The sequence below is a fragment of the Sinohyriopsis cumingii genome, chromosome 2, assembly GCF_028554795.1.
Source record: "Sinohyriopsis cumingii isolate HCF-2022 chromosome 2, ASM2855479v2, whole genome shotgun sequence".
Taxonomy (NCBI): Eukaryota; Metazoa; Mollusca; class Bivalvia; order Unionida; family Unionidae; genus Sinohyriopsis; species Sinohyriopsis cumingii.
The window spans coordinates 79,264,635-79,552,992 of record NC_142962.1 but is presented as its reverse complement, the minus strand read 5'-3'; the positions used below and the strand labels follow the sequence as shown (position 1 = coordinate 79,552,992).

The window sequence follows — 288,358 nt, the reverse complement described above, 5'->3', positions numbered from 1 at the left end:
ACTTGATATATTTCAAGTTCGGGTCGGGAGACTTTATACATTGGTACATTCTTCATATTAATTTATTGAAAGACTTGAAGTATAATTTTCGATCTTTAAATTGGCGTCTTACCTACAAAATAACATGAGTTAGATTTTGGCAAACTATTTTTAATTTTAAAAAATGCATAGGACAACGAAACAAACATATGTGATTCGGTTAGTTGTACAAGTCACTTGTGACAAAAATTCCAGTCATTTTCATTTAATTACAACTATTTCCAGAAAATGCAACATAATATAAGCTGATTGTTTTATGTGTTGTGTCTAAATTAGAGTTTAACTTAAGAAAGATAGTCATTATACGGATGAACTTCTAACCAATGCACTGGATTTAATCAGAAAAATGAAGGTAAGATACTTAATTGATGTAGTTGCACACCTAAGCAGGAACGCTCGCAGAATTATATTTGGGCGGTGGGAATGGCAAACATGTTGTGGTCAACCATTAAGCTTTACGGATGTAGGCCGGAACATGTTTAGCGGTGAAATGGGGAAGGTGTCAAGTGATAAAAGTTAGACCTGTTAGTTGTGATAAAATGATAACCGTAGTATTATCATCAATGTCATCCCTGGCATTAACCAATCGGAAATAATCATCTCCGGCATGACTCAGGAAATCATCTCTGGAATTAACCAATTGGAAATGATCATCCCTGACGTTAACCGATTGGAAATCGTCATCTATGGCATTAGCCACTAAAAAAAATCCACATTCGTTCATTGGTCTCTCCGTTTGTCCTGATAGTTCATGTAATTTCTAGAATATAGACAAAACATCTGAATGACAATGTTGAAAACGTGCAAATTCTTTTAGCCTTTGATAATGCAGAAATCAAGATTTTATACCCACAATGAGAACCAACTAAATATTTTGCATTAAATGTATGAACCCATGGATCTCAAATATATAAGTGACATGGTCATATACACATGGTAGATCTTTCAAATTAAAACACCATAGCACAGGAGCGTAGCGAGAAATTCTGGCTCTCACACCTCCACCCCTCAAACTTAATTATGGGGTTCCATTCCAATAAAGTTTGGTCCCCACACTGGGCTTGGCCTCCTATTCTCCACATTTTTGGTGTTGTTTGTGTGGTTGCTTCGTCACTTCGACAACACATTAAAAGCGAACTTCATTATATAAATCTGCACATAGATTTAGTCCATGCTATCGAAGTTTAACCTTAGTTTGGCTGCTTTAACTTTTGAATTCCACGTTTTCTTTTTTTCAGTCTTTTTTCTGTTATTCCCACTCGTACGTCAGGTTTGATTGATATCCAGAGATAATGAAAAGTCCACTTACCAAAGAACTCATAGTCTTACGTCATTCGTAAATTTCGTAGATTTCGTAGATTCTCTCATATTTTCCCCCCACGTCTTTAGCTTATAGGGATAAAACTGCATTTCCATTATCGACCGAACCCATGTCCACTTATCCATAGTCTCTTGTACAATCAGTAACCACAGTAGTTTGAGCGTTATTTAAGATTAAAGCCCAGAAAATCCTGCAAATTAAATGGTGTTTTATATAATACGTAGTTCTCTAAATTTTTTAGCGATGTTTAAGGTTGATGGGCTATCTGATGAAAATGGGGTTTTTCTATACTTCTTTCTTTCTTTCTTTCTTTCTTTCTTTCTTTCTTTCTTTCTTTCTTTCTTTCAATACGCTCTACTAACAAAATGTATTCCCGAATACAAAAAGTGGACTCTATTTTCTTTTACTAGCATGATTGTTTGTATTTGAATCGTGCCGAAGCATTAATTCATTTGTAATGACAAAGAGCTAAAACGAAAAATGCATCGAAAAACTATTTAATCTGAATGGTAAACGTACATTAATCTCCACATATGAACGCTTATGTAGTTATTTCGATTAGGCGCAAATATGTCTGGAATGGTCATTTTTTATCAGCGTAACATACACTTATACTTTGTTATAAGGTTACATATTGCAGACTCGCTCTCTCTCTCTCTCTCTCTCTCTCTCTCTCTCTCTCTCTCTCTCCTGTTTAACCCCACTTATTTATTTATTTATTTCCAATCATTCGACAGCTTGAATATAGATTCGCTGCAATGTTCCACAATAATAAATGAAAAGCGCTTAAAATAAGCTTTGTATTATTTATATCTGATATGTTTACAATGTGTTTACAAAGGTTATGAAAACAACAGTCAAAACGAATGCAAATTATTGCAAACTATATGACTTTAAGTTGTTCAGAATAAAGGAAAACATCATTGCTCCTGCATTTATTTTATGCAAGTTGAAGAAATATTTCCTGTATAAAAATATAATATATAAAATCATACACCGGTAGATTTTAATTGGAGATGAAACTATAATTCATGCTAAACCGATAATTCGGTAAATGTATCTCATATCATACAGTGACTAACTTCATGGAATTTAAAAATACAATATTTCTTTCTGAGGGTATTATTTATTCCAGTCATACTAACGTAGCTATTTACTCAAACGCATCGTTTTTGTTTTTGCTATTACGTATTAAGGTGCTTTTGTACCAGAAAGTTGTCATCAATTTGACGATGTGAACTATTGAACAAACTGATTATTTGTGTCCGTTTGTTGTTTTGTTTGTTTTCTTTCTTATGGATACTCAGGACTCCTGCACTCTAAAATCTCAACACGCTAGCGCAAGCGTTCTTAAAATATTTTAATTACAAATCCAGTTACGAAACAAATTTCTAGAACTATAAAGTTTTAAATTGAGATACTTTGAATTTCATTTTCGTTTTCTTTCAGTTTCCCGCTTAATGGGAGGCCCGAGCTCATGTGCAATGTCTCCAATGTCATCTGGTATGAATCACGTGAACATGGGTTTGGGAAGCTTGGACCAGCACAAAGCTGGGATGCAGTTTCCGTTGACGCAGCGAAGGAAGCGAAGAGTGCTGTTTTCTCAGGCGCAAGTTTACGAACTTGAAAGAAGATTTAAACAGCAGAAATATCTTTCAGCTCCAGAAAGGGAACATTTAGCAAGCATGATTAATCTTACACCTACCCAGGTAAAAATCTGGTTTCAGAATCATCGTTATAAGCATAAGAGATCGCAAAAGGACAAAGAAAAAATGGAACAGCCGAACGCCAAGGCGGCTCAGAATGATTCTCAAAACTCCCCATCAAGTCAATCATCAACAGAACTGTCTCAGAGCCAGTCAAGTCAGCAGAGTTCTCCACGGAAAGTTGCTGTTCCAGTCCTCGTGAAGGATGGTAAGCCGTGTACCAGTTCTGGAAACAATGATTCTCAAGGGACACATCACACTGGGACATCTTTGCAGCAGCGTGGTAGTTCAAGTGTTGGTGGTAATTCTGCTAGCATGAATTCAGGGGGAGTTAATTCGAGTGCTAAACTGTCTGGCTCTCATTCTGGATCCCTTCACACTGGATCCATGTCCTCTACACACGGTGTATCGGTATCCCAGAGTTCTTTATCCTCACATAACGGACTTCATCACAGCCTTAACTACCCACCCGCCCCTGTTAATAGTAGCACGTCCTATTTGCTTAATGGCAGGACATGGTGATATCTCAGTTTGCATTCTGTGTTTGACAGGACATCACCCACTGCTGACAATTACCCCCGGATTAAACGGTATTGTTGACACAAACTTAAACGGCGAACAATAAAGGGTTAACCGTAGCCTGAAGTGAGGAATATTATAGTTGCCATAAACTCAGATCGCAGTTAAAAATTCATGTGACGCAGGAGTGGTCCTGGAAGTTTTATTTGCATTTCACATCATTAAAATTTATGATGTTAGACTTTTGAGAGGATGTGCATAAAATGGACCTCCAGAATGTTGGTACGAAAGCTGCCCCGAATATTCATGGAGAATAGTCTAGATTTAAAAACACTTGATCAGCATTTATGCATACTTCAGCATTTTCATCTTTGAATAACATGTTGCATTATACTGTGATTATATATATATATATATATATATATATATATATATATATATATATATATATATATATATATATATATATATATATATATACACACATACATACATACATATCTGTGGTTCTAGATTTCCCTCCATCGCTCAGACCGATATGCTTTCTTTCACAGGTAAATGCAGGTGTATAATTTTACCTTCAAGCTGAATTTCTCTATAAGTAAATGGGCAGCTACTTCATGAGTGCTATACAAGGTTCCCCCAAAATATATTCCTATACAGACACTATACTGTTATATTTCCACGTGAAAGTATATGGCGTGCTACAGAATGCGAAGCAAAACGTTTACCCAATACGCTTACATGGACTTGCAAGAAATTTCAAATTTGCTTTTAACAAACAAACATTTAAAGCTTAAATTCCATCATGCTTGCCTCTCATTCATGATCTATAGTTATTCAAAGATCGATTTTGTTTTCTTACTGGTCTTTATTTCCCAACATTAAAAAGATCTAGCCTAAAATTGAGAAATCTTTAACGGCACATAATATCGGCGAAAGGGATTGAGACAGATAAGAAGAATAAAACGTTTTTACTGTCTGGGTTATGTAAATTATTGTTCCGTTCACCCGTGATCTGTTTGTTGTGTATCAGTATTTTAATTTAAACGTAATATTATGGATTTGATCGAACATCATTAATCATTAAGATATGAATATACATCTGAAGACAAATTTACCTTTGCAAAGGATAACCCTCTTTGGTGAAATTTTTGTTTTATTCTAATTATGCACTAAGCGTACAGCCACAGCTTTCTGTTTATTTGGAATGCTTTTGCATATAATATATATATATATATATATATATATATATATATATATATATATATATATATATATATATATATATATATATTATTACGTTCAAGATGGTCGAGAAAATTAGATCGTGCATACGTGCCACCAGCGAGAGAGAGAGAGAGAGAGAGAGAGAGAGAGAGAGAGAGAAAGAGAGAGAGAGAGAGAGAGAGAGAGAGAGAGAGAAACAGAAGTGGTTTGTATGGTCAAATATGTTCATGAACGAAGAAAGTACAATTTATTGTAATTTTTTTTTAAATGTATGCATGCCGACATGTACATAGTAGCAGAATAGTTGATGTATTTATAAATTCTCGGTGCATTGTGAACCATTTTTCATGTCTAGTTACAAACATTATATGTCAATTTAATTGAAATTAAATGTTGTGTAGAGAGCTGTAAGATATACAAATTGGTCTTTTTTTTGTTGCACTTTGCATCATTTAGAAAAAGTTATTTTTCCAAATGCGATCAGATATTTCATGATTAACGGCTCGATTTTCATTGTCGTCCCGTTTTAATCTCTCATAGGCCGTCTGACTTTCTACTACCTTCTATCTATTTTGTTTTCTGTTGCCAGTTTTGTATCCTGTTCTAGTTCTGGTGCCGTATTCTGGAGACCTTTCTGAGAAGAAAACCCCGGAATAGAGACGGAAACATAAATTTAATGACTTAACTAACCTTCGTAGCTATCAGTGTATGCAAAACTCTAACGACATATATACATTCATGTAATTAGTTTGCTTTCTTTTACTATGGGCTTGCTTTTTATGCTTAGAACTTTCTTTTCATTGTTCTGTCTCACTAATCAATTAAAAAGATAAAAAGCCAATATAAACTTAATAGTAATCACGATAAATGCAGTAATTTCACTCAAGTTCGAAAGATAAAGGATAGTACAGGGCAAAAATATATTAAGACATCTTCGCAGAGTAAACCAAATCGCACTCTTTTTAAGTAGCGAATCTTGCGAGGTCCCGTCTTTGTTAATAAATCCCAAGAAGCACAAAAAAGCTAGAAGCAACGGAAAAGCTATGCCAAGTTAGATAAAAACGAGATCTTGTTGCGAAGCCGCTGTTAACACTGCCCTCGCAGAAAGTGATTCTCATGTTTTCAATTCCCTTTCTGGAAAAAAATGGACATGCGCATTTCTGCAAGAAGAATTTTATTCAGGTCATTTTGCGCCTGTAATAGCCTTCATTTCTGGTTCAAAAGGAAACTAATGAAACCAAAATTGTACAAAGATGATTGGGTAAGCATAAATGATAAGAAAGTAAAAAAGCTTCTACAAAGATGTTAGATGCACCTAATGCTGAAAAAAAATCCAATTAAAACTTTTTCTATTTTTTTTATTATTGTATTGCACATAATGTTTCAAAGATAATATCCCAATATAATATTTAATATGAAGACCAATCTGTGTTAATATCAAGTTTTTACAGCCACACATAAAATAATAATAAACCAATTCTACGATTTTCAAATACTGAAGAAAATTAATTCTGATGAAATTTACTTCTGTGCGTCACTTGTAATCTTTCTGCCGGATACCATCGCGATGATCTGAGTAAATATTTAATATAAACAGATAAAAGAAAGAAGAAAACAAAAAACAGAAACACATTAATCAAATGTAAGAATTTAAAGTTAGTGAGATATAAATTAATTTGTCACATTTACGGAAAACAAAGAAATTATTCTTGGATTAATTTCTAATCATAACAATTAAAGGATTGTAAGAGATCGTCTCCAGTTTTAATTGCTTGCATCGTGCTAATGAAAAAAATGTAATTGAATGATTCTCTAAAATCTGAGCTGACTTCTATTCGTTAATATTAGGTTTGTCTTCCTGAGAGTTCAAAGTTTTGAGTTTTGTAAACGTAAACATCGTATGACTTAGAAATAATACCATAAATTTCCTTTACAATCTGGGTGGCATTTGGTTTTGTTTTGCTGTAAAAGTAAAGCGAAACGAGAAGATAACTTGATTTTGCCGTATTATGGGTTGCAGAATATAATCAATCTGATTAAAATGTTATGCATGAAGATCTGTCAACGACCTCTTAGGGCTTATGTTCTGGTAACCTATGACATTTCCATAATCGCCACTTTATCAACCAATCATATGAAGTCTAATATATTCGCGTTTGGAGACGGATCACTGTGGATGAAGGGCATGAATGTGTACCGACTGATTCACTTTCAGATTTTTAAAAGCTGCATTCCCATTGGCCAATTCAAAGGTCGCCAGAACATGACCCTTAAGCGATCGTCGTCAGATCTTCTGGTAGAACAGCGGAGATCTGATTTGTATCAGACTGAGAATATAATTCTTCCCTCCAACATCCACGCTTCCGAATTAAAGGCTTTTAAAATGAATGTTTTGTGTGCAACGTATACAAACTGTATTTTAAACCTCCATCCTTTTCGACTGCAAGGAAAACCTATTGCTGTATGACAAGCCAACCATAACATCTACCAATACAAAGGCGTAAGGCATCACGTAATTTAAAGGCACTCTGGAAATTCATTGAACTTCGAGGATTAAAAGAATGTAATGCCGCAAAAAATCATATTCAAATGCATATTATTGGAACTACAATATTTTAAAACTACTTTTCATAATATTGTCAGCATACGCTAGTAAAAACTTATCATGGGATAGGCGTCAGCATTATGTGACATGCTAATGAGAAAGCGTTGTTATCTAGGCTCTGGCAATTGATCCATCATTGCTTCTTTGTAATGAATATATTATATATCACTGCTCAACCCGACATAACTTTTGATTCCCCTATCTATCTACTATCTACTACCTCTCTCCTGAGTTATATCCGTATAACAAGGCTTCACTGCTTGTAGAGGAAATAATTGAGAAGGTATTTGTGTGTTGAATATCACTTTTTAAGGAAGTCGTGAGTTAAATTTCAAGATATGCCTACTAGATTGATTTAAAAAGAAAACATTTTGAAAATATTGTATCATTTAGCTCGCATTTAAATGAAAAACGTCAAAGAATTAGATACACGCATTTACACGTATACAAAACATAAACCCAAGCATATGAAATAATATATACTACGACGTATGGTTATTTTGCAACTGGTACTAAAATGAAAGTACGTACAAGAAAAAGGAACTAAAGAAAACCCAAAAGGCTATTTAGTCTAGTTTGTCAGGTACGCACCCGGAGAACCCTATTGCAGGTTCACTTTAACATATCGACCTGGATTACTCCATTTATAATTCGTTTAATCTGAGATAGTCTATTGAACGCGTTTGTACGAGTGTGTGTAATATTTATTTTCGTAATGATTTGTGATCTTCATGTGGGTTTAGATACAAGCGTTTGCAACCCGTTATCTTTTGGGGTAAGCAGAGCGATGTACTGTTCGGACCAGTTTTCCTCTGGGCCGCTGATAAATTTTTAATTTTTTTTTTATCACACACCCTGGATGATATGCTACTTCCGGATCTCCTTAATCTTGGCTACCTCAAAACCAAGGTCATTTTGAAAGAACATGACGTTAGATGATGTCTTTTATTTTATTATTTTTGTACCTTTATTAATAAAAACAAGGACGATCTGATACAATCTCTCCTTATAACACTTCCGTACTGAATGTTCATCTCACGTTGTTTTTTTTTTTTAAACAAACATAAATACAACGAGTATACTTAACTTTTTAAGTGTCTGGTGTGTTTTAAATATTTTCGTTGGCTTCTATTGCCGAATTGTCGCTGTAAAGAGTCCATACCCTTACAAAATAAAAGTTTGCTCTGAATGGAATCTCCTGCGGCACTGGTCAAAATTATGCACTAATTTTTGGAGCTGGTAGGGGCCTGGGGTTTAAAAAAATAAAAACGAAAACATGCCATCCACCTAATAAAATAGTGTGACAATATTTTCTTGCTCTTCTTTTCAGAAGGAAGAACCACATCCATTGTATTAGATAAAAAAAAAATAATTATATTGAGGTAAAAGAAAAAAGAAATCGCAGGTCCACCAATTTCCTCCTCCTTTCTAAATAAGTAAGCAATGTAAATTGTCCTGTATCTTTCTATTTTGTTGCATTTTAATAAGTTATAATTTGTTAGTCATTTGCATCACAAAATAATACAATTCAGACATACGCTGGGTAACTTCAAGAAAATCCATAGTCTAACACGTCTTTTTTGTGCTGGATTTAAAGACAAATGAACCCAAGATACTTCGAAATGCAGGAGATACACCTTCCATTTACATGTTCACCTTGCAACTGTTGTAAGGTCGAATAACAACTAGATTGGCGCACCTTTGGGAAAAACAAAGATTCAACGTCCATAGATAATAAGAGAATGAAGAAATGTTCTGAATTTCTTTTGATTTGGCGTTGTTTAGCATCAGCGAGGGCAAGCAATATCGACTGATGGTAAGGAGAAACATTGAAGTCGAAGAAGAGTTTTTGTTCTCGTTTTTTGTTGATTTTAACTGCAGGGTTTGCACAATATTGACTATAACGCCAAATAAATTCGGAGTTAATTGCATTTGCCATGGATATATAGAGGCATTTTATTCTAGTTGGCCTTGGCGAGTATCAAACCTGCGACACTAAGATTACGAATTCGACGCTTTACTAGCAACCACGATTCCCACAATATATGCATTTTCAATCGAAGGGCGACGTTATTAAATTTCGTTAAGATTTTCAGGCTTTTCGGGGATGCGGTCTGTATGTCAAAGTTTTTATTAAATAAGTTTCCTTTGTTCCCGTGTGACCAAATCTTGATAACGAGTCTATATACAAATTCAATAATGTAAGGAAAAGCTGACGTAAAAGATATTTCGAGATGAATTCGAATCCTTTGAAGGGGCTTTCTCGGTTTTGTGTGACTGAAGTGCTGCTGAAGGAAAGTTACTGATGTTGGCGGTACAACCCTGCAATATCAACAATTTGTTAAATAATTCATCCAATCGTGCAAAATTTCAAACTTAACGCCAGGCACTGCAATATAATGAAAACATATAAATAATTAAATGTCCAATTATTTAGTTTACATGTATGAATTTAATTTTCCTGAAAATATCACAATTCTATACATTTATAAGAATACGAGTCTGGTCCTTCCGAAAATCGCACAGTTTAACTTGTTTACCAAAACATCGGAATTAATTCCAAAAGGGCAACAAACCCTTTGTCATGCCGTCCTTGGCGGCCATATTGATTTACAACAGACAGATTTGACTAAATTTTACATAGGGATTGACAAGATTTCAATAAAATAAATTTAATTTAAAAAATTATGTTCTAAATTAGTAGTGTGTGTGTGTGTGCGTGTGTATGCGTGTGTATGTGTGTGTCTTTATTTTGTCATTTTATGACTTTCTGAACAGACATTCTTTGTCAGTTTATATAGGACAGCTGCCATATTATACTCCATACATATAAATTTATTACAACCAAGACATTAAATCATCAGCTAGTTACCTTAATGAAAGGAGTTTTTTATTGTCTCATAATTGAGTGTACCTGAGACTTTACGCTGGTGTTGCATGTATGGCTTTAAATCGTCTCTCAAGTAAATTCTATTTTCCCTAATTTATATCGTGGGGAAAGAACTGAATGCACGTGACAGAACAATTCATGCTCTTATAGAAGATTCGATGCTTATGATATTTACAGTAGCGAATTCCTAGCCACTCCTCCAAAGTGCTGGAAAGTATTCTTAAGTCCGAACTTACTCCTAAACAAATAAGTCTACAAGAGGGTGCCGAGACGACATTTCCACAAGGTCTCCTCGAGTCCCTATCAAAGTTTGCAACATCTACAATTGCAGCTTTATTGTGGTATTAATGATGATATTAAGGTGTCCTAACTGTTTCACCTATTTATCTGACACTCTTTACTTTTCAATAGTTTATAACGGTTATTAAAACGTTATATATATATATATATATATATATATATATATATATATATATATATATATATATATATATATATATATATATATATATATATATATATATATATATATGCTCTCTAAGTCGATAAAGAAGCACACCTTGGCATCGACAGTTTTAAAGAACGAAAATTAGTGTACAAATCCGATGAAAAATGCCTATCATCAAAGTCGTCCGTCTATCTACAAACTACCCGTAGAGAGTCCTTCGCTCCACTTAATGACAAATTGATGAAGTCAACTAAATCCGACAACAGGGAACGGGCGCAGGAATGGGGAGCGGAGTTATCGAGGGATATCGTAACGTGAGAGCATAGCTAAGCCAACCAAAGCCTCTGTGTAAACGCTTTGGATTAAAACTGACAATTAGGGTCTTAACTTCCTTAAATCAATCCCCAACAACCGTCAATCAAAATGAGATATTTCTGAGCCATATTATGACTGTTATACTCAGTTACATAAGGTTCGCTCTTCCCCTCTAGTCTCTAAAGATAATAATAATAATAATAATAATTATAATAATAATAATAATAATAATAATAATAATAATAATAATAATAACAACAACAATAATAATAATGATACTAATGGTTCATAAAGTTAAGAACCTATCCATTGATCTACCGACCCAATCATTAATTAATTCAATCATCACTGTACATGTATGTATGTATGTATGTATGTATGTATGTATGTATGTATGTATGTATGTATGTATGTATGTATGTATGTATGTATGCATGTATGTATGTAAGTTAAGAACCTATCCATTGATCTACCGACCCATTCATTAATTAATTCAATCATCACTGTATGTATGTATGTATGTATGTATGTATGTATGTATGTATGTATGTATGCTGTTACTGTTTTGGATTTGGAAACATTTCTCAGCACATGACTGTCAATATATGGCGGCCATCATATCTGGTGGTGGAATAACCTTGAAAAATTACGGGAAGAAACACTGACCCACTGGAAGCTATTGGCAAGCTCTCTTACATACCCACGCTGGCTGAGCCTGAGATTCGAACCCTCGCAAGCATAGGTGAGATGTTAATGACTGTAAAGGCGAGCACCTTAGACCAGTTGGCCACCCGGGGCTCTGCATTCATGTATGTAGATATGTTTGTATGTCTACATGCATGTAAATATATATAACTAGTTATCTGCGTGTATACATGTATGTACTTATCTAAAAGATGCAGATTCTTTTCTTGAAGCGCATGTAAAGAGTCAGTTAAGTGTGTTCCATACCCATATACCACATGATGCATCATTGTACAAAAAAAACATAGAATCTGGTTCTGACATTTCCTGACGTGATAAACTGTAATAGCTGTTTTATTTATCTAAAGCTATCTTTAATTGGTAAATGATTTTATCATTGCTTTGATTATGATACAATAAAAGTAAAATTCTGTTTATTCAGGCAACATCAACGTGTCCAGTTCCTTTGACACAAATCTGATTGAAATTTTGTGGGAAATCTCTGTAAATTTTTAACACATAGCCGCTGAAAAATGCGTCATATCGTATGTGCTTGAGTAAAACGGGCACCCAAGTAAGATCATCGTTGACACAAAGCTGTCGTCCCATAATGCTTTAACAGATGTGGGGACACCTTTATATCCTATCGATGATTTTAAGCGCACCTTGTGGAAATTGAACTGCAATATGCGTTGGTAGATCTGGTTCCACCTAATCGGAATTGAATCCGCGTTATAAATGGATACACACGGTAGTTATCATAATGAGTTTATATGCAGGTTGTATAAATAAAAGACCCGATAACATCGATCAAATATTTGAATTTAATTCCTCTAAATGGATCGTGCCCGCCTTTCCCGTCGAGTAAAGATTAGATAATTCAAACAGAATGTAATAGGCTGGCGATGGTCTCCTTTCTTAATCCGTGAATATCTTAGTTCGCACCGAAAGTGAAAGGTGCCTTTTGTTCAACATCTCTGCGACATCTTCATGTCCCAAATTGCAGAACATGTGTTACCGTGCTTTATAAATAAGTTTGGTAATAAAATGCCAGTTATATGACTCTTCCGTTAAACGAACGTCAGAATGCACAAGAAAGCATATCAAATTGACCAAAAGAAAGGAATGAGTGTAAGATACAATTTCAATAGTCAAATTTGGACAAATTTTCGTTAAATCATGAAATCGAAACGTCGAAAAGCCCATCATTTGTTTATTTTCTCTAATGAGTATTCATTGATGCGTTTGTACCCCTAGCCCACAAGGTGACGTGCATACATAAAAGTTCACAGGCTCGGCCCTAGGATGTGCGGGTCCCAAGGCAGCAAGCGATGAGCGCGGGGCCCCAAGCAAAAATATTACATTGCAAGTTAGCGCGGGGCACACAGCGGTTGCCTTGTTCGCCTTGCCCTAGGAACGGGTCTGAAGGTTCACTGTGTAGGGGGAGTTTCAAGAAAGAACTTAATAATTGCTTTGTGTCTTTAAACATAGGAAAAGAAGTTAAAAGTCACATCATAAATATAAATATGCAACCCACCCACACCCTTTTTTTGGGGGGGGGGGGGAATGAGGTCTCGAAAATTCAGGAAGTCATAAAAATAAGACCATTGTCAAATGATAAGAAGCCCGCTTGAAAAGTGAATATGCTCACGTGTATGACAACCTGCACATCCATGAATTCATTCATGATTTCACAACAGATATGATGGGAAAGAGAGATATGCAAAACGTTAGGAGCTGTGTCATCAAAGTATTCTAAACAAATTAACTATGACATAATTTTTGTAAGTCTTTATAGTTTAACTACAGATCGTACACTTTCTTCGTTTCAGTTGATATAGCAGCAAACATTGTGCGATACCCACATTCAGAAGAGTCTCACCTGCCAACAGAGGTATAATGTATACGTAAAACGTTTTAAAAATATTGAAAACAAAAGCTATTATTGCTTCCCTTGCTGCTGCCAAGAAAGTGACAGCAATGTCTACTGCATCATTTGGTTATGCCAGTATACGCTTTTTGCCAAGTCCTTCGTCTAAACATGGTATTGCCTCTTGCATAGTTGTTTTTCCTTAACACTTTTTTTTTCTAAAAGGAGACGACGGTTTGTTTAATGGTTTATCAAATTAGTCAAAACCAAAAGAATTCATTATTCGATAGTTTATGGGAAAATTCTGCCTCGATGCACCAAGAATCCATGACAGTTGCTAAATTGGAAGGTTCCCAAAACCTCACTCGGGAGCGTGGGGTTGTATCATCAGCGTTGTAATAAAGCTGTTTCGTGCTCAATTACTATCGAAATCACCCATGAAATCATTAGCAAACAGCGTTATGATCTTCATTGTCAAATAATGTTGAAAATGAGGCACGATAATATTGGGCCTCGGGCTTGTCTTGTTAACTCGGTAATAGTTTGCCTTCACATCCCAACGTTGCCGATAATCAATTACTTCTGTTGTAATGATTTGGAATCACACCCTTCTGACAGAGTTTGAAAGGGCAAATTGTCATCCACTGCTAACGCTCATAGGAGAGATGCTTTCTCCCATCTATAATTGATTACAATACTCCATAATATGTCTATTCATTGATATATCAATCAATTAAAAATAATTGATATTTGATGTTGATCATGAGAAAGCGATTTTTTAAAGTTATTAATACATCAAGATATAAAGGGAACATATTAACTCACAAGTTGAAACTATTGAAACTACTGATACATGAAAGATATTTTCCTTAAGGTAGCAGACCGCTCCGGTGGCCTGGTGGTTAGAGCCGGAGCGGGAGGTCGTGGGTTCGATCCCCGGCCGAGTCATACCATAGACTTACAAAAATGTTATTAGCAGCTGCCTCGCTTGGCGTTCAGCATTAAGAGGTTAGTGTTAGGACTGGTCCGCCTCCGTGTCAGGATAATGTGACTGGGTGGGACATGATGCTACATGTCTGCGGCATGATGCCCCAGTAAAAGACATCACTATAAACTGCCACATTGCAGACATCGATATGACTGAAAAATTGTTAAAGCTACGTTAAAAATCAAAATCACATCACATCACATCCATAAGGTAGATAAACGAAACAGAGAAATATATGGCAAAAGGTCGAATTCGGAAGTTAGAAGATACTGGTTCGAAACCAACATTTGCGGCTATATACATGATTAATTTCAAACATGTTTTATTTAACAGCTTTTTCTCTTACAAAAATTGGCAAAACATTCTTTTTTATTCTTTTGGGACTACATACATGAATAGAATCTGTCACATATCGTAACAAAATAAATTTATCCTCCTTTCTTAATGGCCCTAACCATTGTTACTAAAAATCAATAAACTGATTCGGATTGAGAGTAGCAACGACGTCTCGTCATAACGAAAATTTCCAACTCAGGTCGTTCGCCATGCACTCGTTCAGTGTAGCGCGTTCAAAAATAGCAGAATTTCTGCGATACGATGAGATTCTCATTGTACTCTCTTTCTTAGTTTTGTTTAAAACAGACAATTGCGTTGGACTCAGTTTTGCGGTAGTAGAAAGGTTGTGATTTGTTAGAATAAGGTTAGAATAATGCTGCTTTCAATATAGATCGGCAGTGATCTTTAAAATAATGTATCATGTGTTTGTATGTAGATGTTACAAAACGACTTCTTCAAATTGTTCTTAATAAAAAGAAATTGAAAAGATGATCTCGTTCAATATTACCACATTTCTGAAATTAAACTTATCTGTATGAAAAAGTCCAGTCGTTTATAAGCTTTCTTCAGAGTTATTTTACAGTAAGATCTCCTGTTGTTGCATATCAAACAACAAGGAAAAAGAACGCCGCCTTTTCAGCTTGATGTCAAGGAATTTGCCATAAACACTGACATGTGGATGCTGTATCTTTTCTTATTTTAAAAAATGTACAAGATATATTTCCTAGATACATTTAATGAAAAAATAACCCCAGCCTTATAATTGTCCCCAAGTAAATATGTCACGTGAAACTATTTTCCCTTTTCTTAAGGAGCTATATGGAAAGCATCTTCGAAATCATCCAGTTAAAATATATTTATGGAAATCGAGTAAACGAAACAAGAAATATTCCTCAAAAAGCGTCATGTTTTTCAGACAAGAAGCAGAAGCGTGGAGCGACATAAATAAAAAAAAATAAAAACACGATAAAGTAACATGCACTATTTTGACATTGTTGGGCATTTTGAGAATTTGCAATATGCGCAAGACGATTTCGTAATATATGCTATCTAGTGAGAAAAGTCAGATGGACGTAATATGTTTTGACATCTTCGACTTAAAAAGAATCGTAATAGGCTTCTAACAATTATAAACAAGTACCTAAAATGGTTAACAAGTGAGTCTTTGCAAATAAAATATGCAATCTCTAACTTTCCAAAACCTTGGAATTACGCATCTACCCCGGGAACGACGGAGAGGGATTTGGGTTCATTCGGATGGAAAAGAGATTATGGCACAGTTCGGGACAAACTCCACTCTAATATTCATTAAAATAACTTTGCTTTCTGTTTCTTCCACCTATCTGCATGAAGGCAAGCCCAACGATAGACTCCGGCAAGTCTCAGCGAGGGATGTTCCCGATGATAAAATCTTCCATGACAGTTGTATTGTGACATGCTCTCTCAAAGTTGTGATATGTTTGCCCTGTTAGTTTACCTGCCGAACGTCTGTGGGCGCAGAAAGGTAGTCGTTCGGAATCTAGCTAATCCAAGTCTTTATACACATGGGAATCAATCTGCCATTCTAGTGGGCCATCGGTCCTGTCATCGGTGACCTTACATTGCCGGAGACCGAGTTCGTGCGGTTACGGCTTTCGTCTAAGGAATGAGAAGAAGACGGATGCAAAAATAAGTGATCGGAATGAGACAGGTTTGAGGGAAAGTCGGTATTAAAAAATTATCTTTAGCTCGTGGAAATGTTGTAATTTGTGAGAGAGTATGAGCCAGTAATGACAACTTGGGATGCACCAGTGGTAATGTCTTGGTATTTGGAAAGGCGTTGATCAGAGAGAGAGAGAGAGAGAGAGAGAGAGAGAGAGAGAGAGATTTTAATATAACTTAGGAACAAATGCTTATCTAAATAAATAATAGGCACATTTAGCCAAATAAATAATATATCAAATAAATAATACGCCTAATAAATTATACGCCAAATAAATATTACGTAAACGTATCGCATAACAATATTTTAATATGAAACTGATTCATATAGGATACATGGGATTATAGGATTAGCTACTGCTATATACGTGTACCAAATAACAGGGCATGGATAGCCACTTCTATATACTTGAACCTTGAACAAAATAACATTGTATGGATTAGTCATTGCTATATACTTGAACCAAGTAACAACACACACACACACACACACCCCACACATACATACATACATACATACATACATACATACATACATACATACATACATACATACATACATACACACATTTAAGTTTTTCTAAGAAATTGATGGTGTCACATTGGTGCATGCAACAACACAATTACACACATTCAATCAGTTCAGTAAGTATACAGATATTTATATACTCTCATATTTGTTTTCTATAAATGCTAATTTTGCCATATATAATGATATGTTATCTTTAAAATATATGTATATTGAACTCTCTCTCTCTCTCTCTCTCTCTCTCTCTCTCTCTCGCTTTTAACGTCTTTCCTTTCATTTTAAAGTGACAAAATCATTTTCAGGAAATATGTTCATTTTTGTTTTATGGTTGACATATTGTACCAATATTTATGTATTGCAAACGAAAACCAAGTCCCTCCCATTAAATCAACACTAAAGACATATACGTATATATATATATATATATATATATATATATATATATATATATATATATATATATATATATATATATATATATATATATATATATATATACACGCATGCTCATATATATATAAATTAATTAAAAAAGGAAACAAACAGAAACCGAGGTTACATAGCCACGAGTTTGCTCTTAATTACAAGTCAATATCAAGGAAGAATATTAAGGAAATTAATCGTGTGGAGAGATAAATATGGAAAAGTTTTCCTGTTGGGTAAAACCCATATTCGCTGGCCAAGTTTCTGATATGTTAACCCTTTCTACACCTTGGCGGATCGAACAGATATTTATGTGCCTCGGGGTCTGAGAATTTCAAGCCTCCGCATCCGTTCAAAATTAGTACTTCAAATTTGAACACTGTACCTACATGATCGAGACAAGAGGAACACACAACTTCAATGGATTTCTAGACTGGTTCTCTCCTTTAAACAACTTCACACAGGACACAATTCGTGACGTAGAGAACGAAAAGATAGCTAATACAATATATATGAATATACACGAGCAATTTGTAGACGAGTTCCACTGAAACAACGAAACAGTCATGCTAAATTCTGTGGTCATTTCAAGACAAGGAATATCCACACGTTTCGATGAATCAATATTAGTGAGTAAATTATAAATTATATTTTAATTTGCAGTTTCTAAATTTCCGGGCTCCTGCGATGATGTTACGGGATATTTAGTACCATACTAGGATGCCATATTGGGTTTCAACAAGATCCGTTATCAAATGATGCCCCTGACTTGTAGCTTTATTTATTTTCTTGCAATTTATAATGATGACTTTACGTCATAGATTAAAACGGAACAGCTATGTCAGGGGATTATCTCGTTTAAACAAGGCTAACAGCGGGAATGGAGATACAGTCGATACTCTTCTAAGAAAAGAAGGTTACATTTAGTGGGTAAGAAGACGGCGCAGATGAAACACAGTAAAAATACCTGCTTTTCTATTACTAAATTATGACAGAACTATTTGATTAACGATGCTCCCTGTGTTCCTGTAACCATCACGCTTGCTTCTTATGGAAATGAATTTGGTCTTTATGTGTCAATCATACGGTACTGTATCTGAGATATGATGCATTACTGTAAATAATAATCTTTGAAACTGAAATCAAATCAAGTAATATCTCCAGACATAAACCCAAGGGTAGCCGGGGTGGGTGGGTGGGTCGCCAGTTTTTAAAAACGTGTTTAAGGGACTTGCAGTTTTGTGTTTATAGGCGTTGAAACTAGTGAAGATGGGGCGCCAGCTTGCCTCTGTATTACCGCCAACACTCTTTTCAATTTGTAATATTTTGGAAGGGCTGATAGTTGTAATGTTTTCTTGTTCCCTGTTTGATAGCTTTGTATCGCTCCGATTTATGTAATTCTATCCGGCCTTTAACAGACGACCAAGATGGCGTCACATCTCTAACCCGATGGTGGCCAACAATAGGGGATATATGATGGGAGGCTTTGGAAAATAAATATAGTTTATAAAAATGCAATACATTTCTCATATTTTTCATCTTGATGTAAAAGAAGACACTTTAGGTATTGTTTGTTTATTATTTGCAACCGTTAGTGAACTGGCCAACTGAATTAGATTTAATTAACAAAAACAAGTAAAACAAAACGCAAAATACTTGGCATTGTTATTCTGCAATCCTGGTATTGATACGAATGGCTAAATATGTTACGTTGCTCCTGGAAGAGTTGAAGGGATTAAGTTTGCAATGTTTTAATGCAAAATCTTCAATATGTCTTGCGTGTTGTTATTTATTTATGTGTGATTAAATTATTTTCTCATTTTTCCTGTTCCCACACTTTATCACTCTGTATAATTTAAAATTGAATCTGACAATTACTATTTTTTGTAAACATCAAAATTACGGTATAATTGTTGTAATTCTAACCACATTCACAGCGAAGCTATAATAACTCATTACAAAATTACATAGGTTCAGATCATATGTACGGGCAGTTAAGTGAATTGTCAAGCAGCGTGAAATGTGTAACGCTCCATTTCTGTGCTTATGATCTACAACAAAGAAGACAAGAAAAATAATTATTTTTCTTACTAATTGAAACTTCATTATCGATGAGCCCCCCCCCCTTCATATATTCTTAAGTACAAGCTAGTGAAACAATGCCAGCGAACTTCATGTTGATCAGGGATATTTTTGTTCCTTATAATATCCTAACCAACACCAACCAGTAAGTAGAGAATAAGAAAACTAAAATGTTGGATGACACTTTGGTATAATCGATGGAAAGTATGATTTAGAACTGGTTACTTCCACATTCTTAGAATTTCAAAGATCTTGTAATTTTTATTTTCACATTTGCCAACGGTTTTCAAACTTGAGTTATAGTATATTCTTTCTATTATATTTTGTTTTATCTTGCTTTCGCTCTGGGCCCTATTCCAAGTGGAATTCTTTAAGAAGTCTCTCCTCGCTCAGGGTATCGCCCTACGCTCAGCATGAAATCTTCCTAATGCTTTTAAAATGCATACGTCCACACCTAGGAAATTTATTTACAAATCAATACATTAAGTCCACGTCCAAGAGATGGATCATTTTAGTGACAGAACAACATGTTTATCTGACGGATATGACACTGTGCGTACCGTAGGTTTCATTAATTAATCGATCGTTCATTACAGCTACCCTGATACCTTATCTATGCACGTGTGCAACATCTGTGGCATGCACGTGAAGAACCGTAGAAAAAGGAACTCACTTATATTGTCATATGCATATGACTGCTGTCTTTGCAATGTAAGAGGAAGATAGGAAAATATGTTGGTGTTATCGTTTGAGTTTGGTTTTTGCAAGGGAAATTAAAATATCCCAAAATTGTACATATGTTCTAAGGACTAAGGCAAACCAATATCATTCTTTTATATCAGTCTCCAAAGAATACCAAATGTAGCACTATAAACGGTTGCCTTTCGGTCTAATTAAAAATTTTTAATTTTGTACTGAGTGTATATGTTATTCATGCAAATGAAGAAATACATCTGTTTAAAATTACGATTAAGGTAATTTGTATCTGACAAAGGACCACCTATATGACATTTACTTAAAAATCGCCGTAAACAAAAAAACAACAAACAATGTACCATTTATTTTCTAAGAAGCTAATAAGAAGAATAAAGAAATTTGATTTGACTTTCCCGATTAAACTGAAATAAATATTACAGGAACTCGCCAGCTTTGCCAAGCACTGAATTTGAGTTTCAACATTATGAGACGAATTTTACGCATCGTGGCCACGCCGTGCTTCATTCGGAAAGGTGTAATTCACTCATTTACTCTTTCTCCCTCGTCCATAATTCAAAGGGAAATAATATACATCAATAGCTATAGATTACACGCGTTAATAAGTTTTGTTTCAGTCCTACATGTGTAGCTATGCACACTATTTAGCACAGTCAAACACCTTTATCTTCCAAGATGTGTTTGCTAACTGATGTAGCATGTTTATATGTGTATACAGCAATGCATGTGTCTCCGGGTTGAAATAAATGTTGCTGGAACTCGCCATCTTTGCCAAGCAAGCACAGTTTTTTAAACTGAATTTCACTTTCAACGTTATGCAGCGAATTTTACTTTTCGTGGCCACGTTCTGCTTCATTCACAAAGGTGACATTCACTCATTTACTCTTTCTCCCTCGTCTCTCTTATATCCAGGCAACAATATGTTTTGCAACTTTGACATCACTTCATTGATATTATTCATTTTATGGATGTTTAAAGATTATTAAGATCTTTGACAATAAAAATATTGTTTTTAAACTTGACTTCCAAATTATGCACTATCTATGGTGCCAATGAAAATGTATCTTATTCTGCTACATTTTTGTTTGTAGCGATGGATTTTATCAAAACGGTTTTGAAATACTGATCTAAGAGTACTTCATAATACCAAGGACAGAGAGTGTGTTAAGCAGTAAAATGTCATATACTCTCAACACAGAACAAAACCAGAGCTTTGGGTAAGATTGGAAGAAAATGCGTTTTAGTGATTATGCAGTGGAACTATATTTAATACGACATTCATTTTATTTCGAGTATGTAACATTATCAGAAATTTCTGACACGCAAACCTCAGGTTAGTGACTAAGCCAATATTAGTGGTTGTTAATCATTTGGGACAAAATATATCGTCCATGCAACTATGATGGGATAGTCCTCGCGAAGGCAAGCTTTTCTTTCATATGTTATACAGAATTTACACTATTTGACAACAGCCTTAAACAGTGGGAAATTGTCTCAGCACAAAATAACACGTTTAGATTTTCCTGCTTGTTGATCAGCATTGTACTTCTCACTAGGACCACAGGGTGACAACTTCTTTGCTCTCACCCTAATCACTCTTCATTATCGCTCGTTCCGGGTAAAGACTCGCGTACGGGAGATCGCACCTGCTTCGTAGTCCGCACCGCCATTGTCATTCGCTCAGCAGCGCTATTTTAGTGAATGAAGAACAACAATGACCCGAGGAGATCTCTATACTTCGCAAAGCGGTTCGATGCACGTGTTCCAGGTAATGGATAATGATCGACCACCATATACGAGGAACTTTGAGACCAGGAATAGCGATATTCATGTGTCATGACGATTTAGCACCTATGTTTGTACGATTGTCCGCTGATCTTCAGCTACAGAGAACATTATCTTGCATTCAGTCAGTCGTATGTTGAAAATAAAACCATGATATAACTTTAAAACGAAGCATGGACACTATCAATAACAAAAGACTTTCATAAATCCGTTATAAATAAACTAGACATTCTCGATAATCCACAGGCTGACGTCGATTGTCTGGACGTTGTTTTTTTTTATTCACTTGGTTAATAAAGATTGTTCAAATTATTTTTAATTCCAATATTGACGTCACATCAAGAACAAACAAGTAAACCTTTTGCGACCAAATATTGATAATAATATTAGAAATAAAGGATCTCGAATGGGTAATGATTTAATATTGAATTTATGAAACGAGTTGAAGCTCGCAAAAGCTGGACATTATTAAACGAATTTCATAAATTTAATATTAAAATCGTTATCCGTTTGAGATTCTTCGTATCACAATACGTTTTAATTGAAATAGTTTAGAAAGAAAGAAGAATGAATGTGACTCACAGGAGTATTTCTTTTTAATATCAGTTTCAAACATACTATATTTTATTGAATTGTTTTTAATTAACAATTAATGTAGAGTTTTAAAGTTCAGTAATACTAAAAACAAGCAATCGACAATTAAATGCAAAGGTCATGACGTCGCTGAAGGATATGAGTTAGTTCCCTTTATTACTTTTATTTATGGCATCATTTACAAAATGCAACTTTTCACACACATTATCACAAATTTGGCGTCCAAGAATGGTTTATATAATAATCGAGGATATGCAAGACAGTTAGAAAATGTTGACTGAATTAATGAGTGATAACAGTTTGAACGAAAAACAAACCTTCATTACCAGCATGACGTAAGTGGTCACATTGTGTTGAAAGTTAGGGTAGAGCTTGTGAGAGCGACACGTATGTTCTGTGGTATGCCACGGAACTAAACTACATAGCACTTTTCCTTCTTTTCAGACTTATGCCAAGACATTGAAATCAACATCGAAAAGTGATATTGTGTTTTGTGTTAAATTTTTGCTTTTAATTTTCAGACTTTATTGTTGTTGTTGTTGTGGGGTTTAACACCATTTTTTAGCACATGATAGGCTATACAATGCGGCCAGTATTAATAGTGGAGGAAGAACCCAGGAAAACCCGGGAAAGAACCACCGACATACGAGAAGCTACTGGCAAGCTTTCTCACATCCCCACATAGGTTGAACCCGAGACTCGAACCCACGCAGACAGAGGTGAGATGGCAGTGATCTGTAACAGTGGGCGCTTTAGACCACTCGGCCACTCGGGGCCCCTTCAGACTTTAAAAAATATATGTGGCATGCCGCGGAACTTAGCTATATAGCACTTTCTCTCTTTCAGTCTTATGCCAAGACATTGAAATCAATATAGAAAAGTGATACTGATTTTTGTGTAATTTTTTGCTTTTAATTTTCAGACTTTAAAAAATATATTTTGTAAAGATTGGTAGTGAAATAAACATTAAATTTTCTAACTGAAATAAAACACAAGCCATTTTCTACCTTAAATAAGTAAAAGAAACAAGAATTTTTATTGAAATTTGTTTCATGTGCCAAATTTTAGTAGAAAAATATCTACTGGAAAACTGTTATTTAAATAAATCAACAATTAAAACTTCAATACTTGATTTAAAGATTCCAAAATCAGTCAGAAAAACTCACAGGCTCCATTGATACGTGTACACATAAGAAAGGAACTGAGTCGCATTAAAAAGCTAAATTGTAACCGAATTATCATACAAATTCATTAGGAAATGAAAATAGATTTTACGGTGGTATCAAATCAAGATTAGAAAGAATATTCAATGTATTGGGCCATAATTAAGAGAGTATATTTCAGAAAGTTAGAATATTTGGTTTTGTAAAAGTTCAGCTAGACTTATTGATCCGATTATCGAATATACCAAGCAATGAAACAAAGTTGAGTGCAGAGAATTTTAACACAGAACAAGACTATAATCTTGTGCTGAAAAATGGCCTTAAAACTATAACAACAACACATAGATTTACATTTACCTGAATATATTAGGAACAAATAATCTCGTATAAATATATAAATAAGAACAACATAACTTCTATGCTGTGGAATCAATTTTAAATACTCCCACCCTCCCGAAATAAAAATATGTATAGAGAATGTCAAATTATAATTTGGATAAGTATGGAGCCTTGCTTGAATGATTTACGTTTTAAATGTTAAAAATCCCCCGAACTGAACCTGAATTAGACATCTCTCTAATGTGTTGAAATATGGCAGAAAGACTTTGATGCTACAAAACAAGGAGTATTGCTAAAAAAAAAAATACCGATGGCAAAGCTGATTTACAAAAGTGAAAGACATTCACAAGTTGAACATATACACCCACAATGGTGCAAACTGCTACATGGATGGAAGATACCACAGAAGGTACTATTACGCTGAAATAATGGATCTGTCCAGACTGGTGTCAGCACAGAAAACAAGACGTAATGGAAAGAATTATACCTGGAAAATACAGCTTAATATATCAAATTCCGGATAGATTAAATATACATGTTAACTCCAAAGAAACGGTGCAGACTCGTTTAACAGAGTCGGATGCTGTTGAAACAGACTGTGTAATAAATGTTATGTTTTGTACACATAACTTGAAGATTAAATCCAACCATATACTTTTATTTAAATTTGGAATACATAATGTCAGATAAATTACTTTCTTGAACAACAAAAAATGTCCAACTAGTATATTCACTTGCACGAATATTTCTGTAATATAATTTGTAACTTTGTATAATTGGATCGTACCAAAACCTTAAAACATGTTTTTTTATCTACTAAATGCTCGTTTTCATCCTGTGTTTGATCCATTTCCCTTTTCCAATATTATTAATCGCAAAGTTTATTTTTTTCCTGGTAGATATTTCCAATCAAGATCGGGTGGAATTTTAAAATAAATTGTCCCAGATTAAATTAAATGTTTTCATATCAATATCAATGCTAGTATTAGCTGAATTTAATGCATTTATCATAGATACAGGAATTTTAAATTCAGACAGAAACATTCGCATCTGGAAATTAAGATGAATTTTGTAAACTGATCTATGTCTGATGGGTCTATGTCTTTCGAGCGCAGCGAAAACAATCCCACGACCAGATGTTGCCGTTCGCACTGATCATGTTAGTTAATTATGCCAGGATTTCATGACACATTGTTATCTGTATATTTTCAGAGTGAAAGTTTAAGGTGCAGTTATCAAATAGTTTAATGACTTTTATTTTATTTAGCAAGTGATTGACTTACATAATATGGCATTCCAATATTTAAATATCTTTATACATTTTCTAGTGTGCTTAATTATTTATAATGAGTATCATCTTAAGATTCAATTCTGCATCAAACAATCTGACTGCCTTTTCAACAAATAATAAAAAGATAACAAAAATGAACCTGATATAATCCAAAATGTTACTGTTCAAGTTCTTAATCTATGTGAATAAGAAAGAAAGTGAAACCCACAATTTACATAAAACCAACAAGCAATTTATTCTCCTACAATACAAATTAAAAATTAAAGAGATATTTAAAATATTGTTAATTAAATCCCCAATAATCTTAAATTTATTCTATCACAGTCCAAAATAGAGAATGTTCCGAATGAATTACAATAGTCTTGAATGTCCTGATATAATACAATGATGCAATCCAGAATGTTTCTGAATGAGTTCACAAAAATCCAAGGTAATGTATTAATCCAAAAGTCAACGATCATTTTAATTATTCCTATCAATTCTTTAAACCAGTAATTCCTCTCAAATTATATCTTATTTCAACAACACAACTGTAAACTCTGATCACAACCACAGACCAACCTAAAACAGGAATAAGTTATTTGTTTATCAAATCACTGTTTATACACATTTTCACTTGACCGATATCATAACAGGCTGTGAAGCAATCCAACAGCCCCCCCCCCCCCATCTAATTGTAAATATGATTGACCTTGAACTCAAATGCTGTGTAAACTTTCTGCTTACGAGTGACCATATTCTGAAGTACAACTTACACTCATGGACAAAATTAAGCACACAACAAAAATTAAATATACATAGCACAAAATACAATAACGTTATCAGCTATTAAAATTGGGAAAATGATATTTACCAGAGTAGACAATACCAGCCTCTGAAAGTGCAATTAATGAATTATAAAATATACAAAACGCAAGCATAGTTATCATCTCGGTGTTTCCAGTTTACATAAAAACGACCAAGCGGAGCTAGCAGTCTTTTCAGAGGTGTTGTGCATATCTGATGTGAGGCCAAACCGTATGGCAAAAATTAGACCAATCAATCATACATCAAAATAAAGGGTTTAAAAATTTATTTTAACAATATTTAAGATTTATAAGATCTGTTTTAAATATCCAGTATAACCTGCGAGGAAAACATTGGAGATTCTTTCTCAGTAAAAATCAAACTCTATGCAAGTGACCAAATATGAATATTTTGTGCAATTCTTTGACAATTTTTCATATCATCATGTATGATGTATGATGTTCTCAACAACATGACACATTACCGTTGAGGTTATTCATGAAAATTCGCAAAGTATGTCTATTTTGCTCTTGCTGATACAATATGCATTGCGGCAGTATTGTGTGTGAAATTACCCTAATTATTCTATAATCTTAAAACACAGAAATAAAGTCAACTAGATTGAAAACTGTTGGATTACTCTCTCTCTCTCTCTCTCTCTCTCTCTCTCTCGTCGGTTGTCCATCGTGTCCGATGATGACGCTAGTTGCTGAGCCCACGGTGACTACACTTGGCGGCGGTTATGTTCCCCTAGTTCGACAGCCTTTGCAATGAGCGTGTGCCAGGTAGACCGTCTCACGGCCGATGCTTCTTGCTCGATGGGTTGAATTCCGTACCATTTTAGGTTTCACATAAGATTGTCGTTGCTTAATGGGATGCCCTGGTTTCAGCTTTCCCTGTTTGAGCTCACCATAGAAGAGCTGCCCCTGTATTCTGGTTCCCTCCATCTGAATGACGTGGACAGACCACGTCCTTGTACGACGATTACAATGTCTATTCGCGTGCGTTCTATTGAGTTTAATTAATAAAAACCCTATAACTCATCATCCTAAATATATACGTGGTTATCGATGCAGATGAAACTTATAAAGTTTACAAGATCTTCAAATTATTCTGTAAAATTTAGCCGAATAAAAGTTTTTGTATTTTCTTTAATCAAACTCGTATTTTATTCCGACTTCATAGCATGCTATTTTAATAATCTAGTTATGATGACGTAACCTTGACATGGTTGAGGTTACAAAGTGATCCAATACATTGATGTGGAGCAAATAAAACTCTTGTCAAAGACAAAGAGATGTCATTGGTTAACACCTGCTCAGTAGAATTATTTTAGGTACAGCATGCTTGCACTAACCGTAATTTGATCACTATGTCAGATTACACCTGATTCCCCAGGTAATTCACTTTCCAAATGAGGCTTGCCATACTAACTTTGAATAATCTCCAATGGGCTATTGAGTGCGCGCCATATTTACTACGATTTCTTTATGCTTCCAGAGGAGGAAGCAATGTTCTTATATGGTACACCGAGAAAAAAAGACGAGGCTGAAAACGGAAGTAGTTATTGGATTATCTAATATGGTCGAAGATCCAACAGATATCGTAGGAAGATGATAAGAGCTATTTTTCTCGTCTTTCTAGAGGAAATTCGGCTTTATTTGTCTCAACAAAAACAAAAAAAAAAAAAAAATACTTTATTTGTTTATCGATATGTACGAAATATCTTCAGTCTTTCTGACAATATGTTGAAAAAGCGCCTGACGTGAATCACACCCGATTGCTACATCGATACATATAGGAAAGTTTTAGTACCACCACCGTGAATTAGTGGTACTAATATTAGCCCTATTAATGGCCTATCAAAACTGATGATGTTTATATCACTGTAGTTATTTTTAAATGAATATATACATCTTCATCTTTTCTAAAACAATCCAATATCAGAAAAAAAGTTCGTGCGACACAATTTCCATGGTCAAGGTCCCGTGTCATACTCTGCTGGATTGTCCATTTTGGAATCTAGTAAACTATGTGGGTTTGAAAATATAATCAGTCAACATTTGATTCAGACGATTTTATAAAGTATTCACATTTTTATTTTTGTCTCGTGAGGCAGAAATGTCATAAAACTAAACATGATCATTTTTATAAGCGTAAGTTGATTACTACATGCCAAAACTGTTATTTTGAGATTGGAGGCTGACAAATGTTACTAGTTCACACTTCATTCAAAGCACACCTTCCGTGTTTCATTTGGTGACATATCTAGCCCTATTGGAACATACACGAAAAGGAACTTTTATGGTGAACATAATAATCGTTTCTGCGTTTCAATTAGCGCGATTTATGGCCACACTATTTGCAACAATTGTAACGGAGAAGTGGATTTGTCACGTGCATGTGGTCCAGAGGAAGCTGATATGACGCGAGCAATTAATGACGAACTGAGCAGTTTCATTTAGTGGCACGTATACCGCGATTCCTTCCCTTGGGCTATGCTTGATTCCTTTTGAACATTTGCTGGCTACATATGGAATCAGTTCACAATTAATACTTCCAGTTCAGTACCCACGAATGTAGTTCTAGTCTATTTTTAGAACATTTTTTCCTCTCTCATTTTGGTGGTGATAGAAGAGTTTTATTTATGCATTTTTGGTAGGGATTTAAAGGTAACTGTTTATTCTTCATAATATGAGCTCAGGGTGTTGTTGTATGTGTGTATTTCGGCGACAGTGCACAGTGAGTAATAAGGCCTTGGTGATGCTCCGGAAGTGAAATGTGTGTTCTGTTTACATGGTGATGTGTTGACAGTTCAGCATCTAAAAAAAGAGCAGGTCAACCTTTGACGAGAACTTCACCGTGAAGTCATCTTTGAAGGTAGTTTAGATTAGCATATGATTTGTATTGATTGTCACACAGTGGAAAGGTCAGTACTGAGAAACCAATGTAGATAACATATAGTAAAATTAATTGTGTCCTATGTCCTGTCAGGGAAGCATTGATTCAACTTTAAATTGCTATAATATTTTTATTATTAATGATAGACACATGAGATTTTCACACCTTGTGTATATTGACTGTAGCAATCCGAAAATATAATTAAAATTTTAAAAAATTAATTAATTTTTTTTTAAAGTTAATTTTAAAAAATTTAAAAATTAAGAAAAAAAAAATTCCCTATAAATTCAAAGAAATGGTATCTGTTGGAGATGACACTCATTATTATTAGCAGCAATGTATTCCTACACCATATTGAAGTTGCAATGGAGGATTTTTTTGAAAGCCTGTCAGCAAAAATTTCATTGAATTCTGTAATAGCACATAATAGTGTTTGTAAAATATGGACAGGAAATGTAACAGCCAATGGATTATATGGCCTATTGTCATATAAGGATCCCACAACAAACACGTGGAAGAAAAAACATGTTCACAGACTGGCACTGATGGTGAAGTTGAGAAGTCTGACTATACCAAAGGAGCTAGATGCATCCCATTTATGCCATAAAAGTCTGTGTGTGAATGTGGATCATCTGGTTCTAGAGTGTCATTCCATTAATAATAATAGACAGTATTGCAAAGGTTATGGTCATTGCATTGGCCATGGTGACTATCCTGACTGCATGTTGAAGTTGAAATTGTAATATGGAATAAATTCAGGTATCATGATATATCCTTTACACCCACCCACATCCATATCAATGTATGTCTGGCATGGAAGGAAGGAAGGAAGGATGGATGAATGGATGGATGTATGTATGTGTTGAGTAACAAGGAGAAAGGAAAGAGTGTGGTCTTTATTTTAGTAGACCATGCTGGTATGACAGTGCTTTCTTAAATACATTCCTTCCTTCCTTCCTTCTTTCCTTCCTTTTATTCATTCATTCATTCATTCATTCATTCATTCATTCAGCTAGTCTAGTAAGTCATGTCTTGTCATGTCATGTTATTTTAATTTTGATTTTTTTAATCTTTATTTATTTTGCTTTTTAATTTCTTTATTTGTGTCTTCATATTCAGAGAAAACTGTTTCGACCTCTCCATAGGTCTCATCAGGTGGTAGTAAGTAACACAACTGCACATAACATGCGTTGTGTTACCTACGGATTTCCCCACTACAGTTTTCCCTTCTGTACAATGTGTTATTCATGGTGTATTTGAGCGCTTTCATTTTGCACATGGAATTAAGATAACTTTTTCTGTCTGCAGTGTCCATTGGCTCCTGCTAAACCTTTGCATAGGAGTGATCGCCCTTGGTATCTAGCAGTCCTTTGCAGTAGTCAGACTTCCTATTGCCTTGCTGTGTCCTGTACCTCAGATGGGCCTGTATCATATTTCCTCGTCTTGTTAGAATACGTTTCCTGGTTTTGGGATGCTTTTGATACAACTGCTGGTAAGTGCAGTCTTTATCCATTGTCTCCAGTGATCTCAGAGTCCTTGTTGAAAGTTTACCTCCCAAGTGTGTCACTTTTTTATTCAGTGATGATCCCAGGCTGTTATTGAGTCTGTGTATTGTTGAATGCACTCTTGCCTCAAAGTTTGTGGAATAGTTCACATTCTTAGGTAATGAAACACTGATTGATCTGTTCACTGCCTCACATTTCTGTGTGTTTGTGTTCAGTCGCAATCTTTCTACAACATCACAGGAGAGTTTCATTTTCAGAACTTCTAGCAGGATGTTCTTATCATTTTCTGTCATGTTGAGATGAGTCATTTGATGAGGGCCCAGGTATGCTGATCGCATCCACCAGCTGTTAGTACTTCCTCCCCCACAGACCTTTGAATAATGCCGGCATTTGGAGCAGTCCCCTGAATAACAGCGCAGAGTGGCATCCAATACTTGGGGAAGTTGACATTTAATTTTTTTAACATCACCACTATTGTCCTCCATCATTTGTTTGAAGATTAAACCGCAACGTGCTTTAATGTCTTGGCTGAAAATTTTCTGTTTGAGCCTTTTTCCTTCTCTTGTTCTTATTCCTGGAAACATGTTTTCACTAAATATTGCAGAATTACACCGTTTGAACTGTAAACGACCCAAATGGATGGGATCCGACAGTCTTTCTACTTTCCACATTGGATGCAGAATGGTATAAGCATTTTGGAAGCCAGCAGCAGCCTGTGCATCTCCATCTGTTGTTGCATGTCTGATGAGAATCTCTTGCAGAACAAATTTTTGTCCCATTTCTCTTGCCATTTCATACTCTGAATGTGGTGCAACTGGTGACAGATTTGCTGTGCAGTCAACATGGCCTCCTGGACATTTCACATCAAAACCTTTTCCCTTCAGCCATGCTCCAGTCCAACACAGCTTGTTTTCTATTGTAGTTCCCACAATGTATTGCTTCTCTGTAACAGTTTCGCAGGCAATTCCAACAGCTTGTGATGAACTTTGACCAGGTTTCTTTTCATGTCCAAAGCTAATGGCATTGTATCTCGCATCAAAAGCAACATTTATTTGCTCAGGATGCTGAACACCACGCATAACATTAACTTGTCTGACTAGTTTCAGCTTCTCTGTCATGTCCATTTCATTCAGCTCCACAGTTGCTTTGCCTACAAGGTTGGAGGCCCTTTGCATAGATGTTCTGCTAGGTGGCGGAATGTCAGTGGCTGCAAGCAAGTATCTAGCCCTGGTGTTGCCCATTGGTGTATCTTGTAATCCAGCTTGAAACATCATATTTACAGCAGCAGGATTTGGCCCAGGTTTATTTGTTTTTATCTCATCATACAACTTATACTCTGGTGACTTAAAGCTGCAGTTTTTACACATCATAGTATGCTTCCAAGCAAGTCCCCATTTTATTTCATTAGCAATTTGGAACTCTGGTCTACCACATATGTTGACTTGATTGCCATGGCGATGAATGATATCATTCCACATTTCAACATTTTTTTTCATACAGATCATACGTGTCCCATCATGCTCATTCAAATTTGTCTCTTTCAGGTCCAGTTTTGCTTTGGATGATGGTTGTAGAATGTTTGCAGTCCCAGGTGTGCCATTACAGTCTGGTGCCTGAACTGACTTGAGACCCCCATTTGTCGGCTTTGTCACTGCTGTGAGAGAGAACTTGTCTGCATCCATTCTTCTTGTCACTGGAACAGATGCAGCACTGGAACTTGGTAGAGTATTATCAGTCAGATATGTGACTCCTTTGTTATGTGGAATATATCCAGGTTTAAAAAAAGTTGTCTTCCTCTTCTTGTACCCTTTCATGGTTTCAGTTACGATAACTGCATGTAAAATACAAGAATCATCCTCTCTCTCTCACTTATATAGTTAGGAGAAGGCATGCTAGCTTGGTTTCAGAGAACTTCACCAACTCTTCAATACTACTGGAAGCCTGACATCTGAAGACTCCTCCCCTTCATGGGTGAAAATGATGTCATGTACTTGGTTAGACCTAGCTTGCGTATTTAGATGCTACCAGATTTCAGGTGTTACCTTTCATTGACAAGCTTTGGTTTAATTGCTTCACACCTGATAAGGAAAACCATTGATGTTTATGACAAAGGATTGGAGAGACTTTGCCATAGAACAAAATTTGTCAACTTCAGGTTTTAAAATTTCATTAAAATTTAAGTTAAATTTAAATTTTCATATCAAAATATGTATGATTTTTTAAAATTGAATTTTCTAAGAAAGTTAAACAGTCTAGTTTAATTTCTAGTAATTTCCAGATTGGTGTTAGAACTAAAAACTAATTACAGTTTATTTGAAGTGTTTATCTTGATTAGCAAAATCACAATTAAACTTTAAGTTTTGTGCATTTTTGAAATTCGGCCATTTGGAATTGAGTTGTGTCTGTGTTACAGTGGTGTCAGCTAAAAGCCTGTATCTGTCCTATTCATGGATGAAAGTCCTTAAAACTTTGCAGCAGCATTTAAGAGACATTGATTTGATCATGGATGGAAGTTTTATCCATGGAGGTGAAATTGTCTAACCCTGTCAGGAATCAGTTCACAATTAATACTTCCAGTTCAGTACCCACGAATGTAGTTCTAGTCTATTTTTAGAACATTTTTTCCTCTCTCATTTTGGTGGTGATAGAAGAGTTTTATTTATGCATTTTTGGTAGGGATTTAAAGGTAACTGTTTATTCTTCATAATATGAGCTCAGGGTGTTGTTGTATGTGTGTATTTCGGCGACAGTGCACAGTGAGTAATAAGGCCTTGGTGATGCTCCGGAAGTGAAATGTGTGTTCTGTTTACATGGTGATGTGTTGACAGTTCAGCATCTAAAAAAAGAGCAGGTCAACCTTTGACGAGAACTTCACCGTGAAGTCATCTTTGAAGGTAGTTTAGATTAGCATATGATTTGTATTGATTGTCACACAGTGGAAAGGTCAGTACTGAGAAACCAATGTAGATAACATATAGTAAAATTAATTGTGTCCTATGTCCTGTCAGGGAAGCATTGATTCAACTTTAAATTGCTATAATATTTTTATTATTAATGATAGACACATGAGATTTTCACACCTTGTGTATATTGACTGTAGCAATCCGAAAATATAATTAAAATTTTAAAAAATTAATTAATTTTTTTTTAAAGTTAATTTTAAAAAATTTAAAAATTAAGAAAAAAAAAATTCCCTATAAATTCAAAGAAATGGTATCTGTTGGAGATGACACTCATTATTATTAGCAGCAATGTATTCCTACACCATATTGAAGTTGCAATGGAGGATTTTTTTGAAAGCCTGTCAGCAAAAATTTCATTGAATTCTGTAATAGCACATAATAGTGTTTGTAAAATATGGACAGGAAATGTAACAGCCAATGGATTATATGGCCTATTGTCATATAAGGATCCCACAACAAACACGTGGAAGAAAAAACATGTTCACAGACTGGCACTGATGGTGAAGTTGAGAAGTCTGACTATACCAAAGGAGCTAGATGCATCCCATTTATGCCATAAAAGTCTGTGTGTGAATGTGGATCATCTGGTTCTAGAGTGTCATTCCATTAATAATAATAGACAGTATTGCAAAGGTTATGGTCATTGCATTGGCCATGGTGACTATCCTGACTGCATGTTGAAGTTGAAATTGTAATATGGAATAAATTCAGGTATCATGATATATCCTTTACACCCACCCACATCCATATCAATGTATGTCTGGCATGGAAGGAAGGAAGGAAGGATGGATGAATGGATGGATGTATGTATGTGTTGAGTAACAAGGAGAAAGGAAAGAGTGTGGTCTTTATTTTAGTAGACCATGCTGGTATGACAGTGCTTTCTTAAATACATTCCTTCCTTCCTTCCTTCTTTCCTTCCTTTTATTCATTCATTCATTCATTCATTCATTCATTCATTCAGCTAGTCTAGTAAGTCATGTCTTGTCATGTCATGTTATTTTAATTTTGATTTTTTTAATCTTTATTTATTTTGCTTTTTAATTTCTTTATTTGTGTCTTCATATTCAGAGAAAACTGTTTCGACCTCTCCATAGGTCTCATCAGGTGGTAGTAAGTAACACAACTGCACATAACATGCGTTGTGTTACCTACGGATTTCCCCACTACAGTTTTCCCTTCTGTACAATGTGTTATTCATGGTGTATTTGAGCGCTTTCATTTTGCACATGGAATTAAGATAACTTTTTCTGTCTGCAGTGTCCATTGGCTCCTGCTAAACCTTTGCATAGGAGTGATCGCCCTTGGTATCTAGCAGTCCTTTGCAGTAGTCAGACTTCCTATTGCCTTGCTGTGTCCTGTACCTCAGATGGGCCTGTATCATATTTCCTCGTCTTGTTAGAATACGTTTCCTGGTTTTGGGATGCTTTTGATACAACTGCTGGTAAGTGCAGTCTTTATCCATTGTCTCCAGTGATCTCAGAGTCCTTGTTGAAAGTTTACCTCCCAAGTGTGTCACTTTTTTATTCAGTGATGATCCCAGGCTGTTATTGAGTCTGTGTATTGTTGAATGCACTCTTGCCTCAAAGTTTGTGGAATAGTTCACATTCTTAGGTAATGAAACACTGATTGATCTGTTCACTGCCTCACATTTCTGTGTGTTTGTGTTCAGTCGCAATCTTTCTACAACATCACAGGAGAGTTTCATTTTCAGAACTTCTAGCAGGATGTTCTTATCATTTTCTGTCATGTTGAGATGAGTCATTTGATGAGGGCCCAGGTATGCTGATCGCATCCACCAGCTGTTAGTACTTCCTCCCCCACAGACCTTTGAATAATGCCGGCATTTGGAGCAGTCCCCTGAATAACAGCGCAGAGTGGCATCCAATACTTGGGGAAGTTGACATTTAATTTTTTTAACATCACCACTATTGTCCTCCATCATTTGTTTGAAGATTAAACCGCAACGTGCTTTAATGTCTTGGCTGAAAATTTTCTGTTTGAGCCTTTTTCCTTCTCTTGTTCTTATTCCTGGAAACATGTTTTCACTAAATATTGCAGAATTACACCGTTTGAACTGTAAACGACCCAAATGGATGGGATCCGACAGTCTTTCTACTTTCCACATTGGATGCAGAATGGTATAAGCATTTTGGAAGCCAGCAGCAGCCTGTGCATCTCCATCTGTTGTTGCATGTCTGATGAGAATCTCTTGCAGAACAAATTTTTGTCCCATTTCTCTTGCCATTTCATACTCTGAATGTGGTGCAACTGGTGACAGATTTGCTGTGCAGTCAACATGGCCTCCTGGACATTTCACATCAAAACCTTTTCCCTTCAGCCATGCTCCAGTCCAACACAGCTTGTTTTCTATTGTAGTTCCCACAATGTATTGCTTCTCTGTAACAGTTTCGCAGGCAATTCCAACAGCTTGTGATGAACTTTGACCAGGTTTCTTTTCATGTCCAAAGCTAATGGCATTGTATCTCGCATCAAAAGCAACATTTATTTGCTCAGGATGCTGAACACCACGCATAACATTAACTTGTCTGACTAGTTTCAGCTTCTCTGTCATGTCCATTTCATTCAGCTCCACAGTTGCTTTGCCTACAAGGTTGGAGGCCCTTTGCATAGATGTTCTGCTAGGTGGCGGAATGTCAGTGGCTGCAAGCAAGTATCTAGCCCTGGTGTTGCCCATTGGTGTATCTTGTAATCCAGCTTGAAACATCATATTTACAGCAGCAGGATTTGGCCCAGGTTTATTTGTTTTTATCTCATCATACAACTTATACTCTGGTGACTTAAAGCTGCAGTTTTTACACATCATAGTATGCTTCCAAGCAAGTCCCCATTTTATTTCATTAGCAATTTGGAACTCTGGTCTACCACATATGTTGACTTGATTGCCATGGCGATGAATGATATCATTCCACATTTCAACATTTTTTTTCATACAGATCATACGTGTCCCATCATGCTCATTCAAATTTGTCTCTTTCAGGTCCAGTTTTGCTTTGGATGATGGTTGTAGAATGTTTGCAGTCCCAGGTGTGCCATTACAGTCTGGTGCCTGAACTGACTTGAGACCCCCATTTGTCGGCTTTGTCACTGCTGTGAGAGAGAACTTGTCTGCATCCATTCTTCTTGTCACTGGAACAGATGCAGCACTGGAACTTGGTAGAGTATTATCAGTCAGATATGTGACTCCTTTGTTATGTGGAATATATCCAGGTTTAAAAAAAGTTGTCTTCCTCTTCTTGTACCCTTTCATGGTTTCAGTTACGATAACTGCATGTAAAATACAAGAATCATCCTCTCTCTCTCACTTATATAGTTAGGAGAAGGCATGCTAGCTTGGTTTCAGAGAACTTCACCAACTCTTCAATACTACTGGAAGCCTGACATCTGAAGACTCCTCCCCTTCATGGGTGAAAATGATGTCATGTACTTGGTTAGACCTAGCTTGCGTATTTAGATGCTACCAGATTTCAGGTGTTACCTTTCATTGACAAGCTTTGGTTTAATTGCTTCACACCTGATAAGGAAAACCATTGATGTTTATGACAAAGGATTGGAGAGACTTTGCCATAGAACAAAATTTGTCAACTTCAGGTTTTAAAATTTCATTAAAATTTAAGTTAAATTTAAATTTTCATATCAAAATATGTATGATTTTTTAAAATTGAATTTTCTAAGAAAGTTAAACAGTCTAGTTTAATTTCTAGTAATTTCCAGATTGGTGTTAGAACTAAAAACTAATTACAGTTTATTTGAAGTGTTTATCTTGATTAGCAAAATCACAATTAAACTTTAAGTTTTGTGCATTTTTGAAATTCGGCCATTTGGAATTGAGTTGTGTCTGTGTTACAGTGGTGTCAGCTAAAAGCCTGTATCTGTCCTATTCATGGATGAAAGTCCTTAAAACTTTGCAGCAGCATTTAAGAGACATTGATTTGATCATGGATGGAAGTTTTATCCATGGAGGTGAAATTGTCTAACCCTGTCAGGAATCAGTTCACAATTAATACTTCCAGTTCAGTACCCACGAATGTAGTTCTAGTCTATTTTTAGAACATTTTTTCCTCTCTCATTTTGGTGGTGATAGAAGAGTTTTATTTATGCATTTTTGGTAGGGATTTAAAGGTAACTGTTTATTCTTCATAATATGAGCTCAGGGTGTTGTTGTATGTGTGTATTTCGGCGACAGTGCACAGTGAGTAATAAGGCCTTGGTGATGCTCCGGAAGTGAAATGTGTGTTCTGTTTACATGGTGATGTGTTGACAGTTCAGCATCTAAAAAAAGAGCAGGTCAACCTTTGACGAGAACTTCACCGTGAAGTCATCTTTGAAGGTAGTTTAGATTAGCATATGATTTGTATTGATTGTCACACAGTGGAAAGGTCAGTACTGAGAAACCAATGTAGATAACATATAGTAAAATTAATTGTGTCCTATGTCCATATTAGGAATGAACCATGAAAGACACGTTTTGCAATTACTTCTCAAATTATGTGAAAAACTGTTTTATTATGGCAGCTCTAAGAGGGTGACATCTAGGCGATGTCATCGAGAAGAAAGAAGAAAATACAAACAAAAAAGGTCTTTTTTGACGAAACGAAGCTGAGCTATTCTGAAACTTCACGTTGCACATACCCACGATGGCCGAGCCCGAGACTCGAATCCTAGCGGATAGAGGAGAAATGTCAGCAACCTGTGAAGGCGACCACTCAGGACCAATCGGACACAAGGGCCCTCACGAAAAAGTAATGTACATACATGCATGCATGCATGCATACATACATACATACATACATACATACATACATACATAATTATTGGCATTGCACTTATTAGGCTCTAAATGATACACAGAGCCAGTGTTTGCACTTACAGCGTGTTGGCCATAATACTATTCCTTGAATGCAGTATCATACACGTAAGCTATCTAGGATAATCTTAGTCACTGAGTACACTAACATACACGTGTGATAATGACGATAATATTATTCCCTGCATAAAATAATATACACGTATGATATCGACGGTAATATTATTCCCTGAGTACAGTCATATACACATATGATATCGAGGGTAATAGTATTCCTTAAGTACAATAACATACACGTATGCTATCGACGGTAAATATTACTGAGTACACATAACATACACATATGATATCGACGATAAAATTAATCCTTGAGTACAATGACATACACGTATGCAATCGACGATAATATTATTCACTATGTACATATGAGTACCTAAAACATAACTATGCTATTGACAGTATTTCCTGAGTACACACTTTGAGCATTATTCTCAGAGTACACAGATCATAACGATAATTGTTCTGAAGTTTTAGAGCAGCTTATAATTGTTAAAAAAAGAAGAAAAAGAAAAATTAAATTGCAGTGAAAATAATTGCGTCCGTCATTACGTCACACATTACAGGAAATAATCTCATCAAGAGAGTTCATAAAACCACATTACGTTCTGTGCGCAATGTGTGGCAGTGCCACCCGTAATGCCCGCTTTGTAACCGACAGAAATGACTGACCACTCCCTACACCTCTTATTTCCGGTACGAGACAAAAAATAAATGAAAGAGGCTGAACCGATCAAGTGCATCAAAATTACTTTATTAAACAATTATTAAATGCCTTTGAAACTTCCAAACGCTATCAATGGTTGCCGAATTTTCGTAAACTGTGTCCTTTCTCAACTCCCGTTGGAGTTATGCGTGCTTTGATCGTGAGTAATAAATAGTCGACTTAAATTGAATGAGACATATTAAAGGTCTATAATTTTATAAAGAAACCTTGTGAAGTGAAAATTATATTTACAGAATTGCGGTAAATATGATGGGTTCGTTACGTGGAATTAAACATCAAATAGGTTTAAAAGAGAAGGACGAAGTCACTCTCGAAATTAATGTGGACAAAAGCAAATACACCTGTTGGAAATTTTTGATTCGTATGTATGTATGTATGTATGTAGTTTGGGGTAGTAAGTTAGGAGACAGGATGGACTGTAGGTAGAAAGGCAAAATTAGGATGATATATTAATTAGGTACACGTAGATATACGAGAGAGAGAGAGAGAGAGAGAGAGAGAGAGAGAGAGAGAGAAGGGGAGGGAGGGATATATAAGACAAAAATTCAGTTTACAGCTTATTTAAGTATTTTCCTTTGTTCATTATGCCGTATAAATTTATAAAAGTAATTAGCAAATATTATTATCATTACGTGCAAATGCCGTTTTAAATAGAACTAAAAGAAACAATTGCATTTCCTGGATTACAATAACTAAACGCTTAAGTTTAAAACAATAATGCTTAAAACTCAACGATAATCACTTACTACGGCATGGCTCTCTGGCCATGTATTATTATTATCAGTGAGGACTAAGTGGTTGCCTCAGACCGAGTCATACCAAAGATTTAAAAATGGTACTCGCAGCTGCATCGCTTGGCGATCAGCATTAAGAGGTCAGTGTTAGGACTGGTCGGCCTGGTGTCAGGATAATGTGCATAGGTGGGATACGATGCTCCATGTCTGCGGCATGATACCCCAGTGCTAGACATCGATATAAGCTGCAGCTATTTTCATTTGTGTGTGGAACTCACGGTAGTCTCAAATGACTGATTTTGGTTTCATCATGTGCAATATATTCCGAAATGTTTATAGTATTTTAATATCGGATGATTTTCTCTGACCTTTAGCTATACGTATAACCTGTTCAAACACAGAGTGATTATGCTAAAGGGTAATATATATGAACAGATTTCCTTTGAAAATAAAAGTTGCCGTGAAATGTGAAATGGTTTGAGAGTAAGGGTTGGCAAAATCGTAAATATCACAGGAAATAAATTGCAGTACATGAAGAATTTTTGATAAACCATTTGCATCGCAAAACAAATCATGACACTTAAAGAAATTAACAACTCATATATATATATATATATATATATATATATATATATATATATATATATATATATATATATAGTGGCGTCACTCGGGTTGGTGTCACCCAGTGCGGTAGCTCATGATGTCACCCCCATGGTCCTCCTTCCTTAACAGACCATACAGAATCCTTAGTAATGTCATTTTGGTGTCACCCTCTCTGATGGTGTCACCCGGTGCAGTCCGCACACCCCGCATCCCCCTAGCGACGCCACTGCTGTGCCTGCTAGTCATGTATTTCACTATGATCGGTTATCCGCTTATGAAATCCGACTAGACCGAGCAGTGTGTGCTCTGTAAAAATTTGCAATTTTTCATTTTGGTGTCACCCCTCTGAGATGGTGTCACCCGGTGCGGTTCGCACCCCCCGCACCCCCCTAGCGACGCCTCTCTCTCTCTCTCTCTCTCTCTCTCTCTCTCTCTCTCTATATATATATATATATATATATATATATATATATATATATATATATATATATATATATATATATATATGAAAATTAATATTGCAGTATTTTAAAATTCAGTTTTGTCTTTGGAGCTATTACTTTCTGTGCCAAATAGACACACACTTAGCGAGTGTGAACTTTTGGTCCTGGTTTTAGAACAACCCACTGTTACACTGGAAAATACTGCGAATTTATACAATGAAGATGTTTGTGTCTGCAGCCGACGACTGGACAATCTGCTGTTCCCTCGTATTACATAAACAGGTTTCTCTTCTTTTAAAGGTCACCTGCTGTTGTATTGGGTAAAAGTGGACTTGAGAGTAAGTTACAGAGTCTTTAATTTACATGAAATAAATGTATATTTGAATATCCACGTAATCCCAGTGATGATTGTGTGGTGCCTAACTGCACTACTTTCAGATATAGCTGCTTCTTCCAACCATAATTTCTCAGATTTTAAAGGACAACAGAGAGAACAAACGTTAGTTCTTATATATGGGATACTATCCGGAGTGTTAGTGGAGAATGTTTATGTAGAATCTACATAGTTCAGTTTTAGTACGTGTTTTCAGGATGACTGCATTTTGTGATATGACATAGTGTATAGACCTCTGATGGAGACTAGTGACACACATCCTGGAACATGCATTTTCAAATGTTAATGTAACCTTTTGAAGAACATTTGAAATAAGGAAAAATGGAAAGTCTAGGAGAGTGTAAACAGACTAGGAGAAAGAGTGCATCACATGATTACAGAAAGATCGAATTTTATAAAACTGGTTCGAGGTCTCAGTTTCCCTTTTTTATATTTCTACTGCAACCAGCCTGATAACGCGTGTTCTAAAGAACAGGTGCAAAATAACAACACTTATATCAGTGGGTGGATATACTCTTATCATTCATGTAATCTCATTGTTTTAAAGCTAGTACTTTTTGATCATGTGAGTGCATTGTTCAATATATGACAGAGAAAATACTAAAAGTAGGCATTGACACCGGTGAGATTTGCAATGTGAGAAAATCCGCCGTCTTTTTCTGGGGAAAGGACTCAAAGCTGACAAGTTCCGATCAGTGCAACAAACGTTTTCGCCAATGTACAGGTTAAGTTTCAAAATATCCTGTTTATCTGGGCCGACAAGAGGAGGGGCAACCGGGCATAAATACCCAGGGCCCAGGCCCGTAAGTTTTTAATTTTATTAAAGAAAATTTTTGCTTGAACAAGAACTAGGAGAGGCTCAGGTGTTTCTTACCCCAGGGCCCGTGATCGCTCTCTACATCCCTGCTGTTTAGGTCTGGGATTCTCTCTAGTCCATTTTTCAAGCGACGCGGATGTAAATTGTCCCGTTTGTAAATGTCGTAAAAGTAATCTTCCTGAAAAGACGGTAATTAGTTGCCATAACAATACAAATTATGACACAGTGGGTAAGGGTTCCAGGTTATAAATGCTGTTGGTCCAATTGGGCATCGTTGTTATCTCAAACTGATTTAGAATGATTCTTTATTACTATTTTGTTTACTATAGGAGACACCTAGGACGATTCTTACACTAACCGTCGTACTAATTTTTAAGACTGCCTTAATAACGGGAAAACGTTTGTCACCACTGCGTGGGTCTTACGAAATTTTGTATGTCAGTGTTTCATATTTGATTTCATAAGACAGCAAGGGCTACAATGAAAAGATTGTTCAGGGTGTTCAAAGCGACTATTAACCGAGAGTCACTTTTGTGGGTCGCAGTTAAAATTCGTGTTTCATTTCTTGACTAGACTATATCAAATATAAATTGAATGAATATAATCTGGCGTTGTGTGTTGTTTGATTTGGATTTTTTAACCTAGCTTCAACAAGTTTTCGGTCATATCGCTACGATGTTAGCAGTGTGACAGTTATAGTGATGTCTAGCACTAGGGCATCATGCCGCAAACATAAAGCATCATGTCCCACCTAGTCACATTATCCTGACACCAGGCCGACCAGTCCTAACACTACTCTCTTATTGCTGAGCGCCAAGCAAGTCAACAGTTAGTACCATTTCTATACGTCTTTGGTATGACTCGGCTGGGGTTCGAACCGTCGACCTCCCGCATCCGAGGCGGACGCTCTAACCACTAGGCCACTGGAGCGGTGAATCTGATGTTAATGTGGACATACAGAGAAAATGAAATATAAAATTTCCACAAGGAAAATAACAGCGAAAACAAGCGAACAAACATACAACAAAACAATATTTTTGTATGACGCGAAATATTAAGTTTCTATTACTGAATAGCTACTAGTAACTGACCATCTAGAGGTACGATATTAACTCGGTACCTCGTTGATATGCATATTTTGTTATGGCGTACATGAATAGTACTGATGAAGAGTAACATTTCGTCTGCACCATATGCATCCTTGAATACAATAATCTGCTTAACATCTTTCTAACTGTGACTTATAAAAATATACGTTGCTTAAGAGAAGCAACAACTTGCACTTCATTTGAAGTCATTGAAAGACTTGTGTAGTATTTTACCTTACCGTGCAAACAGAAAAAAGTTGTTCTCTTTTTTTCCGGTTCTAAAACTATTTAAAGGACAGATACTGAAGACAAACAACAAAATTCCTTGGCCCAATATTTGATAGCTTTGATCAGGTTTGATTTAGCACGTGCCAAATCCTATGAAATCGACAGCGCGTGTTGGAATACACTTGACCTTTATTCTCATTACATAGTCTTCAGTTTCACAAAAATTAATCCAGGAAGAATGAAATTACTTGTGTTTCTTCATGAAAAGAGGTAGATCCTTCATCAAAACTTTTGTACAGACGTGTTAATGGAGACAGCAAACATCGATAATTTTCTTCCTTTCATTTTATCTCCCATATTTGCATGTATTCGCATATAATAAACAGAGATGTTCTTTAAGACTTCCTTATGATCTTCTTATTTAAGTTTTAGCTCAGTTTTTTTTTAAAGAATATTTATCAGACATAGCAGGCCCTCATTAAGGTAAAAAAAAGTTTGTACTGGAAAATAAAATTTGAATTGAAACTATACAAAATTATTTTTGCAACAAACTCCAAACTAATACAAACGTATTCTCGATGGCTCCGATCTTGAGCAATGAAGAAAACTGGAGAACCTCAGTGAAAGTACTGACCATGGATGGGCAACTATTACGTTTGCACTTTCCATAAACGGGGACCATAACCTATGACCATAGAGGTGAAAAGAAAATAGTTTTTGTCAGTATATTACAAAGACCTTAGATCATTTTCAAAATGAATTTTTCTATTATCTTCGGATGCTTTTTTCTCGAATCATTTTTATACATGACGGGATTGCCCAGTCTGTAAAAATATTTGGAGATAGGAATTTTACTCTGATGAACAAGTAGCCATGCGTGATTGAACGGCACTTTCTTTATGAAGAATTAAGTTTTGTGTCAAACAGATTTAAGACGGAAGTAACATTGGTCAAATGTTTATCACGTTCAAAGAGTGGTATTAATAAGCTTGCTTTCTTTCACTAGACTGGTGTTTATAGTATCCATCTACTATCATTGGATAAAGTACTAGATTTAGCCCGCATTTTTGTGTTTTGTTGAAATGACAGCTTAATAGAAAGCTAAACAAGATGTCACAGGAAGGTCATGACAATATATGCATAACTATCTATGGAACGAATTAGCAATTCACTGAAAAGTATGAAAAGAATATGTTACAAGATTTCATCACCGAGTCATATAAACGAATGGTATGGATTTCTTTTATTTAGTATATTTGCCAAGGCTGATACGGCCAGCGCGGACATGAACATACTTGTTATAGAGATAAGAAAGAAAGAAAGAAAGATAATGCAAAAGGAAGAAATATATGCTTGACTACTATCGCTGTTGTATTTAATAATGCACAGTACAACCAGTTTCATGTTCCAAATATAACGAATATGCTTAGATAAGACTCTAAAATGTACCTAAACTTTGGTAAACTCCGGGTCAGAGATGTCTGCGTATGCAGTTTTCTTCAGGACAAGTGAGAAACACTTGTATCATTGGTGGTGGGCATAAAACATGTATTTCATAGAGAATGCAAGCTTACAGTTTAATACTTTTATCTTTGAATTGGTTTTCTTTTTTCATTTCTTTCAGCATTTTCTTTTAAATCAGACAACTCTCAGAGTCTTGACGCCGTGGCTTGTCAAGTACTATGAAATTATTTAAGCGAATCGGTTATAAGGGAAGAATGTATGCGATAGTTATATTTAATCTTATAGCATTAGTTTGGAGGGGTAAATAGTTCTTCCGTCATCCCTGACGTTACAAATTGGCCATGTATTTGTGCTGAAAACATTGTTTATTTTTTATTTTTTCATGCACTTCAGGCTTGCGGAATAACGAGGTTGTACAACTTTGTATGTGAATATGAACACGTGAGGATAACACACTTCCTCCAAAAACCAAACATCAAATTGTTTTCTCTTTTTTAATCTGGATTAAGCTTTGCTCTTTTATATTTCACGCTTAAGTTGCATTTAGCTTATGTTCTGCGCTATGTTAGTTTTCCATGCATTGTTGCAGTCAGGGACATCACACAGAGTACATTCAGTGTCATACCTCGTGTAATTCGTGCCCCACTGACTGGTGCATTTTGTTTTTAAAGGGAGACTGAGTGTGTCATCGATACCCTGCACTTGCAAGTCCGTTCCGTTTTTACGTTTGTCCGATCATTGTATTAGATTCCGAATCTTAAATATTCAAACGCTGCTACCCTTAGAAACAGCCCAGCGATAATTTACAGACGGATACGCATGCTCGAGCTTGTGACGTCAATAGGGGGTTCCACTCTTAGGATAGTCGACATCGTCGACATCGTCGCATATCCCCATGAAAAGCAGGGCGATTTTGAAACTAACTGCTTTTGCCATTGATGACCTTACAAATTCCCCATCACCCTTGGCATGGTTTTTATTTTGCTTGCTAAAATTGGTGAATGAAAATTTTGAGTAGCATTGTTAGTCTACCATTCAACTGAATCACGTCAGTTGTCGAAGTCTAACACTTATGCAGTTAATTAGGTATTGGCATAAGTCATTACTGACATGCAACTGGCCAGTTCTTAGCTTCGTTGGACAGGTGGATGAAGTGGCGTTATGGTTAGTTAGGGCACTGAAAACTTAAGATAAATTCGCCTAAGATTGCCTTAAGTACGTGGTAAGACTGGTAGCATTACGTTTCATCACATAAAACCATACCTTCATGTAGAAACCAGCTTTTTATGAGTTGACGATGTTTGAACTGCATCAGAAGATTCATGTTTTCACAGGATATTGAATATGATGTAGTACTGTAGAATCCGATGCAGAAATAAAGCTTTTTGATTTATCTTTCTGATGCATTTCACCCTGAATGGGTGATCTGGACAAATGTTTGTCGATACTGTCTGGCATCGATTACGACAATTGTTTGGGCTGGTAGCTTTGTTTAGTCGGCTATCCAAGGCCCTTTTTTGATGTGAATGAAAGCATATGAACATTGCAAAAGCAGCTGCTACTGCTATTTCTATAAGTCTTTAGTATGTGAAAATGTCTCAAGGACACGTTTCATGACACATTTAAATTCAAAGATGTATGTAATGGTTACTGGAATCGGTATGACATTATCCGACTCAGCATAAATGAAAAGCATTTTACTCAAGGCTCTAATGTTTTCTGTTTCTGTTTAACGGCATATAAACACATTATTGGCTATATGATGCTGAGGAATTGAGAACAAAGTGTCCTTCTTAAGAACACAATGAGGCAGACAAATCTGTCTCTTTCAGGCGGATATTGAACTCGTGACCATTGGATTATGATTCCAACGCCCTACCAATATAATTGCAGGAACTTCCTGACACAGCTGTACCAAGTTTAGCAGTGAACTCGTATATTAAAAAATAAAAATGGCGGGGCATTCGTTTGCTCTGAAATCATTTAAAGTTAATATTATGTTTATTTAAAACACGTTTAAGATGAAATTGATATCCTTTAGAACTGTGCTTAAACTACATACTTTAGGCACACTTACTTGATATGAGCAATTTGTATCGACAGCCATATGTAGAATTTTAAATTTAATTCCTAAAACAAATTTGTAGATAAATGCGTATTAGGTTGAATTTTTCATGTAAACAAATTACGATCGCATCAGTTTATGTGAAATTCAAGAAAAAATATTATTTGTTGTTGTTAGACTCAAACATATCCACTTATTTCTTTACAAGAGTTACTTAAAAGTGCCGTATTTAGCTAGCTTAAGTAGTAGTGTATTGAAAGGCTACGTTACCTTTTTATTCTCACGGACAAAGAGTTTACCTACGTACAATATAGTATCAAATGCACATACAATTGTTCTGTCAATCTGTAAGGCACAGGTGTTCTCAGGATCCATGACTCATTTCATGAGTCCAGCTAAACAATTTACAGGTGGACAAACTGACCAGTCATTGTAATTTTGTAGCATTTTTCGCTCACAAATGGTTTATTTTCCAGAGAAAAATTGAAGACTAAGAAAAGTTGATTGACTGATTTGAGAACAGACCATCTTATAACTAATTTAATATTTTTATTTTTTTTCTGATCGTTATTGTCTGAGATATTCCGTTTTACTAAGTATTCCCATCATAAGGCGAATAAATATGTTTGAGATAATAAGCTTAAGCTTTTTTTCAGCCTAAAACGGCCACATCTATGTGTGCAAATTGTATATATTTATTTGTTACATTATTATATGAATTAAATACTACTTTAGGCCAAGTATTTCGCAAAATGTATTTCCAATTATATATATATATATATATATATATATATATATATATATATATATATATATATATATATATACAGAAGAAAGAATAGGAGATTTATTAGAAGAGAAAACAAGAACAGATGGAGGATAGAAAAGAAAAGAAAAAGGGAAATCGAAAGAGGAAAAGAAACTGTGTTAAACCTTTCTAAACGAATTCTAACTAATAGTGATTACATTCTTCTAGGTAAGGGATTATCATATTGTCCGAGAACCAAAGTGCATGATAATATTAATTTAGCAGAAGCATTTTTCAAATACACAAGATCGTTAAAATTAAAAGAATTTTTCTCACAATCATGTACATATTCAAAATATGAAAGTAATTTTCATATACAAAACTCTGTTCATTCCATTATTCAATGCGCAGTCAATACGACCACCGGAAAAGCTCACAGAAATAGTTAATTTTATCAACGACCAAAATGTTGACATATTTTTCCTGACAGAAACATGGCTAAAAACATCAGGCGATGAATCCAAGTGTGCGGATCTAACACCCATTGGTTACTCCATCAAGTCGTTGCCCCATAATGCTCGCGGAGGTGGAATTGCTGTCATCTCAGAGAACTCCATGATAAAACGTCTTAACTACACCACGACATTCAATTTCGACCACACATCGTTTGAACTAGTCCAAACCACACTCACACTGGAGCAAAGGTCAGTCCATTTTTTCTGCATATACCGCCCTCCTCCTAGTAGAAAAAACAAGCTGGATGACTCTCTCTTTTTGGAGCAGTTTCCGAATCTCCTGGACTATGGAAATTCGATAGGTGGCAACCTGATTATTCTTGGAGATTTCAACCTTCACTATGACTGTCCTGGAAACTCAAATACATCAAAACTCATAGATTCCATTAATGTTTTCAACCTCAAACAGTCAGTTAACCAACCCACCCATAAACATGGTCACATTTTAGAATGGATTCTTCATAGACCTGATGATAACATTCTACGGTCCTCCCTGGTATCCCATGGCCTTGCATCAGATCACTTCTGCATTATATGCCATCTGGACGTATCAGTCCCTAACCCTCCACCTTTATCTGCTACTAAGAGAAACCTCCGTATGATAAATATAACCAAACTAATGCACGACATCCATGCTAACCTAACAACTTGCTTACCTCCTACCATAGAACAACTCGATAACTGTCTGCGTTCATTGCTTGACAAACATGCCCAGCTACCAAGTGCAGAGTATCAATTCAAAAGTGTTCTCCATGGTGTAGCAGTGTTAGGGACCAGCTTCGCACTGCTAAAAGAGACCGCCGTAAAGCTGAGAGGCTCTGGCTTTCCACCAGACTCACTATTCATAAGCAAATCTATGAAGTCGCTAAGAAGAATGTCACAAATATAGTCCATGCAGCGAAATCATCCCACTACACTACTAAGATCATGGAAAGTTCCAGCTGCAAAGAGCTCTTCGAGATTACGAACAAGCTAATGTCAAGGAACAAATCAACACCACTTCTAACTACCTTCTCTCCAGTCGTCCTTCCGGACATGTTTGCAAATTTCTTCCATGACAAAGTACAAACCATTAGAGATAAGCTTGACACCACAATTTCAATTGACTCGTCGTCACCATACAGTTGGGATACAGAATTTGAGCGGCAACCATTAGCAGTATTTGAACCTGTCTCTATGGATTTTGTACGTACAATCGTGATGAAGAGTGCACCAAAGTCATGTGAACTTGATCCATTTCCAACATCACTGCTGTTTGAGTGCTTAGATCCAGTATTGCCTTCACTAACTGATGTTATTAATACCTCTCTCTCTCTCATCCGGGGAATTCCCATCATTTTTCAAAACTGCCATTGTAAAGCCTCTGCTGAAGAAACCAACACAAGACCATAACGATTTAAAGAACTACCGCCCAGATTCTAACCTCCCATTCATATAAAAAAATCTTAGAAAAGGTTGTTCTATCCCAGCTTGTATCTCATCTGAATTCAAACAGTCTTTTTAGCAATGTACAATCTGCATATCGCCCTTACCACAGTACTGAAACTACTCTTCCAAAAGTAGTTAATGACATTCTCTCTGCTTTGGATAGCGGAAAGATTACAGTCCTCACCCTCCTTGATTTGTCTGCAACATTTGATACAATAGACCATAATATATTACTTCACCGTCTCCAGCATGTATTTGGCATTCATGATACAGCCTTACTGTGGTTCAAGTCCTACTTGGTCAACGGGACACAATTTGTGTCTGCAAATGGAATACACTCCAGCCCAGTTAATTTATGTTGTGGTGTTCCAAATGGGTCTGATCTTGGAACTCTTCATTATATACACTCCGCCGCTCTCAAGTGTCATAGATCATCAGCCAGTGTTTCACCAATTGTACGCTGACGACACCCAAATATACAAATCTAGCCACCCAACTGAAGTTGATGCTATCATCCAAGGTGTAGAGAGGTGCATTTTTGGTGTGAAACCATGAATGACATGTAACAAGCTGCAGATGAATGATGATAAAACTGAGGCCATTCTGATCATAACACAAAGACTTTTTCAGTCACATCATTTACCTCAAACAATAAATATCAGCACCACCAACATTAAATTCACACAGTCAGTACGAAACCTAGGTGTCACTCAGGACAGCACTTTCACACTGCACCAACATGTCATGAACATATGCAAGGCTGCATATCTTGAGCTGAGACGCATCAGCTCCATTCGCAAATATCTTTCAGTTGATGCCACTAAAACACTTGTGTGTTCATTAGTACTTTCAAGACTGGACTACTGTGACTCAATTATGTCTGGTTCATCTCAATATCTACTTCAGAAGCTTCAAAAAGTTCAAAACACAGCTGCTCGGATCATGCTTAGAGTACCACGATCAAACCATACCTCCCCGCAGCTCTGTACCCTGCACTGGCTATTCGATCCAGAATCAAACACAAAATTTGTTCTCTGTGCTACGTTTCACTGACGGACTCCAGTCCAACATACCTATCTTACCTTATCCATGTGTACACACCAGCAAGATACTTACGCTCCTATTCTGACAATCGTATACTCATTATTCCCACTACGAAAACGAAGTCATATCGACAAAGTTCTTTTGCATACCAGGACCCATCAACGTAGAATGAATTGCCCACAGTGATCTCATTCAAGAGTGCTCTTAAAACTCACTTATTTCGACTGCAAGAACAAACTTAGACCTAATAATGTTTCCTACCTTAAATATTTCCAGTATGGTTATTATGTTTTCTAATTTCATGGTGTTAGTTTTGTTAATAATATCATTATATATGTTTTTATGTTATAGGTTTTGTCAAATGTTGTAAAGCGCTTAGTGCTTCTAAAGATTAGGCGCTATACAAAGTCCTTATTATTAATTTTATTATTATTATTATATGTTATATATTTTAATAGAAGCGGAAAATGACTAAGTTAGGTATGAAAAAAATACCATCTTCCATCAAACCTGGATATTCTTGCTCAAAGTTTCATTAAATTAATGGAAGCAATTAACAGAAGTTCCTACAAAAGGATTCATATGTTTTTGTTTCTGATTTTCCTGAAGATTTTCTGAGCCAAGAAGAATGTTAATTGTATTCAATCAGCAGTTTCATCAAAACCTAAGCAAAATATAACATTTTTTTTTAGTTCAGTCTCTTGGGTTTTGCTTAGGGTCATAAAGCATACGTGGTATTCAGACAGCCCTGGAAACCCGCATTTACTGAAAAATCTCAATCATTTTATCATATGCAACTATTTCCAGAAAATGCAACATAACATATGCTGATATCTTTTATGCTGTTTCCATTTTGATTACTTAGCATACATACATTAGCCTTGACGCATCTTAATAGTTGTTTCCATTTTAATTGCCTAACATCAATACAAATGGTTTGATGCATCTTCACGGATGTTGTTTCCATTTTAATTGCCTAAAATAAATACAGTTGTTTTGATGCATCTTAATCTATTATTAATGCACTCTGCTTATAAAACAAAATTTAAAAAATGAAGGAAGTATATAAAGAACATACGCAATATCGCCATGGTATAGACTCTAAAAAAAGTTGGATACCTATGGTCTATTTTTACTATTATCCCATTTATCCAAGAAATGAAACCGATGGAAGAAGGCATCGTGACAACTAAAATTTGCCACATTTGTCGGGAAAACTGTTTATTTTCATACATATAATCATCATTATCAGCAGCTAAAGCAGTTTTACATTAATTATCACGTGTGTTATTGAACATTATATCTGAGCGAGACAACAATGTTTTGAGAAACGACTAAGAAACCATTGTACAGGTGACGCATACTTCACGGGTGTAAAATCGGAATAAAATGTGATATTTTGAGACCATAAACTTCGAGATATTCCGTCAAGTAGACTATCACTGCAACAGCAAGGATTAGGGTCCCGGTCCTGTTTATCAAACACAACAGCGTTAAGTATATGTACAAATACACGGGTGTGGATTGAACTTTTCCATGATAAACACGGAAGCTAAATCCTTGTGAAAACCATTCCATATTCAATCTGAATGTCCACTTTAAATGTTTGCTTAAATGTGGAGGCATTAATTTACCTTTCAATACCGTTTGTTGACAACACCTGGCTACGGTACACTAAAGACACGTTGTAGTCAAATAAACATATTTCAAATGTCCACATTTTTGTTGTTAAGTTCCACAAAAGGGAACAAGATCTGATAAGGGCTTTTAAGAATCATGTAAAGGGAAACTTCATGTTGCCTTTATTTATTACATATATTATTCAAGTGATATATTTCATGTAATATCCACACCAGAAGGGAAACTGTTTTGTATTGATATAAAAATAAATCGCTTGGAAGTCCCGTGCTATTACCGACACTGTTCTATCTCAATACAGACTTTCGTGTTACGACACTATAGTCTTACAATAAAGTAACAGAAAGAAGCTCAACAAGTACTTTATTTCTCTAGAATACAAAGTGAAAATTTTTAAAGAACTTAAGTGATAGGAATAAAATAGTATTGTTTACTGGAAACTTATATTAACACCTAAGACACAATAACAGAAATATGATGAGGGGCAAAAGTTATTTCTATAAGATTCTAAGTTGTCAACAAGATCAAGTCTATTACTAAACGTTTAGTAAGGAACATGGCAAACATCAGGTACACCAGGATTTCCAGAGAGGAAAACTTATGTCCTGAACTCAAATCGATTTAAACATGTTTACCTGCAAATGCTAATAATCTTTATATATAATTTACAATCATGGACACCAGTTAGCTATGTACAGTGTTGTTCAATAAAAAAAGGACAGTCGGGTAGACCCAAACACCTACTCTCAATTTGGAACAAAGGTCAATCACACAATACAAATTAAATATGCACAACAGCCTGCAACATCACATGTCGGTTTGTGCAGTTCAAACTCGCGATTAAAGTACTTTCATGTCGAACATAACAAACTATTTGCTTATTACCAGACATTCCTGACAATAAAGCTAAAATCTGAACCGATGTTTTTAATTTTCGGTAGATATTCAGTTTATCTGTGTTCAAGTGACACATAACCGTTTTTTGTTATATCAATCGAAACTTAAATCCTCGTTGGCAGAAAAAAATGCAGTTGAATTAAATGCAAATATAACTCCAGGTTCAGTGTGTATTTTATGAAAGTATTTCATTAAACAACATTCTTAACTGTAGAGAATTCAGTACTGTAGTGAACACAAACCAATTGTATCTAACCATTCGGAGATCATACAACGTTCTTCCATCATTTAACCACAAACTTCATTTACATTTTTTTTTGTTATTAATTATCAAATACCAGGAAGTGAAAACATGCATTAACTTTGTCTTTAAGAAACATTTAAAGAAGGATATAGCCAATATATTTAAAAATGTCCCTCACATAAGTGGAAGAGAAAATTCATGTTAGTTGATAAAAGATTGCCTAATATTACTACTCATCCTGGTTAAAAATATTACGTTCTTTCAAAAGAAACGACAAGTAAGTTTCTTATTGGCTTATTGGTTGACATTGTTCTCGAAAGGTTATTGATGACATTAGTCCACATGTTCAAAAGGGGACAAAACAATTAAAAAAAGAACTAAAACTTAAAGACAGAGTCTAAGGTCACAAAGACAATTCTATTTAGAGAAGGCTCTTCGTAAAACTTATACGTCTGTATCTTTTGTTTCCATCAATACATGGTAAGTACGCATCACATCAAACTTTATCATGGGGGGGGGGATAAACATCTCATGGTTCTTTAATGTCGAATGTGCTCAAAGAGGTTAATATTAAAGTTGTTGTCAGTGACACTATCTCGCTTTTGCAGGTAGTTTGTCCGCCTGTCTCTTTATTTATCTGCCCATATCCACCTGTCTCTTTATCTATCTGCCCATTTCTCTCTTTATCTCTTTGTATATATCTATCTGTGTTATGTTCCTTCTCTGTTTATGACCCATCCTAGTATGAAATTACCGCTAAGGAGCCGTTATACATTCACAATCTGTTAATTTTAGAAGTGTGTTGAAGCCTCGGGTTACCGAATGGTCCAGGCGCTCACCTTATATATATCCGTCTGTCTCTCTAACTAAAAGCCTGTTTGTTTCTTTATCTCTATGTATATATCTGTATTATGTTCCTTCTCTGTTTATGACCCATCCTAGTATGACATTCCCGCTAAGGAGACGTTATACATGCAAAGTCTGTTAATTTCAGAAGTGTATTTGGACCTGGGTGGGTGAATGGTCTGAGGCGCTCACCTTAACAGGTCACTCACATCTCACCGCTATCCATGTTGGTTCGTGTCTCGCCTTGGCCAACGAGGGTATGTGAGAAAATTGCAGTGGGTAGGTAGTTCTTCCTGGTGCCTTTCTGGGTTTGTCCTCCTTCAAATATTATGGCAACCCACAAATACCCAAACAAAACCAGAAAAAACCCGTTAATTATGGTGTGACAATAAGTCATGAATTACATGATCATAGTTGCGCGAGACAAAAGTCATCGCCGTCAAAAGTGTAGCACGATACAACCTGACTAAGCTCGAGATCTGCTTTTAATAAGGAGATCTGACAGACACCGATAAGGATTTATGATCTTGTTGCTCGTGTCATTCCCAGTCAGCTTAGGTTTAGCATTGGCCTCAGACCACAGTTAGTTTCCCTCGAGGGTGACCAAAACCAGGAAGTTATGCCCAAAGATAGTGTCACGTTCTGTTTTGCGTTTCAAGGCTGATTTGTTTTGATATGTAATAATCTTTGTTGACAATAAAAGGGTCGACTTCAAAGTTTACAAAACTGTACAGATTGTTAAAACTGCCTGCTCTGCAGAGAAGATGGAGATGTGAAATGTCACTTAATTGCATGCCGGTCAAGTATTTTTGTTTGTTACTTACCTTGAGTCAACCTGTTTATCGTTTTAATACAAAAATACGAGCTTGTCAACCCATGATAAAACATTTAGGAGTTTGATGCACTATCGGGACTTTGTATATGCAGAAAATTGCAAATGTATATCAGCTGTAGTAACAATTGTACAATTTATGAATGGCTATAGATAGCATAAAAGGAAAATAATTCTGGTCTGAAGCCATTTCTTTCTAAGTAAGAGTTTATCGTCCGCATCATTATGTTCCGAATGACGTAAACATGAAAATGTTCCGGAGTTTTTTCAAAACCTGTAACTTCTGTTTGGGCATTCCATGACTGCGGACTGAATTCAAGAACTATTTACCGCTGAGACTGAAGGGTTTAACAACGTACAAGAACTACTCACATCCGAAACGGAAGAGTTGGACAACGGAAGTGCTCTAATGAGAGTGGGTAATTTTACGTTTTACAAAAACAAGTGATAACATATTTATACAAATGTTTCTACTTAGTTTAACAAATAATCTAATCATACTTTGGATTGACTTTAGCAAGTCATCACAATAATGGAAAGGGATCAGGTGCTTGGAACTATTTCGCTACTCTCTCAACAAACACGTGTTCGCGAAGCTGATGGCGTAACGATACTATTCAGAACTCTATAGGCGATGGTGCAGAGCGCCGAATGACGTTTTTGAATCTGATAAATGTGATTGTTTAAATTTTATTGGTGAATCTAAATATCAACAAAACATGATCTCGTTTAAATATCCATCAGATCTGTAATATCGGAGCTATCAATGATTACTCATATTTTTAAGGGATATATTTTTAGGAAATTTATTTTTAAGAGATATATTTTTAGGAGATAAACTGAGATTTCGTTTTAACCAGAGCTCATCCCTTAGTAGATAGGATCCTTCTAGACTAATAATTACGGTTTATGTAATCTGATGTTTACAGTTCGGAACACCACTATTCATACTCTGATGTTTACAGTTCGCTGTTGACACCAAAACATTATTGTTAGCAATTCTGCGTTTTTGTTGCACGAATTCGGAACACCACTATTCGTATTCTTTTATGCCAGAAACGAGTTTAAATTATCTACTTCGTTATAAACAAAGTAAACAATGCAACAACAATACTAATGATAGCTATGAAGCAAATGCAGACGGACAAACATATACAGCTATGATAATTATGAAGTACACGCAGACGGAAAAACACTAATACACTAATAGCTATTATGTGCTATTTCAGGGTGATACTGCAAAGAAATCGACATAGACCTTTCCAACCCCGTGTTAGATATTTGGACACTTAACCAAACATTACCAAACATAACTGTCCACAGCAGCGTAATTTGCAGACGCGGGGCCCGATTTTGGATCATTATGTCGGGGCCCTCTGGATTTACCCGCGGGGTCCCCTGTGAGCAAGGCGTTTGGAAATAAACTTTTAAACAAGTTTTATATCATATTGAACGTAAAAGTTTATTCCATCGCTTTAAAATTACTTTCTTTCAATATATATATTTTTAAACATTACTAACGCGCGGGGACTGTCCAGATATATCTAACACGGGTTGAGAAAGGTCAGAGGAACGTCAGTTTGAGAGAGAGAGAGAGAGAGAGAGAGAGAGAGAGAGAGAGAGAGAGAGAGAGAATATGCAAAAGATGCGCGTGGATATGATATGGTCACTTGTGGCTCTTTCCATCGGATCCAGTTAAGAACCATAGTTAATTAGTTGACAGTCCGTCGGATCGTCGGTGTGTCCTTGGTAAAGACACTTGACTACCATTTCCTTGACACAAGATAGCAAAATAATATCCTCAAAGTGCCTACAAAAACCAACCAACCAACGTACATCGTATGAAGATCTTTAAGTGCTAAAACCATAGTTGTTTTTTTTCTCACTGCCTCATTATTGACGCGTTCTTTATTTTAGAGCATTATATTCGCAGTCCTTTGAAACTGATATGCAAGTGAATTTGTTGAAAACAAATACAACAAGCAAACAAAGAAACGGTTTAGAAATAAAAATTTAATTATATGTATCGATGGCATATCGCATGAAATCGAATCGATGCAAAACATAAGTAAATGTATAATCAATTCCGTCTTATCTGTGAAAAATTATTTTGTTCAATTTTTCCATCATCAGCTAATTAGCTCATTCAATGCAAATACGCCTACAATATAATATTTGCGATACACAGTGACAAAAGTAACACCTTTACGACGGTATGTCCGTTAGAGTGCTAATTGTACATTTCAAAGGAATCACACCTGTACACGGCTAGTTACATGAAAGTGACGAGATAATATTTGAGCTCGAAGAATACAGTTCATTTTCGTATCTAATTTTGAACTTTCACCCCTACTCACCTGCGCAAACGAAGATTTTCGAGACTTTTCTTTGATCTTCACTCTACCCGAGTAAGTAAATAGTCCAACTAAATGATTCCCATTACCCAATAAACCATAATTGAAAGTTCTAGCACAAATTCCTTCCCGATTCTGTGTATGTCAATTTCAAGCAACAAAAAGATGTTTATTTTGTATCAGTGAAAGACTCGTTAATAAGAAAGCAATACAGAATTATGTAGCTATATAGAGAACTGTTTGATAGGAGAATTCAGCCGTAGTCGTGCTCCCTACACATCTATTTCAAAAGCCTTTGAGTATCGAGTTATATATGTAAACAATAAGATCTGCCGAAAACTCAAGCCGTACCGGTTATACCCGTATATCGAATCGGGGTGTCTGCGGGGGTTCTATTATTTTTTTAATAAGATTTAAATACAATTTCTATGAATGTAAAATATTTTTGACACAAATACCGCTTCACCTGTTTATATCATTTTAAAAAAGCAAATATCAAAATGTTTGGTTATGTTGCTTTAAATTGCTTTACATTCAGGAATTGATCGATAGCAAATTTGTTGTATTTTGAAAAAGCTATTATATCCGATACAAAATCACAGATTTATTACACCCCAAGCAAAGGGAGCTCTTGCACATCTGCACAAGTTAGCTTCATGACCTTTGATATTTTCTTTGATGAAGGTATTTCTTGAAGGGGTCGTGCAATAAAAATGTTAAAACGGAAAAGAAGATAATGTGGAAACGGAAAAGAGGCGCATTTTGGCGATTAAGCTGTGCAGCGTACATAGAACAATCTATACTAAATACACCATCCTCCACTATAAAATATGACACAATACTAAACAAACACATTGAACTAAAATAATTAGGTCAATCAATTCATCAAGAAATTATTGAATAAATCAATAAATTCTAGAACAGGAAATTGGAATTAATCTGCACTGATATTAAATTTACAAATGAGAAAATTAGAAAAAGTGTGATAAGAGCTACGTGTACACCCACTATCATCCTGTATTGTCTGCTGGAAATAATGTTATTTTATCTTTAAGATATTTCGACAGTTTGACAGTTGGCATTAAACAAATAACAACAACATGGAAATTGCGAAAATTCGAACACACACACACACACACACACACACACACACACCATTAAGAACACTACGTAGTGCAAAAATCAAATTAATAGGTTTAATATGAACACAATATAATCAATATAAGCAATTCAAATTCGGTCCTTAGAATATTTTTAGACGGATTTTCCAATAAGAAGTAAATTTAAACATGCCGCATTTTGTTCAAGGTGCTTGAAGTTTTCTTCGCTCAATTATGTGTGTAATCAAAGAACTGTCAGAGAAACAAACCATTTTCTAACTCTATTTCTATTTTGTTGCATCGTTTAGGCCCCAAAGTATCTTTAAAGTATTGAAACTCGCAGTTGCTTTCGTTGGTGATGATGCTGATAATGCCGATGATGATGATGAGGAGGATGACGACGACGACAATGTTGATGATGCTGTTGATAATGACGACTCACATTTGCATCCGTTGGTGATGATGATGTCGATGACGACGATGATGATAATACTGATGATAATAATGACCACGATGACGACGATGATAACGACGGTGATGATGCTGATGATGAAGGCGACGATGATGATGATGATGATCCCATGCTTGAAAATTTAACGATACCCGGTATGACTTTATTCCAGATCAATAGCGACTTACCAGCGTTTGTTTTACTGTTCATGACTTAGTGTGATTCATTTTTGTTTATTGAGGGATTGCGATACTAGGAAAAGGGAATAATATGAGATCATATTTGAATACTTAACAGTTTTCACCATCTACGAAGATAAAGTATTTGCATGATGTTGAGTACATATCTTGATGCGTTTATGTCGCTTGATTATACAAAAAGGATATCCCTTTTTCTGTTACCATATATAGATCAGATTTTAAATCTCCTTCCATAAGGCATTAAAACAAATTTTATAAATATTTATAATTTTACATATTGTAATATGTTCATAAATTGGAAATGTAAAAAGATAATATTTTTAAAAAGATAAACCAATTTCAGTACCAAATAATTCCTTGATGATCAGTCAGGCATATTTCTGTCATAAATAAAGAACGAGTTAGCGCAGTGTTTATCGTGTTGAAATCCTAGGCTGGAGTACCGGGTTCAATTCTCGTGTCGACTGCCGTTTTGTTTCCTTGAGCAAGGCACTTTACTCTCGTTGCCCAACATGTTGCTATTGCACACCAATCAATTGTGTTAACACATGTATAAATTTTTACAAAGAAGTGTTTGGTGATAAAATTATTATATTCAACGAATTGTATGCTTCGAAAATTAATTTAGCACTTGTTAATGCAAACAATCCAATTATAAGAAATAGACCAAACTTTTATCTCGATACATCTTTTACACTTTTGATTTTCTTCTCAGTAAAGCTTTGTTTTTAATCAGTTAAATATTTCATTTGATTTCCTTATTTCATTTTTTAGTAAGGTCATTGGAAGACTGTTTGGAAGAAAATTGGTTCAACTGCAAACCAGTCTAGCTTTGACAACAGTTTGGGTGTACTTAAAAATTAATATCCCTATATATATATATATATATATATATATATATATATATATATATATATATATATATATATATATATATATATATATATATATATATATATATATATATATATATATATATATATATATATATATATATATATATATATGTGTGTGTGTGTGTGTGTGTGTGTGTGTGTTCGTATATATATATATATATATATATAAAGAATTTTATACTTTTTGTTATAAGTATAATTTTCATATGACTAGAATAGCAAAGTAATCTTAAAGAACTTAAATGTATTATAACTGTCAACTTATTTTTTTATATATCTTTAATAAATCTGCTAATAGTGCTACATAGCACAAACTGTGCCAATGCGCGATTAGCAACCAAACATCAAAGTTTATTCGAGCTATTCGTTTGGTAATAAATTTCATTCGTCTATATTTTAGAAAAGTAACAACGATATTGTAGATATTATTGTTATTAGCAGATAAGTAAAAAATTCGGTAAGTTATACGATTATAGGGTAATTACGTCTATGTCTTGTGATATGTGTATTTTTTTTTCTTCTATTACTCTAAATATTGGCAGACAACGCATTCGAAGGACTTGGCTATCATAAAATGAAAAAAGTTAATCTGCACGCTTTTAGATGGACAGGAGAAGAATGATATATGAACAGATAGATACAAGTTGAAACTTTGCATGTGGTATGAAGATTCAAACGATTATAATGTTAATTGCAAAAATATATTTTTCCATTGAGAATGCAAGGTTATTTGTTCTCTCGATTATATCGAGTGATTCCACTTCCCTTTAAATATAAAAAAGCAATCTCTCTATAAAATCTAGCTCTGCAAAACATCATCAGTGCGATCTTCCATTGTGCTTTGAATTTCAAAAATTGATGTTTGACGCAAATACATCAGCTGAAATTGTTTAAGGCCGTGTTGATTTAATGTCTGCACAAATAAAGAATGAATTTAATGACCTCTTTGATCTTTGAAGAAGTTGGTTAATGATTATTCCATTTAGATATGAAAAATTGTCAGTATTTACTAAATTCCTGAATCCTCAATGTCTTATAATCTTGCGTTGATTTGTTCAAGCATGGACCGTTGTATTGCACGCAGATGGTATGCCGCTTTGCTAAGAGAAGTGGCATGCGCTATTAGCCGAGAGCGCGCCAATGGGAGCCGGTATGAAGTGTCTGCTGCAAAGTAGTTTAGATTCTCATTAACAGCAGAGAAAATTGAAAACTGTCTTACAGGATTTCTTCAACAATACGCCAGAATTTGATTGGCCTAGTCAATGTCTCAACCACTTCAGAATTCATCTAACATTTATTAAGACGGGAAGTAATCAGAAGTGATGGAGGCTTGAATCAAAATACAATTTCATTACGGACGCAGTTTGCCCCAGTCGATGGAATCACAACCACTGCGAATAAAAGATTAATATTGGAACAAAAATTTAGTTATTGCCCTAGGAGTTGTACTTTCTTTAGCCCTTTTAGTTTCGTGGATGATTATCGCGTTTTAAAAGTGCGATAAAATACTTGTTATCCAAAGGTCATTTTTGCTTCCGAAATGAAGCGAGAATCGATTAGTAGAAAGTGATGACGCCTTGGATGATCGTGGTTTTCTTTAGAATTAATGTAAATGCTTTGCAGAATTATTTATTATATCTGAAACAAAGCGTTCCCAAACTGTAACTAGAGAAGTCACCAAATGGCACAAGGTTTTGCAAATGTTCTTGTTGAGATTGAAGAGGGAGGTAGTGGACAATCTTTAAACATCCTACGAAGAGCATATCCACTCGTTCAGCGTTGTACTTGGCCATACGTATAACGTGCTTATTTCTGACGATGCTTGAACATAGTCTAAGAACACCGATATAAATACAAGAATTTATCCATATGAGAACATGGGTATTTCGGTTTTATGCCCTCTGCTAACATTACTGTTGATTTTTAAAGTTATATTCACATATACAGAATACTGCGACAAAAATATTATAGTAGAAACATATTATGTCAACACAGTGAAATACAAAAAAAAAACCAAAAAAAAAACCAAAACAAACAAAACAACAACAACAAACAAAAAACGTTATTCTTCTTCAGGAATTGCTGACTTTTCTGATAAAAAGGAAAAAGAGTATTTTAACTCGGTTGTGCTTTAAGTAGCTCAACAGATTGGTTTCAAGATGTTCAATTGTACAGAGGTGTTCTGCGTGAACTTGCCATTTTCACTCTTAGAGCAGTATAATAAGACAAAATCATTATATAGATAAATAAATAAATATCCATATATTTTATCTAAATTACATATGGATAAGCAAAAAAGTCTTGTTCAAAGGTAATTTTGTGGAAGGCTAGACGAAACTCGAAAAAGGGAAAATATACATGACTATACTTAATTATTACACCTGTTGTAAACGTTGTTTCAGATAGATTCATTGTTTCATAAGTTGTAATTATTGGTCATAATGGAATGAGTTGATATGAAAACTATTAATTGTCTACTTTTCCATTTTAATCAATGCTGATGAAAATCGAGCTTATAAAGCAGGCATGTGCGTGGTTCTGTACTGGTGTGCTTGTGTATTGAAGGTACATACACATTGATTGCTCTGTTGTCGAATATAAAAGAAATTGTGCATGTTGAATGAATGAGTGCACAAGTCAGACTTCATTTTCGTTAAAATCGTATATTTAGATTTTATTTCTTGCTCCATATTTATTAGTTACGTCAAGGCGAGGTTTTAGATAAGATAATCTGGCCAAAGTAAAATTGCTTTTGAACACTACAGTGGGATATTTTCACCCGGTTTGTGGTGCAAATTAGTTATCTGATTTTCCATGTAAATAACACAATTCGAGAAATTAAATCGGTAAATAAATAGAATTAAGTAAACTTTTGTACAGTAAAAATGAAAGTAAATCTTATATTTCGCCAATAAAATGGGTTGTCGTCCATATGTTGTTTCTCCTTGGCAGAAGAACTTTTCAAAGTGTTTCACCATCACCTTTTTGTTATGAGGTCAATGCTTCTCAAAACTTAATAACGTACGAGGAGGGTGTGTGAAGGAGTGAGGCTGAAACTGACGTAAAATCTGTTCTTCGAAGCAAGGTAGGGGCCTCAAATAATATATGTATGTACGTACGTATGTGTGTATGTATGTATGTATGTATGTATGTATGTATGTATGTATGTATACATGCGTGCATCTATTTAGCTATCTACATATCTATTATCAGCTCATTTGTCTGTCTTTCTGCCTTTCTGTACTTCTATATGTTTGATGAACAATATGGCGTCAATGTAGAAGCCATATTTTGTATATTTGATAATATCCATTTACTTTCGTGTGGTGTTCGTATATTAACAAATTAGTAGTGAAATGTTCTAAAACCAGTTACATTTACATTCTGCTGTACATGACTTTGTAATATACATTAATAAATAATTATAATGCAAAAGATTCATGGCAGCATTTCAGATAAAGATAAATTTCAAAACATATCAAGGGGTTATTTTTTCTTAATGATAACAGATTGGACACACAAACTCGAAGACCTTTACCTTCCCCATCCTATGGTACTTTGCTATAATGTAAACGTAAGTTAATGATTTCTTACTAATATGGTAATGCATTTGGAGAATGCGCATTTGGTTATAGCGCCCCGTTTTAAGGAATTCTTAGATTTTTGTGATTACTTGTCTGATTATTGGAATTCGGTGCAATGGAAATATTCATTAGCCCGAAATAATTAGTCATTTACTAGAAGCAAATGTCACAGAGTGAAATGTTAGTGAGTTTCCATGATGCCATAGTTCACTTTTAGTGTATTCAGGTCAAAACCGCATGAGTGTCTTTGTCTTTGCATAGTCCCTATTAAAATCTAGTGGTGTACGTTGGTGGTGTGACTGCAGCATTGGCTATACAGTAGGAAGCCGGTGAATTACACAACAGAATCAATAAGAAGGGGCTTGGCAAATACCGTTTATGTCGCCATTGTGGCAAATGTGATACAGTTGTACTGGCGAATGTGCCTTGAGACCATGAATAGACAGGCCTAAGTTGGCGTAGTTAAAATAGCTCCCTGTGTTAAGGGATAGTTGTATAGTTTCTACGGCGTGAACTAATGACGGTACGCATGAAGAGAAACCATACAGATGTGCGAATGATTATAAATTTGGCAGGTTGTGAGATATGTGGTCTTGCAATGATTAGAGTAAAATTTATGTATATAATGGACACGTTGGGCTTTCTAATTTACAACTGAAGTTGGATAGAAGTCTTTGGAAATTTGGGGTAAGCTTGTAACTTCTAGCAGGAATCACGCCGGGGTTTGACACCACTCGGTCAAGCAAACACCCCTGGCTTAAAGCAATATATTCCGCAGCTCTGCAAACGTGTTTTTATTATTATTATTTTTCTGTTGGGGGTGGGTGTGTGTTTAATACCAAGATAGACCCATTTCTGGGCGTCACATATTGATTTGCAGATACAATTTGCACAGACTTAAACCTCCAAACTCGAGAAGATTAGAAGTGTGTAACTGAATAAAAGAAACTTCGCAATTATATTTTGATTGAGCAAAATTGTCAGAAATAATTTATATTGATGCAATTTTAAATTTCTTAGCTATTTTAGCAGCTACAAGATTTTAATATATTTTACTGCTGACTTTTAATTAAATTTTCATTTGCAGATAATTTGCTTTTATAAGATACGTTGAAAGTTCGTGAGGAAACAAACGGAGATGAAGATTTACTTAAGATAGATTTATGAATGCCAAATCATCTCTCCTGAACCCCATCCCACAAATAAAAAGAAATAAATAATTAAAAACAAAAGAAAACAAATTCTTCTAGTAATCTTTTTTAAAGTTTACATTGAAATACATTTAAACTGCGTTAAAAATAGTTTTGAGTATAAGGCTTTCATGTGTACCGATCTATATCCATTAGCATCAATTCAAATAATTTTGTTATATAGTACTTTATTGATTATGTTACCAAACTCGTGAAATTAGGGTCTGGAAAAGAAAATAAAGTAATTTACGAAATAAATGAAGTCTTTTGTTCAAATATTCATACGAAACGTGTAATCGTTCTATTTTAAATGACGAATATAGATATAAATTCGGACTGCAAAAACCACCAGATAATGACATTAATTTTAACTGCTCTAATTCACCAGGACATCTGGCAAAAGAAATGATTAAATCATACACATCAAAGAAGAGATGAAACGGAACTCTCTTGAAAGTTCTACTCACTCCATGCAAATATACCTCCCGCTTCTACTCACCTAAGTTAAGAGTGTTACATCTCATTATCTATGAATCAACATTTTCTTAACACCAGCACATGTGCGACCTCTTCTGGCTAAAAGTCTTTATAACTTCATACCACTTTGTTTCAGACTGTTTCAATTTAAAAGATTTTTTTGTTCAGAAAAGAGTTATAGAAGATCTCAGTTGGCCCGACAGGTGAGGCACGCGTTTCTTTGTATCATTTAAACTCTTTGAAAAAGAGATGACAATATGTATGTATTGGACAAGACCTTCGAATGGAGTACGAAAACGTATCCAATAATGGATTACTCCCTCGAGTATGTAAAAATGAACTTAAGAGATTTTCAAGACTCTTTCTGAGCTGCGCATGGGCTTTATATTTCCTAATGGGAATACGCCCATGCATCGATATCAATGAGCGAAGTGGGTCTTTGGTTTGAAAAACTGAATCCGTTCGTGTAAACACTTAGTTCGGTAGTTCCAACAATTAGTGGCTTTGCTCCTGTAAGATTATATTCGGAACTGTTTATGTAGATAATGCCTTTATCATCAGCCAAGTGATATAATAGATCTCCATATTTTAATTTATATCCTGTGTTTTTTTTTCCCTTCAATTTATTGCAATTGTTGAGTTCAGCGAATCTGATGATATTGTTATGTACCCAATACCTTGGTCGTCTTTCGAGTGCCATTTACGACAACTTAACGACTATTTAAATTTTATTTAGCTTTCTTTTTAAAGTGTTAATTAGTGATGGGATGTGACTTTAGTCTTAAAAACTAAATATAATTTACATCCATTAGAACATTTCACAAATCGAAATTTAAAAGAATCACCTCAAACTAAATCTACAATAGATAGATAGATAGATAGATAGATAGATAGATAGATAGATAGATAGATAGATAGATAGATAGAGAAATCAGTAGGGGGTGGGTAGATTGGTGGATGGATGGATAAAGCCGATAATTATCAATATTTAAATGGGTTAAATTAAATAAAAGATAACGCTTTTCAGATGCAGACAACATCATAATAGAAAAGTTTTGGTCAAACAACATTATCTCTCAAAGACTTTTCCGTAATACCAAACTGATTCTTACATTAGAGAATCGAGAACACTGAGAGCGTATGACAGTACGCTAATTAAACTGATACTCAAGCTTTTATGTCTTTTGGTGACTGGTTTGAAAATTGCTTTCTTGGCGCATTGCATAAAATATTGCCAGAAAAATAATCAGAAATAATTGCAAGTAATAAACATAAAAAAATGTTTAAAGTTTTGTTAATCGAGACAGATATTAAGTGATTTCAGGTTTCTTCTTCTTCTTCTTCTTCTTCTTGTACTGTTGTTGATTTTACTGCTATTCTCTTATTTCATCATATATACGGTTGTATTATGTTGTGTCCAGTTTGTACCGAATTTTATTTTATTCAAATTATTGAATTTTCAAGTGATTATTTTCCCTGAAAATACAAAAGTGCTCTGACAAAATCCTTGGAAAAAGACATTCACTGGAATTTATATTGAATTCAAAACTGGAATAATATTTTCTGTGATTCAACAAGTTACTGTTGACAGATCTGTACGTCACAGGTTATTACAGACGTCATCGCCTTCAATTTCGGATCTCTTCGGGACTCGAACTGAGTTTTATTCAGGACTTTTTTATTGCTAGGACTTGTGTTTTTAAGTCTTGGATTATAATTTGGATTTAATTGGAAATACAGTAAGTTCTTTTTTTCTCATTTTTCACTTTGTTTTCTAGGGAAATAAATTATTTAATAAATTTTACAAAGCTTGTTGTCTTCACTCATTTCTGTTACTTATTTTAAGACAAGAGAAATTAAATAAATAATGTTTACAATTGTTCTTTTAATATTATATGACACTCAATTTACAAAAGTAACATATGGAGCACGTAGACATTATGTTCTAAACTTTTATCAAAAGAATTTAGTATAAATTGAGACAATTACCCTGTACTTAAATGGGAAGGTTGAGAACTTTTAAACAGTGATCCCCTCCCGACCCCACCCACGCTCCATGGTACCTGGTTTCTAGCTAGACATGGTGCAAATGTTGGAATTGGTATAACTTTGTTTCGAAATATTGTAAAGAGTGCAAAAGTTTGAACTTTGAGTTGAAGGTGAAATTTGGTGCACAGAAGAGCCATTTTAATTCACAAATAGTGCTTTTTATGCCATAGGTTCAGCAGACTGCACCATCGCCACAAAATAAGCATATCTACTATCTTTCGACTTACTGTAAAATTTTGGATATGATCTCTACGCCGTTGAGCTCGGAGCACACGTATGTATGTTAACGGTCTCAGAAAATAGTTCAAATTACTTGGTCCCTATTAGTTTGTTGTGAAGACTTGCTTAACTCAATCTAAGAAAAATTCTTCAAAAAAAGTGAGTTATGGCATTTCGCAAAACTTCAAATTGCTAAGGCTCATCGGATCACTTCTGCTGTTAAATCATTAGTTTCAGAGGTGCGTAAGTTTTGAATGATGTCAAGCTCTTTAGTTTCGGAGGTAAGTAATTCTTGCATGCAGTCCGCAATCCCATAATGTCTGAATGGAAGTGGTCGGTTTTGAAAAAGCCAACGCTTGTGATGTTTGTAGGAACATGATATTTTTCATGGTTCCTTGATCATTCGTCTTGTCAAGGGACTGATATAATTCATCACAAACAGCCGATAAAGTGCATTTGGTTCCAGCAGTGTCTTATTATACTACTCTCATGTTTTGTGACAACAAAAATTACGCTGTGTTTATCCTTACAACAACATTAGACTTGTTGAAATAGTCAGTGAAGTAATTTTAACAAGTATGGACCAGTCGGAGAAACCACTGCCGTTTCTGTCAAGCCATACAAAATATTACAGGGCGGGTTGATTTCCCGTTTGATGTTGTACACCCCCCCCCACCCCAGAAGAAAGCACCTAATTAATTCTTCTGTAAGAAAGCGATCTGTTTAGTGAAAGTACATGGAATAAATAACAGATCAATTAAACACAATGATAATAAGAAATATATTGCTAACTTCTGAATATTTTCTTTAAATCAGTAAATACACACAATGATGTGGTATTTATCAATGTGATCCCGTCTCGAAACAGGTTCAGTGGTCGTCTCTGCGATACATCCACGGGTAAGGTTGACCATGGACTTGGATTCCAATTATTATTTCTGGGTCAGTACGTACGAATATAGTCCTTATAAATTTGTAGAGTAGTTTTTCGTCTCCTATTTTGATTGTTATCTTCCCTCTAGATGGAGGTTTCTTGATACAACTTTTAAGGAACTTGTTAATTACTTGGAGTTTTAGGTTTATGGTGGATGTCTCTGCATACAGTGTAATGAGTAATCAGGCATTGATGATAATCTGGAGAGTAATTATGTAATCCAGACCACGTTGTTTTCTTTACAGTTTAGTCTCTGCAAATAATATTGTCTGACATATAATTTATTTGGATTTTGAACACACATGAATGTTCGATATAGAAATGCTAATGTAAAGAATATACAGGCAAATAGTTGTTACTGGTGGACAACATGATCGCTTGGGGCAGGGGAGATAACTCACATAATAAGTGTAACAATGACAGATTTATTCAGAGTTACTTCCCATAAACAATCAGTTTGCCCAGTCGTCGTTCACTACCGTCTGTACTTAATCAATTAATTCAGTTGTCAAAAATTCATTTTTTTTTTCTCTCATAAAGTACTGGAATCGTTGAATCGTCATGTCCGAACTCGGGTGACGAAAGAAAAAAGTTAAGGCAAATGTATTAGCACAAGTGTAGTCTGTAAAAATATCAAATAACACATGATTGAACAGGAAAAATAAATAAAGAAAAAGATGAAATATAAAGAAAAAGAAACACATTTCAAACCATCTCTCAAGAAGCAATGAAGATGTGATTCGACTTGTATCCAAGCCATTATTTTCTTGGTATATTTTATACCTTAAAGTTAATTGATAGTGAGGAAAATTTACATTGTTTCATTTCGTTAATATTATTTGGTTCAACCACAGCATCTTGTTTTGGTCTTGATCTTACTTAGTACAATAACTCTTTGAAAAATACCATTCTCTAATTTAAATTATCGTATTTTTGTGCATAATGGTATCGACATTCAACCATAAGCTGTTGAAACAATAATGTCTCTGTTTCACTCTGTCTACCACCCTTACCCCTTAAGCACATTCAAATGCAGACCACTTCAAATCAAATGTCGCGGTGTGCTTTAAAGTCATTTATTGATAAGGTGATTAAATGATCAAGCGATAATTGGTAGACGAAAGTAAACACCTTTATATTATTTTATATTATTTGTTGTCTTTTGTTGGCTTTTCCTAATGCTTATATGTTCTGTACATCCGTATTTTGTACTTGACTTTGTTCACAATCAAGATCATGATGTACCTTAACAGTATCATTTATGTTGTAGAAAACATAATACATAGCTAATATTTATCTATGATTGTGGATTAAAAATTCAGATCATGAAGTTTTTGACTTGAAAAATCCTAAACTTGTTGAGCTCTTTGTGACTAACTATATTAATTTGTGTCTTAGCTTTGTATACAATGATTTTTTTGGGGAAAATACCCATTCTTGCCTTAACATCTGAAGCAGAATCAGCTTGTTGTTGTGCTCAGTTTTTAATTTGTTTGGAGTTATTTATTCAAAATTATTATTTACTGGAACATTAAACAACAGTGAGTTCAGACAGGAACATTTCGGATTATATTATTGTCATACATGAAAAGACTGAAAAGACTTAACACATCTTTATACTCCAGGCCATCGACACATTGGCACGTTCGAGACTACAGGCACATCAACACATTCAATTTCAGAATTCAATTGGAACTTCATTCATTTTGGGCTTGTGATAAAACTTTTAGAACTATTTGGGATTAAATTCACAATTCTGTAAGTTCTTTTGAAATTTTAACTTTGTATTCTATGGAAATAAATTATTTGTTGAATTTTACAAAACTTGTTGGTTTTCTCTTTTTTATGTTCTTTAAGTTTAAGAAATAGAGTCGTAACACTATACAAGTGTGATAGTTTTGGAAATTTATTGTTAGTGTTTCTCACTAATCGTCTGCTACAAAGTATTTAGAAACCGATACTAAAACGTGCTTTGGACCTTCCTTTTAAGATACTGTAGTTCAATAAAAGTAAGCTGAGGTTAGCAAAAAAAAGTAGCTATTACAGTCAACAGATCATAACACTATGCTATCAATTTGAAGTTCTCTGTTGAAAGACTGCTGCTCAATAATGTAAATAGTTATGGGAGACAACTTTCACTAGAACAAATATTGAAAATGGTTGAAGTAATTCCTCTTTAGTCCTCGAGCGGAACATACAGTGCAACACGATTCTTGCAACGTTATAAAAATTATTTTCTATATAGTTCCAATCAGTTGAAGTGAACAATTCTGCCATGTGGACATGCGTGTGTGTGTGTGTGCGTGTGTGTGTGTGTGTGTGTGTGTGAGAGAGAGAGAGAGAGAGAGAGAGAGAGAGAAAGGGATAGAGTGTAAGAGAGGGAGAGAGAGAGAGAGTTTAATGTTAATAATACAAAACAGTTAGTCCAAGCGGAGAAAGTTATTTGATACAATTGTTTTATGTATTCTGAAAAAGAAAAAAAAAACACCTAGAATCTCATATTTTTTCAGCATTTAAGATTTTCTTTCAATCGTTTTATTTACTGGTTGCCTTTTTAAGCCATGCAATCGTAACTTTTTTTTACATGATTAGTGTACAAAGAAGAAGAAAATTACATTATTTTTATTGTTCAATAAGTGGCAATATATGTTTTACTGGATATTGTCAGAATCGAGCTTTCATGAAAATAATTGTTTTAGAATTGACTCTTTTAAACACTAATCTTCTTTGTGAAAAGGAAACTTTGAGAAAAATTAAAAGAAAGCAAAACCGATTCTGTATGTTGTGAAAATATTTCTCAGATTGGAGAAAGACAGACGGACAGGAAAACATGAACGTTTGAAAGTACTTTCGCTCTTCATTGCAAATTGTTGTTAATAAAGAATTACTCAATAATCATTATATGATGAACGATCATGATAAAAAGGTGGTGGGTGGTGGTGGTGGCTTTAACCACAAAACTGATTAAACCTTGATTGTTGTTCAGATGTTTAGTTGTCTTCGTTTATGAAAAGAAACGAGTCATATTTAGAGTTTAACTGAACTAAGACCGCCGAAATTTCAGTGCGATGATTCAGGTCAGATCATAGCTCGTGTTACAAGAACTAAAACACACACAGGAACATAGGAAGTAAGCAAGGTATATTATTATGTTTACCACTGGGATATGTTACTTGTCTTCCTATCGTAATTTCATGACGAAGTTTGCTACAGCAATCTATGTAACAAGCGGGATACAAGACATGTATACTTTTACTTCCTTAACAAATCTCAGAAAATGTATGGGAAAACATGGATGTCTATCGTAAAATTTCCCTGTCACGTGATATATACTTAAACTAAAATTAAAACGTTTAACTAAAACTTGGCAAAAAGTACGTAAACTATTGGCAAACCATGCATCTAAGCGTGTTAAAATGGAAATGGGTGTGCTCTCCCGGTTGTGACGATTTATGCTTGCGATGTGTATTATAATTTACCATTTCCTTTTAGGTACCCATAATTAACTTTTCTCGGGGAAGACTGGTTGGGTGAGCTTAAGATATTCTTAAAAAGACACTTGATTTTGTTTATTTTTTTTTGCGGACAATATATGGAGCAATATGACAGATGGATACCATTCAGAGTAGTTTTTTTTTTTATTCCATGCAATTGACGGGCAATACTTTTGTCCAAGCAAACTAAGTTCCCACCCCCGGTATTTAATAATCAGCACCCCGTGCCTGATAGGCCAAGTTATTGTGTTCTTTATATAATATTAATGACGATGAGCAGGTATTCGATAAAATACGATTTGGCACTTTCACTCCTTTTCGATGTTAGCACAGATCGATTTAAAATTTGCATGAAACAAGGCCCTATTGCTCCATTGAATTCAATTAAAACGGAAAAATGTATTAGCACGTTACCTTGTTTGCACTAATAATTTGTGTTAGCATATATTTATAAAGAAAAGGATCATACACCTCCACAATTAGCTTTTCCCCCGGGATTATTGAAACTGGCAATTTTAGAAAGAATTCAATCATATGTATAATGTATTGTAAAAATATATAAATTATTTGCATGGAAACATTCCAGTAATACTGTACACATGTTCATTAGCCCGTTTTAGGACTGTTAAGAACTTTTAAATGTCTTTCATATGATTGGTATAACACACAATTATATAAATTTGTTTATATAAAATGGACCGCTCCGGTGGTCTGGTGGGTAGAGCGTCCGCCTCGGATTCGATCCCCGGCCGAGTCATACCAAAGACTTGCAAAAATAGTACTAACAGCTGCCTCGCTTGGCGCTCAGCAATAAGAGGTTAGTGTTGGGAATGGTCGGCCTGGTGTCAAGATAATGTGAATGGGTGGGACATCATGCCATATGTCTGCGGCATGATACGCCAGTGCTAGGCATCACTATAAACTGTTACACTGCAGACATCATAGTGATATGACTGAAAAATTGTTAAGGCTACGTTTACAAATCCAAATCACATCATATAAAATGGCTGTGTTTAAACTGTTGCCCAAGAGTATGGCAAAATGTTTCGTTGAATGTTTTGAGTGTCAATACACACCTTCTATTTACTGTGTAATTATTCTCAGGATTGCCTATGCATATCCGTCATAAAACTTTACTCGACCCCAAATCTTTGTCCAAAATTATCTGAATAAATCAAAAGGCGACATTTGTTAATTTTAGGCAATATTTTCAAGTCTGGAGTTACATTTATTGATCAAAATGCTTAGTAAAATTGTATGTTGTCGGGCTCAGAGTTCCAGGATGACGGGATTGGAATGGTCCATATCTACTGAGAAACTACTATTGTTAACTGTCGGGTACATCGCCAGCATTAACAACATAGACACGATAACGGGTCGCTTTTGAATCTCATGGTCATTCGTCATTTGTCATTTTAAATTTTATTTCCTGTCCTAGGATACAGTATATAACTGGCGAGTTTAGTCTGAGAAATGACGTTGCTGGAATTGTTGGGGCATTATGCAGAAAACTCATTACCATTATAAAATCAGATTGCTATTCAACGTTCTGCAATAATCTCAAATGATTAGGTGCAGATATGATACAACGTTTACACTCGTATTTACAGCATGCACTGTATGTTGTAATTATTCTAGAATCATGGAGAATTACGATTTATGGTATACTGGTTTGCAAATATGGAACATAAAGGGCCGTAGAGAGCGATCACGGGCCCTGTGGTAAGAAACACCAGGGCCACTCCTTGTTTTTGTTTTTAAAAAAAATTTGTCTTTTATAAAATTAACAAGTGTTTCCCGGGCACCGAGGATATATCCCGATTGTCCCTACCCTCTTGTCGGCCCTGGGAATCTATTTGATAAAATTATAGAAAATGCTACATATCCCATAAGGATGTGGTTGCTTACCCACAGTAGGGACCATGATCACCTCACTCAAACTGAATAGAGGATTTAGCCATCGCCTCTCATTTAATAAGATTATACTAGAAAGATTATATACTTTGTTTAAAGACATTATTTCGAAGACATGCATTCCGTCAATACTCGCTTATATGTAGAGTCCAACTGCAAACTGCAAAGATCCAGGTCTGGGTCTGTGTAATTTGTCAGGAGTAATCAGTAAAACAAACAATATAGACCCTGATCTGCAAGCGCATTATGCTAAGCCGGATCAGGATCGATGTTGTTTGCAGTTGGAATAGACTTATTAGCGAGTACATAGGGTATATGGATGCGATGAAGGTCGAAACTGCAGCTGACAATGGATTGTTGCGTGCTGCGATATGGTGAGCTAAATGAATGTTTACTCTTAAATGGATAATCAGTCAAATCAGAAGATGACGGCTAAGAGAAATATAACTGCCAGAAATCTATTCTGACCGTGATCTGCCTAAATTTCTCAAGCAAGAATTCAAATTACTGTCCAGTGATACCCAAGGAAAGCAAGGTGACTTTTATTGACAATATGGGTCAATGGTTTCTCTTTCTGCAGTTGTGTCGCAAGGGTTTCTGGAGCCCATGGGGCAATATTCTTTAATCGCGTCCCAACTTTGCGACAGAGAACAGTTTTTCTGTCAGTTGCCAACCTCACTCCTCCCAACTCCTAAATATTGGTTCGTTGCCTCCTCCTACCGACTTCCTCGTTCGCTTTGCTTCTGTGTTTCCGAGTATTATTTAAATTATATATATCTATCTATCTATATATATATGTATATATATATATATATATATATATATATATATATATATATATATATATATATATATATATATATATATATATATATATATATATATATATATATATATATATATATATATATATATATATATATATATATATATATATATAGTTTTATGTATTTTATATTGTCTGAACTTTTATATATATTCTCATATACTTAAATTATACCAAAATAAGGTACACTAAGACAAAATCTTGTGCATTTAAAATATTTCCTGGCAATATCAAAACCAAAAACACTGCAAAATCTAGAGAAAATAAACAATTTTGAAAATTGTTAATGTTTTATTTATTTTTAATACGAGTACACTGATATTTACTTAAATCACTATTCAATTACTTGCACAGGTTCTTTAGTTACCATTATTCATCTTATTTAAAATCATTCCAGCAACGTACGCTTTTAGCATTTGTTATGTTTTCCTTTAATCTTTACTTGCATAATAAATGATGCAAGTAGAGACATGTGAGCTTATCTATAATAAACAGCCCGCATTTCATATGGCGTACTAATCACTGAGACAGAAAACAACATGTAATGAGTTGAGATTACATGTCGTAATCTTCTATGTTTTAGGTAACAGGCGCCAAAGATACGTTATGTGAATATTTCCATATCTACCTATTCTCACATGTACATTTAATACTAAGATTTTACAGTAAGTACAGTATATATTGTCTTTGAAGTCGAGTCGAAATGCAAGCAATATAGACCCTGCTCTGTTTTTGGATCTGGATCTATAGTGCGACGACATATCTAGGTTTGTGCAACTCGTAGCTGGACTGGAATTATAAGCTAGTACCTACGGTATCTAAACTAAAAAAGTTCTGCTTATCTATATGTATATACAAGTTGTACAAACTTAGATATGCGACGTCAGATATGGGTATGTGCAGGTTGCAGTTGGGCTCGACTTAAAAACAGGTATGTACGATACTTAATTCATCATCACTCTGTTCTGCCTGGGAACATTTAAATGATATAACGCAGTGGTTCTCAAAAATTGTTTTGTTGAATATGTGGACCTCTTCTTAGCTTCAAATATTTGCGCGCACCCGCACATGATAATAGTTGTACTTTAAGGCTTCACTGATTGATTGACAGAAAACTTTGATGAACTCAGCAACTTTTCTACATGAATTCACATTTTTTCATGACAACAGCAAATACATACATTTGAAAACTAGTGCTATATGTGCAAGATATACTATTTAATCAGTCAGACGAGGACACATTGAAATAACTCCATAAATAATAATAATAATAATAATAATAATAATAATAATAATAATAATAATAATAATGATAACAATAATAGTAATAGTAATAAAAATTGTTAATTGTTCTTTTAGTAAAAAAAGGCAATAGGTTCAAACTTACAGTGGCGTCACTAGGGTTGGTGTCACCCAGTGCAGTAACTCATGGTGTCACCCCCTTGGACCTCCTTCCGTAACAGACTCTACAAATTTTTTATATACAGTCATTTTGGTGTCACCCTCTTTGATGGTGTCACCTGTTGCGGTCTGCACCCCCTACCCCCCAGTGACGCCACTGCAAACGTATATTTATTATAACATATAGAACTCAGAATCGAAGGTCACATAAATGCCGACATCAATTCATTTCTACTTTCTCACAATACATGCTAGCAGAACTCTTTATGAAAAGAAACCGTTATAGCCGGCCATTAACATATTGCTCTATATTTCTTTCATGGTTTAGACACATTTATCAAATATTCAGAAATGCGTTTCAAGATGTATTCATTATTTAAGTTTGACACGAAAGGTATGTAGTCACCTTTTGTATGTATTTTACTTGTAAAAATGTTGGCGAAAATGTATTGCTTACAAGAGAAGGAGCAGGACAGACTGTAGTGGAATGGTATTCGTCTTCAGTATTTTGATGACATATGTGGAATGGTATTCGTCTTCAGTATTTTGATGACATATGTGGAATGGTATTCGTCTTCAGTATTTTGATGACATATGTGGAATGGTATTCGTCTTCAGTATTTTGATGACATATGTGGAATGGTATTCGTCTTCAGTATTTTGATGACATATCTGACACAGTTTAGGACTCTGATACAATCTAAGACGATATTCATTAAGTTCATTTGGAATCAGGTAATAATTCTGCACCCATGAACGTAGTCCAAGTCTACTTTTAGAGCATCGTTTCTCTCTCATTTTGGTGGTGATACAAGAGATATATTTATACATTTTTGCAGGGATTTAAACGTAATTCTTTATTCTTTAAAATACGAGCTTTTGGTGTGGTTGTCTCTGTGTAATTCGGATACAGTACACAGTGAATAATATGGCCTTGGTGATGATCCGAAAGTGAAATCTGTGTTCTATTGCACGTTGCTTTGTTTACAGTCCAGCCTCAATGAAATGCCAGTAAACCGATAAGGACTTCACCGTGAAGTCATCTTTAAATGTATTTTAGATTATTATACGATTTGTACTGATTGTCACACACAGTAGAAAGTTCAGTACTGATAAACAAATGTAGTAACTATATAGGAAAATTAATTGTGATCTGGGTCCACTTATGCTAATGTTGGCTTGCTAATCCATCACTTTCCACCCTTGCAATCTGCACAGTATGTTTCTTTCGTACTGATTATCAATACAGCTTAGTAATGTTTCACGTTCAAAATACATTTATTCATTTTTTAACACATGTCTGTCCGTTTCATTTACTCTAGACCGGCATATTTGTTTATCGATATCACGACACCGTTGTTTAAATAGATGCACAAAGCGATCTTCATCCCGAACATCGTGACTGAACCAAACCACATAAAAGCCTCTCGACAGTAACAATACAGTCTAAAAGCTGTGTTATTTTCTCTCATTTTAACAACATATCATAGGCTAATTATGATAATCTTGACCGAGGCAATTTCATAATTTGTAACTTGAGTGTTATACTTGAATAATTCATACTCATAAGATACTATGACTCAAGTCACCTCCTACAATGCATTTTGGCCCTATTTTAGACAAATTCAGAGCATATTTACAAAACTTAGCATGAACTTTCACAATGTATGGTGCTGCATGAAATCCCCATATTTCGCAATAATAATGTTAATTGGACGAGATTTTAGTATGAAAAATTTCAAATGTGCATGAATTGGCACCTAGCTTTTGGGAGCATTTAAAACAATGCTTAGCACATTGTTCAGGCAGTTTCGTTTGACACATAAACCAAGAATAGCGTGAGGAAAATATGGCGCCAAGATACCTGTAATAGGAGGTTACATTTAATTTAGAACTGCCAAAGAACCATTGCGCTTCACTTCTCATGTGACCACCATTTCGTAAAACCATTATCAGTTTTTCTCAGATAGACATTTAATAACCAATTATTACCTTACCTATTCAAAAGGTTGGTTATGGTAAAGCGCCGATCTGTTAGTCATATTGGGTTTCCATTCTTCAACAAAGGTACTAAAACTGCAGTTGACCAGCCCATTATTTAACGTTCTATTAGACATAGCATGAACGAAACGAATTTAGCTATAAACGGCATATTTAAAATATTCACATGGAATGCCGTCCTTTCTATTTGTAAAATTATTTATAGTTCGCAAAACCTCTTTTTCAGCCATTGGGCAATCAGTATTTCATCCTTGATATCGCTTGTATAAATCATAAAGGGGTAATTATTTGGAGGGTTACATATTTGTGAGAAATACTGAAACGAACACTCACGTGATATGGATGAATATGCTGCATTGTAGGCCTATTCTTAAGAAGATTACATGATGTTTTACCATCTTTGCTCTAAAGAAACTGGACAATTTTTGCTCTTCTTTTTGCGAGGTGAAATCCTTTTTCTATAGACATAATGAAGGTAATACCCATACAAACTATACAACATATACATAATTAAGAAAACACCCACGTCATTTTCAGTTACTTAAAACTTATCTTCCTCCGCTAGTATGGAATTAAGTATTTCTGGGGAAATTTATACGATAACAAATGTAACATCATGTAACATAAAAAATTAGATAGAAAAAGCCGAACGGTATGATTCGAGGTTGTATTAATTTCCTCATGCACATTTAATGTTTTCTTAACAGTCTCCTTCATAAAAAACGATAATACCCCTGGATACCCATTCAAGCTGAATGATCAGTGCACACTTTTGCAGTGACCCAATATTCATCCAACGATGATTTGACTTGAAGCATCTCGCCATAGTTATAACAGAAAAATATATTACAAACAGAGGAAGTTATAACATCTACATCTGTATCTACATCAGAAGACTAGATTTTATTTGATTTCTAAATCTGATATGTTCCAAAAAAGCGCTTTAAACTTTGAATGAAACAGATTTTCCTGCTAATGTTCTATCTTGGACATCGCCTTACCCTTAATGTTCTTCAACAAGGCGTTTTTTCTCCAGTCATATTCATAAATATCCCTTCCACAATGAACATATCACATTTCAAGAACGCCTTCTGTCAATATATAGCTTCTGATACGTTTTTAGTTCCTTATGAGCACGTATCACTCTCGCGGAGTAATGTTCCGTTAATCAAAGACTTTTTCCACCGAAAATTTTATTACAGCCATCCCGGAAGCAGTTCTGACGGCCCCTAACGCAGCTGTTTTGAAACTGCGGGAGTCGCAGCCACTAACACAATGCTGGAATTTTCTCAATGACTTTCTTTCATCCTCCCGTGCCTTCCAACAACTGCAATTGTAATAGCAAAGCGTCTGTAATTGGGCATTGAGGGATTAGCTAGATTAGCAACTCGTGCGTGAAAGTACGTGTCTATTACAGACCGCCTAAACAACTTCATTTCCAACTAAATATAATAAATCGGGTACGAAAGGCGTGCTGAGATATCTACATGCCTGTGTCAAAATGTTGATGGAGATCCATGTACGAAAAAGCTTATGAGATGCACGTGCTACTTGATTGTCCGCAAAGTTAAGCAAAATATCTTCGGTTAGATGCTGACGGCTGTTTAACCGCAGAGACTCTCAGATATTCCTAGCTTGTCACTACGGTCGTGGTGGTCAGCTGGAGACTCAATGTGAGACTTCACGAACACGTATATTGGTGCATTGAGGCCATGTGAGTATTTGTTTGCCATGCAAACTGTCACTGAATGTGCTTAGTTTCGAGTTTTGTGGAGCTGAATATGGGTTCGTGTTCACGTTTATAAATGTTTGAGTATTTGCAGGTAATCAAGATAATTCTGCGTCAGACCTCGTCATTAATTGACGCAATATCGTATTCACCTTTGTGACGTTCTACCATACGCCAAATTGACTAGAACACCAGCAAGTAATTTTCATCAAGGCCACTAAAAAGTCAGACTGTAGTGTACGCGTCTTGACACCACTGCGATCTCTAGTGTGCAAATTTCCCCCGAGGTGATTGGTGTAGAATAAAAATTTTGGTTTGAGATTGATGAGGTTTTAATCAAAAGAGTTACTACTACGATATTTCACATAAAATCGCCTCAGAATTCATCATATAGATTATCAATGTCTTCAACAAGTTGATGCATCAAAGCTTGAGACGTCTCCGAGTCCATAATACCACTGGTGAGCAACCGCTGACAAACTGATGCGGTCTAAAATTTATAATGCTTGAAGTGTTTCCAGCCGATCCACAAGGTCATGAGGATCACACCAATTCTGCTTCCTTACTTTTCTAGTTTTTCCATTATCATGGCAAATCGTTGAGTGCGGGTTCGGATTCATACTAGAGTTCAGATGCTCTTGAAGGTGGAGCTGCTTGTTTAATAATCGCGATTTTTTTCCCTTTCGTGTGAATTTCCTTTCGTGTGGATTCATGTTTATGTATAGGTTCGGGTGAGGCTGTTTCTCTGCTCCTTTGACTGTTTCTCTGCTTCTTTGTTTGTTGCAAATTTTATCAGTGTAGCTTCGGCTTAGGTGAAGGTACTTGTGACTTAGAATCTGGTCTTGCCTTCGATAGTAGTTGCATAAATTCTGTATGTATTTCCTTGGTTTGATAATATTTTGCAACTTCAGATGTATCGTATATTGTATTGTAAATATCTAATAGCGACCCAGGGGCTTTTTTTAACCCAGTATATATTCCATTATTCCATGCATACCTACTTGGACCACACTCTCTGTTTTGAAGTGGCTGGGTAGACAAAGACCGGCATATATCTGTTTTTGAAAAAAGATCCACTGTCTAACTTCTACATTATAATGTTGCTTATGTGTTCTCATTATTGTCTTGTAGACGGGTTGGGAAAGCTGTGGAAGACTCTTAAGTGCCTTTTTAATGTCTATGTCAAGAGTTTCTTGATGATTGCTTGGATATCACCAACTTTCTCTCAAATCCACTCGATGCCTTCTTTGATCTGACCCATTTTATCTTTTAGTTTTCAGACGTCTTCTATGATCCCAGCAATCGCCTATGGCAAGTATCGAGTAGTCTCCCCGGTTGCCCTCGTGGCTTTCTTGCTGACTAGTCTAGGCTGAAGTCTTCTACCCCACATAACTTTCCTCTTGCAGGGGCGCCTGTCTGTAACTTTCACGCGTGGGCATGTGCGCGTGATATGAGGACAAAGTCATGGGTGTATAAAGATTTAACCTAGATCAGTAAAAAGGACAGAACTGCTATTATCATACTACTTCTTGAATTTTGTCACGGTTGCTTTCCGCACCGTGCACTAACAGCAATGCAGTAGTTCAACCGCTAATGATAATCTACCCATTTTCAACACAGGTACAAAGCGTTTCACTTTACTGGTTGAGAGAATGCTCTAATTTTCACCCATCACCGTGTGAAGTCGTTGCCCTTCCTACAGTTTTTCACACAATTGTAACAATTGTAGAACCGATATAAACAAACAAAGGTATGTATGGTGAGTAGTTTGCACTGAACTCCTTTGTGCGTCTCATCGCAAGTGTGTATATGTACGTATACTTATAACTCTGTGGTCAAAATGTTCTTAAAAATACCCCTAAAGCCGCTGATTCTCCTCATGCAACATTGAGTAAAATGCTTTGGGCTATTTTACAATATGAATGCCACGACTATTACTACTTCTACTACTACTACTACCTCTGCCACGACTATTACTACTTCTACTATTACTACTACCTCTACTACTATTACCTCTACTACTACCTCTACCACTATTGCTACTACTATTACTACTACTACCTCTACTACTATTACCTCTACTACTATTACTACTACTACTACCTCTACTACTATTACCTCTACTACTATTACTACTACTACCTCTACTACTATTACTACTACTACTACCTCTACCACTATTGCTACTACTACTACCTCTACCACTATTGCTACTACTATTACTACTACTACCTCTACTACTATTACCTCTACTACTATTACTACTACTACTACCTCTACTACTATTACCTCTACTACTATTACTACTACTACCTCTACTACTATTACTACTACTACTACCTCTACCACTATTGCTACTACTACTACCTCTACCACTATTGCTACAACTACTACCTCTACCGCTATTGCTACTACCACTACTACTGCCTCTACTACTATTACCTCTACTACTACCTCTACCACTATTGCTACTACTACCTCTACTACTACTACCTCTACTACTATTACTACTACTACTACTACTACCTCTACTACTATTACCTCTACTACTATTACCTCTACTACTATTACCTCTACTACTATTACTACTACTACCTCTACCACTATTGCTACTACTATTACTACTACTACCTCTACTACTATTACCTTAGGACTGGTCGGCCGGGTGTCAGGATAATGTGACTGGGTGGGACATCATGCTACATGTCTGCGGCATGTTGCCCCAGTGCTAGATATCACTATAAACTGTCACGCTGCAGACATCGTAGCGATATGACTGGAAAATTGTTAAAGCTACGTTAAAAATCCAAATCACACACACACACACACACACACACACACACACACACACACACACACAGAGGCACACACACTACTACTACTATTACTACCTCTACTACTATTACTAATACTACTTCTACTACCATTGCTACTACTACTTCTACTACTAATACCTCTACTGCTATAACTACTACTATTATACTATTACTACTAGCTATACTACTACTACTATTCCTACTAGCTATACTACTACTACTATTCCTACTAGCTATACTACTACTACTATTCCTACTAGCTATACTACTACTACTATTCCTACTAGCTATACTACTACTATTACTACTAGCTATACTACTACTACTATTCCTACTAGCAATGCTACTACTACTATTACTACTAGCAATGCTACTACTACTATTATTACTAAAACTACTACTACTACGTCTTCTACTATTGCTACTGCTATTATTATTATTACTACTACTACTACCATTACCACTAATACAACTACTACTATTACTACAATTATTACTACTACTACTATTACTACTTTTACCTCTTCTACTATTACTACTACTATTAGTACAACTACTACTATTACTATTACTACTATCATTACTGCTACTATTACTACTACTACCGCTACTACTATTACTAATATTATTAAGACTTCTACTATTACTGCTACTACTATTACTACTACTACCTCTACTACTATTACTGCTACTACCTCTACTACAACTACTACTAATATTACTACAACTACTACCTCTATTACTACTACCTCTACTACTAATACTACTACTATTCATTATGTTAATATCTTATGTACATTATCGATTGCCTGAGTATAAAGCAGAGTTCACCGAAACTTTTTCATACAGCGAAAGTGGTTCATATAAACGTTGACTAGTTGAAATGTTGGGAAAAAAAGCAAACGATAAAACACACGAATTTTTATAAAAACTGATTGGCTGTGAAAATAAAATAAAATTGCGTTATTAATTACTTTACAAATTTTGGGTGTCGTTGCGGGTCGCTGAAAATAACTCTAAGGTCCGCGTGTTTGAAACGCAAATTATGAAGGGAAGGGTTCGCTTCGAAGAAACGGTATATTACAGTGTCGATGATGAAGCCCCTCCACTGTACTTTATTTGTTATTTTTTAATATGTATATATTTCTTTATTTTATGCTACTCTGTAAATTAGTGGATTTTTGAACAGAAATAAGTTTCATAATTCCCTGGAGTGAATTTTTTCTTTTATTTGTTCAATCAAGAGTTTTTTGTCCACTAGACAATACTAATATTAGATTGACCTGTCTGCAAGCGAAAGAAACACCTGGGTTTTCACGGGTTTTTCCTCCACCAGCTATACTGGCCATTATAAAATAGCCTACCTTGAGCTAAAAAATAGCCTTAAAGCCCAAAATAACAACAACAAAAACCTTGAATTGGGTAAGAGAGTTATGTAACTACTCATAATTTATATGCGAATATACGAATTTATTTCTCCCAATAAAATGTTACGACTCTAGGTCATAAAATAAGTAACAAAGAGAAAATACAACTAACAATTTAAGTAAAATCAACAAGTTATTAATTTTTGCTAAATTAAAAGTGTAGATTTAGATTTAAGAAACACTTACAGTATTGTGAATTAAACCCCAAAATACTCCTTAATGTCCCATCACCACAAGTCCAAAAATATGATATGTTCTGTATGAATTCCTAGTCCTGAATATCCTGATGGTACAGTGATGCAATCAGGAAAGTCTTTGAATTAATTCACTATAGCTCCAAAATAATGTGTTCGTCCAGAAGTAAAAAAAATATTTTGTAATTCCAATGAACATTTCTAATAAATGATTCCTCTAAAATTATATCTGAACGCAACTGAAAAATGATTCAACAGACCGACCTCACAACAGGTATAAAGAATTGTAAAATTCCATTAAATTTTTTCTAGAATAGTCTTAACTCAAAAAGCTATGTCAATATTTTATTTACAATTTACAATCATGGACAAAAGTTAGATATCTAAATATGGGGTTCACAAATGACCATTCGTTTAAAGTACATCTACAATAATGGACAAAAGTTAAATATACAATATAGATATACATAAAAATAAATTGTATCGATGAAGTATATCTTCAGCTGTGTAATAATTTGTTGATATTTCTCAGATTAAATATATTGCATGTTTTTTCTTGTTTCCTCATGTAAAAAAAAATGCATACAAAAGCTGATATATAATCACAAGTAGCATTATTTGAAGTAAATACTTTATTCATTGTACCAGTTTATTTTCAGACTGCCAGGAACGGGAAGGACACCGTTCCTATGCACAGTTTGTTCAAAGCGAACGAAGGCTGTTGAATAGAACAACCAGGCATTTGCAAAAATAGATTTCACATGACAGAACCTGTTGGAATAAATGAAGTTTTTGACATTCTGTTTTACCTAATCTGACAAGAAATGCATGTCCTTGAGCGATGCAGCCTTTCTTGATAACTGTTGCTGAAGCTGGTAAATGGATATAACAATTTTGATGTGTGATGGAAGGTAGTTTCCATTTATTGTTGAAGTCCAAAACATACTCGTTTTCTAACTACTTCTACAGGCACAATCAATCACGTTTTGCGTGCCACGATGGGAAATCTTGTATGTTCACATAAAAAAATATAAGTTTGCCTCTATAGCACGTGAAAACAGTGGATTTAAAAATATGCAATTACTAGTATTTCATCAATAATGTTTTAGAATTTTATAATTCAAATATTAATATAAAAAAAATTTTTTTGGGGGGGAGGGGCCTTGAATAATATAATTTGATTTCCTGTTATGTGTCCTGGACGTTTTCGTTTACATTTGCACTTTGTGAAACAGGTAACATGTATTAATTTTGGCAAACAAAATATATTTAGTGATAGCATGTGGATTCAGCATCTTATAAGGTGTTAAAAGGGATCGTGATATTGTAGATTTGCACTTTTCTTACTTTTCTGTATTTGGCCACAGGTGGTCGAGCGGTCGTAGGCACACTCATCTCACCTCTGTCCGCGTGAGTTTGAGTCTCGGCTGGACATACGTGGGTATATGAGAAAGCTTGCCAGTTACTTCCATGGCTTTTTCTTATATATCAAATGCGCATGAGCAAAGAGCAAATAATTTTAATTTAATTTATCAGAACGAAATGTAAGGGAGTACGTTTTTATATTGCTCATACCCACTCATCCACCGCTACTGATGCTGCTCGTATGTTCATTCATCCATCTTTTTATAAATATAAATACTTTGTACATTTTCAAGAAAAAAAAAGCTTTATTTACGTTCAGCATAGATCTTGACTCAGCATCAGAGACAACGAAAATCAGTTGTATTGATTTCAATTAGTCTTTGTTTTGTATGTTATTTCTAGCACTGCCTCGTTTGACAAATCACCTTTGAAAAGCTTACCTTCTTAAGCCTTTTTCCAATAGCTTCGTCAACACTGTTTTATATGATCATGTTGTTCAATAAAAAAAACACAATACCGTGGGAAAAGGGAAGCAATGTCTGCATTGCTAAAAAGTTAAACCAGTTTTGAGGAGGAAAATAGAACACTGACAGTAGATTCCTTATACTCTGGGTTTTTTTGATGGACTTGCCACGATTGCCATGAGAAAGCCATAGACAAATTCTGTGTGACTACCATGAATGATTAGACCTAGAAACTCAACTCTCAGATTTGGAGATGATCGCTGAGTTGGTTTTCCGTTATTCTAAATAGCCTTCAGTAATTCACGGGATAAACATATGAACACCAGATCCTCATCTTTGTGAAAGTAACACGCTTGTGTTTCCCTTTCTTATTTTCAAGTTTTTGCAAGCAATTTAATCTCTAAAATTTATGTTCGCAGCTTTTATTTTTCAAGGTCTTTTGTTTCCTCGTTATTACAAAGCAAAGATCGAAGTTAACATCCATATTTTTCAATATAATTATTTGAAGTAGCATAATCAAGTCCCGGTAATACAGTGGGCAATAGATACCACTAATCAGAATTGATGACGATATTACTTACTGTAAACCTGCTTTTTCACATACTGTGAACATGGCATAAATATAAACTAAGATACCCCCCTCCCCGAAAAAAAAAGAAAAAAAGGAAAATAAACTGTTTTTGATCAATTATGCATAAGTGGGACTGATAGATCCTCAGAATAAGGTCAGATGAAACTTGATAGACATCGTGACACTACTAAATTAACTTGCCGCTAATAAAGCAGTTTTACGGTATACTCGTGTTTCGATTCATTCATATTCAATACCACAGTGTATGAGATAAATTATTCCTCGACGTGTAACTTTGCGCCTTTCTCAACCCGCTATCTACAAATGGTCCGTCCAGAGTGAAGATAATAGCGTACTTTTATCACGGATTTTAACGTGTCTGGATTTTATCCCATTACTGAACAATTTGTAAACAAATAATGCGAATTCTATGATAACCGAACAACACCTGTTATCAGAAGTTAGCCTTCAGACTCAACGCGAGGACGTAGGGGGGTATTTTAAATTGGTTCGGGTCATATTTTCTTTGATGTACAGATAAATATAACTACTTCTATAAACTTCCCGATTTGATTAGACTATCCCCGTATTGAGATCAGCAACCTAGCGACAGGTGCCCGTTGCGCGTGATCTCCTAGATATAAAACGAAATGCCTGAAGGTGAGACAGTGAATCACGACACAATTAAGATTAAAACAAATTACAATATGATTTTCACAGGGGATTTTAGCACCACTAAGGTTCGTTTTCAGCATCGACAGATCCTCCATAAATGCGGAGAAACATAGCTGGAGAGCTTAGTGTTGATAGATAAATAACTGTGACAGCCGAGAGTCTCGACAGTTATCCGCTTGTCTTGTTGTGTAGTTGAACGGTTTGTAAGTCCGGACCTTGAAAAATTGACATGACCTTTATCTCTGTTTAAATGAAATAATTCTTGACGACAACGCTAACTAATTGACTGAAATGCTTTTTATTCGTACTCTTAGTTCCCTGCGTAAATATTTTGGGCAGGATGGCAACGTTGATGATCTGTTCTGTGTCAATACAAACGATTGTGTATTTCGGATTTAATGTTTTTAAATAAAATCAGATCGGGTTGTGTTAAAATCAGTAAGACGAAAACAGCAGCAGCAGCAACAACAACGACAAACAAGAATCTTAACATATGAAAAGGTGTCAACATTTTCATGTATAGATTGAATATCATTTTCTTGTCACTTGGAGTCAGCGAAACCATAAAAAGATCTTCGGAATATTCCAGTTTATATGTGCATCACAGTTGAAAGGTAATTGCCACTGAACAATAGCAGAGCTTACATGTTGTGTATACAGATGAATTCCATAATATGGATGTAATTAGTGGATAAGGAAGGAATCACTTTTTTGACAAACGTCATTCGTTGCCGACATAAAATCTCGGAATTATTTATGAATTTTGGTGACATGTGTAAACAAGACTTGTGATTTAGTTAACAACAGTCTGGATCCATGTCCCGTCTAATGGATCATAAATCTGGAGGAACACATTAAGGTGTACTCAGTGATTGTATATTTTTGTAGATAAACGTCGACGGCAGTAAAATGGCAAGACAGCAACGCTCCACTCGTTCTTCGCACGTGGTTAAAAACTTTGGAAGGTCGGGCTTTAAAATCTTTATATAGCTTTAATCGATCTTAAAATGAAATCATTTTCAAGAACCATGGCGGCTAATTATCAAAATTGTATCCCTGGTCTAAACGCTTTGTGTAACTATTTTGGTTATGACAGCAATGCAGGACATTTGTTAAATTGTAATACAGACATATAATCATTCCTGATTTTCTCATTTAATTTTTGAGTCTTATGATATCTGCGTTAGAGAAATATATTGGCTAGTGGAAGAAGAAATGCAGTATATAATGATGGAATGATATTGGCTAGTGGAAGAAGAAATGCAGTATATAATGATGGAATGATATTGGCTAGTGGAAGAAGAAATGCAGTATATAATGATGGAATGATATTGGCTAGTGGAAGAAGAAATGCAGTATATAATGATGGAATGATATTGGCTAGTGGAAGAAGAAATGCGGTATATAATGATGGAATGATATACATTTTGCAAAAGAACCAATAATAGTTAGAATCATATTCGAGGATTTCATACTGGACGGGCAATACTCCTTATGGAAAGAAAGATTTAAGAACTACATAGAACTTATATGTTGCGGCTTTAATTGAGTCCAATATGGATGATGTTTATTGTGTTAAATAATGAACGCAACGGTCTTGACTAAATGTTCTCAGTTTATCTACTTTATCTACTTTTTCTCCTTTCTGTTTTAGAAATTGAGTGTAATCCGCCAACGATCTAATGCAGGTAAAACAAAACACAAACTTCATCTGGACGTAAGTATAAATATGTGGGATGGACGGTGCCATTGATATCTACAATGTAGTACATACCATTGGCGAATATTGAATTCTGAGTATTGAACATACAGATATTGCAGACCTATGTAAAGTAAAAGTGTCAGTATATTTAGAATTAGTCTAATTAACTGATCTGAATGAGAGAAGTGACAACTCAAGCTCTGATTTAAAAAGTCGAATACATTCTGATTAGCACAAGGTAAGGTCCGATTTAAGTGACCAGTATGGATAAGATGGAATCGAGTATGCGGTATTTTAATGCCGTATCGGAAAACAAGCGGAAAGAGCTTCAGCTAAAGGGCATTGCTCTACACATTGATGGCGAACAGAAAAGAGTCATTACCAAATACTGGAAGGATAAGTTCGATCTTTTTGACGAAATGATAAAGCTCTACGTGAGAACTCCCACCTATACAAGAAGATCGAGCATGGATAAGCATTCCGTGGATAAGTGTGATAATGGTGAGATCCGAATGGGAGGAGTGAACATAGATTCTAAATTACTGAGTGGAAAACCAGTTTCGTTACAGAAAAAGGGCAGAGGAAGAGGAAGTGCACCTATGGAACCCATTATAAGCATTGTGGGTAAGGACGCCATTTGTTACCCAACTAATGAAGCAAAAAGAGGCAGGAAAGTCGAACTAACCACTAAAGAAGCTAGGCGAATGGCTCAAGTGAAAAATATATCAGCTAATTTGGACAATATTGCCATTCAGAAATCTTCTAGACCTCCTACTTCGCCCTCCGATCTGTATCATATTCAACGACTTCCGGCCCGGAGGCCATTCACGGCTCCTGGTAGGACTAAATCATCCAAAAGCGGCGAACGGACACGAAATTCATCAAAGTTCGCAAAAAGTGCCGGAGTAAAACCAGAAGCTACAGCGATTACATCCACTCCCAGACCAAAAACTTGTAGATGAAAAATGATAAATGCCCCCAACTTTATCAAAGTGGAGATGACATTTCTTCAATGGGTAAACTAAAACTGATTCTATAAAGAGGTATAATGAAAAAGATGTGGAAATTACAAATGGCTACATTGATGTATGTAATTATGCCCTGATTACAATATCTAATTTAGATACAATGTTTCATAAGTTTACATTCTGACCTTCTTTGCAAGCTTTATGCCCATTTCATTGCTTTTATGAAAGAAGGTATAATTCATTGAGCATTGTTCTGCATAATGATCTTGTTTTCGTTGTCGTACGACGAATTTGTTTAAAGAAGATGAGAATATGGATGTTTCGCAAAATTCGTGAATTTGGGTTTCGCGCTTCATATACTAACGTTAACACTATTAATGTATACTAACTTGCACTAAGTCGGATTGAGTACGACAACTACAGACAGAGTTCGGGTAATATTTACATTAAGGGATGGGGTGGGATAGGGATGAGGTGGGGACAGAATCACACACTACGCTAAGAACATCTATTTCACTTCATGATAATCGAACCTTAACATAAATTAATCAATGGTTTTATTACACGTACGACTAAACGTCATCATATTGATGACACTTGTATAAAATGATTATCATTTATGTTCTTTCACTGTATCGTTGCTATTTTAACGATTTTTCATCTTGAGACCAATAACTCCGTGTCCATTTTCACGTTAATTTTGGAAAATTCGGATATACAAGAGAACTATTTTGGTAATGAAGATATGATCGTCACATTGCATGTTGCAGCGAGCAATATTATGAAGATGAGTATAATTGTGCAATGTTTTTGAATTGTATTATTTTGTAAAATGTTTTTATTTGTTAAATATGTTTCAAAGACAATCACTTATCAATACGGACAAACATTCGATAATTTGAAATATAATTACATATCAATTCAGCCACATTTGTCAAGTAAGGCACAAATTTTTGTTTTGATTGGTCCATAATTGGAACGATAGCTAGAAAAACACAATGAGAGTAGATCGAGAAATAACTTTTTCATAAATGTGCAATGGTGTGAACAAAATCGTGCAATTTACTTTCTCTCTGGCAATTTTAAAAAATAAAATATTATTTGTGATTTGTCATGGAGTAGTTTATAGTAATCTAAAATCAAATAAAATTGTAATTAGTAATCAACATTAAGGTAACGTCTCTTTCATTCATGTTCTGTTTTATGTTTTATGCATCTAATATTCAATTATTTTTGCAACAAAGCAAGCTTGAGAAACCGTACCTTTCGGTGGAGTGATGTTTGTGTCAAACATGTTTAGTGGAAAGCATTTGTCAAGACATGCCTTATGCATATGTCTTGTCTTTATAATGTGGGTCAGAAGTTTATTACATACTTTAAAGTTATTATTATTATTATTATTATTATTATTATTATTATTATTTAAAAAAAATCGGTTCATTGATCGTCACGTGTATATATATATATATATATATATATATATATATATATATATATATATATATATATATATATATATATATATATATATATATATTAGATTGACTTGAAAAATGACTTCGTTTTAATAAGTTATATAAGTAAGTATACCTCATTTATATTGAAAACCACCATGTAAGCATATTGTCCTTGGAGTTTTAACGTTAATATATGCACTCTCTATATTAGCCTTTTTTGTAATCACTAAAAGCATGATCATCGGCACTACAATTAAAGTGATTATTATTATCATTATTATTATTATTATTATTATTATTATTATTATTATTATTATTATTATCTCTCCTTAACAGCAGCACTCAGCATCTGTATATTTTTTTGAACTGTACTTACATTTTCAAAATTCAACAGAGGTAAGATGGAGTTCCTTTAAAGTGCTATGTAATTGAGATTTGTTGTTAGAGTAATGATAAGAAAGACAAAATAACTAATAAAGATACGTACTACTTTAAATAATAATAACGAAACTATATTAATGTTTTATGTTCCTCTTTTTCATTGATCTATCTATCTATCTATCTATCTATCTATCTATCTATCTATCTATCTATCTGTCTGTCTGTCTGTGAGTACTTCAGTCCGTCCATTTGCTGATTTGTTTTACCTCTCGTAAATTTATCTGAAAAACAAGTCACGGTACAATTATAAACAACAAGGCCAGAAACTGCATGTCGATCTCATGATTGATTAATTACTGTAAAACTAGTAACTTTCACCCCCGAAGGTGAATGATTGAATGAGATTGTAGAAAATGATTTGTCTTAGTGTCACAATGATTCATTCAAAATATGAGCAAAGTCCGTCAAAGGGTTCAATAAATATAAAAAAATTAAAACTTTAACCAAAACCTTGACCCAGACTTAATCTAAACCTTATCGTAAGTTTCCTATGAGTGTGACCTTCATCCCATGGTCAGAGGGGCACGTATGTGTGTCACAGTGTGTAAGTGTGTCACATAATGCATTGTGTAAGTTTCATAATCATTCATCTCAAATATGAAGAAAGTCTATAGAGTTTAGGAAATACATTTTTTAAAAATATTTAAAAAAGTAAAGGACTTGAAACAAAACCTTAACACAAATGATCTATGACTTTGACCTGAAGCTGATGTCGCTGTCTGAAAAGTGGATGTTATTTCTCGTTTCCCACAAAGCTGGACTCGATAACGAATGATATAATTACGTTGACCCAAGAGTTGACAGAAAATTCATTTGAATTTTTATAGAATTCTCTTTCATTTCAATTCCATCTATATCAACGAACTTGCGGTATTAAATACCTAAATAGGAAACGTTTTCATTATTCTTAACTTTGATTAAGAATGTTCATATCATTTTATTCGGTATAATAACGGAAGATTGATGATGATCGTTTATCAGTAATCATGAGTTCTGTTTCAAATGTGTTGACACAAATAAATAGGAGACTCAGTTAAAATGTATGCACAATACTTGACTATATGACAATAAACTGGTGAATGCGATTTCTTCATAAGGTTATCTCGCTTTCGAATGCTAAAGAGGTGTGGGTCAGTCATGTTGGTATTGGTATGCGTAAACGTTGTTATTATGATCATATAATTTGAATATTAATATATGTCATGCATAAAACGTATTAAAATTATGTAGATAAGAGCAAACCCCCGAAATTAGTTTCATTTGTATGTGTCAAAGATAGAAATGAAAGGTTCATCCCTATTGAAAGGTAAATAGAATATAAAGTTCATGTTATTGGCAGATAACGTTTTATATAAGACATCTAACTAAGGTGGACTGATTGAGGCACTGATATCAGTCTCAAATGTCAGCGTTAGCTGCATATGAAAACATTGACACATAATGGTAGTAATAAAGTTTATCAGCCACAATTTTTATTTTACAATTGTTGTTTGTTGAAACTAAAATGAGATCATTCGTTCCGAACAAGATATTCAAACTAAAGTTGAACTTAATCCCCTCCCCCAGACAGATACAGCAATCTGAATATATTTTGTAATTTATATTCGGCATAGGCCAAAATTAAGAAAACCTAAACATTCCCATGATAATAACTTTATTCTTGTTCAAGATTCCAACATTTGTTTCATATTTTTTACTTTAAACTTAGTTTGAGTTTGGTACCCAAAGAGTTTATAGAATACTTAATTAGGAAACTTTTCTTTTCATTATTATTGGTTTTTATGTCTACCTTTCAATATTGAATAAGGTAACATGTGCATGTGTCAGTAAGGTAAAGTAAAAAACTTCGAGATTTCACTCTTGATGACGGACGCTTGATATAAAACAAAAATCTGTAGTGTCTTGTAAGATTCTATTGCAGAAAACATTTACCGAATTGATATTGTCTGTTGTCTAACCAGTCTTATGACGTCGCCTAAGACAAGGTTATTCTTTAGGAACGTTTTAGTAACGGAGCTTTTATAACATAAACAAGTGTTCTTATCTTAAGTGTTTAGGCTCTAATAAACAGTAACACAAGAAAGAGTGAGAACAACAAGCCTTTAAAAATATAATAATTTATTTCCCTGGAAAAATTCGGTAAAAATGAAAAAATATGAACTTACGGTTTTAAGAATCAAATCCAAAAATAATCCAGAAATAATCCACGAATAATATTTTAAAAGTCCTAATAATAAAATGTTCTAATGATTTCAAGTTCGAGTCCCGATGAAGAATCCAAGATGGAAGGCGGTGACCTATACTTTAACCTGTACTGCTTTGAAGACTACAGTTCCTTGTAGAAACACAATAATTAATCCTCCGGTTTTGGAAATCCAAATAAAATTTGTAACAAATGTCCTTGTTCAAGAATTTGTATGAATACAATACTATTTCCAGAGAAACGAAATAATTTCAGAATCCAAATAATCTGAAGAAAAATTAACATATAACTCAAAAACTCAAAACTTGTCACAACAGAGGAAAACAACTTGACGTCAAGTGTTTAAAAGCCAAAAAAATCTCTGAGATCTCTCTATCTAAACATCATTATTAATACTAAGTATTTCGCAATTTTGGAAATGTCTAATTGCGAAATAGAGGATCACTTGATCACGTTTGCATATAAAAAGTCACGTAGCCCCTGTATGTCCTTGATAAGAACCAATCAATTTACTCCGAGAATAAAAGTCGTTTACTTGGCCCTTAATCAAGGCCAGGAACTAAGTCAAAAATAGAAACAGTTTTTTATTATTAGGTATCTAAGGAAAAACTCAGGTCAAACCGAATTTTCTGGAAAATATCAATTTCCTAGTAAACAAAATTACATTACATTGACATGAAAAGAAAAAGAACTCCAAAACCCATAACTAATCAAATCAAATCAAACACAAATTAAATTAAATATAAATTAAATCAAATATATGTAACAGTGGACAATAATGTAGCTTATATGACTTGGACAAGTGGACAATTATGCAGTATATAATACTTGAACATATCCACATTCACGTAGTTGGTCAGGCTTGAACAAGTGGAAAGTAATGTAGCTTACATGGTTTAAATAGGTGGACATTAATTTAGACTATAGGACTTGAACATGTGAACAATAATGTAGTTTATAGGACTTGAACAGGAGGAAAATAATATAACTTATAGAACTTAAATAGGTGGACAATAACATAGCTTATATGACTTGAACAAGTGACCAACACTTTAGCCTATATGACTTGAATAAATGGACACTAATTTAGCTTATAGGACTTGAACAAATGGACATTAATGTAAGTTATAGGGCATGATCAAGTGGACAATAATTTAATTTAGCTTGTAGGACATGATCAAGTGGACAATAATGTAATTTATAAGACATGATCAAGTGGACAATAATGTAATTTATAAGACATGATCAAGTGGACAATACTTTACTTTATAAGACATGATCAAGTGGACAATAATGTAATTTATAAGACATGATCAAGTGGACAATAATGTAATTTATAAGACATGATCAAGTTGACACTAACGTAGTTTACAGGACTTGAAGAAGTGGGCAATAATTTAGCTTAGTGGACTTAAACCAGTGGACAATAATTTTGTGTATAGGACTTGAACAGGTAGAAAATAATTTAGTTATCGATCTTGAACAAGTGGCTGTTTAAGGCAAGTGACGTTTTAAATGAAATAGCAACTGACCTTAAAAAACGTTTTAAACTATTCGATAGTCATTTCATAACTTACTAACAGGATCGATAGACGCTTCATTAATATTCACGTGGTATTCATATCTCCAGTGCAGGGTGCACTTTAATTTACTTTGGAATTGTACTCTGAGTAAAGACTTAACGAAGAATATTTTAATTATGGTTGCTATTGCCTCAATGATATCATTTTGATCATTAAAACTTTGAATATTGTATCAGATTTCCACTTTGCACGATGTAACTAATCGAACATGTCAGACATTATGGTTTTTCATAATTACAACCAGTACAAATCTGTGTAAATTGAAGTTAGTGAATAGAGGTATTAGTGGATTTCGATCGAATGCCTTTTATACTGAGTACAAGCATGCATCACAAAATGATGCATTATTCTTAAATCTATAGACACTTCATTTGAGATCTATTAGTCCTTCTCAGTATCCCACCAGATAATTATATTTATCCTTTTTATCTGGGCTCTCAAATAAAAGAAATATTTTCCTAAATGTTGAAAAACGGAGAAAGAATTATTATGACAGTTGCGTGTTCTAATTATGATTTTATTAAAAAAAAGAAAATTTCCCTACTTCTTGCTGACAATTTATTACTAAATTTTGAATTTACTTGTTCTGCTTTGTTGAGTGCATATAATGTTCATTGCCAAATATATTTTAATATATGTTCTTTTTCTTCTAAATACAGTACTTTAGTGTATTAACCTTGTGTCCTGAATATTTACTTTTTGATTAAATTTGATCGAAATTCGATAGTTATTTTAATTCTTTATTTTGCAGCTATGCTTATCACTTTCTCGAACTTTATATCACGTACGAATTGTCATTGACATACGTACTATATGCCGAACATTTTCTATGATATAATTTAAACATACATGTACATATTTAATGAGATACTTTGTATACAATCACACCACTCGGGTGGCCTAGGGTGTTGGTCTTGGATGCGGAAGGTCGAGGGTTCGATCTCAGGCCGAGTCATATCAAAGCCTTATAAAAATGGTACTAACATCTGCCTCACTTGGCGCTCAGCATTAAGAGGTTAGTGTTAGGACCAGTCGGTCTGGTGTGAGGATAATGTCACTGGGTGGAACATCATGCTACATGTCTGCGGCATGATGTCCCGGTGCTAGGCATCACTATAAACTGCCACATTGCAGACATCGTAGCGACATGACTGAACAATTGTTCAAGCTACGTTATAAATCAAAGTCTCTCTCTCTCTCTCTCTCTCTCTCTCTCTCTCTCTCTCTCTCTCACACACACACACACACACACCGTATACAATCAAAATCAGGTACATTATTATTTATAATTTACAATTTATTACTCTTCCATCTGTGTGCAAGTGATATATGTCTATGTGATCTACTTAGAATTATAACATATGTCCTTGTGTTTTACACTCTAAACAAGCATATATAATCACACTGGCATGCCTGTTCATTTTTGTATAAACTTTACTCATGTTTGCGAAATACGACACTAACTGACTACTTTTTTTGCTATATGTCCTTGTTGCTTTTCAATTACAATTTTTTCCTTTGAAATTTTACGTTAATGATACTGATATATACAAGGTCAATTAGGGAGAGTAACAAAGGCGAAGTGTTCCACAAGAACGCACCCTCGAGGCTATGTAGTTGTTTTGAAAAGAGAGTTGAAACTTTATAGTTCTTTTTCTTACTTCAAAAAGGCACTGGATAGGCGATTCGTTTGACTTTTAAACAGGCATTTAGATTATCAGATATGATTAATTATAGTTTCAAGGACCCCGCTGAAGAGATATATTTGGACACATTGTAATTTCAACTTTGCAGGAAATTAGATTAATACACAAACACGTCAACACTAAATACGAGCATTTATGCATAAACACGCCGAAATCATAACCGAACTAATGGTGTTGAACATTTTTAACCGTAGTGAAGCTCGATAAATATTTTTGAATGTATTAGGTAGCCAGAAAATATTAAAATCAAGAGACATGGCCGCTATTCAAACGTATATATTCAAATGGAGGCATTTGGAAATCCTCGCTTCTATCCGATGCAAGCGGAATAACTTCTAATCTCTGTTCGAGATTCGACAGTAATCGTAGTGATACCTCCCTAACTGGTGTTTTAGGGGGACGAACATCTGGTAAAATACGAATAGATCTTCTTGATTAAAGACAGACTCGACAAAAATGTGTCGCAACGTTTTAACCATCAATGAAATTCGTTTAATTATGAAAGTAATCCTTGAACATTTGAATGCAAAAACAAATGGAGAAAAAATCCATTTTCCGACACCCTAAATTACTGCATACATTGTTATTAGTGACTGTACGTCGTCGAATCGTTCTAACGTCACTGAGGTTACTATGACGCAATAACAACAGCAGTTCAAAATAGCCATTATTTACATCCAAGGTTTTAATTTTATTTCTAGCATGCGACGGAAAAGGCAAAGGACGTTCAAATTAAAATGGAGACATGTTGGTCAAGGCCTGCCCAGACTCTGTACACATATAGACTTTGCAGATTCATTCTGACAAAAGAACAATTTGCTTGCATTAGTCAGATATGTTTTGATCTCATCCCTTGAGGAAGTAATGATGTCATTGACATTATGACGTCATAATTTGCGTGACGTCAGAAGATGCCAGGCTTGTATAAAATTAATTTAAGTTTTTTCCGACCGATGTAATTTTAGTATTCTTTATCTAAAAGATATGAATTTACATGCAGTGTTTTCATTATTAATTAAATTTAATCTTTGTCTACACTTTCAGCGCCTACTAACGTCCCTAAATGTGGAGAGTCTAGTTTTCATTTCACGTCTTTTCTTTCCCCCCAGGCACTCTCTCTGTTGTATAGCGACGAATGGCAAAGTAGGCCACCGCAACTGAAAAACGTTAGAAATACTACAGTAGCCACCATTGCATATACATGTACTAAACAAAACCAGTCGCACACAACTATTGCGTTCGAATGAAATTACATATTCTTTGGCCAATAAACATTCTCCTCATGTCATTCAAGATATCTTTTCCCTGAACTTGTGTAGCGCCACTCCATCGAAGTGCTGTTGAGATGCAATTATTAGAAATGTCATGAGGTGTTCCGAATGAGGCTGGGGGCCTGGACATCTCTCGGTCTTTTCCAACAAGTTGAGTAATAACCTCGAATGTAGTTCCATGAATGTACATAAATTCGAAGGGTTTAGTGATTTGTCTTCCTCAGTGGTACCACATATGTTTCGACAGCTATGCCGACATTGTTCCGATTGTAACTTTGTCCCCCTCCGCCTACATATGGTGACTTGTCAATAAAATTAGTTCCGAATATTGTTATTAATGGTGAAGAATTACACTGAGGTTTCTCTAACGAATTAACAGAAACGGAAAAGTATATTCCGAATGGGCAATATACATGAATTGTCAGTGTTTTCTTTACCATGCTACCCATCCAAAACCTGTCCCCTTCAACCCCCAACCCCCCAACAAGTAATACAAGCTCGGGTTTACAAATTGAGGTAATCTGCAAGTCGTTCTTATTACGTGATATTCTTATTGAGATCACAACGATTCAATGACGATTCTTCATTTGGATATTTCAGAAATTACATTAAACTTCAGTGTGCAAGTACTTTATTGAAGAAGAAAAGTTATTTCCAACGTTCAGGTCTTGATTATGAGGATAAATTCTTTTTATGTTCGTTTGTCAAAAAGTTCCCAAATCGGAAATTATCGATACGATTACTTCCGAATCTCTAGCCTTGTTTACCTGGCCTGCTTCGGCTTTTAACACTGTGAATTTTAAAGCCAAGAAACCTAAAATTTATGTCAGGAATAATGTTGCAAGAAGAACTTAGTTGTATACGGTCTTCGGGTCATTTTGGTTTCACTTGCATTATGACGACATAGTATCGATGACGTCAACACCTCTAAAAAGATGAGATCAAAACACGCCTGCTTGATGTTAACTAACCGCAAATTAACGTAGTTTTTGCTTTTTTTTTTTTACCTGACTTTAATCTGCAGATACAGTCTGAGCAAGACGAAAAGTTGTAAAGAGCAGAAGATGTTGCGAATGGTGTGTACCATTCTCGATCAACAAGACATAATTTTTGACATGAAGATTTAAGAAAGTATGTCTAGATCTGGGACTATCACACCAAGTGTATATGCTCGTCCCATTTCAAACTAAATTTTGAGTTTGAGCCAGAGAGAAACGTTTAATTATGTTTGCTTGTACAAAGTTGAACAGAAACGCTTTTGATCCGTAATGGAGATCAACGAAGCAGTGTATCAGATCCTAATTTTAAAAACGTGGTATAATGTACTTATTCTGTACAAACAAGCAAGTTTTGTCCTGAAAGTGCTATAATACTAGATTAAAATTCAAAAGGTATTAAAGTACATAAACGATTACAATTATTTCTAAAAAAGATTATTACCTAAGTACACATTCTGATTATGTCAGCAGTTGCATTTTAAACTGCTGTTATATTCTATTTATAACCTTACGACACACAAGCTAGATAATTAACATTCACATTTAGGTCACTACATGTACATTTGTCATCAGTTTCATATTCAACCATTAAACACTACAAAGGGCTTATTTATCAGATGTACCAAAAGTTCCATATACCATTTGACGTTTTTCTTGCATTAGTTTCACTGTGTAACAATTTCCAATAAATAAATAAATAAATAAATAAATAAATAACGATCTTGGGCTTGAATGTGGAAGAAACCACCGAACTTGAATGTTAAATCGCTGACTTTAAGCTATAATGTTTACTAATCGCATATAGTTGGGCTGGGTGGTGATGTTGGGAAGTTATATACCCACTCAGTCATTTATACATTTTTATGACATTGACAAACATATTTTCTTTTCCAAATACACCGACAAACTCCATGGACTTTTCACTGAGTCCAATCAGACTAAGCTTTGTGCTGTGTTCATCCTTAATGTATTTAATAAGATAAATTGGAAGGCGTGGAGTGTTTAAAATAAGCGGTTTTGGTTTACACAGCTTTATTGCGTATGTAGATTGCCGACAGAAACGTGCTATTTCTGTCTTTTCTATAGTACTGAAACGACGTTGAGACATTTATTTTAATATTGCAAATCACGCAGTGTAACTTATACTTTACAAAATTTAGTTGCTAGTATAGCCCAATATTATTACCATGCAAAACAAAATTGCAAATGATGCCGACTTGAAAGCGCACACACGTTGAAAGGACACTTATAATATATACACAATTTCTACGTACAAACTTTACTGAATGAATGAATGAATGAATGAATGAATGAATGAATGAATGAATGAAATGACCATCTGTGAAATGTGATATGTGATTGCGTATTTTAAAAACAAAACAACACCACAAAGCTTATTAAAACTGCCATAGATATAATTTTGGGTTTCTTGGATGCTGGTGTTTTGCGTGTAAGCTTGTATGTTCATTTTCGTACATTGCTGAAACCTGATGGATACTTTTTCAACAAAAAAAAATGAGGAGGCAAAAGCTTTCATTTGAAAAGAAGTTTAAAGTATGAAATATGTATATATTTATTTATGCATGTAAATATCACTAAGAAAGAATAATATTTTGATTGATTAATTTTGGGGTATTTCTGTGTTTTTGTTTATATGCGGATAAGTATCCATTTTCGCGTGATTGTAGATGGGCTGCGTTGTGATGGTTTATCTACGGGAGATAACTCTTACATTATTCATACAGAGAATTGCAAGGTTATTTCGTTTAATTACAAATTCGGTGGTTTTTAATATTGTGTCATTATCACAGATTAGAGTAATAACAAGATAGGAAAACTGAAAGGTAAAGTCTAACTTAGTTTTCCTCCGTTGTTAAAGGATACATTACGTTGTACTATCTCATTTTTCCCCCTTTCTTTTCCAAAGCTGTAAATTATAGTTTTGATAAATGACCAAGTTAAGGTGCAATTTCACAAAGTCAACATCCTTCGTAACAATTTACAAGAAATGACAACGTATCACATAAAAACTAACACTTGACGAATCTTTCACCTCTGAAACTCTCTGGTTTATAAACGGTGTTTAGAGTCTTTAGAATAAAATAGACAAGCATTACGTTTGCAAAAAAAAAGCGCGAAGGTTCCGCTACTATTATTTGTTTTTGTTAGGAAACAAAGTAATACTTTTGCTTTTTGAAAATAATAAAAAAGTGGTTATAGCAGGAGAAGCTGTTCAGATAATCTATTTGAAGCAAAAGTATTCTATGCATCAAGCAGGTGTGGGTTTTTCATCTATACAAGTCTGCTTCTTCCATCAAAGAGAGAGAGAGAGAGAGAGAGAGAGAGAGAGAGAGAGAGAGAGAGAGAGAGATTTGGATTTTTAACGTGGCTTTAACAGTTTTCCAGTCATATCTCTGCGATGTCTGCAGAGTGACAGTTTATAGTGATGTATAGCACTGGGACATCATGCCGTAGACATATATCATCATGCCCCATCCAGTCACATTATCCTGACACCAGGCCGATCAGTCCTAACAATAACCTCTAGCAGCTGCTAGCAACATTATTTTGGTAAGTCTTTGGTATGACTCAGCCAGGGTTCGAACCCGTGACTTCCTGTATCTGAAGTGGACGCTCTAACCACTAAGGCCACCGGAGCGGTCCATCAATACGAGAAGAAAGGTCGTCTTTTAATGCTTTAGTTATCATGGGTACAATCTTTAAGACTCGTGTCCTTTAAAAGGTTTGAAACAGAAAGCTTAAAAAGAGTTGCATACATGCGCTTTGAGACAATTTAGTAGTATTGCAAGTTTCCCTTCTTTACTCGTCGAAAGAAGTAAACCTTACATGCAAAAATAATTAAATTTTACACACTGAAATAATGAAATCGTACATGCCTAAATAAGTAAATCGTACAAGCCTAAATAAGTATATCGTACATGCCCAAATAAGTAAGTCTTACATGCCTCAATAAGTAAATGTTACCTGCCTAAAGAAGTAAATCATACATGCCTAAATATGTAATCTTATCAGTCCATATGCAAAGAGAGCTAAGATGTCGTCGCAGTGCGGCAATGTGGTTACATAGCACAACGAGTGGTATCTAGATGCACTGCATCACATATTTCTTTGGAATAATGAGTTCTGCTGACTCCCAACTGATCAGTGATTCATCATATTTGTTCCACTTAAAAATACACACTTTATACCTTTTCGCTCTTATGGTCTTACAAATCGTTTAAAATTTGCAAACGTCACTTTTTTCGCTGTACGAAAATGACTGTTTCTCATAGAACATACAGTTAATGTCCTCTCCCTTAATGTCATCCTGTTTGCAAAGAACTAGTTCGTCTAATACAATATGATTAATTATTATTTCCCTTGATAAAGTTAGGCATCCTTTGCAAATATTGTATATCTGAAATTTTGATTGCTTAACTAATTTTGATACTTCCTTGTTTTGCTTGGTAATAATAATTTTGGAAATTGTGAAGATGTGCTCTCTTACCCCTTAACTATATGGTAATACAAATGTTCGAAATAGTACAAGGAGTGTTCATATGTAAACAGTGAAACAACTATCGCTACTAGTGTTGCTACTGCTACTACTACTACTACTATTACTACTACTACTACTACTACTAAGATTTGTGGGTTAGACTGATTATTAGCTTGAAATAACACATGCATCCAGCTACACAAAAAGAAGAAAAAACGTGCAACTATACACCAGCCAAAACGTGTATCACCTGCTCTACGACAAAAAAAAAAAGAAAAAAAAAAAAAAGAAAAAAAACGAAACAAGCCAAATCTGAAAGAGAAATGACGAAGTTGGCTTGAGCAACAACCTGGGCATAAATTTCGCACAGAGAAAGAACGATCTGAATGGATATAAGAACCAAAAAATGGTTGCCAAAAGAACAATTTAAGAAACGTGAAGGCCCACGGATGGACAGTGTGACCGCAACGATCGACCGGAAACACTGGTAAGATCAATTCGTGTTAGTATTAATGCATCAGAAGTCTTTAATGAGGCCACATCGATTTGTCAGCGATTACTCAACAATGGCATCATGGACCGAAACACATAAGAGCGAATTAATGAATGAACCTATTGAAGACATCAGTGACATATATTACGACACCGATGTTGAATTCTAATGAACACTTGGTACTGAGATGCGTCGCGTCGTACATGAAATTTATGTTGCGGTGCAACGTGTTGCTGCAAATACAACGCAGAACGCTACCTTGATTATCACAGTGTCATCAATGAAACCAGAAATTCTAGTTTTGGATATGGTTGGATATTATCGGAAATTGAGTTCAAACTTCTAAATAATTGCCGAGACTCTGCCAAAGTTGTTCAGTAGGAAAGTTTCATTTATCTGGAAAGAAACCTTTTCACCAATAAAAGTCCATACATGTATATATATGACTCATGCTGGAAAAGATCCTGTTTACAATCTAATTCGCGCTAAACTTCATACAGAGAGAGAAAGAGAGTGTACTGTCTGATTATGATCAAAAGTTTAAAATTGCTGTTTTCATGAAAATAAACACGTATTTTTTTGTTTTGTTTTGGCAAACGTTGCCATGGTTTTTGACAGCCGTAAGTATAGAAAGATGAGTCAATGGAAATAACTCTACGGACTCGCAGAAGAAACCAAAAGGGTCTTGTGCACAATTTGAAAGGTATTTGTTTTAAAAACACTTTTAATACATTTTCAAAGAGGGTGATGGCAAGGATGAAGACGACTACCATGATAGTATCCTTCATGATGCGAGTGTGTACAAATACAACTGACAAAATAACCAACTATTATTAAAATACTTTTTTACATCACATATTCTAAAATGATGTCATCCTAAACAATTTTCCCCCAAAAAATCCCACCACCCCCGCAAGCAAACTAAAGGTAGTAAAACTGACAATGAGGCAGTAATGTCCTTTCGCAACATATTTGTAAGAATTAAATTTCTTTTGTGATAGAAAATCACGGTCCATTCTCATTCATGGAATAGAAAGATCAGTCACTCTTGACAGGCTCTGTTATTCTCATCACTCTTGTGTGCCCCAGACACTGAGGAAGTAGGGTAAAATCCCCAGCGTTTTGGGGACAACTTCCTGTTTCTACACCATCCAAAAGCCAGTTGCCCGTCATATGAAACCAGTTTTTGCTTAATTGTTTGCCCTGGAACAAAGAAAATTGATGCATTTAATACTACTACTACTACTACTAAGAATAATAATAATAATAATAATAATAATCAAAGTACAACAAACCCTGTGTTAGATACGATATAATATCTTTTTAACAATATTGATTACACACACATATTTTCATTTCAATAAAACAAGCAATTCTTCAAGAATGAATCGCTTTTTTCACTACTGTTGCTTTGTGCCTACCTTCTCTGATATTCAGATGTCCTGTTGTCCCTGTCTTTTCCGTTGTAACGCAGGTGACATAAATGTTTTCTGATGATCCACATTTTACACGTGGTGCCGAACGATGGTCAGGTCCATAAACCAAAGCGAATTCACTTTTTGCTTCACAAGGGATTTACAGTTTTGGTGGTGGAGTTGACTTCTTAAAACAGCCATGTGAAAAAGGTGCAAACTTTAAATCATTTGTAAACGTATATGAAGTTGTCGAAAGTTGTTTCACCTACAAACATCTATATTGGTCTCGTTTTATATGATTTCTAACTACAGCGATTTACGATAATTTTTTATAGGAGTAATCATCATCATCATCATCATCATCATCATCATCATCTCAACGTCTTTCCAGAAATATAAGATAAAAATCTTCTTATTATTATCATCATCGACAACAACACATTTATTTTCATTATCATCCTATCTTCGTCATCATCATCACGAAATGTTGACATAAAAATTACCAAGGCACTAAGTCTTCCACACCTAAAATGATCTTATGCGTCACGATGTAGTAAGTACGAGTTTTATTTGTACATTTCCATTGCATTTATGGCTTTAATATTATAGTAACTGAGGGCAACATATGACATTGGTTGATTCTGAATAAATTATTATTATCATTATTACCTGATATATGAAATCCCTTATAAAGATGCAGCAAAAAAATAGTATTACAATCTGCATGTGTATCATATTCAAATTTAAGGCCTTTTAAAAACTATTTTAATCCAAATAATCAGGACTCGTTTTTTTTTATATTCGACACATAACCATGCCCAATCACAAAATCCCAAATTCAAATATGATGCGGTATCTAGGTCAGTGAAATTAAACCAAGAAGAAAGCATTTACAGTACTGACTCGATTCGAGGTAAACCTCTGAAGTTGTTGCTGATTACTGAGTTACACATCGGATTGTCATGAGACCCTAGAACTCTATTCATACTCACCTGAACAAAGTTCAATAATTGAATAATGTATAACGCTCATCTAACTGCAAAACATAGGCTCAGAGCTACCGTCATGTAATAGGCCGGAAGTTCATGGTATTTTTGTTCGTTCGACTTATGATTTCCATCAAGTGGGTAAGCCTAGCATTAAAAGGGGATAACAATAGTCTCGCACACACGCATATACGAACATCTCATTCCCTTCATATTGGACAGTATACACTCCATACAACTGGTGGTCATATCGACTTTGTCATTGAAGTTCCAAATGCATCGAACTAGTTTTTAATTAGCAACTTTTCGGTCCTACAAGTGGTCATTCCAACCATAGACATAGTGAAAGTGCTATATGTCTGCGGCATGATGCCCCAGTACTAGACATCACCATTAACTGCCATGCATACTACATACATTGTAGCGGTATGACTGCAAAATTGTTAAAGCTACGTTAAATATCCAAATCACACACACACACACACACGCACACACACACACACACACACACACACACACACATTCTTCATATTTGGGAAAGATCGAATGAAATAGTAACAAAATAGGACATAAAGGAAGACAAAAAAAGATGCTGATGACAACTATGATCATAATTTATCGTAGTCGTCGTCATCATCACTATCATTATCATGATTATAATGAACAGAGGATGAGGAACTAGAGAGCAAATGAGAAGACTACAAGAAAGAGAGTAGACGGAAAGTATTTAAGTTTGGCTGCTTTGTTTGAACATAATTTTATTCAAGAGAACGTTTTCGGGTATCATATATAACATTATGGGCATGCAGTAGAAAGATGGAAGCGTGTTGAAAACTGTATCCCCTTATGCAGAGTAAATTTAACAATAAATAATTGTCTACCGATTTAAAGTAGATAAATCATATAAATATGAAATATATTTGAACATTTTAAGTACATGTAATTGATTAAAAATGTCATTTAAAGTTGAATAGAAGATGGAATGCATTTGCATAGTTGTGACATGTGTGTCAACTTTAAATCGTTTTGATAATGTTAGAAAGGCTTGCACAGCCATATTATTCATCGGAATACATCGGATTTCCGGATAATAATGTCTTAATTGTAAGTCGGTACGGTAATGTGAGGTAACAAAATAATACGAAGGAGTATTATGTTTGTCCAAATTCAGATAAGTTATACAATTTTGAATGATTGATTTACTATTTCAATCGGCAACATGTTCTACAGTTGAACTGTGGAAGTCAGAAATGACTTTTGATAAAATGTGGTTCAGCACAAAGGAGGTCGAATAGTATTGGATGATCGAGTGATGTAAGTATCATTGTTAATATTAAGAGGCTGAATTACAACTTGTAAGTAATTTGGAGCAAACACATTGTATCTTTTAAAGAACTGGCTCTTCCAAATAACATAATGCCACACTCTTGGTAGCACCTGTTATTATTCTCGTCACATATACATGTTTGTTTCCAGTGATTTTTTCTTGCATAGTACGGTTATCCCTGGTACAATCGGCTTAGTCAATCATGGAATGTATACAAGATGCATACATTCCTTCCAAGGACAAGCGATCCAATCTATATTTCAACATTTAACATTTTTAAAACTTTCTCCATGCTTTTTTTCAGACAAATTCTTGACAGGAGCTTGCCATGCAGCACCACAAGACAATATAATACCCAAGTGTTTATGTTTGAATACTTCTTGAATATCTTTACTGGAGATAGGCAGTTAAGGATGGTTATTTGGATTATGCTTTCGTGTTATGAGTACTGACTATGTTTTGTCAGGGTTAAAGGTCACTAGCCAAAGACAGGATCAGTTTTGTAATTCTTTTACTGTTCTAGTATATGATTTGGCCTCATTTGAATTTTTAACTATTATATATATACTTTAGCATCATTTGCGAATATTATTAATGATGATTGCACATAATTTACGATATCATTTATAATTACTAAAAATAATAATGGTCCAGAGATCAATCTTTGAGGGACTATTTAAAAATTGAAAATTAGAAAATCCGGAATTCAGGAGAACTCTTTAATTTCTTAATGACAAGAAATGTTATAACCACGACAATGAACTACCTCGATGACGCTAGACATCACTATAATCTGCCACGCTGTTGACATCGTATCAATGTGACTCAAACTGTTAAAGTTATGTTAAAAAGCCAAACACACATACACACAAACACACCGACACAGACACGTACACACACACACACACACACACACACACACACACACACACACAACATCGAACGCCAAACTTCTAACGTTTAAATAGTAATCCGGAACGCCAAACACGATCAAACGCTTTACTAATGTCAAAGAAAACAGTTCTAACTACCTTTCCATGGTATAGAACTAAGCAAATCGTATTATAAATATATAATAACTGATTTGTTATAGGGTCACCCGGTGTATAGCCTGAATGATTAAGATAAATCAAGTTATATTGAACATTATAAGTATGCAAATATTTGTTGACCCATTTTTCAGACACCTTGAACAAAATGCAAAGAGCGATATTATGCGATAGTTTGAGCCTTTTTTTAATTCTACATAAATTCTTAAATACTGGGACAGCATTTGCTAATTTACGAGAATCTGGAAATCGTGAGGTATTAAGAGAAATATTAAAAATCAGACATAGTGGATACTTAATTGAATATAAATTATTGAAACTTGGGATGCAATAAGTCTAGACGATACGACTTGGATTGATTTCAGCCAATATTAACGCTGTATACATCGTCTTAATTAATGTTGATACTGAAGATAGCGAGATAGGCAATTGATGTATGTCTAATTCAGTAAGTTGACATTGTGCCATATTATCAATTTGTATTCCAGACTGTTCGCAAAAGAAATCATTAAATAGTTTAGATTCTCTCTGTCATCAGTCGTACTAGCCCCGCTTATAATCAATGAATCACAAAATTTCTTCCTGGATGTTACCTTAATGTCTTTAACAAATTTCCATCACAACTTAGAAATTACCTGAACAACTTTTAATTTTGTTAGCCAACCGCTTATTACATCACAACAATTGTTGTGGGTTCTGTGTGCATTTTACTCGATAGTAAAGACGATTTCCCTGTCTAATGAGTATTCTGATTTCGTTGTGCATCCAGGGAGGGTCTTTAGCGCGTATAATAACCGTAATATGTGGCACGGGTTTCTTAATGTATCACAAAGTGGACTTGTAAATTTGATAACGATATCATTAATATCGTCTGGGTCAAATATTTCATCCCATAGAACATTCTATAAAAATTAGTTTAACAACGTTTGATTCTCAAGTACTCTTTCGTTCTGCTTACCGACGATTTAATGATGCATTAAAACAATGTCAGCGATTTCAATTATTTGGAGTTCATTCGATTATCATCTTTGTCAAAGCAAATACTTTCAATAGAAAAGATAAATACTTTTGATACGCCAGTGTTTAAAATAATGATCTAAAATGTTCTGGAAGATGCAGTAGATACACACATCACCGTATTTATGTGTGTGTGTGTGTGTGTGTGTGTGTGTGTGTGTGATTAATAAATGATTGTTGCATTACTTGTACATCCATTTAGTGTATCGATTATTGACCCTAGGACTAGAATAAATGTATGCTTTCTACAGATTTATTAATGGACGGCTATATTCACTTACACCACCGCCTCCACACAGATTTGCTTGATGTTTGCGATGTAAATATTTTCCATTTAGTTCAGTAAAGGCTAAATTTATTAGAAGTCTCAACAGCGACGATACATATTGAAATGTGCAGCATAAGCCATAAGACGCAAATGACAACGGTAACTATGGTAGAATAGTGACGTCAAGTGTAAATGACGTTGCACGACACACCGAACACCATTCTGGAATTCCGGCTTCGTCCATTAACCTCTTTTGACAGATAAATTACGGTGTATGGATGAATTTAGAATGTTACAAATTGTTTTGCAGACAGTTGAAGCTGCACATATTTCAATCTTTATTTCTACTTAATGAAGTAAATTCTTCTAATTTTTTGTGGGTAAGCATTACGCCGTTATTTAAATTTTTATTGCCAGAGCGTCAACATGTCCGATTTGCTAATGCCATTAATACAACTGTTTCTCTGTATCTTGATAGGTTGTCCCATTTTTGGACATTGACTGCAATTAAATACCAACTGGAACAGTAGTTTATATGTGTTAATTTTATGCTAGACCGTGAAATACTGGATTCCACAAGTAAACTGTGATAATTCACTGGATTGAATTATGTTAAAGAATTTCCCCAGAGCGTCGATAATAAGATAACAGTGATATTCCAATGTATTCGAGTGGTAAATAAAGTCGCCTCTCATTAAATACCAATCGAGATCAAATCCGGCGAGACGTGATTGTTTTCTTAATGTGCTATTTTCTTTTGAATTGAACGGAGAATGATTTAATTGTTTATATTTTTGTATGAATAATTACAAAACACAGCAGAACATAAAAGGTAAACCACGGAGATCATGCGGGATCCAGTAAAAGATCTGCTAGTAAAATTTGGTATATAGTAGATCTTGCAGGACAATACGTTTAAGCATAAAATAACTCTTTCAAGCAAAAATCATGTATGTAACAGAACTGAAACCGAGTGGGCGTTGGACTCAAATGAATAACACAAACACAATACTTGTGAATGACGAGACTTGTGTATTGTACGATAAGATGATGGCACAAAAATAATAAATGAAACAATCTTTGCAATACCCGACTCTAGCACACACCCTACACATATTCACAAAAGATATATATATATATATATATATATATATATATATATATATATATATATATATATATATATATATATATATATATATATATATATATATATATATATATATATATATAATGATAATGACGAGGATTGAGATGTTGACGTCACAGATCTGAAATTACCAATGATAATGTTGACGACGGTTCATATAATCGATATGCTATATAAAATGAAACAAAACAAAATATCATAGTTCCGACCAGCGCCGGGAGCACTCTGGTTCAACTTCCTACTTTGAATGAAAAAAAAAACAACAAAAAATATCACAGTTCCACTTTGGCTCAACTTCCTAGATTCATACTGGCTCAACTTCACCCTCCACCAGTTTCAGTCTGGCTCAACTACACCCTCCACCAGTTCCAGTCTGGCGCAACAACACCTTCCACCAATTTCAGTCTGGCGCAACAGCACCTCCCACCAGTTTCAGTCTGGCGCAACAACACCTCCCACCAGTTTCAGCATGCGCAACAACACCTCCCACCAGTTCCAGTCTGGTTCACCTACACCTCCCCATCCACCAGTTTCAACCCTATGGCTGTAGTTTTATGGTTCCAAACTCCAAAGTATGTATGTATGTATGCATGTATGTATGTATGTATGTATGTATGTATGTATGTATGTACGTATGTATGTTTGTATGGTGGGTATATAATGTGCCAATCATGGTACTCTAGTTATAATTCAGGCAAGTTTGACTAGAATTAGTCCAATATAAATATAATAGTCAAACGTGAAGAGTTAGGACTGCTGGATTTTATATTTTCTTCATTTCTGTCATAATTTTTTCCATAGTGGAACACCCATGGATGATCTTTTTTCTATTCTACCTGTCTTAATTGTTATCTGTATTCACACGCTATCAAAACAACTACATTTACTGTTTTGTAGGACATCATCACGTTACTGACATGTCCCAGTTTACAATGAATTGTAAACCAAATCAATCCCGTCTTTCAAATGACCTACAAATTTCAGCGGAATATTGTGTAGTTTTTGATGCTCTTCTTTATATTTATTAATAACACATTTTTCCCCCAATTTGATGTAATTTATACTGAATTCAAAACTGAACTAATATTTGTGTGATTCAACAAGAGACTGGGCACAAAAGCACTTCGTAGGTTATTACAGACGCCTTCGCCTTCCATACTGAATTTCATTGGGATTCGAACTGAGATTCACTTAGAAATTTTCATTGATATGACTTGTGTTTATAATTCTTGGATTATTTTGTGATTTAATTCTTTTGGTTACCCATTTATTATATGGTATTCTGACATGCAACATCTATGTGAATAGATAAGAACTTTATTAATCAAATATATAATGTATGGAAAACAGCAAATACTACATTATGGCAAAATGGGCTTCAAATTGGGATTTATACTGGACGTACTCGATCAAAAATAGGCAGAATATACAGACATAGTCCCCGTATAAAAGACTCGTAGCAATCCCTATATAGAGCCCGCCTTCACTGAATAACCCTTTAGATATCTTTTTAGTTAAACAATTCTTAGATTGCTAAGAATACGTTTGGGCATTGTTACATAAAACTGACCAAAATAGAAATCCACCATCAGTTTAGGTCTTTTTTATTTTCTTTCATTATTTTTTTGTGCTTTGTTTCTTTGTTTTTAAATAGCTTATGTTTGGTGATGGGCTGAGTTGCAAATGTTACCAACTTGATCCGTTAAACATTGTTTCAATTTCCATACGAATGATTTAAAGTCATTCGAAATTTTTTGTCAGATATGCCGTTGTGCATGTTTTGGAATAAATCAGAAAAGCTAGCCCTATTCTAAGGTATCTTACCTTATTTCCCTTTTCCCTAAATGTACTCAGTGTCTTTAAAGCATATGCTTTAATTAATTCTATTCCTGTTAATTCCTATCCAAGGTTTTTATCTGTGTTTTGGACTCATAGAAAAGCATCAGGTCTACAGTGAAGTATCCTTAATAAGGTACGTGACCTTTACATGCACTCCATGAATAAACATATATTTGTACTAATTCCTATCTTAGGTCTTTGTTGGTGCTCTGGATTCATAGAAAAGCGTCAGGCTTTTAGAATAGCATTATACCTTAGCTCCTTATCCTCTGTCTATAGGCATCCATTAAGCTTGACTTTCTGTTAATAGTTATCCTAGGTCCCTTTACATGACTTGGACTCATACAAAACATGCTTATTTTATAGCAACCTTCCTCAGGTCCTTGTCTTCTAAATATGGTTGACAGGATGCGCCAAACGTAGACATTTTCTATAGCACACTTTCTTAGGCCATTGTAATCCACCTGTACGCATCCGATAAGGATGATTTCTATTATGTACAACAGGGCCTTGTTATTGTTATTTTGGACAAAAATGAGAAACAATATGCCTAGTCAAATGCAGCATACCTTTGGTCCTTTTCCTCTACATGTACCTGATAGACAAGCATGTATTTTTTCTATTAATTCCAATCGTAACTCTTTGTCTGTGCCGTACACTCATTGAAATGAATTAAGCCTATGGACCTTTTTGGTAACCTAGTTATCTCCCTCTCGTATTAGATATGTACTACATCCGGTAGGTAATTAAGCCGCTGAACAAGAAGATAACTGCTATCGTCATTAACAAACTTGAAACTAACGCAGCGTGCTCTGATTTTAAATAAATGCTACCCTTGATTTGGGGCTAGCCCCAACGGCTTCATAGATTGCGAATGTTGTGGTGGTGGGTGTCTGGAAATCAAGTGCCCCTTCAGCACGAGAGATACAATGAAACTGGAAATTCCCTGCCCAATATCGGAAAATGGATTAATGCAGTTAAACCGTAGTCATGCGTTTTATTGTCAATTACAGCTGCAGCTATTTATGACAGACAATACTGGGATTTCTTTGTATGGTGTCCCCAAAATTTCCATCTGGAAAGAGTATTCCCTGACAATGACCTTTGGGATACAATGTCTGTTAAGGCATTATAATTTCATTCAGCGTGTATTATGTCAGAACTTGTATGTAAATACTATGCATTAAAGCAAGCGCTTGCACCAAAGAGAATTGCTAAACCAAATTTAGTTGATATAGTCAGATACTGCATTTGTGGTGGAGAGGATGATGGGCCAAGGATGATATTATGTAAAAATGAAAACTGCTCAAAGAAGTGGGTTCGTCTCGAGTGTATTCAAATGAAGCGTGTGCCTAAAGAAGCATGGTTTTGTGGTGACTGTCAAAATTGAATACTGTTGAAATGCTTTTATAAATATGACAGTGTAGATTACCATTTGCCTGTGTAACATGAATGATGACCACATTTTTAATTTTAGTTCATGTACTTTAAAAGTCATTCAATGTTTCTAATTGTTTATGTATCACTTTATTTATGCATATGTTTATTGATTGATTGATTACTTTATGAATGAATAACAAAGATAGCTGAATATTTTAATTTTGTTTTTACATTTCATTTTGTACAAATGCCATGCAAGACGTTAAAAGTGAAAACAAACATCACTGTAGTATGTCGCAAACATGAATTGCCACATACACAGAAGTGCTGCTGCAATTGGCACTTCACTCCCATATCACAATTATGGCAAACAAACCATAAAAATACCTTAATTTTAATTTATTAACATATTTCATCAGAAACAAATGACATCACATATATGAAAAGGTGATATATTAAAATTAATATTTATTCACAGTACAGCTTGTTGCATTGCTTTTCAAGGATTTTCTTTCAACATGTATGAAGAGAGCTGCCTTAACGGTACTTAACAATTCAAAAGTTCAGTCTTTTTACTTTTTGACTAATCAAATGGAACAACTGAAGGGCACATATTTGATAAGCAACATGCCACTTTGACAAACTTGTCAATAGTTGGAATATTGTCTCCACTTATCAGCTTCATGAATTCAATGGGGACAATGCCGTGAAATATTTTAACATTTCTCAACACAAGGCCATTAACTCTTTCCATGTGAATTCGAACTGATGCGACTTATCTCGTATTCTCAATTCAAATGGAAGCAGTTGTGATTTTCCACGTGTGAAGTTGGGAATAGCCAATTCAGCTTTAAAGAAATGTTACAGCACTTGCCTTCTACTCACCGAATAGACCATACAAGTCCAGTATTTGTTCATTATTGGGTTTTATTGTGCATTGAGCTTGTTAAGTGGATACTGATACATTTCTACTGCTTTGTTACACCCTTATTATATGGAACAAGGTCAAATCACATTTTTCTTCCAGCAAAAGAATCATCAGGCACTTTTATTAATGCAATGCCATGACCAGCACCCTTCAGAAGCTCCATTGGAATGACCTCCACTAATATGCTGTTCATGCTATGTTGTTGATACAGACAAGTAGCAAACTAACCAATCAGAAAGTCACCACTTGTCATACAATAGAACAACCCAGCATGAACAGTAATCAGGGTAGCTTCATTGCTCAGTGAACAAAACTAGAACAGGTAATCCTAGTTCAAGGTTACCTAAATGGCTAAATATGTGTAAAATGAGAATAACACAATAATTGCAACTGATGACTTTATTTCACTCATTAATAAACATTAACTACATATAATAATAAAATACCTACTTCTGACTAATTGAAACATGAATATATAAAATTATAAAATATATGCTCCTGCTATAAAAATTCACTGCCTCTTCTATGTTGAACCCTCTATCAACCATGACAAAATCTCCAGACAACAGATTATCAACGATCCCAGATTTTTCTGCAATGTATTTGTGAGATGTTCTGCCACCCCAACCTTCGGAAATAAAAGTAATTACACCTTGGGGCTGGGGAGGGGGGGGGGGCTATCCCTATCTGATAATTGACTGTCTGATTATGCTTATAACTGGAGTATTTGTAGACCTTGTTCATAGTACTACTCAGCCTTTCCGTAAACAGTTCAAAACAATCGAGTACGATAACTACCTTTTACCCAAATTTCTTTTGAAAACGTACACGCATTGATTTACTCAAGTTTTCTCGTGTTGGCCAGCTTAATAAAAAACTCAGCCTTGTATGAAATGCATCAAGGGTGATGTGGAAACGTCTCTGAACAGATGGTACAGAAAAATCTAGTTGGTGTGCCATGTCTTTGAAAACTTAATTCATTCGAAGTTTCAGATACACAATAGAAATTTATTCTCTCTTGAAAGACTTTTTATATTGCTATTCATGTGTCCCGCAATGAAGTTAAAAACTAGTTTTAAAACTTCAAAGTTTGGCATGCCTGTTTAAAACCATACTTTTTCCATATTATGTTAATAATACTTAAGGCTGTACAATCCTAAATATATATTTTTTCATTTTCTGAAGCTTCGATGACCCTCGACTTGTTGTCATCCACAAGTTGTTGAATTTCTTTCATTGTCAGATCACTCTGGATTCCTTTATAATGGGATTCATCTTCTGTCAGTAGCTGAAGAACCGATTCACTACTTCCAGCATCATGGAGCAGAACTGTGACATGCAGTATAATCAGGAGATGTTGAATATTCTCCAATGACACTTTTGCTCAAATCATTGTGCCTCTATTTTAATGATAGTAGTCAGGTAACTGGATTTGATGTTGTCCTTTTATGTCTGCGTTGACTAGTATGATTGAATCTCTCATTGGCTAGATGTACATTTGGAACAGGTGAAGAAATCTCTGGTTTTCCTCGATGCAGCGGATGGCAGCCACGAAAGATTGGTTTTGTTATGCAAGTAGGCTTTTACACCTGCAAAAATAAACAACATATGGAAAAGGGTGGGGTGTCTATTAATTTGACAAGATGAATGAATTTTTCAAAATCTAATAAACTTACATATACATGACTATGATGACCAAAGTCATCTGCAATTAATTAATTGCAAGCACGGCTAAATATTTGAAGTTGTGTGGGTGGGGTAAGAGGTTACCTCAAACCAGCTTTTTTAAATTAAAGAAACAATTGTATTACCATTTATCATTTTATATATCAGAAGATAGAATCAGGGCCGTACTAACAATGAAATTAAATAAAGTGAAAATTCAAAACTTACCACCAACAAAATGTTGAGAGCAAACTATCGTTCGTTCCCACTTTTCCTCGGTTTTGATGTCCTTTCTGCCGACAGGTGCTTTTCATAATCGACGCCTTTCTTCCGACGATTTTCGTGTTTCCTCTCCTTGATCCTCGATAATTTTAGGCCTTTAAAAAAAAACCACATAGATCTTTCCGCACACCATGGCGGTTAGAACACCTAAAAATACCACAAATGTGCATTGCACAGTTTTGAGATGCCGGTGTGTGTTTACAGTGGAATCAAAATGGCCGCAATCATAGTGTGATGTCAATGAAAACAATCCATTATACCTTACACTTTTTTCTATTTTGTACGCAAATAAAAATAAAGAGAACAAAAAATGTAATGCAGATTAAAATATATAAACTGGCCATTCCAAGACAAACACGATATTACATGATTAAAACAACATAGCATACAAAATATAACAGACATAATACAACAGATTGATCCTTGGTCAAGATCACTCAAATTTAGGGACCATGATAAACAAACTAATCGCAAGGCCTAGTGTCTGAGGAAGGAAGTATATGTCATAAAGAAATATACTGGGAAGGAAAACAAGGGGACAAGCTCCATGATCGTAAAATAATAAAATGCAAATAGCAATGAGCAACCCTTGGACAAGAATAATAAATACTTTGGTTTCGTCAAAATTCTTTTTGATTTGTTACAGAAAATCAAAGACAGACACAATGAGGCATACGGAAACTCATTTAATCCTTTAAAGTGCCACAAATTAAACAGTATACAGCACACCTTTTGTAAGATAACTCTGACAAACGGTCCAGCTATTGTGGAACGTGATAAGTGAATTATAGATATACATGACTAAAATAAGCAATGAAAAAATGGAACGCAATGGAAATAATATCAGCAATGGAAATTATTTTTGTTTTTAAATTTTTCATTGATTAAATCAAAATACGTTTTTAATCATCAGATGCATATTTGAATTGCACAACAGAAAATATCATTAATTTTCAAAACTGACGATAATAATTGTATAAATGCATGCAATCGTCGTAAGCAAATGGAAACTATCAGAATAAAAAATCATCATTGCCGAATTTGTGGATAGTATAAAGATTTAACGCAATGGAAATAAAGTACTCAGTGGAAATAAGTTATTCATTTTTAAACGTTTTGTTTGATTAAGGAAGGTTAACAGATGGATTTCATCATCAGGTGCAAATGCTAAGCGTTTTCCATAATACAGAAAATCATCATGAATAATTGACTTACTTAAATAAAATGCTACTTTCAACATTCAGTTTAACTACAATTGTTTTTTGTTTATATGTCTGCGTTGTTATTGTTCTTGATTTGCCAAGGAATTGTGTGTTCACTATTTTATTATTCCAAAATTATCTTCTTCTACATTGTTTAAAAACTTTCAAATGCAAGTATCTGCACCGTTTATCCACATTTCCACTGATATATGATTTTATCCATTGTGTCTAATAATTATTCGTTAATTGCTTTATCGAGAATTTATTTAGAGCGTTTAACTGAAAAGTTCGTCCATGGCGCGAAATACAATTTCATTCATTTCGTTCTGTTTTGCAATGAGTGAATATCGACCAGCGGCAATACTTACCTGAAATGCTTCAAGCACAACCTCCATACACTAAAGAGCTCGAAAAGAAAGGGCAGATAATGAGGTTACCGAAAGATGCTATATTACAACATGCACCATTTTGTCCTTGACCTCTGCCTGTAATCGGCCAATAAGCTGGGCCTTTCATTAATGCGTATGCTAGGTTATTATACATGATTCGTCACAGAAACATAAATGATACTTATTCTAAGCAACCCCCCATCCTTTATATATCCTAATACAATAGCAGAGAAGATATGTATATATCTGTCATAAATGCTTTCCATGGTTCGAAATGATGCGCCAAACTTAGTTTTTATAGCACCCAATTTTAGGGCTCTGTCACCTATCTGTCCGCAACGAATATGAATCTTCTAATATATATGAAATGTCCTTGTCCATGTTTGGGAATTAAGCATAAATATTTGAGAGATTCTAAAGTAGACTGGCTGAAATTCTTGTCCTATACGTGTACTCAACGAATAAGCATATACTTGTATTAATTTCTATCCTAGGTTGTTGTCAGAGCTTTGGACTTAAAGAAAAGCGTTAGGTCTGTAGTGTAGCATCCTACCATACGTGCTTGTCCTCTAACTGTTAACTTTCCATTAACACGTGTACTAGGTCCCTGTACATGACTTAGACTAATAAACAAAGAGTATGCTTATTTTGTAGCAACCTCCCAGGTCATTGTCTCTAAACATAATGACGCAATCACAAAGATATGTATATATCTTTCAAAAATGCTTTTCATTTTTCGAAATGATTCGTTAACCTTTGACCTACTTTAAAGCATCTTACTGTAGGTCCTTCTCTACCTGTGTTCAATGAATAAGCGTACAGTTCTATTAATTATTATTCTAGCCCTTTGCACATGCTTAGGGCTCATAGAAAAGCTTTAGGCATAACGAATGGTATCCTACCTTAGGTTATATCCTTTATTTGTACTCATCGAATAAGCTTGTCTTTCTATTAATACGTACCCATGGAGCCATTACATGACTTGGACTGGTACACAAACACTATGTTTATTCTATAGCACCCTCCGTCACGTTCTTGCCTAAACATACTGATACAATTGAAAAGTAGTTATGTGTATATCTGTCAGTATTCTTTCCACGATTTGAAATGATATTCCAACCATAGACCTTTGCTATAGCACCCTACCATTTACCGTTTTGTATACCTTTACGCATCCAATAAGCAGGACATCTTCAAATATGTATGCCAGATCCTTGACCATGTTTCGGAATAGAACAGAAACGTTTATAAAGCAACTTACGTTTTAGTCCTCTGTCTATACCTAATGATTAAACATACACTTCTATTAAATTCCATTTCTATTAATTCCTACACAAGGTCTGTGTCAGTGCTTTGCGCTCATAGAAAAGCGGTAGTCCTCTACCCTATACTCATTCAGTATTCTTGACCTTCTGTTACCAGTTATCGTAGGTCTTTGTAGATGACACATAGATTATGTCAACTCTGTAGCATCATCCTTTGGGTTTTGCCCTCTAATTATACTTATAATCGCAAAGAAGTTATGGACATACCTTTCATAAATGCTTTTTCATGGGTCGAAAAGATGCTTCAGACTTAGACTTATTCTAAAGCAGATTACCTTAAGCCCTTGTCCTCTAAATATACTGATATAATCGCAATGACATGTATCATATCTATCATATATACTTTCCATGGTTAGAAATGATGCGCCAACCTGAAAGAAATCTGGCTATACAAAAGACACAACTTGATATATTGTGATATATCGTTGACTTTTTCCAATATATTATATAGTTGATTAATAAGGTTCATATATATATGATTGGGTGTATCTGGATAACGAACTGGTCACCTATATTGTTTATACAAACAGGACTGTGATATCAGTAGTGAAATGAGGCGATAGGGGGACAATGGGAAAATACATTACAGACTCCCCCTGGTCCTCTATAGGGACAAGATTTATAGGGACAAGGGAAAATCCAGTCAAAAAGGTCGTGGGCCTGTAGAGGGACAAGGGAAAGTGGAGTCTGTGTAGCGTCTGACGGCACCGTAGGGGAGATTGGTAACAATGTTGCAACCATGGGAGGTGACGTCACAGTACTGAACCAAGGAGTGGGACTTAGATTAATATAACACAGACAATAGACGTCACAGTACTGAACCAAGGAGTGGGACTTAGATTAATATAACACAGACAATAGACAAACACCTATACAACATACTAAGGAAAACGTTTTGAGGCAAGAAAGCAATTCTTTTCGAGGCATATGAGTGGCCCTGAAAAAGGGCCATTGGGTTCTTCTATTTTTCTTGACATCTTTAGCCATTTCCTTAATTTCTCCATCAATCCTTTCTTCTTCTTCTTTTTCTCTTTCTCCGGCATACAGTCAGGATGGCCCATTGACCTAAGCTTCTCCTGTATTTCGATCAAATTCTGATTTAGTTGGTCAAAGGCCTCTTTCTTCTTTAAGGTTTCCTTTTCCTTTCTTTCTTTACTCCACTTATCTTTGATCTTCTTCACTTCTACGTCCATCACCTTTCTCATTAGTTCTTCAGCCTTTTTTAATTGGTCCATTCCCCATTTCACATAGGACCACTCTGTCCAATTCACTATATTTTCCATAAAGCACCTGACTTGGATTACATTATCCAAAGCCTGTTTCAACGTTCCCACTCTGACATAGGGTGGATTAATCAATCCTCTCAACTTCTTTACTTCTTCTACTAGTATCCCTTCTATCTTCTCCCATGGCTGCTTTCAGTTTGTTAGCACAGCCCAGTCTCTCTGGTAACCTCCATTATTTATCTATCCTTTCAACTACATATTCAGCATCTATCATCCAGAAATAGCTATCCTTCAAATCATTAAATAAATCTGAAAACATCCCTTACATTCACTACACATATTATCTACTATCCACACAGAAATGATGAGCCCAAAAAACTAAACACATTATCTACTATCCACACACGCAAAGAAGCAAAAGCTAACGGCAAATCCACTATCCACACACGGTAAGGATAAAAATCTAACCACAAATCTACCATCCACACACGCGAAGAAGCAAAACATAACCAAAATATACTATCCACACACGCGAAGAAGCAAAATCTAACCACAAATCTACTATCCACACACGCGAAGAAGCAAAAATCAAACCACAATTATACCATCCACACAGAAGGTAAGGTGAAAAACCACACACTCTACTATCCACACAAACGTATGTGATCGCTTACAAACTCCAATAATCTACTATACACATAAATGTATGCGATCGCTTACAAACTCCAATAATCTACTATCCACTAAAACGTACGCGAGCTCATAGAAACACACACACACACACACCGATGATGATGTTTTTGTTGTTGTTGTTGACGTTGTTGTTGTGGTTGATGTGGCTGTGGCTGTCGTGCTGGTGCTACCTGTGGAAGTGTCCTCACCACAGGCTTCACATCACAACTTTGCTTTAGCATGAGGTTAGGCAATATAGTTTTTTTTTCTTTTCCTCCTCTTCTTTCTTTTTTATCTCCTCCTCTTCTATCATGGCTTCCTATGCTATTGCATCCATAGCCAGCGCATCCAACAGGCGTCGGGCGTACTCCAGGTGCATATGAAGTTCAATTAATTTCGCTATTCTGCTACTCATTTTTTGTTCTTCACGAATCAACAGGGGTAGCCAGACTGACGAGCGTTCTCTATATATTGGCCAAGCACGGACTCGAAGGAAAACAGCCCCTGACACCAAAACTTACATTGCCCATATTATCACCAAAAACGCGCGGACTTAAAAGAAACACTGACTCACTTTTGTACTGACAATCACTAATTTAAAAGTTTCGAAACGAAGGGCTTATAGTCACACTTTCTAACAAAGATAAAGAAATAATGTGCGTATAGACGCACTTCTATTTTACTCTAGCTGATTAACATACCATTGTCAACTGAATTAATATTTCTTTTCTAGAGTATTGGGTAGCCCTGAAAAGGGCTGTTTTTTGTGAACGAGGAGCTATGGCAATCTTTTATGATCTAAGACTGCGGCCTCGTCTGGCAAAAGACTTTCCTACAGGATAGGGTCTGCTTCTTCGGAAAGAGAAGGAGAACTTTTTGGTCGACAAAACCTCTGTCAGGTTCCTGCTGTTGCTGCTGCTGTTCTCTCTACTCTCTCTGTTGTTTCTGAAGTCTGTACATCTCCGTCCATTCTTCTTTCTCCCTGTTAATTTCCTCTCTGAAGAGCTCCTCTATCAGGTCTTCAGTTCCTTTTAACATTCTGACATTCCCTATCTCTTCAGGCTTTGGTATCAGGCTTTGCCTCACACGATGCAAATTCACGTAAGCTTCGCTCAGCTTGGCTAATGTTGACCACATCTTCATAGGAGGATGAGTCAGCAATAGATGGTCAGACTGGAGACTGACCCGCTTTTATATGGTTCAAGCGCGGGCGCGATCGAAAACATCCCTACACGGTTTAGTGTCGGGACGCAAATAGTTTGATTTGAGGGATAGAGAGAAGTCAAAAAGCATGGTTCATGATACAAATAGCAAACAAACGACAGAAGCATTTTCCCCCTCAAAATACAACATTTTTTTTTCAAATAACTAACAACCAACAATTAACAAATTTTTTTAAATTAACAATTAAATTCAACAATAAACATTATTTTCAATTAACCATCTATTTTGGACAAGGCTGACAACTTGACAACGATGTGTACTGAAGTTTGACTTCCACTGTTGGAAGTTATTAGGCCACTGATGTACATTACGTTTCCTAGCTAGAGACAAAAGATAACCATAATGGTCACAGAACCATTTATCTACTTTCTCGTCGTTTCTAGAAGAATGACGATCAAAATAAGTCACTAAATGTTCTAAAGGATATCCAAGACTGCGTTGATGAAGAAAATACACTCAATATTGTCCACACACTAATGAATCTGTGCCTTGTAATTTTACATTATTGAACCGTGTTCTCTGAGCATTTCTTCTCATAAAGTCGGTGATATCGTCTTCCAAATGGTGTAATCCATACGAATCAAAATACCCCACACAACCATCACGGGGAAAGTAGACGGCTACCCAGTGGGTTCCTGGGAGATGACTGTCGTCCGTGTTGATGACATAAACTTGATGGTCTTGAGGTTTGCGATGAGATAGTTCATCTTTACTACACACGACAGGTTTCCAAGAAGCGATGTACGAACTGTGGTTCAAAAGGTAATAAAGTTCCCAGGTATCCATTTTTGTGTTGTTTTGTTTTTCTTCTTTTTTCTTCACAGGTAATGATAAGTGATAAATTCAATCCGGACTTTTTGCCTGAATTTGTCTGAGAAGTAAACGGCTATTAGCTCCGACTTCCTACCCTGAGCCAAGAGAGTTTCGATGCGACGGATCTCCAGAGTCGTTAACAGAGGACAAGAATGTTGACGCAGCCCTTTATACCACTGATGCAACACGATTTCTTCCGAGATGAGACCCCAAGCTTTGTCCAGATACACATCCAATTTTTCTTCTTGACTCAGCATCAGACATTTATCGTGTTGAATTTGGCTGGGATGATCGTTTTGACATAGCAATCTTTTTTGATCAATTCCGTAATTTTTTCTGCCAAGTGTTTGGCGAAACAGGAGACTAAATGTTGTTCTTGTTCTGGCCATCTGGACTTTATCACAATGTCCTTTTCGTATTTGTCTTGGGGTTCTACTTCCATGGCCTCCTCACATTCCATGTCCAAAAATTCTCCACTATGTAAAGAGGGATAACAGTCTTCCATGGCTTTCTAATAGTCTAGAATGACTTCTCTCAAACTGTTGATTTATATGGCATTATCGAATTCAGCATACAGGATCACGTTCACCGTCTCGGTTGGATGTGGGTGTGCAAACTGAAGTTCCACTCTAATCTGGCCGATTATTATAGGGTGGAAATGTCCCTCGTCACTGCCTTGGTCTGGAGTGAAATGAAAAGCCCATAAAACATGGTCTCCTGCTTAATCGTCGTACGTAATGCCGTGACTGATGTCGGTTCCTAACTGTCCGGTGGCTTCGTACAGGGACTAGTGCGATCTCAAATAACTATTCTGGGTAAAGTCAGGTTGGAAGGGTCGGATACACAAGGTCTTGCCATCGCGACTGCATTCGATCTTGACCATCTTGTCATGCTTAAACTCAAAAGGATTGGCAGTGTCGACTCCGTTGAAGGCTGTATTGCTCATGATACCAAGGATTAAACGTTTGGGTAACTGCCCTTAGAACAGATGATCTTCGATCATGGATTGATGGTTAGCGGGTCCGGTGACAGTTTTCACTTCCACGTGTCATATCGGATACTTGGCAGTCGTTCTGCTCAAAGTGTAACTGATGTCGTTTCCCACTTTAGGTAACACTTCCACGCGTCTCATGTAGAGTCGGGCTTCTTGAATGATGGTTTTGTAATTCGCAACTTCAGCCATCAAATGGAAAGCGGCGCTGCTGCGATTCAGTATCAGGCGGACATTCATACCGTTTAGCAAATACTTTTCTTGCAACCACATGTCCAAATGCAAACGATCCATCAGTTCTAAGCTACGTCCTTGCTTGATTTTCAGTCTTTGACCGTTATATTCCATATTGTGAGGTTCGTTATCTTCTGTCAGGGTTAGGTCTTTAAACGTGTTTGCACCTGCTGTATCAGGTTTCCATACCACACAAGCATCCAGATGAGTGTTCTTGGTTTCTTTTCCGTACGTCAAGAGATTTTCCAGGTACGCTCAAAGCGGGCAATCCTATTTTCAGCATCGGTTTCAACACGGGAGCCACCGAACGAAAGGCTGATTTCAACATATGTCCTAAACCGTGTCCTCGCTGTCGAGCGACGCATCGGTTCACTGGATATATGACTTACAATTCGTTAGAGAATCATTTTCGAAAATGGAGTTTCAGCGTCACTTTTCCTTTGGTGAATGGAATATTTTGTCCTAGATCTCCTTTTATAGCAATGTTGACAGTGTCAAATTACGACTTTCTGAGGGGTAAATAATGAGAATGTACAAATTCGCGGTGAACGTGATAGGTGTTTCCACCTTCCTAGTCATTGGTCGTAGCATAATCCACTTCCCAATGGGCTTCGTGATCTAATTGGATGGCCTGAGGTAATTTGCCCGTGTAGCAGCACAAAGTGTTGTGGGGAAACACCTCCATGGAACTGTCACTGAGTAAGGTTAAGTAAAATTGGTTATTGTTGTTCATAATTCCAGAGTTCTGTGGCTGTCCGAGTGGTCACTGGAAGTCAGAAGAGTGTCTCTGCCCAAAAGCGGGTTGTTCTTGTTGTTGTTGGAGCGGTGACAGACACTGGACGCAAAATTCTGGTTGTTGCCGTTCGAGGAGTATTTCAGGAAGGATTGGGAAGCAGGTAACCGATACAACTGCTGGAGGAGAAGATTTTGGAGACGCGGGTTTCATTGGTGTCATCAACTGAGGACGAACGGTTGTCAAATGGGGTTGGGCAGGCATCTTCAGCAACGGAGAAGTGGTAGAACCTGAGGCTACGGGAGACGCGGTTACCGACGGTGCAGGTCGTGGTTTGCGAATGTAAGGTTTGCGTTCTGGCTGAAGTGCCTCTCTTCTTGCAGGTAGAAAGCTGGTCCTTTTGGGGTTTTCTTTTTCTGAGGACATTTTTTTCCTTTTACTGTGGGCTTTTCTTTTTCTGTGATTGTGACCTGGTCTGGACACCGTTGCTCTTTTTCTTCTTTGGTCTTCGTTTCCCTTTTTTTGGGAGTGGCGTTTTTATTGCGGAGAACTCTGGGAGCATTAGGATCCCATTTTAAGAGGGAGCAAATGATGACACCTACTAGAGTACCACTACCTCCAGGTTTCAAAATGATTTGCTTTTTGGTTTGAGTGTCGATGCGGTGATCGGCCAGTTGTGTCTAGGCTACATTGTTTCTATCAAAAAAGCGTTTGGTTTGATGAGGAATCTGAATGATGCCTTGGAGTAATTGGCGTGCAGTGACCGTAAACCATCTTAAGACTTCTTTGAGACTGGCTTCTAAGACACGAGCACGTATTTATGGATTTTGTTCGCGACTGATGCAATACAAGGCACGAATCAATTTGACTGGAATATGAGACTGAGGGGACGTTATGGTGACGATGGGTGAGACAGACGAAAACTATCAGAGGTTTTTATAGATTTTTTGGTTAAGTCGACGACGGAGACATGTACAGGACAGGCCCTCCGTCTTGACACCAGTGGTGAAACAAATGGGTAAGAAATCGTAAATAATCGGGGGTAGTGGGTTTCAAATTGACGAGTAGATAGGCGTGTTGGGTTCGAGTGGCATCGTCGTAATAATGAGTCAGCCAAGGTATTTTTAACTGTTTGGCAAAGACTTGCACTTGCGATTTATCTCTAGGACTTTTAAACAAGACCACGTAATGAGCATTCAGACTGATGGTGCGATGGGCTTTACTTTGTTGAAACAAATTTTGAATAATGTAATGTAAATGACACTGGCAATGCCATTTGCGCGTAAACCACAATTTAATTTCTTCTTCGTCTTCTCCTAACATGTCGTCGAAAATGACCAGATGGGTTTGACTGGGGTCAGACACGATTCCGTCGTCTTCTTTAGGAATGCCTGCCACAAACACGATGGAATCGCCTTGACTTTCTCGCAAGAGACTGTACGCCGATTGCCACTCTTTGTAACACCACACGATTCGTTGAGGTGGACGATTGATCAAATGATATTTATGTTCGATCAAACGTTTGACAAATTCGGTTTTGCCTGAACCACCAGGTCCAGCAATTAACATGTTAAAGGGATGGCAAAGATACAAAGCCTCCCAACTGGCACGATCTGAGTGTTTGTCGATGACTTTGAAAGTGGAGGAAGAGGAAGCGGAGACAGCAGAGGTAGCCATAGTGTAACGAATGTCGCTTGTGACACGAAGACACACAAGACAAGAGTTTTTATACTTTTTCAGGACACGTTTATTGATTTTTTAAAAACAAACACGAAAGACAAAAATACATATAAGCCAAAAGGTTAAGTACAACGATAAAATGCACATCCAAATGAACAAAGTGAAATAGAAACAAGACTATGTGCAACATGGTTTTGGTAACCAAGATGTCCTAGGGACAGTGTGTAATGTTCTTACAGACTCAACATGGGGTAATGTCACACAAGTGTCCTCCTGGAATGGTTTCAGGAATGTCCATGACAGTCATGTCCTGAAGGAAGTGATTACCCTCGCTGAGGGGTTCTTCTGGCACAGTCACTAACACAGGTTGAAAAGTGACCTTTTTCCTTGGACGTTGGAATGGAGGATCACAACTCTAGAGCATAATGGGTCACTTCTTGTGTCAAAGACTCAAAACCCCAATTTTTCCAGTCACGTACATCTGTCCAATAAGGGTGTAAGTCACAAGCTACACACACATCGTCATACACATCTTTGGTACCTAAAAGTTGACTAACCTTTTTTTCCCGTAGATGTCGAGAAGTATCCAGATGAAAACCCAAGGCTTTGAGCAGACTGAGTCTCTCGTGGACATTTAAAGGAACCACTTTCATGTTTTATTGGATGGTAAGTGCTGTTAGTAAAGAGTCCACACGGAATCGGCTGGTTAACGAAATCCCAGAAAACAAGTCACTAAGACACACACCACACGTCCACCCCAATTGAATGGACACAGTGTTCGTAATAAGTGTTGGTAATCTTCCATTGTTTGAATAGTGTCATTGATTTCCTTCCACGGAATCTGTTGAATCACTTCTGATAAAAGTTGTGGCATGGTAGTTTGTTTTTATACCTCTTTTTGTCGGAGACAATACGTGTACTTTCTGCCCAGAGATGATTTTACTCCTGTGGCGAATCTAAATAGTTTAGTCACTAACTTTCACATCAAAAGATACCGTTCAGAAGTTCCCTCTTCCACTAAGTTTACGTTGTGTAAAAGATTTTGGTAACTCCCTAACTCTTCCTCTGGAATTCGTTGCAGTAAGTGTACCTTGTAGTACATACAATCAGGAGTATCCAACCAATCCTTTTCGCCCACGTCCAGTTTAACAATATCTGACCAATGGAACACTTGCATCTGAATCAGTCCTTTTATAGCATTCAGGTACCAGTGGTTTAAACATCGGTGACGTAACGCATGCAATTGTTCTTTACGTTTCACTTGAATTTTGACCAGTTCTCGGTAAATCCGTTCTCTCAGCTCTACAGGCAAGACCAAAATGTTCTCTTGTAAAGTATCCATAATCATATACTCCTTTGGAATCACTGGGTCGTGACCAATACCCTCGTTTACCTTTGTGACTGAGGGAGGATCCACTCATAATCAGTCTTCTTATACTTTGGAAAAGAGCATAATTTAAAAATCGAGAAATGATTTTGAGTTTGCATTTCACTTGTATTTTGACCAACTCTCGGTAAATGCGTTCTCTCAACTCCACAGGCGAACCCCGAATGTTCTCTTGTAAAGTATCCACGATCATGTCAGTCAGTATTATTGTATTTACAATCTTCTCCAGGAGCGAAAGTAATGAACATAGTGAGTAATTTCTGACCACTGCCATTCAGGGTAACGAGCAAGAATGTCACTGAAATCTTTTGATGTAAACGGTCTAAAGCAGAATAATAGGATGAACGCACACTTGATTCAGAAAATCGAATCCGTTTGTTGACTTCTTTCACTTTCCTCTGGTGAATTTCTCGACACAAACGTTCTACAGTCACCCATTGAGATTTCGCTTTGGCAAGTCCCTGCCAAACGTCCTTGTAGATATTCTTTTGCAGTTCGATTGGCAATGCTTGAATATCATTTTTAAAATGGGTTTTAAATACTGGTCTCGGTGGTATCCAACGTTTGACTCCTTACCAATCTGGTTCCTAAAACGACATGGTAGGTCACTTCAATGACCCGGTTCCAGTAAAGGTAGGTAGTGACAATTCGGAGACCATTAAGCATGTTCCAGGTATCTGAATCTTGTTCCCACTGGTGTAGTGACACACCGCAACTGAAGCATTTGACTTTATCCCCTTCGCCCAAGTAGAAAAATCTGGCTCTGGCTAATTCTTCGGGGGTCTGCCCTCCCAGATATTTAGGCCATTTTCCTCGGAACGATTGAAGACTCACAGGGAAGGAATATTCGTCTTTCACATGTTCGTTTCGATGAGGGTAGGGTGACATCTACAGGAGTTTGTTCAGTGTTGGATGACATCCGTAGGGTGGTAGACGTGAAGGTTGACATCCACAATGAAAACCAGTAAAGAGTCCACGATAACGAGTGGCATCGCTTTCGCATCCGACAGGATTGACACGCACAACATCACTTTCTATGGTAGGTGTAGTGGTAGTAGTGGAAGTGAGAACAAAGTTCCCATGTTGCTTTACTGCATTGATCTCATTGCAAGGCACAACACCTTTCTCCACTGCAAACTCCGCTACGCAATTACAATGGTAACCGCATGGACACTTACAGTTTCCTTTCGAACAATTTCCATCGCAATGCATGGGTCTTATCCATCCACTACTAGTCACACAATAGAGATAGCTCCAAAAAAGCATCCACATAGTCTGCGAAAATTCCCTTCTGAGTCTCGTCGCCCTTGTGGTATTTTTGTGTCTTGGGAAAGTGGTAAATTTCGTATACTTCTAACAGTTGGTATCCCATGTCCAGAGCTTTGACCAATTTCACGCTGACCCACGTCCCCGTCAAGGCGCGTTCTTCCTGGGTGTGCTGACATGGCTGATCTTGGTTTTGGCACAAGTACGGCACAAGGGAAACATCAGTTTTCCTTGGCAATGGTGAGGTAACACGGGATGGTACAAATCGGTAGGAGGCAAAACTTTGCACATGATCAAGCCTTCTTATTGTCGAATGTTCTCCAGGTCGATGTGTTCCGTCAGTAGCTGTTGGTGTCCTGTAGGAAAGCGACAATATTTGCACACGTAGGGATACAGTGAGCACACGTCCAAGTATTTGATTTCTTCTCTTTCTCTTGGTCAGCGTGGTACAGCAAACAGGTGACATTTGTCCGTCCTCCGTACAAACAATCCCTCGGGTTCCGTGGGTCCAACAACTTGTAACTTTCTACGATGCGTTTAAACTCGGGATCGGTTTTCAAACGGTGATCGTATTCGTGTTCCACTATATCCACTACTTGGTATCCTTGCTGTTCTAACTTCAACCGTCGCTGACAAGTGGTCTGGTACAAATCTTCCATGGTCCGTTGTAAAAACTGATTTTTAGTGGGTAACAGTTGGGACAACCGTGAAATAAGCAACCGTTAAACTCGTACACGATCTTGGGGTTTTCTAAGTGTCAGCCATCTACCGAATACGTTCCGATAGTCTTTTCGCCTCCTCCGTTGCGGGCATGTTGGATCCATTTGTTTTCCTTGTCGCACAAGTAATATAAGCGGCGTAGGGCATTGACCGAGTATTGACGTTTGGAAAAGTTGGTTATTTGAGGACTGATGACAGCCAGGGTGTTTTCGGGCATGATTCGTTGACGGTACACTAAACAACATGCTTTGGCAATGGTGCAATCTTCTTTCAAAGGAACGATCCCTCCGTGTTCCATGAACAGTTCTCGAAATTTTCCACAGCAACGCCGTAAAATGTCCATGTCGGAACGACAATACTTTAACATTTCTTCATGAAAGTCGAAAGGGTCTCAGGCGTGAGCCTGGTATCAAGCGTAGAAAGCTTCTCGTTGTTCGGTACGCATATTGTCGGTGTCGTAATTGTGAGCCTCAGGCAAATGGTGTAGAATGGCATGTTGATTGGCTTCGGTATTGAAAAAGTGAGGAAAATAACCTTTAGCCATTTCTGTCATTACAAACGTTTTAGGCATTCGGCTCAAAGGTATGGCCAAGTAACTCATTGAATCTTTAAACTGTACTTGTCCCACTTGCATGGAAATGATTTTGGCTCCGTTCAAAGTGACTTTAGGACGTACGGTGCCTTGTTCTTTATAGTATCTGAGAAGAAATTGTCCATCGTATCCGGAGAAATTGTGGGCCATCACCGTGGCTTGGCGATAACAATCTCCATAACGTTCGATGTCCTCTTGGCTCCACGTTTCGTCGATGGGGTCTAAGATCCATTGTGCAAAATCGGCGAGCGTGTTTGGTCCGCGAAAGATTTTTTCACGTCCTCAAGAAATCTTGCTGCAGTGGGAGCAATGACTAAAGACAGGTTCTTGGATGCACTTTTCGCACGCTCGATGAGCCACGCAGAAATTGGGAATGTGAATGCCGGTCTCTTGCATGCATTCGAAATCGAAATCAAAAAAGATGAAATTCCCTTTCTTCTGGTCATCTTTCTCCTGTTTGGAATGGTATATTTGAATGAAGCATTGATTTTCCAAGTGCACGATTTGGTGAACATACGTGTGCCTTGGCATTATTGATAAGTATGCCTTGTCCACAAGTAGGACACAATCCCAGGAATTGACAAGCACTTTTCTGCTGTGAACCTTGCGTCTTCAGATGTTGTTGGTAACAGACAGGGCTGACAAAGTGCGCTGACAAGCAGGGCAATGCACTCGTTCTTGTCTTTCGTCCATACAGGGTTGAGAGACCAAACATCCTGAGCATTTCGATCCACAATGCTTGTGTTGCTCTCGATTGTTATAGCCATAGTTGCATTTCTCACAGTTATAACTGTATCCCAAGAATGCGGTGATACTGGTAATGGTATCGAAATGTTCATCGTGATCATAGACGTGAATGTATTTTCCGTCTTGGAAATCTTTTTACTCTAATTGCCTATGGGCCAGCCAATTGTAGGTTCCCAAGAAGGTCTTTCAACTTTGTACAAATGTTGCCAGTCTGCCATAAAATCTTGCTAACATTACTAAACTTAAAATCTTCTTGGGGCCCCGAGTGACCGAGTGGTCTAAAGCGCTCTCCGTTACGGATCACTGCCATCTCACCTCTGTCTGCGTAGGTTCTAGTCTCGGATTCGGCCAGTGTGGGTATGTGAGAAAGCTTCTCGAGGGTCCGCGCACTTCTTGAGGGTGTACTTTCAAGGTGTAGCGTAGAGATATGACATTCTGCTGGGTTGCTGAACTCGATCCATACGGGGGATTTCAGATTGTCGTGATGAATGGAAAGTCTCAAGCGATCGTCTTCTTTGGCTTGCCATTGGCGTTTCAGAGTGGTTAACAAAGGATACCACACCTCGGGGATGAAGCCCTCTGTTTTCTCCAGTGGTACGTTGGACTTGGAATTTTCTAGAGGAGTGCTTTTCCGTCTCTCGAATGTGATAGTAATTTTCAGGGTTTACTAATGGTGGTGAACTTTGGCTGAGTGTAGAATCGCTGGGTCTGGATTCTGGTTCACTCATGTCATCTTCAAAATCACTGGCATGAATTTGTGGCGAGACTTCAGCTACTGTGCGAGGCGATAAATCACGTTTCTGCCTCTTACTTTCTTCTTCTGTCTTCACTAATTTATGCGATCGTTTCATCTTGACTGCAAAAAGTCAGATGACTACATTTTGAACACCATGGGTCACTTTATATCCATGGCAGACCAGCGTATATATAAAGGGTGTGTGTCTTGCCTTCCAATATTTATTTCACTCTCAAACCGAGCAGAACGATGGAAGATCCTACACAGATCGAACTTTTGATTAGAGCTTTGCGAGGTGTCATAAGAAAATTTTCTTCAGACAAGCCGACGGGCTACTCACCCTCCTTTCGAGATAAACGTCAAGATACTTGCTATATCTGTAAGAAGAATGGGCATTGGTCTTCAGAGTGTCCCGACCGTCAAAAAAGCAAAACAGGTGCTAGAAAAGAAAAAAGTCAAGATAGCTGTTATCATTGTCAAGAAAAAGGACATTGGTATTCAGATTGTCCTAAGAAACAAAAAGAGCAAGAAGAAGATTGGGGTTCAGAACAGCAAGGAGTAGAGGTACCCTCCCCAAAGGAAGAACCCAGACACGTGCATAAAGAGAAACATGAGGAGTAAAGAAGACGAGGAGAAAATGAGGAAGAAGTGGAGGAAAACCCTGTGAAATTGAACATAGACACATAATAAGCCTGTCAACTTTTAAAAGTGTTTCCTTCTTACCTCTTCTTCTTGCTGCTGTTGGTGAAGAAGAAAAGCTTGTTATGCTTCCTTTTGCTGCTGTAAACATTTTTCCAATTCTTCTTTCTGTCTCTGTTTAAAATCCTCCACGTGTGGTAAAGAAGGAGAAGGTGACGATGATACTGGTACCGGAACGAATTCTTGCGAAGAAGAAAGAAAATCCACTAAATCCCAATTAAAATCGACCTCTTCTGGAAGTAGAGATGTGTTAACTTTGGTAGCCGCTGCTGTACCATCTCTTCTCGTCTCCACGGCCGGTGCACACCAATTCATCGTCTTCTTAGTTTCCGTCATAATTGAAAACTGTGTCGCATGGAGTGACTGCGCACAGACTCTAGCGCCTCTATATAGGGAATGTGACGTTACAGGTCGGTTTCTTCGGATTGGAAGACTGGATGCGTGTTTTGACTGAATTTTGTAACGCACGTGTCGATTGGTGAATAAACTCGATCCCCCCTTCCCCTATAAATAACCGTAGTTCATTGCATTCCCTTCACCTGTTCTCGTCACAAGATGTGGACCAACGTAGAATCCTCTACTTTCGTATCGTCAATGCTGTTCCGTACGGACTTACCCATGTATGTGCAATCATCATGGACCATTGTCAAGATCACGGATACAAGCGTTTGGAAAAGAATTTATGTGGAGAGACAAGGCTGTTTGAAGAGGGTTCTGATTTACGGACCAGAAGTCAGACAAAGTTCAGGCCTATGCGATGCCTAATATGTTAACGGAATAATGTTAACATAAACCCAAAGGCCATTTTCAGGGCCACTCATATGCCTCGAAAATAATTGCTTTCTTGCCTCAAATTCTTTTATATATAAATGTTGTATAGGTGTTTGTCTATTGTCTGTGTTATATCTGTACACCCGCTCTTTGCTCAATACTGTGACGTCACCTCTCCTGGTTGCAACATTGTTACCAATTTTCCCCACCGTGACGTCAGACGCTATACAATCTGCACTTTCCCTTGTTCGTCAACAAGCCCAATATTCCCCATGTTCAGTTCCCAGTGTCCCTATAAATCTTGTCCCTATACAGGCCCAGGTGGGTCTGTAATGTATTTTCCCGATGATAAATGAACAGACTTGGATGTGCCAACCGATTAAGTATTTAGCTAAACATTGTTTTTTCAAAAGGGAACAAACTAAAAACTTTTGAAAATATGTTTTTTTTAAAAAATAAAGAGACAGAGAGAAGCAGTGGGGTAATTTTTAAAATTCCAAATTGTTTAAAACAGAAATATATTTATTTCTAGGGTCTTAAACTTGAGTAAAATGGTATGATAAAAGCCATGAAGCTTTTACGTTTCCAAAATATAAATTAATTTTCCTAAATTATAACAATCAAACAAAGTGAAATAATTACAAATAACGTTCGGTGTATGAATTCCTAGAATATCCTAAATTGTACTATCAATTTCACACTAATCCAGAACCTGTCCAAAGGTAATTCAAATGAAGGGCCTCAAGTGATGACATGCTAACGCGTTAGCACCGCTGAAGAATCACAGTTTCAAATCAAAATGTTTTTCTTCAAGGTAATCCCATGAAAGCTGAATATCGTTGAAGTCCTTGAAAATTTCACATAATTCAACACGGTTATTTAAATATTTATGTCATTGAATACATTCACATAATTTGATAATTATTAATGTTTAAATTAAATGTTTTCGACTCTACTATTCCAACAAGCAGTTATTAAATAAATCATGATTTCCTCTCTCTCTCTCTCTCTTTCAGACACACGCACATTTAAAGCGGCTCAAACCTGAATTTTCTATTCGAAATTTGGGTTGTTTCGAGTGTTATGTAATATGCATTGCAGCTGCATGGATTCCATTAAGGTATGACTATTATCCTAGTGACTGATGTTAAATTTTCGAACTCTTAAAAAAAATTCTTTAGGAGCAGTGCAATTTACATAGTCATTAACTAAAGCAGGTTCTACTGTAGTATAGTCAGGCCTTGATCAAAGCAGGTTCTACTGTTATTATAGTCAGGCCTTGAGCAAAGCAGGTTCCACTTTATTATAGTACAATCCCGTTGAGAAAAGTATCCATGAAGACGTAGGTGATGTTGCACGAAGTCATCTACATAGACGCACAAACAACTTTATTTAGATAGACCGTAACCCTTGTTCCTTTAAAAAAAGAACGACAACCGGTCATATACGAACATGTTTATCTAACTGAGACGTGTCACAACAAAGGGTGTCTACGCACTGAAAAATACGATATGTAGTTATGCGTGTTTATTTTTTTCCTGTTGTCTATGGTTTTGAGTCCTCGCGGCCGCATGTCCCAAACAATCTTAATTAATGCGTTAAATTGAAATGTGAGTAAACATTTGTTGGCTGTGTATGATTGACAATATTCGATCTTCACTACCCTGACACCTTGTAACTGTTGTGTTCTGTTATGAGATACCGCTTGATACCGTTGAAAGAAAACACTGTTAAAACCGTCCCTATTAGTTCTCAATGAATGCTCGTTACAAATAAAAAAAAAAAGGAACATGATATAGACGCGAATTAACTGGAATAAGTTTCATTCCAGGTAAGTGAAATATACATGTGTAGTGAATGAAAGGACTTTTGAACTTTTGAATCACCTAACGACAAATAGTTACGAGTCATCTCCGACAGTGGACTATTAAGGACGTTTTAAAATAATACATTCGCTACACGAACGGAATGGTTGTAAATGAAACGAATTGAAACCGTGGAAAGGGAAGAAGAGTAGAACTCCTTGTGTCATGTCTACGCCAATGTGTATTCTCTGCTACTTATTAATGAATTTACTTTACTTATCCCATTGTGATAATGACTGGTACACCAATGAATATCTGCTAAAAATCTCAAGGGATGACACGGAGAGAGTAAAAGAAGTGGCAAAGGAATTCAATTTTATCTTTGTGAAGCAGGTAATACTTTATTAACTGTAAGTGAGGATTCACCAGCGTGTGTTGCTTCATCTATACTCTAGTTTAACTGTAAGTGAGGATTAACAAGCGTGTGTTGCTTCTTCTATACTCTAGTTTAACTGGAAACGTCCTTGACATACCTGATTCAAAATAACTAGCATAAGGAATTTTGCTTACTCTCACTTACATACACTATACCGTATGCATACGTACACATACAGCAATAAAATGCATACATATTACATAAAATTTAATTAAAATTTAAGTAGTGTAGTGGGATACTATACGTTCATGGGGCTTTAATGTTAAAAATTGGGGGTGGGTGGGTACCCTACGGACAATATTTATACGGACAAAAGTTGGGACTGTATACGGACAAAATGTGGGACCATATGCAGACAAGGGAAGGTTGAGTTCGTATAGGGTCAATAGGAGTGGGTCAGGTAGGGTGACATCACGGTACTGGACATTGGCAACAATATTGCAACGGGTTGACATCAATCGGGCGAAACTGTGAACACAGCTAGAACGATTGGCGGGGTAAGATATATCACACACACACACACACACACACACACACACACACACACATATATATATATATATATATATATATATATATATATATATATATATATATATATATATATATATATATATATGAACATTAATCTTTCACATAAAAAATATAAAATCGACACACACAAAAATTAGGCAAGAAAGCAGATCTTTTCGAGGCAATGAAGGGGCCCTGAAAAGGGCCTTTGGGTTTCTTCTCCTTTGTCTTTTAATTTCTTTTCTTCATCAACCAACTTCTTTTTTTCTGACTTATATTCTTCTTTTCTTTTCATATTTCTCCTTCTCTACTTCTTCTTTTTTCCTCTTATCGCTCTCCTCTTGTTTTTCTATTTTTTTCTATTTTCTCGTTCCAGACTATCATTCTTCTTTTTCCTCTTCGTCCTCATTCTCCTCCTTTTCTTGTTTCAGCAGCTCTCTCAGTCTATCCTTGGTCTTCTTTACATTGTTTATCTCCATCTTGAGACTGTGGAGATTATATTCAACGTACTCCATTCTCATTACAAATTCCTCCACCATTCCCATGTCACATATTGCCTCTTGCAAAGTATTCATAATATAAATGTGATTTGAAGCCATTTTGTATTCAATGTTGAATGGCGCAATTGACGAGCGCTGTATTTAAATACTTAAAGCACGGACGTAAATGAAAGCAACCATTACAAAATCTTTACATATTATCTACTATCAACACAGAAGATAAGAAAATAGCCCCAATATCTACTATCAACAAGAAGAGAAGAATATAATTCAATATCTACTACCAACAAAGAAGGGAAGAAAATTACCCCAATATCTACTATCAACACAAAATAGAAGAATATAACCCCAATATCTACTATCAACACAGAATAGAAAAAAATAACAGCAATATCTACTATAAACACAGAAGGAAAGAAAACACCCTTTATATACTATCCACATAGTGTTGGGTCCAGGTTTTGTTTGTTAAGGTATAAAACAAATAAATACACACACACACATACATGCACGCGCGCACGGCAACATGCATACAAACACACATACAAACGTAAGCGCGCACACCAACACACAAAGAAACACGATCAAGCAAACACATTCACACAACGTACTCGTACACTCATCAGTAAAGGAGTACTCCACATTCACACCAATTTGCAACTTGAATATTAACTTTTTTTAGAAATCTGGTTAGCTCTGAGAAGGGCAGGTTTTTTTTTACACCTCCAGATACACCTTTTAACGCTGGCACCTCTCAGGCCGGGACCCACACACGCAAGTGTCGGCTCCAGTCCTGCTTCCCATTAATGCGCATGGTTGGGAGCGCAGAGGGAGGTTGAGTGGCCTTATCATCCCGATCTTCACTTTGTGGGATAGTGAACACTTCCCTGTATCTTCTTATTTTATGCCACACCCAGGGTTGATGAGGTCTCTGAGGCTTTCGCTGTCTTTGTATATCCTCCTTCCAGTTTTCAGTCTGCGTAACCACATGTCTTTGTACTGGTGGTAGAGGGTGTGGTGCTGGTACTGGTTGAGGTGCTGGTACTGGTCGTGGAGGTGTCATAACCTCAGGCTTCACCTCACACAGTGGACTGAGCCTGAGGTAAGGCAGTATTCTTTCATCCTTCTATGGTCAGCTCCTCCAGAAGGCGCCTGGCATAATCCAGGTACATTTTAAGTTCGATCAATTTAGCTATTCTACTAATGTCCTTACTGTTGACTGGTCAACGCTTGGTAGCCAGACTGACGAACTCTCCGTTTTATATTTCTGAAGCATGGACATGAAGGAAACCATCCCCCTTACACCAAAACTCACAATACCAATCAATCAATTAAAGGATTTAAGTCGCCTACGCAACTAGTGCTTTCGCGACTGGTTAAATCTCGAAGGTCGAGATTTTCAATTGAATACCCATATAATAATCTAAATATCATGGAACGCGCGGACCTAAAGGAAACACTCAGGTTCACTCTTTTACTCACAAACACACACTCATTATCTGATAATCTCTGGAACCGAAGTGCTAATATACATACTTTTTCTATTTTTTCACATAAAACGAAGTGGTTATAGACACATTTCTATTTTTTATTTTAGAGACAAACACACAAAGACAGACACAAAGTTTTGCAATTTGACTGCTATCTCCTTTCTAGATGGTTTGGTTAGCCCTGAAAAGGGCTGTTTTGTTGGCAGGGATTATGGCAATCTTTTATTGTCACATGTTTAGGTCCGCTTCTTCGGAAAGAGATTTCGCGTCCACACAGCAGTCTACAGAACCTCTGACTGGCTCCTGCTGTTGCTGCTGCTGCTGTTCTCTCTGCTGCTTCTGAAGTCTACACTTCTCCGTCCGCATTCTTGCTCATTCTTGATTTTCTCTCTGAAGACCTCTTCTAATAGGTTATAGGTTACGTTCAGCATCAAGACATTCCCTCTCTGAGCAGGTTTGGGTATCAGGAGATGCCTGACACAATGTAAATTCACGTAATATTCGTTCACCTTGACTAGTCTTGAACAATCTTCGTAGGAGGATGAGTCAACAATAGATGATCAGACTGGATACTGCCCCGCTTTATATGGCTCAAGCGCAGACACGTTATAAAACATCCCTACGGTTTTGTATGGTCGGAACGCTATAGATCTTATATTAGGCGAGGGATAGAGAGAAGTCAAAGAGCATATATTCATATTATTTTGTGTGAAAACAAACCACTAAGCTTTTTCAAAACAGAACATCTTTTTCAGGCAACCATTAACTAACATATAATTTCAAACAAACAAACAAACAATTTTTGACAAGGTATACAATATTGTGAAATCATGCTAGACTTCCACGAATGCAAGTGATTGAGCCATTGATGTACACTACGTTTCCTAGCTAAAGATAATAGATATCCATAATGGTTACAAACCACATGTCTACTTTCTTATCGTTTCTAGAACAGTCACTATCAAAATAAGTCATTAAATGTTCTAAGGGATTTCCAAAACTGCATTTTTGAAGAAAATACACACCATATTGTCCACACACCATGTGCCATGTATTCGCACATTACTGAATCGTGTCGTCTGGGCGTTTCATCTCATAAAGTTGATGATATCGTCTTCCAAAGGCGGCAATCTATCTATACGAATCAAAATATTCAAAACAACCATTTTGGGAAGTAGATGGCTACCCTTTGGGTTCCTGGGAGATGACTGTTGTCCGAATTGATGACATAAGCTTGATGGTCTTGAGGTTCGCGATGAGGAAGTTCATTTTAATCACACACGACAGGATTCCAAAAAGCAGTGTACGAGCTGTTGTTTTAACATGATAAAGTTCCAGGGATCCAATTTTTGATTCGTTCTTTTACTTGTTGTTCCACAGGTCATGATAATTATTTAATTCAATCCTGACTTTTGGCTTGAAAATCTATGACAAATAACCGTTTATTCGCTTCGTCTGCGCACTTTTGCCAAGAGATCTTCGATGTGATGGATATCTACACTAATCAATGGAGGAGAGGATTTATTACGCAAGACTGTATACCAGTGATGCATCACTGCTTCTTCTGAGTTGAGATCCAAGATACTCATCTAGTCTTTCTTCTTGATTCATCATTAGACATTTATCGTGTTGAATTTGATTGGATTGATCGTTTTGACATCCATTTAAATCTTTCTTGGTCAATTCCGTAATTATTTCTGTCAGGTGTTTGGCAAAACAGGAGACTATATGTTGTTCTTGTTCTGGCCATCTGGACGTCATTATTATGTCCTCTTTGTCTTCTACGGATTCCACGATATCCTCCCATTCCATTTACATACATTCTCGACCATTCAAAGAAGGATTACAGTCTTCCATAGCTTCTAATAGGCTAGCATGAATTCTCTCAAATTGATAATTTACATCGTATTATCAAATTCGGCATAGAAGATGATGTTCACCGCGTGGTCTAGTTTCTCAAACTGAAGGTCCACACGAATCTGACCCAATTTTATAGGGTGGAAATGTCCCTCGTCGCTGCCTTGGTCTAGAGTGAAATTAAATGCACACAAAGCGTAGCCTTCTGCATAATCCTCGTACGTAATGCCGTGACTGGTGTTGGTCCCTAAGTGTCCGGTAGCTTCGTACAGGGACAAGTACGATCTCAAATAATTCATCTTGTCATCAAACTTAGGTTCGAAAAGTCTGGTACACAAGGTCTTGCCATTGAGACTGTCTTCGATCTTGGATACTTAGTAGTCATGAAAGTTGAAATGATTTTCATTGCGGACTCGGCTGAAGGCTAAATTGCTCACCATACCAGTGATTATACTTTAGGGTGACTGATTCTTTTCCCCACTTCAGGTAACATTTCCACGCAACGTACGTAAAGTCTGGCTTCTTCGATGATAGCTTTGTAACCGGCATCAGTTGCATCCATGAAATGGAAAACCGCACTACTGCGATTCAGTCTCAGACAAACATCCACGCCGTTAAGCAAATACTTCTTTTATAACCACATATCCATCTGTTCTAAACTTCTGTGAAGTCCTATGATATTCTTTCGGCGGGCGATGTATTCCATATTGTGGTCTATGTCTTTATATGTAATCAAATCGGTGTCACTGAATTGATCTGCCGTGTCAGGTTTCCATACCATGCAATCATCTAGATGGGTGTTCTTGGCTTCTTTTCTGTACGTCAAGAGATTCTAAAGGTAGGCTTGGTAAGGGTAAGTGTTCATGCTACTGCTGACCATTTGTTATTCAAATCCATATCCACTAAGTTGAACAATGAATGCATCAAATTGTTGGCGAGAACTACTTGCTAAGTATCTATAGGACCGTCAGCCAGATTAAGAACTCTAACATTCAGGTACAAGTAACTGCAATACAGATCGACGTAATCTTCGAGCTGTCCTTTGATTTCAATCTCGATGGGGCTTGATCTTTAGTCCTTGACAGAGGAAACGGAATGAATTTGACCCATTGGGATTCTTACCTCGTCATCATGGTGGGTGGCATGGCAAACAGATCCAGTTCCGACTTGGAACAGGCGAAAGACTCTCAGTGCTTCATTTTTTCTCATTGTGATTTAATAATCGTAAACGTCTAAGTCTCGGATGGTTCTTTTTCTTTTCCTTATGGTTTTTCTAGCTCTTTGGGCGTGAATGCCTCTGGAGGGGTATCTTCGTCCTCTCTTTCTGCCTTGTCCTTGCTGTGACGTCAGAGAAGCAGGAATGTCTGACTCATCATAGTCCAGGGCATTTATAGGAGTTTCTCGTTGACCCAAAATGTCTTTTTCAGTTTGAAGCAATGAATTTTTGCCTGCTCTCAAGAAAGCTTCTTTTGGGTTTTGTTTGTCGATGATGACATTTTGGAGACATTCTTTGCCATGCGTCGACGCGGCATCTTTCAAAGCGAACAATTTTTGTGTCATCATCGGTTTCAAAAGCAGGGCCACCGAACGAAAGGCCGGTTTCAGCATATCCCCATAACCATGACCTCGCTGTCGAGCGACACCTCGGTACACAGGATACATGACTTACAAGTCGTTAGAGAATCGTTTTCGAAAATGGAGTTTCACCGTAACTTTCCATTTACTGAATGAAATGTTGTGTCCCAGATCTCCTTTTATAGCAATGTTGACAGATTCAAAAAACGACTTACTGACGGGCAAATAGTGAGGATGTACAAATTCCCGGTGAATTTGATAGGTGTTTCCACCTTCCTCGTCAGCGTTTGTGGCAGAATACACTTTATAATGAATACCACACACACAGTAACGGTACAGAGGTGTGTCCCACCATGATGTACTCTACCACTTCGGAATATACAAAGATCAAATTGAGTCCTTGGTTGAGTTCTAGCATGGAACGAAACCACTCTGTAAATCAAAGTTGCTGTTAATGTTTGGTATGGGATCACCCAATTTGATCATCTTGACGTCTCCACCAAAAAGTGTCATACAATTCAGGGCAAAATCTAATGCCTACCACTTTGTCTTCCGGAAATTTCACCAGTAGGCGACAAGTTACCTTGTGGTACTCAATGGTGACATTTGTTGTCTCCATGGCCTTGCCAAACACCGGATTGAACTTGGTAGCAATCGCCTTCTCCAGATGTTGATCACTAAATAACAACCTGCACGAATTGTGAACAGAAAGGTGTACCGTTTAATTTTGTTGGTCGATTCATCTACCATAGTGTCATCTAGAATAGATGGATGAGTTCTGATTTAATTTTGCATATGTTCGTCATAAACGTCAACTACAAAACTGTTTTGCTTTTCAGTGATGTTTAGGATTTGTTTGTGGTGAATCATTCCCACTAAAGCCACATCCCAATGGACTTCGTGATCCGGTTGGATGACCTGAGGTACTCTGGCCGTGTAACCGCACAAGGTATTGTTGGGAAACACATCCATGGAACTGTCTCTGGGTATAGTCAAGTAAAATTGCTTATTCATAATTCCAGAGTTCTGATGTCCGAGGTGTCACTAGAGGCTAGAGGAGTGTCTAAAAGAGGGTTGTTGTGGCGATTGTTTAGGTGGTGACTGTTGGGAGGGTGACTAAAATTGGTCGCAAGACTCCCGTTTTTACCGTTAGAGGAGTACTTCAAGGAAGGATTGGGAAGAAGATAACCGATGCAACTGCTCAGCAAAATGGTCCACAATTGTTTGTCTCCTTGTTGCAAGCTCAAATTCAATGGCCGCACTGATGACACAATATACCAAAAGGTTTGGCAGAAAAAGACGATTCGCTTTTTAGGAACACGTTCTTCACACTACACACACATGGGTTGTTTTTGTAGATCTTGTAGAGAAGAACTGGGTGAAGGAGTGGTCACTGCTTTAGTGGTGGCTGAGGCTGTGTTGAAAGGCAAGGTGAGCACTTCTTTTTATAGCCGATGACTTGCAAAGCGTCGATCCAGAATCAAAACTGGGATGATATTCTTTCCAACGGACTTTGCTTTCTTTGCCATGTCGTTTTCCCACTTTACGAATTCTTCGTTCGAGAATGCTTTCGATGTTGTACACTTCGTCTTCTTTTCTGTGTACTCGTTGAAACTCGGGCAAGTAAAACGTTCCTTTTAGCACTTCTCCGTTCATGTCATCCAATTTATTGACTTTAGGATGAATTTCACGTACTGGTGCAGTGACACGAAACAATTCGGTGGTTCTATTGGGTAAGTAACCTTTGTGGAAAGTGCGTTTGGTTTTGCCAATGCACACCTATTCTCCTGCTGGCAATGCTCCACCTTTCTTGGGGACAGCCAGAGTCGTGAACGAACCAAACATGCGCTGGAAGACGGTCATTTCGTTGTCGGGAGTCACTTCTTGGGGAGCACATCCTACGCTCCGATGGTAAGGTTGGTTGTACGCATGGACCAGATGCGGAAAGACGCCAAAGTACTTAAAAGTGTGTTGATGCGTAAAATATTTCCACATGCGATGTTTCAAGGTGCGTAGCAAATGTTCCACGATGTTGGCTTTTATTTCTGGATTCTCGCTGGTGAAACAATGAATGTCTCGGTTCTTTAATTCTTTTTGAAATCTTGGTTCAGAAATTTGGTGCCTTTGTCGGTTCACCATCTAAGAGTGCGACGACCACTTTGTTTCAATACCAGTTTGAGTGCTCGCACTAACTCACTGCTCTATTTGGAAGTCAATGGCACGACCCATGCCGATTTGAAAAAGATGTCGATGACACAAAACAAATATATGTAGATACGATTGTAAGTGGACAACTGAGAGACATCGGATAAATCAGCTTGCCATTGATGATCTATGCCCTCCACACGGGTGTGACTTCTGGAAAACTTTCGTCGAATAGGTTTGTGTAAGGTGTACATGGCTTGTTCTTGTAACCATCGTTGTGGCAACACGATACAATTTCTGAACTCCTCCGTAACGTACAGGATGGAATGTATCGTAATAAATGCTGCATAACACCTTTTCCATTGTTTAGTAGCTTACCCACTCATCACTGATGTTACTTAGGATGGGACGATTGGGTGGTTTGGAAACGGCTTTACGAATCCGATGTGCCACGGGAGTTAAAATCGAGGGTAGTGGTGGTTGTGGTGATGGTAGCGGTAATGGGATGGCTTTGGTCTTCTTTTCTTTTTTCACTTCTGGTTTCCATTCTTTCTTATTGACGCCTGTAGAAGGAGGAGTAGACATCATCTTTTTAACCCAAGCTTTAAGTTCTTCTCGTTGGGGTGCTGGGTAAGGGATCAACAAAGACACTACAATCTTACTAGGGATATCAGCTGCTGCGGTGTTTGAAAGACATCTCGTGAATTTGTTTCCTCAGGCATCCGTGGCGCTACGTCTGTTTTGGTCTCATAGGGTAGTGGTGGTGGTGGTAGTGATGGACTTTTCATCTTACGTTTTTCAGAGTCGGTGGAGCTGATTCTTCTAAAACTTTCTGATGAAAGATTTTCCGTCGTTGCAACACTTGATCGTACCGTTGAAATTTTTCCGTTTCTGACAAATCGCTGATTGCAATTCGTAATGTAACTGGGTTATCTTGGTCAAATGAGGATTAGGAGGTAAATGCGGGGTCCGTTCTTGCCAACGATGGAATTCCATCTCTCGTTTGTAAGGCACTAAAGTCAGTTTTCCTCCTTTCATCATATTCCAGAGGTCACCTCTGAGATATTTTGACCTCAGAGACCCCTTTTATCTTCTTGATCCTTTTTATCTTTGAGCCATGTTTGAAACAGTAGTTCCCACGAGTCCTGTAATCATTAGTACAAATGTGGCTTTTAGCAAGAGTGCTAACAACAGGTGTACAAATCCTTCGCGTTGTACTAACATCTTTTTCTTTTGACGGATGGGTATTTGCTTTCGGACCATTTGGCGAAGAACGTGACAATGCTTAGCAAAGCATTCTTTCTGATGTTGAGAAAAATGTATCGTTCCTTTCAATACATTTAGACAACATTCGCACTAGGTATCGATGATGTCTTTGGAGTCGGTTTAAATGATTTGTTTTCGCATGGGTGCATGAACATTAGACAGGACGGAAAACACGTCCCAATGTTTGGCTAAACGAGGAAGTCCTTTCCTTTTCTTTCCTTTGGGGTAGAAGAGGGATGGCTTCTGGGGGTGACATCTTTGTTTGTTTGTTCCGTTTCACACTCAAAAATAGACTGACGTCCATGACTTGTGACACGCCTTTTTATCTTATTTTTGGACTATCGCTTCGTCACAAATGATTTTTTTCCCTATATCGCCAAAAATCATCCCCTTTGCTTGCTTCTCTTTTTCTTTAGACGAGTGTGTCTTCTCTGGGGTAGGCGTCAATTATTGATTAGCCGTATTTTTGGATGACGAGATTGTCCTTTGCTTTTTTCTTTTCCTTTTTTGACAGGAGATCGACGATGGTAATAATGTTCACTTCTTTCTGGGGACATCTTTTGGTGTTCAAGAGCACAAAATACACTGAAGTTCATCGCTCGACATGCGTCCGTTTATCTTATTTTTTTGGGGGTATTGTTGGATTATTTTTGGAAAACCAAACTGTTCTAACACATATTCTACCATCCCAGAGCCAAAAAAATCCTCGCCTTTACGTGCTCCTCTTTTTTTGGGGACGAATGTGTCTTTATGGTGTAGAGGTCGACGCTTGGCTGAGCGTTTTATCGGATGTCGGGTCCAACGACGAGACTGTCCATTTAAAATGGAACGTTTCTCACGTCTGCTTTTGTAGCGTATTGTTTGTAGTTACAGTTACACCTACAGCAAGGAAGATTCCCTTTTCCTTTTTGAACAGGAGAACGGCGATGGTGATGGTGTGAACTTCGTTTAAGGGACACCTTTGAATGTTTCGGACAACAAAAACACTGATACCCATAATTTACCCCAGGTCTTTGTTATACTGGAATGCGTCGCCATTGATTACCTTTACGTCGTATCACCTTGATGACAGGCATCACTTCGTTCTTGCTTAAGTAAATCAAGTAAACTCTGTAACATGCCTGATCTGTTTTGGACTTTTATTTTGGGAGCAGGTACTTTGTGATCAGCGGCCACTGCAGCTGAAAAGGAGGAGGGTGATACTACTGGAAGGGAAGTTCTTGGAGACAAGGGAGACACGGGTTTCCATTGTTTCATCAAATTAGTAAGAACGGGTGTAAAATTTGGCTTGACTCAGCAACCGAAAAATTGAAGAACCTGTGGCTACTGGAGATGCGGTCACCGTCGCGGCAGGTCGTGGTTTGGGAATGTAAGGTTGCACCCTGTCCGCAGTTGATGTCTAGTGGGTAGAGGCTGATTTCTGGTTTCTTTTATGGAGTCTTTTCTTTTTCTTTTTCTGGGGACTTTTATTTTTCTGCGATTGTGACCGGGTCTTGACACGGCTGCTCTTTTTCATTTTCTTGGTACCTTTGGATCGGATAGTGGCCTTATTTCTTGAGGATGACTTTGGGGGCATTGGGATCTTATTTTAAGAGGGAGCGAATGATGACACCTCCTAGAGAACCGCTACCTCCAGGTTTCAAAATGATTTACTTTTTGCTTTGAGTGTGCGGAGATCTGCCAATTGCGTCAAAGCATATGTTTTGATGTGGAATGGGAATGATGCCTGGCAATAATTGGCTTGCTGTCACCGTAAACCATCTTAAGACTTCTTTGTGACTGGCTTCTAAGATACGAGCACGAAATTGTTGATTTTCTTCGCGACTGAAGCCGCACAAGGCACGAATCAAATTGACCGGAAGAAGATTTTATATATATATATATATATATATATATATATATATATATATATATATATATATATATATATATATATATATATATATATATATATATATTAAGTTGACGGAGACAATTACACGACAGTGGTGAAACAGTTGGGTTCGAAATCGCAAATAATCGGGGCTGGTGGGTTTTAAATCCACGAGTAAATAGACGAGTGGGGCTTGAGTGACATCGTCGTTCCCACGAGTCAGCCAAGGCGTTTGTAACTGTTTGGCTAACACTTGCACTTGCGATTTATCTATAGGGCTTTTAAACAAGACCACGTAATGAGTATTGATACTGATGGTGCGGTGGGCTTTACGTTGTTGAAATAAAGTTTGGATGATGTAAATGACACTGGCATTACCACGATGCTCTTTGTGTGTAAACCACAGTTAAATTTCTTCTTCATCTTCTCCTAGCATGTCGTTGGAGATGACCAAATGGGTTTGACCGGGGTCAAACACGATCCCGTCGGCTTCGCCAGGAATTCCTTCATTACATACGATGGAATCGCCTTGACGTTCTCGCAGGAAGCTGTACGCCGATTGCCACTCTTTGTAACACCACCGGATACGTTGAGGTAGGCGATCGATAAAATGATGTTTATGTTCGATCAAACGTTTGACGAATTCGTTTTTTCCTGAACCGCTCGGTGCAGCAATTAACATGTTAATGGGTGGCGAATATAAAAGGCCTCACAACTAGTACGATCTAAATTTTCGTCGATGACATTGAAAGTGGAGGAAGAAGGAGCAGAGACAGCAGAGGTAGCCATAGTGGAGGGAATGTCACTTTTGACCCGAAGTTGGAGAAGACAAGAGTTTTTATACTTTTTTAAGGACACGTTTATTTCAAAAACACTCTTGAATTTGAACACGAAAGACAAAAATACATATAAGCTAAATGGTTAAGTATATGGATAAATTACACATCAGAACGACTAAAGGGGAGTATAAACAAGTCACTGTACCGCATTTGTTTTGACGAAGGTGTGGTTGCCTAGGGACAGTGTGTATTGTTCTTAGAGTCTCTAAATTTGGCACAGTCAAAAGGAGTCCATCCGGAATTGTCTTTTGGGAATGCGGATGTCAACGACAGTTTTGTCCTTAAGGGATTGATTTTCCTAGGTGTCGGGTACTTCTAATGGCATTGTGACTAACTCGGGTTTAAAAGTGACTTTTACTAGTCTGTGAAATAATAACTCGTTAAATTCGTACACGATCTTGGGGTTTTATGAGTCTCAGCCATCCACCGAATACCTTACGATGATCTTTTCGCCTTCTCCGTATTGGACATGTTGGATCCATTAGTCTTCCTTGTCGCACAAGTAATGTAGCCAGCGTACGGCTTTGACCGAGTCTTAACGTTTGACAAAATTGATCGTTTGAGGCCTAATGACAGGCAGGGTGTTTTCGGGTATGAATCGTGGGCGGTACACTCAGGCTTCTTTCAAAGGAGCGATCCCCCCATGCTTCAGGAACATTTCTCGATATTTTCCATAGCAACGCCGTAAAATGTTCGCGTCAGATCAAAAATACTTTTCCATTTCTTCCTGAAAGTCGAAGGAGTCCGAAACTTGAGAGTGGTAACAATCGTAGAAAGCTTCTCGTTGTTCGGTGCGCATGTTGTCGGGGTCGTAGTAGTGAGCATCAAGCACATGGGGTAGAATGGCGTATTGATTTTCTTCAGTACTGAATAAGTACGTCAAATAGCGTTGCGTTGACCATTTATGTCATTCCAAATGTTTTCGGTATTCGGCTCAAAGGCATGGCCAAGTAACTCATTGAATCTTTAAACTGCACTTGTTCCACTTGTATGGAAATGATTTTGGCTCCGTTCAAAGTCATTTAGGACGTTCGATACCTGGTTCCGTAAGGTATTTGAGAAGAAATTGTCCATCTTACCCCGACAAATGTGACAAATGTGACATCGTTTCTTTCCTGAACATACGTGAGCCTTGGTATTATTGGTACGTATGCCTTGTCACAAGTAGAAAACAATCTCAGGAGTTGACAAGCACTTTTCCGCTGTGAAAATTATGTCTTTCGATGCCGTTGGTAACAAGTAGGACTGACAAAAGTGCTCTGCCAAGCATTGAAACACACTCGTTTTTGTCCTTCGTCAAGACATGTTATAGAGGCCAAACATCGCTCACATTTCGATCCATAATGTTTGTGTTGCTCTCGAATGTTATAGCCATAGCCACATTTCTCACAATAATAACCTTCTCCCAGGAATGCGTTGATTCTGGTAATGACATCGAAATGGTCATCGTGATGATAGATGTGAATGTATTATTCCGTCTTTGGAATTTTTGCCTCGAAACAATAGAGGTCCACGCACTTCTTGAGGGTGTACTTTCAAGGTGTAGCGTGCAGAAATGTTTGCATTTCAGGATTTCCACAGGGTGTGTCTTTAGATAGCCCTGCTTGCTGTAACAGGAGTTCTGCTTCTCTTTGTTGTTTGGCTCGGTCCGATCTTTGAATAGGTTACCAGTCTCTGTCCATTCTGCCCTGTCGTTCTTGTCAGCATACGTTCGTCCCACCACAATAGCCATGGCTAAACACATCTGGTCATGCGGATTGTTAATATGGACAAGGCTACGATTGATGCCGCGAAGGTTGTCTACCAATAACACCTTTTTGCGTCCGCGTCCGGTCCCTTTGGGAAGAGAAACGTGGGTCATGAATAGTGTCGCTTTTCCATCGGTGATGTGAAACTTGTCGTTGAATTGTTGAACGTGTTGGATTTTGTCGATGACTTTGGAAGATGTCAGTTTTGAAGGGCTAAACTCCATCCGAACGGGGGACTTCAGACTGTCGTGATTATGGGAAAGTCTCAAGTGATCGTCTTCTTTGACTTCACATTGCCGTTTCAGTGTGGTTAGCAAAGAATTATACACATCGGTGATGAACTCTTCTGCTTTCTGCAGCGGTACGCTGGACTTGATATCTTTAAATTTCATTGTATACGTGTAGGCCGTGGTTCTAAATTTTCTAGATTAACCTTTATCCGTCTCACGAATGTGGTAGCACTTTTCAGGGGTTACTGGTGGCGGACGATGGTTTGGTGTAGACTCTCTGGGCCTAGATCCTGGCTCACTTGTGTCATCTTCAACATTGCTGGCATGGATTTGAGCCAAAACTTCAGCTACTGTGCAAAGCGATAGGTTACGTTTCTGCCTCTCACTTTCTTCTCCTTTCTCCACGCAATGATGCGATCATTTCATCCTGACTTCAAAAAGTCAAACGACTACATTTTAAACGCCAGGGTCCCCTATATCACTGTCAGGCCAGTGTCTTCCCTATGTAAAGGGTTTTTGTCTTCCCTCCTAGTATTAATTTCACTCTCAAGCCTTCCAGAACGTTGTTAGAGCCAACACAGATCGAATTTCTGATCAGAGCTTTGCGAGGTGTCATACGAAAGTTTTCTTCAGAGAAGATGACGGGTTACTCTCTCTCCTTTCGAGATAAAAGTCAAGGTACTTCCTATATCTGTCAGAAGAAAAGGAATTGGTCTTCTGAATGCCCACACCGTCAACGAAAGACAGGTGTCAGAAAATACAAAAGTAAAGATACCTGTTAGCGTTGTCAAGAGAAAGGACATTGGTCTTCAGACTGCCAAAAGAAACAACAGGAGCAGGAGGAAGAGAGGGGTTCAGAACAAGAAGAAGAGGTACCTTCTCAAAAGAAAGAACCCAAACGTGTCAAGAAAGAGAAGAAACGAATACGAAAAAAGTAAGGAAGAAGAGGAGGAAAAATCTGTGAAAGTGAAGAAATTTAAAAAAAAGAGGAAGTGAAAATCCACAGAAGAAGATAATGAACTTCTTAAAGTGTTGTGTTGTGACAGTGGATTGTAAATTTGAATCAGAATAGACCAGAAAGAAAACGTAAGTGTCTCTTGGGTTTGATTTGTTAGAATAAGGACCAGTACTCATGAACTCAAACGTTCATCATGGGAAAAAAGGAGATTTTGAGTTTTAATTGATTTTGGCAAAATGAATATATCTCTTTTTGAGAGAGGTTGGTGGTCCTGAAAAGGACAGTTGGGTGTTTGTGTTTTGTTTTTTAAAACAAACCTAGGAACTAGACGTAATGAGTTTTAATTGCCTTATCCCTTTGCCACGGCCAAGGCCTACGTCTGGACCTGCTCCTGTCGATGATTAGTTAGAAATCACTAGGGTGGGTATTTCAGGGGTAGTAGATGTGTCACCAGGGTTGGGATATTTGGCTCGGGAAGATCTTTTTCTCTTGGGTCGTATTAAAGAAGTCTGATACATTTGTTTCAGACCCCTTATCTCTGCTAAAATGTCTAAGATTACCGTCACCGTTTGACTTTCACCGTCCTCCTTTTCTTCTAGACCTTGTTTCTTCTCTGCTTCTTCTTCCTGTCGTTTCCTTCTTGCATCTTATTCTCGCTGTTGATGTTGAAGAAGGAAAGTAACTTCTGATTCTTGGTTGCAAAAATTTATCCAATTCTTCTTTCTGTCCCTGTTTAAAATCCTCGACATACGGTAAAGAAGGAGAAGCGGTCGAAGGTGCTGATACCAGACCCAATTCTTGCAAAGAAGAGAGAAAATCCACTAAATACCAATTACAATCAGTCTCTTCTGGAAGTGGGAAAGTGTTTACTTTGGTAACCGCTGTTATGCCATCACTTCTCATCTCCACGGCCGGTGCACCCCAATTCATCGTCTTAGTTTCCGTCATATTTCAAGATAATGTCGCATTGATTCACTGCGCAGAGACGTTAGCGTATCTATATAGGGAATGTGACGTCACACGTAGATCTCTTTGGATTAGAAGACAGACTCCGCACTGTGACTGAATTCTGGCATTGGTGAAGGAACTCAATCCGTTTCGATCCGCTTTTCCAGTATAAATAACCCCGATTCAACTCATTCTCTTCACTTGTCCTCACGACAAGATGTGGACTAACGTAGAATCATCTACCCTCGTATCGTCGATGCTGTTTTGCACGGACTTACCCATGTATGTCAAATCATCATGGAAAACAATTAAGATCACCGAAACGACCGTTGGGAAACGAATGATCTATGTGGAGAGACATGGCTGTCTGAAGTGAGTTTTAATCTACTGACCAGAGGTCAGACGAAGTTTGAGAAAGAGAAGAAGACATGTGCAATGCCCTCTATGTTAACTGAATGGTGATATCATAAAAACCAAAGACCCTTTTCAGGGCCACTCCATTGCCTCGAAAAGATGTATATTCTCTTTGCCATATTTGTGTATTTGTTTGTGTTTGTTATGTTTGTGTGATGTAAGTGTTCCATCTTTTTTCCCCACTCTATTTCACCCGATTTAGGTCAGCCCTTTGAAGCATTGTTACCAATGTCCAGTACAGTGACGTCACCATACCTGTTCCATTCCTATAGACCCTATACATGCTCATCTTTCCCTTGTCCGTGTATAGTCCCAACCTTTTGTCCGTATACAGTCCCAACCTTTTGTCCGTATAAATCTTGTCCGTAGGGTAAAACCCTCCTCATTTAACATTCAAGTCCCATTGTCCGTATAGTGTCCCACTACTACACCAATAATGTAGCAGTTGCTAACATCTATATTAACCGTTGTTTTGAATTTGTTATCCAGATAAATACTAAACTGGTCTTTGATTTATACCAAAGTATAAATTTCGTAATATACCATATCCAGGCAATACAGTACATCGTTTGATAATTACACTAAATTCAGAATTGGTGAAAAGAGAAATAAACAATGACTTAAATGCTCTTTACTTGGAAACTGACATATTGGGGGGGGGGAGTGATTGTACTGTATCTCCTGATTTATGACAACTATTTTCAAAGTTTGTTCTTATACAATACTGCTTTCCTTTTGAAATGGAAAATTGTGGCATGTGGTAGTTTATGCATAGTTTATATAGAAGACTTGTACAGACAGACTCATACCTGTCATTTACTTTTAAAGATTGCTCATAATTTAAAAAAGAAAAACCAAAAGAACAAAATATCACCAAACCTGTAACTACTGCTCCTATAACGAATGCCATCATCAGTATGATTTAAATCGTTCCTAATTATCATTATTATTGTTATTGCTTTTGTTATTATTCAGTTTTTTGTGTTATTGTATTTGTCAAGGTCTTTATAATCATGGTCATCTTTTGCTCCTATTATTGACTGTAATGTTTTGACCATTGATAGTGAAACTATTACTGTTACTGACTTTTTTCCCCTTTAAACAGGTAATGTTGGATTTGTATTTATTCAAAAATACAGCACAACCAAATAGGTCTTCCATAGACAACACGACTCTGCTCGACGAATTCAAGTCCGCTATCGGAGATAAGGTATCTAATAATTAAGTTCTCCTTGCTCTACGGAAAACCGGCACACACACACACACACACACACACACACACACACACACACACATATATATATATATATATATATATATATATATATATATATATATATATATATATATATATATATATATATATATATATATATATATATATATATATATATATGTTTGGCCACTTTGGTAATCAAAATCTTTGGTATAAATAGTATATATACTTACTATCATCCTACAAAAAAGAAAGGTATAGGTATGTTGACTAGGATAAAATCAATACATGCAGTGTTGGATTACCAAAGTGGCCAAGCATATCTGTCTTCTTGAAAATACATACCATAGTTTGTCTGGTCTACCCAATATACAGGTAGAGCGGTGAGGGTACATTGCAGGTGGATTTTAGCTATGAACGGCATTAGTAGGCCTACAACGTTCGGTAACGTACAAAATGGAATGCCTATTTGACGAGTGGATTAGGCCAAAATTTTACTACCGCATGGTGACTTTAGTCGAAGCTTACGTAAACAGCAAATTCCACACCCCACCACATAAATCAATACTAAATTATAACAAAATAAAAAGACAAAAGCAAGAAAAGCAAAACAAAATTCCCCCATTACGCCCTCCCAACAAACAAACAATGTTAGCAAACCTGTCATTTCATGTCCAAGATCGATTCATTCAGACCAAAGTCCTAAATTTCTAGACTTTAATGCATATTACATAAACTGATGATGAAGTTGGCCATTACAATATCAAATTATATTAATATAGTTTAGAGCTAAATCTCATAATTACTAATTACCACATTTTGAAATAATGACCTAAATTAGTATAAATAATAGGAACATATCTAAAAAATAAGGGCCGTTATGAGAACTCCTTAAAAGCTAACTCATAATTCAATTGTATATATTTCGAAAATTTAACGATATCATTATCAATGAAATTTGATTCATAATTTTCATCATGCGACAACATACACAATTTATTAACCTAAAAAGTCGCTATTGACGCAAGTGTCCGGACGACATCATTGCTTTTTTGATAAGTCAGAAAAAATTTCTGCTAATACTATACGATGGTAAATTTGCATGCATATAATTTGTCTAATCAAAAGGTGCAGAATCTGTCGATATGTCCTTTATTAGACAGAAACTATCATCAACATAAAGGTTTTAAGAGATGTGGGTCAATTCTCACGTGGTCTTTTTCATAGTTTGATAATAATAATAATAATAATAATAATAAGGAATTTGTATAGCACCTAATCTTTAGAAGCTCTAAGCGCTTTACAATATTAGATAACACCTATAAGATAAAAAAAAATCATAATGATATGATTACAAACACAAACACCATGAAATTAGAAAACATAGAAAAAACATGCTGAGAATATTTAAGGTAGGAAACATTATTAGGTCTTTAAGTTTGTTCTTGCTGTCGAAATAAGTGAGTTTTGAGAGCACTCTTAATGCCACATTAAAGTATAATTTTGGTATGCCTTAGGCTAGCATGGTTAATATCATTTTTAGTAATTAAAATTCGAAAAGTGTAATTTGCTATTACCAAATTCCATGAGTAGATGCGAAACTCTGACATTAATAAGAACCCCACCCACCCCCGGTCGAACACTTTCGGACCCTCTTAAACTGGTGTGAACATGTACTGAGGGCTTATGGACCTCCACCACCCTTACTACCCGTGAGCTGGTCCGAAACAACGTTCTTTGCCCCGCCATAGAATAGCGACTGCTTTGTCATCTCACTTAATAAAATAGTGACCCTAGTCCACCCCCACCCCCGGTTATAATTCGTGCTGAATTAAATTGACTTTTTTTCCACAAAAGTCTTTACTACAATGACCCTTCAAAGATAAGAAACCACCTGTGTAAACTATTGACCTCATGCTGTTTATGTTGCAATGTCCGAGATTTGCATACGATATGGCAGCGTCTGCACGGAGGTGGCGACGTCTTGGTCTGTTTTTATGTCGTGTATGTGGCGTCATTCCAATAAATCACGTCAGAAATTATTCTCAAAGTTGATATCTAAATCCTTTTCATCTGCTGGGCTCCAGCTTCAATACCTCTACAACCAATGAAGATATTTGAAATAAAATTAACCATTGCGGGGTGGAATGAGTGATTCAATGGTAGAGCTTCAGACTCCAGATCGAGAGGTCGGGGCATCAATCCTTGCCGTGGCAGTGCTATTTATCCTTGATCAAGATACATAGTCCACATGGGTCATAGTACTGGTCCTGCCCAGGGAGCCAGTGAGAGCGATTAATGTTTAGCAATCATTGTACAATAAATAGGCTTAAACTAAGCAGTTCAAACTATGTGCTTTAACAAAAATGACAACAACTGAAAATAATAATCCATCTCTTTATCCAACCGATGTCATATTTATAGATTTATTTTTATACGCTTGACGAAACGTACACGAGTTCGGAGTCGATTATTCCACGGATGAACAATGGTACTTTCCGTCATACGGATCAAAATCTTGAAAGTCATCACCTGGTGAGTAGATAGGCGTACACGGTAATCGGATCAACAGCCTGTTATTTTCAATTTTGAAACTTTATATTTTGTAATGTTATCCACTCGGTCACCAACTCTCTCTGTTATTTTCTTGCTAGCAACATTTATAGATTTAGATATGACGTATATTAAGTTTTTCTTATTAAATTAATAATGTAGCGTTTAATGCCATTATACGTCAGGCGTAATACATACAGGTCGTATAATGTAATGGCTCGTCGCTTCTGCCTGTCCGGCTTTCTCAAACTCGTGTTCGGGCTGTATAGAACCGGTTTGTATATTCGGCTTATAATTATTGATTCAGTTGTTACTTACATCGAGACGATGTGTCGGGCGCAACTTTCAAAGCCGTGCGTGCCATATTGCTAATGCTTACAGGAGTTATGCGCCTTTTGCAGTACTTAGCCTTTTGTGTTTTGATGTTTAAGCCAGTCTTACTCAGACTTGAGAATAACTTAAAAATATATCAATAATGGCTGCTGTAACTTTATATATATATATATATATATATATATATATATATATATATATATATATATATATATATATATATATATATATTTATATTTATATTTATATATAATACAAATAATATGGCGAACAATAGTCCTTTCAAGTGCACTGGATCCAGCAGGGAATGTGAATGTGTGTGAGTGTGATTTAGATTTTTAACGTAGCTTTAACAATTTTTCAGTCATATCGCTACGATATCTGCAGCGTGACAGTTTATAGTGATGTTTAGCACTGGGGCATCATGCCGCAGACATGTAGCATGATGTCCCACCCAGTCACATTATCCTGAAACCAGGCCGACCAGTCCTAGCACTAACCTCGTAATGCTGAGCGCCAATCGCGGCAGCTGTTAATACCATTTTAAGTCTTTGGTATGACTCGGCCGGGGAACGACCCCACGACTTCCCGCATCCTAGGCGGACGCTCTAACCACTAGGCCACCGGAGCGGTGTCCAGCAGGGGATCACGTGTGTCAGAGATTGATTAGGATAAATGCAGTAAACTGACTGACAGTGTTTTTGACTCTTAAAGAGTCTTTTTCAAAGGCAAATACAAAACATAGATATGACAAATAAATAAAACAGAAAAACCTTTGTGTTTGCAAAACTTTACATGACTATTTCTACAGGAAAAAAATTTCTAAATTTATTATATGTTAATTAGTTTATTTCAAGTTGTTGCGGATTCTGGAAAATATTTTATCTTGCACTAGAAATAGATGAGCCATAACGATATTTGTGATTGTATGTAAATTTATGTACGCGCAAATTATATCCCGGATATTGCATTGTTATAGTCGTAATTATAGGTTATTGGGTGACTAACAAGAAAATATAGAGAATTATTGAAAAGAAAATGTGTTGGCCTGCAATAAGACAATTTTATTTGTGCATGGCTGTTTTTTGTAGTCTTCTTGGTTTAAATCGCTTGGTTTTAATGTTCTAAAGCGGCGTATCCAGTAAGATTCCTTTTCTTTCCTGGTTTGGGAACTCCATTTGGGTTGTGAGCAATTCCAGTAAGAGTTATATCACTGAAAGTGTGGCCAGGGGAGGAGAAGTGTTTTGCGACCAGGCTTCTGTACAGCTTTTTTGTCATCCAGTTATATATATGAAGGTTGATCCTTTTGTTTAGCTTTTCAGTTTCTCCGACATACTGAAGGCTACAGATCTTACATGTGAAGAGATAAATGACATTCTTTGCTTTGCACGTTTTGTTTGGACCATGTATGTTTAGCTTTTCTCTAGTCACTGTGCTAGAAAATGTCCTGGTCTCTAACATATGTTGACAGGTTTTGCACCTTTTATCGCACAAGGGCCATATTGACTGGGGTGGTGGGTGGTTCTTGATTAGTGATTGGTGTTAGCTTCGCCCTGACTAGGATATCCTTGATGTTTTTTGATCTGATATTCCACGATGGACCATTGTTTCCCGATGATTTTACCTACTTTGAATTTGTCTGGATAGTACCGGAGGCAACCCAAAGGGCTAAAGAAACAAACGGCGATGACCTACTAAACTATGGAAAGAAGGAAAAGGCTGAGAGGATACCATTTATCCTGTCCTACCATCCAGACAACCCCAAAGTAGGTAAAATCATGGGGAAACACTGGCTCATCGTGGAATCGTCGGACGCTAATCCTCGTTAATCCTCCCTAACAAACCTGAGATTGATATTTTCAAGTCTGGCCAACATTGATGTGATGGCATTGTTTCTTCATATTCATATAAAATGTAGTTCTGTAGGTGAACTGAAATGAGATCATTGTTCATACTTAAGAGGTAGCAAATTCGTCCAATGTTGGTAGTATTTTGATGTCAGCTTGACTCTTGCTGATAAAGATCAGTTTTGTTAAAAATAGGTCACCTGTCCAAATTATAAAAGCACGAGAATCATACGAACCGATGGATGCTTCGCAAAACGTGCCATTAAATCAGGGCCCCCGTTTTTATTAAACATCTTGAGATGATCGTTAAGCAAAATTTTAATCGTCCACCTAAGCATTAACTGTAGACAATAGTTTATACAGGTTGTGTAGAAATAGCTTATATATAAGAAAATAAAATGAAATCACGTTTTATTCATAAGCGCAATTCACAGTAAAACATTCAAGAAATTGTCTTATGATCAAAACTGTCATAAATTGTTTGATGAAACGTGGCCGTGATGTTTATTATTCCATAATAGTGTTTTTAGAACTCGTCCGAGTTTTCATGAGTATGAAGACTCTGGCCAAGTTTAGTAATGATCAGATGCACAACACAGTGAATCCGTAGAAACGAGAAACACCGCATGTGCCGGCATTCATTGTTAAACAAATGCCCACAAATTTCATACGGACTAGGAGCTGGCCACATGTATCTACATCGCTATTGCTATAGACCTCGGATTCCTCCTTTACCATGAAGAAGTACCTAGCAAACTTAAGAGTGGGTATAAAATGATTACCCAACGCTTGGTAAGAATACAAGCAGTCGACCTTGACCTACTAGAGTTTGAAGAAGCAACAAATGCTCTCACCATTACAGCGCTTAGCCCTTGGACACAGGACATACTAACTAAAAACGGCATCATTCCTGCCGATGTTATTAGGGTTGCATAATGGCCAGTGTTGCTGTCATGATCGAAGGAGCAATAGTAAATGTAGCATTCTCTGTAACAATTTTGGAAAGCAGGACAAACTGTTGGCTTAATATTTTATTAATGCATCGAAAAATCGGCGCGCGGGTATGAACAGGAGATTTTCGAAAACGCAGGAGACGGCATGCATCTCTCCGAAAGCTCAGTTTTTCTGACTGTTTTGCGTTCATGCACAAACAGCAAAAAGGCGAGATTATGTTTATTGTCGGAGGGCTTGCCGTCATGGTCTATGTAGACTATAAATATTTATAATCTGCCAAATGTCGGCATTTTATGGCGCCAGCAAAATGTAGCAGTAGCTACACATTTGCAGACCAATAGCATAGGAACCGTGCGTGAACAAACGCAATAGATACTAAGCTCGTGGCAATATACCACCAACATCGAAGTTACTGGAAAGACGTTGCAACTAACAGAAGGTTGGCAGAAGCCGCTAAAGTCTCGCAAGATGAAGCCAGCAAGTGGCTGGAGAAGCAAGCGATGTGGCTGACTGATCAACCCTCATCGTGCAAAATCCCCAGACCGCAGTGTAATTTTCAGCCCCAAACAAGGTACACGTGGTTGACCGTTTGTTTCTACCATACGACACGGCTGGGCGAAAAGTGTTCAAGTGTATGCTGACAGTTGTTGATGTCGCCTGTCGTTACAAGGATGAATAGCTCTTGACCACAAAGGAGACTTCTAAAGTCATAGACTCCTTGACACGTATCTATAAGCGGGGCACTCTAAAGGGGCAGACACTGTTACCGATTGACCCTCCGGCAGTTTACAGGCTCTGTGTTGCAACTGTTATCTACGCACAACTTGCATTTGTGGCGAGGTGCGGCCAGTGTCCATTGAGCGCAGGAAGTTAGGAAGAGGTTAATCTGTACCTTAGCTAAGCGGTTGTTTGGAAACCACTATCAGCTGCTTTCCGAGACTGCAAAAACGTAGCACTGAGTTGGTCCTGTGGCTGCCTACTGTTGTGGTGGCCTTAAATTGCGAGGTAACATGGGTCATAGGTAAAATTCCATTGATGCTAACAACGCCTTCATCATATGTAATGCTGCCGGTTAGCCTAAAAGGTCAGGGTCTGCCCACTTATTCCATATTGCGCTACCTGTATGCGGCGGGAGAGCTGAAAGGAGGATAACGCCGTACTACCGACTATATGTGGTCTCTCGGGATGCAGACCTAGGCTGAGAGCTTCGACATCCCAGGCCAGGCATCTATTGATCGTTTTTCTGGGAATTTTTATTCGCGTAGAAACTTCGTTTGATGCTTATGGCGGTTATCTGATGACGAATGGCCTTTTTCTGGTAAAGGTATCGTGGTACATTCCATTCTAATGACGAGCTTGAGATTCTGGTAATGGACAATAAAGCGCTCTTTTTTCTCGCGGACTGGGAGCTGAACGTTCAACCCAGTTCATTTCCTAAACCATGTTATCTGGGATGCACGTTGCTTCTGGTGTCAGCAGTTTGTCGCTGTGCGCGTCCAGAAACTCCTCAGAGAATGTAGCTCTTTAGAACGTCCATTGTAATCTGTTCAAGAGCGGGCTAGTTGACCCACTTAAATTCATCATCCATTGGTAGACTGTACCACAGAAGTTGTTACTAGAAAGGTGGGAATTTCGGACTTTCATTGTCGTAGTCTGAGCTCATCTGGTTATTCGTTTTCGCGATATGCTAACTCACCATTCTTCAACGATTATCTTGCCCAATAAACAGGTGTGTGTCAGTGTCTGTTAACGCCTAGAGCTTAACACCATTTTCTTCAGCACGGCCGAATCGAAGCAGCCGTTTCTCTGCGAAGTGTCAGATAAGATACGTCTCAAACTCTTCCGCTAGAGGTAGCACAACAGCCTTTAGTAGAGATCGTGGCAATATTCAAAGTTCTGTCAGTCAATGACTTCAACAAAATCTGCAAATAATCAGAATCCTTTTCTGTTATGCGAGCAGGGTTTCTTGAGCTGTAGAATCGATCGGGCGAAAGCATGGTTTTATTAAACGTCTCCTAGCTGTTCATGTATATATGTTTTGTAGACGCCCATCGTGGACCGTGTATCTATGAAGACGGCCAGCTTGGTGAGGCTGCTGCTGATACATTGGAGATTGTCGAAAGACTGTTAATGCCCCAGTGAATACGCTATGTATTTTTCTCACATAATTTTGGACGTCGCTGATTTTCTTTGTTGTGGTTGTTTCAGTGACCTTTATATTGAAGTGACCGTTGTCGTACATGTCATGCAGCACAACTTGCACCTTCATGTTTTCTATGTAGATGCGTAGCTTGAGATTATAAGCTTTCAGGGCCTTTCAGCGATACTTGCTTGTATGTGGTAATTGTCCCGCACCATGTCAACCACCAGCTGTTCACCATAAACACGATAGTCGTCGTGTGTTGAACGTGACAAAACATTTATATCTGGTTTCGAAAGAATTCGAAGATCTCTTCTAGCTTCGTCTCCAGGTGTTATCTGTGGCGCCAACACAAGGCCCGATCTTCAGGCTGTTATGTCATCCAAACATCCAGCGCACGAGTTCTCATGGCATTAGAAAATATGAAAGCGTGTTTTTCCGGGAACAGTAGTCGTTTACAACGATAACTGATCTTCACTGTCGCTTAACAAAGGCTGACAGATCGTCAACAACATGTCTTTCTGCCGGAATTGAGTTTCGTTAAGAAGCTCGTCTATGAAATCGTCAAATTTCCTGTGGTACAGGTCGCTGGACTGGACACTCAGCTGAACTGACCGTTGGATCGAGTATCGTGGTGGGGCTAGTGGACGAGCCCGGTTCGTGAGTAGTTCGTCAAGTATATTATCATATTTACCATGGGTGAACAGTCCTCTATGGAACTGCTCGTTTAGGCTAGTGATGGCTGATATTGATTCAGGCTTACAATCAATCAACCATTAATCGTAATGCCTCGAGTCAAACATTAGTATGAGTATGCTCGAAACATTCGTGCCACAACAATAATTGGGTGCGTACCCGCTAACATGTTATGAAACAAATCGCTTTCTAGTTTGGGCAAGTATTCTTCGTGTGCTCTCACGGCTGATCCATTACCAGCTTGAGCGCCGTTTTGACATTCTTTGTTATTGTATCATTGCCCCCTGACCTCCGCTTTGTTGGCAAAACCTATTTCTAACCTCGTCCAGTTTCACTGTTTAATACATAGAGATGGCATATTTATAATCAATTTAGTCATTTGTCTGTGAACTTTGCAGTACTCGTTCATACACAAAACCCTGTACTCATGATGCCTGCCATGCAGGGACCACCTGCAATTATATATCGTACCTTATCATTGTTGTGTTAGACGCATCACCGGTATAAATTATGTCATAATTTTATTTCAAAATAGTAATAATTCACTTTCCGAGTAAAACAAGGAATAATCTAGTGTCTCCCTAGTGTTCGCTGCTCGAATTCTCATTTTTATTTCACCTGAGACGGACACATGCAGCGAGTAAACATTCTCATCATGTTTAGCCTATGTGAGTAAACTATCGGGTTATATAACTATTAGGATTTTCTTCAATGTAAGCCGCGTGTGAGAGAGTACTAGCTTTGTTTTGTGGGAACTCTCGAGACGAGTGTGACAATAGTGCCGACTCGTGACAGAAAAGCGGGTAAAAGCTCATTACAACGGGGCAAGTCCTTTTAATGTTAACAAATGGCAGTGTTTCATTGAAAAACACACAGTTTGAGTACTAAAATGTGAGGGACGGCTCTTTTGCTATGGGAGTTAGCCCCAAACCCATTTTACATGAGAGATTGTCCCAAACAGCTATTAAAGACTGGACCAGCTCCTGGTGGGATGGGGATTCCTCATAACACAACAGTTGTAGGCTGCGTGGAAACTCTTTGGCGAAGGTTGGGATCTAAAATGGGCTTATTTAAAATTAACACCACAAATCAGTTCATGTTATTCCATTTTCATGAGATTCCATTCTGTGCTTTGAATGATCGCTTAGTTATTTAGTCAGACAAATAAATCTGTAATTTTAAAGCGGAATGCTACGCCGTTAGCAGTGGGGTATTGCCTTGTCTACATACATGTCTTTCAATGGTAGTCTACTGATAATGCAACGTCAGACTGGGTCAACATAAAGCAATACAGAGAAAAATGTATAATTTCAGGTGCCCGTAATTGAGAGACAAGTTATGAGGAAGTACCTTCAACAGTTTATTACAACCGCTCAAAAGCCTTCGAGTAGTATCAGTGTCAATGAAACCAATTATCCGGTAAGAGAAACAAATCTCCAAACTTGTTAAACACACACCCACATTCACCCACCTTCGCCCCCACAGACACACACACACACACACACACACACACACACACACATTCTTTATTTTCTTTATATCAGTATGAAGTGGATTGATATCTGGATAAACGTATATATGTTGTATGAATAAACAGGTGATTTGTGAAAAGAAATATGCATTAGAAGTTACAAACGAAGCAAGCTTAACTCAAAGGAATTTGCTGCTGTAAAGCTAAGTTAAACATTTTCATTTTTAGGATGTAATTTCAAGAAACTACTATGACATGGGGATAGAGCTGGCCTGGAGTCTGGGTTTTAGAGGCAAGAACATCACAGTTGCTGTTGTAGACATTGGAGTTGCAATGGAGCAGAAAGATCTCAAAGGAAACATGGTACACACACACACACACACACACACACACACACACACACACACACATATATATATATATATATATATATATATATATATATATATATATATATATATATATATATATATATACACACAAAATTAATTGCTAAATAGAGATAAAGTTTTATCAATATTTGTATTATGTACAATGCACACTTATTAAATATATAGAAAATAAATAAATAAATAAATTTAAAAAATATATAATTTAAAAAAAATATATCTTGATATATTATTGACAAATGTTATAAAAAAAAATTGGGGCACCAGACAGATGCCCCCCCCCCCCCACCTATCCAAAGATAGTAAAGTGTTTATGTGTTTATGTATCCCCCGAAGGTATGTTGTATGTGTTATTTTTTAAAAAAAAGAATTTTGAATTAAGAATTTTTTTTAAAAAAATTTTTATAGAAATATTTGGTTGGGGTATCTCTAAGAAATCCTAGTGTTTCTATATGGTTGTTCATCCGAGAACGGTTTCTATCACCTGCTCGGAATTCCTTCCCTAGTTTTCATAGCTGATCCTTGCTAGGGGTCACCTATGTCCCGTGTGTGCTATATGTGTGTGCTATATGGTGTGATTGCTATATATGTTTCCATGTTGAGACAGCAAATTATTATCAGATTATAACCCAGTTGTCTAATCTTTTTCTACTGAGTATTGTTCTGAATAGACGATTTATAAAATTTAGAATTTTGGCGAGTCAGCGGTGTGCTTGTATAAAAATAAAACCTTAGTGGTTTATGCGTATGCTATTATGTGTCGCTCTCGCATTCTATATCATGAGATTTTAACTGTGCTCGAGGTGAGGTCCGTACTTTGTTTAATTATTTGTATTTCTCCCACCTCGAGCAGGCTATCTCTTATTTATTTAGTTGCCAAAATTTCCGGAAATTTTTTACTCTTCTGGGGTGAGGTTTAAGATAGAAGAAGGTTCCTTATAATTGGAGTTTAGAGACTGTTGTGTGTATGTGTGAGTGCGTGTGTTTGTACGTGTTATAAAATTTATATAAGGCGTGTTTTCCAATCTCTTCCATGGGCCTGTTCACTTCGCGTGGCGCCTTGTGATATAGCCCCATGACATCATCAATCGTACTTGCTCCATATAGAACCCTGTCCTTCCCTCTCTAATACCCATGCTGTTATCCTTAAAGATTGTAAAGGGATTGCTTAGCCCTAGTAGAGAGTCGTGTCAGTTTAGTCACGTCCAATTTTGATAACCTGTCCACATGCTGCCATAGTGTCGATTATGTAATTAGTAATCTGATACAAAAGTTTTTTGTCGAAGTTTCCGTCTAAATATAGAATGTTTTGTGTCTTGTATGTTTCTTTATTTTTAATTTCTTTGATTATTTTTTGTCGTTTAGTCTTCCTGTTCTCACAGTATATCATAGCATGAATCTTGCTAAAAATTGTTTTTTTTACACAGTGGGCATTTCTGTGGGACTCTGGTCATATGCCGCCTCACCCCGACTTCTCCAGTCAACCATGCATTATGCATGTATTTGAAGCAGAGGCTTTGTATCTTAAGTGAGCCTAATTTGACTCAGTTTCCCCACGCTCTTTTCCAATTTATATGTATGTTTTCTATTTCTACCGTGCTTTTAATTTTATTGGTGATTTCTTCCCTTATCCTAAAGTACTTTTCCTTTCTAGGTCCCATATATATTTTCTGTCCCTATACTTAACTAGAATTTCCTTAATTTCTTTAAATTTTCGCGGTGTTTCTAATAGTCTACTTAATTTGTTGTTTTGGTAAATGTCCTTTCTATGCCTCATTGAGAGGCCAAAGTAATTTATATAAAGACCCTCTCACAGTATGTCAGGGTTTGTTTTTAAACTTTTAAATCTATTAATAATGTTTGTTTATTTAACAAGTAGTCGGCTAGGAATTGCTACCCCCTCCCTTTCACTTGCTTTATAAATAGTTTCCTTTTTTATGTAATGAGTTTTGAAATCCCATATGTAGTCTATAATCCGATTGTCTAAAATCTTTAAAATATCATTTTTAAAATCTAGAGATTTTGTAATATAACTGATGTTGACGTACATGTACGTCTTGGCCACTTGGGCCCGATCTATAAGACATAGTGTCGTAAGCGCCCAGATATTCACATTTTCATTTATTTTACTTTTTATTTGGTTATAATTTTCCTTTTCTTCATTTTGGCCAAAGTATATTCCTAAAGCTTTGACCTTTTCCTTGATTTGTTGTGGGGTGATCCAGAGTGATTTCCCCTCCAGTTTCCTATTTTTAGAATCTCTGTTTTTTTCATGATTTATTCGGGATCCCGAAGCCTTACCAAAGTTTTCAAATTCCTTTATAAGGTGTTTGAAGGAATTGGAATCCCTAATGAAGTTTGTGCAATCATCTGCATGTTGAAGCAATTTTACTTCTTCTCTTATATTTGGAACTTTGATGCCCTCAATCTGTTTATTTAGTCGTATTTTTATACTTAGAATTTGTATTGCTATTACGTATAATAGCATAGATAGGGGGCAGCCTTGCCTCACCGATCTTTGGATTTCAAATTTTCCTGTACTGGCGCCATTTACCTGTACACTTGAAGTTATTCCGTTGTACAGGATTTTGGTCCATTTCTGGAAGTTAGTTCCAAATCCAATTTTAAAAAATATTTTTGTATATAGTTATGGTCTAATCTGTCGAAGGCTTTTTCCTGGTCAAGAAGTACCATAGTATCTTTTTGACCAGAAATATTTATAAAATCGATAATTGTTTTAATACTTAAAATATTGTTTTGAATATCACGCCCTTTAGCTCCACATGTCTGATTTATATTAATGATTTTATCCATGCCTTGTTTTTACCCGTTCTGCTAAAATCTTACTTAGAATTTTATAATCTGTATTAAGGAGGGAGATGGGCCTCCAATTGTTTTTAGCTCTTCCCTATCCCCCTTCCCTTTGAATATTAAGGTAATTATTCCCTCCCTCATCGTGCTGGTCATCTTATCATTTTTTAATAATATATTATTGTACAACCAATCTAGTATAAGCGACAACTCACCACAGAATTTAATATAGAATTCTGCGGCGAGTCCATCTCTACCTGGCGATTTCCCTGTTGCTAAATTTTTAATGACACTTGTTATTTCATTTGTCGATATGAAATCATCACATAAGTCTTTATGTTCTGATGATATCATCTCGCATTCTATTTCCTTTAAATAATCGTCTATCACGTTATCTTCTATTACTTGAGATTGTCCCTATTTCCTTTATTTTTAAACTCTTTTATTTCTTCTTTAATTTCTTTGACGAATTCTGATTCGTCTAGAACTTTACAGTTGAGCTTCCATTCTCCTTTACTTTACCTCATCTATTTTTGTTTTATTTCTAAATTTAAAAAGATCAGGTTGTGATGTGAAATTTTGAAATCTATAATTCCTGCATCTCTACATATATTTTTATCAAAATTGGTTACAAAAAATGTATCAAGTCTACTCCCTTCTCCTATTTTATATTCATGCGTGAATTCTTTTCTCAGCATATTCAATTTTCTATATATGTCTGTTAGTTTATGAGATTTTAAAAAGTGTTCCATTTCAGGTTTAAATCTAAGATCATTTGTTGTTAAAGGACCCCTCCTTTCTATTGAATCCCCCACCCAATTGAAATCACCCCCAAGTATAAGATTTTCCATGGTATATTTCTCTAAATATTTTGACAATTTTTCTATAAATTGTTGCTTTTGGTATTGATTTGCCGGAAAGTATACGTTAACTAAATGAATATCTCCAACTACTATGTGTAAAAGTCTCCATTTAAATAAAATTCCCTCCTCCTTCCTTTCCCATTTACATCCTATTTTATTTTTAATTATTACTGCTACCCCCCCCCCTTGTATCTCTCCATGTGTAGTTATTTAAAAGCAAAATTCCGTTCATTTGTTAGTTCTTTTGTGAATCCATTATGTGATTCTTGTTTAAATATTATGTCATTATTTGTCATTTTACTTAAATTTAATATTTTTTCCTTATTAAACCCATTAACATTTATAGACAAAACACGGAAGTCTTTTCCCGCCATTTTTTGCTGTTATCCAGGTTGCCGCTTTTGATTGCATATACATGTGATTTAAAAAATAGTGTTAAAATATGATATTATTAAAACAGTAAGTTATTTTAAAATGATTCTAGGTATTTGGGAGGGGGGAAACTGGTCCCCCCCCCAAGTATTGTCAGTCGGTGTCTTGGAATTATCACTATTGGTTGTTGGGTCTGTCCTATCTCCAGTGTCCATTTCAGTCTCCGTGTCTCTTTCCAACTGTGTTTCCGTGGTATGTCTCGTCCCGTCTGTCATACTGTCAAATTCTGTGTCGGTTCCGAATCCCTCATTTTTACTGTCGTCCTCACTCTCATTTTCCATGTTTCCCTCATCACTTTCGGTCTCCGTTACTTCTTGTTCTTTCCGCTCTTTTATCATTGTTTTTCCATCATTCTTTCTTTGTGGTGTATCATCATGTGCTTCCTCAAATGTTTCTTCTTGTGACGTGGGTGACACAAATTTCGCTTTTCTTTTCTTTATTTTTTATGTGGGAGGGGTGTAGAACACGTTAGAGGGTCCAATCCTGACATGTTAATCCTTTGGCCTTCTTTCCCTTCTCTCTCCTCTTCTTGTATCGACTCCCCTTCCTCCTGTAATAGGGTAAATCTGAAAGCCTTGTATGTCACCTCCTTGGCTGGTGTTTTCATTATTCCCGTTTTATTTGGGGCTAAGAAACTTCTCCCACTGGGCTTCTTTCGTCGTCTCTGCATTTGTTTCTTTTATAGTATGTGTTATTTCTATTTCCTGTATTTCATGCGTCCCTTCTGTTCTTGCTTGTAGTATCAAGTTTTCAATCTCGCCCATCGTTGGGGGCACCTGGTTGTTGGGCGCTGCTTTGCTCGAATATGTCACCACAGCTGGTACTGTTTGTTTGGGTACCTGTATACTCCTGCAGTCTTTCGGGGCGTGCCCTGTCTGATTGCATATAGGACACTTTCTGTCGTTTTCACTTCCCCGGTACCAGTTTTTCAGGCGAAAACCCATTATATAGAAAAATACGGGTATTTTTCTTGCCTCCTCTTGGCATTAGTAAAATCCATACTCCGGTTTTGATGAGCCCAAAACCCAACACTGTAGCCATTTTATCTGTTTTGACTTTTGACTGCAATTTACTTTCTACTTTCTTTACTATTTCCTTTGTTTCTATTATGTTAAATAGTTGTTTTGTTGAGTTTAATTATAGTGGCGCACAAATAGTTTGTCAGAACACAATTTATATAATAAAAAAATTATGGTGTGCATTACGCATACTAGCAAGTATTTTATAAATAATTAATCATATTCTATTGAGAAGTAATTTAAAAATGCACTTTCATTTTTAAAGTATTAGTAAACTTATTTTTATGATATTAGATTATACATTTACCAGTTAAGGTATAGAAATTACCCTATTGACATCATTAATACTGCTTTCCAAAAAGTATCTTCTCTTACACAGCTTGAATCTTTACAATATAAAATCAAAAGTAGAAATGAAGATATCATTCATTTTGTTATTGAATATAATCAAAGTTTTCCTAATATAGGTAAGATTATCAATAAATATTGGGATTTATTAAACTTATCATGTAAAGCAAGTGTTAAATCGCTACACGAAAGCAAACCCACACTTGCTTATAAAAGGACTAAAAATCTTAAAGATTACCTAACTAATTCTAAATTAGAAAAAAAAATCATATAAAATAGGATCATCAACTAAATGTAATAGACCTAGATGTTCACACTAATCGTTTATTAATGAAAATACTTCTTTCAATAATACTAATACGAAAGAAATTTTTAATATGCATTGTGATACTAATTGTGCAACATCAGATGTTATTTATTTGATAACATGCAAAAAATGTGACATATGTTGGACAAACCAGTCAACAAATATCTAAACGTATGAAGCAATATAGATCAGATATAAAAAAATTATATCGATCAATCATTTTCATCTCATGTTGCCGCACATTTTAACAAAATTTCCCATACATTGCAAGATTTCTCCTTCCAGCCTATTGTTAAAGCTGATTCTGAAATTGAACGTCTGCTAAAGGAAACCTATTAGATTCACCGTCTTAATACGGTATATCCAAAAGGACTAAATTCAAAAACACTATATGACATCATTAATTCTGTTTTTCTTTTTCATTTTCTTTCTTTTTTTTTCTTCTGAATTATGTCCCCTGTTTACAATTTGATAAGAACATTTTTTTTATTATTCTAATTTGTAGAAAAACTTAATTGGTAAATGTATAATCTAATATCATAAAAATAAGTTTACTAATTCTTTAAAAACGAAAGTGCATTTTAAATTAATTCTCAATATAATATGATTAATTATTTATAAAATACTTGAAAGTAAAAGTTATGCACACGATACCTTTTTATTATATAATAAGAGTTCTGATAAACTATTTAACATTTGTCAATAATATATCAAGATATATTTTTTAAAAATTATAAATATTTTTAAAATTTGTTTATTTATTTTCTTTATCTTTAATAAGTGTGAATTATGCATAATACAAATATTGATAAAACTGTTTATCTCTATTTAGTAATAAGTTTTATATATAGTTATCAGTAGAGATATATGTATCTTTAAGATCCAGTTTTATATATGTTTTGTATTAAGATATCAATAATCTTTGCTTTACATGCACATCTCCATGCAAATTATTCGTTAATGTATAAGATAATTAGGTTAAAATGTAAGCTATAACGTCATCTTGTTTATGTCATATTGTTTATTTCATTGATCACTTAGAAACAACATATTTAATGACGTAAGCAGTGTTATTATATGCTCATTTTTTCCCCGTTAACTTTACATTGTCAGAATCGTGCAGTATACCCTATATTGAACCCCGCGCGACAATACACATAAAACACTAACGTACATACAGGAACTACTTTCTATTGTAAACAAACAATAGACGCAGACGCCAGCACTTTTGATTTGTACACAAATCATGAACACTCTCGTAAGAGGTTCTTTACGTTGTGGTTGTTTAAATTTGTTTCTGAATGAACTAAAACAGAAGTTTCGTGGACTGCATACCAGCTGCTTTGGCACATTCCGCGTTGATACAATGTTTCGGATTTAGGCTAGCTACAGTCTATAACAGACGCAAGATAAGGTCCTTACAAATAACATACAAGTGACAAGTCATATACTCTCTTCTTTAGCTGGTGATAAGAATGGCAAAAATAAAATATACTTACAGTTTTATATCCTGAATTTCCTCAAAATGTATTTTCTTAATTCTGCAAATCCGAATTACATGAGCCATGCCATAGGTTCTCAATCTGGATTGCACATTTCGAAACTGTACTGTAATTTCGATGATAAGTGCAATTACAGCCTCCTTACTGCACTCAAAATGAAATAAGCATTAAATTCCATAGCGTCTTTTTGATAATTACAATTGAAAGACTTCATATTTTTCCCACATTATGATTTCAAACATTTAATGACAGAAACAGAAACACATTTGCAGATGTAAACACGATTCTCTCTAGCTTATTCAATCCCATATATTTCATGTGGAATTGTCACATACAAATCCAGTCCATAATCACGAAATTTCGTAGAATCGAAAGAAAAAAATACCAAAATCTATTCATTCCAGATCAAGTGGAAAAGTTGTTGCAATGCACATTCATTCACAATATGACTACAAATTTCAATTTTAACTTGACACGCCATTTTCTTTCAAAAGTTATATCGAGCGCGCGACTAAGTTCAAATTTATCTGGGTTTTGTCGGATGGATATACTGCACTCACAAGGTCGTGCAGTATTCATATTTTCCCATAAAAATGCAGTAACCTGTAATTAGTATATGCTCATTTTTTTTCTCCGTTAACTTTATATTATCAGAAGCGTTCAGTATTTTACGATATTGCACACCTTCATATTGCACCCACGCACAAGACACGTGTGCCCAATATTTTATTAGGAACTACTTTGTAAACAAATCATGTACATTCGCATAGTAGACGCAATACGTTTTGGTTGATTAAATTTGTTTCTAAATGAACTAAATCAGATGTTTCTTGGGCTGCAACATACCAACTGTTTTGCTACATTCCACGTTAATTTTTGATACTTTGCTTCAGATTTTGCGATAGACACCAGATTTCATAAAATTGCTTGGTACCTACAAATAACATGCAAGCGTTAAAGGCATCAACTGTCTCCTTTAGCTGGCAATACGAATGACAAAAGAATATATTTACAGCTTTACATCCAGAATTTCCTCAAAATGTACTTTCTTAGTTCTGCAAATCCGAATTACATGAGCCATGCCATGAGTTGAGTTCTCAAGCTTGATTACACATTTCAAAACTGTACCGTAATTTCGACTATATTCCAAGTGCAATTACATCTTCCTTACTGTACTCAAAATAAAATAAACATTAAATTCAATAGCGTCTTTTTGATAATTGCAATTGAAACACTTCATATTTTCCCCACATAATAATTTCAGATAGTCATTGACAGAACAAACACACTTGCAGATGTAAACACGCTTCTCCCTAGCTTATTCAATCCGATGTATTTCATATATAATTTGCACAGATGAATCCAGTCCAAAATCACAAACGTTCGTCGAATCGAAACAAAATACCAAAATATATTCATTCCAGATCAGATGGAAAAGTTGTTGCAATGCGCATTCATTCACAATATGACTGCAAATTTCAATTTTAACTAGACGCCATTTTCTTTCGAAAGTTATGTCGAGCGCGCGACTAAATTCAAATTTATCTGGGCGGAGTTATGTGCGCATTAATAATGATGTTGTGTAATGGTAAATCTGCGCTTGTGTATTTAGTTTGGAATACGGCATACATTCATTTACGTTGTTTCTTGTAGTGTATTTTGTATATATAATTAAGCCTTAGGTAGAATAAGAAAATGAGCATAAAATAAAAAGGTTACTTCATTTGTATGGGAAAATATGAACTCGTTTTGTCGGATGGATATACTGCACTCCCAAGGTCATACAGTATTTCAGCCAAAAAATCTCGTTCATATTTAACCATACAAATGCAGTAACCTATAAATATTGAATTCAGTTTGAATTCAGTCTGATGAGGCATTAAAACGAAACTGGTCACACATTCTACGTGTTGGCGTTGTTTATTTTATAATTTATAATACATGCATACATACATACATACATACATAGAAAGTCTAATAATTCGTCAATTATCCTCAAGTGACATTAATTCTTTTGACATTTTATCTTAAGCATATCTCACCTTGTAAACCTATATTTGTAGGACCAGTCCCTTTCCTACAACTACGCGATGGAGGAACTCAAGACTGACGCAAATCCACCGAACCATACGTCGTATCCAGACATTCTGGATATCAGGCAAATACGATCTCTCTCTCTCTCTCTCTCTCTCTCTCTCTCTCTGTTCAGTATGTGGTCTCATATATGAACTATGCTATGAAGAGAGTCGTAGTTTCGAACTTTCGAAACTTTAATACATATCAATCGCAGTCTTAACGGTGTCAATAATGACACCACTGCTGCAGAAGTGAAACCTGTTTCCAATTAATATACAATGAACTTACACATTACTAATTTTAGCAAACTTCAATCGAGTGATGGAAACGACGAAATGGAAGGATACTATTATATTTCTTTTCGCTCTGAAATCAAGAGTTACATCACAGAAGACGAATGTCATTTGCAAATACCAGAATGCCACATATGCTAGTTTGTTATAAGCCATCACAATAGATTAAGTTTAGAGCAAAATTGAATATATATATATATGAATGAGAAAATGAGTTGTGTTATTTATCACTTTCTGTCTGAAAGGTTCTGATTATTTGTAAAAATACATTAATACGTCTAATGATGCTTTAGTGTGATGACTTGCCAATTATATCGCAACACGTGTTGTTTCTTTAATACTCGTCTAGAATCGTATCTGTAACTGGATACTGGAAGTACTGAGAATCGTATCTGCAACTGGATACTGGAAGTACTGAGAAATCTTAGTGATGATTAGCAAAATTAGGAAGTGATTTGAAACTCTTGCCGATATGTTTTTTTTTCCCAGTACTTTGGTTTCATATTTACTTCGATAGTACTTATAATTAGAGGATATTCCGCGTGTTTTATTTTTATTAAGTCTGCATAATTTGTAAAAAATATTTTTGGTCTGTCGGATCTCTCAGATACACTTTAAATATAACAACCAATTTATGCTGCTCCTTTTCATAGATGATAACTTGTATATCTGATTTAATATCTTTAATTTGTTACGAATCTGTGCTCATAAAATAAGTAACACTAAAGAGTGAAAGACAAAAAGCTTTATAAAATTCAACAAATAAAATGTATTTCCCTCGAGTACAAAGTGAACATGAGAAAAAAGAACTTACAGTATGCGAATTAAATCCCAAAATAATCCAGGCATTACAAATACAAGTTCTAATAATTTAAAGTCCTGAATATAACACGGTACAAGTCCCAAAGAAATCGAAACAATGAAGGCGATGACGTATCTCTTATGGCTTACAGAGTGCTGATTTTTATGGAATCACAGTAATATAACTCCAATTTTGAATTCAGTATGAATTCCAGTGAATCTCTTTACCAAAGAATATTATGAGACCACTTTTGTATTTCCAGAGGAAATAATCACTCGAATTCAATTATTTGAAGAAAAAGATTGATCCCATCTGGACACAAAATAATGCAGATTGAAAGTGCTTGATATTAAAGCACAAATGACCAAGTCCTCAAAAATACAAGATGATATAGTTATCGACTTGACCTCAGGTCACAATTAGCATTTTTAAAATTAAAAATTACCTAATGGAAAATAACCTTCTAAAATGATCCTGATACGATGTCTGCAGCGTGACAGTTTATAGTAATGTCAAGCACTGGGGCATCATGCCGCAGACATGTAGCATGATGTCCCACCCAGTCAGATTATACTAACACCAGGCGGACCAGTCTTAACACTAACCTCTTAATGCTGAGTACCAGGCGAGGTAGCTGTTAGTACCATTTTTATAAGTCTTTGGTATGACTCGGCTGGGTATTGAACACACGACCTCCCGCATCCGGGGCGGACGATCTAATCACTAGGCCACCGGATCGGTAGGTCAAGGTAGCATGCAATGTTACATTACAATAGCATATAATGAAATTTAAAAAAATTGAAACTAACAAAAAACAGTTAAATTAAATATACGTTACAAATTATAGAAAGCCAGCGATAAAGCTTAGCACTGGAAGTTTGCATTATTGTAAATCGTACACCATAGATATTCAACGACTTACTTTGACTCTTTATCTGGAAATGTGCCTTTGTTTTGGTGTGTATATTTCACTATGAGAGGTCATTTATGTCCTACTATTTTTTTTAGTTTGCAGCAATTTTATAACCATCCAAATAATATATATATATATATATATATACCACTGTCAAAAATTATGAATAAATGTATGCTGTCTCAGTTCATATTAACTCTCTTTCTAAGTCATGGAACAAAATGTGCAGGTCTTGTGGCAGCCATAAAAGGAAATGGATTTTGTGCAGCGGGTGTTGCCCCGGAGGCTAAACTAGCAGGTAACTAATATATGTCTGTCTGTCTGTCTCTTCGTCTTAAACGGCTACTTTCAGTATACTCTGATCAGCTGAATTTCGTTAAATCACTTTATGTGTGGGGGTTTTGAAATGCCACTTGGAGCACCCAAACAATTATTAGCCATCAGAGATGTTTGGGCAAGATAACAAAGTTGTCAAATAAAACTATTTGAATAATGAGTGGAAGATCATTTCCATATATTTGAAGAAGTGCATCATTATGAATCACATTTCATTTTATTGGGTGCATTCATGTCAGGTGTTTCACAGCAATCAGCAGGTTAATCCTGGAAAGACTACAATGTGTCCCAGCTCGATGGTTGTCCTCAGGTGAATACTGGGCCTCCAGTTGGATTGCTTTGTTTTTAATGAGATGGAGGTTAGTCCTAGAAAGGTTTTTCAACGAGCATAACCCCAAGATGGAGTTTTGTTCCAGTCTCCGGGAGCTTATCGTAACGAACACTGATGGGCTGTGGATAGCTCACGGACTGAAAAAGCATTTAGAACTCTAGGGATGAAAGGATACAGACCTAGCAACATATACTAACACATGCTTGTTCGAGCTGCTACACACCACTGAAATCCGAGGCGACATGGCTGATGTGAACAAATCTAAGACCTAGCAGAGCCGGCAAGAAAGCATTCTAGGTTATTTGCCTCGACAGATATGCAGCAGCCTTGGGGCACGCACACAAGGATCAGGAGCTGTTCTAGAGCGAAGATGGTATTTTCTGGGCCGGAAAAGTCACGATGGTGATACTAATACCGAGAATTATATTCTTCCGCATTTTCTTCCAGAATTTACATAATTGCAGCCTGCTGCTGCAGATTTTATGATGAATTATTTTTTCTCTTTACTCTGAACGTATCTGGTTTACGTGGCGTGCTACGGACAGCGTTTCTTCGCCCCTCCCTCCTCCTGTAACAGCGATCGAGCTGATATATATATATATATATATATATATATATATATATATATATATATATATATATATATATATATATATATACGTACTCTGACCGCATATATTTGGATGAGTCCCTCTCAAATTGCTCTCACCTCCTCTGGTTGTGTATCCTGGGTTCACTTAAAAATCTGAGCAATCCTGCAATCAATATATGGCCGTAGACGTTGACAACATAAGCAGCGGTCGCACACAAAACGGCAAGTTTACTTGATTTCGCCAAAACAACATTTCCTTTCCCCACTTTCCAGAGTTCCATTTATTCACATTATCATCGATCTTGACCTTGGTCAGCACGTGCTAATATAATACATCAATATATCTGGTCAGCAACAATTTGTGGATATGCCCTATTTTTGTGTCACTAATGTTAAATGAGTCGCCGACGTTATGTTTCGTGCTGCTTTCAAAGAACGTGGGTGCGGCAATTTATCTCTACAGTGCTGGCTTTGGCCATGCATGTTATATTGAATAGTTTGAAAGCTGGGCCCCAAGTTCAAGAACGTGTGACCCGCACTGGTCCTAATACCAGTGTAGCTGTCAGTGGAATCTCCTACAACCCATGACGGTGCAATGTTTATGATGAGCTTGAATACAGCGCCCGGTGGAGACAGTCTGGTCAGAAAAACCTCCGGGTCTTAACATCTCGCTGTTGGCCCTTCTAGTGTTAGGGTGGGCGTGGGCCGCTGTGGCAGCTGTTAGAACTGAACTGGGCTGGGATGGGATTAATCGGAATTTACCATGGGATGCTACCTTAGGAGTAAATGAGACGGTATATGGTCTCGAAGGAATTTAGCATTGTCGGTTACTATGGGGATCTAAGACATTTAATAACAACTTAATATACATTCTTTCAAGTTTACAATCCTTCAGCTGATTTCGAATTAAAAATACGCATGCGTATTAAAATGAAGGAATGGTAAATGTTGAGATAAAAAAAATGCTGAAGCAGGAGTGTTTTCACGTTCTATCGTCGGTATGGTGGAGCCAAGTTATATGACATAGAGTAAAATGTCGCACTTAATTTCCGAAACTAAATCAGAATTCTGTGGAGAAGAAAAAATCCAGTATATGATATGTAAAAAATCACAAATTCATAAATTGAAAATGAATTATTTGAGTTTCCCTCAAGAATAAAACAAATGCAGAAACAAGGAACTAATTCCAGAACTGAAAATCATTTTATCACATAATAAATCAATACGGAATATGATATTAAATATATGCATGGACTAAAGCTGTACTAAAATTACAATCTTGAAACATAGCAAAAGTTGAAAAAATGTGGGAAAGATTAAATATCGTAAAAGGGAAATAAACAGTCAATTATTAAATATATTTATAAATTGGTAACCCAAAATTGAAAATTAAAAAAGTTAAGATAAAAAAATCAGAAATAAAAACAATTGAAAGTTAGAATTTTGAAATTTGAAACACAGATTTTAAAATATTTAAAATACACAAACTATCATGATATGTAAAGAAACAACAAACAAAATACGAATCTAAAAATTTTAAAACAACTTCACAAAAACCACAAATCAATTAAATGAACAATTATAACTACACTAACATTTAAAGAAGTAATTAATGAAAAGTATTTGAAGCAGACATAAAATGATAAAAAAGGTATTAGAAACACAACAAAATTCACGTATGTTTAATGTAAAAATAATACATGGCTCGTAAAGAAACATAATGGAAAAGTAAAAATTACGTTATGAAACATAAATAAATCTTAAAAATAAATTTAAAAATATATAAAATTAAAAAATTGAAGAAACAGTGTTAATCAAAATAAAAATCGTATCACAGTAGATCAGCAAAATCTATATTTCATTTACCCCTATTCCCTAATCTGTTTCGATTGAAAAGTTGAGTGTTATATTGTAATCATGTGTGCTAGTGACCATTATTTGCGGAGTTTGTAAGTTGGGGTATTGGGTAATAAAGATGGTTTTTGGATCGCTACTATATATGTTAGCTACTATCACAACTCTCATTTCCTTAATCCGTTTAGTCCATCCATTTGGTAGGTGTTGGATGGTCATGATTTTCGTTTAATGATAATCCTATCACTTCACTGGCCTATTTTATAGTCCTCTCATGGTTCCATTTGTTTTGTTGACACTCCATAGCCCCATCCCAGCATATATGGCTGGTTAGAGACCTCGAAGTGACACCCTGGTTTTTCATTTGTAAGTTCTGGTGCTTATCAGTGAGGGTAAGTCTTGTAAATTATGGATATATTTCGGTCATTAAAGATAGGATGAAAAATGTGCGTTGCTCGGTAATGATGTGTGTGTGTGTGTGTGTGTGATTTAGATTTTTAACGTAGCTTTAACAATTATCCAGTCATATCCCTACGATGTCTGCAGTGTGGCAGTTTAATCCTAATAACGACCTATTAATGCTGATCACCTAGCGAAGCAGTTGTTAGTACCATTTTTATAAGTCTTTGATATGACTCAGCCGGGGTTCGAACCCACGACTTCCCGCATCCGGGGCAGACGCTCTAACCACTAGGCCACCAGAGCGGTCGGTAAGGATGGAAAATGTGGATTGGTCACAAAATTATTACTGTCCATTAAGGTTGGTGTTGTTTTTTTTTTGGGGGGGGGGGGAGGTGGTGGTGGTGGTGGGGGGAAGCTTAATTTGGTAAAAAATATTTCAAATATTTTTTATTTTGATTTATTAGTCTAAATTTATGTTGCTTGTAATAATGGAACTTGTTTACCTTTCTAAAACGATTTTAATTTTTTCTTATTTTTGTTTTGTTTATTTTCGATCCAACTTTTTAAATTTTACTATTTTTAATTAAATTTAATCGTTTTTACTTTACATATCTTAAATATGCTTTAAATTTTCTGTTGCTTTCAGGATGCATTTTAAAAAAAGAATTCAATACTTTTTGAAATTTAGTTTAGATTTGTTAAAATACAATTAAATTTGTGTCAGTAATCTCCTGACTAGTCTACCAAAATTAAATGGTTTTTATTTATAGTTTAAATTTTGCTTCTTGTTATTTTTAAAAAAAAAAGTATTGGTAAGATTAATTAATTACAATTAATTAAAAGAAATCAGCTTCAGCATCTTTTGTTGAAATATTATGTCTTCTATTTGTCTTCGAAATATTAGTCTTTCTCTAAACATTTGTTGTGCCTAAAGTTTAAATTTACTTTTATAAATCGTAGATATTTAGTTTTTCTTTCTAATTGTTTTTCTTATTGTGCAAACATTTTTTCAAATTTGCTTTTCACAAATTTAATTTCGAACAATTCGTTTTTCCTTTAATTTTTTTAATATTGTTTATTGTTTTGAAAAAGGTTTTTGAAATTGTTATTTCTATTTTATTGGTTAAAAGTGGTCTTCTGCTTTTGAAGTAAATATTTTGCTTTAAAATGTTAGTTCGTTTTAATTTTTTTAAATTGTAAAGGTGGTAAATTTGTAAGAAAATTAGGTGTACAATTTTGTTTAAATTATATTTAAATTGTGTATTGTATAAAATTGTTTCTTTAAATATTCCGCTTTCTAACTTTGTCTTTGAATTATTGTTTCTGATATTGTTGTCGTAAAAATGGTATACATATTCGCATTTTATTTTTAAAAATTCCTTTTTCTTGTTTATTTTAAACTTCTTAAGTTTTTTTACCATTTTTACTTTTTAAAATGTTATTGTTTGAATTTCAGCTTTATCAAATGAGGTTTTATGTTTTAATTTGCAAACATAAATTTTAATTTTCTTTTCTTTTTGATTATAGGTTGCTTTTAGCATTTATGTTTCGTTTTCAAACTTTCCTGTATTACTATTTTTGCATAATTTTGTTTAAACCTTTAGTTAAATTATGTTTTTGTACGTTATTCAAGTTTTCTTTAAGCTGTTTTATTTAAATTTATTTACTTTGTTTTAAAGTTTCATGCTTGTTTTGATAACAAATCATTAACAAATTTGTTAATTCATAATTCATTATTTTGCCTTTTGAAAAAATCGAATTAAATGGTTTAAAAGTTTTCAGTTTGAGATTGTTTTAGTTGTAATTTGCATTTATAAATTTTTAATTTCTTTTAATATATTATAATTTTAGAATTTTTTTACACTATTTTCCCTAATTTTATTTAGTCTGTGCTAGATATACTTTCAAGTTCGGAATTTCAATGTGACGTTTTGTCTGTGCTTTATTTTTTAATGTAATTTCATTTAACTTCGTAAGTTTATTATCGTGGACTGCAGTAACATTATCGTGTACATTTTGATGTTGTAACCGTCGCATATATAGAGCACTGAGTGAAATTAGACAGACGAACAGTCAGGCAGCAGACGCAGAGTACAACAGTAACTGGACGATTCCAAAAATGGCGCAAGGATGGCTAAATCATTTGATAAATGCATCTCAGATACATTTTGTTTTCTTCTCTATCTTAGCCATACGCTTCCTTGATGATGATGGATGTGGTAAGGATGCTTGGACTGGATCTTCTTTAAAACATGAGCTCGAAAGTGTTGATATTTACAGCAACAGTTGGGGCAGTATCGAATCCTGTGGATTTACCAAGCCGGGCATCGCATTTCAGACAGCGGTATTAGAAGGAGTTAGAAGGGTAAGTAAATTTGGACAACCTATTTACTGCATCCCTTTCCACTCTAAAAATTAAACTGGGCATAAGACATTTCAAGCATACCGGCTCCAAAAATATTCTGCTTATATCTTGCATAGTTCTCTGCCAGAAATGACAAATATTCTGGCTAAAAAAGAAATCAAATACAACCCAGAAAAGGCATGTTTCATCATGCGTGCAAAATTTAATTCATGGATAAAACTGTCATCAAATCAAAAGTATGGAGGACAAGGACACGTGTAATGTCACACATCAGCTGGAGGTAGTATGGGGTTTCACATGTGTCACCACAGACTCGTTATTGTTTATGAGAAATGCCAACATCTTACAAAAGAACTGCTTTATTTCTAACCATCTTTAATCAAAATGCTTCAAAGTTACACAATATATATACACTTTGGGATGACAACATTGTAAATGAACGGCTAAGGAGTATATAGCACTATACACATGAGTGAAAAGACATGTCAGGGAGGTATTACGACTCTTTGGTTTTAAAACAAGTAATATAAAAGTCTGAGAAGCGAAAAGCTTTGTAAAATTCAGTAAAGAATATTTCCTTAAATGCATAGTGAAATTGTAAAAAGGAACTTACGGTATTGCGAATTAAATCCGAAATAATCATATAATTACAAACAGAAGTCCTAATAATTATAAACTTTAGTATAAATTCAAATTAAATCCAGCGGTGAAAGTGTTGATGTGCCAGTGGTGGAATGTATCATGGTGTTGTACCAACAGTCTTTGTTGTTGAATCACATTAACATGATTCCAGCTTTGAATTCCTTATAAATCCCAGTGAATGTCTCTTTCCAAGAATATTATTTTTATGTACACTCTGTATATCCAGAGAAAACTCGCCTGAATTAATTAATTTGAAGAAATAAATGTCAACCCAAATGACTTACTGGACACAGCAATAAATACAATTGATTCGGCTAATGTTCTAAGCACGAATGAATAATTTTTCCAGTAACAAGATTATATAGTTTTCTGCCTGACCTCAGATCACAATTAACATTGTCAAAAAAGACATTAACTAATGGAAAACAACCTTCAGGAAGGTTCGTAATGTTTATAAAATAAAATCTTAGTTATAATTAGAAGTCTGTTACTGAATTATAATATGAAATTGATAGTATACAATTTTCAAAGTTCAAGACACAGAATGAGATAAATATGTTTACTAAAAAACCAAAATCAATAATTCAGGCCAGGAAGAAAATTAGCCTAATTTCGGACAAAGTCAGGTCGAGCCTACAATGTCATATTATAACTACATATAATGAAATTACAATAATAAATAAAGTTATTTATCAAAGAATGTAAATTAAATATACATAACAGGATGTAATATACTGAGTCGGAGAGTTGACTCTCGTAATGTATCATTTAAATATGAATTAAGATGAGTTATTGCACAGTTGCACTAAAAATGGTTGTGTTGTTATATTGGGCCCTTCACTACTACTACTACTTCTTCTTAACATTATTATTATTATTATTATTATTATTATTATTATTATTCGTTACTTATATCTGATTTAATTTATAATTGATTTCATTTAATTGTTTGTAAGTTTTAAAATCTTTTTATTTTATATTCATTGTTATGTCAAAATTGTGTAGTTTTGTTTACTAGGAACTCGATACCTTTCCAGAAAATAGTTTGACCTTGACTGTTCATTTGTAAACACTTAAACCTGACCTAGTTCCTGACCTTAATTCAGAAATCAGTAAGAAAAGTAAACAACTTTTATTTTTAACTTATTCTTGGAGTATAATTATTGGTTCTGGCCAAGGTCATACTGGGACTACGTGCTTTTATACGTGATTACTTCTCGAAGGTTCTGGAAAGTTGACCCTCATTTGAAAATTTGTTTTGCGTTTCGAATTACTGTAAAATAATTGTTTATAGAGATTTTTGTCAGCTGGGCTTCTAAACACTGATACGTAAATGCGATTTTTTTTGTTGTGTCACTTTGGGAATTACATTCTAATGTTTATTCGAATTATTTGGATTCAAAAGGATTGCTTCCTTTTCATGAAAATATATGAGTGCTCATACAGAATTCTTGGACAAAGACATTTCATTACATTTTATTGGGAAATTCAAACACCGGATTATTGTTTGTGAATAACACAGAACCGAAGATTTTATAACACCACATAGGATACAGTATACGTCATCGCCATTCATTTTGGATTTTTCGTTTGGACTCGAACTTGAATTTATTAGGACATTTCATTATTAGGACTTCTAAAATTGAATTCGTGGATTATTCTTGGATTATTTTAGATTTGATTCTTAAAACCTTAAGTTCTTATTTTTTCATTTTTTACGGTATTTTGTTTAGAGAAATAAATTATTTGATAAATTTTCAAAACTTGTTGTTCTCACTCTTTTTTGTGTTACTGTTTATTCTAACCTAAGCAAGTAACATTTTATTATCATTATTATGGTAAGTCCTATTGTCACGTTACCACTTAGAAAACAGTCGGGAACGTTTCAGCATACATACTTTTTAATTTTTATTCCTACTACACCAATAATTAAAGTGTGAGACTTTGTTAATTTTTAATAGTTGTTATTTCTGATCAACGTGTGAGCCAGAGTGTTGGGTATTTCCCTGTAATTTCAGATGGTAGTCGCTCTGAAGAAAACGTTGGTAGTATGGTATCAAAGTTGAAACAATAAAAATACTCGGGAAATGTTAAGTAAAGGCAACGCATTTAATGACAAATTTCAAACTTAAATTCATAAATCTGAGATCTTTGTATGTTGAATTATTGCATGATTCATTAAATAATTATGATTTATGATATTTTGATGTTATATTACGTGGCATATTTGTAATTAAGCCCAACCCCCTGTAAACTTGAATTGTGTGCCCCATATCTGCATATCACTTTTTATGAATTGAAGGAATGACATGCCTTTATGCACTAATATAACAATCGAAAATAAAATGAAACGCAAGGGTTTTACGACACACTTTTATTGCCTCCTCCCCCGACAAGTTAGATAACAGTATGTAGCATAGAGGTTAAATCATGTCACCAATTCAGCTTGTATTACATACATTGTGAAGTAGACGATTTGTTGGCACTGTTCTCGTCAAGATTTTAATAAACGAAAAGTGCAAAAAAAAAAGGATTACATTTTGATATGGTAGGAGTGGGATTTAAATAATATTTAATGTGTAAGGGGAATCTGATATTTTTTTTTTACTATGAAGAGAATATTTCTTTCAACCATTAAACTTGATGGCCTTTTTTAACGTATTGAGTACATATCTACTTAGATGCCGTTTTGGGTTGAAATTTATTTACAGCAAATGTGGTCGGGCAACAACTTTTCACAACTTAGCAACATTCCTCCCCAAAATACGCAAGTAGGTACATGATAAGTGGCAAGGACTAACAATATGTGGATCAGAAATACAGAGCTTTAATACAAATAAATATGGAAAAAAGCCATCATGCTAGAAAAAATAATACAAAATATGTACAACAACTAATTTCAAGATGGGATGGGTTGAGATTCCTTGGAGGGTATTGGAAGGAAATACGCCAGTAGGTAGATTGTCTTAGTCAATTATTAAAATCTTTTAGTATCTTTAATATAAGTCTGGACGATTTCAAAGATAAAGGCGTTTAGGTCATTTGATAGCTAAGATGATCCAGTGCCTTTGTCTCATTATTGGTACTTATGTTTATCACAACAATAGATATAATGGTAGGCAGTCTTATCGTCCTCTCTAAAAGTGCACAGTGGCTTTCAGTAAGAAAAACTGAAAATAAATCATTCTTTAAATCACCGCAGTTGTTTCTTATCCTACTATAAATAATTAATGATTTCCTGTTACCAGTACAATAGTATAGTGGACATGTTTATGTGTGGGTGACATTTTTCTTTTAAGTATTAGATAATCTGTTTCATGCATTCCTGGATCCGGCAGAGTGTTCAAAACCTTTAATGTGGAAGATAAACAAGAATTTCTCGAGATTTTAAGTCTATCATGTATGTGTTGAAAATAATTTATATTTCTAAACATTATATTGTACTGTATGTCCAACTAACGGAGGTACAACATCTTGGAGGAAGGGGGGGGGGCTGAATCATATACAAATTTGTGGAAGGTACAAAGTTTTGTGAAATATTCTTCTTTTCGATTTTGTAAATATTGTTATTAGAAGCGCAAGTGGTGAGTTCAATTATGATTCGTCTCGCTTCAAGTTGCAGCCTTTCGAGTCAATACGTCGAGCAACTATCAGATGCTATATCAATATACTCTAGTAGAGGTCGTATATAAGGAGAGAAATCCTTTCCAATGCTTTCCGACCCAAATTGTATTTAATGGACCTCAAACTATTTGGCATTTTGTATCCATGTGATCAGATATAATCAATTTTTCGAAAACCTACCAGAGTCAGTGAATGTTAGACCAAGACGTTGATGATGTTCAGCAAAATGTAGAAGCTCATTTTGAAATTCAAGCTCGGGAAAAACTGGGTCTAATTTGTTAAACAGAAAAAAAGACTCGATCTTTGTAGGGTTAAAACTTACCAGCAATTTTTATGGCCATTGGCCTATATTTTAAAGAACAGAGTTAGATCGTATTTGATGTCAATGGCATTAGATGAGTAAGCTAGTAAATTATCGTCCGGAAAGAGTCCTGTGACACTTATCCGATTATCAACAATTTAAAGATATATAAGGAACAATTGTTTACCTAGAAAAGATCCTTGGGACTCCAGTAAATACGCGATTGTTTGTAGATTCAGAGGTATTAGCACGTACTTATTGAATGCGAGCAGAAAGATCGTTGCTATGCCAACTATTTAAATGGGAATCAATTTAAAGAGCAATCCTTTATGTTAGACGCGATCAAAAGCCTTTGAAACATCGCAAAATATTATACACACATCCTCGCGTTGACTAAAGCAGTGCATATAATATGGTGGATCTCTATGAACTGAAATATGGTGGAAATTTGGGGCAGTAAACCAGATTGAAAATTATAAAGGAGAGTATCTGAATTGAAACGGTTTTAATTTACCTAAATTCAAATGGTTGTATATAAATTTAAATATAGCTCTTTCCATTTTTCCCCGACACAGCTTAACAAAGAAACAGGTCGGAACTTGTATGGATCATTGTGATTCCATTTGTTTCAAAACACAGTCTAGCATTACTGCTGATTCTTTCCAAATGTTCGGAAATATTTGTTCTCGGAATAATTTATTGAATAAGATGCACAGAGATTTTGCAATGGATGGGAAGGCACCTTTTGACATTTGATGACCGATCTTATCAAATCCACAAGCCTTTTGATTGGGTATAGTTTTTATTAATCTAACATATCTTGCTCTATAATTGTTAGTTCTGATAATTTTCATTCGCCTTGTAATATATTTGAGGTAGTTCAATAATAATAATAATAATAATAATAATAATAATAATAATAATAATAATAAAGACTTTATTTAGAGAAGGTAACTGAATTAGTTACAGAATTAATCTACCTTGAGGCCTTCTACCTGTTATGAACAATATATACAGTATATATAACATGATGTGAAGAATCTGGGTTGACATTAAAAAATTGAGTGATTTAAAAACTCAAAGTATCAAACTTGGAACATAGGAACATGCATCTGTGAACACATAGACATATATAAAATATAAAATATCATCCAGCATTGAAAAATTCAACTGTGAAAATGATGCAAAACTACAGAAAAGCAGGCGGTATTTATTTTACTAGAACTGTTCTATTGTCTAAAGATTTCATCCATTTGAGACATTGATTATGAAGAGAAGAAATGTTAGGAGCCTGCCTTATGTCACTGGGAATGTTGTTCCATACCAGTGGACCAGTATATTGAAAACTTTTTTTTTACACAATTCCTTCTTTGGCCTTGGTACTGTTTACTTCTCGTGGACCTTAAATTTGGAGTACCATCAGCATCTCTTTGATGAAAGATATTGCTTAGATAGATATACAGGAATGGCTTCTCTGGATACTTTATTCATCATTTTGGTCTTTCTTAGAAAAATTCTTACATATATTGTTGAAATCTTTATATTATTCATTGGATCCTGGAAATTGTTTATACGTTGTTCTATAATTAAATGGCAAGCCCTCGTTTGGAGCCTCAAAAGTGTTGTTATGTTCTACGTTACATCCACTTTAAATATTGTAGTAAAAACGACCTTTAAACATTATGCTTTGTATAAGTCAGTAAATGCTCTTACTATCGTATGTTCTTTACTCAAGTGGCGGCATTATATATTTTATTCTGCTTAATTAAATATTTAATTGGATGCCAATATTCCTTGAGGTTCCAATCTTCAATTTTCAGTGTTATCGTATTTTGAGCAAAATGTTTCTTTTGCAAATTTTGTTTGGTTGTTTTACCTTATTTATTAACTTTTTAAATTGTGACCACAGGCGGGAGATATTCTTTGTTTGTTTTATTTTTATACGATCTCGCTTTCTCATGTTTCTGCGCAATTTAATGTTATAATAAACTTCATCATTTGGACGTATATTTACAAGTTTTGAAGAAACACATATTTATTTTTAAAAATTGGTAAACAAGGAGGTAACTCTACGACTCATTAATGTTAAACAACATTGAAATTTATTTTCCAAGTTTTTTGTTTTAAGATTATCACATTTAATTTGTTCAAATCAGCCTTGTTATAGAATCAAACTTCTCTTTTGTAGCTTGAATACAAATCAAATGCACTTTTATTTACCAGAAATGTGGCTTGTTGGTCACTTATACATTGTTTAACAGGAACTTTACCTGAGTGTCACACGTCAACTGTACTCGATACTGTAATAGGATCAAGTTAAGTCGACGAGATTTCAGGGATCCTTGTAGGGTCAATAATTGTATTGTCTGAAGTATTGAATGTCATGATATCCCGGATATTTCTCAAATTAGTGTTTAGCAAGTCCTCATTTAGATACCCAAGTAAAATAATGTGTTTAGGAAAACTGAAGGCACTCTCAAAGGTATTATTTAAGGAATCCTAGAAATTTATTTGTGCTTCTGGAGGCCTATAGTGTCAGTGATTATATGTCAAATACCAGTGAAAGTAGAATAGTTATATTGGTATCTTTATTTTTCCAGTCGGAATATTTTGTAAAATATGTCAGCAAATATGAAACATTATTATGACCCATGATTTCATGTGATATATTGATATTATATGGGTTTGCATATTAGCAAAAAGAAAGATGTCGGTTAATCTTCCTAAAAATCTGATTAAAGTTCCTTTATCAATACTATTTATACATAACAAATAATTTGCAGCCTTTACCGAAAACACGAAATGAAGAATGAATGGAGAAAATCGTATAAAAAAGATTTATCAACTTAGAGAAACTTACATAACTTGCCGGTTCAATCTCTAAAGTTTTCACATAATGCATATTTTGAAATATTAAAATTGTAGACGATCCCCGTGTGGCCGATTGGTCTAAGCCACCCTCCTGTACAGATCATTTCATGATTTACACATCCCGGTTAACGTGAGATCGAGTCTCCGCATGTGGAAATCCGTCGGTCGGTGGTTTATCTCAGGTTCATTCTTATCCAGATATACTGGTTCACATGTATAGCCTATCATGTAATATATATATGGTTATGTTATGACTCATTATTTCCAGTTTTAGTCCAATACATGGTTAGTAAGAATGCAATGAAAATATGTATTTATATGCTGAAAGCACTTAACTGTCTTATCTCTACATAAAGCAATCTATTTGAAGCAGTGGGGAATTGTGTAATAGGTTTCCCAGTAGCTCCTCCGAACCACATAGCTGGTGGGACGGGGGTGCTAGCAGTAGTGCAAGTATATACTACAGGGAAATCTGGTTGTGGAATATACGTGCGGACGGATAAATGATTCCTTCTGATTGGTAAGTGCATGATTTATTATTTCTGACTGCATGCACATCTTTGATTTAACTGTTGCAGAATGTGGATGTTTAATAGAGTTAGAAGAAACCAGGTTTGACATGACACATTCTGTCCTTGTTACTACGTAATTATTGAGAGAGTTAGGATTTTTGTGACCAGTGATGTGTATTGCCTGTAGGTTTGGAACAGTTTTCTATTAGTTTCTGACATAGATATTTTCTCACGACAATAATAGTTATATCCCTTGATAAGGTAGTTCTAGTGCGTGGACGCAATTACAGATACGACCTGACTGAGACAACCGGACTGAGATACAAAAAGTCAGGTTAGCGAAAAAGCAAGATTTTTTATATGTTGCATGGGTGAAGAAAATAATGTAACCCATTCGCTTGGAATTCCTTGTCTCGGTAACCAATGAGTCCTGTATTACTTATGTCCCGGTAGGTGGCCCCCATTTGTGATTTTAATTCACCTTGCTTTTCCATCTGTATCAGGAATTAGGGATTTGAAATACCTTTTATGTGTCTTTGCTGACCTATTAGACCTGCTTTTGCCGGCCATGAACTTGTATGAATTGGTTCGATTTCAATGCTTTCTTACTGTATATTTGCATTATGATAAACCAGTATTGTCAGTACAAATACAGCAACAAAAGCATGTTTACATTAGTAAAATACCATATATACTAAACTGAAATGTATAACTATACATACTTTCAGAAAAACACCTAATTAAGATAATAAAAAATAACATTAGAGCATTGAATATAAAATGTGACAGCCATAAATATACGATATAGATTATTATTTGTCTTACATACTTATAAGTCTTAAAATGTCACACAATGTTATTAAAATTGGCTTTTTCTTTTACAAGGGAAGGAGAGGAAAAGGCTCGTTGTACATATTTCCTGCTGGAAACTTGGGTGCCCATGGGGACTGCAATACTGATGGGTTTGTTAATGGTGTTCATGGTATTACAGTAGGCAGCGTGGGAATAAATGGTTCCGTACCTGAATTCACCGAGATATGTTCGTGTGCCTTGGCTGCAACACTTGGAGAAGGTACCAAGATCGATACACGCACTATGGTAAGTCAAGTAGCTCCGTTTAAACCATGAACGTTTGGATGGATATACAGTCTTTAAAAGATGAAGAATAAAAACGTTCCAACTGTTCATTTAGACATAATTTTAATAAATGAAATAAATGATTAAGGTTAAAAGAAGCCTGCTAAAGGGATTTACTTTTATACTTTTTTTCCAGTTTACTACCACCAATAATAAGGAGGAATGTACTTCAAATTTCATGGCAACATCATCATCTGTAGCGATTGCGAGCGGTATGGTGGCGTTGACCCTAGGAGCCAAGTATGTGAAAAAACAAATCCATAGTGAAAAACTAGGACTCTGACATTAGTCTTAATAAATGGAAAGAGCATTCTGAGGAATTTTTGATATTTTGAATAAGAAGCGGTCATACTTCAGAGATAAAAGGAAGGACAGAAGTGAAAAACAATTCTGAAAACATCATTCAGCAGTGTCTCTTTTTATTTTAAAAGTAATATTATTTACGAGACCATATATATATATAGTAATATAAAAACCTGACCTGAAGTTCAAACATTTCCTGGGAAAATCTAAATTAGTTTGTAATCTAGAAGCAATCATATTTTTCTGAGGAGAACGTGTATATTGCCAAATTGGGACCAAACGAATGCTTTTGATATCAAGTAAATAATCAGCTATTACTAATTCTAATTCAATTATATGAAAAAAATTATATTATTATTATCATTAATATACGAGAAGATACTTAATTGTTTATTCTGAGAAAATGTTTTAAAAATAAACCGATTTTTCCATGGATCTAATTCCTTTTGAACAATGGAAAGTGTCACATAATGTGCATGTAAACATCACCAGTTGTTATTTTCAACAATGTTTATTTTTCAGAAAAATTTATAAAACTAACAATTATGGAACTTGGAAGCAAGCACATAAGGCTTTTATTAAAACTTCTGTTTTTGCCGTGCAACTATTTATGCCTTTTGCATATATATATATTAGAGTTCTAAAAGTATAACATTCTTTATCTTCGTGTATTTATCACTTTTAGATTAGCTAGTTTAGCTTAACGACTTAACTTAACAAAAATATTTACGTATATGTGAATACGAGAATCTACGTCATTAACATACAAAACTCAGACTTATTTAACTATTTATATTTTTTAGTCCCAACCTCACATATAGAGACGTTCAACATATAATTGTGAATACAGCATCCTTTGAGCATCTTCAAAATTATGGTGATTGGATAACCAATGGCGTCGGGAAAACAGGCAAGTAAAGTGGTAAAAAGGCGATATTTGTTTTAAATTGACGAATTTTAAAAGCGTAGGTAGAATACCTTAACGTAGTTGTAATAATATAACGTAGACAGACGACTGCCATCCATTTACCAATTCTCTAAATGATATGGTCTGTTTAATTTTTTTACTGTGACGAGTATCAAATGAGTAAAAACACACGATTCTTTCTTATTTCTTTTGATTGCCTCGAATGAAATTGATAATCATCATCATCATCATCATCATCAAAAGAAATACACGTTTTAAATTTGACAAAGCAACATCAATAAATAAATAAGATTGCGTCTGCTCAACAAACAATATATATTCACTCTTTGAAACGGATGATATCTGCCCAATATCTTGCTATTGTTAAAATATTAAGAGTGCATCACAAACTTCTTCACATCATTTTTGACACAAGCTGTGATTGTAATTCAGAGAAGCCTCTAGTGACCATTTATTTATACATTAATGCCTATAAGGGTTTGCACATTGATCTATTCTTTAATCTTCTTGCTTGGGTTCTATGCTTATTAATTAGATATAGGCACTCAAAGTATTCATTGATAGCAGCTGTACATTTGATATACATAATAATGTTTTTAAGATATGAAAGACAGATCATCGTATTATCAAGTCCTCCCGTTATACCAGTTCTACATTGATTAAGAAATTAAATAACTTTTAATACTCTCGTTCGCCTTGAAAACTGATGGACATATATCCATTAGTTTGTACGTTTACTCAGAAGTATTTTTCTTCTCAGTTACTCTCATTTGCCTCCGAATAAATAAATAAATAAATAAATAAACAAAAAAGGTAAGGAGTAAAATTAAAATTTGTCATATTGTCCGAAAAGACAATTTCTAGGTTTATTCCCGAAGTCAAAAGACTTTCTATGTGTCAAATTGCAAACGTTATAACAGTTGGTCAAAGGAATAAATTAAAAAAAAGGAAACTATTTTGACCTGAAGTCAAGAATGAACAAAACTTTGTGAAATCGCTCAAATCAGCATTCTCTCCCAGAGTTTCCATTCTTGAGACGATAATTCCAAAAGTGACATTTTTGAGTGATGTTTTGACTCGATTACAGTCAAGTTTAAGATAAAAATAAAAACATTTCCCCCAAAATGACATACAACTTCACCCCTGAGATAAAGTAACTAATATGACCTTTGTCCAACTGGTGTAAATTCGACTGCATTTCTGTGCTGCAAAACTCAATGCAGTCAACACTTACACTAAAAATCTAAACTGGAACTCACTTAGGTCTCTTTTGTCAGCATTGGGGCAACACATCACGCCATTGTCGTTCTACCTTCACGAATATGTCATCGTATCTTTATATCGTCAAATCTGTTGAAAATAAACTAATTGTGATTGATCCATATTAGGTTTTTGTGCAAAGTAATTTCGATGTTTCTCGACGATAATTTACTAGAATATATAATACGCCCATCACCGAATTACCGTTTTCCAATAATTAAAGTAAGAATAAACCTGCAGCAGTTGGTTTATCTTGTGTTTTTTAAAAATAAAATATAAAATGGTGTAGGGTTTAACTACATTTTTCAGCACATGATAGGTTATACATGGTACCCGGTGGAAGAAGATCACATAAACCTCTGGGAAGAATCACCGACCCACGGAAAGTGACTGGAATGATTTTTCACATATCCTCGTTGGTCGAAACGAGACTTGAACCCACGCGGACAGAGCTGAGATGTCAGTGATCTATAAAGGCGAGCGCCTTTCGTCAGTCCCCCAGCGGAATTCACCGATGCAGGTTTAGAACTGCGAAGATAGTTACTTTCTTTAAACTGGTCGACGGAGGATTTTAAAGTTTCCCGTTTATTTTGATAATTTCAGTGAGTCCTTTCTTTGGATTTGGACTAATGAATGCCACTGCAATGGTCCAATTATCTTTGAACTGGACAACTGTTTCAGAGAAGCACACGTGCACCTCCTTTAATGTCACATCGTAAGATTATCCACCTCTCTCTCGCTCATTCTCTTGACTGGATCCTGCTAGATTTATATTGGTTCAATTTATCACGTTTATACAAATATGTTCGTGTTCTCTTTCATGTTGCTGGTAATTTCCCTAAAGCATTCAATGGGTAGGTAACATTTTCATTCAGGTTGAAACTCGTTGTGTGGTAGATAGCGTGATTATTGCTTATTGTTAATTTTTGTGTACTTTCCTACATTTTTCTCTGTTCATTTTATTTATAAACAGGATAAATATGAATGAAAATAACAAATATTAAAATAAAATCAATTATCAATAAATGTTAACTTATACATTACATAAAATATTATGTGCTTTTACTTATAGAAATTGAAATAATTACTATCAATTCAGATTGATTGTAGCAGACTGTTTATAGCATTGAGGCAGTAAAGTAATAATCAATTGAAGTACGCTGCATCGATAGGGCCTGTTTTGTGAAATTAGGTGAAATAAATCCTATATAATTAGAACCCAGCGGTGTAGTACTATGGAAACACGTGGGGACGGTGTTTACTTACTTTTTTGGGTTCGCCATTATCCCCCCACTCCGCATCTGAGTAGCATGTATTCCACCCCTTCTTTATTGCGATCTCTCACTTTTTTTATCTAACATTTTATCACTGGTCTTATCATAAGGGCATCGGAGTCTACAGTTGCTCGTTCTTGTCCTTCTCATTTTTCTTTTCCTACTCTTCGTACAAAAAAGAAAACATCATAGAATAGTTAACCCAGCAGTAACAGTCATTATACATACATGCAGACAGTTCGGTTATTTTAACAATGTGTCTGTGTCAATTGTCGAGTGTTGTCATTAGTTGTAAGCGTTCAGGGTATAATCATTCACAAATGTATTATCAAGTCAGTAGTAATGGTCGAAAGTAATTCTACAATTTACATTGTACTATCGCAGCTGATGCTACACTCACTTTTAATGGGTAGTTTCATAAATAAAGAAGCTTGACATGGGCTACAGGTGTATAAACCTTCTTAAGTTTTGGCATAGAAGTAAGCAAACAATCATTTGACTTATTAAATTTACAGATATAAAATCAGTTACTGTTAAATTAAAGTTTTATGGCAGCTTGTTTAGTTGATGCACGTGCAAATATAATAAATCGAAAGAGTCCCAGCGTTGATTGTTTGTTTAGAGTAAAAAGTAGTTCATAACACTTAATACTCTATTTTAGACATACGTTTTTGCGGTATGAAGCAGTGCAGTATATTGAAATACTGCATGATTCCGAGAATGAAAAAGTTAACAGGTAGAAAAATGAATATAATTATTAACAATATTCCCGACATTAGAGCTAGTTTTCAGATTGAAATGAAAGCAAAAGAGCGGTAGTTTCCACCACCATAACTAGTGTTAAACAGCTTCGAACACGCTGGCTTTGCACCTCTGTGGTTCCACTTATTCTTGTGTGTACCAGGGTAAGTTTACAGGATTTCCATTTCCTTCACATCCACCCCGAACTCAACTTATAGACTACACCGCGGAAACACTTGAATCGTCTGGGGTACACAGAACAAGTTTAAAACTGATGGTCCTGTTGAATTTAAAAATGTTAAGATTTTTGTACAATTTTTTTTTCCACAAGAAAATAACATAAAACATATAATATTTCAGGTCCAAGGGATTCTTCGATAAAATTCAGTGGACTTTCTTTACTGATGGCTGCCAAAATACCTTTCACGCTGTTGACAGTTTGGAACACGTTCAAGTCAATATCACATTCAACGCATCGAGCGAGACGGATATTGAGTTTCATCTGCAGTCGCCATTGTTTCCATCGAATGTTTCATCGCCCCTGTTGACGAAGCGTAAAACTGAATGTAATAAATCGGAAAATCAATTCAACTGGATATTTACAACCGTCCATTTTTGGGGTGAGCACCCCAATGGTGAATGGAAACTGGTAATGAGACTACACAACGGAGGTATGTTTAGTCTCTGTCTGTCTAACCCTGTCATGTAATTGTCTTTAACACAAACATTTGTTACACACTCACTACAAACTGGGGATATAAGCATTTATATGCACATCAGGTGGACAGAAAAAAAAATGCATGTAAATTAGCAGACACACAAATCATGACAAATGTAGTTTATGTTTGTTTTTCATGAGCATGAAAAAATTAGAGAAAGACTCATAGGAATAGTTCATTGCTAGTCGTCACTGAGACTGCAAAATATTTCAAAGACTGGTCAGACCAAAATGATCTTATACTAGATTGATTTCAACATAATGATCTTATGCTCTTCGAATAAGATATACGGCAAGGATAGTTTAATGATGACCATCCAGTCTGACTCAGAGAACATTCAACCCTCTCTTCCTGTATGATGGCCATGGCAAGAATTTATCACAATTAAAAGATAACTCTAAGTAGTTACAATAATCTGAGGCAAGAGAAGATGAGGTGGAACTTTAATGAAAGCTTGTCAGAACATTTATTTACCGTAAATGTTACAAATATAACAAATTCTTGCAGGTCGTTCACTTTCACGTCAGGTTCAGTTGCCCCAATTTTTCAGGTTATATTTAAAAAAATAATATATACTTGATATTTTTGTTTCAGCTGTAGGTGCCGTCGTCAGTGCCATCCTAATTCTACACGGGACTGTGGCCCTTCCCTCTCAGAACTCCAGCAATGGTTAGTATAGCTACTTTCTTTTATGGTTAAAATCTGCATGTAAACTTAATTTAAAAGTCCAAATTTGTTGACTTTTTGAAACTACTGCATATCACCTATGTTGATGACGTGTAACAACAAAATGTGAAGTAGAGAAAGACAATACCAGTTTAATTGAAACGTCACAAGGATCCAGTTTTCTTAATCTTTCTTATTTAATATAATTATTTTTTTCTTTATTTTGTGTGTGTGTGTGTGCGTTGGGGGGGGGGGGGCGAATATAAAATAATTTATAGCCGGCCCTAAATTGATATGCTTTGGCCTTTGGAGTAATACGATTTTATCTGAACGTACCTACTCAATGACCTGTTTATGGCATGTTTAATGGGTTTGAATGATATGCTCAAATGGTCTCAGAAATTATATTTTAGTGTGTTTTAATAGGCTTGAATAATATCCTTAAATTGTCTCTTTACCGATATATTTAAGGTGTTTTAATATGTTTGATTGATGTGCTTAAATATTCTCATGATACGTTGAATTATATGCTTAGATGGTGTCTTCATGATGTTTAATCGCGTTTTTTAAGGTTTTTGAATGAAAGCCTTAAAAAGGGTTTAAATGATATGTTAGCGGTATTTTCAATAGGCTTGAATGACATACTTAAATGGTTTCTCTACTGGTGTGTTTACGATTTTTTTTTAATTAGAACTGAAGTACTTGGATAACCCTACGATTATATGTTTATGATGTTTGTAATGGGTTTGAATAAGATGCTTAACAAATCTCTCCAATGTCATGTTTATGGTATTTTTAATAGATTTGGACGAGAGACTTAATTGGTCTCTCCAATGGCATGTTTACGGTATTTTTTAATAGATTTAGACGATATGCTTAATCGGTTTCTCCAATGACACGTTTACGGTATTTTTATAGATTTTGGATGATATGCTTAATCGGTTTCTCCAATGGCATGTTTACGGTATTTTTAATAGATTTGGACGATATGCTAAATCGGTCTTTCCAATGGCATGTTTAAGGTATTTTTAATAGATTTGGACGATTTGCTTAATCGGTCTCTTCAATGGCATGTTTACGGTATTTTTAATAGATTTGGACGATATGCTTTATCGGTTTCTCCAATGGCACGTTTACAGTATTTTTAATAAATTTGGACGATATGCTTAATTGGTCTCTCCAATGGCATGTTTAAGGTATTTTTAATAGATTTGGACGATATGCTTTATCGGACTCTCAATGGCATGTTTACGGTATTTTAAAAGATTTGGACGATAAGCTTAATCGGTCTCTCCAATGGCACGTTTACGGTATTTTTCATAGATTTGGACGATATGCTTAATCGGTCTCTCCAATGGCATGTTTACGGTATTTTTAATGGATTTGGACGATATGCTTGATTGGCTTCTCCAATGGCATGTTTAATAGAGCTTATAACAGGTCGGTATGGTCTGTATGGTACACTTAAGTAGTCTTTAAATTGATACGTTTATGATGTTTCAACAGAATTGAATTATATGCTTAATTAGTCTCCACAATAATTTTTTCAGAGTTGTTTTAATCGGTCTGAATGATTTACTTAAAAAGTCTCTCCAGTTATATGCTTCTGTTGTTTTGATAGGTTAGAATGCTGTGCTTAAAGGTCTTTCTCATGATATTTTAAGGTGTTTCTATAGATTGTACTATAACGTTGAAACATTCTCTCGGATGATCTTTTAGGGTGCATTTAATAGGGTTGAATGATATGCTTAAATAGTCTCTCCAAAGATATGTTTCTGGTGATTTAATGGGCTGGAAAGCTGCGCTCAAAATAGTCTCTGAAATGACATATTTATGGTGTTTTTATCGGGTTTGAAGGCTGCGCTTAAACAATGGCTGCTTGTCTGATATTTGGCAAATTTAAAATCCATTGTGGATCAGCATATATTCAGGAAACGTTCCATATCTAGACAAACTATTTTACAGTGTGTCAATAGCTTCTGCTTCTTGACAGGCCGGTGTTTACTGTCATATATACCAATATATGTTTTTGATGAAATTATGCAGCCTAATTATTTCTGGCTTGTTTAATTTGCAATTGATGTTTAAAAACAGTGTCATTTATAGTACCTACTTAAAAAAACTCCTGTTACGGAATACAACAATTCATTTTGTCCAAGGTTGACCCTTGTGACATGACACTCTGAAGATCAGAAACATAGCAAGAAGTAATGGATATGAAACACATCCTTTGCCGTATTCCATTTTGACAATAAAAACCATTACTCAGAATTTAAAGATTTAATAGACTTAACCTAAGTGTTCATATCTGTACTGATTTAATCATTTATAATATGTTGGCACTTGTTTAATATGTTTCTACTCCATCAAAGCCGTGTGAATATCTCTAAAACCTGGAATTAACTTTCCCTCGTTTTGTCATCTGACATTTGTTTATTACTGTGTATATAATGAACATTTTATCATCCGTTGAGTACGAAAACCCGAAGCCTGCCCATTCTTCTCCCAGAAGTTCATTTTGTACATCCCAGTCATGTAATGGGTTATTCACAACAGTTGAAATAATCTTTCTTAAAACTGGCAACATACGTATTCCTCTCGAGTTGGATCGGTTACATGCATTATCTTTGAAAACCAAAGTTCTTATCGCTGTCGACCGGTTCTGTGGAAAATAAATTGTATCAAATAATTATTTAATTAATTGAGGAGACACTGAGGAAATACTATAACAGGTTCGCATTTTTAAAACAAAATCACTCGATCAAGCGTCTATTTCACCGGTTTTTCAGGTTTGATATTGTTATTCTCACCTCTTCCTCTGATATTACATTTTCTTCCTCTGATATTACATTGTCTTCCTCTGATATTAAGAGGATATTACATTGTCTTCCTCTGATATTAAATTGTCTTCCTCTGATATTACATTGTCTTCCTCTGATATTACATTGTCTTCTTCTGATATTACATTGTCTTCCTCTGATATTACATTGTCTTAGAGTTCAAGCTCGATAGTTAGATTTTTATTATCCTAAACTTCTATTCTTCAAGTGAGTCAAATGTTTTGTCTGACAGAAACATTCGGACCATCTTTAAAGCGGTATATTTGGAAAATTTACAGTCTCATTGAAATAGTGGCTGGAATTTCGAATTTCTACTAATATTGACTTTCGTTTCTTTTATCAACTGAAACATAATCTATAATAGTAACCGTGATATCCTGACAACATGTATATTTTCTGACGCCTTTATCTGCCCCGTCCTCATCTTAAAAAGTCCATTAATTCTGCACAAGTATGAAGTTTTTTATCCATAATGGGTTGTCTCCCTTAGATATTTGTTTGCATGATCAGTGGTGGGTCAATGCTACTATCATACTTCATAAAATCGGGCTGGTACTCGTATGCGAGTTAAACTAGCCAGCAAGTATACATGTATGACCTGTGTATTTCTCTTTTAATGGAGCTATATCATGCTTGTATAACTGCAAATGTGTTTAACTTTGAATGGATGAATTCTCTAGAAAAAATATAAACGTATCCAACTGTAAGGTTCATAATTATGTTTGAATTAGAAGTGATGACTGATCAGATAATGTTTTCAGAGTTTCTCTTTGCATGTTATGTTTTTGTTTTAATACTGCATACGTATCCTTATAAATTAACTAATTTGTGGGATATTCCCAAATTTCTCTAAAAAAATACGAATAATATCAAAATTTGAAACATAAGTTTTAAACTCTCTGTATTCTGATTTGCCCCCGAAGCCAGAAATGTTCCATATAAAACACTTTAAACTCGCATGTTTGTATGTGACATTTTTCTCTGTATGTCTGTCTCTCCTTTCGTATTCAAGTCTTGCCAACTTCACTATTGCTTAGGACTTCATGAAACATATACACATCCTCGTCAATAGCCAGTTAATCAAACATGAAATATGCATTCTTGTGTTCTTTGAAGGCTTTGTTTTGGGCTGGATACAGGTTTGTCTGTACACAATTGAGCAATTTGAGCCTCTGCATATCTGTTGACGTAGTTTCTGGTAACAGCGGTTAAATCCTTATCAGCTGCTGCAGTGACACGGGAATTTGGGTTTCGTACTTCGTGATACATGTGTAAATTTGACAAATTTAATGATGTCCAGGCGTGGTTGTTATGTTAGTCATGGGCGTCTACAGTGGTGGAGGTGTGGGGGTGGGTGGGTAGCTGCACCCCCCCCCCCACGATTTAAAAAAATATATTGTGTAATAGAAGGCCCACGACTTTTTCACATTTGACTGTATTTTTTTGGGGAGGTCTCCCTATAGGACTTGGATCTAGACCTTGTTTGGTTTGAAGTCTATGCACAAATAGTAGGAAGAAAAACATTGTTCTAAGCGCTAATAAGATTCCACCAGTCTTATTCGTGGGCACTAAACACGAACTGCTGGATCTGTCGCGTTGCATAAAGCATCCAGCTACACATCCCCTTTGCTCGATAATTATACTCATCTCTACATAGGAGTTAACTTACGGCCTACCTTATATGGATGCCAACACAGTGTACTCTGTTACTACACTCTGCACGCTTTTTATATGTATATAGCGGGGCCAATATTATTTACTGTGTAATTGTTAAAACTGTTAAAAATACACACACATACACACACACACACACACACACACACACACACACACACAAGAGTTCTTAAGTATAACAAATTCCTTGCGATAATGTTTACATATCACTCTCGAAAGAAGCAAATCGTTATGTTGGTGAGATTTATCTCCTCTTGAATTGAGATAGAAAAGGCAAAACATTTTCTTCATTCTTCTTATGAAGTACTAAAAAAGACGATATGAACTAAATGCTCAAGAACTAAATTATAAGATATCATAATCTCAAAGAATAGTATACTCATTTATATTCTCTTTTTGTGATAAGTGAACGTTTCGAAAACTGGAGAGAATTTGTCATTTCCAGACCATTCTGTAGCATGCAACTCTTCAGCATAACATGAATGACAATTGTAAATTGTTTATGATTTTCCAACAGAGGAGAAAGATCAACAGGAGACTTCAGAAACGCAACCTGATAGCGAAAGAAGTGTTGCCGTGCTAGCGATCTTTTGCATAGCAATCGTTTCCATGATGGTTGTCATGTATATTGCGGCTTGTAAGCGTCTGAAGGACGGAGAACGGCAGAACTCAAAGAAAGATGGGCCCTACAATTATCAGCATTTAAATCAGCAAGACAATCTGGCGACAGAAGTTGGGAGCGATGATACTCTTTTGCCATGATGTGACTTTTGCAAATTCTCTCCTAACCCCTCACCCGATTAAACTCATATGTCAGTCATTAAGAGCTCTTCCTGGACAAATATTTTGAGATTAAGATGTGGCTAACACATTGTCTAAAGTTTCTGCGTCATTCTGGTTTTGTGCTTAGATACTTGATAACACATATAGAATTTTCTTTGCTTTTGTATTACTAAAAGAGACGAACACGTCTTTTTTTAATATTTTAATCAGCTTTTGATTGGTTATCTTTACTGAAGCTGTGTATTAAAATCTTAATTTAGCATATTATTATCAAGCAATCGCATGTAGAATCCAGTCATAACACTGTTCTGTTTGGTGTATATTTGTAATTCTCTATAATTAATTTTGCATAACTTGAATTCTGTCTTGGAATCCCAAATGACGGTGTAGTCAAATGAGAATTAATTAGTAGGTAGACATTCAAATGCGTCTGCTACGCACAATTGCATAGATTACCGACTTTGTAGACGTTTTAGAGATGCTTCCTTAGTCGTGATGGAATATGGACTGGTGCGTACAGATAAGATTTGAATCTCCATGGGGCACGAATTAAACATTATCTAACCTGTATGGTAGTATTATTTGTAATCTATTATATTGATGTATATACTTCATCACAAATATTTACATATGTTGAATGATGTCTTGAAATAATCATGAAATACATTTTACACTTATAGATAAAGTATTGTGCATGTAGCCAATATTTTTTATATAAAAAAAACCTTTATACTGTATTAATTTACTTTTTGTAATTTAATTTAATATTTTTTTTAATATTACTGGTTTGGGGTGTGGGTTTGACTGATATCAGTGGACTAGTACTTTCCTGACTTATTTATGATAATGTAAAAATGTTAAACTGCTCGTTCTTTTTAAAGTCGTAGTGAAAAAAGCTGCCACAGATGACATTACTTTAAATATGGTGTAACTATCTAATATTTTTATCAGATACCTCACTGACATAGCATTTTGAATTGTCAGTGCCACTGTATGGAGAACGTGCCAGTTTTAAATATGCTTTTATTTTCGAAGTTAACATCATTTTAGTTTCTCTATTGATCTCGACTTCTATTTCCTTCGAGCATTAACAGCAAGGTAAACTGGTGTCTACCGACACAGCAAAAATTATTAAAAGTGTATGAGGCCTCGATTCATATAATAATTCTTAACGCTGACCGTTCGAGTGTCTTCACACTCAACACTCTGCCAACCAAGGACTGAGAATGGTGTTTCATTGGTCACTTTAAAAAAAAAAAAAACTTTATCGTTGTGACACACTACTAATACTGATTATAATACTTCTCTTAAGCTCTTAAATTGTTTCAACATTTATTTCCCTCGTCATATGGGATAAATCTTTCCAAAGGGGGATTTGACTGACGACAAGGTTACTGTGTCGACATGAACACATCTGTCTGCTATCCATTGAAAAATCAGTACTCCGATTGGCATTAACGAATTTCCTACTCAGTTATATGTATCACTCTGAAAAAATAAGACAATTGCATCTGTTTTATAGATTTTGTGTCATTTGGATGTTGAAATAATCCACACAATACAACGACATATTGTGTCGTATACTACCCCATGCGACACACTATTGACAACAGGTTCCAGCTACAAAAACGCCACATTGTGTTGCATCAAACCGTTGCAACACACCATTGACATCCGGTTCCAGACTCTGTTTCAATTGAATTTACCATTTAGCTCTAAACACAAACCTAACTCAAGTTCCGAACCTTGATTTGATTCACAAAATAGCCACCACTTCTGCACGTTGCATGAACACATTTTGGTAACTATCAACTTAATTTCCATGCAATATTAATTATTTGAATTACCAGTTATGTTAATCATGATCATTGGAACATTTAGACTGATTTTCACATATTTAAAACTACTATCACTATTGAAATGCCAACACGCTCTGGTTATCACACCTCTGTTATATGCATCATTCTGCATATTTGCAATATGATATCTCCCCATTTAAAATATGAACATTAAACTTTTCATGACAAAGCACGAATAAATCTTGATGTAACATAATAAGCAACATAATACACTATGTTGACTATTTATTTGTTTTGTTTTGTGCTAGTGTAATCTGAATAAAAACTTTTGTGGTGAAAGCATCATTTCTTGACACTATAATGCACTGGAGGAAAGAGGTTTGAGCTGTCCATCCAATCCTTTTTTATTTGGCCTTGGGCCCCGACAAGTGACAATACACATCCCCAATCTTAAATAATAATTTGGTGGTATTATTGGATATGACATTCTTCAAAGACTTTGAGCGGCCTGGAAATACGATCATACATTCTAGTTAACATACAACTAATTTGTTTTTCTGTATAAAAAGAACAATTAAAAACACAAAACAAAGAATAAAAAACCGAAACAAAAATGCACATGATGGAATATATTTGGCTGTTTTATTTGTCTAATATATCTCATCATCATTGCTGATCTGTACCTGGCAGACCTCACCCTTCAACTACAAGGTGCTCCAAAGAAACGTTTTCATTTTGTTCTGTACATGTGTATGTTTCTAGCACGATAATACTTTAAAATCACATTGCCGATCTGTACCTGGCAGACCTCACCCTTCAACTACAAGGTGCTCCAAAGAAACGTTTTCATTTTGTTCTGTACATGTGTATGTTTCTAGCACGATAATACTTTAAAATCACATTAACATATGGGACAATCATTCGATGCTAATAGTGTTGGAATTTTACATCGGAACATTATTCAGGGACATATATCTGTCGAATTATCTGCAATGCAATATGTCTTTTGTGTTCCAATACTTTTCATAATGTATTAAAACGTTTTCGCATATGTCTGTGATGTATGTTTATCTGTGATTTTATTAATTGGGTTGTTTCTTCTTCAATTTGAATATAATTGATATGTTACATATTTGTTGTAGAGAATCATATTAAAACAAAATGAACATGTTCTGCCTCCTGCTATTTTAGTTATTCGAACCGGTTGATTGTTTAAATGTTCACACATATTTACAGATTTATGAAAGCAATATTAAATTGTTCAATATCCTCTACGTTTTACATGATATCCATCAAACCAATGAATGTGTATGTTTCAATATTGGTGGTATCTTGGTATCGTTTGTGGGAGTACACTGTATTTATAATAGACTGCATAGAAAACAATATTTCATATTTTAATATAAGTAGTTTGTACGTCAGTACAATATTTTAGGGTTTTAACTCATTAAAGTGAATATATCTATGCACGAGTTTCGCCTCAGCAATTAATACCTGCCAATATACGATACCAAACATTACATTCTGCCAAAGGTATATTTAATGAGTTCGTTTATTTCTGTGGCCAAAATTGTTTTTAGAAATACTGAATAAACTTTGTATGATCTTATTTAATTTGTCTTCTTTTCATATATGTAGAAGTTTTTTATGTGGTGAAAATGTATATACTAAGTTTCTCCACCATCTTGAGTCAGTTGTTTCATGCGTCTGTTAGTTAAAACTAGCTGTATATATTAAAGAACAAGTCTGTCAATTTTTGGAATAATGACTTTTTAAATATGGCCCATTACCATTGCAAAATGCAAACAAATACTGAAAGTCGAAAGCATGTTATGATTTTAACATCCCTTGGTTTATGTTCATGCTGCCCATACTATGAAAAATGCTACTTCTGTTTCAATGCTTGAGCAGTAGAGCTTTCAATCTGTAATCCCGTGAGAAGTATCGAAACAAAGAGCAACAATTATTAATATAGTGGACATATATGGCATTCTTTACATATATTCTCTCAACGCTCCAGTGGCCTAGTGGGTAGAGTGACAGCCTCGGATGCAGTAGGTCGTGGGTTCAGCATTAAGAGGTTAGTGTTAGGACTGGTCGGCCTGGTGTCAGGATAATGTGACTGGGTGGAACATCATGCTACATGGCTGCGGCATGATGACACAGTGCTAGACATCATTATAAACTGTCGTAGCGATATGACTGAAAATTGTTAAAACCATGTTAAAAATCCAGATCACACAGACACACATATATTCTCTCAGACAAGAATTAATGGTGTGTCTCCTGAAGAAGACACAGCAGCTGCAAAGGAGATCATCCCTAATGCATGCCAAGAGCGTGAGTGCACGAAGGTGTGCCATGGCGCACGGACATTCACTGTTAAGCAACTCATAACACGATTGTACCTCTGTGTATGTGGCATATGATATGATCATTTAATTCTGTTGTGAGAGAGAATAGTTAATTTCTACGTTAAGGCTGACGTATCGTTACACTGGTCTATTAGTGGGCAAAGCTTATACTTGCTAAAATATGTTTTGACCATTTTGTGTACTTTATCATATCCCTACACCACCTATTTGGTGCGAAAATGCATTATGTTCATGTTGTGTATCCCTATGTGAATAGGTATGTGGTGCGGAAAGGAAAAACGAATGTATTTGCTAGAACTCTCAAATATTATCTTGTATTTTGTTCTTGAGCATTAGGCAAAAATCTTTATATCTGATTTACATTCGATTTTTAAAAAATTATACCTACGAGTTTGGACAGACCAGAGTTAGGGATGCAAATTATGGTATGCATGTTTTGAAGTGAAGATTTTCCATGGTATCCATTGGGATATTTTGCTAAATTGTGTAAATAATTGGTAACGGGAAGGAGGGTATATTAACGTATATTTTTTCTAGATCGTAATATAGAAATATGTTGAAAGGATGGCTTACTAATAGTAGCCTGTTTCGGTGACACTAAGATTATACAAGGCAATTTTGTTTCTCATAAATGGCATATCTGATTAAAATCTGCGTTAAAAAGGATTTCTATATAAAATTTGTATTACTACCGATTCTCATAACTGTCAGCTTTCATTAGTGATTTGAATGCTATGCTTACAAAGCCACCTGGTCGTACATATAACTAGTTTAAGTAATCTAAAAAGGTTACAGCCCTAATTTCCATTTCGGTCCCATGACTTCCATGTAGAATTTTATACTTGTTCACTTCATAAGCTTTTACTACAGTACTTAGCCAATGTTTTTTAAAGACTTTATCTATGGCTATTATGTCTAGGCTAGCCACGTAGTAAATCTGTAACAACCAAAAGTATTTAGATTAAAAGTTACATGATCCATTTGAAAAGGTTGAAATGGATGGAATTCAAAAATTTCGTCTACACGTTAACAGTGATTGACAGTCATTAGTTTGTGAAACCTATACATAGAATGTACTATGTCATTTTGGAGGACCACATGCCATTCAAAAGCAAATAAACAGGCAAAGAGCTGCTAGTTATCAGAAGTTAATAAATATGCCTATTTTTGTGGCACGAATTAGTATTTTGTAAAGCTATATTAAATGAAGCGCTGAAAAGTGAGCACAGTGACTTAGTTGTGGTGTACAAAGTGTTTATCACAATATACAATCTCACTGCAACCTTAGTGGCAATAGATAGGCAAACTAGTATTGGAAAGTGATCACACTGATCAGTTTAAACTAAGTCTAAACAAATCTGTATTTAGGTGTGTGTGTGTGTGTGTGTGTGTGTTTAGGATTTTTAACGTAGCTTTAACAATTCTGAAGTCATATCGCTACGATGTCTGCATTCTAGCAGTTTATAGCGATGTCTAGCAATGGGGCATCATGCCGCAGACATATATCATGATGTCCCACCCAGTCACGTTGTCCTGACACCAGGCCGACCAGTCCTAACACTAACCTCGTAATGCTGAGCGCCTAGCGAAGCAACTGCTAGTACCATTTTTTTAAGTCTTTGGTGTGACTAGGCGGACGCTCTAACCACTATGCCACTGGAGCGGTCCTGTATTTAGGTAACAGTGACCGTTTCCATTGCATGGGTGTCTCACACTTTCCAACCAATCTGCCCTTTCACCACCCACCCCGTGCAAATTGGCCTCAGTAGGTAAATTGAAGTAAGAAGATTAGTTCTGTCTGGGAACACTGAAGGGTAGAGATATGCATACACGAAGAGATGTATATGCACACCCATTAATACATACACCAACAGATAAAGCGTATTAAGGTAGAAACTAAATCAGAATATTGGGAAGTAAACCTTTATATGTTCCCGTTTTGACAAATAAACAATGTTACTCAAACAACAAATTTTTATATGAAATTAAACAAATATATTAAATTAAGAGCTATCGCATCAATGAATAGTAAAATGATTTATAAATAGCATCTTCATAATACTGTAATTCATTATTGTGTTAAATATCCAATATGGCAAAATTTGGTGTTTATTTCCAGTGGAGGCATTTTAATCACATGTTTAAAATTTTCTTTGATACTACTCCTGATCCTTTGTGTGGCAGAATTCCACTAACTCTAAATGTTGTATCATTCCTTAATGTCTCACGTTTTCTTGCTGTTTTTTTGCATATTTGAATGCATCACGGATTTTGATAGTAAATATATAATTGAATGTTTAAAACTGATTTGTATACAGAATATTCATGACCACAAATAGGTTTCCAATATCTTCCTTTTTGTGTATCTAGCATAATCTTTAATACATTGTACTTTATTAATAGCCTTTTGTATTATTAGTATGAAAAATAACTCATGGTAATTCACCCATCCACTTTAGGTGGCATATTTAAAAATAGATATAACAACAGGTGTTCTGAACTAAACATTTCCTCTGAATATATACCTTCTTTGATGTCTGTAAACTAAATACCCTTCTTATTTCTTTCGCAGACTTGTGTAACTTATGATGGTGCATTTTATTAACCGTGTATGTAGTAAGATTTATTTCATTATGATTTTTAAAGAAAAACATTTTACCATATATTTCAATAAACGACATTGTACTACAATCTGATTTTTGAAAACTATTAAATATTACATATTACAACAAATAACAAAAATCTATAGTATTTTAAAATTACAGACTTGTCTTCTTAAACTTATATAATAATTGAAATCTTGTGCTTTTAACTGGATAGATGTAAAATTACTGAGTTAGTGAAAGACACTTTAAATCAAATCATTTTTATGCCATATTTTGCAGTTATATTTTTAAAATATTGCACATGTATGTTATGTTTTAAAGGTTCTGATTTTTTAAATTTAAAAGGGAAATGATGACCTGGGTTATATTATCTTTACTAGAAACGAATATAGTTATAAAAAGCATTTTCTATAATTTAGAAACGCAAATGAGAGAAATTGCGCAAGTAGGTTATACAAACTAATATTGGTAAAGAAGTATTTCTCATCAAACCATAAACATTAATTATACCTGTTGAAAATTTAAAACTCTTCTCATGAAAACGCTATATATATATATATATATATATATATATATATATATATATATATATATATATATATATATATATATATATATATATCTTCCTGTCATGAAATCTCTGAGAAATGACGGAATAAATAATTAGCTTAAAGTTTGGACATTTTATCTTTGCTTTGATTTAGCTCCCTTTTCACCGGCTCAGCCACTTCCTTTGCACATCCCCAGTGAAGTGTCACCCCTGATCCACTATGTCCATAACAGTGGACAACCTGTGAAAAAATAAGTGTGCAAAATATATAAAATTGTAATCTTTGTTTAAAATATATATGGTGTTATCAGAAAGAACAAAGCTATCATTTACAACAGAACGAAGTTTTGAAAATTCAGCTCTAATATTCAGCAGACATTTTGCGTTTGCTGTCAATGGAGGTAATTCTGAAGAATTCTCCTTGGACACCTTAACACAGTCTTGCAAAAATATCTTAACGATATTCTCACTCCATTCACTAGTCATCCAAAGACATCACTGATGCCATCGTTCTTTAAATTACAGAGTCCGAGAACAGTTTACTTCAATCAGCATGAAATTAGCTTAACATTTTTTAATCCCAAACCAATGAAGTCTGAACCCGACAGACGGAGGGTTAGAGCCCACCGGAGGGATGCAGTGAACGTTGATGCCATACAAATGAAGAAGATATCGTCCCATATATAAGCGGCATTCTTAAATAAAATACAAAATCTGCTTTATTTTCAAATGTAATTAAAAGTTTCCCCAATTGAAGTTGCTGATCCAGTACGTTGGCTTTACTTATTCACTTTTGGGGTGGTGCTCGCTCCCTAATAGCTGATATAAAGAAAATGAGTTTTTTTGCATGAAATCCAGCATCTGAGATCTATTGAAAAATAACCATTTTAGCTAATTGTCTGTGTCATTTCTGAGTATAAAGCGTCTATGAAATATTTCGCAGAAAATTACATGAAACTACTCACTGTCCAAGTCGTAGTTTGACTGATATGCAAATGGTAAGACAGACTAGTGGTGCAAAAAGGTTTAAAATCCGCTTTTCGTGCATCCTTATTCCTATCGTTCTGATTAAACATTAAATTAAAAGATAATATCTTATTTCTCTACATTGTAATTTCTCTCTTCTATATAACTGGAGAACCTAACAAGAAGGTGTGTTCTCCTTCAATAAAAAGACGATTTTGGGTGAATAAGGCACAAAGGCAGCAAAGCCACATGAAATCCGATATTGATACATGAATACAGCCAAACCAATACACCTCGTTCAACAATGGTGCCCATTCATTTTTATGTACGAATGTAACATTTATTCATATATTGTCAATTTATTTATTTGCGTGATTTGGCGACAAATCACATTTTTGTCCTTGTCTCTGCATCATATTAGGATATGCTGTTTGTGGAAATCAAATAATCCACGTAAATTTGGTACATCACAAAAAATAACATTATTACGCATTTCAAATGATATATCTTAATAACAAGGTCAATTGTCTTTTCCCTAATGTTTTAATCACATTGAACAATTTAAATACACCTTAAGGTTTTGCACAGTTGTGGTGGTGGTAATTTTATTGTTGATTGCAATTTTTCAACACATTAAATACGATCAGTTCTAGTTTGTATTAAGAAACGGAAAGGCAATTCAATTTAACACAGCGCTTGGTAGTTGAAAACAAGCAATGGACCCCCTATGCTGCCAATAAACAATTGTTATAGTTGCACTTAGTTTTATAGTTATCTGCTGCAAATTTGCACCAATTGATGGGCACGGTAAAAGAGAAATCCATGCTGATTGCAGTACAATTTCCTTCTTGAAAAGAATTGTTTCACATTACGAAAAGGTCACCATTACTATTAAGAAAGGATATAATGATACAACCAGTATGCATAAACTTCTAATACCCTTAACTTAAATGTTGAATTAGATGTGAATACGTGGTACATTTAAGTCCTGTCCTAACTCTTCAAGGTGATTAGTGACTCGTACGTGGCAAAGTAGATGTACTATCTTAACTTTAAATACCTTATCCAAGAATACATTGGACGTATTCGTCCTAATGGATATTGCAAATCAAAAAATAGAACAACATTATTAGATTAGTGTGAAATTAGGAGGACATAAACATTTCGCTGATGCTGCTCCCGTATTAACACTAAAGGGTGAGAGAGAGAGAGAGAGAGAGAGAGAGAGAGAGAGAGAGAAGGAGGGAGGGAGATCACGATGCATACTAAAACTTGCATAACGCTTACTCCCTCCAATCACCTCTACCCCAAGCTGATTCATAAAAAGCCTGATCCTATGTCATGCAACACACCAAGCTATAATGTTTGCACTTCATGCTGAACTGCATTCCACTTTATCATTGGTCCATTATGGTGCAAACGATGATTCTCAAACTGTTCATTATTTATGAAAATGCATACATACATTATGTATACAAGATGGCCGCTATCGCTCAACCGGCTTGAAGCAGCTGTTCCGCGTTTTAGTGCTGTTTTCATGATATTTGTGCTTGTTGCCTGTTTTCATCTACGTTATTGTGTTCATTATGTATTGGCTGTTAAATTCGTATGTGTTTCTTCATCTCCTTGTTTTGGAAATGAGAACAATCAGACTTTTTCTCAGCTGTCTTGCTCCACTGTTTTTGAACAAACCGCCATCACGTGATATTCGCCAGTCAACCCGTTTATCCTATGATGAACCCTCATTAATTATTTTTAATGATCACTCCTTGGCTCTCCACACTACATTGTGCTCTAGACTAAACGAAATGGGACTACATTCATCATTACCTAAAGGTAAACAGAAGCGAAAAAAGAAACGTTGTTTCAAAGCTGGCCGGAGTAGAACAGGAAGAATAATTCCAGTTATCTCCCTTCTTTCGGCTCAACAATTAAAAAAACATTCGACCGTTAATTTAGAAAACCTAACTCAAATCCCTATTAATTCGTCAATCTTTGTGTCAACTATCCAAGAGATACCTCTGCGTATTGCATTATTCAATGCCCAGTCAGTAGGACCACCGGAAAAGCGCACAGAAATAGTTAATTTTATCAACGACCAGAATATTGACGTGTTTTTCCTAACAGAAACATGGCTAAAACCACCAGGCGATGAGCCCAAGTGTGCGGATCTAACACCCACTGGTTATTCCATCAAGTCGTTCCCCCGTAACTCTCGCGGAGGTGGAATTGCTGTCATCACTAAGAACTCCATGATCAAACGTCTTAACCACACCACAAAATTCAATTTCGACCACACATCGTTTGAACTAGTCCAAACCACACTCACAATGGAGCAAAGGTCAGTCCATTTTTTATGCCTATACCGCCCTCTTCCTAGTAGAATAAACAAGCTGGCTGAATCTCTCGTTTCGGAACAGTTTCCGAATCCCCTGGAGTATGGAAATTCGGTAGGTGGCAACCTGATTATTCTTGGAGATTTGAACTTTCACTTTGAATGTCCCGGAAACCCAAACACATCAAAACTTATAGATTCCATTAATGTTTTCAACCTTAAACAGTTAGTTAACCAACCCACCCATAAATATGTTCACATTTTAGACTGGATTTTTCATAGACCTGATGATAACATTATACGGTCCTCCTTGGCATCCCATGACCTTGCATCAGATCACCTCTGCATTATATGCCATCTTGACGTATCAGTCCCTAACCCTCCACCTTTATCTGCTACTAAGAGAAACCTCCGTATGATAAATAGAACCAAACTAATGCACGACATCCAAGCTAACCTAACAACTTGCTTACCTCCTACGGCAGAACAACTCGATAACTGCCTGCGTTCATTGCTCGACAAACATTCCCCAGCTACCAAGTGCAGAGTATCAATTCAAAACTGTTCTCCATGGTATAGCAGTCTTAGGGAACTGCTTCGCACTGCTAAAAGAGACCGCCGTAAAGCTGAGAGGCTTTGGCTTTCCCCCAGACTCACTATTCATAATCAAATCTATGAAGCCGCTAAGAGGAATGTCACAAATATAGTCCATGCAGCGAAATCAGCCCACTACACTACTAAGATCATGGAAAGTTCCAGCTGCAAAGAGCTCTTCGAGATTACGAACAAGCTAATGTCAAGGAACAAATCTACACCACTTCCAACTACCTTCTCTCCAGTCGCCCTTCCGAACATGTTTGCAAATTTCTTCCGTGACAAAGTACAAACTATTAGAGATAAGCTTGACACCACAATTTCAATTGACTCATCATCACCATGAAGTTGGGATACAGAATTTGAGCGGCAACCATTAGCAGCATTTTAACCTGTCTTTATGGATTTTGTACGTACAATCCTGATAAAGAGTGCACCAAATTCATGTGAACTTGATCCAATTCCAACATCGCTGCTGCTTGAGTGCTTAGATCCAGTATTGCCTTCACTAACTGATGTTATTAATACCTCTCTCTCATCCGGGGAATTCCCATCATTTTTCAAAACTGCCATTGTAAAGCCTCTGCTGAAGAAACCAACACTAGACCATAACGATTTAAAAAAACTACCGCCCAGTTTCTAATCTCCAATTCATATAAAAAAATCTTAGAAAATGTTTTTCTATCCCAGCTTGTATCTCATCTGAATTCAAACAGGCTTTTTAGCAATGTACAATCTGTATATCGCCCTTGCCACAGTACTGAAACTACTCTTCCAAAAGTAGTTAATGACATTCTCTCTGCGTTGGATAGCGGAAAGATTACAGTTCTCACCCTCCTTGATTTATTTGCAGCATTTGACACAAAAGACCATGATATATTAATTCACCATCTCCAGCATGTATTTGGCATTCATGATACAGCCTTACTGTGGTTCAAGTCCTACTTGGTCAACAGGACACAAATTATATCTGCAAATGGAATACACACCAGCCCAGTTGATCTATGTTGTGGTGTTCCACAGGGGTTTGTTCTTGGACCTGTTCTTTTCATTCTGTACACTCAGTCGCTCTCAAGTGTCATAGATCATCATCCAGTGTCTCAGCAATTGTACGCTGATGACACCCAAATATACAAATCTAGCCACCCAACTGAAGTTGATGCTACCATCCAAGGTGTAGAGATGTGCATTTCTGATGTGAAATCTTAGATGGCATGTAACAAGCTGCAGATGAATGATGATAAAACTGAGTCCATTCTGATCACAACACAAAGACTATCTCATTCACATCCTTTATCTCAAACAATAAATATCAGCAACACCAACATTAAATTCACACAATCAGTACGAAACCTAGGTGTTACTCTGGACAGTACTCTCACATTGCACCAATATGTCATGAACATATGCAAGGCTGCCTATCTTGAGCTGAGACGCATCAGCTCAATTCGTAAATATCTTTCAGTTGATGCCACTAAAACACTTGTGTGTTCATTAGTACTTTCAAGACTGGACTATTGTAACTCAATTCTGTCTGGTTCATCTCAATATCTGCTCCAGAAACTTCAAAAAGTTCAAAACACAGTTGCTCGGATCATACTTAGAGTACCGCGATCAGAGCACACTTACCCGCTGCTTTGTACCCTACACTGGCTATCCATTCGATCCAGAATCAAACACAAAATTTGATCTCTGTGCGACGTTTCACTGTCGGACTCTAGTGCAACATACCTATCCGACCTCACCCATGTGTACACACCAGCAAGATACTTACGCTCCTCTTCTGACAATCGTATACTTATTATTCCCACTATGAAAACAAAGTCGTATGGACAGCGTTCTTTTGCATACCAGGGCCCATCAACATGGAATGAATTGCCCACTGAACTTAGACACAAAGACACAGTGATCCCATTCAAGAGTGCTCTCAAAACTCACTTATTTCGACTGCAAGTACAAACTTAAAGACCTAATAATGTTTCCTACCTGAAATATTCTCAGCATGTTTTTTTATTTTTTAATGTTTTTCTAATTTCATGTTGTTTGTTTTTGTAATAATATTATGTTTCTTATCTTATAGGTGTTGTCTAATGTTGTAAAGCGCTTAGAGCTTCTAAAAATTAGGCGCTATACAAAGTCCTCATTATTATTATTATTATTATTACAGTGGGAGATCAATGCATCTAGGATATCGTGCAAAAAGACTTCCATGGTATTTGGCAGTCGTTTCTTAAAATTAACGATTAATTTGAAACAGCGTAATCCCATGAACAGATGATATTTGGCAGTTATGATAACTTGAACTTCATTGTCACTAATTGCTTTCCGATAAAGTAGTTTTTTGTTTAAGAACTATACACATAAAGTACGTAATAAACTAAAGGTTTTCATTTCATCGTACCTGGATGGCAACACAAACGTAAACTGACTGACCTCAAATATGAACAAGATGTTCGAACTTTCTTTGTCGCCCGAGATCCCAATCTAAGTTTTGGACAGTTTTGTTTAGGTCCTTATTTCTTTGCGCATCATGTTTTGAATAAGAAAGTGCCCCAAAACAAAGGGTGATGATTACAACATGTTGTCTGTTCTTCAAAGCATTTCACATGAATGCACAGACCGTGTCCTGCCAGCTATTTATTTATGTAAGGGCATATTGAAATAATGTTGTTTGGTTGAGATATTGCATATATGTGGATAATTATGTTAACCATTTTGACTCCTTTCCTTTGAAACATTGTTTTTGTCCTTTCAGGTAGCTTCTGTTGTGAAATTTCATATTTACTTAAAAGAACAATATCAGTTCCTATGGGTAACTCAATTATATCAGTCGACACTATTCTTCATGTTAAGAATGTAACGATATTGGATGGCGGTATCTTCTCTACCCACTTATTTCCCTCTTTGCATAAGGTCCTCAAATATTTGCTAATAAAACTTCAAAGACTTTTGAAAACAATCACTAATTTTGGAAAATCATCCACTAAGTATTGGTAAAGTGCATTCTGGTTTAGTCTGGTTTAACAAAGTTAAAAAATAAAGTATCCTTGGTTATTCCAGTGAAGAATTCCCATTTTTCATTAGACTGACATTCATTAATTTGCTTCCAACCGTTGTAGCCTTTGAAAGAAGATGACTGCAAAAGTATGGGAAATTTTTTTGCTACATTTAATGTCGCGTGCAACTTTTCAGATGTATACAATGTTGGAAAATTTAGTGACAAAGAATATGACTACAATCATTTCATGCTAATGAAACGTTAGTTATGCAATGTGCATTGTGAAAATGAGTAAATCCTGGAAACGTGGTTGACAACAAGCTAAAATAGTAGCACATTCAACATACTAATGCAGATTTTATACGAAAGTCGCTTACTGTCATTGATCTGTCACCCAGTCGAAGGTATTCCACTTCGAGTCTTACTGATGTCCTGGTTGGTCTCAGACCTGTCCAGTCCTTCACCATCTCTGCATTCTGTAGTGTACAGGACACGCTTCGTTCAAATGTTGCAAAATTATGTTGAAAGAAATGGGTTATATGGCAGGACTGCTTAGGTGATTTGTTGCAGTATATATCTATATAATAATAAGTTGTGTGGGAAACAGAAAAGTCTATGACCACTGTTACCTGAGGTGATTATGATACGTTTTACACACATAGATGTATACTTCTCACATGACGTACCAGCAGATCTGTGTCTGTATTGTTTAGCATATATATGGCTTGAAATGAACAATACACATCTGATCTGCAAGCATAGTTATGCAACAGTTGATCTGGATCTATGCATATGCAGTGTTTCTATTTCCGAGTAAATTTGGTACCCGGCTGTACATTTTCCAAGGTTATTCTTGGAAATTTGACCTAACATTTTAGATGCATGAGGTTTTTCCATGGTTTTCCTATGAAAACCTTGGAAACCTCGGACAATACTTATATTTTGTCCAAGGTTTTATAAGCGAACCTAGTAAATACCTTGGAGAAACCTTTGGACATGAGAACTTAAGTTTATTTTTGGCTTGGAAAAACCTCAAAAATAAGAACTTAGTCATTTCTTTTTAGCTTGGACATAACACGGAAATGTAGACTTAAATGATTTTAGCTAGGAAATGGACTTGGTCTGTTTTAACTGTGCTTTTGGAGATTTCTCTAGATTTATTGAGAACGTATTTTTACAGTTTATTCAAATAAATTAATTTTTTTATTACCAAAACAGCTAACAAGTCTAGGATTTGAATTAAAATTTTGACTTAATTACTGCTGATTGATTTTAGTGTACCATCTCAGTTAAAGCAACATGGTGCCAAACAGGATCACATATTTTGGTTTCACATCTTATTCACATGAATATAAAAATATGAGATAAATAAACAAAACCTATATCCATGCTAAAACCAACACCCACCCACCCGTTAGAAAAATTCTTAGTATTCATAAACCTTAAATCACTTCATACAATCATGTTAGTGTAACACAGTGGTCACAGTTCTAATGCCCTGTAACCACACAGGACAACTGTACAAATATATTTTCTAACAATTTAATCTAAAGTAAAGTCTTCAATGCTTAAAGGGTCACATGACATTTTTCTTAAAATTTTGTATTTGTGTGTTAGTTACAGGAATAATAATTTAAAGTACCAGTTTAGACGGATATTAAGCTATTACAGTATTAGTGTAAAAAAAATTTCTGAAAAATTGCCTGACTGTTTATTTGTCACATTAGTTACAAGAATGATAATCATAAAAATACAACTCAGTCTGAAAAATCTGCGTGGATGATTGGCATGGCGCTATTTTTAATTATCATTTATAATATAACAGTTGATAATAAGCACAGTTATATTGAAGTTTAATACCCTTTCAAAATGATTTGGGAAGAATGCACCAAACACTTGATTCTGTTTTTTGACGACAAAATGGGATTGTAATCTGCTTGTTCAACACTGATTCCATCTCTGTAATACATATAATCTATTTGGGGATTTTACAAATATTAAACTTTACAAAGAAAGTTGGCTTTTGATGTTTAAAAAACATCAATAATGACCTCCAAAGTTATTGATGACATAAATTTGAAAAATGGTTTCACTTTGAGTTTAAACCAGTGCAAAATATTTTTTATATTTGCAATTACTTCTTTTATAATTCAAGCATTCATGAAATGTAAACAAACAAGGTACTGTAAAATACATTTTCCAAGTAAAACGGCATCTGTAATCCTCATTTAACCTTTGCAAAGCCACGTCTATCCTTACAGTGATCAAGTAAAAATGTATGTCAGTAGATCAATTGTAGCTAAATTGTGAGTGGTAAAGGATCAAGTCCAAAACACAAGCTTGTATTTGTAGTTGATACAGATTTTAATTTATACATTTAAATTCTAACACCTGAAGACGAACCCTTCCCTTTATATTTCCTTTGGACATAAAGAGTTTCCAAAATGCAAATACATGGCAAGTTTATATGTGGAGGAGGTATCTATGAACTTCAATAGCTACTTCTCCAATATACTTCTTTTCTTCAAATGCAATTGTAAATGAATTCTGCTTCTTGACATTGCTTGTCTTAAAATACTGATAATGTTTGTACTTTGTTAAAGACTCCTTTTTATATATGTTTATGAGACCCCCCCACCTCATGTGTATTTCCTAATGCATTGGTTTTTAAATAAGGGTAGGTAGATAGTTATTTGTTTGTTTCTTTGTTTTTGTATATATATATATATATATATATATATATATATATATATATATATATATATATATATATATATATATATATATATATATATATATATATATATATGTATGTATATATACGTACTCAGCACTTCAAGTTCTGTCGTGAATTTTCATCCTTATTATTTTCATTTTTTTATATTTTTATCTAGAGTTGAAAGTACATGGGCCCGCAGCGTAAACGGGCATGGTCAGCCGGACTGGGAACTTTTATTTTTTGGCTTGATATGGTACTTTCGGTCTGCGACGATCGGAATCTGAGAGATAATTTTATCTTATAGAACAAAATTTAGACAATTGAAGGACCCTACGTAATACTCGTTAACAGGTGCTTATTTACTTACTGCTTTTAAAATTAAAAAATACTGATAAGTTGTGGGAAGTTCTGGGAAATATTTCTTTCGCATTCTTCCATTGGTTGCAGAGCATGGAATTATCCAATCACAGCAGCCGATTCATCAATCAATCTTGCATGTGCCATAATAATAAATTCGAAAGTGGTCCTTTGAAATCAAACTTGTCTGTGAAATACTTGCCTATAAAGGAGTGGATTCATCAATTGGCATGAACTTGTTTGCATTACACCACTCCCTCGATAACTCGCGCCCTGATAACTTGCGAACCCGATTATAGTGTGGGGTCACGCGTGGATCCCATTTTTTACACCAGAAAATACCAAAAAATGAATTCCTATTTGTTGAACTTGAAGAAAATCGCGATCAAAATTGGTAACTAAACTGATATATCGCTTGTTTTATCGTCGAAAACAGTAGATAGGACCTGGAAATTTTAATCAACATTATGAAATATTAACTTCAAAATGAATTCATATAATTTTGTTACATTTTCTTTCCAAACGGCATTCTTAGTACACAATAATTAACGATACTCAAGGAATTTTTTTTTATCAATGACAATGCCACTTACGTTTAGTGGAGGCAGTACTGTGATAAGTAAATGCTATTTAAATAAAAAAAAATTATCAATTGAAATTTGTGTTTTAGTTCTATCGTTTAGTTTCTTTTAAGTGTAATCATCATACATGCAACATATCCTGTTATAATTAAACGTAAAATGTGTCGATCTACCATAACAGCTCTATTCGCAAGCGTTTCTCTGAGAACCTAATTAAGTGCCGACCGTGTTTTGGTATTGGACTAGCGGACACATTTGTTGCATTGTTGCACTAAATAAAATGCTGGCCTCCTTTTCTATTATCACGTTAATTACATCTTTCAATTCAATAAAGGAGGTGGAATAAACAAAAACTTTAAAAGGCATACAAATCCTACATGCTTAAGAACCAGCGCCGCCGGTTGTATATCGGGTAACTCATTTCAGTTGATCAATCGAACACTGTTCTAAACGTTATTGTGTACATAATCTAGTTAAACTACCTTAAATTAACCTACTCAATCATAACTGTGATTAAAGATAGCAAGGCAACCAAGCGAAATGAGTACTTCGCAATATAAGGTGCTTTGGTTCAGATACTGACCATTGTGGAGAAGACTAGTTTCAGAGAGTTCCCGAATTTGTAAGTAGAGATATTCTCAAGGATGATAAGAAGTATCATTGTTACTTGCAATAATAACACTGCATCAATATTTAACTAATTGAACAGTGCACAAATTCAGCTTCGACATAGACGTAGACGATTGTCTCACGAAATGCTGCAGTTTTTTATTATAAAAAGGAATCTCGTCTGGTAGTGTATCAACAATTAGTCTGGTTCTTGGCTTCAAAGACTTCTTGTTTCAAAAATTTTATTGCACACCACTCCGGGAACCAGACTAATCAACAAAAGCAAAAAGATACAAACATGTTTTCGCGTATTGTTGTTGGTTGTTGAAGCCAGTTGGAAACACGTTATCAATCTTTCAGATGTTTGACAATAAATGTGATTTATACAGAATAACAAAGAACTTCATCAGAAATAGCGTTTTATTGACAGTTATTATCGACATGATTATAAAACGAGGATTTAGTTAGTAAACACCCCAGTTCCCCCTCAACCCCACGGTTCTCTGGATATCTTTTGTCTAATAGATTTTTGGGAGGTCCCTCGGTAACTCGCGCGTTCGCTTATAGTGCGGTCTATGTTTTTGGACCCCGATGTGCTCGAGTTATCAAGGGAGAGTTGTATGTATATGATGATCCTATTACCGGAAATGTTCTTAACCTCCTAAATATTGTTCCGTGGAGAAAAGAAATCGAATATTACAAAGTCGGAGATTTGGTGTCTACAAGGTTGCCGAGTTTGGGATTACAGAAGGAATTATTGGAAGGATTGGAGACAAGTTCGTTTCTTTTTTAATATATTACATTAAATTTGAAATAGATAAGAACAGTTATTGGCTCTCATTTCACAGGCCGGCTGTACAATGCATCAGTTTTTGAGTCGATTGCGTCTGTTTTCGGTGGGAATACGGGGTTGTTTTGCAAGCTATAAATACTGTGTGATGTCATTTACCACTAGGCATTGCGCCGTCAGCCGTATTGTTTTCGGACAAACATGTAGGCCTACAGCTATTCAGAGTTTCCTCTGACCCTTGCCTCCCTATTTTTGATATTTGGAAATTGATGTTGGGGTGTAGGTTCAGAGTCCACTACCTATCGAAAAGTTGGAATTCGCCGACATCGTTTGGCGTCGGCATAGTGTAGTTGCTAAGTAGCCGGCATAGCAAATTTGTACGACCTTTCATCAAGACATACCTGCATGAAATCGATAGAAATATGATTTTTATTTTCTTACGAAATTGTGAGCATATCATTTGTTAGATTTTAATCCGCTGACAGACAAGACGAAAGTTAAGTGTTGCTGAAATTTGTCCAGGATCTCGCCATTTGCATCCCGAGTCCATACAAATCTCGCTACATACATGTCAATAACATCAGCAGTCATATAGTCACGTGGCATCAACAATAATACTTTCCTAGAGTTGCTGTTGGAAAACAAATCAAAAATATGAATTTAAGTCACGAAATATTTATAGAAAAAAGAAAGAACACAAACTTCTCAAAATATTTATACTGAAAACAATGACCGGTAATCTGTAAATGTTGAAGCAACTTGAAGTAAAACTAGATTCACTAAGTAGATAGCACATGACAATGCGGTAAACACGTAATACCAACAAAACATCGCTGATACCTACTCGGTACGTGTTAGAAAAGTTTTCTCCACTCGGCTGTGATACTGACAGTTTTCTGGTCATTGTTCTCAGAATATATATGTTAAGAATTAAGTGTGCATAATATTTATTTACAAACGTTAAGTGACTTCTATATAATATTTCCAAATTCTATGTACAACAACTTTGGAAATGTGTTTATCGTTGATAACACGTGACTATATGACCTCTGATGTCACAGACATGTAGGTTGCGAGATTTGTATAGTCATGTGACTCGGAATGCAAATGGCGTGATCATGGTCAAATTTCACCAAAGATTTCTTTCATCTCATCTCTCTGCAGATTAAAGACACGAAGAATGCGATATCATATTCCTATCGATTTCATGCAGATATATCTTGATGAAAGGTCGTTCAAGTTTGCTAGGCTAGCTAGTAAATGGCTACCCCATGCTGACACCAAATAGTGTCGGCAAATTCCAACTTTTCTGTAGGGAGTGGACTTTAAACCTACACCCCAACATCAATGTCCATATATAAAAATTGGGGTGGCAAGGGTCTGAGGAAACTCAGACTAGATTACAGCGTTCAGTAAACCTTATTATTGTTTTCATCTTTTTCTCATTGATAGCTTGTGTGTATTGTCGAAGAGGGATTTTTTCATTAAAAAAATTGTCGTAAAACAGAGGTACAGAAATTGGACTGAGTATTCCTGCTTCTATGCATTGTTTAACCCATACAGATAAATAATAATAATCATCATCATAATAATAAGCTCATATTATTGTTGTTGTTTTTCTAATTTTATCTTTGTACGATTCAGTTGTAATTCTTTGAAAGTGATTTACCTTTTAATGATAATTGTTTTAACTATGCCCATTTTGTCAGAGTAAAGCAAACTACCCTTTAACATTAGTTGAATTTAGAAGAGAAGTAATACTGATTTTAATTATTATTTAATTATTAATAAACATGAAAATGAAGTCATGTTTAAAATCGTTGAAAGAACAATACAATTTGAAAAATATTTAATGAATCAAATATGGATCTTAGAATAACTGTACACATTTATTATAGTAGTGTTAAAGACATGTAAGAATAGAACAGAATATCCATGCGTATAGGTTATTAATTAGGCTGCAAGAAAATCTAAAAGCAATCAATCAGATTCCTCACTGCTTCATTACACTGATGAAAAGTTAAATTACTTTATCCATTCTTTTAAGTAGATTATTTTATAATTTAAATAATTGTACTGGCCTACCATATTATCATGTGTTTGTCCAAAATTGCAGCTGCATTCTACTTTTAGATACAAGGTAGTGATTTGTGACATCACATGATTGCTACTGTTTAACAACTTTATAGACTTCGCAAACCCAGATAGTATATGCCCTTCATTATGCGTGTAAATTTGTGTACCATATGAAAATGATTAATGTTCATGCGTGTCATATGTTGATGATATTAAACAGTACTTAAATTGTATTTCTTTTGTTTGTCTGACTGAAAAGGAAATAAGGCATCCATGATACCAGTCTCATGTTCTATTTTACCTGTTGCATATGAATTTGCAAAAATGCAAGCATTAGTGATCTCTTAACTTTTTAAAGGATGTCAGGTTACATAATTAAAATGATTTTTATTTTTATTTTTAAAGGTCAACATGCCAAACCACATTTTTTTCCAGCAATAAAGATGGATATATGTATTTTTTTCCCAAGTATTCAATTCATATCACTAGTAAATGGCATGGAATGTATCGCATATTATTTGAAACGTGTGCACTTTTTGTAAAATTTAGGTTGAAACAATTAAAAATGCAAATCCACAATCATCAAAACCACCAAAAAGCCAACCCAGCTAAGACGACAGCAACAAAATAGACCACCAAGATGGCAACACCAAAACAGACAAAGACGGCAACACCAAAAAACTCCAATGTAAGATAAAGATGCAGCAATTTCAAACTTTCTGAAAACTTTTTTAAGCAACAAGCACTGTGTCATATCTTTAAAGGGTGAGTACAGAACAATGAAATAACAAGATAGTAATTCTGAATAATTTTAATAACATCTTTAAAGGGGTGCATTCGGATCTTATATTTGATGGAATACATTAGTTTGAACTTGTAAGGAATTGAGCCAGGAAGAGTATATAATCTTGACAGTATTTCTTATCAACAATTTAGAACGATTGTCCCACATTCAAGGAACAGTTTGTTATAGAAATATAGCTTTTTCATGTTTAATACCTTGTTTTCAGATCTAAAGAATTCCAAACATGTTTTGTAAATTTAAGGCTGCAAATAATAGTTACGTTATATGCGTACTATTTCTTTTATTAATTCATCACACCTTATATTTAAACCAATATCTTTTTTATACAACTGATCCAAAAGAAATTACAGAATATCAAAGAGGTGATGATAATCAAGAAAAATCAGTAAAGTGCTAAAACCATCAAGAAACCAGGATATCAAAGGACATTTTCAAAATTAATCAAACACTTTGGCAGTAAAGGAATCTTACAGACATTCTTGATATTTTGGCCTTTTTGAAATTTTATTTGTACGTATTGACAAATAAAAAAAAATGTATTCTTATTTCCTGTAATATTTGCTTCAAGTCTTGGTCTGATGTTTTATGCCAGGGAGGTGCCCGAGGAATCCTCAGACAATATGTTCGAGGAATCCTCAGACGATATGTCTGAGGAATCCACAGACAATGTCCTGGGAATCCTCGGACAATATGTCTGAGGAATTCTCAAAATGCTTGAAAACCATGGACATGCCTGAGGATTCCTATGAAACCTCGGAGTATTGGTTGCAAAAAAACCTGGACGTCCGAGGTCAACATCGGACGTTTGACAATAAAAACTTTGGACATTGGTATAAAAAAAATTGTCCTTGGACTATTACCTCGGAAAGTCAGCAACCAATGCTCCGAGGTTTTTCCTAGGACCATTTGTCCAATGTTTCCTAGGAAACCTCGGAAAATGTTCAGCCGGTAACGTACAGACATATACACATTCTCATCTCTTTCCAATGTGAGTTGAATGGTTTTGCCTATCGGAAAGTGGGTAAAGGCAATATGGTGACACTTCTCAATCAGTAAACTTTTGGCGGACGAATATAGCCTGAAACTGGTTTTTAGTTTCTATTAGTTATTAGCTGCCATCAGTTGTTGTGATGCCAATGTATTTATTATTACGTAATAAAACCATGATTTTTTTGCAGTTCCAAATGGCCACTATTTACATATATGCTCTTTTACTAAAGTATATATGGAGCAGTGGGATGTTCTGAGTTGATATAAAATTGCATTTTAAAAAAGTTAAATAAGAGTCAGAATAGGGAAGAGAAGTGACTTTCCTGTAAGCAGGGTAGCAATGTAGTGCACATTTTCCACAGATATTCCCTTTCCATATCCCTATGCTGAAGGTCTCAGTCACCAACCTGTGCAATCCCACCCAGCACAACCTCCTGGGCTCTGTACAGACGAATGCACAAACACTAAATAAGTAAACATAGATGATTATATTGGCTTCTAAGGTGATGGTAATCAATACTTTGAAATTAAGACAGGAAAATTAATGTTTTTATAAGTATACTAGTCCCTGATGTGACCAAGAATTAATCAACATTAACTTCAGCATGCCCTCTGTACTACCTTTCAGAGTTTTGCTGTCAAATTGTCTTCAGAAAACTACTAATATTATGAAATGAGAATTTGAATTTAACGGTTGTACTTACCCAAAAAATATATATGCGTCCAAAAAGTCTGGATTTTGACTGGTAACCGTTAGAAACGTTTTCAACCAAGGAGCCCTTACCTAAACAGAGATTATAAAATCATTTTATGGTATGCAATCACTAATTATCATATCTACTTTACGTTTCTAAACATACCAGTTTTCTACGTTACGTCTCTAAACAGACCCGTTTTCTACTTTACGTCTCTAAACAGACCGGTTCATTTCCAGAACACATATAGCAATAATTGAATAAAACAATCATTATAGCCTGAACGAAATAAATATGAAGGAGGCAGGAGTCTGCTAAGTCAGCCTTCAACTTCCTTGAGGTACCTGCCCAAATGTTTTAATTTAATGCAATGTGATACAGCTGTGTACTGACTGAGAGATTTTTGTTTGTTTTATTTGCTTTTAATGGAACAGCACGCCATCAAGGTTATATCGTGCCGAGGCAAGAAAATTACTTTGCCCAAGGACATGACACAGTAGACAATCTGGGCTGATCCAATTGTGGGAATATAACCCACGTTCTTTCACCTGGAAGTCAGATAAGTTAAATATTGAGTAATCATTGATTTTTTATGGACAGAAAATGTACAAGCATTAAAGACCGAAATCACAAATTAATAAAACGTTTGGCAAGCTAACCTCCCCAGGGAGTACAAGCAACGAGTGTGATACTAAAATGGTGTCATATCTAGCTATTGCAGACGTGATCTTTTTTACCACCAATGACAGCTTAAAAATCAATATTCAAAAATCGTTTTATTGACCAAATTTAATTAGGGCTCAAATTTTATCGTATCAGATTTATGACTAAGAATTTAAGTCAAGACTTCGGTTCTATAGCAAAAGTCTAGACAAGGCACCATGTTCACCATCATAAGTGCTACAGTAAAATGGATTTTAATCCCTAAATCCTAAGTAAGACATAAATTTAAGCAAATTAGATTGCTGGATTCTCGACTTTTCAGTGAAATTGTAATTAGGCCTTGCGTTAAAGAGAATACAATGTTAATGTCAGAGCCAAAGCTAAATGTTAGTAATAAAGAGTACACATATTAGATTACACAGAGAAGATTTCCGGATTGAAAATTAATTAGAGCGATAGCACTGTTGTGTCTGAACAATTTATATCAGGAACTTTAATCATTCAACCTTAAAGTACATATAGCCTGGATTTGCATGTACACTACAGTGCAGAGTGTTGTGACAGAGGCCTTGTAAACCTCAAGGTTTCAAAACAGTCATACTTTTCAATTACCTTTCCTAGTCTAGATATTGATCAGTGTTGTTTTAAAATATGTGCTCGTTTTGTTTAAAACACTATGAAGAGCAGAAATAATATTGTCAATTCACTTTTATTTTTCACAGACTAGATGAAACAGGCTACAATATTCTCTTTTAATATTTTTGTTGGAGAGAACCCTGGCTTGAGGTACTATTAGTTTGCTTTTTCTCATTATTTAATACTGAATTGTCATTTTACGCGAGGTAGTTATAAAAGAAAGTTATAAAAGAAAGAAGTGAACATTATATGTGATATCACCATTTACAATTTGGCTATAAAAGGGAAATAAAATGGAAATGTACATATCAAAACTAAGAAAAAAATCTTTTTTCTTGTTGTATACATTTGATAAAATAGTTATTAATCTTAGATGATTACAGTTGGTTGCTGACTGCACCTTCAAATATGTATGCCTCATTAAATTATGTGGGACTATTAAAGACCATTGATTGTCCAGTCCAATCCATATGATCTTTATAAGCATAAAGACTACGGAACATCTCGTGCTATTTAACATTATTCTTTAATTCATTATTTTATGTAGATTTACCTTCGTAGGGGTCTACAACAAAAAAGCAAGCAAAAACAGAAACAACCAAATATGACCATACTAACAACATTACACGACCAAACAGTGACTTGACAAAAGAGTTAAGTCAAAGCAAAATAGAAATATAAAAAATTTCAAACAAGATAGGTATCAGAAAAGTTAATATATGTAACCATTTTACGATACATACATTTGTGAATTTTATTCTTTCGTTTTCACTTTAGGTGGCGTAGCAGGTCTAAAATATGCATGTATAATTTATGCACAACGAGGAACAATATATAATTGATCCTTGTGGCTCTTTTGGTTTGTGCAGCATGCAACTGTTTGCTGTGCCAGTCTTTCATTGCGTTAATATTTTGTTATATCGATCTCTTTTATGTCTATTTCACATCATATTTTCAATGATAAATATGCATGATTTTTTTAAAACAAAAACAAAATCATTTGAAGGATAAGAAAATATAATTTACAACATTTATGGCATACCCTAATAATCTGTCCTCTAACAGATTCGACAGATTTGTCACCAACAAGTTGTCGAGCCTCTACACCTGGACAATTCACCACTATTTCATACTGACTGGCAAGCTGAAAAAGTGTGGAAAAAGCAAACTGTTGACTAACATGAAACTGATCTCGATAAATTATGTGCTTGTGCAAATGTTGATCATTACGACTTGGCTTTTTCCTACTGGATGGCTACGGGATAAAGATTTGCTAAAGAAGTAAATTATGGTAAAAATGTCTCGAACTTAGCCACTGTTAGATCAAACAATTTTGGCCATTTTATAAGGGTGGCCTATATAAATAGGTTTTATTAAAATTAGAAGGGACTTATTATAGAGGAAACCGTTTACAGAGGAACTGACTGGGGAGGTTTATGTTTAGTCTTTTGAGGGTTCTGATTACAGATGGATTGCTATATGATTTTTTCAGTCCTTAACATTTACAGAGTTACTGCTGTAGGGAAGTTTGTGACCAGTCTTCAGATCAAGTCGATTACGCGGTACAGCTTTATTGATGTTATCATCTCGTCTTCAGAGGAAGCCAGTTGGCTCGTGCCCACTTTTCAGAAGTTTGTAGAAGTGGGCAGAAGAAGTCGCTTGCAGCGGGGTACTTTAGGGAAGATTGTGGACAATATGCAAAGGAAGCCAGTTACAGAGGAATTGCTTTACGTACGTTTGTGGACGATTTGCACTGGATTTCGGTTACCGAGGAACTTCTTTTGGAAAGTTTGTGTCCAGTCTACTGAAAGGGCCTTTCAGAGGGACAGATTGAGATATGTTTCTCTGTACTGTAAGAAACTAGTTTCATGTTTAATCAACAGTTGTTGTAAACGACAATATTTCCAAAGTCAAGGAGCAATGTTATCCCTTTATTAGACCATATAGGTCTAATAAAGATGAAAATGAGGACTATTGTGTAAATTCGATTTTGAATCTTCCCTACCAAAATACATTTTATTGAAGCTTATTGTTATCAATATTGCTGTTTATTGTTCTCATACTGTTGTCAATACCGCCATCTCTACTTACTTCTCACATCTTTGGACACCATATTCGTGTCCAGGTTGTTATCGAGCTTTGATTATAGATTTATACAGTAAATAACTCTGACGAGTTTTGATCAGAAATGCATCAAACATGTACTATATGCTTATAGTATCAATATGTCAGAAGATGCCTACAATAGGAGAGCTCTATGCATATAAATGACACGAATCCTGTATTCATGATGCTGACAGCGAAGGTATAATATACAAACTTGTGTAGTGGAGCGCCAGATGGCAGATGAATTTTTACTTAACAGTGACGATGAAGAGTACAGCTGTTAACAATCGACGCATGGCAAAATGCTCTGCATGTTACAATTTTCTCAGCAGGGCCTGAAAGGAGGAATTCGTGCCGGGAAATCAAAGATAGGAGAATGGAAATCTTGGTACATAACTCCAATAAAGCACGAGTTGGAATGTTAAATCTGCCTTATTCGAAGTTTCGTTAATATAAATGTACATTGAACAATTTAGTTCAAATTCAACATTATGTACTAAAGTTAGGCTGTGGAGAATAAGGAACAAAGGGCAATCGACGACCATAAAAGATGATGGAGCAGCTTCAAGGTATCGTAATGAAAATTAGGTACAATTCTTGGTACAGATACCAAAGTTGGGAAGATGAGCAACTCCGTAGCTACACAGAATCCAATCAAACACAATCAGTGTACCTTATCACTATCAAGTCCCATGTCAGACTTGTTTAAAAACTATCAGATCTTGTGAATTAATTTTGCAGGAACACAGCCAACTTTGGGAAAGCTAAGGTGTGAAATCTAAAGTTTCAATTGGCAGTCAGTGTAGCAGGGTGTGAATGAGGGTATCAGAGATCATACAAATGATGACATGGTCGACTGGATATCATACCCAGGTCTCATTTAGAATACAACAGCATGTCAAACTTATCAACATCCAACAATATCCATTGAAGTCACCCTGCGTATTCTGATTTGCTGAAGAAAACTAGACAGACGTATAACTTACTCGTGCAATGATTTCCTTCTTTAGTGCTGTTTCAGTGGCAGAGTTAATTTACATTTTGAGTTGGTGTATATATACAATAAAAACAAAAGTAAAGGTTGTATTTGGAAGTAAAATTAGACTTTTGCTATAATCATGTGATGCAGGTTTAAGAACAATTTTTTTAATTTGTGTATGTGTGTGTGATTTTGATTTTTAACGTAGCTTTAACATTTTTTTCAGTCATATCGCTATGATGTCTGCAGTGTGACAGTTTATAGTGATGTCTAGCACTGGGGCATCATATATACATGTAGCATGATGTTCCTCCCGTCACATTATCCTGTCACCAGGACGACCAGTCCTAACACTAACTTCTCAATGCTGAGAGCCAAGCGAGGCAACTGTTAGTACCATTTTTATAAGTCTCTGGATTGACTCGGCCGGGGATTGAACCCACAACCTCCCGCATCCGAGGCGGATGCTCTAACCACTTGCCCACCGGAATAGTCTGTTTTAATTTGTGTTACTAAGTAGACGTATTTTGATAATGCAAAGCAGAAAACAGATTATCTGCACATCCATTTGCTTAACTCTTCTTATACTATTTGAACTATAGCATGTCAGCCTTTTGAGCAGACTCTGTATCCTTTGTTCAGAAAATATCTTTCCCAATTTAAAGCATGAACCCATAATTTGATATGCAGTATATTAGATTCAACGCCGCAGAATGAATGTAATTAATGACATGAGACCAATAGCGTTATAAGAACCCTATAGTTTCTGTACTTTAACTGAGTAGCTGATGTAATGTTATGTGATAGCCTAGGATGCAATATTACTTTGCAAGACATGATTGGTTATATTTTCTGATTCAGCATCGCCTTTTTCAGTTATTTGTCTCAACTCGAACTAAACCCTTTCTTATCTTTGAATTTTTTTAATACATTCGTGAACTCAAATACATTAGTAATGTTGGTACGCTTTTTGTCTAGACCGATGTTTGTAGGCAATCATATCTATTTGCAATGATTATTATCAGGAAGACACCACCTTCCTAATTATAAATTCTTTCTGTTTGTCTGTTTGTTTATTAGAATTCCATAAAAATTGTTAAGAAGCAAAAACGTTTTATCCTCATGTGTGGATATATATATATATATATATATATATATATATATATATATATATATATATATATATATATATATATAATGATAAGAATGCTGGATAAATAACTGAGATTTGCTGCAAAAGTAGTGTGCTCCTGTTGAATTAAAAAAAAAACAACAACAACAAAAATCTGGCCTTGTCATTGAGTTAATTAGCCAACTGAGGTGTCTTTGTGTCATTGTTAAAAGACTATTGTGTTTAAATGTGTTATCCTGACAATGCTGGAGCATCTAATAATGTCTTTGTTCTAAAGGGAACAAAGAACCTGACGAGGTTGAGATTAGGAAATAAGAGGTTTGTGATGGACCATAAAATCAACAAGGGTAAAGTAAAACTTTTAGCAATATGTAAGACTAATGCCACGGTTACAAACAAAGTAGTCAATGACGGCTTCCGTGAAGAGAGAATTATAATACATTTGTAAAACCTTGGCTTCTTTCATGATGCATTTTCTAAACTATTTTGTTAAAATGTACAAATATAAGTATCAAATATCTATCCATGGTCACAATTATCGCCAATAACTCTTTCACAATAAACCAGCAATTTGAGATGGTAAATGTTGGATAATGTCAAATAATTTATAAAAGAATATGTTGTGTATCTACCTCCTTTAATGAAGAAATTCTTCTCAGTTGTACTTTGCCACCTCTCTCTTTAAACCTAATAAATATCATATGACAAGCAGATCACAATCGACTTATTTAAATAAAAAGAATCTTCGATTTGTCTAACTTTATTTAGTAATACATGAAATGATAGAGGAATAAAATAGGAATAAACAGTACATTCCTGAAAAGAAAATATAATGACAATAGAAATGTGATTTATTTCAGAAATATATGCATACCTTCCAATGAAAAAAAAAGTCTGCTTTAATTTGTCTTTCTTGAAAATTTGATAAGTATCAATGGATGAATGTTACTTAAAATGGTACTCTTGATAATTTGATAAGTATCAATGGATGAATGTTTCTTAAAATGGTACTCTTGATAATTTGATAAGTATCAATGGATGAGTATTTACTTAAAATGGTACTCTTGATAATTTGATAAGTATCAATGGATGAATGTTACTTAAAATGGTACTCCTGATAATTTGATAAGTATCAACAGATGAATGTTACTTAAAATGGTATTCAGAGCAGGAACAAATGTTTAAACGATTTATTCGATAGATTCTCCACTGGCCAAAGAGAATTTTCAGGATCGATATATTCTCCACTGGCCAAAGAGAATTTTCAGGATCTATAGATTCTCCACTGGCCGAAGAGAATTTTCGGAATCACACGACAAGTACAAGTACATTGTTTCTGTTCTTTAATTTATCTGATAAGTATCAGAAAGATCCAGAGGCGGCGTTAGGAGTACGCGGGGCTTGGGGCCGACCATGACCGCGCGGTGCCAGAGTATCGATATCTCGATTGGTATGCTACTGCAAACATTGATTATGTCTAGACTAGATCAACTTTCGCGATTTGGCATACGAATTTAGTTTTTTCATTATTGATTTTAAAAAACCCTGTTAGTGGACAACGGATTTTTTAATCGAAATAATATCATGACGACAATGCCTTTGGCCTAATAAACTGATTATTATTGTCATTTTTCAAATAACATGAAGACACGAATTAAGAACAATACTTTCCGTGCATTACGCGCGGCCTGTATCAGCGTTTCCAATTTACCGGAGAATATAGCTTGACAAACTCATAAGGACGACCTTAGGCCTGAAGCGCTGCGCCCCCCAAGAGCGGGGCCTGGGGAGGTCACCCAACTTGCCATCCCCAAACGCCGTTCATGGAAAGATCTAAATATTCTTGAAAAACAACTACATACCAAATTTTGGAGCCAAGCATTTTCTTTATGTTTGAGCAAGCTGTTTACAAGTGCATTAAAAAAATCTGCATATTTGTATAATGTCTAATGGTACATTAACACAATCCTGACTATGTAGTGCCGATTACAAATAATATAAATGTGAACGTAAAGAAATGCAAGCAAATCAAAACAAAAAACTAAACATATCTTGATGATAACCCTTCGAAATAATAAAGTTAAACATATACTAATACATGATAAACGATACACATTGAAGGTAGTACAATTATGCACAAAGTATATCAAATACAAGACAGAGGTAAAAATTACGATCTTTGACGTATATGTCTAAACTGTTCTATAGAAAACCACATTATCTAAAAAAGTCTGAGTTTTTCTGTGGTGATAGATCTTGACATAGCTTCAAAATGAGATAACATCAAAACGTTTTCTGTCTTACATGTTTAAGTCGATACACTTAATGAGAATATGCTTCTCTGTCAGTGGACAGTGGACAGTGGCACTATGGTCAAGGCTCACCTTTCAAGTATGCATCAGTCGGATACGAATGCAGTGACTTGTTCCAGATGAGGAATGTTACTCTTCAACAATGAGTTTTATATACCAAAGCTTCTTATTGGCGTTTCATTGAACATATTTTGCCAAGTATATAGAACATACCGATTTATACAATTCTTTGCCTTGAACATATAACCTGATAACATACACAGAACTCTTTTCAGACACTTACAACATACACAAACATGATAAGTTTGGTTAAGTCCGTAATTAATATTTAAAAAAATTGAGAAACAAAACCAAGTTAATGAAATGGCATAATTATACGTAGTATTCAGATATATACACCAGCTGTGTATGATAACAATCCATATATATTTGTCTGTGCTATCACGTTGCATATAAAGACCAAGTCCTTTGACCTTGAAATCAGTTTCAGAATATTGAACACAAAAGAGCTCATTGGAATGCAAATAAATAAATAAATAAATAAATACAAAGTATGGTTAAGTGTGCACATGTCATTTTGTTCTTAAGCACAATTATAAACAAAATTGCAAACAAGGACATTTGATTTGACCTTAGAGTGAACCCTACATGACACAAGCAAACATATTAGCTACCACAACTCTTTTCAGTTAGAACCAGCGATATATAGGTGTTTCGATGAAAACTGATATCTATTAAACTATCAGTTCAGGACATGAACTGAGGAAAAGATGGCAAGTACTGTGAGGTAAAATCAGCAGCATTCTCATTTTGCTTCAAATATAAGAACTACTATATGAAAATTTTCAGTGAAAATAACATGTCAATACAAACAAAATTCATTGTAAACCGCATGTCAGTGCAACCAAAATTCAGTGTTAACTGAATCTCAGTACGACCAAAATTATGTATAACCGCATGTCAATGCAACCAAAATTCAGTGTAAACCACATGTTAATGCAACCAAATTCAGTGTAAACCGCATGTCAATACCACAAAAATTCAGTGTAAACATCATGTCAATGCAATCAAAATTCAATGCAAACCGCTTGTTAATGCAACCAAAATTCAGTGTAAACCGCAAATCAAAGCAACCAAAATTCAATGTAAACCGCATGTCGATGCAACCAAATTTCAGTGTAAACCGCATGTCAATGCAACTAAAATTCAGTGTAAACCGCAAATCAATGCAACCAAAATTCAGTGTAAACCGCTTGTCAATGCAACCAAAATTCAATGTAAACCGCATGTCAGTGCAACCAAAATTCAGAGTAAACCACTTGTTAATGCAAGCAAAATTCAATGTAAACCGGATGTCAAAGCAACCGAAATTCATTGTAAACCGCATGTCGATGCAACCAAATTTCAGTGTAAATCCATGTCAAGGCAAATAAAATTCAGTGTAAACCGCATCTTAATGCAACCAAAATTCAGTGTAAGCCACATTTCAATAAAACCCTAATTCATTGTAAACCGCATATCAATGCAACCCAAATTCAGTGTAAACAGCATGTCAATGAAACCCAAATTCAGTGTAAACCGCATGTCAGTGCAACCCAAATTCAGTGTAAACCGCATGTCAATGAAGCCCTAATACAGTGTGAACCGCAGATCAATGTAACCCAAATTCATTGTAAACCGCATGTCAGTGCAGCCCAAATTCAGTGTAAACCGCATGTCAATGCAACCCAAATTCATTGTAAACCGCATGTCAATAAAACCTAAATTCAGTGTAAACCGCATGTCAGTAAAACCTAAATTCAGTGTAAACCGCATGTCAATAAAACCCAAATTCAGTGTAAACCGCATGTCAATAAAACCTAAATTCAGTGTAAACCGCATGTCAATAAAACCTAAATTCAGTGTAAACCGCATGTCAGTAAAACTAAATTCAGTGTAAACCGCATGTCAATAAAACCCAAATTCAGTGTAAACCGCATGTCAATAAAACCTAAATTCAGTGTAAACCGCATGTCAATACAACCAAAATTCAGTGTAAACCGCATGTCAATACAACCACAATTTTCAAGAATAGTAGTAACAAAACTATTTGCAAGATAGCAGAGGTTGCCATTTTGTGAATTAAGATCTGCATCATTTTCAGCTAAGACCAATTACATATAGATAACAATAAAAGGTTTTGTATGATTGGTCATGGGGGTAACATTTTTTTAAAAGAGATATCAGTGCTTATTTCCGTATTTCTACATCGTTATTTGCAGTGGTACCGGTTGTATTAAAAAACCTTAAATGAATATTCATATGCTATTTGTGCTTAACCTCTTTAGATTTTAATTTGAAATTGATTGATATTAGTTGCATTCCTGAATTTAATCTTTCCTAATAGAAAAGTGTGATTCAAACACTTAAACCTCATGAAAGAGGAACCCTCAAATTTCTTACAGACAGCTAAATAAACAACGCAAGTGCACTTTCTAATCCGAGCAATGAAAGATATGGTAATATATGGAATTGTCAATCTTTCACCGTTGATCCTTCAGATGTTTAAGATGAATGGAGTTCTGGAAACTAATCTCAAAGCCACTATGGTCACGGGTCATAAAGTGCAGAAATCTGTCGAAAATTCGAGGCATACATGGTTAGAAAATTATTCCTGCATACAGTTTCTTTCCATTGTCAAAGGAAGATACTTTCTAATCAGTGGGCTGTTTTAACGATTTATAGATGTGATTTTCATTGTATATCAAACATTTTGCTGTGATACACAGCTGAGGTTTCCCAAATGTGGGTAATGTAACAAAATGCAATGGATTTGTCCATAAATAGCCACAAATAATTTTGTATGCCTTAAGGTAAATTAGATACTGTAAGTTTCATAATCGAACACATTGTCATATGATAAGATGTTAAAAGGAGTGATAAACTACCGTGTTTTCCTTAAGTTGGGCTACACAGTTTATTGAGATTGGCCAGTGAGTGAAGTTTTGATCGGAGAGACATCCACACTTTATCTCTATTTTTCTCTCTTACTTATGGAGGCAAGAATGCATGATTTCAGCTGTATGCAATAAATGACGATTTAAGTGAAGAAACACAACATGACATGATCTATATTATCTTTCGGTCTGCAATATGCATGTATGGCTGCTGCTTTTCTACTATATCTGGTTCTATGTGTTCCCAGAACTATGTATAGCGAGTGAATTTGTAAGTCTATTCATGGTTTATTTCCCTTTAATTAAAGTAGTATCTGGGATGTGACTGTTAAGATCTAATATATCAAATGTACCACATTTTGTTCAATACGGATTCTTAATGGGATCCAACGTTTTACAGAGTTTTGCACACATTGGCGAGGGTGGTGTTGAAATTACTCAAAAGCAGGTAATCACAGAAATATCAGCTTTCTCGTATTCATGAGTTTGAGTTTAATTTTTTTTAGAAGGGAGTGTCTACAACCGTAGCCGTGTATCCATAACTGAACACAGTTTAGTGCCACTAAATAAATAAGATCTTTATGATAAAATTCCATGCTGATATGACAATCTACTCAAGCGGAATAGGGATAACGATTTAAGATCTGTCAGAGCTTTGATCGTTTCCATTGTTATTTAGTTCCAATAAGACATTCTAGCAATATTTTTAGCAAAGGTCAACAATGGATTACTAGTTTGTAACAATAGCAAGCATTTAAAAATAGATACTATGGACCTCGTATCAGTCCAATATCGTTTAAATAAATCAATAAAACGTCATCAGAATTTGTTTATTAAAAACATAACGTTAATGGAACAGTCTGTTCAGAACAAGCAGCAGTACAAGAATATCACAATTGGCACTATAGTAGTCACGTTGGATATGAGATCAGGATAATTTTCAGGAATGAAAATCTCCATGAAATCTTAGTTGATGTGACCATCCATGCAAAGGAGAAGAGATAAAAGCGTTCGATATATGGCAAATATGGTAGAGACAAATGGATTTCTGAAGTGCTCCATTTTTGTTTAAGACCACCTGGATCTCATGGTGAACATTTTGTATTACTTTTTATGATCTGCCACCAAAACGTTTAGGAGCAGCAGAAACAGTAAATGGTTGCTAAGAAACGAAGGATACAAAATGATAGCATAGCTTCTAATAATGCTAGTTTTCCTAATAAACAAGTCCTGTTACATCTATATTCTTTTAGTTTTTTTTTTCTTTCAGCAGAACAAACACGGACGCATAAAGCCAAGAAAATGATAGAATTCTTCTGAAAAACGTACCTTTTCATTAACCAGGGAAGGTAATGTCTGACCTCCATCATCACCGTGGTATAGAAAAAACCATGTCTACAATTATAAGGCAAGTACTGTCAATTGAAATACAGAATACAGAAATAACACCCTAAAGTTTGATTCATATATATAAAATACGTTCAAGATTGCCTTTTCGTTAAATATAACTTGTTAAAAAATATATATATTCATTGTTTGGCTATTCCCAAGCCTATGATTCTTTTGAAAAAAATGAAAACAAGGACATCATTCATTTCTGTGAGTTACTTTGGAACAGTCCATCTATATCCCGACTAAAATTTAAGTAATAAAAGTTACAAATCATTAGGAAGAAACATTCTTCAAAAAAGGCATGTATGATATAATATAAGCAGTAAAGATGTCAAATTTCTTCCAAGGAACATAAGATAAAAGATCGAAATATAGGATTAAATATTTTTCATATAATCCATAATCCCTGAAAAAGTCTAGGATTTTCTTTGCTGTTACATCATCATGAAGTTTCTTAATTGACTTCACATCGGGAAACGTCCAGTTCATCTGTAGTTATATTTCATGAAAAACAATAGCTGATAGTAACATGACAGCCTTGCCGTCCATGTGTGTAGTTATATTTCATGAAAAACAATAGCTGATAGTAATATGACAGCCTTGCCGTCCATGTGTGTAGTTATACGGGTCATAAACCTTGCTAAATAAATATTTGGTTTACGTTTTTCCCATGTGGAATGTTGACAGAGTAAAACAACTATAAAACTTACAATAATGTATTAAAAGCTTTGAATAGGAGAAGTTAGAAGCACATAATCTGAATAATACGTCATCACATAATCGTTGCCTATTTTAAGAAGCATTTGGTCTTTGTTTAGGGGAAAGTTACTTTATCATCTTTAGATTTACAGGAAACGTATCGTCATATTTTCTCATCTCTCTACCTACTTAGCACCTGGAAATTTGGCCATCTCTTCCTGATTGACCTCTCGGAATCCAAGTACCTGATCCCAATAAAAAGGAGGCTGAAATATAATAATCCCATTATCAGATTATCATTCTATTGTATCACTCAGGTAATATCTTCCTAAATTGAAATTCCATGACAATGTTTCGATATTTAAGAGTGGCCGAGGGTCAGGGGAAAGTAATTCTAGCTTAGGTTCCATTTGCTCATACCTTGGCCAAGAATTTTGTACGAATCGACTGGAGGTGATCCTTCTCCGACGACATACAAGGGATGGATCGTAAATCCCGAGGGTCACGGCTGAAAGGGATGTACTATTTTCCCAAGAGCCAAAGATAGACAGATATGCATAACTTGCCACACTCATGAAATTACATACCACAAGTTATTGTCAGATTTGTTATCTATATATTCCTTTTCATGATCTGTGTTTGATATAATATAACATGTAAATAATTTCTATTTAATTGTGCTATAAATGTGTTAACTTATATATACTGTACTGTGCTTGATCAGTTGTTTCATGATCCTTGGGACCCTAACCTAGACGGTTCAAACATAACATGTCAATCCTCCCTTTCAGACAATTATTGCACTCCAGAATTAGAACTACTTTCTTGCAGTCGCGAATATTTTTTGTTTATTTAATGCTGAGCTAAAATTTCCTAACTTGTCCTGACTCAAGACAGTCCCTATTTTATATATAGCATACTTGTTTTGTCCATTGATTTTATTTAATTAAAGTTTCCTGATTGCAACCAATCCCCAGTTTAGAATGTTGTTTGAGATCTTCATTCCAGATTAAAGCACAGGCATGTTAAGCCACAGAGTGAACGTAAATAAGTGTTGTGCAAAACTCGGTTATGGCCTTGTTATTTCCTAACGTTTGAGAAGTTAACTTCTGTAATTCCTAGCACATAATTTCGGTATCCATTTCCGTGTACTACTGAATGAAAATGAAGTAGGTTTAGTTTATTAACTCTGTTCACATGCAGGAGACGTGTCCCACAAATTAAGACCATCCACAAATTAAGACCACATCTCTGCAAGGTCATTGTTGGTGTTACTAGAGAGCTTTAACTGCATTTGTGTTGTAAATTATAAAGCTTAAATGTAATTCCGATAGTAGTTCACAAAGTGTTGAACACGTGTCACGCAAATTAGCAATATGTTGTTACAAAAAATAATCTTCAAGTTTTATGAATGAGAGAAATATGTAGGAAAAAGCATTACCAAGATATTTATATTATCTTTGTGTTTTAATTAATACATCATGGCTAAACTAAATCCAAAGGTTTTATGTCTCTGCCTTAGACGGTGAAAGTGGACTAACATACATGTTGCACATACTAAAAGAAAACCTGATAGGCTTTCAAAGTTTAAAATCATCACTTTAAAGCATTTGATGCAATATAACTAGCAAAAGTAAATACCCCCATGTACATATATATATATATATATATATATATATATATATATATATATATATATATATATATATATATATATATATATATATATATATATATATATATACATACATCAAGTTTCACAGGTGATACTAAATAACCCGACACAAGACAAGCCCCGAGTTCTGATGCTTGCTTGGAATAGGCAAGTGCAGTCAAATGGTTCCAGGTTGCATGGCTCCAGGATCTGAAATTGTTGTAATTCATACAATATTATTTTAATTAACTGAAAATGAAATCTTCAAAATCCAGGAATTATATAAGAACAATAATGCCAAGAAAATACAATATCTCAAGAAAAGTGGTTTTACAATGAAAGGGATAATCTACTTAAAATGATTGCAGGAACAGTTAAAAATATGAACAGATGTGTGTGTGTGTGTGTGTGTGTGTGTGTGTGACCTGTACATTCGTACTTTGCAGGGACAGTAGTTTGCACACCTGTGCGCTGAAGACACCTAGTTTCCTGTGAATATGAAAATAACCTCTTGATGAAATTTTAGAGAAGCAGGCCATTGATTGAAGATTATCACTTTACAATTGCCAAGTTAATATTTATAATACATTTTAGACAATTGTATGAGGACACATTGACTTCATGATAATTGTGATTTTATGTCAATGCATACAGGCTTTTTACACATAACATTCAAACTAATTTAGCACCTTATTTAATTTAGTTGATGCCCAAGACCATGGGCTCCCGAACATAGGTGCAAGGGATGAGTACATGCCACCCTCCCCCAGATTTAACCTCCAAGCATATTTTGGCATACGTTCATAAAACGTAATAGCTAACCAGTACATATTTGCCCCAATAACCGAAAATAGATCTGAGGGCGACTCTGTATGTGACATGTCGCACTTTTGCAGGGATATGTCTGTTGGCATTTTCAATTCGTCTCATAGACTTAAATAATCACTAATCATATAGTAAATTTGATGCTTACCACTTGCATAATTCTGTTATGGTCTTCCTCAAACTTGTCAATATTCTCTAATAACAATTACTGGTCTAGAAAATGTTATACCATTTGAAGTTTTGATCAAAAGTCTCGAAAATGAATGGTTGAGCAGAGCATAGACCAAAACTCAAGCCACGAATTTGAATTTAAATTGTGAATCCCATTTTGAAGAGACCTTGATAAGGACATATTGTGATCATCATAACCATCTACAGTACTTTATTTAGAAAACATTGTGCTTATTTTTCTTAAATTGGTTATCCAATGTGATCGTATTTATTCACCGCCCCGTTTATTTAGTAGCTCCATACTGATTTTATAAACGAAAAGCATCATAAAAATGTACAAAACTTAGTCATTTCATTCATCAGTTTAGAATTTTCTAACCTGACTGTTGCCAGGAGCTTCACTAACACCGTCATCTTCTGCATGCTTCAAACCAAAGGGGAGTTTCTTTACTAACACGGGGTTATATTTACGTGGGCGAGTATATTTATTTCACAGAACAAACGGGATGTAGTTCGCTGTCTTTACTAATCTCGGAATAATTCCTTAAATTTCTGTAACCTAGGAGTCATATTAGTTAGAACACATATATGCAAGAGTTACATTTTTGTTTATTTAGTTCGACTCTTTATAAAAATATTAAAACTAGACAAGGCAAAGACTGGATGTAGATGACACTTTTTCAGAAACCGAATAGGACAGACTATAATCTGTCCGGTTATTTACAACGACGGAGTCCATTTGGTTTGATACGCGAACAACATGACAATGTTAGGGGCTACCTGGCAACAATCATAGCAGATATTTAAATCGATGAATGAAACTATAAAGTTTTGGGCATTTATTTATGTTCTTGATGCTTTTGGTGTTGAGAATCAGTAAGGAAGAACAAACAATCGTAAAGGCAAGCGAACACTATAGAAAGAAAATTATGAAAAAGTGTTCATCCAACTAAATGAATACGTTCATGAAGACACGTTGCCCATATAATAATGCAGATAGGCATTATATATTCAAATTTAATTTACAGAGAAGTTTATGTCAAAATATTTTGAAGACAAGGTATACATATATATATATATATATATATATATATATATATATATATATATATATATATATATATATATATATATATATATATGTATGTATGTATGTGTGTGTGTGTGTGTCTTCTTTGAATGTGTTTTACATTGTAATTAGTTGATTATTAGCACTATAAGCTTTTCTCATAAACTTCTCTGTAAATTAAAGCTTATAGTGCTAATAATCAGCTAATTACAATGTAAAACACATTCAAAGAAGACACACACACACACAGAGATATATGTATATATATATATATATATATATATATATATATATATATATATATATATATATATACATACATATATATATATATATATATATATATATATATATATATATATATATATATATATATATATATATATATATATATATATATATATATATATACCTTGTCTTCAAAATATTTTGAATATGTATTTGATTGTATCCCAGTTTGGAGGTAACTTGAACAGGACAACTTCTGCTCATAATAATTAGTAAATTAAAATGTTAATCTCATTTTAGAAATAATTGTATATTGTTAATAGCTATTGGTATATTACTTGTAAATGTATTTGATTGTTTACCCCGTTTAAGAGACAACTTTATGAGAACACCGTATATTCGAAAAATGTGTGCCTTAGAATGTTTATAATCCATTCTGGAGATAGCTTTAACATGACACGTTGTAGACATGTGTCATTTTTTTCCAACCACGTGTATCTGACTTGGAACGAATGACTTAGCATGGATAATTTTTATTTGCCCTGTATTCTACTTCATAATTGCTCCATTTTACAGTGCATATTATCTGTAATATTGTCTAATACAATCATTAAAAGTTATGTGGATATAACTATGTTGTACTGTATAGTATTGCTCCTTGATTATGTACAGCAATAATGTCATATTGTCTTTGATTTATGATGTCCTGTCGTATATGGATGCGGTTTCTGTTTCTTTTTTCTACAATTTATAATCATATTCATTGTATTGTTTTGGTTGCCTGTTTGTTAGAATAAACATTATTTCAATTGCTGAAAATACCAAAGCATAAAATTTAGTTTTTCATTTTAATGCAAGCCCACCTCTACACCACCCCTATTCCCCACCCATCAAACACACGCACAGCAGAAAGCATTCCTAGTCATCGACGGAACCGTTGGGAAGCTGGTTGAATATAAATCATAAATAATGCAGAAAGCGGCAGATAGGAATTACATTTAATTTGTCAGGGTCTAATCTAAAGGAATATATCACTTTTTGTTACTTCTGATGCGGTTCAATAATTTATATTGGGCAAAATATCTTTGACAGGTATAACGAGAGAGAAAATTACGGCCGCAATCAGGACCGAGTCATTGACAGACTAGTAAGCTTTCCTATCACATACTGATATAAGATGTTTGTTTTTGTCTTGAGCATTCTCAGTCGTATCAGATATTTTAAAAAGAGCTGTGATACATTCCGGTACATTAGATTTTCTTGAATATTTTCTTCACGTCAGCCACTTTCAAAAATATTTGTTTTCCGATGGATAATACCTTGGTCTTTAATTGGAGACTTATTTTTGCTTCAGTGTATAGGATAATATATATTTTATTGTATGATATTATACTGATTTTAATTTCCTTCCTATAATCGGTCTAAAGAGACGGGAATGCCTAAGACCTGTACACCTATTTAAATGTCACAATATGAAATTATTGGATTGAACGCAGGTTCTGATACAAATATTTTAACATATTTTAACAGACTAACATTGCTGAAGATTATTTGGAGAGAGGGCAAGAGAGAGAGAGAGAGAGAGAGAGAGAGAGAGAGAGAGAGAGAGAGAGGGAGGGAAATAGAGGTGTGTGTGTAGGGGGGCACTGTAACAGCCTTCTTGATTTGGATAAATAAATTATTTCAAATCGTCTGGTATCAGTGATATTTGTACACATGTTTCATGTTATACTTTTTGTTGCACCTCCCTTTTCTGAAAGAAGTAAATCTAAGCTAACAGCTGTATGTGGCACTGAGATTAATTTTCTCATCAAATTCAGGAGGTTGCTGACAATACTTGAGACAGAAAAAAATGTAGGGCGTTCAAGAGTTTTAAAATAGAGCAATTTTAAATAAATGCGATATATTAGGTTACATAAGCTTGCTGCACAAAAGACGTTCATCCCGAAAAGCCTATGCACCATACCACTTACACTACTGACATTAGATGGGTGTCCTTCATATAAATAACATCAACAGGCAAATTTGCATGGAGGATTATACAAAATAAATTATCGAAACGAATTACTTATATATAACTATCTTTAGGTAGGTTTTGCATCAGTGACATAATGTGTCATTTTGACCAATTATAAAATCATATTAGGATTGGCACGGGCACAGGGGCAAATATAGGCAAGAACTTTACTGTGAATTCAGCTCTACCAAATCACTCCTCCCATAAAATTGCAATCGAATTACTTCACTGACTATTTGCTGTTTTGAATTATTATTTCATGTTAGACCACATTACTTTCAAGAGATGTATTTTCATGAAACAAATTTCTAAATAGAACAAATTTGATATTCACCATATTAGTTTAACGTATTGTAATCCACCAAATGTCTTTGTATCATACTTTGATCGACGAAAACATTTGAAATAGTTAGAAACATCCACATTCCATATCAAATGTCTAATTATTAAAGATTTGTAAAACTGCTTGACCTGATTTTCTCTTGTGGTGTACTGCCAATCAAATGTGGTATCCAGAACCCTGCTGATACATCTGAGGTTGTATTAGGGCTAAACTTGTCAGCAACGATGGTGACATCTGACTCTGGACATATCTTCTGTATATTTACAGCAGATGATAATCCTATTATACCTGCCCCAATAACACATATCTGTTGCTTCCTCATTCACAGCTGAATAATAATAATAACAATAATAATAATAATAATAATAATAATAATAATAATAATAATAATAATAATAATGATAATAATATCAATAATAATAATATAAAAAATAATATCAATAATAACAATATCAATAATAATATCAATAATAATAATATAAATAATATCAAACATAATACTACTACTACTAATAATAATACTAATAATAATATAAACATAGTAAACATAATAATAATAATAATAATAATAATAATAATAATGACAATAATAATAATGAGAATAATAATAATAGTAATAGATAGGAAGTTTAATTAATTTACTAGTAGTAGTGTTTAACAATCAGTCTCAATTTACAGAGCAAAAATCGGTTTAGAAGAATTGACCAAACATCAGTTTGCTGGTTAGAGATATTTTCTATATTTTTCATAGAAGCTGTCATTCTCATGTACATGAACACATTACCGTCTAACTGACTTCTAGAATTATCACTATAACCAGGTTATCTTGTGGAATTTATTGTTCTGGTGATCTATAAACACGCGCACTAAGGGTATGAAATGGTTTATCATTTTTACAATAGACATTTTAGGTTGTGATATATTGAAAGAGTTAAAATTAAATGTGTCAACGGAAACTAACCAAAATTGTGTAAAAATATTTTATACACGATTATTGCAACTCATTTACAATTGTTTGGTTCTTTTTCTAACATTCCCGTGAAAACTTTGATTATTTTGATTAATCGTCACACTAACAGCTGCCTCGCTAGGCACCCATCAATACGAGGTTAGTATTAGGACTTTGTCAGGATAATGTCACTGGGTGGGACATGATGCTTTATGTCTGTGGCATGATGCCCTAGTGCTGGACATCACTATGACTGCCACACTGCTAACATCGTAGCGATATGACTGAATTTTTAAAAAGCTACATTAAAAAATCCAAATCACACACACACAGACACACACACACTATCATTATAAAATCCATTTTAACTGGACAACTATGATAGTCGCATACCATTATATGAAAACGAGAAAAGTCTTATTATATAAAGACAAATCAATGACCTCGACTGTTTGGATACTGACCCATAGAATCAAAACAAGTTATATGCATCCTCAGAGTATACAGTTCTACATATCTATCGGTTTACAGTTCTACAATCTAGTAGTTTTTGTACTCGAGTTATAAAGGTCATGCAAAGGTCAATAACCAAAATAGCTTCATGAATAATCACAGTTTTCCAAAGGGTGCTGATGTAATGAGCATGTCCCTAAACATATAACAAACTTTTGCTTCATATTCAAAGCCTATCGATCAAATGTTACTTTTGGATTTACGGTGGTTCTTTCCGGGGTTTTCCCGGGTTCTTCCTCCACCATTAATACTGGCCGCTATGTACAGCCTATCGTGTGCTGAAAAATGGCGTTAAACCCCACAACAACAACAACAACTTTTGAATTTATATACTGAACACATCTTTCATATATGTGTAACTATTTTAATATGTACTACATATAAATATAAAATATTTAATTGATAATTAAATTCTTTGAATTGAAATATATTTTCGATGAGCGCTGCAATATTTTGCACATTTAAATTATTAAAGATGTAACGTACTTGCATAATATAACATAAAAATATTATATAGTCTGCAAAACTACGTGATGTAAAATACATAATATAAAAAAGGACAATTTTAAGAATCATGCTCCCAACAACCACGTGTGATATGAAAATGTCTATATTATTACCCGTCTTATATTAATCGTTTATTCATACTGAAGGTCAATCATGGCGCGCGCGCGTGCGCGTGTGTGTGTGTGTGTGTGTGTGTGTGTGTGTGTGTGTGTGTGTGTGTGACAGAGAGGGAGAGAGAGAGGTGACTTAACTTTGGGTTTGGGTTGCTTGTTCTATTCCCAGTGATCGACAAATTAATACGTTCTAACTTGTTTTACAGTAAAATAAAGAATATGTAAGTAGTTTAGCAACATATTAAAATCTTTCCTCTTGTCGGAACTAGGGAAAGGCATCCTTTACGTCTTTGTGGTATAAAATTTGAAGCTTATTACAGTTCTTCACGCGACTTAATCTCATAATCTTTGTGTGAAAGACTGACATAGATCAACGTATCAGTCCTTGTGAGGGTAACGTTGCTGTCAAGGTGAAACGAGTGACTGATGTAGTTAGAGGAGACGGATTGGAATAGAAAGAGGGATACTGATTAAAGACGATACTGATTAAAGGCTTACTCATTTTTAGAGTATTCAAGATTTCTGTAATATATCAAGACGTATAGAAAATATATTGCCATATTTCTTGTCTGTGGAAGGGCAATATGATGTGCATGGAGAACGTGTAAACACAATAGCTTTAATGCAAGTCTTTGAGTTACGTCAGCTTTTTTTCGAATAAACAACTTGTGTCCTTATGAGGCTAAATATGTTAGACAACTTACCAATTTGTAACACGAATTATGTTTCGCTAATCATTTACTAGTCATTCAAAGTTGTGTTATTCTTTCCTCAAAGGCTTTGAAACCTCAACCGAATGAACAAACCAAAAACTGTATATCGCACCAATATGGTAGTCAGGTACCGGGAACTGGGCCATCTGAGAGGAAGAGCAGTTGTTAGACTTTACGCCAAAGCTATAATCATGAAAAGAAGATACATCGTAATGAGCACATGTTAAATAGGACGCTACCAAAAACAAATAAAAAACATGTGTTTATAGTTAAGAATGGGGACTAGAGAGGTATGTGGAAAACATTGCTTGGGCACTGACTAATTCTCACTCAGCGAAAGAAGAAATGATGCGCAATATTGCTGTGCGGGAAATGTGAGGCTGGCATTAGAGCCAATCATTGTATCTGCAATGGTTGCGGCGGCAACACAGTTTCACAAAATTTACATGTTAAGAAATAATGGCAAATTTGCTTCGATAGAAGTTACCAACGTCAGTCTCTGCCTTCCATACGTCCCTGATAGACTTCCCCGCTGTTATTTTCTAGGGTTGTCCCTACTGCTGATATCGCACCTGCCCATGAACATAGATCTTATTTTGGGAACCTCTCGATCGTCATTAACACCTGCTTGATGTGTGTGTGTGTGTGCATGTGTGTGTGTGTGTGTGTGTGTGTGTGTGTGTGTGTGTGTAGATATAATCTGTTTCGCAGCGCTTTCATTTGCGTCTTGGGAAATCATGACTATCGTCTTTATGTTTTTGTTGGCTTGTTTAGGTTCATGTTCCACATACTTGCTCTTGTTCGCTACTATCCTACAATGACTTAGCACTTGGGTGTATCCACACTTGACATATATTGCTATATTGCTATATCTGCGTGAATACCGGCATCGAACTCAAGAGAGATACCGCTGATAGTCTAGCTCGACCCTCTGTTATTGCTCCGGATCACCCTTCCGTAATCGTTCAACGTCAGCCTCAAGTTAAGGCGGTCTGAGATGCAACACTGTTAATATGGCATGCGATCATTTAGTAGCACTAAGAAGCTGCTTCCGAATGCGGCTACAACATATGTGTCGGGGTGGGTGGCGGCAACGGCATTATCAGTGATGATATGTAAAGCGACCTTGTTCGTTTCCTAGATGCCCTGTTAGACTTAGTTCTAATTTTTCATTCAGCCAAAGATTCTTGTAGGCGCCCGAGACGTTTGGATCGTTGATACACATACGCTCATTGCCATCGAGGTGACATTTACAGACTACGAAAGTAGAACTATACGATATCAGTAAAAGAAGTGATCGTGTGTCGGTCAACAAACAAGCAAACACGGTATGATGCAGTTTGTAATGTAACAAACAACTGCACACTTAATGCACTTATAAACTTGAGAAATAACAATAAGACATTATTCGATATATGGTTTTGTTGGCTTGTTTAGGTTTGACCTTCAGTATGAATAAACGATTAATATAAGACAGGTAAATATATGTACATTTTCATATCACTTGATTGTTGGGAAGCATGATTCTTAAAATTGTCCTTTTTTCTGTTATGTATTTTGCATCACGTAGTTTTGTAGACTATATAATATTTTTTATGTAATATTATGCAAGTACTTTACATCTTAATAATTTAAATGTGCAAAATACACTGACTATACATTGGTATATGGCGTGTCTAACATTGCAGCGCTCATCGAAAATATATTTCAATTCAATGAATTTAATTATCAATTAAATATTTTATATTTATATGTAGTACATCAAGATCTACGCCGAGATACATGCTAGTTCAGTTGCTTACCTAAAGAAACCAACTATCCACCCTAGGTAGCGTTGTACGCAGGTACGATGAAAATGGATCAAATCGTTCTAAGTCGAAACCAAGGTATTTCTTCCTTTATTCTGTGACAGTCTTCAAGCAGCCCAACCACCACCCGGGCAACCAAATCAACCACAACCTCTACCAAGAGACAGAAGAAAGATCATAGACAAATTCACGCCCAACTGTATTGCCACTATCAAAGACCCAGACCAAGTGATTAATATTGCCGCGTTTGGATATCATGATAGATATAAGTATGTCAAAACCCAAATATTGTAAAACCCTAAAAGCTGCTGATTTGGTTAGGGTTATATATATATATATATATATATATATATATATATATATATATATATATATATATATATATATATGTATATATATATATATCGTATCGCTACTGATGCTCCGCAAATCAGATCTGAGAAAGATATTAATAGCTAGTTTTGACATCTTTAACAATACAGTATATGAGTATATTGAACGAGCAATGCAGGAAAGGAGACCAAAAGAAAAAGAAATGAAGCAGCAACTTGAAAAAGGAAAATCGGAAAGGAAAACCTCAAAAGCATGGAATCAAAAACCAGACAAGAAAAACTTCAAGGATGGAGAAGTTGCAACTGGAAGTGGTCTTGTTACTCCAGGAAGGGGCCTTATTACATCATGACCCAATAATGTGCTTGCCGATGTTGAACAACTGGAAATTTTGATTGGCGGAAGACGAGCCGGTAATAATTCCCCAGAAATCAATAATGAAGCAGTTGCTATTTGTTAGATTATTCATAGGTGATATCACGGAGATTAATGTTTATCGGTTCTCATTCATGAAATTACTGATGTTTATTACCGCAGTTTTTGTGGGTATGCAATTAGATCAGTGAATTTAAAAAAAGATGATCATACATAATGCTCAACGCGGACCTGTAATGGTCAGGGGTGATAAATTTGCGATTACCAACATACAAAGCGATCTAAGGGATGGATTCGGTGATGTCGCTCAGCATCTATGTAGAAGAATAGCACCAAAAGCAATACCGATAGCAAAGCAACTAAGAATGAAAACTATTGACGATGTTCGTGATAAAGGTATGATTGGTGCTGTTGGTGATGTTGCCGGTAAAGCATTCGCAGTAATCAAAGATAGACTAGCACGATTAATACGATGAAAATCACCATCAGCAAAATTGTCCAGCACTGAAGTTATGACTGCAAATGTTAGTAAAATAAAAAATCAAGCCGCGAATAAAACAATTAGAAGAGTTAGCTGGTGTACCACTATCAGAAAAAGAAAACAATATAACTGCCAGTCTGATAGCACGAAGTGGTCATCCTGTTAGACGATAACAAATATAATAAAATATTCAAACCTTTATCTGATTTAGCACTGAACATTTATGCACCATTGCTCAATGATGAGTCTGTGCGTGACTATCAATATTGTTTTATGACGCATGTCTTCCTATCGCACGTCGAATACTCGAATTATAGGTTCGGGATACAAGTAGATATTTGTTGCTCACTGAGGCCTTTATTGAGATAGAAGGTAGACTTTTGAAAAGAGATGATCCAGCGTACGGAATTGGTGATCGAGTTGGTTTTGTTAATAATGGCTTCATGGCGTTATTTAACAGTGCCACGTACAGCATGACGGAATAAGCATTGAATCATGCCTGGAAAACATCAACGTTGCCACGACGATTATTGGTCTTACAAAATACAGCGATGATTACTCGAGATCAGCTGGTCCATCAATGATGTTTGCAAAGGATACAACTGAGCATCCAGAAAGCAGAAACGTAACACTGAATGCATCTGGAAATGAAGTCGCATCAGTGAATGAAAACTTCAACCTGGGATTCGCATCACGTCGATCAATGTTGAACGGTGTGATTCCACTATCACACATATTTGGATTCTGTAGAAATGTTAGGAAAGTTATATTTGGCTCTAAACACACAGTGGTACTTGTCAGAAAAGCCACCGACAATGATGCAATATGGCATGCTGCTGCCGTTGATGCCGGTAAAGTAACGCTGACAAAACTTTCGCTGTAGATGGCAATAATGACTTCATCGCTCGCCGAAGAACAACGGTTGCTTTCTTTCATGGATCAAGGTGGTAAATCAACATTATCATGGTTGACGATGACCACAGACGGTATTCAAAGTAATGTTGCTGGATTATTCACATGGCAGATAGCATTACAACAGGGGGTGTCAGAACCACGACATATATTCATCGCGTTTCAGGAAAATGCCAGAGTCGATTCGCGGGAATTAAATCTATTGGGGTTTGACATGCTTGGGGCTTGTAAAGTTTCTTTTAGGAGATAAGGACATCAAAAACCTTCTGAAGATATATTTGAATTTTGAACATACTCATGTTGCACGTCATAATCATCGGTTGATGACATTTGTGGGGCATTATCAGAATGTTGTTTCTGGTTTGTAGACATTTCAGCGGGATTTCAAACATTATATCCGATCTATTATTTATGACTGGAACACCTGGACTTGTTCAGACAATCAGTCGTTGACATACATTTCCGAGTTCAAGTAGCACGAGTACTTGCTGTCATACCTGGTCCACTAGCTATTTCTGGTGGTTATCGAAATCAGAATAGATCGCTGGTGGGCCAAACAAACTGACAGGACGTCAACTCAGGCAATTCAATGACTCCAAACAATCAAAGACTGGCTTTAGACTTAATCTTTCTGCGGGTGCCATTAAAGACGCAGCCAGGACCATAAAGGGTGGTATATTTCAATTTCTTGCAGCTCTACCAGCGTTGATAGCCGGTGTGGTCACAGCTGTTGCCAAAGCAGCTGAACTTGGTGCTGTTGGAACTGCCGCTGCGATGGCACTAAAGAAAGCAACAGGTCACGGAATAAAGACTTTCAAAAAAGGGAAAGGTGTAAGACTTCATTCGTGGTACGGAAAAGGTTTAAGACTTCCCGGGACAATTAGCCGATCCTTCCCATGTCCAATTTCGACTTACTTAATGCCGCTAAAATGTTAAAAATAAGAAATTTAAGAGGTGTTTTTAATCATGACCAATTACCAAAACAACCAAACCGTGTTGAAACTGGTATCGTTAATCTCGATGGTCCAGGTACTCATAGGGTTGCATACGTGATTGACCCACGTGGAGTTGTTTATTTTGACTGGTATGCGTTAAGCCACCAAACGAATTTTTAAAATATGTCGGCGAACTTCATAACACTTCTGTCTGGTATCCAACATCACCAACACAAACAATAACTGATTCGCCAATATATGTCAAGGTCGCTGACACCACCTAATAAAGTCGTGCACGAGTATACATCGTCGTCCAGCGCTTCAAACAGATCTTAGTATCAATGTTATATATTTACGGAAGATCTACTCTGAGTAAGACTCAGGGCAAACCGCAAGGTGACTTATCTAAATATGCAACCCTTGACGACCCTTGACGAGGTCTAGGATGAACTCGCTAATCTTTTGAGTCTCGAAAATGTGGACCAAAATAAAGTCGTTGTTTTTTCAGGATAAACAAGGACGATTAAAGACGATTAATATCCCGTTGACAGATATTATTCTGCGGTTTTTCAGATGCGACCGAAGATAACTTAGTGGTGTTTGCTAAAAATGGTAAATTTAAACTTGGATGAATCAATTTTAGCACTCATGGGAGAAGTTACTGGACGAATCAGAAGATTTGGAGATATTATGTATGGCGATCTCAGTATGAGCAGAAATACAATTATTAATGTGAGAGAACCAAAATCAGACACTGATGTGGCAACAAAAGGATACGTAGACAGTAATAACACGATCAGAGCTGAGATCAATGATTGTTTACTAACCGGCGGTGATACAATGACTTTTTCTCTCAATATAACTAATAATAAAATAATAAAATTATTGATCGTGGAAAACCAGAATCAAATGATAAAGCTGTAGCAAAGAAATACGTCAACAATAGCAACATCTCGATGATGACACCATTAATGACAATCAGTGATGGAATGACCACATTTAGATCTGAATATTCTAATCATATAAACGCATATGTAAATGTTCGCAGAAAATAAATTGAATCATTAATGATTTCTTTGGAAAGCCAACAGTTATCGGTATTAGACTCAACGAAATCTAAAGGATCACCGATAGTGTAGTATATAGAGTAGCATTTTGATCAGCATTTTGGTCACCACTCAATAGATCCATTAAACATCGCGTTGAGATTACCGGTATATTACAGGTTCTGAGTAATTGGAGATACAAAATTTACGGCATTTACCACAATTTTACCCCGTCTCCAACAATCCGGACCTTCTGTATTGTTAGTATTACTAGACCAAAACGACGAAGTAACATTTGCAGTGGAACCCGAAGAAAAAGGCACCTAGTGTTGTGCTATTGGTGTCTTGAATTAATGACTAAACTACAACTTACTTAAAATATAATCAATCAAACACCAATCGACGTTCAATATTTCAGATACGAGCAAGTGTGTTCGTGGGATACCCAACTGAAAAATAGCATAGATAAGTATACAGTAAAACAAACAAACAAATAAATACTGCTGACGTGAAGTTTTGTCGTTGACATAATTGTGTATTCGGCGTCCGCTGTTATCGATGGCCCCGGCGTATTGCTATCACCAATAACAATAACATCGCCAGCAGTTGTAACAATTTGTGTTTCAGCTGCGACAACAATTGCTGGTATTCTTAATATCATCGCAAAAAATATATACATCTACAAATACAAAATTGCATGAGCATGCAATAAAACTTCAAGCGGCGATGTTAGCATACTCCAATTTTCATTGTTGATTTCATCATATCTCAGTGATGGAATTATATCAGATATCGAGTTCACAGAAATCATTAAAATTTACAACGAGGCATTTGATGAAAATATAGAAAATCCTGTTCAATATTTAGATGTTGAAATGATATCATCGTCAGTAAAGATGGAGAAATAGAACAAGTCGGGATTTAGAATCAGGATTTTAAAAATAATAATAATGCCGTCATCGCAAGAATTACTACAACAGATTGTCGTTAATACAACTGCGTCATAAACCACGATATCAGCAAGCTCAACCAATCCTGAGTTCAGCGTTAGTTTTCCAATTGCAATTCCAGCGAAAGAAATAGCACTTGCACAATTACGAGTGTATCATAATTAGATCAATATCATTCGATGCGTTGCAAGCAAATAATTCTCTGGTATTTGTGTATAAAAAATAAACCCAATGTAACCCCGGACTGTAGTAGTTATCAGATCAAATAGATCAATGATGAATCCCAGCGCAGAATCAAACCTATAACAGTAAAAGAATCAGAAATAACTATCACTGTTCACATACCAACATATCAGCCGCGATATAAATAAACTTGCTAGATCATGCCGTCGATATATATCAGTCGTCGATTCGAAGTGTGATAGGATGTTCAGAGATAGCACCTGTTTGTCAAGGATCACTAGAACCTCAATGCACCGATTTCTCTACGGACAAGAGAATATTTCTGAAACTTCCAGAATATCTAAAAGATTATCCATGTATATCTCGTGGATGAGAAATATTGTTTTGCTTCGTCTGATGGTACAAAAGCTTCCCAAGTTACAGAAACAAATATATGATAGAAATAGAGTTAATGAAGAAAATATTAAATCGTTTTCCGACCCAGTTAATTCTGAACACTTTCAGGTACTCAGTGATCTACGAAATCTGTTTTCTTATCTATCACAGCATTACAACAACGATATAAACAGCAGATGATTGAAACAGTAAAACATCTAAACTATGGTTGCATCAGATCTCGATTTAATCAATAAAATTATCGTTGAAACAGTGATTTGTGACTTCAGTACTGTACATGTTAATATCGGATTTTTCTTCATGACTAGACAAGCATTTACAAGACATTATAAAATAACATAAGAACAATTACTAAACCTTGTAATACCAGGATTTAAATATAATGAACTAAAAAATCAGTCAGCGGCGTCATCGATAAACAGCTTCCAGAAATTATTGGAGCATGGAAAACGTAGCGATACCGGCAGATATCTTAAGGTATAACAATAATCCATTCGGCAGAGGTCGTCATGAATCACCAGGTGTTGTCAGTATCACATCAACAATCGCAGTCAATCTTGTATGTGATGTAATTTATGGCAGTTATCAAGTAGATCTTGAAAAATCCAATCAGGCCCAGCAGGGATATATTTTATTTACCTCAAGCACCCCTTTGATTTTTGATTGTATTAGAATCCGTTAATCCGGTTTATCTGCGATGTCATAATCAGCTATTATCAAACTTACTGACCATACCGGACATTTGCTTGAGTTAAGAAGAGAGTTTTGAAATAGAAATCTGTATGTGCGTTCGTAGAAGGTCGAAAAGACCAATATCAGTATTTCGTTAAACAAAAAATATGTCTGTCAAATAATTAATTATTCCTTGATTTAATCAAGGGATATTATATATGCTTCAACACGTGAGAATTTTTATATGTAACAATTAGATACTTGAAAGTGCCGTCAAACCAATATTGACACAAAGTCAAGGCAGAAAAATTTAGTATTAATATAATTATTGATGAATACGGCGATTTTTGTTAACGCAGAAACAGTTAAATGAACTACAACGAGAACATATTAGTGCGACTGTGTGCGATAGAGATCAAATTCTGAATTATGCACATTCTTGCCTTAAATTTGATGAACGTAAAAAGATCTGATTCTGATAAAAATGAATATTATTATCAGAATAAAAATAAATATTATTATCAGAATAAAAATAAATATTATTATCTGAATAAATATTAGTATCAGAATAAAAATAAATATGATAATCTGAATAAATATTATTAACAGAATGGAATAAAAAATATTATATACTGATTCTGAAATCCAGATTAAAATACATTTTTTAAAACTATAGTCAGAATGAATTATTCCGCCTTGACTCTGTCAAAGACTTCGTCACCATGATTCATACTTTCACCACAGTCTGGAAATTCTGAGTAGGCGTTGTAGCGATTATAAAAGGCAACCAGAATTTGTTCTCTGTAGGCATCCTGCAAGTGTATTCGTGTGAGTGAAGAGGTAGGTAAAACATGTTCTTGAACTTAGTGTTACGTTAATTGCCTGACAGACTGAAAAAATATTTTGTGGATCTTCTTGCTATGATACTAAGTATTTATATTCTAAAAACGTTTCTAAAGATAAATTATTTCACCACGTAGATTATTTAGCGCACTCGTTTTAGTAATAAGTTGCAGCGAACTTAGATATTATTTTTTGTACATATTTCTTTGACTACGCCGATTTGTTTATTTTATCCGCGATGCGCTGAACCGAACGCATGCAAGTATCACAATATCTGCCAGCTGCATTAATTGATTGAAATATTATTTCTTCACTAGTCTCTACGTTCACAGATTTAATATCTCATCTTGCAATTATTTTGTGCATGCCAGTTTCATCAAATTTGCTATTTTGAATTTATGTAATTGCTCGCAAATTATTCAAAGAGTTATTTTGGGATCTGAATAAATATGACCAATCACATGACCTTTTTCGATTAGTCCATGAAAACATTCATAGATAAATTTATAAGGGAAATAATTTTTCTCCCCTCCCAAACAGTAAATTTGAGATAACCAGTTCTTGATTACACCATCTCTAGATACCTCATAATTATTGATGATGGGATGTTTCCCTAATTAATTTTTTTCTATTTGTATAATAGTATTATAGGTCTAAAAAAATATTTTGAACATCTGGCGAAATAGTCTTCAGCGCCTTCATGACTGTCATTAACGGAATTTTTTTAAAAGTCATAATATCGTTTCAGCTCTGTATTTTTCACCACCTTATTGCAGATAAAACTGCGTTTCTCTTCTAACCCCAACACCACACTTTAACCACTATTTTGGTCCCACACTTCCTCTTCGTACACGTTACATGTGAAGTCCACATAATTCGTAAGACCGATTACAAAAAGTTCTAGAGCCAATTATTAACCATATAATAATACTAATACTAATAATAATAATAATAATAATAATAATAATAATAATAATAATAATATAATGAGGACTTTGTATATTGTATTGTCCAGAGTGACACTTAGGTTTCGTACTGGTTGTGTGAATTTAATGTTGGTGTTGCTGATATTTATTGCTTGAGGTAAAAGATGTGAAAGAGAAAGTCTTTGTGTTGTTGTCAGAATGACCTCAGTTTTATTATCATTCGTCTGCAGCTTGTTACATGTCATCCATGATTTCACATCTGAAATGCACCTCTCTACACCTTGGATGGTAACTTCAGTTGGATGGCTAGATTTGTATATTTGGGTGTCATCAGCGTACAATTGGTGAGACACTGGATGATGATCTATGACACTTGTGAGCGACTAAGTGTATAGAATGAAAAGAACAGGTCCAAGAACAGACCCTTGTGGAACACCACAATATAGATCAACTAGGCTGGAGTGTATTCCATTTGCAGACAGAATTTGTGTCCTATTGACCAAGTAGGACTTGAACGACAGTAAGGCTGTATCATGAATGCCCAATACATGCTGGAGACGGTGAAGCAATATATTATGGTCTATTGTGTCAAATGCTGCAGACAAATCAAGGAGGGTGAGGGCTGTAATCTTTCCGCTATCCAACACAGAGAGAATGTCATTAACTACTTTTAGAAGAGTAGTTTCAGTACTGTCGCAAGGGCGATATGCAGATTGTACATTGCTAAAAAGACTGTTTGAATTCAGATGAGATACAAGCTGGGATAGAACAACATTTTTGATATGAATGGGAGATTAGAAACTGGGCGGTAGTTCTTTAAATCGTTATGGTCTAGTGTTGGTTTCTTCAGCAGAGGCTTTACAATGGCAGTTTTGAAAAATGACTGGAAATCACCGGATGAGAGAGAGGTATTAATAACATCAGTTAGTGAAGGCTATACTGGATATAAGCAATCAAGCAGCAGCGATTTTGGGATTGGATCAAGTTCACATGACTTTGGTGCACTCTTCATCACGATTGTACGTACGAAATCCACAGGGACAGGTTGAAATGCTGCTAATGGTTGCCGCTCAAATTCTGTATCCCAACTGCATGGTGACGACGAGTCAATTGAAATTGTGGTGTCAAGCTTATCTCTAATGGTTTGTACTTTGTCACGGAAGAAATTTGTAAAAATGTCCGGAAGGTCGACTGGAGAGAAGGTAGTTGGAAGTGGTGTACATTTGTTCCTTGACATTAGCTTGTTAGTAATCTCGAAGAGCTCTTTGCAGCTGGACCTTTCCATGATCTTAGTAGAGTAATTGGCTGATTTCGCTGCATGGACTATATTTGTGACATTCTTCTTAGCGGCTTCATAGACTTGCTTATGAATAGTGAGTCTGGTGGAAAGCCAAGGCCTCTCAGGTTTCCGGGGCAGTGAAAGTGAAAGTTGAAATCTCCAAGAATAATCAGGTTGCCACCTATCGAATTTCCATAGTCCAGGAGATTCGGAAACTGCTCCAAAAAGAGAGATTCAGTCAGCTTGTTTTTTCTACTAGGAGGAGGGCGGTATAAGCAGAAAAAATGGACTGACCTTTGCTCCAGTGTGAGTGTGGTTTGGACTAGTTCAAACGATGCGTGGTCGAAATTGAATGTTGTTTTGTGGTTAAGACGTTTGATCATGGAGTTCTTTGTGATGACATCAATTCAACCTCCACGAGGATTACGGGGGAACGACTTGATGGAGTACCCAGTGGGTGTTAGATCCGCACACGTGGACTCATCGCCTGATGTTTTAACCATGTTTTTGTAAGGAAAAAGACGTCAATATTCTGTTCATTGATAAATTTAACTATTTCTGTGCGCTTTTCCGGTGGTCCTACTGACTGGGCATTGAATAATGCAATACGCAGAGGTATCTCTTGGATAGTTGACACAAAGGTTGATGAATTAATTGGGTTTTGAATTAAGTTATCTATATTAACGGTCGAATTTTTTTTAAATTGAGTCAAAATAAGGGAGATAACTGGAATTCTTCTTCCTGTTCTACTCCGGCCAGCTTTGAAACAAAGGTTCTTTTTTCGCTTTTGTTTACATTTAGGTAATGATGAATGTAGTCGCAGTTCGTTTAGTCTAGAACACAATGTAGCCTGAAGAGCCAAGGAGTGATCATTTAAAATTGTTTTAAGTATTTTATAGTGTCTTCATACTCTAGAGTCTCTATCTATTTTTCATATGTAGCCGATCTAAAGCTAGGAAAGTAGACTGCTATACGATAATTTTTAATGCATATAAAATGAAACCCGTTATATCGCGAATGGTTATAAGGCAATTCTGCTTATAACACGATGACAGCATGGCTCCCATCTTTTAATTTAATATGACTTCTCGTTTTAAAACCCTAAATATATGTTCTTGGAAAAGCCAATTATTCGTATCCCTAGCAGATTTTTAATCCCAGCACTGCGTTGAATGTTGCGTTAACTTCACCGTGCACCTTTTCCACCATATTTGCATGTATACAATTAAAAACTGAAGTATTTTTGATGTGTGATGAAACCCCCGGCAAACAAAACAAACGCTATATGATGAAGAGGTTAGTTGAAACTGATGACGATGAAATTTCAATGCACATTGTCTATGGAGAAGTTTTTCGAAAAATGTCTTAACGCGATCCCGCTTATATCGCGATATTATTCTTTCGATCGGAGCATCACGTTTAAACGTATTTTACCTGTATTTCTTATCAGTGTAGTTTCCATTGCTTTATTTCATTTTCTTTTGTGGGATCAAAGGGTTCTGTGGAATCTGGGTTTCGTCAAATATATATAATGCATTGTGGGCTATTTGTGGGTAGCCGGCTCAGGAGCTTTCAAGCTTGTCAAAAAAGTATTGCGAGTTTTGTTTAGTTAGTTTTGTTGATTGTTTATTAGTTTTCTTTGTTTGTGTGTAATAAACTAAGCCTATTAATATGTAATCAAGTGATAATTCGTGACTATTATGAACTTTTCTGTAAGCTGTGTTTGATAATAAATGAGTAAGATGTACATACAAATTTGCAATGACTGTAAAAGTTTAAGACAATAATTGTATCTATGAGGAACTATAATTTGTATAGTATTAGTAAATGCCTTTGTAAATTTGTCATTAAAGGTAACAATATATGATGTCAATTACGTTTCTTAAACCATTTAGCAAATATACAATTTCTTGAATGAAAATAATTGTTCCAAACATATCAACATGTAAGGATGAACAGAATACAATCTCAGCAAACACTTATATCTTATTTGATTCAAAACCAGACACATAGAGCAAGAAAATGTAAACTTTCTCAGTCTTTGTTCCTCAAAATCTATTTATTCAATCTTTTATTTTGTATTTTGTATCACAGATACAGACGCACAAAGAAAAGAGATACATATAGAGAAAGAGAACGGTCTTAACCTGTGGGAAATTTAGTTTTGTTTTGACTGTTCTTGTCATATACGAGAAGAGCTTATAAAATCGTCTATTGTGCATTGTACGTCCTTTAACACAACATTTATTAACACTACTCCTCCTAATATATCAGGCCAACAGCCAGTGAGAAGACTACTTATGGTGTCTAGCATGCAATAAAGGAAAAGGATAACGATTTTATGTCCAAATATGGCTCTACATTGGCCATGTACAAAAACACAGAGTTATCTTTGCCGTCCATAAATCGATGATGATATTCACATCGGGTTTTCTCGATAGGCTTGTTTTGATGTCTCTAAGGTTCTGAATTAAAATGGGTCGGATCTTATAAGATATATCCAATATGGCAGCCACAGCAGTCATATCTAAAATCGTGTCGCTAATCAAACCTAAACAATAATCTTGCAATTGGGTGGTTAGCCTGATGACTTCTTATGATGTATAATTGGTCCAAAATAAAACTGTTGTTGATTTTATGTCAAATATAGCGACGACAGAAGGCATCATTAAAAATGTCATCGGTTGATGATCCATCCATCCGTCCATTAGCACAAGTTTGTTGCCGCTACTTCCAAAGCCTTGGAAGATTAACATGAAACATTAGATACAAGTTCACGCCATCATGTAGCTGAACCTAATGAAACAATATGCCACTAGTACTAACATTATGGCCGCAACAGTAGCCATCTTTACAATTTTATTATTTTAATTATTTTATTATCGCTACTTCTCCTGAATCGATGGTCATATCGACATGATGTTTTCATTAAAAGACTTCTTATGGTATCTTCTTGGTTCTTAATGAAAATAAGGCAGATACGACATAAAATATGACCAACGTGGTGACTATTTGGAACGTTGTATAATTTCTTAAGAAGATTACTTAGAGAACAAACTTTGACATTTTTACCGAACTTTTCGTGTTCGTACAGTCATTATAAGAGGAGGAAGACGATATTCATCAATGATTGAAGTATCAGTTGACACCGCAATTTTGGGCGAAAACAACCTAAAGATGTGATATACGTTCCGGATCCACCGCTCCGATGGTCTAGTGGCTAGAGCGTCCGCCTCGGATGCGGAAGATCGCGAGTTTAAGCTCCGGCCGAGTCATACAAACGACTTATAAAAATGGTACTAGCAGCTGCCTCGCTAGGCCCTATGCATCAAGAGGGTAGTGTTCGGACTGGTCGTTCTAGTGTCAGGATAATGTAACTGGGTAGGACATCATGCTACATGTCTGCGGCATGATGCCTCAGTGATAGAAATCACTATGCATTTCCGCACTACTGAAATCGTAGCGATATGACTTCAAAATTATTAAAGCTACGTTAAAAATAAAACACACACACACACACACACACACACACACACACATAGAAGTCTAAGAGCATAAAGTTTAGGATGGACCATACTAGATTTTCTCATTCAACCAATGAGATCATAAACCATTCTCTTATGTGTGCCCCTGCCCCATGAACCATGAATTTTAACATTTAACACGTTAAAAATATGACATTAAATCAGTCATACAACTCATTATTATGCTTCACTATTGATAATTTGTCTTGTACGACATGCATCACCCTCGCTTCCGATTACGAAACCTAGTTCTATTTAATCTATACATTTCTTTTGCAATAGTTGATTCAGAGACAGTTCTTCGCTGACACGCAAAGTAACCACTATATATTTACTGTGTCATTGCGTTGAATAAACAATGTGTGCAGGTCTTGGACAAAAGATTCGATACATGTTTTGATATTGATATGTCGTAGTATATCAGTTAGATGGAGAAGTGAAGCAAATATAAAACCTGGTTCTCACCACGGATGCTAAAATTCGTACAGCACATTATAGCACAGGTCCAGGATTCTTTGATTTATTTGGAGCAGATCTGTCCTATTCATAATTTTCTTTCAACAAGAAGTTTTGTTTCATCGGGCGGATGCTATTAGGAAACTTGTAGTAGACTTAGATGATTTGTTACATTCATATGCTATCGTTATAACCTTTTTATTCAACACAAGAACTATTGCTTATTTTAATTTAGCGGTGCTTAGTGAAAAATATCATAATATATCGACAATTATTTTGGTATCAACTTGTGCAGTGATAACAATTGATAAGAATGTCGTGGTTCTGAGCGCAGATGCATATCATTAAATATACGTGTAAGTTGGTTCTGAGCACGGATGCTAAAATTGCTACAGTACTTTACAGCACAGATGCATGAATCTTTGATGTAAGTCAAACGGCATGAAAAGAACGAGATATATGAATTTTTTTTATTTATACTGCACAATGAATTTCAAATATCCATGTAAAGAGGGTAACTATAGCATAATTCATTTTGTTTTGGTTCCCAGCAGGGATTTTGTTCTCGATGATTTAAATGTCCGTATTCTACATGTTATCTGGACATGTCTGGGAAAGGTACGTGAATTTCTATGTGGCAATAAAGATATATTTTCCTTTTATCGTTTGTTCTCATAACTGTATGGGAGTCCGAGTTCTGCTATTTGCAATTTTCTTTCAACAAGGAATGTTGGTTCCAGGCACGGATGCTATAAAGAAACTTGTAGTAATGAATATACTTTGGTCGATTGTTACACTATATACTCTCGCGATGGTCTTTGCGTCTAAAATAAGGAACAGTACTTACTTTAATTTACTGGTGGTTAGTGTCAAAATCATAATATACATATACTTATTTTGGCATTAACCCGTGCTGTGACAGGCAGAGGTAAGAACGTGATGGTTCTGAGTGCAGATGCATCGCTTCGCAGAAACGAGTATAGGGACCTATCATAGCAACCAACTCTTGTGAGCAATAACTAAAGAATAAAGCTACTTACTTGCAATACCTAAGGTTCAAAAGGTGTTAAATGATATACATGGAGATAATTTGACGTCTACAGATTTGAAGGAAAGGCAATATATGTTACTCAGTCATTTACAAAGATAAATGTTCAGTTCGTTCTGAGCACGGATGCTGATATTGATATGGTACTTTATTGCATAGGTCCATAAAGCTTTGATTTATGCTAAACAGCGTGAAAAAAAAATAATTGTGTGATACTCATTGATTAATACTACAAACTGAATTTCAAATTTCCATGTAAATGTATTAAATATGGCATGATAATATATGAACTGCATTTGGTTCCTAGCAATGACGCTATTATTGATGACGTAATTGTCTCTATTACATATGTTGCCAACGCATTATTTGGAAAACTGACGTGAATTTGTATTCGGCTGTATGTCGGATAGATCTACATGATTTATAATTATCTTTCAAAAAGAAGTTTTGGTTTCAGGTGCGGATGATGTAAGTAAACATGTAGTAATAAATGGACTTAGACTGTCACGTGCGGTTTTCAATAAGATTTACATTTTTATCCATGTAAATCAATGATGTACAAATATAGATCATAGTCAATAATTCAACTTAACTTAAGTCAACTTAATTTTGTGGAAGCAAATTTACTGAATATAATGATATAATGAGATATATTGTGCATATATTTCATTTCCAGTGCGAATATACTTGAATAAGAGAGAGAGAGAGAGAGAGAGAGAGGGAGAGCATGGAGGACGTTGATGTTGCTTTTCCTTTAGTCAAGTTTGATTAAATGTCGTTACAGCAAATTTTTTCTCTCTCCAGAAATTAAAAGGGTTTATACTTAGGAATTTTATGAGGATAACTTTGTTTACGAATTTCGTGGTTCTGATAACCGATGCATATCTTCTAATACACGTGTATATGTACCTTACATGAAAAACAATTTTTCTAACAACGATTAAAGAATAAAAATGGTAAATTGTATTACCTAAGGAGCAGGGGAGTGCAGTATATCCATCCGACAAACGAGTTCATATTTTCCCATACAAATGCAGTAATCTTTTAATCATATGATAAACAAATTTATTCTACCTAATGTTTAATTATATGAACAAAATACACTACACGAAACAAAGTAACTGAATGTGTGTCACATTCCAAACTAAACACACAAGCGCATGTTCATCATTACACAAGAATGTGTATTTGCACGCGAGGATCGGGTAATACTGAACGATTCTGACAATGTAAAGTTAACAGAGAAAAAATTGAGCATATAATAAATTGTATTACCTAAGGAGCAGGGCATAATTTGGCTTGTACAAATGTGGGGGACGCACACTATATTTTACTCAGGCATTTATAAACACAGAAACGTAAGTTGTTTCTGAGCACGGATGCTAGTATTGATAAGTACTTTATAGTACATATCCAGGAAAATTTGATGTAAGTGAAAGAACATGAAAATAACGAACAGTATGAAATCTGTTGATTAATACTGCACAATGAATTTCAAATTTTCTGGTAAATATATTTACTATGGCATGATAATAATTGTACTTTAGTTTGGTTCCCAGCGATGATGTTATAATTGATGGCATAAATGTCGCTATTACACATTTTATCGATGCACTTTTGGGAAAAGGTAAGTGAATGTCGGTTTATGGCAGATAGACGTATATAATTTCTAATTATCTTTCAACAAGAAGGTTTGGTTACAGTCACTGATAGTATGAGGAAACCTTCAGTAATAAATAGACTAAGGTAGAGTGTCACATGCGGCTGTCAATAACACTTACATTTTTATCTATGTCTATCGATGATATCTAAGAGTTCTTAGCCAATAGTTCTACCTTAAAATTGTGGAAGAAAATGTACTGAACACTTGAGATAACTTGTGTGTATATTTCATTTCCAGTGCGAATGTATTGCAATGAGAGAGAGAGAGAGAGAGAGAGAGAGAGAGAGAGGACAGAGTGGACGCGGATGTTACTTTTACTTGGGTCAAGGTTTATTAAATGTAGGAATTCTGTTAGGTTATCTTTGAGTACGGATGTCGTGGTTCTGAGTGTTGATGGATATCTCCAAATATACGTATATAAATACCTTATATCCTTACATAGAAACCATGTTTTCCTGCGCAATGACTAAAGAATAAAGATGTTTAATTATAGTACGTAAGGAACAGAAAATCCTAAACGATTTACATGCAGATAATTTGACTTGTACCAATGTGCGGGAAGGACAAAATATTTTACTCAGACATTTACGAACACCAATGTATAAGTTCATTATGAGCACGGATGCTAAAAGTGATACCTTACTTTATAGCGCGGGTCCAGTAATCTTTGATGTAATTGAAACCACACGAAAAGAACGAACTGTGTGAAATTTGTTGATCTATGCTGCACAATCAATTTCACGTGTCCTAGTAAAGATGTTATCTGTGGCATGGTAGTTCATACATGAAGTTGTGTTGGTTCACAGCGGGGATGTTATCATCAGTGATGTAAATGTCCGTATTCTACGTGTTATCGGTACGTGATTATGAAAGTATATGTGGCAATGAAGATATTTGTATTTTCTTTGTTATTTGTTATGATTGCTGTATAGGAATCGAACCTCTACTATTTGCAATTTTCTTTCAACAAGGAAAGTTGGTTCCAGGCACGGATGATGTAAGAAAACTTGCAGTAATGAATAGGGTTTGGTCGATTGTTACAAATGTGAAGGAAACAAGATATATATTCCTGGGGCATTTATAAATACAAATGTTTAAGTTGGTTCGGAGCACTGATGCTAAAATTGATAAGGTACTGTAAAGCAGAGGTCCAGGAATCTTTCGTGCAAGTTGAACACGGAAAGCTTTCGTGCAAGTTAAACACAGAAAGAAAGAATGATATGACATTTGTTGATCTATACAGCATACCGAATTTCAAATATCCCAGTTCAGATGGTAACTTCAGTATGATAAAACATCTATGAAGTTGTTTTTCGTTCGCAAGCGGGGATGTTTCATTCATGACGTGAATGTCCGTATTCTACATGTTGTGGCACGTGATTGGGAGTAGGACACCAATATCAATGTAACAATAAAGGTGACTGTCATTTGTTCTGATCACAGTATGGGTGTCTGACCTGTACTGTTTCTAGTTTTCTTTCAACAAGTAATGATGGTTCCAGGCACGGATGCTATAAGGAAATTTGGAGTAATGAATTGGCTTTGGTCGCATGTTGCACTGTATAAACTGTATACACTCTAGTGATAACCGTTTGGTCTAAAATAATGAATAGTACTTACTTTAATTTAAAGGTGGTTAGTGTCAGATGGTTAGTGTCAAAAACATAATATATTTATTTTTATTTTGGCATCAACCCGTAAAACAAAACTAAATGTTATTTCTACATTTAATGGCAAACAAATTGAAGAGCTTTTACTATTTTGTCCTGAAGATAAATTTTAGAAGCAAGAAGAAATACATTGTAAATTTAAAGGTAATGCATACTGAAAACATTACAAATCTACAATGTTGTCGTCAGTATGAATTAAAATATGATATTCACTTCCCTTTCACGTAATTAGTAGAAGACATTCTGTCAGTTTGACCTAGATTTTGAACTAATTGCAGTCGATCCTATGTAAGTTCATCAGAAAATTTTCAATTTCATTATTGCAAATCTGTAAACAAATAAAGAGTATTTTCCTAAATGTCAAATATGATATTGTTATGTATATTTGATTTAATTATATCTGATTTAATATATATTTATTTCAATTTAATTGTTTGTCAATTTTAAATTTTTTATTTTTCATTACATGATATTGTAATGTAAAATTATTCACTAGAGATGATATTATTTTAGAAAATAGTTTCACCTTGGTTGTTAGTTTATAAACACCAGGTGTTGATCTAAATCCTGACCTTGTTTCAGATTATTATTTCAAAATGATTGGTTGTTTCCAAGGTTATGATGGGACCTTGTCTTTAAGATATAAACAATTTGTTTTATTTTTTATTTCTTAGAGTAAAAATGATTGGTTTTCGTCAGGGTCACATTGGGTGAACGTGATCTTTAACAAGTACTTGCTTCCATAAACTACCAGAAGTTGATCACGTGACCTTGTTTACGTTTTAGAACGCCCACATAACCCATGTTTTGGAGAATTAATCTCAATAGAATTTGGGCCGTTAAACTGTTCGTTTAATTTTGTGCCGTTTGGAGTTATTTCAAATTACTTGGTTTGGAGTTATTTCAAACTTCTTCAGTTCAAAAGGATTAATTCTGTTATTTTTCTGGAAAATACGTGTGCTCATGTAATATTGTGGAACAAGAGCAGTTCTTTTATAAAAATTAATTCAGCTATCGGAAACCGGAGTGATATTTCTTATTTCCTCAAGGAACTGTAGACTTCAGCACTACAGATTGTAGCATACACCATCGTCTTCCATTTTGGATTCTTCGTCGAGATTCAAACGTGAAATCAGTAGAACATTTTATTATTAGGACTATTAAAATTTTATTCTCGGATTATTTTTGGATCATTTTTGGATTTGATTCTATAAAACCGTAAGTTCGTATTTTTTAAAATTAGTTTTTACACAATTTATTTCCAGGGAAATAAATTATTGTATTTTTTCAAAGCTTGTTGTTTTCACTCTTTCTTGTGTTACTGTTTATTCGAGTCTAAAAAAGTGACATAAGACTCTCTTTAAATATGATAAAATGGTCTACACCAATAACAAGCTCCCAATAGTTTTGTTATATCAATAATTGGTTAATGATAATATTTTAAACTTTTGTCGGCAGTGTGGTCATGAACAACAACAACACTACTACTACTACTACTACTAATAATAATAATAATAATAATATAATCCGGAATAATGTTATACGTACCGGACTCAATATTGCTTAGGTATGGCCCTTGGTTCCCAGCGCAGCTGTTAAGTCTTTCTGAGCAGAGATATTTTGGTTCCTATCGCGGATGTGAGCTACTGAACCCTACTCGATTTTGCTAGAAAGTAAAGATTAATTCGCCGGATTGGATTCATGCGATGGTCGTCCGAGAGTTATGCGTTGGTACGTTACTGTCTTTTGAATGGATATGTGTAGCTTTACAGACTTCTTGCGATTTTAAAGCGATAAAAGACTTGTGAGAAATTCGAATCGAGCTGATGGTTGGGGTCACGCTTGCACTTCTTGTGCCCATTTATAGTACCGATAAGGTGATTTTATGTTGTCAGATATATCATCTTTACTGATAAAACGTCTGAGTCCTTTGTGTTAGGATTGTCTGGAGATAAGTATGAACAGAAATGACAGTTTTAGGAGTTTCTCTGCACTATTTTCCTCTTTCCTCATCTATTCCGACAAACAGGTACCTCGCTGACTAGAATCGGTCTAGGAGTCTAGCCGTCTGGGAGAAAAACGGATTTTTGTCTTTTATGGTTAGGGTTAGCAGTTAGGGTTAGTGTTTTCTGGAAATGACGTACGATCGGATATCATACTTTTTACAAGTTTTCATTGTTTGAATACCTGTTCGGAAAAAATTGGGCCGATCCCCCACACCACCGACAACATCCGGCCAAGGTCAGTGTCATCGAACGTCTTTATTTATATCGAATTATACAAATTTTGTGTTCCGTGAACAGTGATGGACGTTAATAAACACCGTCCGAACATTATAACTCACAATGAATACCGAAATTTAAGTGTGATTCGGACTAAAAGTGTTACAGTGTCCTTTACCGCATTCACTTATTCCATCAAAATTTTAACTGAAATCGGCTCCAGGTTTTATCACCTTTTTTCTAACATAATCCCGCATTGCTGAATTTTTTCTCTCTCAATTATAATGGCTTTTAAATTGAAACAATTAGATGCATGACGTGTTCACAAATTTGCAATCGTTGCTGGTACACCAGAAACCTTCTGAATGCATTTTATTTCAGATAATATTTTATTTCATATCAAAGCAATGTATTACATCTAATCTAGTCTGTTGAACTTTGCAGCATTGTGTAAGAGGTCAGCAGAGATAAATTAAATATTATGGAGGACCATCCTTGAGTAAGCATATAATTTGAAAACTTCAGTATTTTTCGCATACATACATCTTTCATTTAAACACGAGGAGCATATTGAATATGTAGATAAATTATTTTTTGATATGACTAGATAGGCAGGAAGAACAATCCAGCTAATGTCTTTGTATTATTTGCTCTGCGTATAAACTATTACCTGTACGCAGAGTTTCAGCAATCCTTGCGAAGTTGTTCACATTGTAGTTAAGGTTTGATTTGGAGTTGCGGTTAGGTGTAGGGGTACGGTAACTCTAATTTGCACTGACATAGGGATAATTAAGTGTGTTCTTTAAAATGTTTCTAATAAGAAAAGAAAAGTAAATCTTTATTTTTGTAGTAGGCCGTCGCTAATTTATCTGAAACATTTTCGGTAGATTTTGAGTCATATTTGTGTAAATTTTCTCCAACTAAATTAAATAGTTGTGATATGTGTTGTGATATCCATTTATTCGTACAAATTAAAGCCTAAAGATGTCAAGTTTTTTAATATTATCATCTCTTCCCCCTATAAATCTACTAGATTTCATTGTCTATTTCTTATTGTGTTGGAAGGACCAAACACGTGTTGAACGAATGGCTCTGTACAATAAAAAAGTTACGGGCCGATTTATTTATATTGTGCCTAATATAAAATCTTAGCTTTGTAAATCTGCCCATATGTGTTGGGTTTGCTTGTCCTACATCGTTTTCCACATTTTCGACAAGTAGTCCTCAAATCGAAGTTCTTGAATACCTGATTACTTACTTGGTAACAGTGATTGTTCCTTGGAACATTCAGCAGGTATCAGAGATTAAAATATAGTCATAAAATCAAGAATTGTGCTTAAAAGGCTCTTGTCTTATATACAAGCATATCTTGGGGATTTTCACGTATTTGAGGACTTGATCCTCTTTTTTATCAAGCCTATCAAGGTTTCGTTGATTTAAAGTGCCTTAAGCATCGTTTCCATTAGATGTACCTCTAACAAAAGCATTGGTAATGTATGAAGTATCATGAGCAGGATAATTTACAATATCAATCTTCGGAGAAATATATAGAATTATATTGAATCGTGAGTCAGGATTCTGGGGTTTATCAATACAGTGTGAAAATGACATGGTTCTGGCTTTCGGTTTGGGTTAGGTATTTAAGTTTTACTTTCTCTTCCTATAGCACTAATTGCTAGCCAATCGTTATAACTAATGAGTTGTTTATTCATTCGTTTTAGATCTGTTGGATGATCGAACCTTTTCAGTTTTTTCTTATGCCACTTGTTTAGGCTCGAATAAACAGTAACACAAGAAAGAGTGAAAACAACAAGCTTTGAAAAATACAATAATTTGTTTCCCTGGAAAAATTCTGCAAAAATAAAAAATATGAACTTACGGTTTTATAGAATCAAATCCAAAATAATGCAAGAATAATTTTTTTTGAAGTGCTAATAACAAAATGTCTTTCTGATTTTAATTTCGAATGCCGACGAAGAATCCAAGATGAAAGACGATGACGTATGCTGCTATATGTTGTGTTGAAGTCTACAGTTCCTTGTAGAAACAAGAATTATCACTCCGGTTTCTGATAGCTGAATAAATGTGTATAAAAAACTATCCTTGTTCAACAATTTTACATAAGCACACGTATCTTCCAGAACAATAACCGAATTAATCCTTTTGAATCCAAGCAGTTTGAAATAATTCCAATCCAAGCAATTTGAACACCGAAGAGCACAACATGCAACTTCCAGTGTAACAGCCCAGCTTCTACGGAGAATAACTCTCCAAAACAGTGGTTATATCGTATCCTAAAACGTAAACAAGTGATTACTTGGTCATCTTCTCGAAGCTTATAGAAACTAAGTACTTGTTAAAGATCACGTTTACCCAGTGTAACCCTGACGAAAACCAATCATTTTGCAATTGTTTACATCTTAAACCCGAAGTCCCATCATGACCTCGACAACAACCAATCATTTTGAAATAAAAAAGAACTTGTTTACGTGGATGTTAAGAATTTTGAAACAAGGTCAGGGTTTAGATCAACACCTGGTGTTTATAAACTAACAGTCAAAGTCAAACTATTTTCTGAAAAAAAGTGTCATCTCTAGTGAATAAATTTACATTACTATATAATGTAATCAAAAATTAAAAATAAAATAAAACTGACAAACAAATAAATTGAAATAAATATATATTAAATCAGATATAATTAAATAAAATATACATAACAGTTTGTTTTTGGCCACTTGCCGTTTGACCTTTTGTATACCATTCCTTCCTTGTTAACGATAGCCGTACATGCTCATTTGTAATGTTTATATTAATAGTTTTAATTTAATGTATGCAGAATCTGTGTGCGGATCCATGTTTTTCAGTCTTAGCAATCATACGATGAACTACTTTATGAAAAATGGCTTTCACGACCATTTTCTTCTTTTATATCAAGCATTTTGGTGCCTTTATCTTTTGTTTTGCCATCAACTATCATTCGTTCCTGTCCTATGTTTATTTGCCCTCTATGTAAATAATCACAATGTATGCAGAAACTATTTCTTGTCTTTCAGACAGATTGACATTGACCTTTGTCCGTTTGAACCCGAAATCGCTTGGTTTCTTCCTTAGCCAAAGTGCAAGTATTACTCAAAGTCTGCGTCAAGTTTCTTATGTAAAATTATTTTTATTGTGCGGAAAACAATTTTCTTCTTTTCGCAAGTGATCTCAACCTTTGACCTAAAATTCAGTAACTTTCGTCCTCACCTCTTGTGCTAGCAGTCACAGTTTGGGTGCGGTATGTTGTTTTCAACTAATGTTATTGCGCGGAAACCAATTTGTTATTCTTTCAGTCACCGTGTGTGTGTGTGTGTGTGTGTGTGTGTGTGTGTGTGTGTGTGTGTGCCTGAGTGCATGGATTATGCCACAGACGTAGCATCGTGCGGTATGTCGTTTTCAACTAATGTTATTGCGCGGAAACCACTTTTTTATTCTTCCAGTCACCGTGTGTATGTGTTTGTGTGTGTGCGTGTGTGTGTGTTGATTATGCCACAAACATGTAGCATAATGTCCCTCCACCGGTATCATTATCCTGACACAAGGCATACCAGTTCTAACACTAACCTCTAAATGCTGAGCGCCAAGCGAGGCAGTCTTTGTACCATTTTTATGTCTTTGGTACGAGATGGCCGGGTTCGAACCCGCGACATCGTGCATCCGAGACGGACGTTCTAACCAATTAGGCCACTGTAGCGGTCTCTTTCAATAAGTGATCTTGATATTTGTGTTTTTGACCATGAAATCAATGGGTTTCTTCCTCAATATGAGTATCGCATCCACTTAGTCTGGAAGGCAAGAGTCCGTAAAATGGAATGCCACTATAGTGTAAACTAGATTTCACAGGAATTCAAGATAAGACCGTTTCTTCCTTTTGAAATAATGAGAGTTGAAACTGTTTGATATTCTTTAGTGATAATTTTCAAATTACCTCATGTGGTGGACATTCTGTATGTCAGCTTGGCACAATTTTCATTTAGGACCAAGAAGGCATCATACAAATTGGTCATGTGGAAATCCCGTGTTGATATTTTCGATTTGACATAACAATGGTAAGATTTCAAGATGAATGCCATAATGGTCACATCCAATATCACATTGGCAATATTTCCACCTATTACCAACTAGACATAATAAGAAGCCTTTTGGTGAGAGACACAATGTCAATATGACCAGCTGTCTAGAAGTACTGATAACATGGCACCACAAACTAGTCTTCTGGTGAAAACCACATGCAATATTTCCCTTCATTTTGTAGGTGTAGCAATAGCAAGATTTTCAAGATAGCCAGATCACTAAGAAATATCCAAAAGGTAACAGTGATGGATTGGACATAGACTAAGAAAGCTGCGAAACAATATCACCTACGTGGCTCTACAATTATTAATTATGGACCAACCAGACATCATATGAAGTCTTTTTGTGAAAACAGCATATTTATCTTTCCATTCATTGAATTAGCAATAACAATATATTCAAAACGCTTGCTACTGTGGTGGCCATATGATGTTTGTTTGGCACCATTTTCATTTAGGACCCATCATACCCTGGAATAAATGTGTGTGTGTAAAGTTTCATGGCAATGCTTGAGGTAGTTTAGGAGTAGCAATAACAATCTAAGTGTAAGAATCTGCGTAGTTTTGTAACTTAAGATGAAGGACAGTTAGAGCCACGTTGCCATCATAATATGTCAGTCTTATGACCAGAGCATAAACCATATATGTAAATACAAATTTGTTCCAATGAATGAGAAGTGCAGATACGCTCAAATTTTGGCCAGGTTCAATTCTTTTATATTTTGCATGGTAAAACACTTTTACTACAAGCACATACTTTATTTTTGCTCTTTTCATTTACATTACAATTATCAAATATAAACAATTACTATTCACTGAACAAAATATTACAGATCTCAATAACAAATGCATGTCAAAGGCTAAACGATGCATGGATTCAAGTACTGTTCTAGCAAACATATAAATGTATTAGTTTCCAGAGAAGAGCAGCCTTGTAAATGCCGCAAAATCATTTAAGTACAGTTCACGAAAATAAAAATGTATATTTACTGTATAATTGATCTGAACCTTTCTCACCCATAATAGTAATTAGAGGGCATAACTCTTTAGCACACACACACACACACACACACACACACACACACACACTGGAAATACCATGCATTAGTCCAAGTACTGTAACACATGTACTTTTCAAATCACGTGAAGTCTAAAATGGTCTTAAGCAGAACACAGTCAATCATAAAATTCCATTTTTCTCACAGCAACTGATACATGTGAAGGAAATATTTTTCCTAACAAAACGCTATTCTTATTAAATCCATTTGGACAGTACATCATGCATTTTTAACCTGCTGCACAAGTACGGTGTGGTTATTATACCATCCAACATGAAAGCTAACGTACATTTTTTGAAGATGTTCTGTTTTTTCTTCTGGCCCCATTTATGTATAAAAAAATTGCAAGTAGTGATTGAATTTACCCATTCCCATAGCTCTTGCTGAATATTTGATGTCTTGAAGAAAGCATTTGTTTGCTCACACATTTCAGTGTTAATGTTGTATAACAACATGAGACGTGATGACTTGTACACTGGTGGACACTTAAGGGAAAAAGCATGAAATGTATCATAAAAACGAGTGTTTTTCCAAAAACCAGGTTTTCGATTCAAACAGTACTCTTCAAGCTGGCAACTAGAACCGTAAATAATTATTCTGGGCGATTTTCCATGTATGCATAAATGCAGAACAAGCGGGATCTTTTCTCCCTTCATGTCCTGGTATCATATTATATCAATAGCAATGCCCATAGTGCTGTGGGTCAAACCAGAGAAACTAGTATGTTGTACCCTTTCTTTCCACTTCAGGGTATTTTTTATGGAATTTTTCTTGAGCTCTGGCAGATTTATCATCATAGATTATTATGAGACAGTTTATCAATTGTGTATTTTGGAATTTCTTTTAACTGATTACCATGTTGGGTGAAGTAATATGCTGTCCTAATTTTAGCAGGAATATAACTACCTGGTTTAGGATTATATTTGATCTGGTTCATTACAGTTTGAAAAAAAGCTGTTTCACTCTTAAAACCAGATGGTCCAAAAATTCTAAATTTGCTAGACATATATTCTTGATTGCAAATGATACATATCTAATTTCAGGAGAAATCGTAGCAACTCTGGTTATAACATTTGTGTCTAAATTTGAATGTTTCTTACGCAAGTTCAAAATAGATTGAAAGTCATCAACAAATCGAGAGGGAATAAAACTTGAAATGAAATAATTTGAAGATAATATCGTAAAAAGAACTGCTAACTTTCTCAATACTCTTTTGTTACAACCATTTTGTAGAAAAATATACAACAGTGAGTGAACATTTCTATCAACATGTAATTGAATGTCATTTCGTTTTTTTCCCTTTTCCAAAGGTATTTTATCAGCACTGCCCTAGGTTCCAAGCACTCTCTTAGAAAGGTAGAGTAAGTGATTTCTACTCTGAGCTTTATCCTTTGAATCATGGTCACCCTGGGCAAAGCTAATGAAAGCCCTCTTATTCCTTCGATGACAAGGATCTATTGTAAAGTCAGTGTTTGGAGTCTCTATTGGTACAACTGTTGAACGTCAAATGTTGATGCCTATCTTAGTTCCATCCGTGGCTTTGAAATATATTCGCAAACGAAACATGGCTGTCTATAATCTAAATTGTGTTTACGTATCCGGGACAAAAACATTTGATATAAAAGAAGCAGAATTATGACTGACACGTTTGTAGAAGTTATTCCTGATTGTAAAACACGAGCCAAAAGAAATAAATGAGTTCAGAACATGGTCCATAAAGTCCCAGTCATATTCATCGCCAGGTCCAATATCCCTGGTAAGAGAGTGGATGGCCTCTCTCTCTCTCTCTCTCTCCTGGACCTATCTCACAATCCCGAGTAACACTTAAACAACGGCGGTACCAAATCTAAATATAAAATAAAGTATATCACAATCCCGATTAACACTTAAACTATGGTAATAACAAATATAAATATAAAATCACACACACACACACACACACACACACACACAAGAATATCATTTACCAAATACATAAAACATTATAGAAAAAACACAAATGTAAGAACAGATTACTTGCTGATAAAAGTTTTTTTACTGCTGGGAACACTAAGGGAGAAACACTAAGGGAAGTACAACGTCTTGACCATTGTAAGTCTATCCATTCATAGCATAAAATTAGATGTTCATGCATCTTGTGAAAAGTGTATGAGTTTCCATAGAACTATTCTCCAACTAGATTTGTGTTGATAAAGCAATATAAAAATTATTCTCTTACACCCCTTTAACTTAGTGGATACATCTTAGCTTAAAAAAAAATAACTTAATGCTTACAAACAAAAGCAACAAAATATTTTTCATTTGTCTGTGTCAGAAGTTTTTTTCCATATTTATGCTAACATTCTTTGCAAGAAGACAGAGATATGAATATATAGGACCAAATAAAAATGCCACGCTTTCTACTAAGGTGGGGGCTTAAAAGATGAGATAGTTTGTCATCAACGACTTGGAGCTTATTGAAGGACTAAAATACTAAATCAACACTTTATACCTTATGTTTCATAGTTCCATGACGTGAATATACAGTGGCAATATGGGATACTGCAATTATCTCTTCATTACGAAAGGCCTATTCTGCCTGAAATCAATGAAACAAAACTTTAAGTAATTCCTTACTAATTGTCAAAATCAATCAAGTATGAATGAAGAAAATACAGTGGATAATAAATCAATGAAACAAAACTTAAAGTAATTCCTTACTAATTGTCAAAATCAATCAAGTATGAATGAAGAAAATACAGTGGATAATCAAGGACCAAAAATTAACCCAACTTCGTGTTGCAATGTGAGAATTATTTCCTGTAGATTCAGCATGACCAAAGCCAATGTACTTGTATTTATTATGTACATGATAGGATATTAATTGTGTATTCCTGGTCCATCTGAACATGTACTGAATCTCTGTAACATATGCAGAAAAATAAAAAAATAAAATATGAAAAGGAACTTAATTTAAATGATACTCAATTTGGTAACTCCCTTGAAGAACATTATAAAGAGGGAGCAATATTAATATGGAATGCTCTATTACAGACCATTTTCACAATATCCAGCCCGAGTTCTTGGTATTATTGTCACCCATGATAGGAGTATATTGAGAATGAGGCTGAAGGTGTAAAGACACTGCCTGACAGCAGCATGTGGCGAATACACAGTGAATCACTACATGTTGTGTCAAATATCTGAGTATTAATCATGACAAAGATCATCAATTTAGTTCACTGAGTTAAAGTTGTATGACTATGTTTGTTGACAAAGTGGTTCTGAATATGCAAGTGTTTTGCCACAACCCCAAGTCAATGTTTTGGTACAGGACACTTATACATTTTTGTCAAAATGAGATTTCATTTAAATTATGGATATGTATTAGTAGATATACTGTATTAGTTTCCTCAACAATTACTATGCATATGACAACTTTGTATGACAGTCAATCAATACAAGTACACAGATCCTCTGTCCATAAAAGTACTGGAAGTCACAAAGACGATGATAATTCTGGATTCTAGACGGTTTCTTGAGGCAATAACTTTTTTCCAAGCAATTTACCCTTCCTTTATTCCACACTAATTGATGATGTACTAACTCTTCCCTACAGTACTAATCTCAGTTTCTCATTGTAAACACCATTGATTTTTATGTAACATGTTCATGATCCCACTCGTAATAAGTCAAACAACTGGTGACAGATGCACTATGAAAATAATTTATGGTGACTATCTAATTAAAACTGTAACCAATATTAAAAGGTAATTACAGATAATTTACTTCTGTAACATGAAAATAGTTTGCATGCTTCTTGTAATAATTTATGTCAAATACAGAAAGTTACTGGCCTTGTGGATGTGACCACGATCATAATATCGAGCTACCTGAATACAATTTGTCTTAGACCCTTATTTAATATTGGTGATTTCCATTCTATTTTAAACACTTTCTCACAAAGTTTGGTTTGGCATTTTACAGTAGAGCAACACATGTAGGTTACTGAGGCAGATTGACTTTCTAAGAACACACCAATGTAACTGTATCTGGGCTGATAATAGTATTTCAACCTGCATCATCATGGTCATGAGTTCGGCATTTAGCAACTGCACCTCCAAACCTTGGACCATGTAAAAGTAAAAGCAGAGCTAAGTAAGCTAGAGCCACACTGATTCTAGTTCACATACATGAGGCACACAGGCTAGGCCTCACTTTCAGTCAGTGAGATAATGCATAACTAGCATTACCCTGATTATCAGCAATTGTTAAAGGCGTACATTACAACCCTACATAATTTTGTATAATAGCTTAGAAGAATAAAAGAGAAAAGGATAAACTAAGTATTTTGAAGTGGTTGGTTATAGAAATGGGCTGTTAAGCTGAACATATCAGTTACTTACACCACATTTGCACATGTCTGGAACATTCGGTGGAGGCAACTCATGGTATCCACCATCAAGGGCAGTGTGAAGGTATCCATCAATGTTGCGGCCAACACTGACATCAAAAAAAATATGCCTCAACTGTATGGCCTGCTGCAGCAACAAAGAACAATCTTATGACGGTATATGCATGCTGAGGCTTGGATACTCCCATAGGCCAGTCTCTGAAAGGACTACTTGTGTCCTGATAAAGTGAAACAAAAGAAATTGGTATTAAGTTGGCTCATGTTTGCATCCTCGTCATTAAGAGTAATAGCCAACCAGTTAGAAGTTTCTCAGTGGATGAACCAAACATTATGATTCTGAATGTACAGGTTGCCATCAAATCATGTGATTATCAGTTATCTATAAGTGTATCAAAAGTGAAAACAAATTAAGCATTTACAGTAAATATTAATGTAATTCAGACTTCATTTGAACCTAATATTCCAATATAACATTTCTGGGGACAAGTTTCTGTATAATTTGTCTGAGCTATTCATCAATTTAGATTTCATTTGAAAGAGTATGATCAGAGTATGAAAATAAGAGTCTGGTTTAATGGGATTAAAAAAATTAAGGTACTAGAAAATCCCACTTCATAAAGAGTTCAAATATATATACACGGATATCAGCTGTTGATAGTACCTTTATATCCTCAGCAATAGTAGCTGCTAATGCTGGTTGAATCACATCCTCTTCATCCTCACCACCACTTTAAATATACAGAATCACTGGAATCAACATGGACTTTCAATTGATGGAGGACAAAGGGTCTCAGCATTGTCAAGATGGAGAACGTTATGGTTTGAAGATGAATAAAGTGCATTACAAAAACCAGACTGACAAAAAGACTAGTTAAGGGGTCGATTTAGTTGCTGGCTTGCCAGCCCAAGACCTGTGGGCTTTGAGGAGAATCAATTACATGTGATGCCCACAAGCCCAATGAAATTATCACCAGTCATTATTTTCATCTGTTTGGGAGAGCCAGTTGTTTTTCTGGATTGTTGATGATCGTATGGTCAAATTTAGTTTATCCCGCAGTGTATCTAGTCAGAAGAATGTCTCAGCTAAGGAGAGTTATCATAGATTTCATAGAAAATAATAATCAAGCTGCTTACAATGACGAAGATGTAGTAGGAAAAAAACATCAATATAAACAGTATGACAAATTAGTGCGACTTTGATCTCAATGCTGAATTTATCATGACATTGAAACAACGACAGAATAATCATTGTGCAAGCTGTAACACAGTAATGTTGTGGCAGTATTCAAATAATAATCCAAGACAGTTTGCCGTAGATAGAATTAATAGTAGTCTAGGTCACACACGCACAAATGTGATGCTGGTCTGTCTTGAATGTTATCTACATCGGGGCGCCAGTTCACAAAAGTGAAGGCGGTGGTAATTGTGTGTCTTCAGGAATTACTTGTGATTGTTCACGTACAAATCCACGTTGAGGAGCAGTTGAATCTAGTCTGTAGATTGCAGGTCTACCCGTGGATCTTCGCACGTTAGAAATGTATGTGTGGTTACACTCCAAAAAGGATCACTGGCTCGTTTTTACCACCTTGAAGTTCACATGAGTCATGTCGTTGTATTGGTATATGTTTTTTTTGCGATCGCATTGGTAGGTTTCATAGAAAGTGCACGATTAATTTCATTATTTAACACATTTTGTAGTCTTGCAACCCATTCACGAGACGAGATCTAATGTTTCTTTTTAAAAACTTTGTTCAGGGAAATTCCCCGCGCATACTTTTATCCAAATAACCGTTCAGCAAATGTTCGGTTAAATTGCGCAACGATTGCCTGATCGCAATGAATTAAGGTGTGCCCTAGTCTAATTTGTTTTCAGTGATGATACTGCACCAAGAAATTCCATGCCAGGATCAACCTTTATCACTGGTGGTCATCGTAGGCCACCACGTTGATAAATTGGTTTAAAAGCAGATTCAACTTCAGTCGCTGTTTTAGTAGATAGTGCTTCTGCTTCTTTATACCTACTTATATCGTCAACGACAGTCAACGCGTATTTGTATGTGCATGATTGACGTCTAAGTGTTTTAAATACTATTTGTGGTAAAAACGAAATATCTGCTTGATGAACTGTACTGGGAGCGCAGACATCAAAATGTGCATACTGAATTTGTATAGATGGTGGTAGATACATTTGCCATATTGCCTGTCGTGCTAACTAATTTGCAGCAACATACATGTGACATTTGCTGCATCAGCAAGTTTACTAATCGCTCCTCTACCCCTCCAATATCCTCTTTGGCTTTAATAAATCAATTCCATTATAATAATAATAATACTAATAATCGGTTGACTAATTACCGGCCCCTAAAACTAGTTAAATTTTCATCACGGATTTTACTAGGAAGCTAGCAAGTTTTCTCTGAGATATTTATTTTTTATGGAATTTAACGAATGAATCAACTTCACATCTGCAATATATCGTTGTTGTAAATCTTTTTTTTTTTTAATATGCTACACCATGAACCAGCATTTATTGGATTCTCTCCAGGTCTTAGTTGATCTCGCTCGTCAAGTCGGATATCAAGTTGGGTTCCAGGACCACAGTAATTATATCCAGGAAGATGATTTTCTCCTGCATGCTTAGCCCATGCAGTTCCTGGTAATTTTCCTAATGAAGCAGCGACATCACCACTTGTTTTATTAGAGATAAATTTTCATTTTTTGTACCACATTTCACACATTTCCTTGTTAGTGCGCGCTTGTTATTTTTTGTTATTATTCCTGTTAATCCAGTGGTGGGTGTGGGTGCTCTGTATCGAATTAAATATAAATCCATATTATTTATTATATTTGTAAAACATGGATGTGACTGATTTCTCAGCCAAACGAAAGCAAGAGATAGTCAAGCATCATCCAATGCTACCACATTCTATCAGAGCAATTATCATAGTTCCATCTGGAACTGGTAAGACACAATTGTTGCTTAATCTGATAATGAGATGGCTCAAGTGGGATAATGTATATTTAGTGGCACCATCGGTAGATGATATGAGATGATACGATGTACTTAAAGATTTTAATGAAAATGCAAAATTATTGGATGAGGACGGCTATGATATTATTGATTTTATCACCCATATTGATGAGGGCCCATCTGTAGAGGACCTCGATGGATTTATTAGTAATCTCGTAGTATCCGATGATGTGATGCTGGAAAAACTATCATGTTCTCGAGGCAGACACAAAAACACAGATTTGATATGTGTTACTCAGCAATATACACAAATACGTACTGTAATAAGAGATGACTACAATATTTTAGTTGTGTTTAATTGAATCAATACACATACTCTGCGAAAGATTCATCAGACTCAGTGTTCAGGGGATACTGTTATGATTAAATTCAAAACGTTCTTTTAATGTTTGCAAGCTACCCCACATGGAGTTATCACAAAACATTTACATGATCCTCGGTCGCGATATCGCGTAGGTCTAGATATAATTTTCGGTTAAGAGACAGCAACAGGGACGGGGACGATCAAAATTTAGTGGGCGGGTGGGTAAACAAACACGCATAAAATGCGAAAACCAAACGTAAAAAATAAAGTAACAAAACGAGCTAACCCTATTAGAGACGTATCGGTTTGTTGGAGGCTTCAGTTTGACGTTATTGCCTTGTATTTCCATTCCAGTAGGAAGCTTTTATTTTCGCGAATGGACACTTCTAACATTTGTTCGGTTCACCGTTCATGCTGCTATACGAATGGAACTCGTTATTCTTGCTTTTTCTTTTATTTCTTCCTCTTTCCACTTGGACCAGTATCACAACAACAGCAACAACTATTACTACTAATACTACTGCTGTTGCTGTTGATACAACTAAAACTGCACGCTTCCTGAAGACCTCATTTAATATTGGTTGTTGTTGTTGTGGGGTTTAAAGCCATTTTTCAGCACGATAGGCATGGCGGCCAGTATTAATGGTGGAGGAAGAACCCGGAAAACCCCGGAAAGAACCACCGACCCACGAGAAGCTACTGGCAAGCTTTCTCACATGCCCACATTGGCTGAATCTTAGACTCGAACCGCCGCAGACAGAGGTGAGATGGCAGTGATCCGTAACGAAGAGCGCTTTAGACCACTCGGCCAGTCGGGGCCCCCATTTAATATTGGTATTAACTCCACTGCTTGTTAGCATTGCCTTTTGGAGCTGTTTCTACTAATCTAACTAAATGTTAGTTTTGTATCACATCTCCAGTCACTGTTGACGCCAACACCTCACGGATATTTACATAAACATTACCGTTTCTACTGTTGTATTTTTGCTTGACTTTTTCTTTCCTTTTTTGTTCCTTCCTGCTATTGTATTATAAACGTCCATCCTCTGAAAAGAGGAACGAAACCCTCTCCAAACAATTAAGAGTTGTTTACAAATACGTATAGAAGCATGAGATGATGTCTAGTCCATCTGAAATTACGGAGTCTAGGGTTGTCATGCCACAAATATTGTAAGAAAGCAAATAAAGATATATTCAATCAAATACATAGCTAGTGCACAATGTGTTATGTACCAAAACAAGTTGGAGGTTTTGAAATTCAACCAACATGCGCCATCTCTAGTTTATGACATTGACCTGTGTGTGTTTCTTCGTACGGGCCATACAAACTTGGTTGACCTACACTATTATTGACTGGAGCTAGTGGTAACGGCAGGTGTGATGACAAAGATGGTGGTGATGATTACGACAGCGACCATGATGCTACATTCATCACTACGACGCTATTCCTGTCATTTGCATATAATCTTTTAGCCATTTATATTGCAAAATTTGTACGAAAGTATATCTCGACCAACATAAAACATTTCTGTTAGAATTTTTTATTCAGATGGAAACATTGTTAGGCCCCAAGTATGATCATGCGTCTTCATCGTATAGTTTTCGCAAATTATTTTCGTACAAAATCCAGAATGCTGAATAGATGTTTGCCACTTTGTGATTACAGGTCGATCCTAGTACTCAACAGAGAGTGTTTTAGATATCATAACATTCATATTTCACAGCACACATACTCCTTAACGAAATAATAAATCAACAACCTTAACATGGCCTCCTATGACCCCTCCTGAATCGAATACGCATGCTAACGCTGGATAACACATACCTGCATACGTATCAAAATAGAATAATAGATAAAAATCACCTTTGTTAAACACATGCATCGAAAAATAACAAAGAGCTCTTCGTGGTTAATCGACTTTAAGCAGGACAGATGATAGATCCCGATTATAATTTGAACTATATGCCTTGATTCAACTTCTTTGTGAACTGTTCCGCTTTCTGCTGGTAAAATAGCTTGCATTGTTATAATGTTTCTATTGCTACCCATACTAACAACGTCACAGAAGTATCATGCATATTCTATTTGATGGAACGAAGCCTGGGTGGGTGGCGGTGCGTCTGGCTTCCGTGATATTTTGGATAAGGGTGAAAACGCTTGAATATACTTAAAATCTATGGTCTTGAACTAAGTAAAAAAAAGCCAAACCATCACATTTTCTAAATTTCAACTGATAATTAATTTTCCTAGAACACAATATGAAACTTTAAAAAGAACTTACAGTAGTGTGACTTAAATCTCATATAGTCCTAAAAGTTCTATCACAAGTACACAGTTGTAAAGTATTCCAATTGAATTCAACTGATGTTTCGAATGAATTCTGATACTGTATGTGCTGATTTGCCAGTATCCTGGAATAGTATATATGTGCTAACAATTTTGATTAATCACATTTATATAATCAAAATATATTATTGAATGAACTCACAATACAAATGAGAAAAAAAAATATGTGACCTAATAGTCAGCTGGGCCCTAAACTCAATTATTAACCAACGTCAATCACACGATATAGATTATACATAACATAGAAGTAATGAAAAAAATCCAGACACAATACAAATAAAAAATACAAAACAATTACATGTAATATTAAAATTATGCTATTCGCGATTTAAATTCTCATTACATCGTGTATGAAAATAATGCAGAAATAGGGGATAGATAAATGTTGATTGAAAACCAAAATTAATCAACAAGCGAAATTTTGCAGAGTCTGTTACAGAATTAAACTACAAGGTTGCCAAGGTTACACGGTTCACTTTTTGAATGCAGAAACACCTTCCCACAATTTTTTTTTTTTTTACAAATTACTTAACGCGAAATTCAAAATCATTAAAATATTTTATTTGATGATATTTTGGTCTGAAGTCTGTCGGATACAGTCGCTCTGTGACGAGTGTACCCCTGCAAGATTCACTGTATCAATCTGTTCAATATGTGCATACACGAAGAAGAAAATCTGTTCATGTTGGTATGAAAACATTCATTAATTTGAAGAAACAAAATGCTAAAGTTAAAAAATACTGTCCTAATTTAATGCAAAATCTCGGAACCTCTTTTTATAGATCTAGTAATGCAAATCTTAAACGCACTGGCAAAGGATGCAGAAATAATGATATGCAAATTGATGGCTTTTTCATTAAAATATACATAATTAAAAGAGTATACATATTTCACTCGTGAAGTAAAACAAATTGTATTGTGACTTCTGATTTCGCCACTTGTGACAATACAATGTTTCAATCGTGGTACATTTCCTTGTATACACTCTGAGTTGTTACCTCTATACCTTATTGTAACTGTCGAGTGTTAGGCGCTAGTACAGTAGCGGTCAACGCGCCAAAAGGGTTATAAATTTCAAGACATATAACAAATTTTAAATACAGCATAGTAGTGTAACTGGATATGTACTGAACCTGAAAAGTACTGTTGGAGTTGCGAACTCCTGCACTGATGTACTTTTCTGACCTATATTTCTCAGCTCCACTTTGAAAACTTTAACATTTTAAGGTCTAAATCAAGTTTAAATGTTTGGTTGGTAAACTGTTTAGTACATACAACGTGATGATTTCTAACAGAGTCAGAAATTTCTTTTAACTTCTTGCCCAGTGTGTGTGCGTCGTAATATGGAAACATGCATGTATGTATTAGCATTTATACATAGGCACGTGAATTCGGTAATCTTCGACAGAAATCTGTAATTGTATTCAGCAATAGAACTTCATTACATAGATAAACAGATACACACAATATTACTGCAAAGTGTCTGTTATAAAGCGGCGGATGACCCTTTCTCTTTGATATAAGTAACATGATGTATCTTATCTAATCTCTTTATTAGAAAAAGTCTGCATAATAAAGGATGGTGCTGTCCGTTAGTTCAACACAAGTGAAAGGACACAGTGACCTGATTGTTGCTATTCTGATACAGAATACATCAAGTTCTTTGCTTCACATACCGTACGCTTGATCATTTGCTGACGATGCTTTATTCCACTTTACAGTATTCCTTTCTCAAAATTTAATGAAACAACCTTGACATTCATAGTCTACTATAGCGCTTCTTCTACTATTTCTCCGGATTCTGGACAGGGTCGAGACTTAGGTAGGGAACGATATGGGAACATAATGATTCTGTGGGCACAAAGGGGAGTAACATTATGGCTGCCATTTTGTAAACATGATATTAGGACACAAGGAAACTTATTATTTGTTCACAGTAGTAATTTTGGGTGACAGTCTGGGCTCAAGTGTGAATGTAATGCGAACAATGGTTTAACTTTGGGGGACGGTATGGCCACAAGGGGAAATGTACACTATCTGGAACTAATGGAATTTAACATAATGCTGGATACTGACCAAGACTCAGTCCTACTGACTAAACTACTGTGAGACGACCAACATTCACATTCACTCACCATCACCCATATATATTGCCAGTACCAACATCTAATAGTAGACGTGTATGGTTAGGATGTAAATTCTATAGAAACCAAACTCATATAATCAAACCGAAGCCACGCTACCTTTACAATCGCTATAATAAAAAATCCTTTAATCCTGCGCTACCTAAAACCTGATACATCCAAAGAGTGGTTAAAAGAGAAACATTGTTTGAATGATAACATGCAAACATGTTTTTGTTTTTTTCTTAAGCTTTTTCTGACCATTAACTCGTACATTAATGGTTTCCACGCATAATATTATATTTAATATGGTAGTGTACATGATAGACCATGCCGCTTCAAATACTTCAGGACTCGGGGTCGAACATCATGCTTTATATAAAGGTGGAGGATTCAACGCTAATGTACAGCGTCATTTGACTTGAAAATAGATTAAACAGTGGCTAAACTTACCTTCTTGTATAGACTGGCCACAGATTGAAAATTAATTTGAGTCTCTACCAGTCAGGATATGGGTCACATATTTCAGCAATAGTGGATATTGTATAGACTACTATCAAGATGGCAGCAGCAGTGGAATCAACCATCACCGTAGCAGCAACGGAACTTGGGCGTGGAAAAGGTTTAAGGCAGTTGCAGTTGATATTAAAATGTAATTGACTTTTATCAAACGCTCCAGCACTTATCAGGGTCATTCATATTCATCATTAACGAGATGCTATGCTACTCACTATTGTCAAATCCAAAATACGCATGCAGTCTCCTACGTCAATTGACATTGATGCAGATTGTGTGTAGACATCCATGAGCTCTCAATATATGTACATTGGCTTGTAACGGTACGACGGCGACCTCACCTTGGTTACTAAGTTAGTCAGGGCCAAATATATTCATATTGTCCTGGTCGTCGATCGAACAGTGATTGTAAATTTCAAACAGAATATTAAACAGTGAATTATGATACACGCCACTTTTAACAACATGGCAGACGGAAACATGTAAAGACCATCCCCAAGG

At 35.5% G+C, this 288,358-nt stretch overlaps 4 protein-coding genes and 1 long non-coding RNA gene across 9 annotated transcripts in view; 3 read left to right on the top strand and 2 right to left on the bottom strand.

The window, feature by feature from the left end:
- LOC149805256 (homeobox protein Nkx-2.1-like) overlaps window positions 1-5,236 on the top strand; it is a 14,512-nt gene extending 9,276 nt beyond the window's left edge. Inside the window, exon 2 of the mRNA XM_089936111.1 lies at window positions 2,810-5,236. Coding sequence (XP_089792237.1) covers window positions 2,810-3,588 — 779 coding nt within the window. The 3' untranslated portion in view covers window positions 3,589-5,236. The remainder of the gene's footprint in view (window positions 1-2,809) is intronic.
- A 70,597-nt stretch (window positions 5,237-75,833) lies between these two features.
- On the top strand, window positions 75,834-92,338 carry LOC149805255 (uncharacterized). 3 transcript variants are annotated; one of them, XM_089948907.1, is made up of 3 exons: window positions 75,834-75,989; window positions 85,286-85,501; window positions 89,356-92,338. In XM_089948907.1, exon 3 carries the CDS (start codon window positions 89,667-89,669, stop codon window positions 90,363-90,365), a length of 699 nt encoding a protein of 232 aa, XP_089805033.1. In that variant the 5' UTR covers window positions 75,834-75,989; window positions 85,286-85,501; window positions 89,356-89,666; the 3' UTR covers window positions 90,366-92,338. The 3 variants fall into 3 exon arrangements, with proteins under 3 accessions (XP_089805033.1, XP_089805034.1, XP_089805023.1); XM_089948908.1 differs by lacking the exons at window positions 75,834-75,989; window positions 85,286-85,501 and adding an exon at window positions 86,978-88,315; XM_089948897.1 differs by lacking the exons at window positions 75,834-75,989; window positions 85,286-85,501 and adding an exon at window positions 86,978-88,666.
- Window positions 92,339-136,391: 44,053 nt separating this feature from the next.
- On the top strand, window positions 136,392-205,860 carry LOC149805254 (furin-like protease kpc-1). 3 transcript variants are annotated; one of them, XR_016418409.1, is made up of 15 exons: window positions 136,392-136,933; window positions 154,438-154,542; window positions 164,386-164,490; window positions 164,771-164,905; window positions 174,277-174,371; window positions 176,507-176,595; window positions 182,002-182,177; window positions 191,013-191,225; window positions 191,401-191,504; window positions 192,371-192,477; window positions 194,359-194,470; window positions 196,131-196,441; window positions 197,084-197,158; window positions 202,187-204,962; window positions 205,079-205,860. XR_016418409.1 is itself a non-coding variant. In XM_089948874.1 (14 exons), exons 1-14 carry the CDS (start codon window positions 136,766-136,768, stop codon window positions 202,429-202,431), a joined length of 2,040 nt encoding a protein of 679 aa, XP_089805000.1. In that variant the 5' UTR covers window positions 136,392-136,765; the 3' UTR covers window positions 202,432-205,860. The 3 variants fall into 3 exon arrangements, 2 of the variants coding, with proteins under 2 accessions (XP_089805000.1, XP_089805012.1); XM_089948874.1 differs by having other exon boundaries at window positions 202,187-205,860; XM_089948886.1 differs by lacking the exon at window positions 136,392-136,933 and adding an exon at window positions 137,275-137,473 and having other exon boundaries at window positions 202,187-205,860.
- Window positions 205,861-208,190: 2,330 nt separating this feature from the next.
- Window positions 208,191-269,578, bottom strand: LOC149805253 (D-aspartate oxidase-like). Its single transcript, XM_089933775.1, has 11 exons — window positions 269,300-269,578; window positions 245,588-245,787; window positions 240,902-241,016; window positions 239,342-239,418; window positions 238,391-238,456; window positions 232,626-232,629; window positions 228,639-228,740; window positions 226,307-226,386; window positions 225,922-226,066; window positions 217,053-217,304; window positions 208,191-210,023 (listed from the first exon to the last, which is right to left on the bottom strand). The coding sequence occupies exons 2-11, from the start codon at window positions 245,779-245,781 to the stop codon at window positions 209,901-209,903; spliced, it is 1,158 nt and encodes a 385-aa protein (XP_089789901.1). The 5' UTR covers window positions 245,782-245,787; window positions 269,300-269,578; the 3' UTR covers window positions 208,191-209,900.
- Window positions 269,579-274,823: 5,245 nt separating this feature from the next.
- The window catches only part of LOC149805252 (uncharacterized), a 13,828-nt gene continuing 293 nt past the window's right edge, over window positions 274,824-288,358 (bottom strand). The window contains exons 1-4 of the long non-coding RNA XR_016414821.1: window positions 287,795-288,358; window positions 279,529-279,754; window positions 277,635-277,721; window positions 274,824-276,989 (exon numbers count right to left, since the gene is read on the bottom strand). The exon at window positions 287,795-288,358 is cut by the window's right edge and continues 293 nt beyond it. This is a non-coding gene — a long non-coding RNA (uncharacterized LOC149805252). The remainder of the gene's footprint in view (window positions 276,990-277,634; window positions 277,722-279,528; window positions 279,755-287,794) is intronic.

What these genes read in the sequence shown, in the direction of transcription:
- LOC149805255 (XM_089948907.1), top strand. Translation starts at nt 89,667, where the DNA reads ATGGATAAGATGGAATCGAGTATGCGGTATTTTAATGCCGTATCGGAA.
- LOC149805254 (XM_089948874.1), top strand. Translation starts at nt 136,766, where the DNA reads ATGTCTACGCCAATGTGTATTCTCTGCTACTTATTAATGAATTTACTT. An exon ending in AAGATCTCAAAGGAAACATG is followed by an intron (nt 164,906 to 174,276) that starts GTACACACACAC and finishes CTATATTTGTAG; the next exon opens with GACCAGTCCCTTTCCTACAA. An exon ending in GCGTTGACCCTAGGAGCCAA is followed by an intron (nt 191,505 to 192,370) that starts GTATGTGAAAAA and finishes TATATTTTTTAG; the next exon opens with TCCCAACCTCACATATAGAG.
- LOC149805253 (XM_089933775.1), bottom strand. Translation starts at nt 245,781, where the DNA reads ATGAGGAAGCAACAGATATGTGTTATTGGGGCAGGTATAATAGGATTA. An exon ending in TTAGAGGACAGATTATTAGG is followed by an intron (nt 226,387 to 228,638) that starts GTATGCCATAAA and finishes ATCTCTGTTTAG; the next exon opens with GTAAGGGCTCCTTGGTTGAA. An exon ending in GCTACCCTGCTTACAGGAAA is followed by an intron (nt 217,305 to 225,921) that starts GTCACTTCTCTT and finishes TAATCACCTCAG; the next exon opens with GTAACAGTGGTCATAGACTT.